The 288,358-nt window shown below is 45.6% G+C and overlaps 2 protein-coding genes, 1 long non-coding RNA gene and 1 pseudogene across 8 annotated transcripts in view; 2 read left to right on the top strand and 2 right to left on the bottom strand.

Annotated features, from left to right (window-relative positions):
• The first annotated feature begins 62,747 nt into the window (after positions 1-62,747).
• Positions 62,748-222,590, top strand: CGNL1 (cingulin like 1). 5 transcript variants are annotated; one of them, XM_058737605.1, is made up of 19 exons: positions 62,748-62,860; positions 121,054-122,647; positions 123,427-123,521; positions 125,394-125,496; positions 128,903-129,004; positions 129,542-129,690; positions 131,090-131,225; positions 140,284-140,496; positions 189,327-189,533; positions 190,766-190,870; positions 195,934-196,086; positions 196,988-197,158; positions 201,658-201,819; positions 204,644-204,733; positions 215,658-215,741; positions 216,423-216,547; positions 217,513-217,621; positions 217,930-218,093; positions 219,374-222,590. In XM_058737605.1, exons 2-19 carry the CDS (start codon positions 121,070-121,072, stop codon positions 219,507-219,509), a joined length of 3,882 nt encoding a protein of 1,293 aa, XP_058593588.1. In that variant the 5' UTR covers positions 62,748-62,860; positions 121,054-121,069; the 3' UTR covers positions 219,510-222,590. The 5 variants fall into 5 exon arrangements, with proteins under 5 accessions (XP_058593588.1, XP_058593590.1, XP_058593587.1 ...); XM_058737604.1 differs by having other exon boundaries at positions 62,749-62,860; positions 125,391-125,496; positions 219,377-222,590; XM_058737602.1 differs by having other exon boundaries at positions 62,749-62,860; positions 125,391-125,496.
• LOC131516507 (uncharacterized) lies at positions 69,832-73,496 on the bottom strand. The gene is made up of 2 exons (XR_009264118.1): positions 73,325-73,496; positions 69,832-70,117 (listed from the first exon to the last, which is right to left on the bottom strand). It is a non-coding gene; the product is annotated as an uncharacterized LOC131516507 (long non-coding RNA).
• LOC131517911 (sperm-associated antigen 7-like) lies at positions 94,502-95,383 on the bottom strand (annotated as a pseudogene).
• Positions 222,591-264,700: 42,110 nt separating the features above from the next.
• Positions 264,701-288,358, top strand: part of MYZAP (myocardial zonula adherens protein) — a 90,412-nt gene continuing 66,754 nt past the window's right edge. For both annotated transcript variants that reach the window (XM_058737599.1, XM_058737600.1), the window contains exons 1-3: positions 264,701-264,857; positions 274,541-274,627; positions 287,918-288,073. In XM_058737599.1, coding sequence (XP_058593582.1) covers positions 264,792-264,857; positions 274,541-274,627; positions 287,918-288,073 — 309 coding nt within the window. In that variant the 5' untranslated portion in view covers positions 264,701-264,791. The remainder of the gene's footprint in view (positions 264,858-274,540; positions 274,628-287,917; positions 288,074-288,358) is intronic.

Genomic DNA, 288,358 nt, shown 5'->3' with positions numbered 1-288,358 from the left:
ACACAGGGCTCTAGGGAAGGCAAGTGCTCCTCCTTGGAAGGCAAACAAAGTAAGATGAGAGGAGGGAACTCAAAGCAATGGAGAGGGGATGGCACAGGGAGGGGGTGTTTCATTTTCCTTTACTGGGGAAGTTACCCACAAACCTTCTCTCCCCATGCGGGTCTCCATTCCAAGTCTCCTCCTCAGAGACCAAATCCTGGCCTTAGGCTTGATGTGCCCACCAGCCAGCAGGCGATCATTCCTCCTGATGCATCTGATAACAACAAACGCAAAACTTCCAACAACCCAGTGGATTTAAACAGGAAGTGGGTCACTGCTCCCAAAGAGGGGGTCCCAGCTGGGGACGGGAGGCAACATGAAGGGCTCCTGGGGAATCCTTCTCTTACAGGCTTCCTGGGCCCTGCCTTCGACAGGAAGAGCGCCCTGGGGATGCTGTTGGCTGGAGCCAGCTGGATCCAAAATGGGATCATACTTCCAAGGAACCGAAATTTCTGGGGGTAAATATGTCCCTGTTTGCATCTTTGACTGGGACGGTTCCCCAGTGTATCTTTTGACTGGGAAGCAGAATGATCCCCTCGCCACTAGAGAACAGGAAAGGGAAGATCTAACCATCCTAAGCATACATCTGGGTAAATGTTTGGCTGTGAAAGAGAGAGACACAGAGTGTACATGTGAGAGAGTGTGTGTGACAGAGAGTGTTGTGTGTGTGCATGTGTGTGTATGCGAGAGGGGGAGAGAGAGCGAGAGAGCACCTGTGAACAAGCTAGCATTTGGATTGATGTGAAGACTTTTACTCCTACTTTTGGAAAGTCCCCATCCCTTGAAGAATGCACTAGCCACAAGAGGAAAAACACAGAGAAAGTGTCTGTAAAACAAGGAATGACTTGTTTGGAGGATAATTTATGTAAAAGTGCCAGGAACACAACACACAATAAACACCAGGTAACATTATTTCAAGAAACCAAAGGCAGTCGTTAAGGTCAAAGGCCTTAGGGACCCAGGGGTCTGGATTTGAATCCTGACTTGGCTTGTGACCTTAGGCTTCATCTTTTTCTGTTTAACTTTTTCTTTTCAGTAATTTTAGATTTACAGAAGAGTTGCTAGTATGGTACAGAAAGTTCCCTTGTATCCTTTACCTTGCTTTGTCTAGTGTTAATCACTTACATAACAACATAGCCATGGTACATTTATTAAAACTAAGAAATTAACAATAGAACATTACTAGTAACTAAATGACAGATCTTATTCAGATTCCACCATTTTTTCCACTTAGATCGTTTTTCTGTTCCGTGACCTCCAAACCATGATATGGCCTTGCATTTTACTATGTGTCCAGTCTGTGACCATTTCCCGATCTTTCCTTCTTTTCTCACGATTCTGACACTTTGTAGAGTACTGGGCAGGTATTTTGTAGACTATACCTCAGTTTGGATTTTTCTGGCATTTTCTTATGATTAGACTGGGGTTATGGGGGTGCCTGGGCGACTCAGTCGGTTAAGCATCTGACTCTTGGTTTCGGCTTGGGTCATGATCTCACACTTCCATGAGTTCAAGCCCTGCATAGGGCCCCATGCTGATGGTTCGGAGCCAGCTAGGGATTCTCTGTCTCCCTCTCTCTCTGCCCCTCCCCCACTCGCACTCTGTCTCAAAATAAATAAATAAACTTAAAAAAAAAAAGACTGGGGTTATGGATTTGGGGGAGAATACCACAAAGGCCAAGTGCCCTCATCGTATCATATGAGGGGGTACCTGCTGTCAATATGGCATCACTAGTGATGTTACCTTGATCACCTGGTGAAAGTGGTGTTTGCCTGGTTTCTTTCTCCACTGCAGAGTTACCATTTTCCCTTTCCATGGTCTATTACTTAGAAGCCAGTCACTAAATCCAGCCCACCTTCAAGGGCAGAGGAGTTAAGCCACACCTCTCAGAGGGAAGAGCATTCACCTTTATATTTGGAATTCTTCTCTGAGGAGGATGTGTCCCTTGTGCCTCATTCTACTTAATCTTTTTAAACCCCAGCTTCTCATCTGTGAAATGGGGACAATAGCTGGACTCAACCAAGAGCGTTGTTGGAAGGTTTACATGGTGTGTGTGGAAAGCACTTAGCACCAGCAAAGGCTAAATACGATGATCGGGAATGACCGAAAAACACATCAAACCACTTGCAGGCATCACTTACCTCGAAGTCCACTGTGCCTCTGTTGGAATTGGTCTCCCCAGACTAGGGAGTAAAGGTCCTGAGAGGGGGCCGTTTGGGGCCTGGCTGGTGTCAGCCTGGTCTCTGTCCTACTGTGACCCCTGCAGGCAGAATGCCAAAAGTCCACCAGGGGCATAGCCTGGCAGGCAGAAGGGAGGCAGTCAGGGAGAGAGAACCACAGAGGAGCTTGGCTAAGTTGTGGTATGTGGATTGGATTTGCGGGGGAGCAGAGACGATAGAAAGGTGGTGGGAAGCAAACACTCAGAAGCCACTCTGGACGCCGAGATCGGGGAAGAGCCCAACACACGGCGAACTCTGAATGATTATTCATTTGGTTGAATGGCTCAATAATTTAAACAAAAAACATTAGAGTGGGAGTCCATTATTTGGGTCTTACATTCTAGATTTTTCTGCCAACCTGCTGTGTGACCCTGAGCATCAAATTACTTAACTTGTCTGGGCTTCATATTCCATATATGTGAACTGTGAGAAAGTTGAGGCCCAGGCCTTAGAGGCAAGGCATCGAGCCCCCCTTCTCCCCCTGGCACCCCAGTTTTCTCATGACCCAGCCCAATTCCCTACCATGCTTTCAAAGCAAGTGCCGCAATCTTAGAACTTATGAAAGAGCCGGGCCAATGCCCGATGTTTTTCTGAGTTATAATACTGGCTCAGCCTGTCTTTGCCCTGTACTTCCCACACACGCCCCTCTTTGCTTCTTTTCACCTGCCCCTGATTGTTCACTCCTGGTTCCTCGAGGGGGGGGTGGGGACGGCCTTATGCAGTCCTCAGAGGTGGCCCGCCAGCCTCTCTCTGAAAGGTGGATCCCATCTTTCTTTTCCCTCTGTGTCTACTTTTTGACAAAGACAAGTGATCGGAAAGGTTCTCCAGATTCATAGTCTTCAGAAGGGGGGTTGGCTTCGGCTTTTCCCCCAATCATTCATGACCCTGACGCATGTGTTCCTGGACTGGTGTAGAGCTGTTCTTGGTGCTTCAGGGAGGAAGCAAGGAGTCATCACAGGGTGGAAAAGGGCTTTACAGAGATGGAGGTGCTTTGAAGGGGATGAGTTATTCTTAACATTAAGCTACTGAGCCACCCAGGTGCCCCACCCCTGATTTATTTTTTAAACTGGACCTCTCCTGCCCAGGAGGGCTTTCTAGACCAAAGCTGCCATTGTCGGCACCTGCCTTAGCGTTATGGAATGCCCCAGCTTCTGAACCCTCTGAATTTCTTCTCTGCCCCTAGTTTTCCTGGAGCCTCTGCCCTCCTCTGGCCACCCAAGCCCAGGGCTCACACACCTGACCCAGTCACCTTTAACTTCCAGCACCCGGGCGCCCCCTGCTGCCTGGAACTGTTGTGACCATTGGACAGAGGGCTCTATTTGCGGGTGGTCGAGTTTACAGTCACACGGACACAAACTTGGTGGCAATCAATAAAAATAACTTCCCAGCCGTCCACAGGCCAGAACTGTGCTGGGTATCGTGGAGGAAACACAGTAAGTTTCTGCTGGGTTACAGCCAGGGGGATGTCACTAGGTCACATCCCCTGTGTCCCTGCCCACCTCCTGCCCCAAGCTCCATTCCCCCACCCCCCGCCCCCGACCCACATTTCAAAGCCAGCCCAAGGCTCTGGGCCAGGCTTGCCCCTCTGATGGGAAGATTCAAAGCCCCCTAGGCCAGGAGGGCCAGTGAGGGAGCATGATGGTGCCTCCCTGAACTAAGGTCCACTCCCACTTCTCTCTTGCCTTGGGGACCACACAGCAGCCGACGGCAGCATCCTGGTCTCATCCTCCTGTGCCTCACTCTCTGCCCCAGGCTCTGCCAAGAACCAAGTCTGGTTTTCCATTCTCCCCAACCCTCCTGCCCAGCTCGTCACCTCTGAGCTCCAGGGGCCCTCACACGAGGACCAGAGCCCGTTCACCCATGAGGCTGAGTAGCCCACCCTACTGTATGAGCCCCTGAGAATGTTTTAATTTATCTTCAAATCAGAAGGAAGAGAGAAACGTTTAGGTTTAAGAAAATATTTTGATATACAATGCTAACATATTCGTCTTTCTACCAACACAGTTGTAAAATATAACTCTAAATATTATTTGGATATAGAAAAGGGTCCATGAAGGCCAAAGTGTCCAGGGCCCATCTGAGCCCTAATGCATCCCTAAAGCGCCCCTGGACACGGCCATCTATCTACCTGGGCAGCCATCCTAGGACCCGCAGGGCGAAGAGTGCTGGGGAAGGCCAGACTCCTTGAATGTGGCCGTGATAGGATTCTCTCTTGAGAGTCTCATGTGGGTTCGTTGCTTTTTCTTTTCTCTCTTAATACAAATGTGTAATGTTTTCATTGCCAGAGAACAAACAGAACCCTGGCTTGTGTTTCACGTCTTAGGAAATGGTTCTTATGTACTCTTGGCTGTTCCTTCATGTTCTGGGTAGTTACAGGCTCGACCCCCTTTGGAGTGGAGGGACAGTATATCAGGTCGTTCATTGGTGGGTGGGGCAAGCAAGGAAGCCCCTCCAGTGCCCCCTTCCTCAGTTGATCTCTCTGGAATCCTGGCTTCGGCATCCAGCTGGTCTTTCTCCAGAATCCAGACCTGCCCCCAGATGGTGTCCCAGTCCAACCTGCAGTCCAACCTGTTTATCTTCTTTCTACAGGCCACCCTCCTAAGTATCCTTGTCAGGGGTGGCCTTGTCAGGGGTTCCAGAAGCTTCTTCCATATCTACTTTGTTACCTTCCCCACTCTTTTAGTCTATTTGGGCTGCCATAACAAAGTACCCCAGACTGGGTGGCTAAACAACAGAAATTTATTCCCCCACAACTCTGGAGGACAAAAGTCCAAAATCAAGGTGCTGACGGATCATTTCTTCTGAGGCATCTTTCACTGGCTTGTTGCCGGCCCTCCTTCCTCTCTAACATCACATGGCCACCCCACTGTATATGTGTGTCCTGATCTCCTCTTCTTGGAAGGACGCTAATCATTGAATTCAGGCCCACCCCAGTGACCTCATTTTAACATAATTACCTCTTTAAGGGCCCTGTCTTCATATACAGTCACATTCTGTGATACTGGGGGGTTAGGCCTTCAACATCTGAATTGGGGGGGATGACATAATTCAGCTCATAACACCCACCACCACCTTCACCTCCATGCTCAGAAATGGTTGCTGGAACTACGGAATCCGAGCTTGTGAAGGGTGACAATGTGACAAGTGACAGGCAGGACACATACCTTTGGGGGCCATAGGCCAGGATGATGAGAACCATGGTTCTTAACAGGCAAAGCGCTGCTGTGGCCTGCCTAACATGGAGACCAGGAGAGTAGATGCTTGCCTGGGGGAAAAGGAGGTTCTCCTCAGATGGGTCCCCTTGGCCAGCCCTTGAGAAGACTCCCTCGTGATGCTCATGAAATGATTATTATCAATGGGAGGGATTTAGTGCCCCTTGATCTAAACTGATGGATACTCTTTTTACTCCAGAGTAAAAACTACATTAGAAAGCAGCAGCCTCCCCCCACCCCGCAGGCTTACTCAGCCCATGCTGTCTCAAACCAGACATCACCCACCTTTTCAACCAAAAAGTCAGATCCTTGTTCCAATAATTATTCAACCACTGAAGCTCCAAATTCATGAACTGGATTTATGAAGAATCTCCTAGAGGATTATTTTCATGGAGGAATCTTGTACAAACCCAGTCTGTGTTTATCCAGTCCTTGGGTAGACCATTCTTGGAAAGATGCTAATGTTCAAGGGGCCTCCCCCCTATGTCCATACCCCAGTTTTATTTGTGCCACTCAGCTGGCTGGTTCATGCTCAGGGCCAAGTTCATTCAAAAAGCTAAAGAGGAATAAAGTAGGGAAGCGTAATCTTTTCCAAAAAGAATTATTCCCAGTACTCCAAAGTCACATGCACATTTTTAAAAATGTCTATTTTAAGATCAAATACTATTTAGCATTTCCCAACTTGGTGCTCCCTCCATTACTACAGTTCCAGATCTCTGTTCTGAGTGTATCAATTCTGCTGGTAGAACAAGAAAGAACTGGAGGATCACTTTTTAATCCTAACCATTCTGGCAGGAATCTTTTCTGGCCTTCCCTTAACCCTGCCCACATCCCCCCACCTCCTCCACCCCCAGGGTGGATGCTGAGGGAACTGAGGGAAGGGGACACTATTGCAGCTGTGTCTTCTCCTTCAAAGCAAACCTCTCTGCTCAGGTCTTCAGATGCTGACCGGGGTTCGGAGGAACACTAACTCCCATGCTGATTGCCACTCAGCCCGGAGTCACTTGTACAGGATAACAATAGCCCCAGAGCTACCCTGGATGCAGTGTAAGCCCAGAGTGAACCAGGCTCTTGACTGCCTTGCCTTTGCCGACAAAATGGACCACAGCCTCCTCTGCAGCCCTGTTCTTTTCCAGGAAGCTCCCGGAACAGGCCCGAAGCCTTTCTGCGAACTTCTGCAAGAGGGTCTCAAGAGATCCTACATTTGTGTCTCACCTCTCTAAGCACCCACTGTGCTCCTATACTCCTCACCAAACCCAGAACAATTCAGACAAATTCATACCTGTAAAGTTGCATTAGCATAAATGCTCACAGTTCGCAGGCTCATCCCACTTTGTTCTGCATACCTCAGGTCCTCAGAAGCTCTCTGTAAATGTCTCCCAGGTCCCTCTGGGAGCCTCCAGACGTTGTCCTCCCCAGGCTCACCAACAGGCCAGGTGCCGCGTGTTGATGAAGAGACACTGAAAGTGTTGCCCCCCCCCCGCCCCACAACCGTAGCCTCTGTGAGGTGCTGCCTCCAGGGGGCCTGTACCTCCTCAGAGCCGAAACCCTGGAGTAGCCAAGACAGTGCTGCACCCCCTGCAGGGCCCCAGGCCAGGGACCCCACTGTGCTTCCATGTGGCTAGGAAGGCCCCCCTCCGAGTCCCTGTCTTGTCCTCTAGCCCTGACCCGGGAGCCTTTCCTTGTGCTCTGTGCCCCATAAAAACCCTTGTGAAAATCTTCACAGGAAACAGACTTAGTTATTGGGGGAGACGGGGAACAGGCCCCCACACTGTTCTTCCACTCCCCATTATTCCTGTCTCTGTTCTCTGGCACCTCCACCCAAAACACACTTCTTATTGCTTCCTTCCTTCCTCACACAGAACACCCAATGGTATTAAGTCGCGAAGGCTGCCGGCCCGCAGACGCATCAGATGTAGCTATGCCTGCAACCCAGGGTTAGGCTCAGCCGGGGCTCCCCTTACATGCAGTTCTGTCTGGAGACCCTTCCCATCTCTGGTGGTCCTGATGCCCAGTGCTACCACCGTGGCACCTAGCGGTAAGTTGATACCAGCCTGGGATCTTCATGGTCTTTGTAGGAGAAGTAGGGCAGGAATCACTGCCCCCGGAAATGTCCTCCATTAAACCAGAATGCAAACCCTTGCAATTTCAGTGAGCCATGGAATCTTGAAGTAGGAGGACCTTTGACGTTGCCAGCTCAGTTGTGACCCAGCACCCTCCACCAAGGCCCACCCTGCCTCTGCTGGCCTGTGGCCGACCAGGGAGGCTCTGCTTGCAATATGGCCCAGCCTTCCTTCTGATCACCAGAGAGTGAGTGATACTGACAGTAATGAGCCATTATGGAGGCCTATCATGGGCCTGGCACAGTGATAGGCACTCAGGGATATGACAGGGGTGTTGCTCATGCCTCATGTAACAGAACCAGAGTCCACCTGGCTCATGGTGTGGATGTTTGGCACCAGGAAGCAAAGTTCCTGAAAAGGCCAGCCCACTGTCAATTTAACCTTTCTGTGCCTCAGTTTCTCCATTGATAAACTGGGATAATAAAAGCACTTATTGCATTTAAGAGTTAACTGAGGGGCGCCTGGGTGGCGCAGTCGGTTAAGCGTCCGACTTCAGCCAGGTCACGATCTCGCGGTCCGTGAGTTCGAGCCCCGCGTCAGGCTCTGGGCTGATGGCTCGGAGCCTGGAGCCTGTTTCCAATTCTGTGTCTCCTTCTTTCTCTGCCCCTCCCCCGTTCATGCTCTGTCTCTCTCTGTCCCAAAAATAAATAAAAAACGTTGAAAAAAAAATTAAAAAAAAAAAAAAGAGTTAACTGAGGGGTGCCTGGGTGGCTCAGTTGGTTAAGCATCCAACTTTGGCTCAGGTCATGATCTCATAGTTCATGGGTTTGAGCCCCACATCAGGCTCTGTGCTGACAGCTCAGAGCCTAGAGCCTGCTTCAGATTCTGTGCCTTCCTTTCTCTTTCTCTGCCCCTCCCCCACTTGTGTGCATGCTTTCTCTCTCTCTCCTTTCTCTCTCTCTCTCTCTCTCTCTCTCTCTCAAAAATAAACATTTATTTATTTTTAATCTAATTTTTATTTTTGAGAGAGAGACAGAGTGTGAGCGGGGGAGGAACAGAGAGAGAGGGAGACACAGAATCCAAAGCAGGCTCCAGGCTCCGAGCTGTCAGCACAGAGCCCAACGTGGGACTTGAACTCACCAACCATGAGATCATGACCTGAACCAAAGTCTGGTGCTTAACCGACTGAGCCACCCAGGCGTCCCCCAAAAATAAACATTTAAAGAGTTAAATGAATATATATCTTAAACATTTTATATGTTGCTTAAAACTGTATGTGGTGCATAGTCGATGCTATACAAATGTTACTATGTTAGTCTGTGAGTCTGAGTCCAGTCTAGAGAGAAAAGCCCCACAGTGATTTGAATAGGAAAGGTTAACATAGGGGCGCCTGGGTGGCTCGGTCGGTTAAGCGCCTGACTTCAGCTCAGGTCATGATCTCGCAGTCCGTGAGTTCGAGCCCCACGTCGGGCTCTGTGCTCACAGCTCAGAGCCTGGAGCCTGTTTCAGATTCTGTGTCTCCCTCTCTCTCTGCCCCTCCCCTGTTCATGCTCTGTCTTTCTCTGTCTCAAAAATAAATAAACGTTAAAAAAAAAAAAATTAAAAAAAAAAAAAAAAGGAAAGGTTAACATAAAGACTTACCACCCATAACAGGGTTGGAGTAACACCAAGGAATAGAGGGATAGCAGACGAAAGAGCAGTTGCCGAGCTACAGGCTAAGAGAACACACCCGAGGAAGAGCCCCCACACCAGACTTGGTGGTAGAGAGCACACCACTGCGGTGTCACAGATGTGGAACTTGCTGGAAACGTGCCCTCTAGGATGCTGAAGAAGGCTGTCCAGGAAGGTTTCGGTCAAGAGGGGATGGGGTAGCTGATGTTTCTGGGTGCTGTTGGCCTCCCTGCACCGCAGGAAGCCTGCAGTGGCCAGACCGCCAAGGCTATGGAGGCAGAAGCCGGACCTGATGGGGCCACTGACACCGGCTGCAGGGAGCCTGCGCGGGAATGCTTTCCTCCTCAGTGTCTCTCCAGTGCCCTCTACTCACAGAGCTTCGGTGCCAGCTGCCAGCGGGAAAAATATTTGAAGGGCCCATATTTAATTTCATGGAGCAGGCAAAAGGGGTAAGTTTGAATCTGAGAGGCAATAAGTCAATGACTGGCACAGTTAGCGATTATTATGTTTACTATTTGCAGTGTTTTGTTTACATAAGCTCTTTAGGAAGTCTGGGGTCAGAAAGACAGAGAAAACCAGGGGCGCCTGGATGGCTCAGTTTGTGATTTCAGCTCAGGTTGTGATCTCGCAGTTTGTGGGTTCGAACCCCACGTCGGTCTCTGTGCTGACAGCTCAGAGCCTGGAGCCTGCTTCGGATTCTGTGTCTCCCTCTCTCTCTGCCCCTCCCCTGTTCATGTTCTCTCTGTCTCTCAAAAATAAACATTAAAAAAAAGAAAGAGAATACCTGGAAGAACTCTGAGCTTCCAGGGGGTTATGGGGCACACACAGTAAACTGTGCCAATCAGGTTCTCTAGGGAAACCCATCACCCCGGGGTGGGGAGTCAATGCCCCAAAGACGGAAGGCAGTGTTTGAGTAGGACAACAGGCAAGTCCCAGCCAAGCCCTCAACAATGGATGTTTCCGAAGGCCTAATTAACGAGTTTGGGGGCTGCAAAAGATTAAAGAAAGGAACCGCAGGAGTTTGCTGAGGCAGAGCTGGCATGGGACATCTTTGGGGGCAGGTCCTTGTTTTGCCAGAGGCAGCAAAGAACTGGGTTTAAGAAGTGTGGTGGGGACAGCATTAACCAAGCTAGCAAAGGGGCCCCCGGGGACTGGAAGACCTGGTGAGTTCCCTGCTCAGTGAAGGGGGAGGGGCAGGGGGAAGAGCCAGGGGTTTGGCTCACATTTCAGCATATCCTGTGGCCACCAAAAGGACCTTGGAAGTCATGCCCTCCTCAAAACCAGCTAAGTTCCTTAGGATCTGTGCCCGGAACCTTCCTGGGCTCTGAACCAGATCACATTGCTCCACTCTCCTGCAAAGTGTGGCCCACAAACCATGACGTCAGCAACACTTGGGAGCTTATTAGAAACGCAGACTCTCCGGCCCCACCCCAGACAGTGACTCAAAACTCATTTCTTCTAACCCCTGAGTGAATGGTGTCCATTAAGGTTCCAGAAGCCCCATTCAGTTCCAGCTCCATAACTTCCCAGGGCAAAAAAAAAAAAAAAAAAAAAAAAATGACGGAAGCTTTGTTAAAAAATTGACAATTTCGGGGCGCCTGGGTGGCGCAGTCGGTTAAGCCTCCGACTTCAGCCAGGTCATGATCTCACGGTCCGTGAGTTCGAGCCCCGCGTCGGGCTCTGGGCTGATGGCTCAGAGCCTGGAGCCTGTTTCCGATTCTGTGTCTCCCTCTCTCTCTGCCCCTCCCCCGTTCATGCTCTGTCTCTCTCTGTCCCCAAAATAAAAAAAAAAAAAAAAAAAAAAAAAAAATTGACAATTTCAAAACAGCAGTGGCAGATTTTTTTGTTTTTGTTTTTGTTTTTGTTGTGGTACAATATATACAACATAAAATTTGCTCTTTTAACCCTTTTTGGTGTATAATTCAGTGGCATTAACTATGTTCATTCTGTGCAATCACCGTCTTCCATCTCTAGAACTTTTCCATCTTTCCAAACTGAAACTCTGTACTCGTTACATGATTACTCCCCATTGCCCAGCCCCACAGCCCCTGCAGCCACTATTCTATTTTCTGTCTCTATGAACTTGACCACTCATACTAGTGGTCACCTAGGTACCATTTGTCCTTTTGCATCTGACTTAGTCCACTGAGCGTAATGTCTTCGAGGCTCATCCAGCGTGACAGCAGAGTGTTGAACCAAGTGTGGGGCCCTTCCGGGCACAGGGCTCTATGGCTGCACAGGTCATATGCCCTGATTCTACTCTACAGCAGTGAAAAGAGGCTATTTTTTTTTTTTTTTTTGAAAAGGCATCAAGAAAACTCCTCAATGTTTCCTCAAATCAGAGGCTTTCTGATTTTATTTTTAAGCATTTTTCAAAGCCAAGGATGAGAAACTAGAGAACATTTCCCTAATTAGAGCTATAGAGCAACAGGGAAGGCATTTTCAAGGTGTGAAAATGTCAGCTCAGCCTGGAGTTTTCAGGAGGGACCCTGAAGACAAGAAGAGAGTCCAGAAAACATGCCTGCGGCAGCCGGCAAAAAAACCCCAAAATACAAATAGTTCCCAGTCCCAGCCCATACCCCCATGAGAGTCAGGACCGAGCCCCCAGAGGGACAGTGTCAGGAAGGCAAAGAGTTTCTTTGGTCTCCACAAACCTCCTGGAAGACACTGTGATTCATCCTTGACAAGGAGCTGGACACAATATCCGTGTATGCACGGACCGACAAGGGCAGTATCACAAAGCATGAGCCTCCGAATATAAGGCCAAGGGCACGGAGTCCAGTGTTGGGATTGCATTTCGCTGACAATATTGACCTAACCCATCTGAAAGAATGTCATTTATATCATTCAGTATGATTTTCCGTCACCAACATATTACTATTTTCAATAGCTGCTGTGGCTACTCTCACTTAAGAGGAGGAAGCCTCACCAAATTAGTAAAATGAAATCTGAATACATCTTTTGAACTAAACAGCTTTCTTGCTTTGAGTGCATGTAGTGTTTAGGAGAGAGAAATTTCAGCAGGAAAACTCCTTTGGGATTTTTAATGAAGACAGAAAAATGGCTTATCATTAGCTTATCAGTTACCATTTTGAAATGGGAGATTTTTATAGTTCTGGAAAAGCCTGTTTATTCTCCACCACAGCGACATCTTGTTTACGCCATCATTTGCTCAGCTGACTCTGCCCTCATAATTTCCAGCAAAGTAAATGTCAACCCTGATTCTGCAAACTATCAAATTTGCTGCATTTAAGTAAATTCTTGATATGTTATCCGGCTTTATCCTAGGCTCTTAAAATGCTTTTTAAAGAACCTGCTGGACCCATGACCATAGGTGAGTCTGATGTTTTCTTTTTGAAGATAAGTTGCAGAAATGTTGAGGTTGTGGTTTTATTACTTGCCTGAGTTCCCCGGACCCCCACCTCCCATCTCCACCTCGTTTACTGGGCAATAACCCCCTCTGATTACAGCCCCTGGCTTGAAAGCAAGGCCAAGGGTTGTGGGGGCGGTGGGGGGGATGCTGATCCGGAAACCTCCACAGCCCCGTGTAATTATAGAACAAACACGGCCTGTCCGGTGACTGCTGCCCAGCACGTGACTGCGCCTGGCACAAGATGATGTTCACCGAGTGTGTCTGCCCTGCCTGAGTCACAGGCAAGCAGGAAAAACAGGGACTTGTTTTCCTCATACATCTCCAAGGCTGCGTTCCAACCTGACCATGGCCGCAGAAGCACAGAACCCCACGGCTTCTTGGCAATTACATGGTTTTCACACTTCTATTTTTAAAAGCTTTGGACACAAGTAACCTGGGGATCAGGGATGTTGGGTGAATGCCTTTCTAAAGTTCTCCCGGCCAGAGGCCCTGTCCTGGCAGGGGTCCCAGAGCAACTGTGAAATCAAAATGCCACCACAGGTCCCTCTCTGCAAACCTGCACCTCAGGTGATAAAAACAGACACACCGGAGGCACCCTGGACCCTCACAGTCTGTTCTACATGATGACGAAGAGAACCTTCTGGCCTCAGGTCCCCAAGGGGTCCAGATTATCATCCCCCTACTTTGTGCGGACACATAAAATTTTCCTATCCAAGACTCCACTGTGGCGGGTCCCCAGCAAGCCCACTCAGCTGGGAGATGGAGGTCACTAGGCAGGGAGTGTGGTGGGGGGGACTCTCGGGGTCAGCACCCAGGAGGGGAAGGGAAGGGCAGAGGTGGGAAGGGGGCAGGCGTGGGCAGAGGAAGTTGTTGCGCCGGGGTGCAGTCTCAGCAGATCTGGGGTCTGAGGCTGGGTGACCCCAGAGCTGCCAAGGGGCATATGGGTTCAGGCCTTCTGTAACCCCTCTTCCCACCCATCCATCAGGCATTGGGCCTGGCCACCTGGTGGTTGCTGTGACTGCCCTGCGAGGGACTGACAAGTCAGGCCAGGCTATGGGCAGCACCCCAGCTTCGGGAGGAATAAGTTCTTCCTTCCGATGAGGGACCCGACTGCATCACGGCATCCGTGACAACATTTCATCCTTCCTTGTCCATCTGCAAATTAAAAAAAATTTTTTTTTGAGGTGAAATTCACATACCATAAAATCATAAAATTAACCATTTTAAAATGCCAATTCAGTGGCGTTTACTACATTCACAATGTTGTACAACTACCACTTACACCAAGTTTCAAAATGTTTTCATCGCCCCAGATGCAAACCCCCATCCATTAAGCAGCCATTCCCATGTCCCTCCTCCCCACCCCCAGGCAAACACGCATCTGTTTTGGGGTCTCCTTGCATTTACCTATTCTGGGCATTTCATGGGAATGGAAACATATAATATGTAACCTTTTGTGTTTGGTGTATTTCACGCAGCATAAGATTGTCAAGGTCCATCCCTGTTGTAGGCTGTGTCAGTCCATTCCGTTCGGCGGCTGAGTGATACTCCAACGCATAGACAAACCGCATCTCGTTTGTGCATTCATCCGCTGATGCATGTTTCAACCGTATCCTGTCATCTTTGTAAAAAGGAGCTTAGGGTCAATGTGGAAGTTCCTGGTCATCGACGATGTGACTTCACATCATTTGGAAGCAGGAAAAGCCCTCCAGGTTCACGTGTGGATGGGACATATCATGAATTTACATTCCAGAAGACGCTCTTGCTCAACTGAAAATCCGATGTCCATCAACCTTCCTGGGCCTGATGGTGGCACTTCAAGCTTGTCCCTTACCCTCCTGCCACCACGTGCATGCCAGGATGGCCTTGGCCCAGCCATGCCCTGCAAAGGCCACACTAAGCCCCTTCTGGGGGTGCTGTCTGCTGTCTGCTCCCAGGGACCAGCCTGGGACGTCTGATACCTTGCCAGCCCCAGCCCTTGGCTCAGGTGCCCTTCACGCCTCCCTGTGTTGCTGACAGGGAGTCTTTCCCCTCTAAGCCTTAGAGCCACCCTCCTTGGCTTGAAGTCAAAGCCACCATTCTGGCGAACAAGATGCACTAGCTGAACCCACATCCACCCAGGCTGAGCCCATTGGCGAATCTCTGCACGGCCCTTCCGCCTGACTCAGTCCCCACCTGAGGGCAGAGGAGATGGTGCCCTCTGTGTCTGTCCCTGGATCCGGGAAAATGCTGACTGAGCGCCCACAGCCCTGGCTCCTTGTCTGGCCCCTCAGTGTTGTCTGCCCTGCTCATGACCACTCACTTCTGCTCACCTTCCCTGCCCTTCAGTCTTGGTTCCCTTGTTCTCAGGTACCCCCAGGTGCCAGGGCACCTAGCACAGAGGTGGTCAAAAAATGTTTGTTGGCAGAAGAACCTCTTTCCTGGAAATTTCAACTCCATCCCAAAATGATTCTCTAGAAAACTCTTTACGAAAGGGCCCCTTGCCACTTGTTGTTTTGGTTTTACAATCAGTCTGTGATCCTCCCAGTGATCCCACGAGAAGGACATCATGATCTCTGATGTACGGATAAGGAAGTTCGGGAGAGAAGTGGCAGGGCCCCTGGGGGCCTGTGAGACCAGTGCTGCCTCTCCTTTCTGAGGGGCCTCTGCCTATCAGGTCGGCTATACTGCGAACCCACTCTGTGCCAGGCACGGGGCTCACCGCTGTGGTTCCTTGGGCACTGTGGGGCCTGAGGCGGGGAGAGAGCCTTCAAATGGTTTTTTCAGTCTAGTGGGGAGGCAGGCAGTCTACCACCAGGGCAAGAGAGAGCTGTACTCAGCCTTAGGGAAGAGCCCCGGTTCTGTGGAATTTTGAATAACATGTATATAAACACTATTTATATCCCAACCTGGAGCAGACTTCGCCCAAAGCGCATTCGCCAGGTGAAAAACCTTACTGTTAAAGCTCAGTCTGGAAGCGCATTCGCCAGGTGAAAAACCTTACTGTTAAAGCTCAGTCTGGAAAATAAGGGCCACAGGCAGCAGGGGGGGGAAGGAGGTGGCAGACACGACTGCCCCATCTGGACACTGATGACAGCTCCCGCCATAGTTGCTTGGACCTGCGGACAGGATCCTGTCTTCCCTCCTTCCTCCCAGCCGCAAACACAGGCCATGGCACAGAGGGGGCGCCCAGGAATTGTGCCACGAAAAAGTGCTCAGGGGGTGATGCTGAGGAAGGTGTGGGGGGAGATAGGCAGTGATCTCAGGGCTTGAAACCGAGGCATAGGTGAATCCTTCGCACAGTTGCCTTTTTTTTTTTTTCCTTAAAATATGGATGGAAAGTGAAAGTGTTTAGTTCTCCTTTTTCTTTAGGATGATGAGCAGTGAACTGTGTATGCCCCAAGGAACAGACTCCCAACAACCAAGCACTTAGAACAGAGCCCACCTGCCCTCTACTGACAGGTGCCCAGCCCCACCTGCCCGTGTGGCCACCAGCTGAGACTGGCCAGGATCTGCAGTCCCCAAGCTCTGGGGTCCCAGCAGGAATAGCTGTTGCGTTTTATCCCTCCCCTGGGGATGCTGGTGCTTCCCTCCCTCCTGCTCCCTTTCCCACCCTTCCCGGTGGACGTGTGGCTTGTGTTCTGGGGAGAGAGGAAGCAGCTGGCACTCGCCAGCCTGGCAGGTGGTGGCCCCTTGTGCTGTGGGAGGGAAGCCTGGACGAGGGTGGGAGTCGGGGCTGGAAGGCCCATGTCCCAGACGGCCTGCATTCCTAATGTGAAGGCTTAGAGCAAAGGGGTTTGACTGCTCCAGGGGGAGGAGAGAAAAGGTTGTGCAGTCCTAGACAGTGGTGAGCAGGGCAGGCCCGAACAGGACACTGAAGTGCATGGTGTGAACATGACAGGTGTTCAACGAGAGAGAGAGACAGAGACAGAGACAGAGAGAACACCATCCTGGGGCCTGGGAGGCAGGAAAGAGACTCCGACCACAGACGAGCACCGCGATGTCCGGGTAGGGGAAGCTCCGCCCTTCCACACCCCATTTCTTTTGCTTCTCTGTGCCTTGGGGGCCCAGAGTAGGGCTGAGGTGTGGGGAGGTGCCAACAGTCCGCAAGTCACGAGGTAAACCCCAACTTGGCCACTTGCCTGGCAGGGGCCCCACAGAAGTCCCTGCATATGTAAATAGGTGCTTGTCCAAATTCATTCCAGCAGAAGCGCCTATGGACGGGAGGACAGGAGGAGCAGCCATGGGGTGTGTGAGGAAGACAGAGCCCCCGTCTCCAGAGAGCTGGAAACTTCTCACAGGCACCACCATGTGGGACCAGTTCACTGCTGGGATCACCAGACCCCTACGTTCCTGCTCTGCTGGAAGGAGGGCGCCCTGCCCGGTTTCCTCCCTGTGAGGTGAGTGGTAGAGGCCCAGACTGACCTGAGTGGTTTTTCTAATTCTTTTCCCATTCTGTCAAGGACGGAAGGGGATGCTTCCTGACTCAAGGGGAAAAAAGGAGGAGGAAAAGGAGGAATGAGAAGGGAAAGAGTTCTCACCAGAGCAGCTTGGGAAAAGGCCCTGGCTGCAAGCCAAGGCCCGACCACTGCCTGATGAGACCAGATGGCCTGGGCTCTCCTGCCTTCGAACCTCCCGAACTGTGCAGCCCTCCTCCTCTGTGCTTCCCACGCGGTTCTTCAGAAGGCACGTGAATTTGGCTCCAACACTGATATCCCTGGTTATTGTTTCCTTTTAGATGTTCCCTTTAGCTTCTGCCTTCTATCTTCAGCTGAAATCTGAAGATTAGGCCAATTGCTTTGTCTCTTGGACTTATGTAAACGAGAGGCCTCAGATCTCAGGAAGATGCAGAGAGCTCTCACTGTACTTCCTTCTTAAGGCTCCAAAGACATAAAATGGTTGCTATGGGGATTCCTTCATTTGCAGAGTAATAGTTTTCAGAAAAAAGGATGATTCACAAGTTCTTTCAGGATGAAGAGTCCGTCCTTGGGGATGATGTGATGTAATGTAATAGTGTTTAAAAGAGGAAGGATAACTGGCTTTAGTTTCTGCATGTTTCCTCTTCTTCCTCAACCCCTGTGTGTGCTTGGGGCCCACCAGCAGCTTCCCCAGAGCCTTATTCTGCACACAGGCTTCTGGCTGTTGCCTGATACCTCCCTTTGCCTCTTCACAATATCTGAGGACAGGTTAAAAATGTTAGAATCCCCCTGGTGAGCCATTTCTGGACCCAGCTGGCTGGATGAAGTTGTTAGCTCAAGGGTGCCACAGGGTTTTTGCACATTCATTTGCATTATGACTGACTGGGTGGAGGGCTTTTCCTACATTGATTCTCTCCAGAAAGCCTGGGGTTCATAGGGCAGACTGGAAACTGAGGTCCACAGAGGAGGTTGGACTGACCCAAGTCCCCAGTAGTATGTAAGGCCCAAGTTAGGCCCAGAAGCCAGCCTTCTAAGCGTCTGTGGCCAGCAGAGCAGAAGCCAGGAGGAATACTTTTATGAACAAACCTCTTCTCTAATAACAGGCAAAGAAAAGGAGGTTGGCTGCTGGGAGCAGGAAAAAGAAGTAATGAGGGGTTAAAATGAGATTGAAATCTGATCGAAATGATCCTTCTTTTCTTTTGGAAAGAGCACTGCACTGGGAGTCAGCTATGTGACCCTGGGGAAATCACCCTTCCTCTCTGGGCCACAACTTTCTCACCGGCCAATTGAAGGGGCAGGGCTAGAATGAGCATGTATCCTTCCAGTGATGACAGGTTTATATACTGCACCTGTGCTGGAAATGTTAGTGAAGCCTTTTCCATGCTAAAATTAGTGTTCAAGGATTCCCTGTGGCCCACAGCATGGAGCCCAAGCTCTGTTGCCTGGAGCTCAAGGCTCTATGTGATCTGGTCACAGCCCATCTTTTCAGTCTTCTCTCCTCCCATTTGCTACTTCCTGTGGAGTACTTACTGTTCCATCCACCCAGCCTTCACGCCTGTATTAATACTCTCTACCTGCAGAACATATCTCCTCCTACCCCAGTGCCCTGGCTTGAAAAAATCCAGTTAGTCTTTCCGCTCTCAGTTAAAATGCCACCTCCCTCAGGAAGTCTTCCTGGAATGCTGAGTTTGGGGTTGTATTCTTTTCCCTCCTGTATCCACCATCATTGCCTTCACCTGAACACATGTTGTAAATTATCTAGTCGTTCAATTCAACAAATATTCCTGACCGATTAGAACGTGCTATGACAGTGACAAATTCTGACATACTTCTGTGCTCATGGAGGGGGCGAGGAGGGAGGCATTCATCAAGTAATTGTGTTCATGAATGTGTAATTCCAAACAGAGATGTGTGGAGGAGGAAAATGGTTCTCTGAGAGCTCATCTGATATCTGGGAAGGAGAGGGTGGGCAGAAAAGGAGGTGTTCCCAGGAGGGGAAGAGCATGTGCAGGAGGCCAGAGAAGGCCAGGGTGAGGGGAGGCCTCCCAGAAAAGGGGGCCAGGGGGAAGTGAGCTGCTGGGCAGGTAGGTGGGAGCCTCTGCAGGGGTTTTGAGAGAGAGTAGTGGCAGATCAGATCTGTGTTTAGAACAATGATATTGGCTGCTGTACAGAGAAAAGCCTAGAGCAGTGGTTTGCAGTTCCCGAAGTGAGGGATGCCCGAAGTGTGAGAAGGACCCAGACCTCTCCATTCAGTTGGTCTAGCGGGAGGCCAAAGTAAAGAGTCCTGGTAGGAGACCCCACCGTGGTGCATCCCAGAGGTGACAGTATCTTGGACAGGAATGGAGGGACTTGGAGGAGCTTGAGGGATGTTTTGGAGATAAAAGTGACCAGGTTATTGGTTAATTCCTATGGGAGTGAAGGAGAAGGAAGTGTCAGGGTTGAGCCCCGAGTTTCTGGCTTGTGCAAGTAGGTGGAGGGGTGGACATGCATTGAAACAGGGAGCATGGGAATGATGCCGTGTTAGGGGCAGGAAGCAGTTCCCAGCAGACAGGACCTGGGAGAGTCTTCGGAATCTCTGCGCCTACCTGGAGCTCGAGAGACCTTGCTTTCCTGGAATCCACTCCAAAGCTCCTTACCACTCTCACCTGCAGAGGCCAAGGTGGTGGCAAGCAGGGCCTGGCGGGTGGCCAGTGGTCCTCGCTGCGGGCCTGGAATAGAGATGTGAGGAGGCCAAGAGGCAGGGAGAACACAGGCCAGCTGAGACCAGCTGCTCGCCCAGGGCAGCCCAGCCCATGGCAAAGGCAAAAATTAGCAAAGGCTAATTTGCGAAGAGCCCTTGTGTGGAGCACAGAGTAAGGAGAATTGCCTGATCCCCAGACCACAGCCCCGGTGTCAGCAGGGCTCTCCCCTCCCTCCGGATCAGGGGGGACCTCAGAGCAGGAAATGAACACTACATTCAGGCAGTAAGCTTCGCTGTGAGGCCCCCTTCCTCCCCCCCCCCCACCCCCCCCATTCTCGGAGGCACCTTCGCTTGTAGGAGACTCATGAAGGGGCAATCAGCTCGCTCGGATTCCCCTCCGCAGGGATTTCAGAGCGGTCAGAAAACCTGTCCACACTGATTTCTTCCAGCCACTTGATGCACGAGAGAAAAGACTCCTCTTGGAGGTGGGGGAACTGGGTCCCAGGCTGACAGATTTTGTGACCTTGGATATGTGGCTTATCTCACCAAGTCCTGGAGGGAGATAGGGTAGAAGAGCCAGACCTGCTCCCTCCAGAGGCTCAGGGCCCTCCGGTCCACAGGCCCTGCAAGAAGAGCAGGCTGAGTCCTGGAGGAAGAGGAGGGAGAGGAGGAGGGGAGGAGCAGAGGGAAGAGGATAAAGAGGAGGGGGGGAGGGGAAGAAGGTGCAGAGGGAGAGGAGAGGGGAAAGGAGGAGGCAGGGAGGAGTCTGGTGTGGAAGGGCCAGACAAGGGAGAGGGGAAGGGACTGTCTTTAACTGCCCCTCCTACTCAGGCCCCTGACCCTGCTCCTTCAACCAGAGTGCCTACCCCATATCCACCCACCCGTGCCTTCGTCTGCGGGCAAGAGGGATGGACCACAACATTTGTTTGTACCACAATTACTTGAACTAAAACCCTAAGGTTCAACTTGGAAGTCTTCTTATTTTTCATTTTACCCCTATGTGAGAACCTGTAATGGCTACAAATACTTGGGTTTTTGTGCTTGTTGTAAATCATTTCTTTAAAACACGTTCTCTTACATCCCTCCAGGCCCTTTACCTATTCTTATAACCCAAGGTAAAGGCTCCGGAAGTCTTGTGCTTTTCTCCTTGTGCATTCAAACATACTGACATGTAAAGGGTGTCACTCCTTTTAAGTCACTGTTTGTTTTACGAAAATGGGATTATACCCAATACAATTCCTTGCCACTGCGCGCTGAACAGCAAATGCATCATGAAAAGCCCTCTGCATGAGCAGATATGGATCTTATTCTTTCCAATGGTGTGGAATACTCCACAGTATGGACTTACAGAGCACTCCTACACACCTAAGAGATTGTTCTCCAATGGCAAAATAGAAATCCATTTTTTTTTAATTTTTTATTTATTTTTGAGAGAAAGGGAGCACAAGTGGGGGAGGGGCACAGAACGAGGGCAACACGGAATCCGAAGCAGGCTCCCCACTGTCAGCACAGAGCCTGAGGACGGGCTTGAACTCGGGAGCCGTGAGATCATGACCTGAGCCAAGCAGGTCGCATAAACCATGCTTCACTGATTGAGCCACCCAGGCACCCCTAGAAATAGATTTTTTTTTTTTTTAATGCTTGAGACTGTAGCAAATTCTTTTTATCTGGCAAGGAAGTGAACTACCTGTATGGTTCAAGAGCCAAGATCAGCAACCTTGTGTGAGGTTGTGGGTGAAGACAAAGAGCTCTGTCCCAAGGAGTTTGCTCTCCTGCCACTAGACAGTGGTGCCACAGCTGTATGAGGAGGGCTGAATTGTGCGCCAGCAGGGTGGAGGTCTGAGTGACACCAGAGACGGCAGGCCTGCTGGGGAGCATGGACTTCAGAAATTATCTGATGTGCTGTGTGGCCAAAACAGGAAGCTAAGTAGGAAAAAGTGGGGTTGTTCTAGGGATCGGTGAACAGCCACTTCCTGCCCACTGACTTTGCTCCCGGAATTTCAACAGCCCCAGATTATTTCTGGCTTTTAGTTCCCCTCACTGAAGGTTGTGCAACTCGTCTCTCGATTTTCTAACTGCAGAAGGGATGAAAGTCTGAGATTTCAATCAAAGCTTAAGAAAATAATAATCCTTGGTTGCCCTAATTCTTTCCTGAAAATACCTCACACTGACAGAAATTGTCTGTAAGCCCCTTTTCTCTTCGTTCATGCTTTAAATTTCTGCCTTAATTAAAAAGAATTGTTTACTTGATGTGGGCTCCGAAGTGCTTATTTATTTTAACAGATCTTCTTGTTTCTTCTTTCCTTATCTTAACCAGTGCCTTGATAACTCTATAACTCTCCATTGTGCTGTCTTAAAATGCCATTGTCTCTGTCACCAAGGTAACATAATAATGAACTTTATAATCAGCCCATTTCTATTCCCACAGAATGGAAGCTGTGTCAATAACAGGCAGAAAGCACAGCGCCCCTAAATTCAACTGTCCTGAACTGGTTGCCTGTCCCTAGCAGAGATTTCAGAATGGTCTTCTCAGAATAATATTTCAATTTCACTCAACCCTATGACATTCGATGACAACGTTAACAGAAAATTAATGATGAATTCATGTCTGCATTCCAAAGTACCTGGCTGAATTTACTGTGTGAAAAAGAAAGAAGAGAAAAGAAAAGAAAAGAAAAGAAAAAAAAAAAGGAAAAAAAGCAGCTGAACGGATACATCATTGAAAACCAGCAACTGTTGATTGACAGAATTTTTTCCCATTCCTTAAGGCGATCAAGTGCAGCGCCCAGTCTAAAAATGCCTCAGAGACATGCCATCCAATGACTTGGACCTTTGAGCTCAGGGGATTGTGATAGAATTAAGTCTGACTCAACAAATGAGGTCACTGGGAAGAAGCGCTGGCGTTAAATTTACCGTTAATGCCAAGGTCAATTTACTAAACAGTCATCTGCTTGTGGTTCCAGAAGTCCTCTGGGTAAATTCCAGAGACTGCCGGGGCTGGAGATAGCTTGCTCATGAAGTCACCGATTCTTGGTCAATGCGACGTTTGGTGACCATCTTTTAGTCCCCCAGAAAGTATTTCCAGACACAGGATGCCATTTTGGTATGTAAAGCCTTTGAAATCTGTGGAAGGCGACGGTTGATGTTAAGTCTAGAAATGGGATGGCAGGAGGGGAAGAAATGGTGTCTCTGTTGCCAGGAGACTCGAATTCTCGCTCTGCCACAGGCTGAGCAATTCAAGTCACTGGATGGCTCTTCTTAGAGGTGTTGCTAGATTAGATATATGCGCTCTATCAAAAGTGTAGAAAAGTAAGGAATTCTGTCAATCACCAGTAGCCAGCCATAAAGGATGCCTTTCCTCTTACTCCCTGAGCCACAGCGTCCTTATCTGTCAGGTGGAAACACTACTTACTTACTTCCCCAGCCCACCCTCCCAGAACAGGTGACATGAGTCAGATGATAATATACGTATGAAATTGCCATCCAGAGTTCAAAGTTCTAACAAACAGAAAGCACTAGCAGAAGTCATTTCTAGATTCTTTCTAATGAAGTTTTTCAGTCATTTCCAACTGAAGTTTTAGGAATTCATTAAACATGTCCCTGCTATGGATCCTGGGCTGGTTCTAAGGTCACATCCCACGTGGTCAGTGGTCTTTTCTCTGGCCAGACCCCTGGGGCTCAGCCCGAGCTGCGTGCTCACACTCTCCACCCGTGACACCCGGAAAGCAGGAACCACAGAAACGTCCTCTGAAACTACTCTCCTCACAGTTTCTCAGCTCTGAATTCTGAAGTCTCCACACAGAGTTATTGGCTGGGCAACCACCCTCCTTAACCCAAGTCAGGTCTCCTCAATTCTTAGGAGCAGCATAGCATAGGGGCAGCCTGTGGGGCTCTGGGCCAGATGGATCACTTATTATCTGTGGACCTTGCTGAGCCCTGATTTTCTCATCTGCCAATACATATACTTTACTGGGTATCTAAGAGGTTGAAATAAGAGAGCTTATGGGAGGAGCTGAATATAGGGTTTTGTTTTTTTTTTTTCCTTTTACCTTCTTTCCCTGCTCCCCATTCTGGTGCCCGTAAGGCACCGTCTCCTCTCTCCTGATTGGGTGCTCCATTTTCTGTCTTTTCTGTCTGCAAAGGGGATCTGGAACACAAACTTGGCCACATGTCTGTGCAACCTCCTGGAAATGCCCTCACGAGGCTATATCTTCCCCTTCCATACTGGCCTGTTCTGCATTGTTCCAGATTCTTCCCGTTTGGAGTTGTATGGGGGGAACGTCTGGATGTGTCACTTAATTTGTCATGTTGCATCTGGTGTGTCACATCTGTAATGGCACACTGAAAATCATGTCATTTGTGCTGCTGGCAAGCCAAGAGAAGGCTTTGTGTGGGTCTGCGTGTGGGTGCTGGGGTGGCCCCAGAAGAAGAAAGAGGGACTCCGGGGGCCTGACATGAGGAGTCAGGTAAGATCCCACTAAGTGGGTTTCACTGAAGGCTGCTGACTCTCCATGAGTCCCCACTTCCTGCTGTCTTCACGGGAGACACCGAGGGCTGGAAATTGAATTAAGCTGGGTTTTCCAAGTCACCGGAGCTCTTCCTTTTGACCCAGGCCACTGGGGGAACAGGGCCTGCCAGCCACACCCATGTCACACCCGCCCCCATCTCCATTCTGCAGGGGGGGGGGGAAGTGTCATGCGGAAGGGCTGGCATGATTGGCATTCGGCCCCCCACCCCACCTCCACCCTGCAGCTGGCCTCCCCACCTCTGCCCCTCCACTATCTCTTCATCTTTCTCTTCATTTTTGTCTGTTCCTGTGGCTGCCAGTGTGCCCTGGGGTCACTTCTTTCATCGTAAACTCGTGCTCTGTGGAATACTCTGTCACTTGAGAATGTGTCTTAAAAAACAGACTGTGTGCCCTACTGCAGACAATGCTGCACACTCCGTTTTCCTCCAGGGGGGTTCTCGATTCATATTATCTGTTAAGAGCCCTGAAAAAAAAAATCCCATAATAAATGGTTTCATTTTGGTTTTTCCAAACTCTTTTTCCACAACTCTTTTGGTCATGAACCTTTCCCTGGGAGCTCCCAAGGAACATCTATGAACAGGGTCTGGTGAGTCCCACTTTGGGAAAAGCTGCCGTGAACAACGTATTGTTTGTAGGAACGCTGTGAGGCCAAATTCACTAATGAGAAATCTGGCATCAAAGGCCTATGGAAAAATGTGTGTGCTTTGCTCTAAAGAAAACATGACATTTGTGCAGATCAGAGGTTCCCACCCTTTTCACCACGAAAGATCCTTTTTAGTTCTTTCCTCAAGGGATTCCATGTTTTGAAAGCTTTTATCTACCCAACAAACTACATTTATTGAATAATAATTTGTTTCTTTGCGTTTTATCCATCAAAGACGTATAACTGCCAATTAGTGCTTCTGATCAGTCAAGATAACCACTGTTACGACACTGAGTTGATATGACTCTAGCCAAAAGCAAATAAACTTAATGTTTTATTTAGTCTGGGAACCTCACTGAGGTAAATGTGGGATTTCCTTTGGGCTTTTTGAAATCTGGAAAATAGCTTGCAGACCCCCCTGGCTGCCTTCACAGAGTGCAGGGTGGGTGGGAAGCAGGGCCGTGTGTGGAAACCCAAAGAAGACACACATGGCTGGAGGAAGTCAGGAAGGTGCTGGTCATTGAGGATCCCGCAGACAGCACGGACAGCGAGGGGCTAGGGGCCACAGCCCCTGGGAAGCCTGACGAGCCATGGATTAAGGGGACCAGATCCTGGTGAACAGATGAGGCCAGGATAGAGCTCCTCAAACGTGGGTAAGAACCTGGACAATGACATGTCCCCTCCGGGTGTCTCCTGCACTCAGTTGCCCAGAAGAGAGCTGGGGAAATGGACAGGGGAAGGGAAGCTATGGGCTCTTCTCCCCAGACCCTCCATGATAGACTTGTCATTATGAGCTACGAGGAGGTGAGTGAACCCCGTTCTATGGCTATCTTGGATATTGGAGCTTTTGAGGGCTTGAGGGCCCTGGAGATACGGGCCTTCCACGTTGTGGCTGGCTCACCACAACCCTGAAAGACAAATATCTGCCCAAGGTGCTCCCTGGCCCTGCAGCCCCCATCCCTGTTCCTATGGGAAAGTGGTGGGGTGTTGTGGAGCTGGGCCTCCGACAGCAGGTGAGGCTCCTCAGTAGAGACTTTCCCGGGACACTTGAGACGGGATTTTGTGTCCTGTCTTTGTGTAAGAGCTGTTGGGGGCACTGGAGGTGCAGCTGGTGGCCTGTTACCTGAAGGGAGAGAGGAGGCCCCTCCGTGGGAGAACAGTGCTCAGGCCGTGCCCTTTAAGCCCTAATCAGCCCTCCTGGACTGGGTCCCCAGCCCTTTCTGGGCCTCACGAGCCCTACCCATGCTTAGCAATGGCCGTGGACTTCAACATCCAGCCCACCTTCATGTTTCTTTTCCCGCATTAGCCAGGACCCAGCATATTCCCAGAAGATACAATCTGTGTCTGGCAGAAGCCTACTTGCAAAAATAAATCTTTCCCTGAACATTTTCCAGGCCCGTTTTAGAAACAAATCTGGGTGATGCCTTTTACTCATTTCCAAAGACAAACAACCAATGCCTGAGGTCTCTCTCTGTGGCATCAATGGTCTGAAAATGGAGGAAAGGGATCTGCCCCTCAGAAGAACCCCATTTTGAGTGAGGAGGGGGAGCGGCTCTCGAGACTGTCCCCTGCCACAAGCCACTGCTGCTCGGCCACAGGTGGGAAGCCCAGTCCCCAGTGTAGAGTGGCCCTGCGGGGCAGGCCCTTCCCTCTCACTTGCCCAGGTTCTCCCACAGGTGGGAGCCTTCCTGTGGCGAAGCACCGATAGTGCAGAAGCTACAATCTTCCTGATCCCCATTCAGTCATTCATTCATTCAACTCAATAAATATTTATGTTGAGCACCTGTTATATGTCAGTAGCGGCACCAGGCGACGAGCTGGGGGAAACAGTGGTGAACACACACCCACAGGGCCTGGCACATAACAGGCGCAGTGTCCACAAGGCAGTGACTAAGTGCATGAGCAATGCGGTGGTCAGGCAGGCATGGCTGCAGTTTTCAGTGTTCTGTCATGGCCTGATCTCATTTGCTTTTCACAATAGCCCTGTGAGCCAGGCAGAAAAGGAGGGAGAGAGGGAGAAGGAAGGAAAGGAGGGAGGGAGGGAGAAAGAAAGAAAGAGAAGGAAGAAGGGAAGGAAGGAAGGAGGAAGGGAGGGAGGGAGAAGGAAGGGAGGGAGGAAGGAAGGAAGAAAAGGGAGGGAGAGAGGGAAGGAGAAGGAAGAGAGAGAAGGGGAAGGAAGAAAGGAAGGAAGGAAGGAAGGAAGGAAGGAAGAAGGAAGGGAGGGAGAAGGAAGGGAGGGGGAATGAAGGGAGGGAAGAAGGGGGTAAGGATGGGAGGAAGGAATGATGGGAGGGAGGGAGGAGGGGAGTGGAAGGAAAGGAGGAAGGGGAGAAGGATGGGAGGAAGGAAGGAAGGGAGGGAGAAAGGGAGGGAGAGAGAGAGGGAGGGAGGAGAGGAAAGGAAGGAAAGGAAGCTTCTATTCATTGGGCTAGTGCCCTGTGCTGTCACATCCACTATTTAGTCTTCCCAACTATATATACTATGTGGTAAGAAGGTACCTCCATCCTCACTGTCACAGAAAAGAAAGCCAAGGCCCAAAGGAAGTGGCAGAGGAGGGATCCACACCAGGTTTTGGTCTGAGTCCAGAGCCCCAAACTCTCTCCCATACAGGCACTCTCACACTCACACACGCCTGCACACACGCACTTCTGCAGGTGCACACACACATCTGAACTGTGGGCCCCTGCTCCAGGGCCACCAGGGAAGGACCCACATGCCAACATTTTACCTTTCTTCATCAGTAGATATGTTCTGAGGATGTGCTCTGCGTTCTGCAGCTCTTCTCTGGGCCTGGGAGCCCCGCACAAGGAGAGACCAAGCCCTCCAGGTGTGTGCTGGCCAGGAGGGTGGCTACTGAGCCCCGAAAATGTCGTTAAATCCCAACTGGGATGTGCTGGGAGTGTAAGATACACCCTGAATTCCCAAGACTTAGGAGGGAAAAAAGAATGCAAAATATCCTGTACTTTATGTTGATCACATGCTGAGATTATATACCTTTTGGGTATATTGAGTTAAAGAAAAAATGTTATTAAAATTGTATTTCTTGTCTCATTTTTTTAGACATGGCCGCTAAAACGTGTAAAATCACATATGTGGCTCAGGTTTGTGGCTCGCATTATATTTCTAAGGGTCCGCATAGCTCTAGATGGAAAGAGACTCCAGGGGTGCCTGGAGGCAGGGTGGCTGCCTCCAGGGTGGCTCAGTCAGTTAAGCGTCTGGCTTCGGCTCAGGTCGTGATCTTGCGGTTCGTGAGCTCGATCCCCGCATCCGGCTCTGTGCTGACAGCTTGGAGCCTGCTTGGGATCCTCTGTCACCCTCTCTCTCTGCACCTCCCCCACTCACTCTTTCTCAAAAATAAATAAATGTGAAAAAAAATGTTTAATGGAAAGACAGACTGTAAACAAGTAAACAAAGAGGGGTAATCGCAAATAGAGAAAAGTGGTAACGAGGGAGTAATACAGGGCAGTGCACTGAGCGGGGCCAGCAGGTGATCTCAGGGGGCAGTGATGCATGGGAGGGACAGACCTGCCTGACCACAGGAACAGCGGAGAGGTGCCAGGGCCTGCATCATGAAGGAAGGAAGGAGTCATCATACACAGATCTGGGGAGCAGTACAGGCTTCCCCTGACAGAGCAGGAGTCCAGGAGCTGCAAGGACCCTCAAGGTCACCCTCTCTGCTTCTGGTGTTTGCCACGGCCCTGATATAAAACTGGATGGCTGTGCTGTGTCCGGCACCTAGAAGGAGGTTACTCCACAAAAGCTTGTCAGAGTGCCTGTGACTGTCAAGCTAGCTCTAAGCTCTGGGAGAAGCAGTAGGGATGAAATAAACCCAAAGCTCATAAATAGGAGTGGGGCGGCCAGCAACAGACAACAGGCAAAGAAACAAATGTATATATCAGGTGTGACCGGCTAAAAGAAAAATCAAGAAGGGATACAAGTACGTAGGAGCTGTGTTAGACAGAAGGTGACATGTCGGGAGGGAGTCCTGACATCACCAAGAGGAAGAACATTCCAGAGAGCTGGAACAACATGTGCCAAGGTCCTGAGGTAAGAGTATACGTCTGGAATTCAAGGACAGCATCAATCCGGCACGCTGGGCAGAGTGACCAAAGGAGAGGTCAAGGAACCTCAGTGTTGGGGTGAGGACCTGGGTGGATCCAGTCACATAGACGTTCTCCATAAATGGCAGTCATGGTTATCATCATTACTAGCATTCTAGGAGAACACAGGCTTCCTAGAAATATGGCAATTGCCACCACTCACGGGATCTTCCAAGATGAAGAGACCCCTCTGACCTCAAGGCTCGGTGCAAAAGAAATGGGATGGCTTGAGGCTGGGTGGGTGCACACTGTCCGTGCTCAGCAGTTTATCTGTAAGAGAAACTATGCTGAGGAGCGTTTGGAATGGGGTTGTCTCTGGGGGTGGAAGTTTGCAGGTATTCGAGAGGCAGGTGGCCCAGGTGGCCACAGGCCTCAGGAGTTTCCTACAATTAGGGAGCCAGGGCCCCAGAGGCTAGCTCATTTTCTGCTTTATTGTCCTCTCCTATCCACCCCCCAGGCCTGGGCTTCTCACGCCCCTTCCTTACTCAAGAACCCACAGTGGCTCCCTACTGCCTGTTGTCTTGTTCTTCAGCTGACCCTTTGCCACATGATCGCTCAAGCCCCTCAGGTCTCCTTGTCCAGTGGTTATCTGCCAAAAAACCTTGGCCAAGACTGCTAGAGGAAATTACTTGGTTTTTGCTAAGAGGGAAAGGCCTGTTTAATGAAATTTTTTTCCCCCAGGAAAATGATCCTTCTGCCCTTCTCTGAACCACAAAGCCAGCACTACATTGGCTTTCTGTCATTTTGAGAGTCCCTCAGGCTGAGGCCGGCTCAGAGAGCATCTGAAGTTCCTTGGGACAAACACGCCCACTAGACTCAACCATGGGAGGCTGGCTGTCAGGTGTGCACGGGCTTTCCAACACAGCCGGGTGCCTTCAGAGACCACTGGCTCCCATCCCAACTCTTCTCAGCCAACATTTATCGGGGGCCTACTGTGTGCTCGACACTGTGGCTGAACCACTTGAAAGTGGACCCAGTACGGGGGCTTTATTCCAAATACGATTCTGTTACAGAAAGGCCATCACTATTTTTTAAATAATTACTTATAGAAACAAAACCAGTCTTTTGAACCTGATAACCACAGAACGCCAAGCTTATAAAAGTCTTTCCATAATGGACAATATCTCAGAATGCCTACTCTCTGATCTCTGGAGGGGGTCCAGGGTGCAGATCCTTCTGTTTGCTCTTTATCAGGAAGATGGGCATCATTACATAGCAATTTGCAAATGACACTCAGAAAGGTTAAGTGACTTTACTATAACCACACAGCCCCATGATCTGGAGGCAGAGTGGAACCTCTATGCCTGAATCTAGAGACATTCTCCAATCCGGCTGTTTAGGGAATCACTGGGGGAACTTTTGCAACTACCAACCCTCCAGTTGCGACCCCCAGAGGATCTGATTTAATTGATAGGGCCTGGAGGGGAAGTTAAATCTCCCTAAGTGATGTTAATAGGCTGCAGGAGCTGAGAACCATTGCTCCAAAGCCTGTAGCAGAAGCACACCGCCTGGGGACAGAGGAACTGTCTGCTGTGTGATTTGGGGCAAATTCCATAACCTCTCTGTTCTTCAGTTTCTTCATTTGTCAAAAGGGAGATCTCTTTTAGGGTCTCTTTCACACACAGGGTCTGTGAGTCATAAGGTCATGGGAAGATGCTTGGGAAGCCAACAAGGCAGGACGCTGTGAGAAAGGGGTTTGCCCATCCTGCCCCCCCACCATTGGATCAGAGGGAGGAAGAACAAGGTCCCATATAGGAAACCAGGTCACCCGGCCCTGCCCTCTCCACCTTGCAGTCCCAGCAGTGCTCTTCCTGGGGTGGAGGTCAAGTGTTCCTTGGCAAAGGGAAGGCCTCTCAGAGGAGGGGCAGGTGCACAGGTCCACGCCTTCCTTGTGTGTGCCCAGCCCTATGGGCCAGCATGGTCCTAAGTGACTGAGGCCACTGGGTCTGCAGGGCTGGCTTTGGGCTTACGGTGACCCCAGAGAAAGAAGAGAGGTCACGAGGTCCTGTGGGTTCAGCAGCACCCCCGGGGGGGCGACTTACCTGGGGTGGGAGCCCACAGACAGAGGCCCAGTCTGACCAAGATGACTGGGGGGAGAGGGGTCCTCTCCATAATGTGATTCTCAGAGAGTTTCTTTGTTCTCAGTTCCTGAGTGTGAACATGGCTGTTTATGTTTCCCAAATTATGAAGGTGATTTTGTGTCCTTTGGTGGCTTTTCAGTGTTTCCGAGATGGAATCTATTTTTCTTCTGAAACATTTTGGGGCTCACTGGGACATTTGGGTGAGACAATAGGGGGCCATGGGAGGCTATCGCCCCTCTCTGTGCTGGGTTTATTATTATAGCGGAGGGGCTCAGAGAGCTCCAGACTGGGGGCGGAGGGGGTTGGGGACTCAGAATGAAAGAGCAGGCGGGCAGACCTGAGCCACCAAGAACTAACCAAAGTCCCCTCCTGCGTGGAGAGAAACTGTGGCCGGGCAGGCCATCCCCGCAATTCCCTGAGCCTGGTAGGGGCAGGTGTCGCTGCACTTGTCTAACTGGAGGTGGATGGAAGCAGCTTCTCTGGGGAGTGACGGGCATGAGCTCAGCCACCAAAGGCAGCCCCGCTTTCCCCGTGACCTGGTCCACAGCGAGCCCAGAGGATGCACATGACTAACCACGTTCCCACTAAAAATGTGGGCTCCGGAGCCAGAATTTCTTGGTGTGACAAAGCACAATCTGCAGGCAGTGCCTCAGGAAGCGGGTCGTAAAATTCCTTTTCTGAGCCCTTTTCTGCTTGTGTGAGGCCTCTATACCCAGAGCCTATAAATATGAGCCAGCGATGGTCAGGAAAGAGGCCAGCGGTCACTGAGCAGTGTGGCAGGGCCATGGAGTCCTCCCAAAATCTCCCTGAGGCTGGTGTGTCAGATGCTGGCTGTGGATTTGTTCTGTGACACTCAGGCCAGAAGTCTTGAGCTTCCGTTAGTTTCCAGGCTCCCTCTACCAGGCTTGGAAGGAAATCCCATCTGTTGTGTTTGGGGGACTTTTCTGCTCCCTGGGGTCCTAGGGACCTGAGAAGTGGTGTCTGGGCCTCAAGACACCATGGGCACTGCTGAGAGATTGGCTCTTCTTCATCTTGGTCCTTGGAGGCAGTGGCACCACTGAGTCCAGGCTGAGACCCCAGGCATCCATGCCCTGCGTCCATGAGCTATCTTCGCACGATCCCAGCCCTGACTCCTCCCCATTTTCTGAGACCACCACCCCTGCCCCCCATCTCTCCTGGCACTATTAACCCCTCTCTTCAATTCAGGATGCCAGTATCCTCCCACCTTCCCCTCAAAGACCACTCAGCTACCCCCTCTCCTCCCTCCCCGTGGGTAAAACCTAACAGCTCTTTACTTGTGGAGCTGAGATAGGTGGGTGTGGGTGGGAGAGCTCAGCCCTTCAGAAACTCTGAGTAGGAATGAATGGGGAGGCAGGAAGTTGCTTTGTTCTTCTTTTGGGAATCCAGAGCAAAAGCATTATTAGCCAAATGACACCTTCTATCCCCCACTCCCTCACCCCTCCCCCGCCCCGACAAAACAAAACAAACAAAACCCCAAAGACCAATTTTTAAAATTTCACTAAATAGCTCAACTCGCCACATTAGCTTCATTTTACAGATGAAGAAGCCAAGACTTAGAGGGGTGCTTGGGGTACCACTTGACCCTTCTAGGTTCACAACCCTCTAGGGAGCTTTTCTGGTGTAATCTGAAACCACCTCCTTCCCCAACCCTCTGGGCTTCCCTCCCCCCACTCTGTGAAGGTCAAGGAGGAACCTAAGAAAGAAGCAGGCCAGCCACCCTGGGTGGCTCAGTTGGTGAAGTGTCCAACTTCGGCCCAGGTCATGATCTCATGGTTTGTGAGTTCAAGTCCCACATCAGGTTCTGCACTGACAGCACGGAGCCTGCCTGGGATTCTCTCTCTCCCTCTCTCTGCCCCTCCACCACTTGCACGTGCATGTGTGTGCACACCCTCTCTCCCTCTCTTTCTCAAAATAAATAAATAAACTTAAAAAAAAGAAGCAGGCCGTTCCAGATTGGTAGGTTGGCAACTTTAAGAATACCAAAGGGAACTGTGGTGCCTGAGTATCTCAGTCAGTTAAGCATCCGACTTCGGCTCAGGTCATGATCTCACAGCTCATGGGTTCAAGCCCCGTGTCAGGTTCTGTACTGATAGCTCAGAGCCTGGAGTCTGATTCAGATTCTGTGTGTATGTGTGTGTCTCTCTCTGTTCCTCCCCTACTCATGCTCTGTCTCTCTCTGTCTCTCAAAAATAAATAAACATTAAAAATTAAAAAAAAAAAAGAATAGCAAAGGGAACTTATATTTGAGACTCGTCTGGATGGCAACAAGATGAACGGATCCCCACACCCGCCCTCCAACTCTTAAGGAGACTATAAAAAGGCCCTAATCGGGCTCAGTCACAAATACTGTGCAGGTGTTTTCAACACCATATCACCATCTCAAGGCAATGTCCTTGGAGTAGCCTCTGGGAGCAGGGAAAGCAAGCAGAGCCCACGTTTCAAGGACAGGGGAGATGGTGAAGAGCCTCTGAATGCCCAGGTCCAGGTCACGGGTCAATTGGTGGTCACGACTTTTTGATGACTTTTCCCAACAACCCTGGCTTGAAATTTACCAAGACGTTAGCCCCAGTGTTTACCCACTCAGTCTGACCAGCGTCAGGCATGGTGGTGGGCACTTTCTTGGCCCTGTGGCCACAGAGCTGTTACCCACCTGTTGAGACATGGCCTTTATCATAACCTTGGCCACTGCTGGTGAACAGGTGGAATGTGACCAAATGACTATTACATTCCACCAATGAAGGTAGAACTGGCTAAGCCCTCCTTCAGAGAATGCATCACCATGGCTTTCTATAATGTGCATGCTTGAATTAAACAACTGTCCTGGACCAGGCACTGTGCTCACAATTGTGCGTGTATTATCTCATGTCATCCTCACAAGAATCCTACACTTATTTCCATTCTCCAGACAAGGAAATGGGTGCTAAGGGTGCTGAGTAACTTTCCCACATCCTATAACTAGTAGGTTGCCAAACTAGGATTTGAACCTGAATCTCCAATTTTTAAAGCTTGTGTTCTTTCCATCATATATCAGTGAATATAACTGAGAAATTCCATTTTTTGAGACAGACAAAAGCAAGAGAGGCGAATGCCCATATTCTCTTCTTTCACTTGTGGTGACACATGGGCAGACAGAAGACAACAGGAAAACAGAAATTTCAGTCTCAGGAATTTTAGGGATGGGATAGGAGCTACCACAGTGGTTATTCTATAAATGACCAGCAGGTGGCACCATTGCACAACACCTGCACACCCAATTGACTCAACGGCCGAACAGGATGGAAAACACTTCCCAGGGGAGTGGCCTGCTTTCCAAAAGTCGCCAAAGATCTGGTAAGTCCAGCAAGGCTGTCGCCTAGTCTGTTCATAGCTCATGTTCCCCCGATGACAAGAGCTGCTGTCTGAATAAGAAAGTCAGCTCATGTCCATTTACTAATTCATCTATTTAGCAAAGATATCCTTTGTACCCAGCAGCTATTTAAAAATATTTTGAGCTTCTTAGATCTTTTAATAGAATCTGGTCTGTCTCTGAAAACATTGTGCTTCCTTCTCTGGAGGTTCAGGGAGCAGGATGAACTCTGTAATGAGGGTTAGAAGGGACAGGTGTTCCCTGTGAATTGAAAGTGAAGAGGTCAGAGGTTATGTAAGAGCAGTGGTGGAGTTTGACCAGGCATTTGGGGGCCAAGCAGGCAGCTTTGCACAATCCACCCTTTGCCTCTGTGTGGGGTTAGGAACTTGGGGAGCCTTGGAGTCGGAGAGAGGGAAGGGGAGAGAAGTGGGGAATAAACACTTCTCATACTGTTCATAGACAGAGTCCTTTCCACTGCTAACTTAGTTCTTGGATTTGGAAGCTCCTAGGAATGGCATGGTGGGACAGGAACCAAGAGCCCAGGGAAGCCACTGGACTAGCTCCACCATAGTCTCAAGGGTGTCGGTCACATGCTCTGCAAATGTGGGGAATGTTCACCCAGGAGAAGTAGGGAGTCAAAACGGAAACCCCAGCATTAAAATGTGAAGAGATGCATCTTTCCTGATGGAGGGAAATAATGGGCAGCCAGATTCCTGAGTTGTTGATGCCCACACTGGGAACACACAACTCCAGGTGTGACATGCCCAGGACTACCTTCAAAGAGCAGGTGAAGTAGCAAGTAGAATTACCAGTCTTAACAGCCTCCAAAACACCTGCTTCCCATAACCCAGAGACAATCAGAAAGAGGGCAAGGGGTCAGGAAAGGAGCTGGGGAAGGGTGCTTTTGGGGACACAGACATGAACTGTATGGCAGTGTGGACAGCTTGTTTCCCCAGAGAAGGAGATCCAGAGGCAAGATGGAGAGTGACTTCCTCCTGAGGGGCAAGGCAGGACCTTGGGCCGTACCTCAGAGTGCTGGCTGCTGAGCTCTGACCTGTCTGGAGGGAACCACCTCAGTGAAGGAGGGTCCGAAGCTCTTCATCAGTGCTTTTACCTTTCAGTTTCTCTGAAGCCTTATTCCAGCCTTCACACAATAAATAGCCAGTAGTGGAGAATTTGCTGGAAGGAATGTGGAGTGCTAGAGACAGATTCTAAGCTGCGATGGGAAAAATTATGTAAAGTACTGTGACAAACTTTGTGAATTACAACTTAAGAGATACCTTTTTAAATACTAACCTATTATCTTGAGATGACAGGTATCCACTTATTTTTATAACTACTGCACAAAATCTGTAAAAAAATGAACAATGAGTTTTTTAAATGTCATATAAAAATGTCTATGATTTATTTAAACACAGTTATACAGGATGTTCATAAAAGATTTAGTAGTCAAGTATCATTGCTGTGTAACTCGGACAGATTTTCCTTCTGTACAGCTTCTCACGTAGAAGTATAAAATTCCGTAAGTTGTTCTGTAAACAGATATAAAAGCAGGTTATCAACAAATAAGATTCATAAATGTGGCATAACCTCTATACTCTATAATTTTATTTTATAAAAGGTTATAATTTTATAACCTCTATAATTTTAATAATAAGGGACTTTGAATATTTTTAGGTGTTTTGCATATCACCAACAACTTGAACATCCTTCAACCTATTACATCTAAACTCTAGTCTGTGTAGAGATAATGCCAGTTCCCAAGTGTTATGGGCTGAATTGTGCCCCCCCAAAATCGATATGTTGAAGTCCTAACCCCCAGTACTTCAGAATGTGTATATTCCGAAAATAGGTTCTTGGAGCGCCTGGGTGGCTCAGTCGGTTAAGCGTCCAACTTCAGCTCAGGTCATAATCTTGTGGTTTGTGAGTTCGAGGCCCACATCCAGCTCTGTGCTGACAGCTTGGAGCCTGGAGCCTGCTTTGGATTCTCTGTCTTCCTCACTCTGTCCCTCTCCCCAACTTGTTCTCTCTCTCTCTCAAAAATAAATAAAACATTTAAAAAAATAGATTCCTTAAAGAGGTAATTAAATTAAAATGAAGTCACTAGGGTAGATCCTAATCTAATATGACTGGTGTCTTTTATAAGAGGAGGGAAGCTGGACACAGATACATGCGTAAAGGGAAGGCCAGGTGAAGACGTGTAGAGAAGATAGCCATCTCCAGAGAGGGGCCTCAGAAGAAAGCAACCCACCAACACCTTGATCACAAACCTGTAGCCTCCAGAACTGTGAGAAAATAAATTTCTGTGCTTAAGCCTGTGTCCTTTGTTATGTACAGCTCTAGTGAACGAATACACTGAGCTATACAGACTAATGGGGAAGAGGCCATAAGGATAGAAGAAGCCAAGATAGCTTCTTGCAATAATAAATCCCTTTTTCCAGAATAATTTGTACCTGTCTTCTTAAAGGAGCTATTTGCAGTGAAAGAGAGTAATAAATTTTCAGATTTCAAACGTGTTCACTTGTTTCTTTGCAACTGTATATGGGCTGAAAGTGACAGGAATCTTTCAAAGAGTCCCCTGTCTTCTAAAGACCGATGGCCTGTGCTAACCAAAGCTGTGCCCAGGCACGGACTCTAGTTTGGGAAGATAAATGAGCAGATACAGCTAGTCCCTGTGCCACAGCTGAGCTCCGAGTCAGGCATCAGGAGCTGGAGCAGGTAGCCCTGGGGACTTGGGTAGGGTCAGCCAGATGGCAAAGTGACTTCTAGGGCCCCAAGGCCAGTGTGGCAATTTTGGCAAGGCCACTGAGCAGGGGCTGGGTGGGGGACCCCCGTGAGCAGGCACAAATGCCAAAGCTGGTCAGAGAGGACGGACCATGCAGGGGTGCTTGGTCCCCGTTGGGGTCTCCCACCCAGGACTGGACCAGGGGCCTGATGAGGTGGCATACTGGGCCATGCTCTGTTTTGGAGACCGTAGCTAACTACTGTTTTAAAACTAAATAGTCAGTGGACTGAAAAGTGCTTTTTCAAAAGTTGGTTTTGTATGGATGGGCTAGATTCTCCTAACACACCACGGCAATTTTCTGGGGGGAAAGCTTAGAAACTATAGCTCTAGGTTGCCAGGCCAAGGAGAAAAATTATTCTAGAGCTATATTACTTGGCTGTCAGCATTCTGCTGGCATCGCTCTATACAGGTATCTGAACTTTTTCTACAATAAAACCTTATTAATTTGAAATCCAAAGAACAAAAAGAAAAACTCTCCAACCACCCAATGGATTTTGTATTTACCAGCTTTGGCTTATCTCAGCACTTTTTTTTTTATTTTTTATTAAATAGCAATAAAAAGTGACGCGTTGGTTGAGGACTAGCCGTGGCTTTGAAATGGTCACTATTTTTAATAAAACAAATGGAAATGATGGTATTTTACTGCAATTTAGTGTGATTTAATTAACTCTCACTTGTGTTGGGCCTTAAACCTCCCTGCCCCAATCCAGGAAGTTCTCAGCAAACTGCTCGGATTAGGCATTTCTCAGGACAGTGGGGCCTCTGCTCGATGCACTCCCTTTTCAAACGACCCTGCCATTCTTCTCAAAAGCCTTCTGAAGCTCCCAGGCCCCCATCAGAGGTTGCCCTTGAGCCTCAGAGTTCAGGGAATCAGAGAGGGGCCTTGGACAGGTGGAGGGGGCACCAGTCCTGGGCAAGCCACTTCATTGGCACCTCTGCTTTGGTCAGAGCGGCCCTGCTTCCCTCTGAGTCATGCTTGAAGCTTCTTGGTATTATTTGATATGGAAACAAAAGGTTTCTGTGGCTAAAAATAACTTAGAAAACCACTGATCTGTACGATAGGATCCATGTTCTTCAGCTTAACAGTCATGACCCAGAACAATGCAGCATGCTCCACCTCTCTGTTTTTCTCCACTTTTCTCTCAGTCCAAAGCCACTCACCCAGCGGGCCCTGAGAACATCTCTGTGCCTGGACTAGAAGGCTTCTTTTCTCTGTCTTTCTGATTCCCTGGGGTTGAAGGCCCGGTGCAGTTCCCACCCCTCGGAGGTGGCTGTGTGCTCCCTGACAGTCAGCGCTGGAAGGCTCTCTCTCCTTCCACGGGCCCCTGCTCCTCTCCCTGGCCACAGCTGGCCTGACCAGGGGACCCTTCACAGGCCTTCTGTGGCCTGCTGCAGAAGCACGTGGCTGCCAGAAGGGGTGGCAGGAAGAAAGGGGACAGGGCCACGGGGGGACTGTGGCTGGTGCTGGGGCAGAAAGGCCGTGTGTCGTCAACAGCCACTTGTCAGTCAACATTGTGAGGTGGTCAGGATGGAGAGGCCGTGTGTGACCTGATGAAAGTAGTTAACAGATGCAGGAGAGTCAGGGGGGTGGACAGTGGCAGAGAGAGAGGGAGAGAGATTGGCCCTGCTCCTGAGAGCATCCTGGTTCTTGTTTGGGTCCTCATTTGTGAGACCTGCTGGGAGGTCTTGCAGCAAATCTTCCCTCCACTGAAGCCCATTGCAGGAGGGGGGGTGGGGGTGGAATCTGTTCCTGCCAACAAAAGAGCTAGTTCACATCTCCTTGGCTGGACTTTGAGCGTCTGGATGTCTCATTCAGCTTTTATTCCAGGCAGCACATGCTGCAGGATCATGGCAGGAGTGTTGTGGGGAAGGATCCAGAACTACCAGCCTGCCTGCCTTGAAAACAGAGCACGTTTGAGCTTGACTGTTGAGTGAGCACAGCCCAAGCCTGGGCATGGACTGGTGGGCATTTCACACCCACTACTAAGAGGGCTATGATTACAGAGATGACAATAATAAGGGTCAGGCAAGGATGTGGAGAATTGGAGCCCTCATACTTTGGTGGGAATTTAAGATGGTGCAGCCTCCGTGGAAAACACTCTGGCAGTTCCTCAAAAGATGAAACCTAGAGTTGTTACATGAACCAGCAGTTCCCGTTTTTTTTTTTCCTTCAGAATTTGTTTATTCACACAACCAATGTCAATGTTTGTCCAATACAGTTTCCCTCAATCTGAATTACATCGCGTGGTGTCATTTAACATATTTCTCTGCCTGTGTGTTTCCTGTAAGTTTGTGCTGGAGCTACAGGCTTGAACAGATTCCTGTTTACTTTTTTGGCAAAGATCCCTCATAGGTGGCTGAGTGTCCTCCCAACAGGAAGCTCATTGTGTCTGGTTGTCTTTCATTTTGCCTTATTTGCCATTGTTGCTGTTGTGCCTAGATCCTTAATTCATCAGGACTGCCTGTATTTCTTTTAATTGAGATATAATTCCCATACTATAAAATCCACTATTTTTTAAAGTTTGTTTGTTTATGTTTATTTATTTTGGAGAAAGAGAGAGAGAGACAGAGCACGAGCAGGGGAGGGGCAGAGAGAGAGAGAGAGGGAGACACAGAACCCAAAGCAGGCTCCAGGCTCCAAGCTGTCAGCACACAGCCAGAAGTGGGGCTTGAATTCACAAACTTCGAGATCATGACCTGAGCTGAAGTCAGATGCTTAATTGACTGGGGTACCCAGACACCCCAGTTTATTTATTTATTTTGAGAGAGAGAGAGGGGGAGCACAACAGCATGAGCAGGGGTGGGGCAGAGAGAGAAAGAGAATCCCAAGCAAGCTCTGCACTGTCAGCGCAGAGCTCGATGTAGGGCTTGATCTCAGGAACTACGAGCTCATGATCTGAGCCCAAATCAAGAGTCAGATGTTTAACTGATTGAGTCACCCAAGTGCCCCTATAATCCACTATTTTAAAGTCTACAATTCAGTGGGGCTTCTATTTAGTATGTTCATAAGTGTATGCAACCATCATCCTTATCTAATTCCAGAACATTTTCATCACCCCGAAAAGAAACCCTGTTCCCCTTAGCAGTCACTCCCCATTCTCTCCCATTGCCCCCAGGCCCAGGCAACCACTGACTTCTGTCTCTATGGATTTTCCTCTTCTGCACCTTTCATATAAACAGTCTCATTGGAGGTCTGTTAGGTTAGGTTTTCAAGGTTTATTCATGGTGTAACTTGTATCAGTCCTTCATTTCTTTTTCTTCTCAAGTAATAAACCACCGTATAAACAGACCACATTTTGTTTGTCTAGTCATCAGTTGTTGGACATTTGGGTTGTTTCCATCCTTTGGCTTCTATGAATAACAGTGTTGTGCATACTCATGCACAAGTTTTTTTGTGTTAAACGTGTTTCCATTTTTCTTGGGTGTATGCTTAGCAGAAACTTTTTAGTTTGATGTAGTTCCACTTACTGGGTTTTGCCTTTATTGCTTGTGATATCCAAAAAGTCATGCCAAGACCAATGTCAAGGTGCTTTTTCCCTAAGTTTTCTTCTAGGAGTGTTATGGTTTCAGATCTTATGTTTAAGGCTTTAATCCATTTTGAGTTAATTTTTGTGAGTGGTGTAAGATAGGCATTCAATTTCATTTTTTCGCATGTGGTTATCCAGTTTCTAACACTATTTATTGAGGAGACTATCCTTTCCCCATTGGGTATTCTTGGCTCCCTTGTCAAATATTAGTTAGCCATCTATATATGAGTTTATTTCTGGGCTTGTAATTCTGTTCCATTGATCTATTTGTCTGTTTTTGTGCCAGTACCATACTGTTCTGTTTCTTTACTATAGCTTTATAATATACTTTGAAATCAGGAAGTGCAATGCCTCCAGCTTTGTTCTTTCTCAGGATTGCTTTGGTTGTTTGGGATCTTTTGTGGTCCCATACAAAATTCCATCCATTGAATTTTTTTTTTTAATGTTTATTTATTTTTGAGACAGAGAGAGAGACAGAGCATGAACGGGGGAGGGGCAGAGAGAGAGGGAGACACAGAATCGGAAACAGGCTCCAGGCTCCGAGCCATCAGCCCAGAGCCCGACGCGGGGCTCGAACCCACAGACTGCGAGATTGTGACCTGAGCTGAAACTCGGATGCTTAACCGACTGAGCCACCCAGGCGCCCCCATCCACTGGAATTTTGATGGGGATTTTATTGGATCTTTTCAGGTTTAATAATAGCAATTTTTTGGGTTGTGTTTGTGTGTGTGTGTGTGTGTGTGTGTTTTAAAGAGTCCTTATCTTTTAGAATTACCGAAATATTTACCAAAAAAATAAAACAAAAAAGATGTGATGCTTGGGATTTATTTCCAAATAATCAGGAGAGAGGGAAATGAGTGGCAGTGTGGATAAAATGAGATTGGCCAGAAATAGACAATTGTGGAAACTGCGTGACAGGCATGGGGGTGGGGGTGGGGTCATTATGTATTCCTACTTCTGTGGGTTTGAAAATTTCCATATTTCCCTGTTTGTTATTTCAAAGGAAATAAGAAAGGGGGAAATGAAAGAGAAAAATCACAGGCAAACCAATTGCTGAGGTGGGCTGTCAGGCACATCTCTCAGCTGTGGACTGGACCTGACAGTCTTGCTTTGGCTGATCTGCTGTCTGCACTGAGGCTGACGCATTTCCACTCTCCCATACTGCCTCCCTCCCCCTTGTCCTATGACTCGTCCCAGGAGGTAGTGCTGTCAGTGGCTGTGGCCATCTAGGCCTGGCCTCACCGCTATTTCCACAGGAAGAAAGCTGGCTTCTGTGGACTAAGGTAAGAGCAGGCGATCACGTGTGGCCTCCGCTGTTGTGGAGCAAGGATTCTAACCCATGGCCCTATGGTCACCAGAGCGCTTCAGAAAACAAAGAGCCGAGGTGTATGAGGAGGATGAGGAAAAGGTAGCTGAGAGCTCACTGCAGTGTAGGAAAGGGAGAGGTGATTTCTGAATCAACAGTTGGGGAAAATTGTGATGAAAGGAGTGACCTGAACCAGAGAACAGATCAATCGTGCAGACCATCTTGAATGTGGAGCTTAACCAGAATCAAAGGGCCCCACAGCGAGGTGTGCTTCTCCTCTGCTCGGAGATGATCCACCTGGGAAATGGCTTGTGCCCCAAGAAAAGATCATTTGTAGGCTGGCTGTTTAAGAATGGGGAACACATCTTCCACGGACAACGGACAATCTTAGACGAAGTATGGGGTTCCCAAGTTCCCCCTCCAAAGTTTATTTATTCAGTTTAAATGTTGAGCATTTGCACCTGAAGTAGCTAAGCCAATGTTAAAGGTTTGGCAAGTTGGATCACACTCAAGTTATACTTGAGGCCAGATGTGTGCCTGCAGCCCTCCGGTGTGTTAGAGGGATTAAGGGGTGGGGGAGCCCTTCTGGATAGGAGACAGAAGTGGTGAGATTCCAGGTGGGTTTGGAGTGGTAGATACATTTCAGGGGCAGGAGCAACCCCTGGGTCGTTCTTCCTCATTTTTGTTATGGAAATTTCTGAAGTGTGCGTTGAGGCAATTCCCAAATTAGCCTCAAATGAGTCCCAATAAGGAGGGAGTGTGAGGAGCAAGGTGAACCTGCCCATCCGAGACAGAAATGAATGTGCTCAGAATGTGATGTGCTGAACTGGCAATCACACCTCCAGGTCTCCATGATGCCTCCAGTCGACCATCCCTGCCCCATGTCCCTTCAGACTCCAGGCCCCTGGCTCCCTGACTGAATTCTCACTTCCACTTTCATCAAAACTGCAGAGGCAGACTGACTCTTAACTTTGCTTTTATTTTTGATGTTCCAAACACAGCTTTCCTCAAGTGATCTTTTCCACCAGGCCTGTCACTTCTTCCTGAAACCAGCATGCAGAATGCTAATGCCAGATCCATTAGGCAGGTTAAAAAAAATAGGCCTCTGATGGCTTCCTTATTTCAGGAAACATTGAACTAATTATTTCCACTCAGGAAAATACTGTGTTGGAGCCCATTCCTGGTTCTAGTCCCCAAGTGAACACAAGGAAGAAGCAAATGAAAAGCCATCTTAGTGCAGATAGATCAAAGGAGGAAAGGAACTCATTTTCCTTAGAATGAAACTTTAATAATTAAAACAATAAAGAAGATGGGTTTCCTTGACCCTCTTCTATCCATTCCACCACAGCCACACACTCATTTCTCATTTGCTTCTCAGTCATGAGCTGTCCTGTACCAGTTATCTATTGCCACAGTAATGCTGTGTAACAAAATGTCCCCAATTCTAACAGCTTAAAACAACGAACATTTATTATTGCTCATATGTCTACAGGTTGGATGGGTGGTTCTGGTGATTTGGGCCAGGTTTGGTTGAACTCAGCTGGGCGTACTCTGTGGCCAGCTGTTTCCGGAGCTGAGGCTAGTGGATTTGGGTAGGATGAGTTGCCTCTACTCCACAGACTAGCCCGTTGTTCTCTTTTCCTCTAGCAGATTGGTCCAGACTTGTTTTCATAATTGAGGTAGGGGTCCTAAGAAAACATTCAGGGCCTCCTGAGGCCTGGACTCTAAATGGCACACAACATTCAAGGGCACCTGGGTGGCTCAGTCAGTTGAGCATCCAATTTCTGCTCAAGTCATGACCTCATGGTTCATGGGTTCAAGCCCTGCATCGTGCTCTGTGCTGACAGCTCAGAGCCTGGAGCCTGCTTGGGATTCTGTGTCTCCCTCTCTCTGTCCCTCCCCCACTCAAATACGTGCTCTCTCTTTCTCTCTCTCTCTCAAATAAACATTAAAAACCATATTTAAAACAATTTTTTTAAATGGCACATAACCACTTCTGTTACATTCTGTTGGCCAAAGAAAGTCATAAGGCTAGATCTGATTCAAGAGGAGAAAAAACATACCCCACCTCTTACTGGGAGGAGTTACAAAATTGTGAAGTCAAGGGGTGGATGCAGGGGGGCCGTTAATTGTGCTCATGAATTCCATCAATCTATCAGAAATGCCAACGTGATTTTTCTTTTAACTGCAGACTTAGTCCAATTTCACACATTAGTGAAACTCATTCAGGCTCTACTTCCAGATTTCTAATTCCTGGGGAACTGGGAAAGCAGAGCATGCCAACCTTCTATAATCCTTCTTCGTGTTACAAACATTTCGGGAGCACCAGCTGGGCCAGGTCCCTTGCTCAGTAGGCACTGGGGAAATATAGGAAAATGACAACCCCTTGACCTTCAAGTGTTCAGCCCAGCAGGAAAATGGCACCGTGAACAGTGAGAGCAAGTGAGAGGCAGCCACTCAGCTCCTGCAGGAATCCCTGAGGAAGTGATATTTGGTCTTGAGAGGTGAATTAGAGTTTTCCAGAAAGAGAAGGAAGGCAGTTTGTTCCAGAGGCCTCGAAGTTGAAAAGATGGTTGTGTTTTTAGGAAGACGAGCTGCTTGCAGGGAAGTGCAGGTCCCATGCAGTGAGGGGACTTGACCGCCCTCCAATTCAATACAGCGTAGGCCTCTATTGTGAAGATACAGAAAGCTTTTGGAGGGCGGAGGGTGTAAGCTGGACTCATGTGCTCAAGTGTGCCCTTTGGAAGGATCTCTGGGGCAGCAGGGAGGTCGGGGGTTGGGGGCAGCTGAAGACAGGGAGACCAGCTGGAAGATTATTTTCATTTTAAATATATCCTTTCAGGTGAAGTTTCTATGACTGTCCACCTGCAATGGGGACATTCTCTCCAGTGGCTAAACCTTCTCATCGCTTGCTCAGAATTATGCAAGGCAGTTTGCAGTGGGGGCAGGGTCAGGAGCTTTGTCCTTCTCTGCTCTTGGCCAACTTCGTAACAGGTTAGCTTTTAAACTTCTGGTTCATTCCAGACACAATGCCTCTGGCCCTGAGAGAGAATTTGGCCTCCCTGACCCCACATAACATTTCCACTTTCTGGGAAACACCCTGTGCTTGATTAGGTGAGGGAGGCATACACAGATCCTTTATGCTTAGGCCTCCCTTCCAAGGCCCCTTGTTTATGCATGAAAGTTCTAGCCTGTGACAAGCACCAAGTTCAGTTTTCTTCCGACACCTCATTCAACCCTCCTGAACTTTCTGAGTCCTAGCCCTTCTCTTGCCAACCAGGTTGTCACACAGTCTCATGGGAAGTGGGTCAGGCAGAATAAATGGTCTCCCAAAGATGTCCATGCCCTGATCCCTGGAACCTGTGAATGTGTTGTTACATGGCAAAGGGGATTTAAGGTTCTGAATCAACTGACCTTAAGATAGGGAAATTATCTTGGATTATCAAGTTGGGCTTGGTGTAATTACTAGGGTCCTAAAAGTGGAAGAGGGGGACAGAAGAGGAGGGCAGAGGAGGGCAGTGTGAGAAGATCTCTGCCTGACGTCACTGGCTTTGCGAGATGGGGAAAGAGGGCCATGAGCCAGGAATGTGGGTCGCCTCTAGAAGCTGAAAAAAGCAAGGAAATGGGTTATTCCCTGGATCTTCCAGAAAGGACCATAGCCCTGCCAAATCTTTGATCTTAGGCCAGTGAGACCCACATGGAATTTGTGAACCACAGAACTATAAAATGACGAGTTTGTGTTGTTTTAAGCCACCAAGTTTGTGGTAATTTGTTACAGTACAATAGGAAACCAACACAGATGTGTGAGTTGACCGTGGTCTCCTTGGTGACAGGGTTTCTGCTGTACCCCCATCATCTATGTGATATCATATGCCCAGGACTCAAGAAGTACTTTGAGCATCGACAGGACTGACTGAGATGAAGGAGTGGGCATCTGGTCCTTCCAGGCCCCAGCTGGCTGTGTGAGCATGGATGAGTCCCCTCACCTTCCAGTGGCTCAATTTCCATGCCTCTTAAGTAAGGATGTCAGGCTTGATGCCTCTAATGTTTGGGTAACTTTTAAGTTGATTCATGAACACTTCCCTTGACTTCCTTTTCTCTCCCAACAGCCACCACTGGGTGAGTCTCCCCCTTACAACTGGTCACACTTGTAAAGACTAATACCATTAATCTCAAATGCCAAGGTCATTAGCTAGTCAGCACCTGAGGCCTTCATCAACTCTGTTTCACCACCCTTTCTGGGGCTCCCTTGTTTTTCATGAGTCCCCTGCCCACAGGCTCAATTGGGAAGTCATGGTAGACATTGTTGCCTAGACCCACCGCATCCTCCTCACCTTGGGAGGGCACCATGCCCGTTCTCAGCCATGAGGTATGTGGCAGGGACTCCTGCTTCACAATTTTGCTCAGGATCAGAGCAGGATATTCCCCCTGGCCCATGGTGATGTTTCTAGTAGAACTTTTTTTTTTTTTTTAATTTTTTTTTCAACGTTTTTTATTTATTTTTGGGACAGAGAGAGACAGAGCATGAACGGGGGAGGGGCAGAGACACAGAATTGGAAACAGGCTCCAGGCCATCAGCCCAGAGCCCGACACGGGGCTCGAACTCACGGACCGCGAGATCGTGACCTGGCTGAAGTCGGACGCTCAACCAACTGCGCCACCCAGGCGCCCCTCTAGTAGAACTTTTAATCTGTATCTCGCATTTCCTCTGAGCAGGGTGTGTCCTCTGGGTCCAGCTTCTCCATTCGGTGTTAGGGGCAACTACTGAATCAGTGGGAAGAAAATAAAACACTGTTATTACCTACTGTAAGAACAGTGTCACAAGTATTGGAAGATATTCATGGCACCATCTATTTTCCTGATCCTCTCACCTTTGTTTTCAGAGAGTCATCCTATATCTAAGTACAGATTCAACTTAGAGGAAATTTTCCTCTAGTAGTGAAGGACTGAACCAAATTGTGGCATGCGACCTCCATCTGATGGTAATACTTGTCATACTCACCTGGTTTACGTTTGTTTCTTTATTTCTTTATTTTTAGATTACAGATGTTTTATCTTAGAGCAGGAGTTCTCTACTCTAGCCACCCGTTAGAATAACTCAGAGAGGGGCGCCTGGGTGGCTCAGTTGGTTGAGCATCTGACTTCGGCTCAGGTTACGATGTCACCATTTGTAGGTTCAAGCCCTATGTTGGGCTCTGTGTGGACAGCTCAGAGCCTGCAGCCTGCTTCACATTCTGTGTCCCCATCTCTCTCTGCCCCTCTGATGCTCATGCTCATGCTCTGTCTCTCTCAAAAATAAACTTAAAAAAAAAGAAAAAAAAAAAAGGAAACACTCAGAGAATGTTTAAAACCCAAGGCTAGACCCCAGAGCCATTGAAACATTGGGTTAAAATCATTTGGTTTAAAAAGTGACTCTACTTTTCCATGTTCTTCCGACGTGCAGTCAGGGTTGAGAACCACTGCCTTAGATGACAGCCATCACTCTTGTTCTTTGCTTTGTTATTTATAAAATCTAGTTTACTTAATAGTGACTCTAAAGAGCCACAACATCCGTGGGTGCTTGATTGTTATACTAGAAGATGCTTTGTCCTAACTGATGCTGAATTCCATCTTAGTGCCAAACGACACTTTGAGAAAGTCCTGGGATCTCAGCCGTGGGCATTCGGGCCAGCTCTGCATCCCAAATCCTCCAGAAGCGCACAGCTAAGACACTCACGAATTCTCTCCTCTGTCTCTCTTCTGGGAGCCCAAATGGACAAACCCAGCCCTGGTCCAGGAAAGCTGCTCTCCTCATACATTTGCTGCTCTGACCCATCTCCCCACTTTCTCACTGACTCCTCGTGTTCTCACAACTTGTCGGCCCTGGTGCCTGTGTGAGGTATAATCCTCACCTGCCTCCTCCCTGGGTCCCCTCTGGCCCTGTGGCCCAGACCTCTGGAGCACATCCCTGGCCCAGCCACTGATGCAGCCTTTAATCTCACTGGGTGCTCTTCACGCACTCAGCCAGGGAGGCTGCTACCTGCGCAAGTGGCCGTGACACCCATTGTGCAGGAGACAGCACCCCAGGGCTGGGATTTACAGAGGCCTGATGATCCCAGGAACCCAAGTCCCGGCTGAACTGGCGTTGACCACATGGGCTTAGGCTCTTGGGGACAAGGGCTTCTGAGTCACACCTAGAACACAGGAACGTGCCATGCCAGCATCAGGCCGGCCAACAAATGCAACTCATCTGAAGGGACTGTTAATGACCTCAAGAGCACCTGGAGACAGGTATCTGGACTGCAGCCCAAGATTTTAGGCAGAAGAGTCAGCAGTCTGGTCTTTGGTACCAGACCCTAGGCAGGGAGGAGATGCCAGCAGGCACCGTGGTGCCCAGTGTGGCTCTTGCTGCCTACACCTCCCCCTGCCCTTGCAACATTCGTACACCCTGCAGGCTACACGTGGCTTCCCTGCATCAAAGCAGAGACATTAGCCTCAGCTGGTGCGTCCCCTCCATGAGCAAGTCTGACCCCCCTCACCCCCTCTAGACTGCCACAGCTGGGAGCGAGTCCAGTCACACAGTATCTCTTTCCTGAGTGAAACCCCCTTGGCTAATTGCTCACAACCCAAAGGAAAAAAAAAAATGTTCCACTTTCAAAGAGTGAAACATGCCTCCTTCCAAAGAGTTGCTAACAGCCAGCTGCTAACTAGGTGGCACTTGAAATTCACAGACACCAGTTCCCATAGCAACCTCAGGGAACTATCACAGCCAGCTCCTGATGCAAACTGCTTTAGCAAGGGGTTTTGAGAGAATCCCATATTTTTAAAGTAAGTCTTAAACATAGTTTTTATGTAGACATCAAGAGGTTCCTCAACTGAGGTGCTTTGATGGGAAAGTCCTGTAATATTCTTTTTTTTTTTTTTAATGTTTATTTTTGAGAGAGAGAGACAGACAGACAGACAGAACATGAGCAGGGGAGGGGCAGAGAGAGGGAGACACAGAGCTGAAGCAGGCTCCAGGCTCTGAGCTGTCAGCACAGAGCCTGACGCGGGGCTCAAACTCACAGACTGGAAGATCATGACCTGAGCTGAATGAAGTCGAAGGCTTAACCACTGAGCCACCCAGGTGCCTCTCCTGTAACTATTCTAATGTGACTACCAATGGCTGGGAGCACAAGGACAGTGGCATAAAGGCAGCCAGACTGCATGCCATGATGAAGGGGGACTTCCTAGACTTAGCATTGCATTTGAAAACCTTTGACAGACTTCCATGCATAATGCTGTTTTGGAAATCTTGCCAAGAATCACAGGAGCCATAGATGCACAATGTCAGCATGGGTATGAGCCCTCCAACGGCCTGATTTGCATAGACAGCCCACATCTTGACTCAGCTCCTCTATCCTGCCACCTCAGGGCCTTCTGATAAGAAGAATCCTCCGCTTCCCTTTCTCAGGCACTGCAGCGGATGAGTCAGTTTTCCCCAGGTCCTCTTCTGGGAGGACAGGATGTCTGGCCCTCTAGAGTGGATTCTCCAGGTACAAGGGCTTCTTGAAAAAGTGGGCCGGGATTTCCCTTGAAAAAGGGAAAATACAAAATAAACGAGGATCAGCTCGTGGTGCCAGGAAGGAAGGAAGTCCTCAAAGCATGATGGGGACATGTCAAAAGATCACAGGAGCCAACTTGAAAGGGCTCTCAATAGCCAAGTCTGGGGAATTTGAGCAACAAAATAAATAACTATAACAGTGGATCGTGACCCATTGAGTAAAATGAATGTATTTTGCTAAGTGAAAGAAGCCAGATCCCCAAAGCTAGCTATCTCCAAGCTATTACATGAGTTCACTCGTATGACATTCTTGAAAAGGCAAAACTATAGAGACAGAAAACAGATCAGTGGTTGCCAGAAATAGGGGGTGTGGGGAGGGGGTAATTACCAAGGGGCAGCATGAGGGAATTTTAGGGTGGGGTATGCAACTGTTCATTTCATGACTGTGGTGATAGCTATGACCCTGTGCCTTTGTCAGATCCCATAGGACTGCAAAGCACATAGAGTGAATTTTACTATATGTAAATTTAAAAAAAATTAAGCAGAATGTGTGTTCCCCGAATAGAACACAGATTGTTACAAATGGACCCCATACAAGTGAATTATATAACCCCACTGAAAGGGGTGGGGAAGAAAAGAACTAACCTAAAAACCTTTGGAAAATAGAATTTTGACTAGATACTAAAAGGCTAAAGACAAAGAAACCGTACATCAGTTCTGTACTCCTACTAAATTTCTCTAGGTTAACAATTCTGAAACTACTTTATGTGGAGACTAAGGCTGAACCAATAAGTAAATATATTGTAGATGCTGACAGCCAGATTTGTCACTGTCAGAGAAAGAAGTTACAAATAAGAGAAGAGGGGAGGCTGGAATGAACCCTGTGGTGTTGGATTGGAATCTGAGATCAGTATGAATGTATAAAGATAAGGAAAGACTGAGGATCCATCATAGAGCAGAGGAGGCCAAGGAAACACAACTAAATGCAACGGGGAATCCTAAAGGATCCTGCAGAAGAAAAAGGACATTAGATAATTAGATAATTGATGTACATTTAATAAGGTCTGTAGATTATATAGGAGTGTTGTATCCATGTTAATTTCCTGATTAAAAAAAATGTTTATGTATTTAGAGAGGGGGGGAGAGAGAGAGCGAGCGAGAGCATGCAGGGGAGGGGCAGGGAGAGAGGGAGAAAGAGAATTCCAAGCAGGCTCTACACTCAGTGCAGAGCCTGACTTGGGACTCAGTCTTACAAACTGTGAGATGATGGCCTGAGCAGAAATCAAGAGTCAGATGCTTAACTGACTGAGTCACCCAGGTGCCCCTCTATGTCTTTTGTTTCCTTTTCTTCTCTGATTGCTCTGACTAGAACTTCCAGTACAATGTTGACTAAGGGTTGTGAGAAGAGACATCCTAGCCTTGTTCTTGATCTTAGGGAGAAAGCATCCAGTTTCTCACCATTAAATATGATGATGTGAGCTGTAGGTTTTTTGTATATGTTCTTTACCAAGTTCAGGAAATTTCTATTTCTAGTTTGCTGAGAGTTTTTAATTATGAATGGATATTGGATTTCATCAAATGCTTTTTCCTAAACAATTGACTTGATTATATAATTTTCTTCTTTAACTTGTTGATGTGATAGACTCGATTGATTTTTAAATGTTGAATTAGGCTTGCATACCTGAAATAATTCCCACTTAGTTGTGATGTATAATTTTTTTTTAATGTTTATTTTTTAGAGGGAGAGACAGAGCGTGAGTAGGGGAGGGGCAGAGAGAGAAGGAGACACAGAATTCGGAACAGGCTTCGGGCTCTGAGCTGTCAGCACAGAGCCTGATGTGGGGCTAGAACTTGGAAACAGTGAGATCATGACCTGAGCCGAAGTCAGACACTTCGTTGACTGAGCCACCCAGGCGTCCCTGCGATGTATAATTCTTTTAATCCAATGCTATATTGATTTGCTAATACTTCGTTGAGGACTTTTCTTTTTTAAAATATTTTTTAAATGTTTATTTATTTTAGAGAGAGACAGAGTGTGAACAGGAGAGGGGCACAGAGAGAGAGAGACACACACAGAATCTGAAGCAGGCTCCAGGCTCTGAGCTGTCAACACAAAACCCAGTGTGGAGCTCAAACCCACAGTTGGTGAGATCACGACCTGAGCTGAAGTTGGCTCAGAACCTGGAGCCTGCTTCTGATTCTGTGTCTCCTTCTCTCTCTGCCCCTCCCCCAATAGCGCCTCTGCCTCTGTCTCTCTCAAAGGAAAATAAACATTTTTTTAAAAATTAAAAAAAAAAATAAAGTAAAACCCAGACTCAAATTTCCCCTCTTTCTTAGTGACTTTTACTAGTCTACAACATCCTAAACATGCACTGATGCTCATATTTGACATTTTCATCAGCCAGAAAACTCTTTTTAAATAAATGTAAATCATCTTTTCTTTTCCTTTTGTCATATATAAGTACACACACACACACACACACACACAATCAAAACCACAAACAAAATGGTTTTGTGTTTTTCCCCCTACAATCTGGACTTAGGGTCCTATTATTATTACTATTATTATTATTAAAATTGTGGTGAAATCTATAAACATAAAAATCCCCACATACACCATTTTCAATGGCATCGAGTACATCACGCTGCTGTGCAGCCATAACCATCCATTCTCCAGAAAATTTTCACCAAAACACAATGTTCTGAAAACTATCAAGTTTATTAAGTACCTCTCATTCAAGCAGAACAGCTAAAGAAAGAAATATAGACTGAGCAATATGGACACTCACAGCTGCTACATTTCAGAAGCAGTAAAGTATCCCCCTTTGAAAAATCTTTTCCCATTTTGTCATTCCTTGCAAGTCCTTGCAAATTCCTTGCTTTATGAAAACAAAATTTAAAATAGAAAACAAATACTTTGTCCCTGCTGGCACATAACAACCAAAGTTTATAACAAGGTAACCGTTTTATAGCCCTCCAAGCTCGTTAAAACTTCATTCTTCCTCTTGTGTTCTATCTTTTGGACAGGTATATAATTAAGATAGATGGTGTGTGTGATCTTAAGAGCTCCCTTATCAGAGAATGTTCTGGCCTAATTCAGTTTGTTATATTATACTGTTTTTTTTTTAAAGTCCCTTAGTATTATACTTCTTAGCTGTCTACATAGTATCAAATGTAAGTCATTTTCCTTCCTATAATGTTTTCAACCTTTGTTGTATCCATTAAGGAAGTTATAATTCTGAGAGGTCTGAATTTTACTGCTGACTGGATAGATCTTTATCTGGTATATATATATATATATATGTGTGTGTGTGTGTGAGTTTTAAGGCAGTGAAGCAGGACTTGAACTATGTTTGTGATAGTTATATTTCACTTCTATATATTTTTTTGAAGATTTTATATTATTTGTTTAAAAATTTAATGTTTATTTATTTTTGAGAGAAAGAGAGAGAGACAGCAGAGGAGGGGCAGAGGGAGAGGGGACAGAGGATCCAAAGCAGTCTCTGGGATGACAGTAGAGAGTCCAATGTGGGGCTCAAACTCACAAACTGTGAGATCACAGCCTGAGTCAAAGGCAAACGCTTATCACACTGAGCCACCCAGGTGCCCCATCACTTCTTCTATATTTTCTAAAAACTTTGTAATCCTTTGAAAATATACCAGGCCATCTTATTAGAGAATGGTATCTAGAGCTATACCTCCTTGGGGCTTAAGAGTGTTCTAGAATATTCTAAGTTTGGAAAGAAGCATCCAGGATCAGGAGAAGGGGAGTATGTGAAATATCTGGCATGAGTAGCCATCCCCCTCTTGAGTGGTCACCAGGCAAAGGGCTGACTGTGGAGGAAGGGAAGCCTTGCCCAGGAAGGGAGAGCTGGCATAGTCTGTGGGCCAGCATGGCAGCTCCCACAGTGCTCTTCAAGTCCCTTGAAGTGGCCCTTACGTCTATTTTTTTTTTCATTCTTGTTTGAATGGTTTCTTCACATCTGCTCCCCCACCCCCCAGTTCGTCTCCTCTCCTCTAGTCTAGAATAATATTTTCTATTCCTCCAGAGCAAATCCCACAGTTAAGCCCCGTATTTCCCAAACTTTTAGTCTGAGCCTAAAGACCCCCAAGTCCAAAGGCATTTGAAAACTACCACTCTGAATTCCTTTCTTGTCTGCCTCCCACCCTGTCACATCTCACCCTCAAGGCAATAGCCAAACAACAGGGGCTTGAAAAGGGGAGGTACAGCTACAGAGAACAGAAAGGAAAGGGCTTATTTTCATTTTCATTAATATTTCAAACACATTGTCCCACTGTGATGAAATTTTGTTGGGGTACCTGGCTGGCTCAGTTGGTAGAGCAGGTGACTCTTGATCTCTGGGTCATGAGTTCAAGCCCCATGTTGGGCCTAGAGCTTACTTTAAAAAAAAAGAAAAAGGAAAAGAAGTAGATTTTGTCTGATAGAAATAAAATATAGTCAGTTTCTCTACTGGGAAAATTGATCTACAGAATAGTGGTCCCTCTCCACCCTCAAAGGACAGTCTCTTAAAAATTTTTTTTAGAAAAAAAAAAAGAAAAGAATTTGCTAGTGAGAAACTTAAGGTCCTTACAGGGAAAATATTATTAGAACCTAAAAAAATGTTTTTAATGTTTATTTTTGAGAGAGAGACACACACACACACACACACAACATGAGCAGGGGAGGGGCAGAGAGAGAGGGAGACACTGAATCTGAAGCAGGCTCCAGGCTCTGAGCTGTCAGCACAGAGCTGGAAGCGGGGCTCGAACGTGTGAACCAGGAGATCATGACCCAAGCCGAAGTCAGATGTTTAACCGCCTAAGCCACCCAGGTGACCCTATTAGAACTTTTAAAAATGCCAAAAACAGGGTGCCTCGGCCCACCTCTAGAGACTGATTTAATTGGGCTGGCATGAAGTTCCAAAAAAAGCTAATTTTTAAAGTTCTCCATGTAGTCAGTGTAGGGCAGGGACCCTCTACATATAAACAGGCAGACTCATTCATTAGACAAAGAATGAACCCTGCCCAGGCCCACAATGCTTTCAGAAATCCACAAAAATGTTTAATTTCTTTTAAAATTAGAAGGAAAAAAAAATGTTTAGATGAAAGAACATGTTTCACTATGTGATATTAACATACTTTCCTTTATATCAATGCATTTGTAAAACATAATTTTTAATATTTTTTTGGAAGAAGGAACCCACAATACCAAAGTCTCCAGGGAACACAGGAGACCACGTAGTACTATAGTAAAGGAACCAGTGTGTCAGGATACATCTTTGAATATCCCTAAATATAATATAATTATTCTGTTGACATTAAAATACATCAGTAATGTTTAGACCTTGCACTGGCAGTAGTGATATCTAAATTTCCTTTCTCATGACCTGTCCTCTACGGATGGTTCATGGTGGTCTCTACCCCATTTCAGTGAACCAGATGTCAATGTTGCTGCATTGCCAATGATACCCTAAGAGGCTTTTTTGAGTGTCTAGTCTTTTATTCAACATCCAATGCCATGTTCAATTTGGAGCCACTGACCAGGTCCCTATAGATTTAGAGACGGAGTGGATTGGAGGCCTTGGAGAAAAAGAAGCTTTGGCCCTGAGTGACAGGCCCGAGGTGACTCTTGTCCCCACCAGTGTGGGGGCTCTCTACCCTGGCTGTGCTGGCCCCTGATGCCCAGCTCAGCTCTTGCCTGGCCTCTCCTGTGGGCAGAGCTTCCTAAGGCTGAGTTATAGCAACCTCTGCTGCCCCTTTCCCTTCTTTCCAAGCCCACATGCAAAACTTAAAAGTCATTTTCATTGTGTTGGCACAAATTCTGGAAATCTCATGGTGAGGGAAGGGCCTATGGATATCAATATCCATGTCCTTATATTTCATGGAAGGGACTCGGGGCTGGGAAGGACCGAGGTAGCAGGCATGTAGGGATAATTTCATGCTGGGTTCCATTGGCACGGGCCGGGCTCAGAGGACGTGGTCCCCTGTGAGGCCTGGGTATGAGACTAAAGCACACAGTGGGGAAACTGCCCCAAATCACCCATCTGGAAACTCCCTGTGGTTGCCCAGGCGCTGAGGTCCCTTAGGCTTCCTGCAGGGAGCTGGAGATGCAAAAGCCAACCCTGCTCTGAAATGAGGGAAGGAAGGGGTGGGATGCTTCCTAGATGCCTTCCAGTTTGACTATCCTGTGCTTCTCCAGCAAAGCTCTGGTTCTGACAGACCCGGAGTCGTGGACACGCTCCTCCACCTGTTTATTAAGGACTTGGTCTTGGGCAAGTTGTGTAGCTTTTCTGAGCCCCAACTGCCTCATCTGGAAAATGAGGATAAGAGCATCTACCTCACCAGGTTGTTCAGACATTTAAATGTTACACTTACAGTTCCTCACGCTGCTGCAGAATTCCAAGTTCCTGCTGCGGCCACCGTCTCCTTGACCACAGGACTGTATGCAGAGGGCATCGCCGGTCTGTGGACCACTCACAAGCCCTATGGTAATTCCTTACACCTACGTTCGAGGAAAAGAAATTGTATCTACTTTTGCAAGATAACCTAAATTCTAGTTTTCATTATTTCAGGACTAGCCACCAGATAGTCCTTTGTTATTTTTTCTTTAGACATATCCGGACACATGCATTCTGGAAGGAGAACTCCCTTGATTGAGAGCTTTGGCAATCCTAAATGAACAAAAACACAACATTTAAAAACATCTAATCTGCTGTCTCAGGTCTCATCTTTGCCCAGTTGGTCTGAGAATGTGACCCTCAAGGTGGCTTAGATGATCTATGATCAAGTAATTCAACACCCTGCAAATGATTAATTAGTTTGCTACAGAGAAAATATGGCCCACAGAGTCAAAATTAAAAAAAAAAAAAAATTGGGAGGGGCTGAGCCTGGGTAGCTCAGTCAGTTAAGTCAGTTAAGGTGACTCTTGATATTGGCTCAGGTCATGATCTCTCTCGGTCGTGAGATCAAACCCTGTGTTGGGCTCTGTGCTGACAACAGGGAGCCTGCTTGGGATTATCTCTCTCCCTCTCTCTCTTTGCCCTCCCCCACTCATTCTCTCTCTCTCTCTTTCTCTCTCTCTCTTTCTCCCTCAAAATAAGTAAACATTAAAAAAGACTTTGGCTGGGGCACCTAGGTGGCTCAGTCGGTTAAGTGTCCAACTTCGGCTCAGGTCACGATCTCACTGTCCATGGGTTCAAGCCCCACGTCAGGCTCTGTGCTGACTGCTCAGAGCCTGGAGCCTGTTTCAGATTCTGTGTCTCCCTCTCTCTCTGACCCTCCCCCGTTCATGCTCTGTCTCTCTCTGTCTCAAAAATAAATAAATGTTAAAAAAAAAATTGAAAAAAAAAAAAGACTTTGGCTAAAGTGTGGTGGAAAGGCAAACTTTTATATCCTAGAGTTGTTTCGACATAGCCAGGGACACTTTGGGGATAATATTTAACAATGCATCTTCACCGAATTAGTATCAGTGGAGTTGGAATAACCGAGGAGACAGGGATTGTGAACCTTTCCTGCTCTTTAATAATCCCTCCCTCATCTGATCTGCTGAGCTTTGTCACTCCCACTCTTGTTCTTCAGCTTCTAAGCAGGAATGACAAGCTTCTAGAAATTCCAGCCTACTTGGGGCCAACAGATCTACAAAATGTACATAAAATACTTTGGACTATGCTGGATCCCTCTAATCTTGCTATTTATTCCTTCTGGATTTTTTTAAAAAAAATTTTTATTGTGCACATTGAAGCACCTGTGGGAAAAATTTGTGGTCCTCTTAGAGCAAGTCCTGAAGGGCAGCATGGAATCAACTTAACCATGTTTCATTTTTTTTTCTCCTCCTCTTTTGACATTTTCACCTGACAGGGATGTCCTACCTTTAAAGCGAATAAAAAACCAAGTGACTTTAGGGGCGCCTGGATGGCTCAATTGGTTAAGCGTCTGACTTCAGCTCAGGTTATGATCTCATGGTTCATGAGTTCGAGCCCCACGTTGGGCTCTGTGCTGACAGCTCAGAGCGTGGAGACTGCATTGGATTTGGTGTTGTGCCTCCCTCTCTGTCTGCCCCTCCCCTGCCCAATCTCTGTCTGTCTGTCTCTCTCTCAAATAAATAAAACATTAAAAAATTAAAAAAAAAATAAAGTAACTTTCTTAATCCTCCTGTCTCCCACAGAATAAGAACGTGTTAATGGCACACTAGCTTCATTACCTTCCTCCACACTATACACAGACACATTTGTTTTTCTGAAGGCTAATTAGGATCTTTAAATAGTAATTAGACTCCACCTCTTCCCCGTGGGGTGCATGAATATCAACTCCCTTTAGAGACCTTGGGATCCAGGCCACAGAGATATTAAGTTACTAGTCCAAGGCCACAGGGCAAGTTTTGTTAGAATTCAGATGGGCTTGGCTATTCCCTGGTCTGGCCACAAATTGATGTACTCAGAACCTGTTTTCAGTGGCATTTCCTGATGGTTATGGCTGGGTGTAGTGACAAGCATGTGTTTATTAATTCATTCATCAATCAGTTACTGAACACCTGTTGTGTGCTAGTGGCTGGAGACTCATTGAGGGATCTGGCCCTCTCCATAAAGTTAAGGAGCTCTCCATGTATGGGGGGGGGATGGAGTGAATTATAATTAAATAGGTGCTGTGATAAAACTCTGCAAGGCAAGGGGAGAACAGAAGAGGAAGGGCTTGAGCTAAACCTTTAAAGATAAAGAGCCAGAGGGAAGGTCACTTGAGGTCAAGGAACCTTGAGAGCAGGCCCACGGTGTCGGGGTGGGGTGGGCAGGGGCACGATCCTCTTGTTGAGTTCTCTGGCAATGTGGGCCAGTGCATGTGGGGCTTTCCACACCTTGCCAAGGGGTTACGTTTTTTTTTTTTTCCTGTGGGCTGAAGGAGGACCTAGCAAGTTTGCCTGCCCAAGGGACTCTAGAACTTCAAACAGAAACTTGTTTGGTGTATCAAGTACCTTCCTCTTGCACCTGTAAGAATGAATACTTTGAAAAGTGAATAGTTTGAGGCAGACATTCTTAACCTCATGTGGGAAGGGTGGATGGTCTAGCAATGAGATAGGGCACCCAAGGAACAGCCTCTCCTCTGCTCTGGCTCAGAGCCAGGCCTTGCTGGAGAGGGCACAGTAGGTCTCACTGGATGGCAGAGAAGTCACTGTGGTGTCAGGCCAGTGGAATTCACTAGAAGTCTGACCTTTAGGGTTCAAGGGGGAGTCTCTCCACTATGAGACAGCTTGGGGGTGATGAAGTGGGGGATAGTACCAAGAGAAGCTGCCATAGTTGTAGGAGGCAGGTCCTGAGGAGCCATGCACACTGTGAGAACTGTAACTGCTGGGATAGTTCTACGCAGACTCAGTGTCACTAAGTGCTGATAGCTGCCCACCTTGACGGAAAGCTTTTGCCCCAGGGAGCTGGGGTGGGGAGTGTAGCCCCCTAGGGACAGCCCTTGCCAGACCTCTGGGAAAATACTCCAGCTCCTCCCATCCCCTCTGACCTTCAGGTTGTCAGTTCTGGGGGTGGGGGTGGGGAGAGACATGGAGCTGCTTCCTAAGAGGTACCATTGCACATGGTGCCAGGCTCAACAACACACCCCAATGGGGGCTTCCTCCTTCCCTGTCTCACTCTTCTTTCTCCCTCACTCTGCTTCTAGGGATCCCCTCTGGAATAACCACTTGACCTATGTCCAGTCTCAGGCTCCATTTCCAGGGCCACCCAAACTATGGCAACCTCTTCCAGAGGCTCCAGCGGGAAGTCTCTCTCCTCTTCTCCTTTCCAACCTCGCTTTCTTCCCAAGCAGGGTTTCTCCACCTCAACCAAATAAACCGCTTCACTCTTTTCTGCTTTATTCATTTCCTCCTGTTCCCTGTCTTGTGTCTCATGTCACCTTCTACCAATGCCCTTTTGTGCTCCCTTTATTACTCACACTCACTATATCCTCCAAGTGAGAGCCACAGGAAGCGTTCCACAGAGAGCTTCTCTCCCGTGGCCCCTCCTGTGTTGCACATCACTACTATTATGTTGTTCATACCACAGCATTTCTCTGAATATTTCTGCATCATGTTTTCCTTGTACACAAAATTTGGTGGAGAAAAGAGGTAATGTTTCTTTACTCTTCCTCCTGAAAATTTCTCTTCTGGCAAGCTGCTGCAATTGACAAAAACCACAACAACAACAAAAACAAAAAACCTAAACAAAACCCTAAAAAAACCCACCACCGCCACCAACCAAAAACATCCTTTCTATAGGCTCAATAGCAACAGTCAAGGGAGAGAGAGACTTACATTGAATAAAAATAAAGGAAGGATGCTTTTCAAAATTTCTGAAGCTTTGCCTGGAGAGAAATGTTTGCTTTTGGTTGAGGCTGAAGAAGCTTAAGCACGCACCCCGATAACAGCGCATCAAAAGCAAATTCTCTGATAAACTAATCTCTACCCTGCCTCTCTCCTTGCCCCCAAAGGCTCCCCTTATTTTCCTTATCAGGAAAATATTTGCCTTGAAGTGGGGGGGGGGGTGCAATTGCTGATTAATGCTTTTTAGACTCTTAACAAATATTTACTAAACACATGCTTTCTATAGTTCCTTGTGTAAGGATCTAGGGAAGAAGTAAGATTAGTGAGGTTGCGCACCACCACCCTTTCATTAGTGAACCACTCACCCATTGGTAGCCATCCAAGACTTTCCTGGGTCTTCCTGACAGCTCTCACTGCCTTAGCTGGTACCCTCCACTGCCCTAAGTGAGGGCACTTCACTCTTCTCTCCCTGCACCTGGTCTGGCCCTTACTCGGCTTCACCCTCCACCTGAACGCTGCTCACCTCTGGCCCTCCCATCCCCACCCCCTGCTGCCTGCAGGGCTATTTCTGTTGAAAAGCGCCATCTTTACCCCAGAGCCAAGGAACCTTTAACAGCTCTCATAGAAAACCATTCTTATTTCTAGTGCTCCAAGCCACAGGCATGGAAATCTCCATTTGTTGGAGCTTTGTCTTTGCCTTTTCCAGTCCCTGACTGCACGTACCTGGTTCCCAAGTCCTTTGGGTTCTTCTTGGGGAGTGTCTTTCTTCCCAGTCCTGTCCTGCTGCAAACCCTCCTCATTGTTTTGCTGGTTCCTCTCAGGCTGCAGGTTTCTGCCATTCGGGGTCTCCAGGACCATTTAAATGCCTTCCCTCCATAGGGTGCAAGTTCTCTTCTAACCATTTTGCAGTGTCCAAACACTGTTTGCTTAACTTGAGCCCCCTTACTTTGGTATTTGATGCCTTTTCAAAGGCATCTGTCTGGCCCTGTTCCCCTTTCTAATATGCATACAACATGATGATTCGATATTTGTATTGTGAGATGATCACCACAATATGTCTAGTTAACATCCAGTTTCAAAGACTTTTGTGTGTGTGGTGAGAACTTTTAAGATTTAGTCTTTTGGCAACTCTCAAATATGCAGTTCAGTATTAACTATAGTCACCATGCTGTACCTTACATCCCCATGACTTATATAATAACTAGATGCTTGCACCTTTTGACTCCTTTCAATCATTTTACTACCCCCCACCCCCCATCTCTGGCAACCATCAATCTGTTCTCTGTGTCCATGAGCTCCTTTTGTTTTTTTTTTTTTTTTTAGATTCCACACATAAGTGAGATCATATGGTAGTGTCTTTCTCGGACTTATTTCACTTAGCATAATGCCCTCAAGCACTGTGCATTTCATTGCAAATGGCAAGGTTTCCTCCTTTTTTTTTTATGGCTGAAATAAAATTCATATATATATATATAATTTATTCATATATACATTTGTATATGTTATATATATGTCACATTGTCTTGATCTATTCATCCATTGATGGACACTTAGGTTGCTTCCATATCTTGGCTATTATAAATAATGCTACAATAAACATAGGGATGCATATATCTTTCGAGTTAGTGTTTTTCATTTTCTTCAGATAAATGCCCAAAAGTGGAATTGCTGGATCACATGGTAATTCTTTTCATAAATTTTTGTAGAACTGCCATATTGTTTTTTTGTAATGGTTGCACCACTTTACATTCCCAACTGCACAAGGGTTCTCTTTTCACTACATCTGCACCAACACTTTGTTTCTTGTCTTTTTGAGAGTAGCCGTTCCGACAGGTGTGAGGTGATATCTCATCATGGTTTTGATTTGCATTTCTCTGATGTTCTTTGCATAGTGATGTTGAGCATCTTTTCATGTATCTGTTGGCCATCTGTAAGTCTTCTTTGAAAAAATCAGAGCAGATCCTCTGCTCATTTTTAAATCAGCTTTTTTGGTTTTTTTGTTATTGCACTGTAGGAGTTCTTTATATAGTTTGGATATGAATCCCTTATCAGGTACATATTTGGCAAATACATTTTTTCCATTCAGTATTACTATTTAATGCCTTTTTATATTGTTACTTGAAATTATTGAGTTTTCCAGTGTCTATTTCATTCAGTATGTCAGCAACTGTTCACTTATTAAGTACCAGTTGTGCGACATTTCCATGTTTTCTCAGGCAACCTTCCCAACCTGGCGGGCTAGGTATATCCCGCTCTTCATTTCACACTTGGTCTCAAGCCCTCACAGCTGGTCAGGGGCATCCTGACGTTTCCCCTGGAATGGGCCAAAACTCGATGCTAGAAATCTAGTTTCCAATCCCAGTCTTACTACCATCATCTGTGTGACCTGGGTACCTCACCCCCCTGCCTCGCTGGCAGGGACAGACTTTTATTATTGTTAGTTTGTAAGCGGCACCTATCTGATCCCCCTCCACCAGTGTCTAGACATACTAGGTGCTCAATTAATATTTGTTGAGTTGATTGTGATGGAAGAAAGGTTACACTGTAAAGTTTCTGCTCAGTTGGGGTCGAAGGGCTGCAGGGAAGGGTAAAGCGAAAACTGGGCTCCAGGCCCCGAGTTAGAGACAGGCCGGGGTGGGGGCTGCGAAACCCGGAATTTGGGAAGCTGGAGGCTGGGAGAGAAAGACACCCGGCAGTGGTGGAGGGGAGGTGGGAGGACATTCCGATCCTGGGCAGGGTGAGGACAAAGCGTCGCAGGAGAGGGGTGTGAGGCGTGAGGTGTGGCGGGACGAGGTGCCGGCGCGGGACGGCTCGTGCGGCCAGCTGGATGAGGGTGCAGAAGGGCGGTGGGCGGCGCGAGGGGCCGAGGCTGGGCGGGCAGCAAGGGGCGAGCCCGCCCGCGGCCGCCCGGGCGGGTCTCGCCCCAGCGCGGCCTCCTGCCCCTCCTCCCCGGAGGGCGGGGCGGGCTCGCCCGGCCTCCTGGCGGCGCCGCGGCTCCTGCACTTGGGCCGGGCTCTGCTGGCTGCGGCGGGAGCAGGACCCGGGCGGCGGTGAGTGAGGCGGGAGCGGGCGCGGGCCCGGGGCAGAGGCGTCTCCCAGGCGGCGGGGCCGGAGGGGCTGGGGCTCCGCCAGGTGCTCGGGGGCGCGTCCGCCCTGCGGGCAGGGGGCCGTGCAGCGCCCGCCGCCAGGCGCGCGGGGGCCGGGGCTGGAAGGTGCGCTCGCGGCTCCAGCCCGCCGCGCGGCCGGCCGCCGTGCGGAACATATGGTGGGGACTCCTGGGGGGAGCGGCGTCGGGGCTGGGGCAGGGCCTCGGGGCCTCCCCGCAGAGGAAGAGGGGTCGGCAGCCTTCGCACCCTGCCTCGACCCCCGGGTTCCTGTGACAGCTGCGAGTGAGCCAGGGTGCCACACGGAGCCCTTCAGCCCCAGTCCCACTCTGTTTGACTTAATTTCTCGGCGTGCTCGTTCAGACCGGCCCTTGCGAAGAAAGGGCTGCGGCCGTGGCTGGCCCTCCCCGTCCCGACAGGTCTTCCCTCAAAGCCCCCGCCTCTTTTAGAGCACAGAGCCTCGCTTTCCAAGGGACTTTTCCAAGTTGCATCACTGTTTGGCCCCTAGACAGGTGCTTGGCTATCAGGTTGGAGTTACACAGGATTTTTAAAAACTTTGTATACTTATTATACCCACGGACGCACTGCCCTTCCAGCGCTGTTCACAATACGCTGTTCGAAACACGTTGGAAATTCTTTTGGGGCATGGGTTCCCAAACTTGGCTGCACGTCTAGAGAGTTTTATTTATTTATTTATTTTATTTTTTTAATACTGATGCCTGTGTGCCACCTCTAGAGATCCTGATTCAGTGGGTCGGGTCGGAGGGCAGCCTGGATGATGGAATTAAAAAGCCAGGTGATTGCAATGTACGGCCACACTTGAGACTTGCCTCTGAACTAACTACTAAAGAATGATCGGTACTAACAGAACTCCTCTCAGGAACGCTTGATTCTGCCTTCTGTAGGCCACCTCTCTACCTGGAGAGCGTGTTTTTTGGTGCTTTCCAACCTTGGACTTCAGAGGGTGACTTTTTCTGGAGTATGCTTTGTTTCTGCTTGTTTACAGTAAATATTGCCTGGGCACTTTCTGCCAAGGAGGTGGGAGTGTAGGAATTAAAGCCACAAAGTCCTTGCAGGATCAAGGTTATAATACAGTGTTGTCCTATTCAGCAAAAACAAAGTGATAGTGTGACTTGTCCTATTTGGAAAGGTTTTCAGATTAAAAACAGGAAAAATACTTCAGGAATCCATTAACTTTCGGAGCCCCTCTGCTACAGGTGTAATGATTTTGCTTTGGTGTAATGATTTTGCTTTAGTGTAATGATTTGTCTTTCAGGAAAGCAAGCTAACAAGATCCTTAAGGTTTTGTGGTTGATTTTGTCAAGTGAATGTGTGTGCATTTGTGAGTTAAGCTTTTTCCTATTGTGTGATTAAGCCCAGCAGATATAACACAGTGTGTATTTCTTGCTGATAGAATATCTGAGTTACGGGGTTGGTGCCTTAACCATAGCAATGCACATCTGGCGTGAGTCCTTAGCCACTTTTGGATGGTCTTAAAAATGATAGGGGAATATGACTAAGGAAAAATTGAACATGGGTATATATATATATATATATATATATATATACTGAATGTGATTATATATATTTTATTTAAAAAGTGTGTTTACAGTGTCCATGTTATTTTGACAGTCTCCTGTCATCATCCAAGTATGATGTCTGTATTAGATTCCTACCTGGATGTTGCTATCTGGCCACAAACCAGGGGATTTTATTTTTTCTGAGGTCCTGACTGGCCCCCTTGAGTTTTTCTTATCAGTGATGTGACTTTTAAGAGAATGCTCTCTAGAGATGGAGACACATTTGCATTCATTTCTAGCCCCTAACAAAAGTTGAAAAGAACATTGAATTTAAAAAATAGAAAGTTGTATAGTTTTGCAAGTTGGGTTTTCTTTTTCCCACCTTCCACTACCATACCCTGTTCCTATGCCGGTGTTCAATTGCTGGAAATGGGGCCGCTGTGGGAGCGGTCTTAATTGTCTTGGCTTGAGAATGGAGGTTATGTGGAGTGCATGGTCTCACAGGGTGGCCCCTGACCTGAATCCTCAACCTTTGGGGAACAAGACCATATGGAAAATGTTTTCCTACTGTTGATTTTTTTTTCTTGTTCTTGGACCAGGCCAACAAAATGAAGGCTAGCTTATTTTGGTATTGTATGGATTGTAACCTTTCTAATCTTGTCACCATTTGGGGGGAAAATGTTTATTTGAGGATGCTAGTTGAACTCTTGGTGTCTGAAAAGTTGCACTTGAATAGCAATACTTACACTGTGAATATAATAGTACATTCTGGCCAAATTAAAAAAAAAAAAAAAAGAAAGGAAAAGTGCTTGTAACTGTGGATCTAAACAGATTTATTGGAACATTTCTTACTTTGGGATAACAGCTAAGGTCCGATTTTTTTTTTTTTTTTTTTTTTAATTTTTGAGAGAGAGAGAGAGAGACAGAGTATGAGCAGGGGACAAAGAGAGAGCTGGAAACACAGAATCTGAAGCAGGCTCCAGGCTCTGAGCTGTCAGCGTGGAGCCCAACGCTGGGCTGGAACTCATGAACCATGAGACTTGAGCTGAGTCGGTCGCTTAACCAACTGAACTACCGAGGCGCCCCTCTAAGCTCCGATATTCTAAAGTGATAGGGAGTGAAAAAAAACAAGAAAGCTAATAATGAGGGGCTTCTTCGTTTAGGGAAAGGGTATAAGGCCCTCAGCAGTGTGATCCTTGATTTGTGTTAAGAGTAGACTGCCCTATTGGTTTCCCCTTTTTTATGTCTTTAGGGACAGATAACCTGCTTGTAGTGTTGGGGAGTGGGGTGGTTAAAGAAATGTAATGCTTTCTTCACTCCCTTTCTCCCTGAAACCTGTTTATGTAAGAGGTGCCGTCGACCTTTAAAAAAACCAGCTGATTTTGTGGGGCATCTGGGTGGCTCAGTTGGTTAAGTGTCCGACTTCAACTCAGGTCATGATCTCGCGGTTCGTGGGTTCACGCCCCACGTCAGGCTCTGTGCTGACCGTTAGGAGCCTGGAGCCTGCTTCAGATTCGGTGTCTCCCTCTCTCTGACCCTCCCCCGTTCATGCTCTGTCTCTGTCTCAAAAATAAATAAAATGTTAAAAAAAAAATTAAAAAAAAAACCCAGCTGATTTTGAGCTTCTCCTTTCTTTTCCCCTCTGATCCTGGCACTAAAGGGCAGTGCAGTGGCTAAGAGGTTGGCATCAGCAGAGAAAAACCAAAGTTCAAGGGAATTGAAAATTGGGTAATTTTCCCTGAATGACCAAGTGCTTATTTTATTCTGTCACATGACATTCCTGTTATCACGAAACAAGTTATGGCATGACGACTTTGAAAATGGAAATGGGGGGGGAAAAAGGATGTGATGGGAATGTCACCACGGTTGATGGCCTTTGGCATAGGGGAAGCTCATTGAAGTTTGTAATCAAACACCCCGGTTCCAACCTGCCTTTACCTTCCTCTGTCAGGCAGTGTTGCCTGTCAGCCCCCCAACCAGTATCCCTGGGGGAGACGATGCTTCATCTTAAATTCACACCAAGTTTTGAAATGACACAATGTCATTTCATTTCTTTGTTCACTCATTTAACAAATACTTATACAGCCCCTCTTACTGGCAAAGCTCTGCATTCCTCATGAGTTCTTAGTGAACAGGGTACGGCCCCTGACTTGATGGAGCTTACATCTGGTGGAGGTGAAAACTGGGGGCTGCGGTAAGTTGGGAGGTCTTAGGATCACAGGGAGCGCAAGGAACTGGGGCGGGGGGGGGGCGGGTGGCGAGGTAGCCCCTGGCTAGCCTCACCTGGATAAATGCCTTCTGGGTTCTTTGTCACAGCTTTGCTTGGGTTTAAATTAGAATTTAGTAGGTTCTATATCAAGTTTTAAATGACTGGCTTCAGATACTTTTGCGACAGGGAGGGAAGGGCATGCTGAGAAAGTAGTGGGGAGTGAGGAAAGAGGAGGCCGGATTCTGCCAGATGCATTTGCTTAAAGGGGGTGCTTAACCAAGCAGTGTGAGGGTAGTACCTGCGGCTGGGAAGCGGGTAGAGAATGTGGCTGGGTGGTAACTGTGAATATAACAGGAGTGGCTGCCTCTCCCGTGGCACTGGGACGGGAGCCCCATGGTGCCAAGTTTAAGAGGCAGCTAGCTGTTGGACTTGTAGACCCAGAGGTTTGGTTCCTGTCTGCAGCTCTAGCCAGCAGGCAACATTCATTCTTCATCATTCTGTCACTTCAGCTCATGTTTCCTTGGACAGACTGAAAACTGGACTTCACACTGTGGTCCCTCAGGAAGGTGGTTTCCAAAGAGCTGACCCATTGGGCTAATAACGCCAGGGCTGTAAGAGGAGTGACTGTTTCTGGACCGCCTTCCAAGTGCCAGGTAGTGTGCTCAACACTTGTCTGCCGCAGCTCTGAGTCTGTTCCTGCCTGAGAGGCAGGTGGCAGTGGCCTCACTTTACAGAGAGAAAACAGAGGCTGCTCTGGGCACCTCTTAAGCACAGCTGATTGAGAAATTGTGTTTTCAGTGCCCTATTTTTCTAACATCCAGTCTTCTCAGGTCTGGATTGATTTGTCATTTTCCTTTACTAGATGGCGTGAAGTGTTAGACTGAAGAGCCCTGTGGGCTTGTCATCCCAAGGGAAATTTTATGGCATTGTATGGGGTTTTTGTTTGTTTCGCTTTTTATTTTTTAATTTTTATTAATTTTTTTTAATGTTTATTTTTGCAGGAGAGAGCGAGACAGAGTGTGAGTACGGGAGGGGCAGAGGGAAAGGGAGATAAAGAATCTGAAGTGGGCTCCAGGCTCTTAGCTGTTAGCACAGAGCCCGATGCAGAGCTTGAACTCACAAACTGGGAGATCATGATCTGTGCTGAAGTCAGATGCTTAACCTACTGAGCCACTCAGGAGTCCTTTGTTTTGTTTTTTAATAGAGAGCATAGATTAGGCTGTTCACAAATGCTCTGAAAGGATCCCAAATCCTAGGTGAGAGAGACAGCTCTCCTTTCTTAAAGCTCTGCAAACTTCTGAGTTTCTGTAGGTAATTGGTTGCTGGGTAAGAAACTAAAAACAAAATTTAGCGTTGAACATTCTGGAGCAAAATCTGTGCACGTTCAATTCTTATTTATGTGGTACTTTCGGCAAAAACTAAACTTTGCTGGGTAGTAATTATCTCCAGCTCCTAAAATTACAGGTAGTAAGGGCTTCAAGGCCCTATGCGGCTATAATTAGTAAAGATGCATTTAAAACAGGGTTAGTGAGTGTGGGTTCGTTACTGCATTGGATTCTAGCTCAGCATTTCAACTGAGAAGGATCAGCTCCAGAGAACATTTGCAGGGGACTCAGTGGAGGGTCGTCATGGAGTTAGCGTGTTTGGGATTAGAGTGCACAGGGTGTTCGTCATGAGCATGGATAATTTCTGCCAGCCTGACTGGCAGCCTGTTTATAGGGAGGAGCTTGTTCCCTGCCACCCAATCACAGGCATTTCTGCTTGCCTTAGGTAGAGTACACAGTGGTTCAGGTTGTTAATATGTAGTGGTTTTTTTTTTTTTTTTTTTTTCCCCTAAAGAACTACAAAGCCCTGGTATTAATAATCTTTCACTGTTGCTTATCTTGCCTTAATCTCAGGATTGAGACAAGGTGGCCAAGATTTTCTAGTTTTGGCTTTAATAATTCTCTTGGTTTTTACCTCTGACTTTCCCTGGCTGTCTGTCCTTGTATTTTATGGTGTATGAAACAGGCCTTCTGTTTTTCCTTGCAAATCTGTGTAGTCCATACAAAGGAGAGGACCTGCCTTGACCAGGATGCCTCTCTGGGACCCTGTGACATCAGTGTTTTTAGTCCTGTTTTTCCAGGTGAGGGACCTGGTGAGGTCTGGAGTCGAGTACCCCGTGGGAGTTTGGGGATTCCAGCTCAGAGGTTCAGACTCTAAACAGCTGACCTCTTTGGACTTCATTTGAAAGGAAAAATAAATGGCCCAGCTCTCAAAGCCGTGAAGAGTTCTAGTATATTCTATGAGTCAATATATATCCTTGATCACTTTTTTTAAAAAAAGATTTTTGCCTCTGAGATTTTTACCCTCCTTATTAAAAACAGTGACTTACTCAGAATTACACAGCAACAGCTGAAAAGTCGATTAGCCTCTCTCCTTGCCCTAATCTAATATCAAAAACCTGGAAAGTTTACTAAGCATGTGATTACAGTGGAAGCTTTAGGAGCTGGAGAGGAACTGATAGAGAAAGAATGGAGCGAGAGATAAGAGAGTAATTTGCAAAGAGACTGCAGGGTGGATTTTACCAAATTGGAGATTTCTTTTACTTGTAATTTTCTGGTTTGGGCGTCTATCTCCTTTGTTCCCGATGTAGGCAGATCAATTTAGCCTTGTCTATATTGCCCTGGGCCACCTGTGAATTTTTTTTGGAGGGGGGGCGTTAGGTGGGGGTGGTGAGGGTATAGGGTGAGGAGGAGGAAGAGGGCAAATGGGGAGTGGGGAGGGATTAAAGCCACTGGTTCCCTGGTGTCTGGCCTGCTCAGGACATGACTGCCTCTCATTACAGGACTGGGTCCCTGCAGTGAGTCCAGCTTCTTGGGTGAGAGGCAGCTGGGTGGTAGAAGAGAGAGGGCAGGGCGGGCTTCAGATTTCTCCAGAGACCTGCCCTAGATGAGTTCATTCTCATGATTGCAGCAAATCATCCTAGAGTACTTACTGCCAGCCTTGTCTGAGAGGCTCTTAATATAACAACTCTAGGAAACAAGTGCTACCATAAACCCATTTTACAGGTGAGGGAAACAAGGCCATGAGAAACTGGGTAAGTTGTCAAAGTTGTGCACCTACCAGATAGTAGGATCCAGGGTTCAAACTAGTGTGGCCCTTTGCTGTGCTATTAATGACGGAGATGGCCTCTTCAGACCCAGACATCTGATTTCCGCACTGGCTCTTCATTTCTTTGACCAAAAAAGGCTTGCTTGCAGAGGACTTTATCTCACAGAACACCATTGGAGCTCTTTGCGTACCTGCTCAACTCCCACAAACCTGTGAACAACCCTATAAAGAGGAGGGGGGCTCTCCACTGGCTTTGTATTCTTGGATCTAGTAGCAGGTGGGTGCTTGGTGAAGTTTCACGGAAGGAAGGATGGAAGTCTGTTGGCCTTTCATAACTTGATGTCCCTGTGTTTCTTCTATCTGTAGCAGCTGCAGCGGTTCCTAAACAGAAAAGAAACATGAGTGAGCGTGGGGCAGTGTTTCATAAAAGTAATCAGAATTTCTGAAAACACATTTAAAAAATGTATTTCAAGTTCCCATGGCCAGGATCTTATGTTTATGCTTCAAGCATTTATTATTTGCAGGGCTTTCCTCTTCCTAACCCTAACCCTTGCGGGTTATTTTGTGAGTAAAGAGGTCCTTGAGACTCTCAGACATTGTTGGGACTGTTCTTCTCAGCAGAGGCAGCAGAGACTATTTTCTTTGGGGTCGAGCACCAAATATCAGGAGGGTTCAGGCCTACCATCCGTTTTCCAAGGGCAAGACGTAGGCTCACATTTAGATACACATAGCAAGTAGCTCTGTGCCTTGTATCCTCGTTATGTCTCCACACCACAGGGTGAGAGTATTGGGGTTTCTCCTACTTGGGTTGGGAGCCACGGCTGCCCTTCGCTAGGAGTGTGGAGTTCTGGCAGCTTCCTTTTGGATTTTGGATTTGTTTCCTGGCCTATAAAATGGGGTCGTTACAAGTGCCTGCCTCGTAGAGTTGTTAGGGCCACATCTCTTTGACACTAGAATTTTTTTTTTAACGTTTATTTATTTTTGAGAGAGAGCACAGGCAAGCACGAGCGGGGGAGGGGCAGGGAGAGAGAGGGAGACACAGAATCTGATGCAGGCTCCAGGCTCTGAGCTGTCAGCACAGAGCCTGATGTGGGGCTGGAACCCACGAACTGTGAGATCATGACCTGACAGACAGGGTGAAGTTAGACACTTAACCACTTAACCTACTGAGCCACCCTATAGAGTGTTCTCAAATAGGGCCCTGCAGGGGATGTTTGGCAATCTCTGGGGACTTTCTGGGTTGTCATGACTGGGGGGTGGCGGTGGCCACTGGCGTCTAGTGGACAGAGTCCAGGGATGATACTAAACACCCCAAAGCACACGGGACAGCCCCCACGACAAAGAATTACCCGGCCTGAAATGTCAGTCATGCCAAGCTAAGAACCTGGCAAGTTGGGACCTCTAACAGCGGTGGCTGTTTTTAAAAACATTCTTATCAAAGGGCTAAAGGGACACAGGACCAGTGACAAAGAGCCCTCCTTTCTTAAGTAGGGAGGAAGGAATGGAAATTAACCTTTTACTGACGTTTCTCTGTGACCCCACAGGTGCCCCTGAAGTAGGAGAAGTAGCTACTTTCCTCTCTGCTAAGGGATTCCCAACTTCATTTGTAATTGCTTGCATCTATTTACATATAAATAATACATAACATTTACATACAAATAACTAATATGCTAAAACCCTTAACCTCTCTGGGTAGTTAAACCCCGGGCCCTGAAGGCAGACAGCAGAGTGGGGCCCTGGCGTAGAAGCCGGGCTCCTGCTACCTGTGTGTGGCCTAAGGTCAGCTACAGACCCGGGGAGGCTTGCTTTTCTTTTCCGTGAAAGAGGGCAGGTGACCCTCTTATCTTACGTTGTTCCAGGACTAACGAAAATAACTGTGCACATGTAGAAACAGCCCCACGTGCGTGAAGGTGTGGTATGGCTCCTCAGGCAGACCTTTCGGTCGCGTTTTTCAGAGAACTCTGCGCCTAAGTGGCCACTCAGTATGTGGCACCACAAAGGATTAGGGCTCAGTAGCCAAAGAATGCTGTGCTGCTGGCCAGGTGGTAAACTAGGCCCAGAAAACATTCCTGCGGCATAGTGTGTGATTCGTGGTTGTGAGTGTGTGTGTGGGTGTGAACTACTTGGTCGCCCCACCTGTGGCTTCACCCTTTGGCTTTCCCTTCTTTGTTCTGTGGCCCTAGGTAAGCTCCTTGACCTGCTCGCGCCTGGTTTCCTCGCCTGTGAAATGAGGCTGCCGGTACCACCAACCATCCACCTGAGGGTAGGCGTAGGGGAAGTGACTTGGCCTTGAGTGTGCCCTGTGCATGGGAAGCTTAGCCCAGTAGATGCGTTCTTAATAAAATAATACTATGTATCATTTTGGCCTGCCGCATGTGTCATTTTTCTCAGGTGAGGAAGGGATTGCCCCTGGGTTAGGAGCTGAAGAAGGTTTTCTCTGGAGTTCCTGGTATCTTGTAACTTTTCATTGTAGTGAAATACACACAACATTAGCTCTGCCATTTTTACCAGTGTAACTTGAAGCAATTTAAATTTTAAGTGGCATCAAGTACCTTTCTAGCGTTGAGCAACCATGTCCACTAACTCCAGAACTTTTTCATCCGCCCAGAGGGAAGCTGTGTCCCATAGAGCAGTCACTTCACATGGTCCCTGCGACCCCCTCCCTCCTTCCCTCCCAGGCCCTGCGACCCTGGTTTCCTCTCTGTCTCTGTGGAGTTGCCTGTCCTGGACATTTTGTTTAAATGGAATGCAACCGTTTGTGGCCTTCGTGACTGACTTCTTGGACTCAACATTGTGCTTTCCAGGCGTATCCATGTGTCGCAGCAGTGGCCACCGCTTCATGCCTCTTGACCTGGTCTTTTTGGAGAGCAGCCCCAGCCTCAGTTTCATTGGCCTGTTCTCTTCACAAGTCATGTCCTGTTGGCAAGCTTTGAGATGTTTTTCTTCATTTATTTTGGCCCATTTTGGCCAGCCTTATTTTGTCCACTTTTGCAATGATTCTAATGGCCCTTGAAATGAATATTGGAATGAAGGGCCCAGCCGGGTCCTCGGTGCTGCTGGGGAGTAAGGTCTTAATGGGTATTTTGTTTGTGTTGAACAATTAGCAGCAGGAGTGTGCACCGGGGCCTTGAGTTGAGCTTCATTTTCCCGGGACAGGGTGGCAGGTTTTAAAAACAAGTGTCTGGAAAACACCTACCAGGCCCTTTTTATTCCTCTGTTTAAAAGCTTTCCACAATGAGAAGTGGCCCTCAATTAAGTTGGTTAATAAAAACCTCCCTCTGTTTTAAAGCATTCTTGGGAAGTGTTTACATTGAACAGCACTGTGGGTTTCTAAATGAGAAGCTGTGGAGTGAGTGATCCTTAACCTGTGACTTTAATAATATCCTTTGCTTTAGATTTCCAGGTGGAGGCCTGGGCCAGATTTGTAGCTTGTCATTGATCCAGACAATCTTGACTCTATCCTGTCCCTCCCTCCCCCTTCAGCCAGACGGGTAGAAGATTGGACAGACCTGAAGCAGCTTGGAGATGTAAACCAGCTCACCAGAGAGGACTGGGCTGAAAGGAGGTGGTGTATTCCCTTGTTCTGACCTTAGTAATAGGGTGGGGGGCTTCACCAAGAAGAGATTAAAGCGTTGAGGAGAGCAGCTCAGAGCTTCTGAGGTCCCGGGTCCTTTGGGAGAGGCCTGAGATTTCCACCGGGATTTGGAGCTTGCTTGGGCTAAGGAGGTCACAGGTGCTCCGTAAATAGATGTTGAATGAATAAGTGAAAATTGATAGAACTGAGGAGTTCATTAAAAAATAAGTCGAGTTTTTTCTTTCTTTTAAAAAATAACTTCTCATTTCTGTCTTTTAATTAAATAGTACATTTGTAGAAGAAAGTAGATTGCACCATCAGTAAATGTACAAATAGGATCACTTAGATGCATAAATGTTGGATTTCATCCCTCCTGTGATTTAATCCAGGACAATAAATGAATGAAATGAATAGAAGTTTTGTTAACAGAGACCCCTCGACCCCAATAGGATTAGGAACCTTGGGGTTTTGCTAGACTAAAAAGGTACTTGTAGGAATGAGTTGCCTTTGTACTTTCTGATCTCAGCTCCCTGTGGAGTAGGATGATGCCACGTGTATAGAGCTACTTTATGCGTGTTTGGTTAATGAAGTAAGATCTCTTTAAGCACAAATCATTGTTTTTGGTGTTAACAGTGGTTATGTGAGTTTTGGCTGCATAATAGTGCTGGGTGACAACCCCGGATCTCAAGGTGTCACAACCACAAACATGTGTTTTCCCACTTGCTCCTCTTGATTAGGTGTGGTTAGGTCGACCTAGGCTGGCCTTGACTGGGTCAGGCTTTCATTTGGCTTCAGGTCTGTCCCACATGTGCTTACTCTGGGGCCAGGGCTGAAGGGGGAGCAGTTACCTACTACAGGTTCATCGCATGGCAGCTCACTCCAGCAGAAGATGTCGAGTGGAAACGTGTGATGGCTCTTAAGACTTTGGCTCCTAACTGCCAAATGTTCTACCAACATTCCATTAGCCGACACATGGCCAAACCCAACATCAGTCTGGTGGGGAGGCATGCTTGGTCTGTTCTAGGGGGAGGTACTGCAAAGTCACATGGCAAGGATGGTGGACATATCACCCCATTACAGGGGAGTGAGGCACTGGAGGATCTGGAAGAACAGCCTTTTGGGAACTTGTGGAACCTAGGCCAGCTGGGTGAAGAATCATAGACAGTTTGTCCAGGTACCAGCCGATGCCTTGGTAATTATGATAAATTAGCCTGACATGCACTGATTCTTGGCTAGCCAAACATCACTTCATGTTCATTCACAGTGATGGTGGTCCTGGGGGTTCTGCTTATCTGTGGGAGGGGCAGAAGTGATGAGCTGGGTTTCTGTTTGGTCAGTAGTTGTGACCTGACAGGTGACAGGTAGAGCAAAGAGGACAAAGGACCAAAGTATCCAGGGAGACTGGGGGTTTGACTTACCCTTTGCAAGGTCCCTCCTCAGCATTGGTCTTTGGGAGTGAGCCTAAATCCCACCTTTAATAGTCACTGACACTCTTTGTCATCAGGGCCTTCATGCATGCTGCCCCATGTTTATTTTTTTTAATGTTTATTTGGAGAGAGCGAGAGAGCACATGCGTGCAAATGTGGGTGGGGCAGAGAGGTTTAGGGGAGAGAATCTTTTTTTTTTTTTTTTTTTTTTTTTTTAACAGGCTCCAGGCTCTGAGCCCGATGCGGGGCTCGAACTCATGAACCATGAGATCATGACCTGAGCCGAAGTCAGACACTTAACTGACTGAGCCACCTAGGCGCCCCGGGGCGAGAGAATCTTAACCAGGCTGCACACTCAGGGCAGAGCCCGATGTGAGGCTCGATCTCACAGCTACGAGGTCACAACCTGAGCTGATATCAAGAATCAGAAGCTTAACTGACTAAGCTACCCAGGCGCCCCATGGTCCCTATTCTTATAAGGACCCTGGGCCTTAGTTTCCAGAGTCCTCCTTTTGTATGTGAAGAAACAGGCCTCAGGAAGGTTGGGTGACTTCTCTTCAAGTGGATCCAAACTAGGTCATCCAGTTCCAAGTCTAGGGTTTGTCCTTCCACACACCTATGACTGTCTTGGCCCAGAAAGAGAATGGTGACTGGCTTTAAGGCATTACAGCATATCCTGTATACCGTATGTGACAGTGGCTACTTTCCTGAAGGAGTCAGGTGAGCCTTGTGCCAAAGCGCAGTGCCTTGGGAGGCACGGAATGAAATGTTGGTTAAGAGTAGTCAGCCCTAGTGTTACTTGTTTGCAGTGTGTCTTTTTTCGTGAAGAGCTGTCAGGCTCTCCGAGGGAAAAAAGACTCTGGCCATTAAGTGAAAATGCACTGAGAACAGGTGGGGACCAAAACCCTGTGAAGCCAAGGGTGTGAGGAGACAAAGCACTCATATGTGCCATGGGTGGGATTATAAATCCAGTGGACTTCTTTTTGGAGAGCACTTTGGCAATGGGGATTCTTTCACCAGCTGGTAAATAAAACCCAATTAAAAGTGGTTGAAATAATAAAGATATGTATTATCTCATGTAAACCAGAAGTTCAAAGCTAGGACATTTTGGGCATGAATTAATAGAAGACCCAGATGCATTTTCTCTTTTCTCTTTGCCAGCTTCAGTATTTGGCATTTGTCCTCAAGCTTGTCTCCCCATGGCCCTCATGTGGCTGCTGCTGCTGCTGCTCCAGCCTGTATCCTCATATACAGTGATGTCCAGAGGCAGGAAAAGAGCAAAGCGGAGAATGCCTCTGCCAGAAGCCCCCTGCAGAACTTCCATAGCCCCTTTGGCCAAACTGGGTCAGATGCCCACACCTGAACCAATGACTTGCATGGGAGAGGTGGCTCCCATGTTTTGCTTAGACCAGTCTCTGGGTTAGAGGCCCAGCCTTCCCTGAAGCACATGGGTACTGGGAGGAGAGGGGACAAAACTGGAGCTTTGCTGGCCAGGAGGAAAGGGGCAGTTGTAGGTGACCTCTAGTGTTGGCCACAGCATTCTCTTTCAAAATTAAGAATGTATATATTCTAACTCAGTCCTTCCACGGTTAAGAATGTATCTTATACCTGCATAAGTGTTCTGGCAAGCATACAAAGGTATTCATTGCAGCATTATAATAACAAAACACTGGAAATAACCTAAATATCTTCCAGTCATTGGGCAGATCTGTAAATACTGACAAGGAAAAATTCACAAAATATACCATGAAGTTTTTTTTTTTTTCCCCAAGCAAGGTACAAATTAGTATGTATCCTCAGATCCCATGTTTGTTTTTAAAAAGTCTTAATTCTTGGTTGGCAAAGATAAATTTCTGTAAACAGTCCCGAGAAACATGGTTATTTATTGGTTATGGGATTGGTATGGCTGGGAAGGAATGTTTCTTTGCCATTTCAACAGTCTTTCTTGACTGTTTGAATTTTATAAAAAATCGCTGTATGTATTACCTTTAAAATAAAAAAGAAAATGATAGGTATTTTCTTAGTGTGTACAGGAGCTTAAAGAGAGGAAAACAGTGTTCTAATGTGGGCGTTATGAGGAATGGGAGGGTCACTTGACTGTGTGTAATTGGCCTGAAGGGAAGTTGAGAAGGATAAAAGTCCAGGAGTGAAACAGTCATTTTTTAAAAATCTTCCTTGGTATACTGCACATTGTCTTACACATAGTAGATTCAAATACACATTTGAAGAATGAATGAATATTTAGATCAAGACCCAGAGCAACTTTATGAGGTGCCAGAACCCAACTTAGCTCAAGTCAGCAAGAAAGTTGATTCTGCTGGAAATTTATTTTGCAAATAAAATATGGCTGCTGTTTCCTCTATTTCCTTGAGCTTCCAGAATCTAATTCATTGCTAAAAATCAGAGTATGCAACTTTCTGTTCATCATCCATCTTAAACTGAAACCTGCTGTGCCAATTTCTGAATAATAAAGCCGAATAAGATTTTTACAACTAAGGTAAGGGCAAAGAGGGGAACCACCAGCATGTGTTAGCTGTGGCTTCAATGGAGAGATACCTAGATGGCCTAGATTGAGCAATTATTTTTTTAAAGCAAATTAAGGCCCTTTGGTACCCCACACTAACAAATCAAAAAATTAATTATGTCATTCTGATAATAGGAAGAAACTAGATAACAGTAGTGAAATGGAGTTTTTTATTTGGCCAGTATTGGTAGAAAAGTGTGAATATGCTTATCAGTGAAATGAAACAATGATATGTAATAGTATTTTCAAGTAGGATTCTCTTCCATGTGGAAAAGCAAAGGCATATGATCATTAAAAAGTCTTTATATTAGGGTGGGGGGAGGGGCAGTAAGGTCACACCATTACTTTGTGCTGATATTCTTCATAATTCCTTTGCTAGAGGGCGCTTTCTGAATTTGATTCTTGTAAGTCAAAGAAAGAATGTTGTAACTGACATTTCCATTAAGTCGCTTTTAACTTTTATACCCTTGGGTTTTAGCATTTAGCTCTCTGTAATGGCCACCGGATGCCCACTTTATTCAGACAATAAAGATACCCATTGAGCTGTGGTAAGATCATTTCCTTTGGAACAAAATGAAAAGCTTTCTGCATTCACAATTGGAGGAAAATGTAAAATTTTAGTAGGCCTCTTCTGCTGAGATTGAAAAGAGTCCATGTTTGAACACCATAAACTTTGTGGTTCAAATGTGCTGTGGAAATTTCCAGGCTGCCTTTGAAATAAAAGAAGCAAATATACCTTTTCAGAGTGTTTTTGTAATGGGTCCTTAGAAATACTTGGAAGAAGAGTAGTATTTCACATCTTTGTTGGGATCGTTTTGGGATCAAAAGATCCTAAGATCGCTGGTACATTATGTTCTAGAGTGGACCTGATTTAAATTACTTAGAGAGAGGAAGGAAGGGAGGAAGGAGAATGAGGAGGTAGAGGGGAGGGAAGGAGGGTATAGGAGGAAAGAAGGGAGGAAGGAGGGAAGGAGAAAAAGTTTGTGTGCATGTATATATACCTGTAAACCTAAATGTTTATGCTCACCTCACATAATTTTTGTATACACCTTTCTCTGGTTTTCAGACAGTCTAATATCTGTGAATTCTCTGATTAAATTTGATTATTTTATTATTTTTGAGTAATCTCTATACCCAATGTGGGGCTTGAACTTGTGACCCTGAGATGGAGAATCATATGCGGTAACCTACTGAGCCAGGCAGGCCACCCCTAAATTTGATAATTTTATTTTTGAAATTTATTTTTATTTTTTTATTTACTTATTTTGTAATTTTTTTTTAAGTTTTATTTATTTATTTTGGGAGAGAGAGAATGAGCACAAGGATGAGCATTGGGAGGGACAGAGAGAGAATCCCAAGCAGACTCTGCCCTATGAGCACAGGGCCTGATGCAGGGCTTGAAGTTGGGAACTGTGAGATCATGACCTGGCCTGAGCTGAAATGAAGACTTGGATGCTCAGCTGACTGAGCCACCCAGGTGCCCCTACATTTGATAATTTCAGGTGAAATCTGCATCTACATCAGGAAATATAAAAAATAATGATAGTGATAGCACTTGGCACTGTTTTAAGCACATAATGCCTATGAATTCATTTAGTCCTTAGAGTAACCCTATTATTATCCCATTTTTACAGTTGAGGAAACAGGCAGAGAGAGATGGAGTAACTCATGCAAGGTGATGCAGTTAGTAAATAGTGGGGCTATGTTCAAAACTGGATCATCTGTCTTGACTTCGTTGAAAGCAAATTAAAAATTGAAGCAAAAATCATGAGATTTGAGTCATTCCTAAATCTACCAGTTCATCTTGTAAATCAGAGGCTTTTCTATTAGTGTTTACAGTGTTTCATTTAACTGGAATAATTTAATCTGAGCCCCTTGTTTCACAATCCACGTTTTAAGTTACTTTCCACAGTAAGCATATACTTTATAAATTATTTCAGTTGTAAATCTGACATACATTGAAGGACAGTAAATTTAGCTAATCAACATGAGAAACTTTAGAGAGCTACTTGTCTCCTCTTTTCTTAGGGAAGAAAGATGAGCTCTTTCAGTTCCCAAAGGAGTCCTCAATTTAAAATGAATGATTCCCCTGGAATAAAATATTCTTTCTCCTCCTGCAGAAAGCAGCTACTGCTTTCAGAAGCTGAAGTCATTTTTCTCTTCAATGGTCTGTATTTAGTCCTGATGTGTGTCTCCTGCCAGCTTTCTTTCTTTCTTTGAAACTTCAGCAGCAGCATGACTAGTGATTCACCCTTCTTGAAATAAATGCTGAGGTTGGTGTTCTACACACATGACTTCTGAATGCCCAGGTCACAGCCTGCGCTCTGGCCCTGAGTTAGCAATAGGTAAGGAGCCCCTCCTGGGGGAGATGTGATCGCAAAGTGATGAAGAACTTAAAGCCAAGAGCAGTGCCTGGCACCTGGGAAGACCTCAGGAGACGTCTGCCCCTGCTATGGTTGTTGTGTGTTGGGCCCTTGCCTTGTGCATTGCCTAGTTGAATTCTCTTTGCATTCCCATCAAGGAGGTGATGGTCTGTCCCCATTTACAGTAGACACTGCAGCTTAGAGAGGTGAAGAGTTTGTCCCAGGCCATATGGGTAGTAAGTGGTTACAACTATGGTGCAAACTGGGTTTTTTGTTGTTGGTTTTTTTTTTTTTTTTTTAAGTAGAAAACTGTAGCAATCATTAAGTGTATAGTTTTTTTTTTTGTTTGTTACTTGATAGAGACAGCAAGAGAACACAAGTGGGGGCGGGGCAGAGAGAGAGAGAAAATGAGAGACAGAGAGACTCTTAAGCAGGCTCCACACCCAGTGCAGAGCTTCACTTGGGGCTTAATCTCAGGACCCTGGGATCAAGGCCTGAGCTGAAATCAAAAGTTGGACGCTCAACTGACTGAGCCACCCAGGAGCCCCATAAGTGTATAGTTTTTCTAGGTGTGCAAGATGGTTTAGTGTTGATCTGACTGCATTCCTGGGATGAGAGATGGAAAAAAAACCTTCCATGCTATTCCGCCATCTTGGTCCTTCTCCCATAAGTGTATAGTTTTTAATAGAAGTTTGCTCTTCCCTCCCACTTACCATTCCTCAACAGAGATAACCACCGTCCTCTTTCTATCACTGTAGGTAAAATTTGACTGTTCTTGAACTTCATAGAAATGGAATCAGGGGCGCCTGGGTGGCGCAGTCGGTTAAGCGTCCGACTTCAGCCAGGTCACGATCTCGTGGTCCGTGAGTTCGAGCCCCGCGTCAGGCTCTGGGCTGATGGCTCAGAGCCTGGAGCCTGTTTCCGATTCTGTGTCTCCCTCTCTCTCTGCCCCTCCCCCGTTCATGCTATGTCTCTCTCTGTCCCAAAAATAAATACAAAACGTTGAAAAAAAAAATTTAAAAAAAAAAGAAATGGAATCATATTCATGTAGTGTGTACTCAGTTGTGTCTGGCTTTTTTCGTTCAACATTATGTTGACATTCATCTATGGATTTGCAGGTGGCAGTAATTTCTTATGGTTTAATATATGGCTATATTTCTCCCTGTATGACTGTACCTCAGTAATTGATTTATCTACCCTACTGTTGATGGACTTCTGAGTTGTTTGCATTTCTTGGCTATAATTAAAAGTCTTAATCAGTATATGTATGCATGTTCGTTCGCTCTTTCTTTCTTTCTTTCTTTTTCTTTCTTTCTTTCTTTTTCTTTCTTTCTCTTTTTTAAGTTATCTCTACACCCAATGTGGTGCTTGAACTCACAACTCGGTGAACAAGAGTCACATGCTCTACTGACTTAGCCAGCCAGGTGCTCCTCTGCTTGTAGATTCTTTGGGTATAAAGGAGCAGAATTGCTGGATCTTCCTATGTCTGGAACTGCGGTTGATACTGTGAAACAGTTTTCCAGAGTGGTTTTACCAGTTGATGTTTGTACCTAGCACAGTGGCTGCAGTATCCATGCTTGGTATTGTGTGTCATCTTCCCTTTAGTTGTGATTGTGTAGTGGAACTGTGTTGTATCAAATTTGGTTTTTAATCAATAGATGCATATTGTAAAACATTTGGAAAATCACAGCAAAGTATGAGATGAAAAATAAAAACTTGAGTTCTGCCATCAAGATATATAGGTGTTAATATTTGGGTGTATTTTTTTTTCTCACTGTGTATATGTATGTATATGCACGCTAAATACAAAATTGGAGTTGTTTTGTGCAAGCAAGACACTGTTAACGGGGATACTCTGGGTGCCTATATAATGAAATAAGAAAGCACAAATGGAATGCCCAAGAATAGAGGGCTAATGATAGTATAAATGTACCTCATATTTCCATTTTCCTGTTTTATTTGGAGGAAGAAGGAAAAAGGAAAGGAAGCTAGCATTTGTTATGTATTTGCCGTGCCCTGGACTCTGTGCTGATGGAAGTGATGATGTGTCCAGAGTGGACTTGAGTGCTGTGAGAAAGTGTAACCCACACAGCAGCCGTCTGACATACAGCATGTTTGAAAAATAAGTCTTACTTCACACCTTGTAACTGAGCGTGCTGGAAAACTAGGCTCATGTCCCAGTGTAAATGGACTCTAATTACACCGGCAGGTTGTTTGCCCAGTTGCGAAAGTGCACATACTCCTATTGTTTTAACCCACGTGAATATTAACACATAGGGAGCACCACTTTGCATGGAGATTACTTCATTATTTGGTGCATAGGCTTCATATTTTAACAACTGTCCTGTTTCCTTCAAACGCATTAAAGCCAATGCTGTTGCTTTTCAACATTAAATCTAATCTCAAAATCCTAATTAAAATCTATATTTGAATAATTTGCATTATTGGCTGAAGTTTTCATTGGTTAGTTTTTTTTTGCCAAATGGAACCTTGTTATTTGAAGCCATGCGTAATCTCCTGAATACCCAGGACTAATTTTTGTTACCAATAAAAATGCTTTGGTGGGGGTGGGGGGAGGATAGAAAAAAAGACTGGAAATCTACAGTCTTATAATCCTGAATACTTTATATTTTCATGACAATCAGTGGAGACCTCTTGGTTTTCTTTCAAGAGCAGAGGGTATGGGATCTTTCCATTGAGGATGGCTGGCCTAGGGTAAAGTTCTCTCATGTGGGCCTAAGTTAATTTTGGGTGTGTTGGGGAATAACTTTGAAGAACGATAAATGTTTTGTATATACTTGTCAGATCACTAAGTTGTACATCTGAAACTAATGAAACATTGTGTCAACTGTACTCAAGTTAAAAAAAAAAAAATTTTTTTAAGAATAGTAAATATCTACTCTCATGGTCTTTACAAACAAAAGCCAGAATTCATTAAACTTTATTCAGACAATACAACCTAAATAAAAATAATAGCTTAATTTTGGACATGTTGGACAATTAGGTATTTCACATTAGTTCATTTTCCTGATTTCTGAAGCTTGTTTATTTAAAGGGTAAGACTAAATATTTAGCTTTGTAATTGAAATTTCAACAGGGACACATTTCCCAGAATTACTAAAACCTAGATACTAATTAAAATTACCATTTGCATTCTTTTTTTTTTTTTTTTAATGTTTTTTTATTTTCTGGGGGGTGGAGGGGAGAGACAGAACACACGCAGGGGAGGGGCAGAGAGAGAGGGAGACACAGAATCTAAAGCAGGCTCCAGGCTCCAAGCTCCAAGCTCCAAGCTCCAAGCTCCAAGCTCCAAGCTGTCAGCATAGAGCCTGAAGCAGGGCTCGAACTCATGAACTGCGAATCATGACCTGAGCCAAAGTCGGACGTTTAACCGACTGCACCATCCACGTGTCCCTACTGTTCTTATTAGTCTCATTTATCATGTGGAGATACGTTTTTTAGACTTTAATTTTTTACTGAAGTATAATTACCATACAATGTTATTATTAATTTCAAGTGTATAATACAACGTAGCGATTCAACAGTTTTGTGCACTACTTGGTGTTCACCATGATAGATGTGGTCCCTATCTGTCACCATATGTTATTTCTGTATTATTGACTATATTCCCTATGCTGTACTTTTCATCTCCATGACGTATTTTATAACTGGAAGTTTGTACTTCTTTATCACCTTTATCTATTTCATCTACCCCCTTCCACCTCTTCTCTGACAACCACCAGTTTGTTGTATTTAAGAATCCGGTTTTTTGTTTGCTTTTTAGATTCCACATAGGAGTGAAATCATGTGGTGTTTGTCTTTCTCTGACTGACTTATTTCACTTAGCATAATACTCACTAGATCTATCCATGTTGTTGCTAATAGCAAGATCTCATTCTTGTGTTTTTTTTTTTTAATGTTTGTTTATTTAGAGTGCGTGAGCAGGACAGGGGCAGAGAAAGAGGGAGAGTGAGAGAATGCCAAGCAGGGTCCGCACTGTCAGCGCAGAGCCTGATGCAGGGCTCAGTCTCACTTACTGTGAGATCAAGAGTCAGGCGCTTAATTGACTGAGCCACCCAGGTGCCCCAAGATCTCATTCTTTTTTATGGCTGAGTAATATTCCATTGTATGTATACCACTTCTTTTTCCATCTGTCTGGACATGGACTACTTTCATGTGGAGCTCTCTTTAGAGGCTCTAGATGCATAAGTCTCCTTGTTCCTATGTTAGATGCTTGTGGAAATTACTGTGCTTCTAGTTCATATGACTGCTTTTTGTGGTTCTTCTGTTGTCTTCTCTAGCTGACACCTTGTTTGCTTCCAGAGCGGCTCACGCTTCTGTGTCATTGCTTCTATTTGGCTTTGTACTAGGGATTGTGATTTCCAACTGTGTAGGATTGTGTGTAAGAAGAAAAGAAGGAAGCTGACAATGAACTGTGTTATATATTGGGTGCTGGGTCCGAGACCACATGTTGCCTAAAAAGGAAACAGTCATTTCCCAGCACCACTGTTTTGCATGCTCAAAGGCTGTTTCTGTTTTTATTTATTTATCTTCATTTCTTGACAGTAATAATGACTTGTTTGTAATCAAAATGGAAGCACTACAGAAATGTGTGATTTAAATTCAAAGGGCCCCAGGGTGCCTGGGTGGCTCGGTTGGTCGAGTGTCTGACTTCAGCTCAGGTCATAATCTTGAGGTCCCTGAGTTCCCTGCATTGGGCTTTGTGCTGACAGCTCAGGGCCTGGAGCCTGCTTCACATTCTGTGTCTCCCTCATTCTGTGCCCCACTCTCTCTCTCTCTCTCTCTCTCTCTCTCTCTCTCTCCCAAACGTAAATAAACATCAAAAATAAATTCAAAGGGACTCATTTTATCACCTCTAGGTGTAACAGCTCTTAAGAATTTGGTAAGCTCTTTTTAGATTTTCGTGTAACTTTATAAATATGTTATTTTACAGAAATGAGGCTACTCTCTCTATATAACATATATATACAGTTATATATATAACTGTATATACATTATCCTGATACTTTTTAAAAACAATGTATCATGATACTTTCCATGGCTGTCTATAAAAATTTTTTTTAATAGCTTTCTGGTATTCTGCAATGTGGATATATAAAAATTTAGCCAGCTTCCTATTAATGGAAATTTGAGTTATTTGTATACAAGTATTTACACACTTAGGATTGTGTTTGTGTAATTCTTGTGTTTAGGGTTAATTACTAGAAGTAGAATTGCTGGATCAGATGGTGTATACATTTAAAATTTGGTGCTGTCTGCCATAAGTGTATACCAATTTACTCTTGTTTAGGTAACAATGGTACAAAACAATGTACCAATTTACTCTTTTATCAAAGACTGTTTCTCTGTATTTCCTGGTGTTTTCAGAGTGCCAATTGTGAATCAGAAGTGTCAGATGAGGTATTTTTGCATTTCAGTTTTTAGTCCAAAGAGAGGCCTTTATTTATTGGATGAAAGAGGCAAGAAGTAGGAGAAATGCCTCTGTCAAGAAGAGAGGCAGGTAGAGCCTGGAAAAGGAGGAGGGAAGAATGGAAGAAAGAGAAGATGCCAGGGGAGATGCTCGTCTTCCATCAGAAGCAGATCCCTCCTGTGCCCTCTGGTTTCTGTGTGTGGCACTTTCTAGCCTGGCCTGAGGGTCTTGCTAGATCACCACCGTCCTTCTCACCATTTCAGGTTTATCCATTTAACCTGAAGTGGATAACCTTTGGGGAATGGAGGCCTCCCTGTTTCCATGAGGACATCAAGCACAGATCTTAATTGTGAATCGAAGCTAGCCCTTTTAGAGCTCAGATATTGTGAGGCTCACGAACTTGCTGGGAAAGTGGGAACCAGACTATGGAAATGGTCCAGGGAAGAAGCTGCGTACGTAGGGCCACAGGCATGCTCTGAGTAGGACATGCCACCAGGGCCATGCTGCACTGGGGACACAGGCCCACCTTGTGGCAGCAGAGATGAGAATTTGGCCTTTTCACCTCTACCAGTTAGTTGTGGTCTCTGCCTCACTTCAGTTCTCCTGTGTACATGGGGAATTCCCCAACAGAGGAAAAGATTGTGTTCAGATGTTGACTGAAATATGGATCATTTCCAGCCTCTATCCTTGGGTGATCCCTCTTGCCTCCTTCTGCAGGGTCTTTGAGATCTCAGAGAAGGGGGATACAGGTGTAGATGTGTAGACACATCCATACACACATACTTAGATACATATAGCCTTTTTAAAATCACTCTGTATGCTCCCCCAGTTAGGTAGCATGGCGGCACATGTTGTTGTTATGTTTAATTTTTTTTTTAACAATTATTTATTATTGAGAGACAGAGCATGAGCAGGGGAGGGGCTGAGAGACGGGGAGACACAGAATCCAAAACAGGCTCCAGGCTCTGAGCGGTCAGCACAGAGTCCGACGTGGGGCTCGAACTCATAAACCATGAGATCATGACCTGAGCTGAAGTTGGACGCTTAGCCGTCTGAGCCACCCAGGTGCCCCTTGCACATGTTCGGTCCAGCTGCGGGGGTAGGGATTCAGCAGATGGTTGGTTGTGCCATGTTTGCGGGTGGGTATGTAAGGATAATTTAGATGGAGATTGGATTTAGCTTGGAAACTAAGACCCTTCAGCCAGAAGACGTAGATAGTCCGACTACATGGTCAGATTATTTGTGTTGAGGAGTCAGGAGGCCCAAATTCAAGTTCCTCAGAGCAATGACTTCCAGTAAGAAGACGATTATGAGTGAAGACACCTGGATTCTAGTGTTGGTTCTGACAACTAAGAGGGATGTGGGACAAACCCCATGACTTTTAAATTGTGTCCTTATGTTTTAAGTGAGGGTTTGGATGAAGTCATTGTTTTAGAATCAGATGACCCAACAGGAGAATTACCTGGGTTGCATGTGTGTGCGCGTGCACATGTGCAGAATGTTAGGCCTCAACTCTAATCCATCCATCAGAATTTCCAAAAGGGGTCTGGGGGACTTGTATTGTTAAAAAAAAACTCTCAAGTGATTCTGATGGTGCCACAGTTAGAGAATGCCTAAGAAGTTTCCTTATCAGTTTTCATGTTCTACGAAACATGTTCATTTCAAAGGTGGATGGTCTGGAAAATTGATTTTATTAAGCATCTTCATCAACTCTTCTCTGAACTTAATAGAGCTCCACATTGTCTCATCTTCAAATTCTCTTTTTCTGCATTCTGTGGCAAAGGCTGCTAATTTTACATCCAGTGTCTATTCTCTTCTTCTTTGGTAACCAAAATACCTGATAATTTTCTAGGGTGTAGTAATGTGCCAAGCTAAAAGATTCTATTTCCAAGCCTCCCTTTCACATGGCCATGGGCCAGGGACTTCAGCTTTAGTAAGTGAAAGGTGAAGTGTTATGTGTGGGGCTTATGGGAAGGTTCCAGAGACTGACTTGTGTAGACAGTGCATCCTTTTGCTTTTTCTGTGTCTTCCTACCTACTGCTTGGGACATGGACACAACGGCTGAAATCCAGTAGCCATCTTGGATCATGATGTAACGGTGGAGTTGGAAGCCATACTCTAAGTAGAGCACAAAGAAAGGAGGAGTCTGGATCCCCAAGGACCCTGGAGCCGTGATACCACCCCTGGAGTGCTTACCTCCACATTTCGTTCTTGCTGGTTAAGCCAAAGTTATTTTGTGGTTTTGATCATGAACAGCTAAACCTAACCTCACTGATACTCCTGCTGGGTGGAGGCTTCACAGTATGTCTTCCACACCTCTAGGTGGCTTGCGCATAGTAGGTGCTCCATGAATATTTAACAAGTTAAACGCCCAGTGGTACTGAAGGCTCCAGCTGCTCTCATCTCTGCCTTTCTTATGTTAGATTAAATTACTCATAGGGACCTTTTGTTTGTTCTGTCCCAACCACCAGGAAGGTCGTTCACAGTCCTCTGTACAGGGCTTTAGGGCCACACGCTTAAATATTTTGACAAGGCAGCAGATAGTGGGCCTTTGAAATTGCAACTGCATGCATACATTATTTCAAATGAAAATCTAAGGGCTGGGCACTTCTCTGAATCTACAGAAGAAATTGAAGGTGGTTTTCAAGTGATGTCAGAAAAGGCCACCATGGAATCTTTTGCTATCATTTGGAGGCTGTTCTTTCCACAGTGCCGGCCAAGAACTTGATGTCAGGGGACTCTTTTGAAAGCGACTATTAAGGGGCCCTCATTGCCAGTTACTGACAAGGGGGTCTGCCTTCTCAGTGGCAACTTCAGAGGTGGTCTTGGCCAGACCAAGTTGCTCCTGACTCATGCTGAGCTTCGTCGGCCAGGCTGACACGCCCCTTCGAGGCCAGGACAACATGCTGGTTTCCTGGAAGCATGGGGGCCAAGACTGTGCTGCTAAGAAAATGGTACTGTTTTTGCAAGTATGGCCTAATGGGAGTGTGTTTAAAACTCTTCCTCAACAGTAAGGCTCCTTTCCAAGAAATATGGGGTTAAAAAAACCCAGACTTAAAAGCAAAAGCTGGGAGATGAATCAACTCTTCACCAATACCAAGGAGTTTATTTCAAAACAGGTTTCATTGACTGCGTTGATTTGGATGGCCCACCCATCTCGGTTTGCCCACTGAGAGCAGGGCGCAGAGGAAGACCCACACCCCTTTGTGGGAAAAAGTGAATTCTGTGGCAAACCCTAGTGGCTCAAGAGTGTTTGCTTCTCCTGGAAATAATTATAGAAATATGCAGTCCTTGAAAGGCAACATCTGGCTGGCTGGAGGCGAGCTGGCAAATACTCAATCTAAATAGATGGAGGTGACGTTGCACAGAAGGAAAAGAAACAGCCAGAGAAAAGGGCCAGTGAGTTTTAGAGCCCATGTCTAGAGAGATACCCCTCTCTATCCTTGGGTTGACTTTTCCCCTGGAGAAGGGCACCCCTCCCAGCCTTTCTAGAAGACAAATGCACAGCCCAGAGCCCAGTGACCTACCCCCTGCACTTCTGAGGAGGCTTCCATGGAGGAAAGGGGGCCTCTTAATGGCTCTGGTTGGCTCCCAGAGCTGAGATGGGTTTGCTGCCCAGGGATTGCCCTGGGCCAGGGCTCTGCAGGCAGCCTTGACTTCTCATCTGCTTCCAGTGCAATCTGAGGTGTTCATTTAGACGGTTAGACATGTCTTTTCCCCCTCAATGCTTTTTCAAGGTGCCGTTTGCTTGTCCTTACCAGCCATGCCCAGCACCCAGGAGCTCTGCAGCATTTCTGCCTGCTCAGTTCGGAGGGGCCCAGCTTTGGACCTCTTAACTCCAGGGCACATCCCTTTGGTCCTTGTTAATTTTTACATCCGCCAGCTAGTGACGAAAGCAGAACAGCATCTTCATGGGTTTATGGATGTTGGCGATTTTTCTTTTTTAATAGCATGCGATATGTGTTCAAGGAAAGAATGCAGTTCTAATAAATCTGAGGAACTATTCTGGATTTTCAGACACCGGGTTTCTTTTCTTTTCTTTTTTTTTTAATATATGAAATTTACTGTCAAATTGGTTTCCATACAACACCCAGTGCTCATCCCAAAAGGTGCCCTCCTCAATACCCATCACCCACCCTGCCCTCCCCCCCCCCCCCCCAATCAACCCTCAGTTTGTTCTCAGTTTTTAACAGTCTCTTATGCTTTGGCTCTCTCCCACTCTAACCTCTTTTTTTTTTTTTTTTTTCCCTTCCCCTCCCCCATGGGTTTCTGTTACGTTTCTCAGGATCCACATAAGAGTGAAACCATATGGTATCTGTCTTTCTCTGTATGGCTTATTTCACTTAGCATCACACTCTCCAGTTCCATCCACGTTGCTACAAAAGGCCATATTTCATTCTTTCTCATTGCCACGTAGTATTCCATTGTGTATATAAACCACAATTTCTTTATCCATTCATCAGTTGATGGACATTTAGGCTCTTTCCATAATTTGGTTATTATTGAGAGTGCTGCTATAAACATTGGGGTACAAGTGCCCCTATGCATCAGTACTCCTGTATCCCTTGGATAAATTCCTAGCAGTGCTATTGCTGGGTCATAGGGTAGGTCTATTTTTAATTTTCTGAGGAACCTCCACACTGCTTTCCAGAGCGGCTGCACCAATTTGCATTCCCACCAACAGTGCAAGAGGGTTCCCGTTTCTCCACATCCTCTCCAGCATCTATAGTCTCCTGATTTCTTCATTTTGGCCACTCTGACTGGCGTGAGGTGGTATCTGAGTGTGGTTTTGATTCGTATTTCCCTGATAAGGGCGACGTTGAACATCTTTTCATGTGCCTGTTGGCCATCCGGATGTCTTCTTTAGAGAAGCAGACACCGGGTTTCTATGAGAGCTATGGTAGGGGTATTTTGAAGGACTTACTGGAAAATCTGGGCCCTCTGCAAGTTTTTGCAGATGGTGCATTTTCACAGAGAAATGCTTCCAGTAGCAGTTTTGTTCAGTTCTTCTATAGTTGTTACTCTTGGCTGTGGTTTTGTGGAGCCTGAGATAATGGTCTTAGAAGTCTGGGTTTGACTTCTGGTCTCTTAAGCTTTCAAGCACCTGAAGAAGGCTTAGACAGAGAAGACCAAATTTCTTTCAAGTCAAGAGGTCTTGGAATAAATTCCTGGAGGAATGCAGGAGGGACATTCTGCTTTTGAATAAATAGTTGTTAGTGTAATGTGGCTGAAGTCCTAGTAATCACGTTGAGAAGGGGACTCAAGAATGGAGTTTATCTGGATTAAAGGGTTAAAGAGCTGAGAGTCCTCAGACCCCTAAGATACTGAAGTTCCACCTCTCCTTGCTTGCTGTGTGATCTTAGATGAGAAATCACTGGACTTTTCTGAGCCTCAGTTTCCTTACCTGTAAAACTGTGCAGCCCATCTCACTGTCTTTTTCTGTGCCTCGATACAGTCATGTGGTGTTGATGCTTTCTGAACTGTAAAGTGCTGTGTCAATGTTGATGGCTCTCTTGTTTACTTCGCCCTTCCCCTGGCCTCCAGTGTCAGTGGTGACATCAACATCACTGCTTCCACCATCCCTGGGCTGGACCATCTTTCTCATACTCACCTCATTTCTCACACTTACCTGTGTCACTGACTTTGGGTCGCCATTTGGCCCTGCTTCTGATTTGGGAGCTGTGATCTTTGCTTTTCCTGCTCCCAGGTAAGGCTTTGTCTTTCTAAATCTTTCTGTTTGGACTCTGTGATAGGTTCTCTGTTTTCTGCAGCATTCTTAGCTTTGTTCTGTACAATCTTCAACTGTTTTCTATTGTTTAAGAGTGTGTGGGGAGGGGAGAAAGGATGGGGACCTCTGAAAAGGTGCTTTATTAATCTTTTTCTGTGCTTCTTCCATGTTTGCCTTCCCCAGCCCAGACTCTGCCCCCTTCCCCAGGGTTTAGAGAAGACACAAAAGCTCTTAAAACGTGTTGGCTTTATTTAACTGTGTGGGGCTGCAATTTACATTTAAGACAAATGCCTTTTATTCGTTCAATACAGATGCTTACCAACTGCTATGTTTACAACTAAGTGCCAGACCCTACATTAACCCTAGAGGATAGGTGGTGGTATCTTTATCAAAGGATAGCAAAGCACAGATCCTACTCTTGGTACCTTGTGTTTCAGTGGGGGAGATCTACTGGAGGAGATGCCAGTAAACACACAAAGGCATATCAGTGGGTGATAAGAGCTCAGAAGAACAATTTGGTGAGGTAAGGTGGGTGGGGGATGGTGGAAAATCCTACTTTATGGGGATCGTCTTTTCTATGAGATGGCCAACAAGAAGTTGAGGCTGGAAGGAAAGTCTGGAGCATGGCTATCCTAGGGGAAGAGCATTGGGAAAAGGAGATGGGGGCCTTATGGCCCTAAAGTGTGTTCTGGGAACAGCAAGGGGAAATGCGGGATGGGAGACTGTTCTAAGAGGTGGTGGGGTTGGGGATGCAGAGCCTGCTGGATTTCACAGGTCATCTTAAGGCTTTTATTGTGATGGCCATGGGAAGCCAGTGCAGGGTTTTGAGAACGAAGGAAGTAGACAACCTAGAAAGCGCAGGACTTGCTATGGACTTGTTCTGTAGCCACTGAGAGTGGCAGTGGCTTAGTGACACAGAAGGGGAGGGGGGAGTAACAAAGGGCACTGAAGGTGGGAACAACAAGCTGGAGCGAGTACCTCAGGAAACCACATGCCTGCTGGTTCAAAATGTGTTTGAAAATGTTGACCAAACACACGAGAGTGAGTAAGAAGGTCACAGGAGAGTGCTGTGTAAATCCAGAAAGGTATTAGTATGCATACTGAACTAATGGCCAGAGTTACCGATAGTGCCGTGCTCTGAATATATTCTGAAATAAATGCTTTTCCTTGCGTTCATTTGTTTATCAAAATGTTGACTACTTATGAAATGGTAACTTAGTGCTTACTGAATGATACTAGAATTTGTTGTCTTGTTTCTGGTCAGTTCACAGGCCACATGGAAGGTTGGGCCATCTGTTTCTTTGATGTGAGTTTTTTGTTATCTCATGGGGGTAGAATTGGTATCAGTTGTGGTTGAACCATCTGACTACTGATGACAAAGCCATGTCATCTGCCTCTGCTCTTTGGAGGTGGGCTCCTAAAAAAGCTTTCTGGGGGTGCCTGAGTGGCTTGGATGGTTAAGCATCCAACTTCATCTCAGGTCAGGATCTTGTTGTCTATGAGTTCGATCCCTGCATCAGGCTCTGTGCCAACAGCTCAGAGCCTGGAGCCTGCTTTGGATTCTGTGTCTCCTTCTGTCTCTGCCCCTCCCCTGCTTGCTTGCTCGCTCATACGCTCTCTCTCTGTCTCTCAAAAATAAATAAACATGAAAACACTTTTAAAAAGCTTTCTGTGTACACGAGGAGTTTTAATACATTTGTTATGGCAGCAAGAGCTAAGTTTTAGCATTTATGGGAGGTTTTGACTCGCTGAAACTTCCCTGATGCCTGGATCTGCTTTTTTCTTTGTTTTTAGCAAATATGAAGGGGGGGGGGTGGATTTCTCACTGGCTTTATTTTCTGAATTGCTTTTAGTCTTAACACGCAAAAACATCGTCAGGGAAATAATTGTGAAAAGTAGGTCTAGTGTGGATTGGATTTCTTATCAGAAAGTTCATTAGAATAACATGTAGCCTTTTTGCTACTGAAAACAGCAGTCCCCTTTTGATGATGTTTAAATTTTGAAGTTCAAAAAAGGAATTCAGACAGTTTGTTCCCATGTCTGAAAATATTATTACTCTGTTTAGTATCTTCAAGAGGCATGGAGCTGAGAGGGTGGGGTGGAAGTTAAGTGACCTGGTTAAATATCCATGTGCTGCCGAAATCTTATAGCAGGTGGGATGCTCAGAAAGAAAATAGTTCCAAGAAGTCGTTTCCCAAAAGCAGTGGAGGGTGGATCACACCCTATTATGTGTTTATTCTGCTAAAGGGAAAAGAGTTAGCTTTCCTTGGGGCCCCAGATGTCAGGGATGATGAACACATACATTCATAAGCTGGACTCCTTTTCTTTGATGGAGACCTTGGTCCCAAATGCCTTGCTCGGAGGTAAATCTGTTTCTTCATATGAGGAGTGCCCAGTTGTTCCCTTTGGACTCAAAGAATCGATTATTCAGAAATGTGACTTTCAAGCCCCAGAGCAAAGTTTGGGCAGTATTTCAAGGGCTAAACTTCCGAAGACTATGCCCTTTCCCAGGGGTCAGCACAGGACCTTTTGGCTCCTCTTTCATGGGGGGAATACTCTTGAGATTGCCATTTGGCTTCCTCCTCCCTGTGGTGTGTGCGCTCACTGAAGGCCATTCGGGATTGAATGCTGAAGAGATTACGGGGCAGCCCTGCCCTCCAGGAGCCCACAGTCTGTGATGGGAGGTAGAGAAGGGAGAGGGCAGTCCCAGTGAGTGGGCGTGGGCAGCACTGGCACATGTGTGGGGAGGGGTTGAGGGGGTCAGAAGACAGGAAACGTGGTCCGGGGGAGTCAGGGTAGGTGAGGCCTGAGGAGAGGAGAGGTTGCCAGGCAAGCTCATGGAAAGCCATGGAGCCAGCCCCGGATCGCCGACGAATGGCTGAGATGTCCTGGGAGGCAGGGTCAACAAGAAGCAGTCATTAACTGGTGTGGTACCTGAGGGAGAGGAAGAATCTAGGAAGCTTCCCAGCTTCCCGGTGGGGTTGGCATTAATGTTTTGTACTGTGCTTAGCAGTTTGAGGAAAGGATCAAATGGTCCTGGGACCTTTTGTTCTCTTGGACAATTGGAAGCTACTATAACAAGAGTAGGCATGATGGTAAGTTGGGTCTAGCCAGGGAGTTGTTTTTCTTATGAGAAAAACGTAGAGAAACAAGTCCCAATAAAATGTTTGGTTTGAAAAAACTACTAGAAGAGAATTACGAATGGAAAGTTTCCCTACAGAGCATCTTAACTGTAGGCTGTCTTGCGTTAGGGCGTTGCCTTCTACTATGTTGGCAGGTGGCAGTAATTCCATCTATTTGTAAGATGGCACCAACCATCAGCCCAGAAGGTATTTAAGCTAAGAAGGTTTGGGGTTCTGGCCGGCAGGAGCTTGCCACTTAAAGAAACTGGGGTTGTGCCCTAGTTGGGGGGATCTGCTGTTTGCGGGGTAAGGGCTGCATACTTGGGAGTTAACATGGTCTAGTAAAGTGGACGAACAGGGACTTGGGGCTGGGATGGACCAGATGCCCTCAGAATCCTAGCTCTGTCATCTGTTAGCTTATAACCTTGTCCAAGTTACTAAATCTCCTTGTCCTTCAGTTTTCCCATTTTCTTTACGGGGGTGGGGAGTGTCAGGCAGTGTTTATTGAATGTTAAGTAATCCCAGCTCCATGGGGGAGAAAATTCCTAGGAGAAAGGAGAAGAATAGAGATTAAATGCCCACCCGTGCATTCACACTCATGTGCACGCACCAGCAGACATAACACATGCGTATCCAAGCTCCAACAGTGACAAAGCAAACACCTGCCTCCCCATCCTGAGGGACAGCTGTTAGGAGCTGGTGCGGAGGTGCGGCTTCAGGATGGGTTCTAATAGCAGCAGCCTTGTATCTCCCTGCACCCCCCCCCCTCCCCCCCGCCATACCTCAGAGAGCTGGAGTGTCTGGGAGGTTAGGTGGCAACTCTTCCCTGCTCTGTTGTGGATGCTTCTTGACCTGGATCTCATTCACGGCCTCTTTGATGGGACACATGTCCCTCTTGTTGGCCATGGGCACACAGCTGTAGGTCTTGTTGGCCTGTAGCATGTGGCCTGTGGCATCCTTGGCTGCCGCCTTGCCGATTAAGCGGCTATACTTGTCCTTGTCATTAGCAGGGCTCCCCACCACAGGTCCCTGCTGGGCTGCCTCCTCTTGCCACTGGGCCAGCTCCTTCAGTTGGGGTTTCTCCTCAGCCTCCTGGGGGTTCCACTCCTCCCCATAATGATAGGAGTCCAGCTCTTCATCTGAGCATGCAAACTCCTTTTTGAAGATCATGACATAGAGACACTCATCATCTCTGAAGGAGAAGGATGTTAGGCCAGCCACTTCCACCATATTGTGTAGGGTGCTCCTCTGTATCTCGTTCATTGGCTGAAACTTTTTCTTAATCTGCCCACTGTCTTGGATGAAATCTGACATCTCTTTCTCCATCCTTTATGAAACTCCACTTTCTGTTGTTTCTCCTGCTCCTGTAGTTTCTTCAGGCGAGCGACCTGCTCTTGGGCCTTGTGCCGAGACTCCTGGTCACCGAGACTGGGTGACTTCTCCATGGAGTTCAGGATGGAGCCTAGTAGGTCTGCCATCTTGGGAGTCAAGTTTTCCCATTTGAGCAGAATGTCAGGTTAGATGTGAACCTAAGTAGAGTGCCCTAAGTAGTGCCTGGCTCATGGTAGGCACTCAGTAAATTGTCAGTCTGTTTCCTTTGTTGATGTGGGACATGTCTGTATCACCACTGGGCAGGAACCCTGGCTTTCTGTTTATCACCTGAATGACACTTGATCCCTTGGGCAGATAGCCACCTTCTTTCTCTTGAACTCCCTGCACCTGCTTTGGCTAATAGAGGTGGGGGGGGGGGGGGCGGGCGTTGTGGAGGCCTTCTTATCACTTCCTCTCTCTTTCTCATGATGTCTGCATAGTGCTTGTGAGAGTGTGTATGCGTGTGTACATGTACATCCATGTGTGTGCTTTGGGGTTGGAGGGTTGGAATGAGGAGGCTCAATAATAATGATTGAAAGAGAGGAAAAAATAAATACACTTTAAATATATCTGTTGCTATATTATTTGTTAAAGACCTGCAAAAAATCTTGTTAACTACTAGAGAAACTGTGAATAGAACCTACCAAAACTGCTTTTTCAAAATATTAAGCCTCTGCTTCCTAATTTTGTCATGGCTTATGAGGGTGCCTTTTAATTCTCGTATTAAACGCAATACTCTTGTGTGACTTTAGTGTCTTCTCTCCTTTGCTAAAAAGATAAAATGCAGTCCTTTTCTTACAAAGAGTGAAGTTTATCATGTTTGTGTCTTTTCAGATTCAGTGGAGAAAATCAGATTTACTTGAAAACGTTAAGATATCTGTAGTTTTTGTATTTTGATACAGGAGTCTGAAAATAAGCTGTGACAATTGAGAGAACAAAAATGAGCACTGTACCACAGGCCAACTTTTGAAGGAGTTTACTAACATGTATCAAATTTCTACCATACTGGGGGGCACCTGGGTGGCGCAGTCGGTTAAGCGTCCGACTTCAGCCAGGTCACGATCTCGCGGTCCGTGAGTTCGAGCCCCGCGTCAGGCTCTGGGCTGATGCCTCGGAGCCTGGAGCCTGTTTCCGATTCTGTGTCTCCCTCTCTCTCTGCCCCTCCCCCGTTCATGCTCTGTCTCTCTCTGTCCCCCCCCCAAAAAAAAAAAAAAAAAGTTGAAAAAAAAAAAATTAAAAAAAAAAAAAATTTCTACCATACTGGATGGTGCTCTTGTCAGTGTTTTTCTCCATGTCAGAATATGACACAAGTATGTCCTGACGTCGAGGACGTGCCTGAAGTAATTCTCATTCACTTCTTGTATAGGCTGGAGTCCCTGAGTGGATGTGTTGGGTGAGCCGGAACACCCACCCCCAGCTGCAGGCAGGAGTGGCTTCCCTCCAGTCAAGGGACTTAGTGGGGGATAAGATCTGGAGAAAACGCTGCTCTTTGGTTGTTCTCTTATCTTCTTCCCTTCTCAGCACTGTTTGGGCCATTCTTACCTCTGTACTTGTTATCTCTGGTGCCGATCACCTTGATATTTTCTCAGTATATGTAAGTGGATGATTGTTACAAGTAAATAGATGAAATCATTGGCTCCCAGATTTGGAAGAACCTGCAGGTACTGAAGGGCTGACCCCGGAGTCCCTTTTCAAACCTGCCTGTTGGCCTTCCTCCAGTGACGGGAGACTCACTGTCTATCAAAACAGCCTGGTTTAGCTTTAGGTGTCTCTAACTGTTAGAAAACCTTCCTTCCCTTAGATCGAATTGGAATTTGTGTCCCTGGCACATTTACTCATGATTCCTTGTTCTAACCTTTGGAGCCATGCAGGGCAAGTTTAATCCCTTTTCAAATGGCAGCCCTTCTGGTATTTCTATTTCATGACAATATATCCTCTTCTCAGCCCTGTTCCCCTCCTCTGTACCCAGTGCCTTCTCTTAGCTTCTGGGTCCTGAAATCATCCTGGCCACTCAAACCAGACTCTTGCTGATAGCCCCAAGCAGAGGGGGCTCCCTAACTCACCAGCGACAGCACTGATCAGCAGGGTCCATTTGGCTATTGTGGCTGCTGGACTGGTGGCTCTTTTGTCCCCAAGACTCCCTGCGTGCTCCCTGGAGGCTGTGTGTTTGGGCTGAAGATACACTTCTGAGATAGTTGGGGGTACTTGTTGTTGATTTCCAGGGAGTCTGCAGTGTGGTTAATTGCCCTGCCCTGCTGAATCTGGATGTTTAATTTCCAGAGATCATTGTGGTCATTGACCATCATCTGTCTCACAGCAAATTTGTTCTCAGCTACGACCCAAGTCTTTTTTCTTTTTTTTAAAAAAAAATTTTTAATGTTTTTATTTATTTTTGAGACAGAGAGAGAGACAGAGCACGAGCAGGGGAGGGGCAGAGAGGGAGGGAGGCACAGAATCCGAAGCAGGTTCCAGGCTCTGAGCTATCAGCACAGAGCCCAACGCAGGGCTCGAACTCACGGAGTGTGAGATCATGACCTGAGCTGAAGTCGGACGCTCAACCGACTGAGCCACCCAGGCGCCTCCCAAGTCTTTTTTTCTTAAAAAAACAAGATTTGCTCCTCCTGTGCCTTATCATCTTGGAGTCAAACAATTAGTTTCTTCAGGGCCTTTGATTCTCCTTGTTAAACTTCATTTTCTTGGGCCTCACCCATTGTCCAGTCTGCTGATCTGTTTGGCCCCTTAACTCTGAACTCACTGCCTGTGTTTCCTGGGTTTCTGTGGTTTTCATGGTTGAGGGCATGGGCTTGAGAGTGTAAATCTCCTGTCTACCACCTACTGGGCGTATGGTTTGGGGCAAGGGCATAGTGAAGAATCTTCTAGGGCAGTTGACAGAACAGATGAGTGGTATCTTAAGGAACCCAAGGGCAGGAGGCAGCAGCCTCGGGAAATCAGAAGTGGGGAAGCGGAAACAAGATATCATCCCTGCTTCTTTCTGAATGTTTACTTTTTTTTTTTTTCCTTCTCCCCTGGAGACTGACTTATGTGGCAGGCAGAATAATGTCCTCCTCCCACGATATCTACCTCTTAATTCTGAAACCCATGAATATGTCACCTTACATGGCAAAAGGGATGTGATTAAAATAAGGATCTTGAGATGGGGCGGTTCTCTTTGGGCCCATGGTCATCACATGTTCTCATAGGGAAGGCACTCCCCACTCGGAAATCAGAGCAGGCTCCTGATGGAGGAAGCAGAGTCAGAAAATGCTACCCTACTGGCTTTGAAGATGGAGGAAGGGACCAAAGAGCTAAGCAATGCAGTCAGCTTCTAGAAGCTGGAAAAGGTGAGGGAATAGATTTTCCCCTAAAACCTCCAGAAAGAATGCGACACTAATGACACCTAGACCTTAGCCTAGTGAGACTTCTGACCTCCGTTACAGTAAAAATCAATGTGTGTTGTTCTAAGCCACTCACCTGCAAGTGCCTTCTTTAAAGTCTTTTCCATGCTGACTGTCCTCTTGCAGTCATGAGCTCCCCACCTGCTCCTTGTGCCCACGTTGGAGGCAATGTGGACCATTCCTGCCTTGACACTTTGTTCATTGCTGTTGTCTGACTCAGGGCCCAGCATGGACCCTCCATGAGGTGGGTTCTTGGTAAATGTCTCCATGGACTTACCAAAGACTCCGAGAGAAACCTTAAGGTGCCTTTCAGAAATCTGGCTGCAGGATCAGTTCTTGGCCTCCCAGCATACAGCCCTGCCAGAAAAGGAATAAGACCAGTCCCTCATGATTCTCTCCCAGCGAGCCCTGTGTGGGCTTCCAGATGGCCACTTCTTCCCTAAGTGTTGGTGTCTGCTCGAGAGCCTCTTTGTGGTGAGTCCACCTACTTTCTGAGACTGAACAGTTGCCATGTTTTCATAGTCTTTAAATACCAGAGGTTAAAAAAAAAAAAACATGACAGAGAGTGGGTTTTGGTGCCTTCTTTTTCTTTAATGTACTACAGTTGAAAAAGTGCTTCTACACTGAGGATTTCATTTAATCCCTATGGTGGCCCCATGAAGTGGCCAACCCTTTTTCAGTTTGTTAATTATGGGAGTGACAGCATCCAAACTCTTCATATTTTGGGGTGGAAACCCACCATCACTTTCCATGGGCCAGAGTTCATGGCAGGGCCTGCCCAGTCTCTCTCTCGTGGGTGGGGAGATGTTTCTGTTCCCAGGGCTGCTCTATTGTACCTTAAAGAGGTGGTGAGAATATTCTCATTTTCCCCTTAGAATTCCAGACAGCATTTAGCATTCTGCTTTCCTTTTCCACTAAGTCAGCATCCTCTTGTACCCTAGCCCTCTTCTCTGCTCTTAACATGGCCTCCTTGCCGTCTGGGCCTGTAGCAGTCGGGCAGCCATCTTCTCTCTGGCTTGAATTGGAGATATTTGGGAAGGCCTTCTGGGTGAGTGCTTGCTCTTGGAGACGCCTGCTGTCAGTGTGACCTGGGACTTCGTCTCGTCTCTACTGCTGGGGCGCACACAGAGGTGTTCCTTGCTGTTCTCTAGGCACGGTCCCGGCAACCGCAGCCTCAGCCTCCTTTCTACTCGCGTGATCTTCTGCAGATGGTCCTCAACCTATCACCCAGATGAGTTCTAGATATTTATTTTGCAATTCGTTGATTGTCTGGAGTTAGAATGCTTTGTCCTGGGGATTTAGTGTCATAAATGGTGCTTAGAGGTTCTAGGCCCCCAACCAACATCTATTGTACTTGTTAGGTGGTCAAAATCCGGAGTCATGAAGACAGTGAGCTTTGGAGTCGGATAGCTCTAGGTGACTTCTGGCTGTGACACAGCTATCTGGGTAACCTTGGGTAAGTGATTCATCCTCTCTGAGCCTCAGTTGCCTCACCTGTAAATGGTAATAAGTAATAACCTCCCTGGCAGGGTTGCTGAATAATGTATTAAAAGTGCTTAGTGTAGTACTTGATGCTTGGTAAATGTTCAAGGAATGATTGGTATTATTTATTACTGTACTATTAATTATGTATCTAGTTTGATTGATAGCACCAGACATCGAATCACTATTTATACTGCCATTTCTATGGGTAAACGGATTCCAGGATTAAACTCTGTGCTAGCCATTCAGAATTGAAATGTACTTTTTTTTCCTTTTGGAGGTCTCAGATTGCTGTGGGTGAAGGAGTCTCCATTAATTAATTAATTAATTCATTCATTCATTGATTCATTCCGGAAACAATCGCACTGTCACATATGCTGTAGGGAATTGGGGGTAAAATGGTGAGCAAAACCTGGTATAGTTCCTGTTCTCATGGATTTTATAGTCTGATAGGGGAGACAGACATTAATTTAAAATAAAAAATCATGGAAATGTGAAAATACAGTTGCTGTGGAGGAAGCTGGGAGAGGGTCTGGGGAGATGTTGCCTGGGTGTTTGGTGGGTCTTGGGGTTGAATCTGTGTCACTGCCTGGCAGACATCGCCTGCAGCCGAATGGCTTAGGGCTTTGGCAGCAATGGGTCCAGATCGAAGCAGGGTAGTGACAGCCTGGGCTCTAACAGGTGACAGTCTAAGGTGTCTGAGACCTCAGGGCCTGTCAGAGGGACAAGTGTTTATAAGAACGGAACAGCTGTGAAGAGTATGGTTGGGGAGGAAAGGAGACTCTGGCTTTCAGGTCAGTGCACCAGAGTCCTCAGGTGGTGCTTATTAAGGAATGTTTTAAATGGGGCTTTAACTTGGCCCCTCCTTCTCTTCAGCCCAAATGATACCCTGGTCCAAGCTTCCTGTCACTGTGGCTTCTAATAGCCAAGCGAGTGTAATTAATATCCTGTTCCATATAATAGCTTCCATCTCATCACTCATTTTGCACGACTACTTTCTTGCTCTCAATCCCTTTCTATTTCTCTGTTTTCTCCTGTTTGATTTCTCCTGCTCTGTGACTAACTCAGCTCTTCTGTTTTTCATCCAATTAATGTTTCTCTCTTGGAGAATAATGTTCTTTGGGTCTGAGATGGAGGAGGAAGGGGGTAGAATTCTGTTAGTCCATAAGCAACATTGGTGAATAGGTTTTGTTTAATACCCCATTTAAACTCTGCCCCCCATGCTGCCTTCTCTGCGGACGGTATAGATAGCTTCAGTGTTGGCCCAGCTGTCTACTTGCTCATTCTTCCTTCCATGAACGAGATGTAGTTTGCAAGTTTCTTAGTCATTTACCTGTCCTCTTTGTCTTATGGGAAACTGTCTTCAGGTTGTATAATATACATGCCACCGTGTGTAGCCTTTGAACTCAGGAACTTGCTGGATTTCTCTTCAGGTCCCTGTGATGGGATGCTCTGTATTCATTGCGTCCTGGAAGATGATGTACCCTGTTGTTTTTCTGGCAGAGGTATTATCCAGGAGCAGTGTTTTGAGCTCTAACCAGGGTGGTATGCCTAGTGACCTGTTGAAGGACATGAGTATTTCTGTTCTGGCCATCCTCCAGGCCAGAGGTGGGAGATGGGTCAGGAATTGCAGGTGTTGGCTCTGGAGTGACCACGATGACCACCACAGTGAGTTTGACTGCCTGGTGGCTTATTTTTTTAATGTTACTTAAAAACAACAGCAACAACAACAAACAACCTTTTACCCTACGACCCAGCAATTGCACTACCAGGCATTTATCCACAGGGTACAGGTGTGCTGTTTTGAAGGGAAACATGCACCCCCATGTTTATAGCAGCACTATCGACAATAGCCAAAGTATGGAAAGAGCCCAAATGTCCATTCATGGATGAGGGGATAAAGAAGATGTGGTGTATGTATATATATATATATATATATATATATATATATATATACAATGGAGTATTACTTGGCAATCAAAAAGAGTGAAATCTTGCCATTTGCAACTATGTGGATGGAACTAGAGGGTGTTATGCTAAGCGAAATTAGTCAGAGAAAGACAAATATCATATGGCTTCAATCATATGAGGATTTTAAGACACAGAACAGTTGAACATAAGGGTAAGGAAGCAAAAATAATGTAAAAACAGGGAGGGGGGCAAAACACAAGAGACTCATAAATATGGACAACAAACTAAGGGTTACTGGAGGGGGTGTGTGTGGGGGGATGGGCTGAATGGGTAAGGGGCACTAAGGAATCTACTCCTGAAATCATTGTTGCACTATATGCTAACTAATTTGGATGTAAATTTTAAAAAATAGAAAATAAATAAAATAAAACACCCCTTTTATTTTAGAATAGTTTTAGATTTACAACAAAATTGTGATGATAGCACAGAGAGTTTTCATATACCACCCACCCAGTTTCCTCTATTAACATCATATGTTTGGTTTGTCACAATTAAGAAACAAATATTGATAAATTATTGTTAGTTACAGTCCATACTTTATTTAAATTTGCTTAGTTTTTATTTAATGCCTTTTTCCTATTCCAGGATTCCATCTGGGATACCACAGTATGTGTAGTTGTCCTGTCTTCTTAGGCTCCTGTGGGCTGTGATAATTTCTTGAGACTTTTTTTGTTTCTGGTGATGCTGACAGTTTTGAGGAGTACTGGTCAGGTACTTTATAGGATGCCCCTCTATTGCTGTTTGTCTTAGACTTTTCTCATGATTACACTAGGGCTAGGGGTTTGACAGAGGAAGATGACAGAGTTAAAGTGCCATTTTCATCACAGTATATTCTATCATTATGACTTCTCACTGTTGATGTTGACTTTGGTGAAGTATGGACCTGGCTGAAGCCATGTTGCCAGCTTTATTCACTGCAAAGTTATTATTTATTCTTGTTTCCATATGGTTCCCTCTCAGGAAGTCAGTGTGTGCAGCCTCAGGGAGTGAGGAATTATATTCTCCTTCCTTTAAGGCTGAGTGTCTAGGGGCACCGGGGTGGCTCACTCGCTTAAGCCTCAGACTTCGGCTCAAGTCATGGTCTCATGGCTCTTGAGTTCGAGCCCTGCCTTGGGCTCTGTGCTCACAGCTCAGAGCTGGAGCCTGCTTCTAATTCTGTGTCCTTTTCTCACTCTGCCCCTCCCCCGATTATGCTCACACGTCTGTGTGCTCACTGTCTCTCAAGATCAAATAAACATAAACTTCAAAATGTTTTTAAAGTGTCTATATCAATTATTTGCACTTCTTATGCATGGGGGATTTGTCCCTTTTTCTTCATTTATGTATTTAATCATTTGTTTATATCAGCATGTATGTACTCATAGGTATTTATTTTTATACTTTGGGTTTTAACACTTCATTATCTGTTGCTCAGTGTGTTCCAGCTTTGGCCTTTGGAAGCTCCACGTCTCTCACACATATCTCCATTATTGTGGGCATTGTGGGTTGTTTGTTTTGTTTATTTTTTAAAGCACTTCCTTACTTTTTGACACTACAAGATGCTCCAGGCTCTTTTGTATACTTCCTGCCCCCCTCCTGGAATCAGCCATTTCCTCAAGCATCCCTGGTTCCTTTTACTAGAGAATTTATTGGCATTATAAAGCAAGATCTGGGTGCCGGGTGTGCCCATGGCTACTGTAATATTGTTGCTTCTAAGCCCTCTTGGCTGACAGAGCAAGGAAAAACATGTATATACTCTATTTATAAATATGTAATTATCTGTATCTGTATTGTGCTGAACATGAGTTCACGCTGATGTCTCCAACTTGAATCCACTATCATTAGATCATTCTAGCCCTTCTGCCCTTGCATATCTGTAGCTTCCCACTCCCTCCAGGGAGAAATAAGGCCCCACCCATCCGCCATCTGTTTACTTGTTTGACCAGTCGCAGTATACGTGTGCTTTCAGCATTGTTAACCCTCCTTCCTCGGGAACAACTTTATCAACTACAGTAAAATATCTGTGTCTGGTTCCTTTTGGTCTTAGGACCTCCACTCATTTCTAGAATTACTTAGATCATTTCCTTTTCCCTCACCCCCTTCTGTGAAGTTTTTTCATACATTTGTAATACAAATCGGTTCTTCTGGTCTGATGACTCTTTAGGAGAGAGAAATGGGGAGGTGAAGACTCAGCTGTCAGGGAACTGAGTTAGAAAAACTTGGGGACATTTAATTATATCTACCAAATATTTGGTGGTTCTTTGCCACTGGATGACAGGATCCTTACAATCTTTTCTCTCCCTGCTTCCTTTTGTCCCTACCCATTTGCTATGGACTAAAGGTTTATGTTCCCCCCCAAATGCAAATGTTGAAGTCCTAACCCTTGAGGTGATCATATTTGGAGATGGAGCCTTCAGGAAGTAATTAGGATTAGATTAGGTTGGGTCATAAGGGTGGGGCCCTCATGATGGGAGTAGTGGTTTTGGAAGAAGGGGGAGGGAGAGAGATTTCTTTGCACACACAGGCACTGAGGGAAGGCCATGTGATGACAGCGAGAAGTCTACCGCCTATAAGCCAGGAAGAGAGATTTCATCAGGAACCGAATTGGTTAGTACTTTGATCTTGGACTTCCCAGCCTCCAGAACTGTGAGAAATAAAGTTCTGTTGTTGAAGCCACTCGGTCAGTGGTACTTGTTGTGAGCAGACTAATGCAGCCCTGTATATGGAAGGATGGGCCCCACTGTTGTGGAGCCGTTTCATAAACCATATCCTCCATTCCCTTTCTACCTTTAAACAACAAAGGGACCTCTCTTCCCTCTGGTGATCTGGGGTAGGAGGTAGGTTTAGGTAGTGGTCTTAGTGGTACATTTATAAATGAGAGCTCCTGGGTAGAGCCTCTGTTGGAATTGTCTGATGCTATCTAATGGGATGCTTTTGGCCAAAGTAAGCCTTAGGATCAATGGAATACTGCTCACTGGAAAGATTATAATCACCTAGTTGGAGAAAAACATAACCCCATTCCCCAAACATACTGAGCCTACCTGGGAGCAGGAGGGCCTGGTTTTAGAAGCAGGAAGAGCACTGAGAAGGGTCTGGGAGCATGCTCTCCGGTGGCTCGGAGCTGGACTCGTCTCCCTGCTCTTCACTGTGGTCAGCCAGACAGCATCATGTGCTCCCGTCCTGCCCGAGATCGTGAGCTTGGAAGTGCTTTGTAAGCCAGAACATGGCAAGGTGGATGTGAGTGGTGGTTAAAAGTTCCATATTAAAGGCTGAGGCTTCCTTGAGGCAGATTTTTCTCTGGGATGCTGATTTTGAGTTCTTTGTGTTTCTAGTTTCTTTAGACAGATCATCATGTCTTTGCCTTACAGCTGTCTGCTCACTCTGTGTAAGTAGAGAAGTCACAGGAGCTGTCCCTGGCATGGGAAACAGAAACAAGCCTGACGCTCCAGAGAAATGTGTGACCCTCTACGCTTACAGATGGGCAATTTTAAAACCTCTTAACTGCCAGGGAGGGACTTCCTTTCATTGTTTTCCTTTTGTGTTTCTTCCTTTTCCTCTTCATGTTTTCTCTTTCCTTTGTAGTGGTCTTTTTCATGTCTAGGATTAAAAAAAAAAAGTTATTTACTTTTATTGGCTGTTTCATTTCACAACTTGGCACCTGTTTTGATAGGAATGTCTGCTTCCTGCCACCGTCAGGACAGTCAAAGAGTACAGGGTAAATTTGCCAGGGCTTCACAGCATGATTCCTAGTGCTGTAACTCCTAGAAGGCTCCCCCTGGGGAGAGTGAGCCAGGAAAACAAATTACACTTTGGGTTTTAATACAAAACCTTTCTAAATTCAGCCCTTAGGAGAAAAATAAGACCTTTGTACATTCTTCTTTTGCAGTGTTTTTCTATATGGTCATCACTTACTCACCCATGTTGAAGTGTATGTGTTAATGTTCAACATTAGGCTGATGTCCAGAAGTTAGTTTTAGACATTACAGCTCGGAGTAGGTTAATGTTTAGTATATAAGCATTTAGAAGAGTACTTGGTGCATAGTGTGAATGTTTAAGGGTTAATTACATTATTACTGTTTATTATTATTACTATTATTAACTAATGAACAGCTCCCATGTGGTATGTTGTGGGACAGTAAGACAGAGATGAGGGACCTAACGTCAATACTGGGTGTAGGCAGAGGAGAGTAAGCTGAAATTGCTGTTCTGGCGAGTGAGAAGTGATAATGGGGACAGGAATGGATCCCAGGGCAGTGGTTTGCATCTAAAAACTTGGACCTAAGGAGCTTGAAAGTGGTTCCTCTAACAGAAGTCAAGGGTATGTTGCGTGGTCTCTGAAAACCCTTCCACCTTTAGATTGTGATTCTATGTAGACTCCCCTCTGCTTGGAGTATGACTGGGTGGGCATGGGCATTAATAGGTCAAGGGGAGACCAACAGAGGAGAGGGGAAAAGAGTGACTTCTTCCCCCTTTGGATTCTTTTGGGTTGGAATTGTTTATGTCTTTTCTGGCATTCCCAGGGTGAAAAGGTATTTCCATGTGCTTTGCCGTTGGTCTAAATTAAATGCAGACTGTACTTGAGCTGCTCTTGGCACACCCTTGGAGGTTCAGCTGCAACTGGGGACAATAGGCAACTGCCAGGGGGAAGGAGAAAAGTAATATTCCATTCAAGTAGGTAAGGTCTGGCTCAGAATTCCTTGAGTGTGAATACCAGGTTTTGCGTTTCGTTGGCACCCCCCCCCCCCCCCCCCCCCAATCCGGGCTGCAAACACATCCCTGGGGATTGGAAACAAATTCTGCAGATAGCTCATTTTGGGGTGGAAGGATAGTGGGGTGGGCAAAGGAGGCACCGAAGTTTTCCCTGACTGCCTGTATTTTTGTGTTTTAGTTTCTATGATAATTGACATTCCTTGGAAGAGTTGTCTTTACTCTGTTCTTTTGCTGGTCTGCTCTGATCATGTTTCCCTGCCTTCCTGCTCAGTGACAGAGCTCTTGTCAAGGTTACCTTTGATCTCCATCCTGTTTAATACTGGGGTAGTTCTCTAGTCTTCACCGACTTACTAGCAGCATTTGCCTTATTGGACCTTCCTTCCTTTTTGAACCCCAGCTTCTGTGGGCTTGGAGGCCACCCCACTCTCCTGGTTTTCTCCGGCCCTCTGGCAGTCCCTACTCTATGTCTTTGTTCCTTCTCTTCTCACTCCTCAGTGTTGTTGGGGTGGGGCTTAGGCCCTCCTGGTGGATCTTGTTAAATGCAGATAATGATTCACTAGGTGTGGGTGGGACTTAAGAGTGCATTTCTCACAAGCTCCCACGGGATGCTGTTACTCTGTCCAGGAGCACACTGTGCAGCGAGGCACTGGGGCTCTGTCCTCCGCCCCTGCATCTGCATGACTTCCTAGTGGAGCTCATCCAGCCACTGGCTTTCAACATCATTTGACTCCCATTGGTGACTAACTACCTGACTTGGGATGAGACCAGAGCCCTTTGGGATTCCCGCAATACCCCCATCATTTGGCTCCTGCCCACTGCTCTGTTCTCCCCTGCTCCTCCCCTGCTCACCTCTTAATTAGTTCTGGCCAGGTTGGCTTTCTTGCTGATTTTCTAACTCGAATCGTAAATCCCTTTCTTGAGAACTCTAAACTTGGTGTTGTGTCTACCTGGCCCTCTCACGACTTTGCAAAGATCTCCTGATAGCCTTCAAATCAGGTGTCTCCCTCTCGGAGAGAGCTTCCTTGATCATTGTAGCTCAGAAGGACCTTCACCACCACCTTGCACTCTTCTTGCCCTGCTTCCTTTTCCTCATAGCATTGTCGCTGTATGAGTTCCTTGTTTGTTCTCCCCACTAGAGCGTAAGTTCTATGGGCAACTGCCTTGGAAGGGGGCCTAGCACAGAGGGGCTCTCCATGAGAAGTTGTTAGTGATTAAGGGAAACATTAGCATCAGTCAGCATATCCTGAGTGATGAGGTGACAACTGGATACCAACACTCAGTTCCAATGGTTGTGTTTATAAGGGTTGGGTTTAGGTAATAACATCATATTTCAATGATCATGATGATGTGTTGGGAAAACACGGAGATACAGTGGGTATGTAAATGAGGCCATCACACCATGTGAATACCCAGTAGTTTTATGACCAGACTGCACAAAGGGAGGTTTCATAGTCGTTTGAATTAAAAACTGGGCACAAAAAACTGCACAGTGAAACCATGAAAATCTGCACTGCATGGGTCAGTGTCTTTTTGTTCACACCCGGTATCATGATTTAGTTTCAGCAAAATTAACATTATCCTAGATACAAATTTATGTTGTGAATTTGAATTGTATTGGCTTCTTTAAAAAAAAAGAAAAAGTTGTGTTCTTTTTTTTTTTTTTTTTAACATTTATTCATTATTGAGAGAGAGAGACAGAACGTGAACATGGGAGGGGCAGAGAGAAGGGGAGATACTGAACCCAAAGTAGGCTCCAGGCTCCGAGATGTCAGCACAGAGCCTGATGTGGGGCTCGAACTCACAAACCACAAGATCATGACCTGAGCCGAAGTCGGACACTCAACCGCCTGAGCCCCCCAGGTGCCCTGAATTGTATTGGCTTCTTAAATGTATTTTTAAAAATTGCATTGGCTTCTTAAATGTATTTTTTTTAAACATGGTTGTATGGTATCATAGGAACTATAATGGTTTTATATTTGTACAGTAAGTTAACACTAAGGGTCTTTGAGAACATTTTCTTTAAGGCATCTGTACATTATACAAGCTTGTGAAAGACGAAAATAGGGACACCTAGGAATACGTTTTAATGTTTCAAACTGCTTGTGAAAAGCTATTTTTAACAAAATAAGATTAGTGGGCTGAGTGGGCTATTTTAGCATGCTTTCAAGAGAGTGAAATTTTGAAACATCCATATTCCTATGAATACCAAAGAATATACTGACAAATCCCAAAAGGATAAAATATGTAATATTTTTGTTTTTTTACATAGTTGAAACTTCTGTTTCTGGTTACTGCTTCAATTTCTAATCATTGAAAAACATCATGAATTGTACAACTTCCGTACCGGAGACATCTGCATAAAACATTGTTATTTCTGTATAAAACAAAGATAATGGAATTGATGGCCTTTGCCCATCACTGCCAGGGCTGGGGTTACAAAGGTGTGCAGGGAGAAGCTCCCAGTTCTGACTTGACCTTGGTGCTTCTGGCCCCACGAGACCAGAGAGGAGGGGTTCTGCACTTGGGAAATGAGACCCAAGAGCAGACAGATTCTTGCTTTGAAATGACCTGTGAATGGTACTTGCACACACATTTCATTTGAATACATGGCGTTTGTTTATATCGTGTTCATTTCTGTCTTTGTACCTTAGGGCTGCTCTAACAAAATACCAGAGACTGGGTAGGTTATAAACAACAGAAATGGACTTATCACAGGTTTGGACGACGTTGAAGATAAAGGCTCCAGCCTGTGATGGTCTGGTGAGGGCCCTCTTTCGGGTTTCGTAGCTCATGCCTTCTTGCTTGTTATCTTCACAGGGTGGAAGGGACTAGGGGACTCTCTGACATCTTTTTTAAAAGAACACTAATCCTATTCATGAGGGCTCCACCCTCAATGACCTACCGCCTCCTAGAGGCCCTACCTCCTAGTAGCATCATCTTTGGGAGTTAGAAATTCAACATGAATTTGGTGGTGGTGGTGGTGGGGCACAAACAATGGCAACTTCCATTTATAATTCAAGGCTGTCGTACTAATGAGCTCAGCCGTGTGGAGCTGTGCAGCCCGGGAGGCTGGGGCAGAAGATGAAGAGTGGAGTGTGAAGGTAGGGATGGGGTGGGTGGGGGTGTTTCAGGAAAGAAGAAGGCAGGTGAGGGCCTCAGAAACGCTCACATTATCTAAAAGAACTACCCGTTCTCTAATTACCCGAGTAACCGGTGAGAGCAAGATGTAGCATGTTTGGCGTGACTTTGGCCTCTGGGATAGTCCCCCTTCCCCTGCCACGCGCCCAAGAGTTTATCAGGCTTCTGGCGTCACCAAACATTAGGGGTAATAACTGATGAACAGAAAACCTGCATTTGCACATGTGGGAATCTGCTAGGTTTCTATTTCAGGTTTATTTTAATTTGCTATTTTATGATTTTTGGGTGGCTACACACTGTTACCTTTTGTTTTTAACAGTCCTGCTGTGTGATACTGAGTAAGCTTCTGGGGACAAACCCAGGTGCCTGTCATTTGTAGCAGTCTTGCTGGGTCCTGTGCAGATAGCTGAGAGGTACATTTAAGGCACCTGGTTGGCTTATGAATCGATGCCTGAAGGGAAGTGGGAAGACTGCATGCAATGGACCCTTCCTGGGTGGCTCTGGATTTTGCTCTCATTTGGCCAAGTTTGCTCATGATACTGACTCCTGCCATCTTTTCCCTGATGTGGGCAAAGGTGGACAGATTTCCCTGGTCATCTTATTTTGAGTGACCAAGAAGAGATACTTTGCAGAAGGCATAACGTATATTCCAGGGGAAAATGTTTAGCTTTGGAATTCACTTGGCAGAAATTGCGTTTGAGGAGGTTCTAGGAACGGGGCTTGTTCTAGCTGGCCTTGTTGGAATTCCACAGTGTCCTCTTTACTTCCCTTAGGAGACGGTTCATAACCCAGGGCCTGCTTTCTGCTTTTGGAGCACACACATCATATGAACGTGGCTGTCCAGGGTGGGAAGAAAAGCCACAATAATCCTGATGTTCAGGTTCTAGTGTTTTATTTTTTTAATTAAAACAATTTCTTTAATGTTTATTTTTGAGAGAGACAGAGAGAGCATGAATGAGGGAGGGGCAGAGAGAGAGGGAGACACAGAATCGGAAGCAGGCTCCAGGCTCTGAGCTGTCAGCATAGAGCCTGATGCAAGGCTCGAACTCATGAGCTATGATATCATGACCTGAGTTGAAGTCAGACGCTCAACTGACTGAGTCACCCAGGAGCCCCAGGTTCTAGTGTTTTAAACAGCGACACATATAACAGCTGAAGGTAGGAGTATGTGTGAAAGGTGGGCATAGGAGATTTGTTTTGGAAAACCTTGACTTTTTAAAAATTGTTCCCATTTTAAAAGGAGCTGTGTGCATCGTACATACGTTATTAAGTCATTCATTTGTTCATTTGGTGCCTGCCATGTGTAAGACGCTGCCAGGAATATGGCAAGCAGGAAGGCCTCCTTGAAGAGTAACCCTTCTTTTTTTTAATTAAAAAAATTTTTTTAATGTTTATTTATTTATTTATTTATTTTTAAAATTTTTTTTTCAACGTTTTTTATTTATTTTTGGGACAGAGAGAGACAGAGCATGAACGGGGGAGGGGCAGAGAGAGAGGGAGACACAGAATCGGAAACAGGCTCCAGGCTCCGAGCCATCAGCCCAGAGCCTGACGCGGGGCTCGAACTCATGGACCACGAGATCGTGACCTGGCTGAAGTCGGACGCTTAACCGACTGCGCCACCCAGGCGCCCCTATGTTTATTTATTTTTGAGACAGTGAGAGATGGAGCACGAGCGGGCGAGGGACAGAGAGAGAGGGAGACACAGAATCCTAAGCAGGCTCCAGACTCCTAGCTGTCAGCACAGAGCCTGACGCGGGGTTTGAACTCACAAACTGTGAGATCATGACCTGAGCCGAAGTCGGACGCCCAACCGACTGAGCCACCCAGGCGCCCCTGGTTCTTCGTTTTTTTTTTTTTTTTTTTTTTTCAACGTTTATTTTATTTTTTGGGACAGAGAGAGACAGAGCATGAACGGGGGAGGGACAGAGAGAGAGGGAGACACAGAATCGGAAACAGGCTCCAGGCTCTGAGCCATCAGCCCAGAGCCTGACGCGGGGCTCGAACTCACAGACCGTGAGATCGTGACCTGGCTGAAGTCGGACGCTTAACCGACTGCGCCACCCAGGCGCCCCGGTTCTTCGTTTTTATAGTGGCAGGACAACTTGCCTTAAAATATCAAGAACAATTTTATTTAGTTATTAATTTTTTAATGTTTATTTTTGAGAGAGAGAGAGACAGAGTATGTGAGTAGGAGAGGGGCAGAGAGAAGGGAGACACAGAATCCGAAGCAGGCTCCAGTCTCTAAGCTGTTAGCACAGAGCCTGACACGGAGCTCAGACTCACAAATGGCAGGATCATGACCTGAGCCAAAGTCAAACGCTTAACTGACTGAGCCACCCAGGCACCCCGGCAAGTAGGTTTTATTTTATATCTACACTAATTGTCAGTGACTACAGGGGTGTAGTGTTGAGGAGGATTTTGAGGCTAGATTTCGGCTTGTAGAAAAAAGGCAGTGATGGATAAGCTTGTGTTTATGTATTTTGGGCTTAGGCTCCCTGTAGGAAACTGTAGCACAAATGTCCTGGATCTGTCTCTGGATAAGATCTTTTCTGTGTGCTTGGCAACATACAGACATCCGTTTATACTTGCAACAGTTGTTTATTAAATTTCCACTGTAGACATAGCACTGTACTTTAGATTCTCAGCTGTCTGGGTTCTTAATTAGTTAATAACTTATTTCAGGATGTTGGTGGTTAAGAGCTGTTTGGTTAACCAGTGTGGTTTTTAGTCTCTGACTCGTAAGTATTGAAAAACATTTTATGATCAAAGTTACTTTCTTGTAGCCATAAATGCCACATTCCTTATTTTTCACTTATTATTTCCTGTTATTTTGATTACCATACAATATATGATTTAATTTTCTCAATTACCAAATACACTCATCATCAATAATCTGGCTTTAGTGATAGGGAAACATTCAGAGATGATAAAGAACTTGTCCAGAGCCAGGATTTGACTTGAGTCACATGTCAGACACATTCCCCACCCTTGCACCTTGGTGCTGTGTTCCCAGAATTGCAAACTTCTTCTTTTTTTTTTTTTTTTAAAATGTTTTTATTTATTTTTCAGACAGAGAAAGAGCATGAGCAGGGCGGGGTGGGGGGGGCAGAGAGAGAGGGAGTCACAGAATCTGAAGCAGGCTCCAGGCTCTGAGCTGTCAGCATGGAACCTGACGCAGGGCTTGAACTCATGGACTGTAAGATCATGACCTGAGCCGAAGTCGGACACTTAACCGACTGAGCCACCCAGGCACCCCCAGAATTGCAAACTTCTATCTCTTGGCCCTGCACTGGGAGGAGAATTGTTTAGAAATGATTTCAGGGTTAAGAGGTAAAAAGGGATGAATAACATATCATCAACATTGTTTGGACACAAATTCTGTATTTTTTTCAGAATGTATTTATATTCCATGTGGAATATAAAATGTCAGGCAATGAATTTTAGAACTGAAGTTGGGAATGTAAGAACACAATAAATTTATTGATAATACACATGCCAAGCAGGTAAGGAAAGAGGAGTGGGATCAAAATGACAAAAGTGGAACAGAGACTGATGTGATGGAGACCATCCATGAGGACAGGAGGAGCAGACTTCCAGAGGCGAGGTGAGGGTCCCTGGAAAGCCAGCTTGGTGTCCGTGCTCCAGTTTGAGTGTGGTTAGACTGGTTAGTCCTAGTGACCCCCGATCCTTAGACTCCTGGATGGCCAAAGTGTCCATCCCTAGTATAAAAGGAACCTTTCTACAGACTCCCCCCACCCCCTCCTCTAGCCACTTTCCTTTTTGTATGAGGGGAGGGTATGTAGGAGGAAGCGGCAGCCTTCAATATTAAAAGCTGAATTTATTCCCCCTAAATAGAAAACTTTCGGTTGTCATTCTTACCTTCTTCAAACCACACTGAACTACATAGGTTAGACAGCAACTCTGCTGTCATTTTCAAACCTCAAAGCTTATTTTTGAAACTGTTTTCCCAGGGAGTTCTGAAGGCTTGACAATGTGAAGACATTTCCTTTGAAATCTTAAAAGTTTGATCAGTTTCCTATGTTTGCACCACAGAACAGATAGATAGGAAGGAAGGAAGGAAGGAAGGAAGGAAGGAAGGAAGGAAGGAAGGAAGGAAGGAAGAAAGAAAGAAAGAAAAGAAAAGAAAAAAAGAAAAGAAAGAACATAAAGCTTAGTTGAGGTAAGACTGCCTCTTTCTGTCATGTTTGGGAATGAGCACGTTTAAAAACCCGTCTGCATTTTGCTAATATTAGGCTTTCCGCATTCTGATTTTTCACTTTTATCTAGTTGACATTCTACTGTGGATACTTCCCCTAAAATTCATGTCTTCCCACCTGTCCTACAAGTGGTCTTTTAAGAGTGAATGTTTTGTCCACTCTTTACACATGTTAACTTGTGTGTATCATCAGACTGGTGGCAGCTTCCCTCGGAGCGAGACAGTTACAGGATCCCACTCAGGGGACGTTACTTTTTGGTTTGTCGCTCACTTCCTATTTCTTGGAATTAAGTTCAAGACTGCTCTGAGGAAGCTCATTAGCTCCCTGCCTCTGCTTTAGATGCTCTTTTAAACGACTTGTATGATAAAATAAGAATTACTCATTCCATGCAGACATACACAGAATTCTTTTCCTGTGCCAGGTGCTGTGCTGGGGGCTTGAGCCAGCCTGGCCTCGCTCGTGGGGACTGTCATCCTCAGGACGGAGGGCAAGCCATGGCGGAGACATTTCCAAATGCCTAGTGGTGTTTCCCCCGTAGCTAGGAGAGCCTCCGGAGTGGCTAGTGACTATGTTTCCAGGTCTTGGGGGTTCCCCTGGGAATTAGAGCAGTGAGGTAGGGATGTGTGGCCCAGCACTGTCACTAATCTCTGTGCTCAGCTGATAACATGTGATGGCCCAGAGAGAGGAAATGTTTCTGTCTGGCATATGTTCCTACTTCCAAGTGCTAAGCTCTTTGTTCTTACTCAGAAACACACTCATTGATCTCGCTAACTAAAGCAATTATCATCATTTAGTGGTCTTTTCCAAAAGCATTATTTCCACTCCAAAACACCACTTTTATTTGCCAAGTGTCACAATGTTACATCCTGGCAATTGGTCCACATTTATTGCCAAATTATGTAAGTCCTTGGTTGGGCTTAGTCCCCAACTGAGCAAATGTGTCTGTGGAGAGCATTAGGATTGTGGCATGGCCTGGTATCTGAAAATGAACAGCTGTCCTTAAACTCATTCATTAATTCAGTGTTTACACTGTGATTGGGAAGGAAATCCACATTTGTTTAAAACACCCGTGCCCAGCTGAGAAATGTCATTCTGTGAAAATATTGGATTGAGGTTTGTTGTCAAGGAAATGTAAATAGTGGACATTTCATGAAATTCAAATATGTGGATTAATTTACTAACAGGGAGCTAAGATTATAATAAACCAAGGTGGCCTTATTCAAAGATTGAAATGTAATTAGTGTTGACTGTAGTAGCAGCAGCTAATGAAAAGGGCTGTAAAACCCTCGAAAAGAATTTTCTTAATAAATATTAGAAGAAATATTTTCATAGAAAACTCAGAGTCAGCATAGAAGAGATTATTGGTGAGGAAGTTGTGACCCATTTAGCAAATATCATAAACAAAGCATTGCAGGGAGTAAAGTTGTTTGTTCAGAAGCTCTTGTGTTAAAAAAGTACTTGTTACGAACTTGAATGAATACGAACACTTGTAGAGATCCAGGATAAAACGTGCCAGTCCTGCTCGGAATCAGGATTGAGACACACCCGGTCATCTTGGTCCTGGCTTTGTGCGTTGCTTCTTCAGCGTAAGGCACGTTGGCTGTTCTTATTCTAGTGTTGAGGTGTTCTATAAATATTACTAGCCTCGTCAAGCTAGATCAGTTTAAAAGCAGGCGACTTACCTTTTTCAAAATCCCACTCAAAAGATCATAAAGGCGAAAAAATGTTAAAAGCTACGAAGACGAAGAATGGCAGTGTAGACCCTGTGGAGATGAGCTCGATCACACACAGAAGAGTGACTGTTGTATTGGTGGGGTGATTGGGCTTCACCCTGTGGTGGCAGCGGTGGAGAAAGGAGGTGACTTTACTAGAGAGCCGCTGGGAGGCTCAGGGATGGAAGGCATGAAGCCTGGGTTGCCATAGGAGGCAGGGATGAGGGGACAAATTCTAGGGAACTGTGTAAGTGCCTTGAGAACCGGAGTAGCTAGCTGTCCAGGGCCTCGTCTACACCCTGGATATCTGGATACCCACGTGCTTCTGTTCTGTTGCCCACCCTGAGGAAGGGAAGGGAGTATGGGTGGCTGAAAATAAAGGGATTGAATGAAAGCTGGGACCTCCACACTCTTCCCCTGCCCTGTCTCACAGTGCCCGCAGCCAGGCCTGGGCAGCCCCAGCGATGGATTGGGAGATTCCTTCCTTGAGAAATCAAACTGCGCCAGAAAAAAAATGCTCCAGATCCTGAAATGTGCGTGTCCCTCACTGGAAATCTTGGCACCTTTCCACGCCCATTACTTGACGCTCGCTAGCTAATAACTCCACTGCACACACACAGAGCCTCCAATCTGCTTTTAGGAATTCACTGCTAAATAGGATTGGGCAGCCAAGGATCCCAGTCTTATTAGGAAAGGTTTCAACATGAAAGAAAGGACCAAAACAAACCGGAAAGGAGAAACATTATAGCAGATGCAGATAAAGCAGAAAGCAGAAAAAACTTATTTTTTTGAAAAAAGTTATAGTTAGTATCTTCCAAGGGAGAGAAACTATCTTATGTCTAAAATGAGAATAGCGTTTATGACACAGGAACACTTGGAGAACAAAAAGGAGATAAGGGGGATGATAAATACTTGAATTTTTTAAAAAGTTGAGGATGTAGCTCTCAAGTAGAATTAAAAGGACAGAATTGAGAAGTGGATAAGAAAAGAAAATTGAAACAGCCTAACAGATACAACATTACTAATATATTACATGTAAAGACCAAAACAGTTCTCTGAACATTATCAGAGAAATAATAAGGTTTCATAGAACTGATGACATGAATTTCCAGATTGAAGAACTACATTAAACGCCCATGTTTTATAAAAGTGCCCAGTCTTACAAAACCCTCATTCATATAAGTCATGGTGAAATTTCAGAATAGCAGAGACAAAGAAAAGGTCCTAAAAACTGTGGGAGAAAAAGAAACAGGGCACACTTGGAAGAAAGGATGTCTTAATAGTAGAATTCTTAACAGCATCCCTGGAAGCTACAGGATAATGGAAGTAATACTTTAAAAAATTGGAGAGAAATTTATTTCTTAGAAAAATTGTTTTTAATAATTTATTTTTTTGAGAGAGAGGCAGAGCGCGAGCAGGAGAGGGGCAGAGAGAGAGAGGGAGACACAGAATCCGAGGCAGGCTCCAGGCTCTGGGCTGTCAGCACAGGGCTTGCAGGGCTTGAACTCACGAACCATGAGATCATGACCTGAGCTGAAGTCAGATGCTTAACCAACTGAACCACCCAGGCGCCCTGAGGGAAAATTATTTCTAACCTGGATTCTAAATCCAGCTGGCCTGTCAATCAAAAGTAAGCATAGAGTAAAGACATTTTTCAAAATACAAGGACTGAAAAAGTTTACTCTCTTGGGTCTTTTCTTAAGAAGCTACTCAGTTGTGCTCTGTCAGACCGATTGGGTAAACCAAGAACAAGGAAGGTCCAAAACTTAGGAAACAATATGGTGCAGAAGGAAGAGAGTAACCAGACCTTAATAGAGAGCAGGAGGATTGGCAGCTGCACCAGGGGAAAAGGGCACCAGATCATCTAATATGTTGGTTATTTGAAAATGAATACAGGTAAGCATCTAACATGTCATGTAGCAGATGAAAGAATTTAAGGTTAGGTATACTGAAATGAAGGCAAGTGCAAATAGCAATCACATATTAACTCTAGAAAAGTTAAATATTTTAAGGAGAGATGGCCATAGTTTTCAGTTTGGCTCTTTAATGAATAAACATATAATCATAACTGTATATATTAAAGTAATATAAAAATATATTATAATAATACAAATATAAATAATATTGAGAAGCTAGCAGAGTGAGAAATTGGTATGTATGGTGTGTCCCATATGTAAAAGGGACACAAAGTTGCTGCGAGGCACAGTAGTGAGCAACATGGAGGTGTATACCAGAGAAACAGCTAAAATTTGCAGTTGGTTTCCTCTGGGGACTGTGATCGGGATGGGGAACGGAGGCTGAAGAGTCCAGGTTTTCATTATGTCTTGTTTTATTTTGATTAAAATGAAATCACTTAATTCTGTTAGTATAACTCTGAAAGTAAAAGTAGGCATAATGACATAATTGGGATTGGTGACTTAATAATGAATTTGCAGATGAATATACCACTCTAAATTGTTCTTCTTTGTAAAATTGGAGGTGATGACATCTAACATATTTAGCATTTAAAAGAATAGTCACCAGCAGAAGTGACAGCACCATGCTAGTAGGAGACAGCTACATCCAGGAAGACTTAAGGCAAATTGAAAAGATGAAATAAGTAAGGATGTATGATAGCTGAATAAATAATTGCTAAAGTTGTATGATGTATTTTGAATTCCATGCTTTAAAAAAGAGACTATGTCCATTACCCATTAAATGTTGGCAAAAATTGTCCCTACAGAGGAAACCTCAGTACATTTAAAAAGGAAGGAATAATATAAGTTTAATTTTCTGGCTACAGTGCATGTAGAAATTAACAACATAGAGAAATAAAGATCCTCTAAGCCAAAACAACACAACAGCAAACATATTGGATGTGAAAAAACTTTCTGAGAAACAACTCATGGGTCAAAGAAGAAATCAAAACCACAAATTGAAACTATTTAGGAAATAATGATAGAAACATTACTGTGGTGGAAGTTATTGGCTGCTCTCCAAGTGTCTGTTTGCTTCTGCCTTTTTACTAACACCACATTGATTTTTTTGAGTGTCAGTGACCAGCTAAAAATCTGTTCCCCAGTCCATCCTTGTACATGGGGGTGGCCATATGATCAAGTTCTCACCAATGAGGTAGATACAAAGTAATATTGATGGATGGGACTTTCAGGAAATCTCCTTAGAAAGGTTGACTCAGCTGGCCTGATAAACATTTGGCATATGTGATGCTGGTTAGCCAATCATAAAGTGTCTAATACATGCTACAAGTAGATGACTGGAAAGATAAAAGAGGTGTTGCTCAGAAATATCCTGCCATCCATTCCAGCCTTGGACTTCCTACCTCTGGGGGAAAAAAAATCCTAACTCTTAAGTTGCTATTTTGGGTCTCTTTGTTAGTAGAAACCAGCCCAGTTCCTAACTGACATAGATATCACAACTCATGGGGTATAATTAAAGAATCAAAGTAAATGAAGCACGCAGGTCATGAAATTGGAAACAGAAAAACAAAAGCGAAGGAGAGCAGAAGGAAATAATAAAGGACTAGAACTCAATAAGAAAATTAAAAAAGGAGGGGCGCCTGGGTGGCACAGTCGGTTAAGCGTCCGACTTCAGCCAGGTCACGATCTCGCGGTCCGTGAGTTCGAGCCCCGCGTCAGGCTCTAGGCTGATGGCTCGGAGCCTGGAGCCTGTTTCCGATTCTGTGTCTCCCTCTCTCTCTGCCCCTTCCCCGTTCATGCTCTGTCTCTCTCTGTCCCAAAAATAAATAAAAAACGTTGAAAAAAAAAAATTAAAAAAAAAAAAAAAAAAAAGGAGGGGCACCTTGGTGGCTCAGTCAGTTAAGCATCTGACTCTTGATTTTGGCTCAGGTCATGATCTCATGGTTCAAGAGTTCAAGCCCTGCATCAGGCTCCATGCTGACAGTGTGGAGGCTGCTTGTGATTCTCTCTCTGCTCCTCCCCCACTTGTACTTTCTCTCTCAAAAATAAAGAAACTTAAAAAAAAATTAGAAAGAAAAATGATTGCTATGTCTTAAGAGCTAGTTGTTTAGGAGAACAATTATTAAAAAATATACATAGATACACATTTTATTTACACAAGAGACCGGTGAAGAAAGCACAAATAAAGACACTGGATAACTCGAGATATAAAAGAGATGAAATGATCTATGCTTTGTAAAAAAAACTCTGTGCAAATAAATTTGAAAATGTGGATCTGATAGATGATTTTCTCAGAAAATGTGCTGCCAGACTGAGTCCAGAATAGAAAGACAACTGAAAAAGGCCCCTAGCAGTGAAAGAAATGACACAGCTGTTCTCTGTGACCAGTTGCTACTGTTCTTCCTGGGGCTTCTTTGCTCTCAGAATTCTTCAGGGGGTGGAAGTGATTTCTGGTGGGAGGTCTCTGAGGGTGGGGCGGGCTGGGTGTCCTTCCCGGTCATCTGTGTGCGGTCTTTCTGACATGGTGGCCACACCCCACCAAAGGTGATGGCCCCCGATTCTTAGCATTAGGATACATCACAAAGTAAAGGGCCCTGAGTCCTCAGTGTTTTATAACATTTTTCAGATCAATGTGTTACTGGATCCCTTTTGGTAAGAAAAGATGATGAAGAGTTATTTTTAATCATTTTCTCTGATTGTCAGCCTCGCAAAGTCAAAAATGTTTTAAATGTTATATCCAAATAAATAGTGATAGAGATTTCAAAGCAAGGCTGTACATAAAAAAGGTTGAAAGTGTTATTCCAACAAGAAGATCAATAATAGTATGGGAGAAAGGAAAAATGGTGAGCATCAGAATTCCTTAGCTCTTAATTGTTCCGTGGAAAAGTACCTTGTTCTCAAATGCTGGTAACTGGAACATCCTATTGGTTAAAAATAAATAGCATAAAGTGGGAAGAAACCAACTAAGGAAAAAAACCCAAAGCAACCAGAACGGGCTGTCAACTAGAAACCGAGTAAGGAAGTTATGCCAAAGGTGTCAGGTTAGTATGCCAGCCTTCCGCCCAGAGGCCAGGGTTCAAGCCCAGTGTTGACAACACTGTGGTCACAGAGGGCATCCGGAAAGGCCTGTTTGGGTGACTGGTTCTGAAGTGTCCTTGCTCCTTGTGTCTTCTTGAACTTTCCCCTCATAATCTTCATTTAAACAGATATGATTCATACCTAATGCCCTCTTTTTACCTGTTTTTCCCTGGTAGCGAGAACCAGTGAACCATGGAGCTGTATTTCGGTGAATATCAACATGTGCAGCAAGAATATGGTGTCCATCTGAGACTCGCAAGTGATGATGGCAAAAAATCAAGGAATGCCCAGAACTCTAAGGCAGGCTCCTATGGTGTCAGTATTCGGGTACAGGGAATTGATGGCCACCCCTATATAGTCCTGAATAACACAGAGCGGTGTCTAGCAGGCTCGTCTTTTTCTGAAAACGGGCCACCGTTTCCATCTCCAGTGATAAATAACCTGCCTCTGCATTCCAGCAACGGGTCTGTGCTAGAGGAGGACAGCGCAGAATTGCAGCTCCCAGAAAATCCTTATGCCCAACCTGGTCCTGTAAGAAACCTGAAACAATCCTCTCTCTTTGAGGGCAAGAATGGGGTTCTAGAAGGCAAAGAGGGGCCAGTGAAGCCATCTCACATGCTCAACTTTCAGCGGCATCCAGAGCTTTTGCAGCCCTACGACCCTGAAAAGAATGAATTGAACTTGCAAAATCACCAGCCTCCTGAGAGTAATTGGTTGAACACTTTAACAGAAGGTACCAACAATAAGAAGGCTTGGACATGCTTCCCCAAACCTAGTAGTTCGCAGCCTAGCAGCTCTCCTTTGGAAGATGTGGGCAAATCCAGCGTGACGGCCATTCGTTTGTGCAGCTCTGTGGTCATAGATGACCCCAAGAAGCAGACCTCAGTGTGCGTAAATGTTCAGAGCTGCACCAAGGAGGGGCTGGTAGAGGAGGCCCTTTCCCCCAGTGGGAGGTCCCTAACTGCCCACAGCCCACACACCCATCCCGAAACCAAGAAAGCCAGGCCGGACGTGCTTCCCTTCCGGCGACAGGATTCAGCGGGACCCGTCCTGGATGGAGCTCGGTCCCGGAGGTCCTCTTCCTCATCGGCAACTCCCACTTCGGCCAACTCTCTGTACAGATTTTTACTTGATGATCAGGAATGTGCCATCCATGCTGACAATGTGAATCGTCATGAAAACAGACGGTATATCCCCTTCTTGCCAGGAACTGGGCGGGATATTGATACAGGATCCATTCCTGGTGTGGATCAATTGATCGAAAAGTTTGACCAAAAATCTGGGCTCCAGAGGAGAGGAAGGTCTGGGAAGCGAAACAGAATCAACCCTGAAGACAGGAAGAGGTCCAGAAGCGTGGATAGTGCCTTTCCCTTTGGTCTCCAGGGGAACTCTGAGTACCTGAGTGAATTTAGCCGGAACCTGGGCAAGTCCAGCGAACACCTCCTCCGCCCGTCACAGGTCTGCCCGCAGAGGTCACCTGCTCAGGATCACCGTGGGAAACAGAGCGTGGGCCGTGCCTTCGCGAAGCTACAGGGGGCCCCCCTCAGGCCTCCCCAGCAGAGCAAAGATGGGAAAGTTCCAGAAACCAGAAGTGGTCGGGAGAGTACAAACACGCATGCATCTTCCCTCCCAGCACAAAGTAAAAAGGAGGAGGAAATCAAAACAGCCACCGCTACGCTGATGTTACAGAATCGGGCGCTAGCAACTTCGCCTGACTCTGGTGCCAAGAAGATTTCTGTGAAGACGTTTACTTCCACCTCAGATACTCAGGTGATGCTAGTGGGACCTTCTTTCTTTCCTTCTTTTTGCATTCCTTCTGCAGCCTCATGCTGCAGGAGGCTCTGGGAACACAGACCCTCTATCTTGAATCAGTAATTGCATATCCGACATTGTTTTAGTTTCCCCCTGCAGAGTTTTCAACCCACTGCCAATTGTATGGTTTTCCAAGTCAGTTCAGTACACCGAGAATCCCACTGTGGTCTTGCCTGTAAACGGACTTGTCAGAGTACAGAGAGGCTTGATTTTTTTTTGTCAGCCTATGTGTGAGATCTCAAAGTGTGCAGAATTTGTTTCCATCCAGAGGTTCAGTGTTGAGGTGTGTGTAGATATACTGATTTTTCTCATGAAATTGAGCGACTAAGTTAATACCTGGCCTGAGGAATTAGGTTAATCCTAAAGTGATGGAATTTATTTAAGTGATATATTTAGTGTTTTGGTAGTACCCATAAAAAATAATGATAGTGATAAAAGTGCTAATAAGGGTGTTAAGTGCCAGCCACTATTTGCTACATATTACAGGACTGCACCAACTCTGTGAAGGTAGGTACATTAATCTCCATTTACAGGTGAGAAAATTGAGGTGAGGTAAAGTTAAGTAACTTGCTCAAGGTTACAGGGCTACTAACTGGTGGAGCCAGTTATAATGAGGATCCTTACCTGAGGAATTGTTTTTGGAAAGTAGGAAGGTGTTTGGAAGCTTCTGCTTCAGGGTTTCTGCCTGCTTCCTGGAAACTCCATCCTGTGATCTAATAACAGCCTTTATATTCCAGGCCACACCAGATCTGTTGAAAGGCCCGCAAGAGCTCACTCAACAAAGCAATGAGGAGACGGCCAAGCAGATACTTTACAATTACCTCAAAGAAGGGTTAGTGATATTCCTTAAAGGAGCAAAGTATTGTCCTTTCTGGTGGGGTCTTGATTTTTTTCTCCTGAGACCTTGTGTTTTGCCTTCCCTTTCTGATCTGTGTGAACTATTGAGGCTTAGGACTCAATGGCTGGAGTTTTTGTAACAGTATTTGAGTCTTGGGTACTCAGTGTGAAGAGCAAGGGGATAATGAATATATGTGATATATATTTTAATTATTTAAAAAAATTTTTTTTTAACGTTTATTTATTTTTGAGACAGAGAGACAGAGCATGAACGGGGGAGGGGCAGAGAGAGAGGGAGACACAGAACTGGAAGCAGGCTCCAGGCTCTGAGCCATCAGCCCAGAGCCTGACGCGGGGCTCGAACTCACGGTCCGTGAGATTGTGACCTGAGCTGAAGTCGGACGCTCAACCGACTGAGCCACCCAGGCGCCCCTATTTTAGTTATTTTAAACCTGTACATCCAACGTGAGACTCGAACTCACGACACCAAGAGCAGCAGCCACATGCTTTTCTGACAGGGCCAGCCAGGCACCCCTGTTTTTCAAATGACTTTTTCTTCTTTAAAAAGAAGTTCAAAGATGGGAAGAATATCTACTCTTCGGTTTTCAACTAAGTCAGCCACCTTGAGTTCTTCATGCACAGAGTAGTAATCAATTATTCGCAGTTACAAAGAAAACCACCTCCCCCACCCCCCGAGTTGACATTGGCCAGGAGCCCCTACTTCTATGATTTTTAAAGCATGTATGACTCATTTAAAAGAAGTGCTTTTCACATACTTATCTTGGAGGTTGAGTTTGAGTAATCTGGTTTTCAGTCCTTGCTTAGATACTAAGTCAGGAATTTGCAGTTTCTGTTTCCATTGTCTCATCCGATAGGATTAAAAAGGAAAAAAAAAGCCTTACAGCCTGATGTGACTGTGAGTCACTTACTTGAACAAGTACCCATTGGTATCAAAACCCTTCGTATTTTTGCATCGTACCTTACAAATATAGATCGGTAATACAAAGCTGACAAAATAGGTTCAGAGTATAAGAGATGGGCTCTTTTTTTTGAGGTGGGGGAGAGGTAGTAACTGAAGAGATCCTTTTAGCTAAGAACTAGTTATTGGTGTCTCTCTGTGAAGGTTTTTACCATGTTAAGATTTAGAGAGAAGAACTTTTGATTTTTTAGAATTCTTTCTCTAATTTTTTTTTTTTTTTTTTTGCTCATGATTTATTGAGAGACTGGGGAGACAGACTTTAATAGGAGGTGGCTATTTAAGGAAACTTATTTAAAATTTTCCTAATTGCCAGGTATGTGTGATAGAAGGTGTGGTAGAAGTTAATAAAACTGATCATTACCTGTGAAAATGTAGACAGCTGCGGTGTTGACAGTCTTGGCCTGGGGGATATATTTTTTTAAAACACAGCATAAAAACCAGTTAAAATCACTGTAGATCATTCTTAGCATTAAGATTTAAAAGTAAAGTGTGTGACTGTGGGTTGTGTGAGAGAGAGACACACACAGAAGAAATTCCTTGCTGGAATGAAATCAGTCATTTGAGTCAAACAACATATTGGTAAATTTTCACTGTGTGTTTTCTCCAGGCTTAGAATGTGGGTATATCTCTTTCACATGTTTGGAAATAGGAACTCTTCTCCCAAATTGCGTGGTAACGTGTAACAAGGTGTTGGAAGAGAAATATACCATCCATCCTGTTCTTCCCTCAGTGGTTTTGTCTGCAGCCTTAATTAATTCATACCTCTTGCAATTTATCTTCTTAAACGGCTTGTTTGTGTGTCCTGGCATCTGAAGTATCCTGAGAACCGTGGTTGTGCCCCTTACTGGTTTTTTTTTTTTTTTCTTCCTGCTGCCTGTTTTCCAGAAGCACCGATAATGATGATGCAACTAAACGGAAGGTCAACCTGGTTTTTGAGAAAATCCAGACTTTAAAGTCTCGAGCAGCAGGGAGCACACAAGGAAATAATCAAGTAAATTGGAGTTTTGTATTCTGTAGAGGGCATTTAACTTGGAATGTGGCAAACAAATTGTTGTTTCTTCAGCCTGTACATTTGGTTATGGCAGTAAGTGGGAAGTTACCCGAGTTGTGAGCAGGACCTAAGATGGAAGACCATGCTTTAAATATTATTATTATGCACGAACTTTTTTTTCAGAAAGGTTTTAAGATATTTTATTTTTAAAAATAATAGCATATTGGGACTCCTGGGTGACTCATTTGGTTAAGTGGCCGACTTTGGCTCAAGTCATGATCTCATGGCTTGAAAGCTCCTGAGTTCAACCCCTGGGTCGGCCTCTGTGCTGACAGAGCCTGTGTCTGTGTCTCCCTCTGTCTCTGCCTCTCCCCTGCTTGTGCTCAGTCTCTCTCTCTCTCAGAAAAAATAAAAATTAAATTAAAAAAACACAAACCTGTAACAAGACAAACAGGTGGTGATACAAATAGGTAGTGAAATTTAGAAAGAAAATAAAAATAGGAAGAATGGGGCATCTGGGTGGCTCAGTCAGTTAAGTGTCCAACTTTAGCTCAGGTCATGATCTGATGGTCCATGAGTTCAAGCCCTGCATCAGGCTCTGTGCTGACAGCTCAGAGCCTGTGACCTGCTTTGGATTCAGTGTCTCCCTCTCTCTCTCTGCCCCTCCCCCGCTCATGCTATGTCTCTGTCTCAAAAATAAACAAACATTTAAAAAAAAAAAAGAAGAGGAAGAATGACTTGAAATCATGGATGGAGAACCCTAACATATTCCAAGGTATTGAAAGAAGGTAAGTGTGAACTGGACCCAAGCTCTAGAACTTCAGAGAGTGAGAAATAAGAGGATAAGAACAAGAGAATAAGAATAGAGACTGGTGAAGTCAACCAGCATGGGTGGGAGAGAAAGGAAGGAATGGATTGGGGCCAAATTAAAAAAAAAAAAAAAATCCTATTTATTATACTGAATTCCAGTTGGGACTTGGAGATTTTTTGTTGTTGTTAGAAGAGTCCTCTCATATTTGATGAACATCTGCTACATGTCAGACACACCTTGTGCCCTGAGAGGAAGCAACATTTAAGAGGGATGACTAAAAGCTTGTTCCTCAACCCTGCACCACCTGAATTGACATCCACTTCTTGCTTGTGTGTCTTCTCTTTCCCTTCTGGGGAATTCTGCATGGAAAGGAAAGAAAATGCCAGAGACAAGTCACAGGAAGTTTGTCTATAGCTTCTTTGTAACTTTGGAAACATACGTATACACGATGTTTTTAGGCATCAGCTACCCTCTTCTCTCTACTGTTCAGCACTCAGCTAACCCATGACTGCTGTTATGATATCCAGTAGAACAGTTACATACATACATTATTGCCACAGAGGAATCTTTGAATTATATACCATGCTTATAGGCAAGCTTCAGGGGTTCTCCATAGTTCTTACAATTGAAGTGTTTTGCTAAAACTCTTAAATCCAAATTATCGCTGTGAGTCTTGCTTTTCACTCACTGGCATATTTTTTGGGTGAAAACATACATCTTTGGTCTTGATGTTGAGACTGTGTTTGTGGGCACAGACTAAGGGGATCTGGATCAAACTAGGGAAGTTAGGTTAAGCCCTCTAGAATCCAGGACACTAATGGTGTCTCAAAAGAGTAAAGAACGCTCTGGGAGAAGAAGGGAAGGCAGGGTGTTCTAGGTAGAGGGACCAGCATGAACAAATATAAAGAGGTGTGTGTTTGCTATGTTTAGGGGACTGGAGGTAGTTTAATGTAGCTGGAGCAGAGACCCAGGATATGGGGAGGAAGTGCCAGGTAGAAAGGACCTTGGATATCTAAGTTTCCATTTTAGGCTGAAGGTGATGGGCCATCATTGATGGACTTTGAACAGGAATGAATAGTGTCATATTTGTAGAAATTTATTCCTTTTGCAGCTTTTGGAGAGAGGTAAGGTAAGAGGAAGGGAGATCAGTTAGGCTGCTGGCGCATGAAGCCAGAGATGATGAGATGAACCATAGCTCTTCGACTTCTGGCTGAGATCACAGCACCATGACTGCTGAATTGCCCATACTTTTCTATTCTCCATCTCTCCCTGTTATTTCTGAATCTGATTATCTGCAGGCAAAGGCTTGGGAGTTTTATCTTTTTGGTGTCAGCTAAGTGATCTCCTATGAGAGGAGGAAAGAGCATGTTGGAAACAGCAGAGCAGGTAGAGTTTTCATTTGGGCAAGAACAATGTACAATTTCTCATGAGTTGGATTTAGATTTCCATATTGGATTGTTCTCATTTTGCTTAAGGAAATAGGAAGTCCTGTGTTTTTGTTGACTCTTGGGTTCAGTTAACTTCACAGGAGTAAGTCAGGAAGTACCTCGTTCCAAGTTCATTATACACAATTCACACCTGGATTCAGGTGCAGGAGAGCCAAGACATGGCATTTTCTAGCTTCATTTCGCGCCTCCCCTTTGTAGTTTTCTAGCCACTTTGCTATAGGATTTTAGCCAAATCCTTTTGAGAGCATCTCCTGTTACTGTATCCATGGAAGAAACAAAAAGAGATCATTAATATTCATACTCAGATCAGAGATGATATTTTCTAATAGGCTCTCTTTAATCAGATCCCTCTTTGTTATATCTGTCTTCATTATGGAAATGTAGCATCCAAAAGAAGAAAGCCATTGTAGCTAGCATCTGTTTATTTATTACTCGTATACAGGCATATGCAGAGAGTGAGAAAATTTCTGGTTATGGAGCAGTAAGTCCCAATGTCATGGAAGTTCTGTAATAGATGGATTGCGTGAAGGGCCTCGGAGACACGGAGACATGGGCTTTGGGTATAACTTTACGCAGTGGATGAATCTTCAACAAATATTTATTTTTATCTTTTTATATTGTTCTATTGGCATCTGACTTATATACAGTAAATTGCACAAATCTTAACTGTGTAGTTCATTGAGTTTTTTTTTTTAAATTTTTATTTATTTATTTTTTTTAACATTCATTTATCTTTGAGACAGAGAGAGACAGAGCATGAACGGGGGAGGGTTAGAGAGAGGGAGACACAGAATCCGAAACAGGCTCCAGGCTCTGAGCTGTCAGCACAGAGCCCGACGTGGGGCTCGAACGCACGGACCGCGAGATCATGACCTGAGCCGAAGTCGGCCGCTCAACCGACCGAGCCACCCAGGCGCCCCTATTGAGTTTTTAACAGAGGTGTGTGTCCATGCACACACCACCCAGATGAAGATACACAACATTCTGATTATCCCCAGAAAGTCTCCTTGCGTCCCTTTCTCTATAAGGATTTACATTTGAATTGGATCTTAAGATTTTTGTGTTACTGCTCAGATTGTATTTTGGGAGACTGAGAGAATAAAGCATCTTGAACATTTACATTAGAGAATCTTTGCAATAATTATAGGCTTCTAATTCTTCGTCTGAAGTCAGAGATCTGTTGGAACAGAAAAACAAGTTGACCACAGAAGTGGCCGAACTTCAGAGACAGCTTCAACTAGAAGTCAAGGTACCTGTTTTTTCCTTTGTTATTATTAACATTTCTGTCTTGCTTGATAATATTTTAAGCACATTGGGATGCCCGAGTGAAGTGAAAGTCAGTTTTTTTTTGTCCCCAAAAGAAACATTCCTCTCACCGCTGAGTAAAAATTCCTGTATATTTGGCTCCTGCTGTCCAGAGAAATTTTTATGTTTCTATTTTTTAAGTAACCAAAGCATATAGACACCATTTGCTCTGACAGAGTGAAACACTGTTGGATTCAGGCAGGCCAGTAGGAAACTTAAATGCGTATAAAATACCCAAACTGAGTGATAGAAATAGCAGACCGAGGTTTAGCTGTCTTCATAGTTCTTTTAGACATATTACAGCTCATTCAATATTTAATATTCTTTCCAGTTGCAAAATCCCATGCCAAATGATGTAGTTTGATTAAGTTGTCTAATAAGTAAGTGCAAAGCCATGGAGTCCATCAGAGTTTCGAGGTAATCTGTGGGATTGTGTTAGTGTTGAGTGGAGGTACTTTCAGATCACATGTATTTATATTAGAATCAGCAGAACATCAAGGAAGAGAGAGAGAGGATGAAAGCAAACTTGGAAGAGCTCCAGGGCCAGCACGACAGTAAGGTGGAAGAGAACTCCATGCTGCAACAGCGACTAGAAGAAAGTGAAGGGGAGCTCCGGAAGAACCTGGAGGAGTGAGTCCCGGGCCAAGAGCCTCTGCCCTTCCTGGGTTCTTGATCCGATGTAGCCAGAATCTTTTTGTCCATTTAATACCAACCAGCCTTCCAGATGTTAATAGGGGCTGCTGACCCCTCCTTTTCTCCCTCTTAACCTTTTAAAATGGGGAAACTGGTGACACACGCAGAAAGGTTAATAATTTAAAAAATCTTTATATACCTTAAAAAATGCCTTGTCAAGTTTCAGCCCCTTAGAGTGACTCTTCATAGCAGATAAGTGAGAAGCAGGGAATACAGAGTGTTGATATCTAAAGACAGAGTTCTCGAGGAGTCTGGACCCAGCCTCTAAAAAGCACATCATATCACTTCTGTAATCTCCTAGTTGGTGAATTTTCTCCTGAGTGTTGCTGACCAGTGCTTATGCATCTGTTGAGTCTGCCGAGAGGGAAAGTCAAAGCCAAGATGGCCTTGTCATTATGTCATATTAAAATCTGCAACAAAAGGATCTGAAACCAATGTCCGAAAATGTACAATGCTATGAAGCTCTGTGGACATGGTGGAAACCTTAAGTGAAGGTTTAAGTGGGGGTGAAATCTAGAAGGGAATTCAAGAAAAATAAGACATTATATAATAAAATCATTTAATTGCCCTTGCTATTTTGATGATGTAGTTTCTGCTTTTAAAGCATTCTTAGAGGTTAATTCCAGAAGAATTGGTGAGAAAAAAGCAAAATTTAGGGTGTAGTAAAGACTTTACAAAATAAAAAGGTAAAACAGTTGTCAGTTTGATTTAGAGCAGAGGTTGGCAAACTTTTTCTGTCAGATAGTAAATACTTTATGGTTTATAGGCCATATGGTCTTTGTTGAACCCACTCAGTTTTGCCATTGTATTGTGCAAATGACCATATGCAATATATAAATGAATGAGCATGGTTATATTCTGATAAAACTTTATTTACAAAAATTGGCTGTGGGCCAGATTGGCCAATAGGCCATGATTTGCCAGTTCTCCTGGGGCTGGGGGTGGGGTAGGGTTGGGTGGGAGGTAGGGAATAGGGTGCTTTGGTGAAGGCATTATCAAAGAGGTTGTGCTTTTGGGGGGTCAATTTCTCATCTTATTGTCTAAATTCCAGGACCCTGTGGTCTCCTTCTGGGGAGAAATGGTCACTATATAACCTTTCCCATTACATTGGTTTGAGTTCTCATTTGTCTTCTTGTTAGGCAAGTTAGACTGAAGTCATGAGTTCTTACCAGTGCCTTTTCTGGTTTGTGATGCCTTGTTCAGTATAGAGTGGACAACAGGAGGCTCTTTGGGGCTTTAGATGACTCTGCTTGACCATCCTAAGGTCTGCAATCAGACTGGATGAAAAAAAGCTGGGCCCAGGAGAGTCTCTCTAATGGGCTTCCTTCCCTGCCAGACTGTTCCAGGTGAAGATGGAACGGGAACAGCACCAGACTGAGATCAGAGATCTTCAGGACCAGCTTTCAGAAATGCATGATGAGTTGGACAGTGCTAAACGATCCGAGGACAGGGAGAAGGGAGCTCTGATTGAGGTAAGGGGGACTGTGGGATCAGCTGATATGAAAGCATCTGCCTGGAGAGGATGGGATGGGTGGAGGTGGGGCGGACTGGATACTATGAGCCATAGTCTGTTACGTGTATTTGCTGCACTGTGCCTATGACTAGATTCCATAAAAGCATCACAGTATTATTTCCTTCTGGATTAATAGGTTTTAAACCTTGTCTTAGGAAAAATTTCAACCATACAATAAAGTAGAAAGAGCAATATATGAACTCCCATGGAGCTCCAACCCAGATCCAACAGTCATCAACATTTTGCCATACTTTTACCTTTTCTTCATCTGTCCCTTCATTTATCCCATTATTTTTTTATCTGTCCATCTGTTTGTCTTTGTTGAATCATTTCACAGTTAATTACAGATAATACCACACTTCACTCCTAAATTCTTTGGCATGCATCTTAAAAAAATTAGGGAATTTTGTTATAACCACAATACTATTATCATACCTAAAACAATTAATAATTCCTACAATATAACAATAATGCTAATACCTGGTCCTTACTGAGAATTTGTCCCTCAAGTATATTTTATAGTTGTTCCTCCATACCCCAAGCCAGGATCCAACCTAGAATCCCATATTGCTTTAATTGTTTTCTCTCTTTGAGTTTGTCTTTGTATAGATTTTGGTGCATATTTCCAGCTTTCTTCCATTCCATTGGTTTTTGGAAGAGACCAGACCAATGGCCCATATTTTGGATTTGTCCGATTGTTCCTTATGGGGTCCATTAACTTGTTCCACTATCTTGAGCGTTGCCAGTAAATTTGAGGTTAGATCTAAACACTAACAGATTCAGGTTAAACTTTGGGTAAAAACACTTTGTAGGTAATACTAATTATGAGAAAGCATTTTAAAGATGTTAGTGCCCATACAGCACTTACCACAGTTAAGTTTTTGTTTAAGGCTCCTACAAGACTGTAAGCTGTAGGAGGCAGGGTTGGTGATGACTGGCTTAGTGTTTTATCTGCAGTAGCTGTACCTGTGACTGGGACATATGGCACTCAGCACATATTTGGTGGATGGTTGGATGGATGCATTATGAATGAATAAGTGAATGAATGAATATATTTGCTGTGTACATAGGTTGCCTATCTGGCTTTTGCCCGTATGAGTATATTCCCGACTGAATATTTAGCTCTTCTCAATCCATGAGTCAGTGGATGAGGTTGACTCTTACCACTGCTTAGCATTTGTTGATGATTGTGTGGTTTTCCAAAGACCATCATTATCTCTCCCCTGAATTAGATTGCCATTCTGTTGAGGTGGTAGGCACACATAGGTTATGATCATTGACATTGTTTTGTTGGGAACTGGGTATAATCGAGGCTCAGAAACAGAACTTGTATCTCTGCGCTCATTTAGATGTTTTGATGTTGGCTATAATACTATCATAACCTGTATTTTTGGCATAGTTTTGACATATATTTCCTTATAAGCGTTGGTTTATAGGAACAGCCACAAATAAATGATACATAATTTAGAATGATGCAAAAAAAAAAAAAAAACCCATAAAAAAATAAAGGTATCCTGTCAACCTTTAATTTTCATTTTCTACCACTTTCCCCCTAAGGGCCTGGGTCTTTTCTTCATCCCCTGTCTTGGAGTTAAAGTTTCCGGCTGCCTGTAAGTGTCAGCTGTCAGGTGTTTACTCACCCCCTTCCTTGTTTGGTTTTGGAGTAATTGCCCAGGAGGGATTTTAGTTCTCGCTCTTTAGAACTTCGAGTCTCTTCCCCATGACTTGGCAGCGATGGAGAGCAGAGAGCTTGTGGCCACCCAGGATAGGCAAACTCATGGATTCATTTTTCACATGGGCAGAGGGAAATCTCTTCTCTTCTCCCCACACAACCATCTCTCTGTCTCTGTTTGGACCTTTTCTCCCAAACAGGCCTCGTGCCTGTTCCTTAGCACCTATTTCCCTTTTTATCCAATGACCTCTATCCTTTTTTTTTTTTAATTTTTTTTAACGTTTATTTATTTTTGAGACAGAGACAGAACATGAATGGGGGAGGGGCAGAGAGAGAGGGAGACACAGAATCAGAAGCAGGCTCCAGGCTCTGAGCCATCAGCCCAGAGCCCGACGTGGGGCTCGAACTCGCGGACCGTGAGATTGTGACCTGAGCTGAAGTCAGACGCTTAACTAACTGAGCCACCCAGGCGCCCCTCCAATGACCTCTATCTTAAAAAACCACTACATTTGTGGGATTAGACTGCTTCTCGTGGTGCTGCCTTCTTCAGAGGGCTGAGTTACAAAGACAAGGTGCATTAGAATGAGGCTTTGAAAATGGGTGTATTTGTCACTGAAGTATTAAAACATCATAAAATGAAATGTTGAAATGGACAGGTGGTGGAAACATTTTCCGCACACCTTAATGACTATTTTTCTGCATTTTCTGTTTGCCTTCCTATCCATTGAGAACTTTCATCTGCCCTTCTGTAATTTAGGGACAGTTATAGTGCCCCTGCAGCTTTGATACCTGCTTTTATTTTATTTTTTAAATTTTCTTACTGTTTTTTTATTTTTGAGAGAGAGACAGCAAGCAGGGAAGGGCAGAGGGAGAGGGAGTCACAGAATATGAAGCAGGCTCTGAGCTGTCAGGACAGAGCCCGATGTGGGGCTTGAACTCTCAGACCGCGAGATCATGACTGAGCTGTAGTTGGCCGCCCAACCAACTGAGCCACCCAGGTGCCCCAATACCTGCTTTTAGAAGTTCATTTTTCAGAAACACTTTTCCTTATTATACTCTATAGTCTTCATAGTTCATCTTTTAAGGAGATAAACCGTAATACGTTTCATCATCCTTCTATATTTATGGTTTCTCTTTTTATTTTCAATTACATAAAAATGTATTGAACATTTTTCACATGTATCCTTTTACTACTTTAGAAAAATTTCCTAAGGGTAAGCTTCCAGAAATGATGTCGTTGAACAGTTTATGGCTTTCAATAAAAATGTAGCTTCACAAACAAATTTAAATAGAAGACTGCCATGAATCCTATGATTCTTGTATGGACACTTTATTGATTCTAAAAGAGGAAGGTGTTAGCTGTTGGGAAGTCTTTTAAGTTGCTCAATTTGTTCACTAATTGAAACCTATAATTAATTGTTAGTTGTTCTTTTTATCTGGTATGCTGTATCCTTTTAGGTTCATGTTAGCACATTTGACTTTGCTTTATTCTGTATCTGTCCCTTTCTTCTAAAAATTTTTTTAATGTTTTTTATTTTTGAGAGAGAGGAGTGATGTGCGTGCATTAGTGGGGGAGGGGGTGCAGAGAGAGAGGGAGACACAGCATCCTAAGCAGGCTCCAGGCTTCAAGCTCAAGCTGTCAGCACAGAGCCTGATGTGGGTTTCGAACTCACTAGCTGTGAGATCATGACCTGAGCGAAACTTGGATGTTCAACCAACTGAACCACCCAGATGCCTCTGTCCCTTTCTTCTAGCCGGCTAATTCAAAGACATGTTGGCTTTGCTTCCTCCCCCATTTCTTGCCTAGCACAGCACTAAACAACAGAGCAAAGGAATAAATTTCAGTTTTTAAATCTTTTTAGAATTGTCACCTTTTTAAGAAAAGGGGATAATTCTGAAATGAGCCACGTGCTTCTTTGCCTCTTTAAGCACACTGTACTTAGAGTGTATATTAATGAATATGATTTAATTAATCAAATAGTTTAGTGACTTATTTACAGTGGTAACTAGGATAAGCATATGAACCTCAGTTTTGGTGATGTGTTTTCAGGTTGGTAATGAGAGACACAAAAAGGAAACAGAGCACATCTGCTCTTACAGATGTTCCCAGTGTTGCTGGCTTTCTCATTATTTGCCTCTTCCTGTAACGGGAGGACTGTTATCTGCTGTCTTTCTGCAGGATTAGTTGGGGTACAGTTAGCTTCTCTGTGCCAAAGTGGGTTTCTCCTCTGGAAATTCATCCTCACTGTTTTAATCAAGTTCCGATTACTTGTCAGCAACATTTAAAACCTGATCTATGGTTTCTATACCACTAATAAAATAGACCCTGTCTCTTTGTCACGTTCAATTTATTCTTCATATCTTAATAAAAAGTGGCTTGGGGGAATCCAATAACAGATTATAGTTATGGCCAAGTTCTCCATGGCATTTAGCTTAGAACAGGCTCTTAAACACAATGCACCTTAAACACTTCTGCTTTTAAATGTTTTAAAAAGTCTGAAGGCTTTTTATTTTGTGAGGCTTGCCACAATCCATAAGATTTTTAATGAAATCTCTTCTAATACTTCACATTTTGTTAAATAATACTGGGCACCAATACAAAATCAGTAAAGCAACATTAGGAGAGAATAAAATGGCTAAAAAGAAGATAGAAAGAAATAGTAAAAAATACAATTTGCTTAGGATAAACCATATAACTGACCAAAAATAAGATGACTTTGTTATTCTTAAACAATTGATGGTTCTGAACTTTGTAAAAAAAATTCAGGTTACAAAAATGATTATGGGACAAGTTTTCAGCCACTTCTTTGTCTGTGAATGCATTTCCCTCCATTCTGGGGGAAAGGGGTGAACGTGAGACCTCTCTCTAAGTGCATGACAGTGGAGTTTTCTAATTACCAACCATCATCTTTGATGGGAGCCTACAGTGCTGACAGATGGGCCTCACTCCAACAGAATCTGGTAATGTTTTATCCTTGGCATTTGCCAAGAGCAAGTACTTAAAATACTCTGGTATTGAAATTATATTGATTCGAGGATAGACTGTGCTCAGAAATGAGGTCTCTAAATAGTTCTAAACTTGCAGGATATTACTGAATTATTACACACATTTTAATCAAAAAGTACTAAAAAATAATCATGGTTTTCATCAGCTGTGATGTGCTTTCTAGGCTGTTCTTCTGAGAACAAAACTTACATAATTCCTATCAGCTACAGTTTTGATACAAAACCCTTACGTATCCTTTCAGTGAGTGTGGGCCAGCGATGGGGACCCCTGCTGAACTTCTGGGAAACATTTCTACAGAAGAGATCAGCATTTTTCTCAGGTTGACCTGGAATACCTGTCAATAGGTGGTGTGTGGAGTGAGGCTTTCTATGGAAAGTAAGTTGCTGCTGTGGATATTCTGGAATGTCTGCTTTCCAGATAGCCACTTGCTGCTGCCAACAGCTAGGTCCCAGAGTGGGCTTCTCTTTTTCTTTTCTGGTTCTGGGCATGTCTGTTTTCTTTTTTAATTTTTGTTAATGTTTGTTTATTTTTGAGAGAAATAGAGACAGAGCGTGAGTTGGTGTTGGGGGCAGAGAGAAAGGGAGACACAGAATCCAAAGCAGGCTCCAGGCTCTGAGCTTGTCAGCACACAGCCCGACACTGGGCTTCGACTCATGAATCGTGAGATCATGACCAGAGCTGAAGTCGGACACCTAACCGACTGAGCCACCCGGGTGCCCCGGGGAATGTGTCTTTTCTTTAAAGAGGTGGACTTCCTTACAGGCACTTCCAGCCATACCCAGTGTTCTATTCCATTTGCAGCTGAGAGACTGAGCACAGGGTAATTGTTTGCTCCTCAGCCCCTCTTGAGTGTGTAGATTTGTGGTCAGGCTTGCAGAGGCTGTGTGATTAAGAGAAGGGGTATTGGTATCCAGTCTGTGTTCTAATCTTCCACCTCTAAGCTGTGTGAATGTAAGCATGTTAGTGTCTCAAAGCTCCAGGGTTTGTTTTTTGTTTTTTTTTCCATCTATGAATAAGAATAATATTAATCGCCTTGAATATTCTCTCTTAGGATTTTTGGAAATCTTACCACAGTTCCTGTTATATACTATGTACCAAGCACAATCACATCTGTTGCCTCTCCCTGCTCACATACATTCATACTCACTAGGCTTTTATCTCCTGGATACTTTGTTATCTGCACCTAGCCTGAATGCATATGAAGTTTGAAAGTGCTGATTCTGATTGGGCAAAGCTTTCCTTTGTTTTCTGATTGGTATCTCTAGAGAGGCATGGTCACCTCTGATGGGTATTTACTTACGTTTTGAAATTTATATACTTTTTCTGCTCTCTTTGGCTTGATATAACTGGAAATGAGGATACCGAGGCGATGGGGTAAAGTTTCTGAAATCTCTCGTGGTTTTTTTGGCCTCTACCCTGGAAAACCTCAAGTGCTGCTAAGTGATAGGGTGAGGTGTAATCTGATTGGATTTGTACAACACAGGCCACTTAAGCAAAGCCACGACCGCAGATAATGGCGCGTCGGTGTAAAATGGACCATAAAAACCTAGGTTCTTGACATGCATTGGTGGCAGGGCACACCAGGCAACGCAAAGACCAGATACATCCTGGGAAAGATAAGTGTGGGAAGAGGAACTGCCTTATCATCAAAACAATTGAGAAATGTGTGAGAGTAAGAGGAGGAAGCGGAGTTAGGACCACAATGTCTGTTAGAGGCTGGCAGAAAGCCCAGGAAGACCTGATGGGGTGGCCAGTCACAGCCGTGATGGTGGGGGGGTTTCTGATACCCCTTAGGAAGGGGCTGGCAGCATTGGCACCAGGATGTCCCCTTTGGTGCGTGTCAGGATGGGGTATATTTTCATCAGATTTGCATATGTGTTCTGTGCTTGGTGCTTTGGAAGAACCAGAATTGCCTTATTTACCTGGATGAATCTCTTGACCTTTCTTCTGAGCTTCTCAGTGCCTGCTAGCGAAATTTTTGAAGGGCTAAGTCTTGGTCTGTGCCATGTGGCTCTACCCTGGGACTGGTTCAATGCATGTGCATGTCCCAGAGAAAAGGCTAAGAGATTCCATCGTCAGTCATATTTTCATCCCCTCATCAACGACATACTTCTTGAATGGAAAGTCGTTTATCATCGCCAAGGCCTCAGCTCCACAGGTGGCAGCCATTCCTCTGATTCCCCAGGAATTCCAAGAGAACAAGATGTGTATTTACTCAGAAGCCACCAGTGAAAAAATAGACCAGTTTAGAATTCTTACATCTCCAGACTTCTGCCGTGCTGCATGTGTGAATTTATTTCTACTCAGAACAGACACATTCCCAATATCATTGATGTGTGCACCAAAAATACAGTCAGATCTATATCCTTCTTTCAAGGGGCTGACAGTCTAACAGGGGAGGAAAGAAAATAATCTCTGTGGACTGCAAGGTAAAAGCATTAAGTGCTCTGAGACACACCGCTAGAGTGAGATGGGTATCAGGAAGGGGATTCAAGGAAGACTTCTTGCAGGAGATCCTGCTCTGAGTCTTCAGGGATTTTCTGAAAGGCAGAGGCAGGTGGGATTGAGAGGGAAGAAGGGCGCTTGAGACAGAGGATCACGTCATAGGGGCCACAGGTGAGCAACTGGATGCAGTGAGTAGTTGGGTGGCAGGAGAGCCTAAACCAGGGAGGCGATGGAAAGGATCTCTAGGATGTTACAGAGCTAACATTTTGGTTGTGAAGGACAAGGACAAGAGAGGTCAAGGATGCTTCTAAGCTCCCAAGCAGGTGGTGCCATTTAGAAGAATAATGAACAAAGGAGGAGGAAAGGAAGGAACGTGATGAATTCGATGAAAAATGTAAACCTACTGAATCTTAGGTGCCCGTGGGACATCCAGATGGATGTGTCTGGCAGGTCACTGGAAGTGCAGGTCTGAACTCAGATAAGAGTTGGGAGGTAAAGGTTTGAGAGTTACTTACTTAGAATGAATAGTTGGGAAAAAAAAAAAAACCCAACCGATGAGCTTGCCAAAAAAGAATAAAGAATGCGAAGTTGCATTCTTGGGGATCATCTTAGCTTTTGGGAAGAGGGAGAGAAAAGCCAGGGAAGATTGTCATAGAAAAAGCAGCCTGAGGGAAGAAAACAGGCAAGTACTGTCTTTGAACTGCAGGGCAAAAGAGAATTTTAAAGAGAGGTTGGGAGGATCAAAGAAGGGTTGGTGGAGAAAAGTGAGGACCGGGGAGAAGCCTGGACTTGTTGACTAAGAGGTCACTATGACCTTGGAGGGGACAGTCTTAGTACAGTAGGATCCAAGGCCATGTAGCAAGAGATTAAAGAGTGACTAAGTGGTCAAGAAGCACAGTGGACAGAAATTACACTTTATAAAAATTTAGTGGCAAAGCTTGTTGTTGTTGTTGTTGTTGTTGCTTCTTGACCCAGTGGATTCTTGTGCCCTGAGGGAAAGAATACAGACTCAAGGAAAGAGAAAAGAACAATGTGACATCACCGATGGAGGAAAGGCCTGGAGCAGGCTGGCGAGGGGCAGCTTGTGGTGTGGGAAGTGGCTGCGGGTGGGAGGGGGCTGGGTGTGCGGAGAAGAGCCGGGGTGGGGGTGCTGCCGAGGCACCCGCGTCCGGGTCCCGCCAGTGTGACGTGGGGGCGTCTGCAGGAGAGGAGTGTCCTGAACTTGAGGATCGCCGAGTAGGTCTGAGACAAAGATGGTGAAATAGAAGGAATGCGAACTTTTGGCAGGACACGCTTGGGTTTAAGTAATGCGATTTGTAGTGGAACGTGTTGCCCCAGTTTTGTGACTTTTCTCAGGAACTCTTGGCAGTGAATGAGGAGAAAATGGGAGTGTGTGCCTTGCCCAAGTGCGACAGGAGACTGGGCAGAGCCCTCCCAGTACCAGGGCTGTGAACGAAGGGTTTGACCACACGCAGGGCCCCGGGGGGGGGCGTGAAGTTAAGTGAGCCCACACAGTGGACACGTCCCCCAGTGAAACAACAGCACACATGAGCCCTTTGTGAGGGCAACAGACCATTCATTGCACAGAAAGGAGGTGAGATGGAAAAGACACACCTGCCCCCTCAAAGCAATGAAAATGAAATCAGTTTCCCTTTTTCTCCTTCAAATCGAATCTCAAAACGAAGGCAAATAAATCTAGGGGAATGATGGCGTCGGAGGAGTGAAAGGGATGAGGAGGAGATGGTCTAAACTGGTGTGTACTATGGTGAGGAGAGTCAGAGGACAGGTTGAGAGGATGGCCATTCGTCTGGGCCACCCAACTGGAGGGGACACGTAGGGCCATTCAGCAAAGATGTTTAATCCTCACCTCCCTGTTCACGCTTCCGTCTCTAGGAACTCTTACAGGCCAAACAGGATCTTCAGGATCTGCTCATCGCCAAAGAGGAGCAGGAAGACCTCTTGAGAAAGCGGGAGCGTGAACTCACCGCCCTGAAGGGCGCCCTGAAGGAAGAGGTTTCCAGCCACGACCTGGAGATGGACAAACTGAAGGAGCAGTACGATGCCGAGCTGCAGGCCCTGAGGGAGAGTGTAGAAGAGGCCACCAAGGTGAGTCTGCTGAGCCAGGTCTGGTCAGACTCCAGGGCAGGTTGGCCCGGGGCAAGAGAGTGAGGGTGTGGCGCGGGGGACAGACAAAGGGGCGAGACCGCCTTGCTTACGCCTGTGCTAGTTGTTTTTCTTTTCACTACAGGGTGAAACTCAGTTTCATCAGATTGTGGAAATAGAGCTTGATCACGAATAATGAGCTCAGCCCTGTTGCTGTTGACCATTTTGAGTCTATAAATTTAAAAATTGTTAAGGACATGGATAATGCTTTTATTTGAGGTGAGATTTGGAGGCCCGTGAGGGAACCGAGCCCCTTGCAGAGCACACAGCGGGGCCCCTCCAGGTATGCCTAAGGGTCCTTGGAGGCCGAGGGCATTGGGTGGCTTTGCGACAGGATTGCAGACCAGACCCAGATTTCTGGAATCCTGACCCCTGCCCCTGCCTTAGCCTGTTCCTTTTGACTTGTGAAGCCTTTTGTTAAATAGTTTGGGTTCTTTTCTTAGCAGAGTTCCACCAGGGCTAATTGGCTGAATTGCCCAGACCCTTGTGAGATAATTTTTCTCTTAATTGAATTCTTGGCTCCTACAACATAGGTTGTAAATTATGTTGAGGTCTTCTGGTGCAGGCTTCATCTTGGCTGTTGAAGAAGAGAAAAAGCAACGTTTTGAAGGGGAAAATGCTTTGAAATATCATGCCATCTTTAGGGAATGAGGGGAATTACAGAGTATAAAGTTTTTTAGAGTCTCTGCGATGCACAGGTTAAAGAGGATGAGGAAAGAACTCTTGATACTGTTGGTTTATTCTGTGATGATTATGGCGACAGCTTTGAGCTTGTAGGCCCCCCCCTCCCCTAAGCTCCATAGTGATTCACTGATTTTCAATTATGGCATGGTAATTGCAAATGACAAGAAGTGAAAGATGGTTTTGTTTGTTATAACAATAAAAGGTCTGGGAAATAGTGTGTTTGGGGTTGTTATAACTGAGATAGTTTTTAAAGAGCTTCTCATTGATTTGCCTTAGGTTTTTTTTTTTTTTGGAGATTAGGTTTAGTTTGAAGGAGAAAATGGAAACTGATTTAATTTTCGTTGCTTTGAGGGGATGTGTCTGTTCCATCTGATTTTCTTTCTGCGCAGCAGCCTGGTGTCCTTTTTCTTAGCTTTTCTGTGCTGTTGTTTCGTGGGGGATGTGCGAGTAGGCTACTGAGTAAGAGGATTCTCCTTTGAACCCACATGTCTTTATCACGTTCAGACCTTTCATCAAAGCTCGAGTTAATATGTTTATTCATTGAAGGGTAGTCGAGGATGGTGTTTTGGGCATATGTATAGTGATCTGAATATAAGGAAAGTTAAATTTGTGCCACGCATCAGATGAAGGATGTGTTATTAGAAGCTTGTAGGTCCTCTCACAGATAGTGCAAGTGGGGAAGGGAAACATGGTAGGTGAAAGAGGACATTTTTGTTGTATGACATCAAGATCATCTGTAGAGACATAGTCTGTTGCATTTTGACTCTTTCAGAGGTCAGTATTGTATGTTAATGTACAGCATTTTAAAAAATGTTTTATTTTTCAGTGAGGACAAGTGGGGGAGGGGCACAGAGACAGGGGAACAGATGATCTGAAGCAGGCTGTATGATGATAGCAGAGAGCCCGATGTGGGGCTTGAATTTATGAACTGTGAGATCATGACCTGAGCTGAAGTTGGATGCTCAACTGACTGAGCCACCCAGGTGCCCCAAGTACAGCATTTTAATTATGCCAATTTAAGAAAGATAACTTGGTTGACCCATATGGGTTTGTGAAAGAAATAACGAGTTAACCAAGACATGTATCATTGGCAGAGAATGTAGTTTCAGTAGGAAACTAACCAAAAAGGGATGCACCTCAGCATCCAAAGGGGTGTGTGCCAGCAAGGTTCTTTGTCCCAAGGTCATATTCTACAGTGCTCTCAGAATCTTCCCCTGAAAGGACAAATGTGATCATGTCAGCCTGTGCTTAAAGGCTCTCTTGGCTCCCCATTGCTACATTTAAGTTCCAAGTTGTTATCATGGTAGGTGATAGAAGCCCTTTTTCTACCTAACCCCGTTTCCAGAAAACTCCATGTTCTCTTAGTCCTTTCACCTTTCTGTACATGTGAGCTGACCTCCGTCCACTTTTCTGCCAGACTACCCCCTTGAGAATCCTTCAAGACCCTCCCCAAATTTCCTCTCCCCTGTGATGGTGACTGGATACTTCCACTCCCCTTCGTGGGGTTAATTGCACCTTTCTTAGGGTTTCTTTTGCTCCCTAGTTATTCATCTTCTGTAGTTTCTATGATACCATGTTGTAACTCATCGTGTCTGTGACTTCGTTAGACTCTAAGCTTCTTAAAGAAGCACAGGGGACATTTTTATCCCTCCTTTTTCTTCCTGGAGTAGGAGTGGAAAACTTAAGTACCTCAGGGCCCAGGCAAGGACATGAATGAGTGGACTTCTGGGTGTGTTGTTGGGGGGACAGTAGGACACGGTGGAGACTGTGGCAAACTGGTAAGTGTGCCCTTTGCCGTAGAGTTCGTTGCTTCTTTACTACTGTTGAAAATTGTCAGTAAAGGAATCCTGCCCCATGTTGTCATCTCTCAATTTTTTTTTTTTTTTAAAGAATTCAGATATCTGGATGTTGATGTGAGATCTTCCGACTTTTAAATTAGCAAGAGAAGAATGATATCGACCAAACTCAGCTCATCTGCAGGCTGCCAACGTGTGACCTTTGTCTCTTGGGTTTAGCACAGTGTCTGGCACACAGTTATATCTGCGTAATCTGATGAGTGAAAGGAAGTAGACGACAAATTCCCCTCATAACTGGGTTTTCAGTCCCTGTTGTGTAGTTACTCTTGGCTTTTCTGCGATGGTGATGGGGGACGTCTTTTAGGAAACTCTGTTACTCTGAATTTCTGTACGTTGCCTTTACGTTTCCCTGCAGTTTCCTAAAGGGCATCATGATTGCGTTTTTGTCTCTTGTTTAGCTTGTGCTTCTGAAGGTGGTTGCTGAACAAATGTGACTGAATCATATCTAATGGAAAAAATAAAGTCAGTTTAGCAGACAGATGCTGCCTTTTTGTTACATTATTTACATGTGAGCATTCTATAATAGAATTTTAAGGTTATTCTATTAATTACTTAGAGGAGAGTGAATTAAATATAATTTTTTAAAGTTTATTTTATTTATTTTGTAAGAGAGGGAGGGAGGGGCAGATAGAGAGAGAATCTCAAGTGGGCCGTGTGCTGTCAGCTCAGAGCCTGACACAGGCCTCAATCGCAAGAACTGTGAGATCATGACCTGAACTGAAATAGAGTCAGACACTTAAGTGACTTAAATACAACATTTTAATTTGGTATCTTGTTTCTTAAATGTGTGCATTAGCATTTAGCCTTTTGCTATCCCAGAGGAAGGACTTACCCACAACTGTGACTAAAAACTGACATTTCTTTGAGGAACTGCATTGCATTAAGAAGTTTATTTCCTTGGTAAGTCTTAGGAGGCAGCCCAACTTCCTGCCATTAGTTTTTCTAATTTTTGTCACTGCCCCAGGGCCCAAAACCCCTAAAGCGCTATTTTATTGTCAAATAACAAATATTTCATCCTGGCCTGAGCTTGAGTGCAAAAAGTTTTAAATTACGAGAACATTTGGTGAAAACCACCAAGTTGTATTAAGAACATTTTACAGGTATTCCAGATAGACACTCTGCAAGAGTGGTCTTGGTAGACCCAAGCAGCTACACCTTTTTTAAGAACAGTATGATTGCTTACCAGATGAGAATTCATGAGTGCTCGTTTTTTGTTTTTTTGTTTTTAATTCTTTAAAATTAATTAATTTTGAGAGCAAGAGAGAGAGCATCAGCAGGGGAGAGGCAGAGAGAGAGAATCCCAAGCAGGCCCTGCACATTAGCCTGGAGCCTGATGCGGGGTTTGAACCCACAAACTGTGAGATGATGACCTGAGCCCTGAGTGCTGTGGTTTTGTGGTGTTTCCTTGTGCAGCAAAATGAAGTGTACCTTCCCCTCCAAGCAGTGGTGGTTTGGGTCATTAGGGGAGCTACTTGAGTTCCCTTCCCATTGAGAAATGGAACTTGACGTCTGTTAGAAAAGGGGGTTATTTCTATCAAACATTCTTCCAAAGGACCCTTAAGGACTTTGACACTGTATTTCATAGCTACTTCTTTGTGCTATGTCCTTTTATACTCTTTCTGGTTTTGAAAGCGAAATGTTCGGTCTCTTCTTGGGTTTGTGACAGTTGCTAGAATCTAATTGAGGAAATGGACAGTCAGTGGGGATGTGAATGACCGCTGTCTGGTGGAAAAATGAAGCCGATAGCTCCTCTTTTTCATCCGTACCCCTTTCCGTCTTCAACTCCTCGTGCAAAAGACAGGTGCAAACAGCTTAGTGTTTTCAGATTTCTAGCTCCTCCAAGGAGTTCCCTGGTTGCTTCTTGGACCTTACAGTTTCTAGGGACTGGTGAATGCTGGAAATCTTGTTCTAGGTTTTTTCTTCTCTTTCATACTCAAGACTGTCATCATTTTCCACTAGGCATCCCCAGTGTGTGGCATTTAATAGGTGTTCAATACATGGTTTTGGAGGACAGGAATAGACAAAAGAGAGATGGCCTTTGAGTCCTGACAGTCCTAAGGCATATTAGATTATTTTAGGGTCTAATTTATGAATTTAAATTGTTTGTTGTGAAAATGACCAGATCTTGTCTGTTGAGAGCAGTTTCATAATGTTAATGTTGATCTTCGAAGGACTGATTTGTGTCTAAAAGATATAGGTATTTTGAGGGTGTTCAAAGAGCCACTTTTACTTTTGTATTGTGTAACATGACTTCTGGGCCATTAGGCCACCTCAAGGCCTCAACACACAGCAGTTAAGCAACAAATATGTCTTAGATGAGTGGATGAGGGGAAGTGGAAGGAGAATGGAGATACGTGAGAGACTCTTGCCATCCTTCACGTCTCCATTTGTATTATATGTAAATACAACATTTATAAGTTTACTTACTGAACCATTGTCAAGTGCAAGGTATGGTGAAAGTTATGAAGATAAATCAGAGAAGTGTACCTTCCAGAAGATTGGAGGGGAGAGAAGTAATACTGAAGCTGACTACAGAGTGGGAAAGAGGAAATGTCCCAAGGGAAGTGTGGCTAAGTGCTGTGGGAGGTGGCTCGCGCTGGGGGCAGGGGTGATGTGAAGGGGAAGCGAGCAGTGTTTGAGGCCGAGGACATGGGTAGTGCTGGGTCCAGCATATTCAGCATCTTGTAGGTAAGGAAGTGAGATGTGGCTCTGGGCTGGAGCCTTGTAGAGCAATAGAAGATAGTATGGTTACAGATTAACAGAGACTTTTGAGAGGCAGAGACCCAGGTCCAACACATGGACCATGTTTGGATCCCAGTTCAAACAAATGAACTGCAAAAAACAAAATGTATTTGAAATGATTGGGGACACTTAAACATCATCTGTATATTTAGTGATATTTAGAAATAGAGTATGCAAAAGTGTTAGGAGTGATGATAGTGTTATTTTTAAAAGTTTATCATCTATTTGTTTATTTTGAGAGAGAGAGAGAGAGAACACACCAGTAGGGGAAGGGCAGAGAGAGAGAGAGAGAGAGAGAGAACCCCAAGCAGGCTCTCCACTCAGTGTAGAGCCTGATGTGGGGCTCAGTCCCACAGACCATGAGATAAAACTTGAGCGAAAATCAAGAGTCAGACACCCATCCGACTGAACCACCCAGCTGCCCCAATAGCTGACCCATTTTTAAGAGTCTTTTATTTAAAAAAAAAAAAAAATAAGTTTATTTATTTTGAGAGAGAGAGCATGAGCAGGGTAGGGGCAGGTAGAGAGTGGAGGGAGAGAATCCCAAGCAGGCTCTGCACTGTCAGTGCAGAGAGCCTAATGCCGGCCTTGAACTCATGAACCATAATATCACGACCTGAGCTGAAACCAAGAGTTGGACACTTAACCAACTGAGCCACCCAGGCACCTCAAGAGTCTTTTACATTTTAAAGAAACTTACTGAAGTATTTATAGGTGAAATGGTAGGCTATCTAGAATTTGCTTTAAAATAATCCAGTTGGGGGAGAAAGTGATTGGGGGTGTGGATTAAACCAGATTAACCATGTGTTGGTAAGTATTAAAGCTGCATGATGGATAAGTGAGCGTTCATTATGCTACACACTCTACTTTTGCTAATGTTTAAAATTTTTCATGATAATTTTTTTTAAGAACAGAAAAAGACAAGATAGATAAGGTGAGGTGAAGAGGGATATGAGGACTCATTAAGTATCGTAATGCTGTGATACATGAGTGGTTTTTCATTGGTGAGGGAGCACTTGATGTTTGTCACAGAGACCTAATAGGGACATGCTTGCATAGCAGGGACATGCTTTCATAGCGGTGACCTGCAGGTAGGGGAGTTAGCAGTTGGAAGAAAGGTTAGAAATAGGAGGATGGAGCTGCGGGGTCAAGGAGGCAGTGGCCAGGAGAGGCAGGACTGGCAGGAGAGTCCCCACATGAGTGCCATGATTGGGGTGAGGGACAAAGGATAGGGCTAAGCCCAAGGTATTGCCTCAGGTGCTGAGGCCTTGCCGGGGATGGGGAAGTTCCAGGTGGGGCTTCTGGGGGAAGGCGGTTGGTGAGAGGCAGGGCGGCCCTGTTGGGTGGGGTGGTGAGCCAGTCCACGAGGGTGGAGGCCACTCCTGGAGGGTCGTGATGTCTCCAAGACAAGAAAACAGGAGCATAGGGTAGAAGAGCGGGAGGACGCAGGCTCAGAGACAGGATGAGAAGCGGCCAAGTCTAGTAACAGGAAAGCAAGTTGGAAGAGTGTTGCATTTGGCTTAATGGATGATGTATTTGAGAAACTTCTAGAAGCAGCTTGTTTTTGCATTACACACACATATATACACACACACACACACACATATATATATGTATATATACATACAAGTTTCTGTGCTTTCGTCTTGTTTTGCTCTGTATGGTGTAAATTCTTTCTAACACATTTTATATCCTATAACGCTTCTATAAATTGTATTCAAATTCAGAATGGTGAAGCTTTCTTTCCGCCTCAAAAGTGTCTTCAAATTATGGCTCTATGTTTATGTTTCACCGAACAATTTGGAAATGTCACTCATCTTATAAAAATGGAGATGTGCTTCAGTGCCCCTTTCTTGTGTCACTTCTAGATTTTCCCTCTCTTTCCTACTGATCTGTGACTGGTTCCTTTAAAAGCAAAAGGTCACCAGAGGGTCAGATGGTAAAATCAGTGCTAATCTCAAGATCAATAGAATTGCCTCCCCTAAAGATAGGGCTAATTCAGTGAAAAATCTCATTTCTGTTTTCTCCACGGGAGCGAGGGTAGTGAGGGAACCTGGAAAAAATCCTTATTTCCCCAGCTTTCTAATTTCACATAATCGGCTTACCCTGGATGACGGCTGTTGAGAACGGGGGACATGGCAGGGTGGCAGGCAGGTGCTCAGGTAAAGGGAAGTATCTCTTTTCCACCGACTCAAGTGCGCCCAGAGTGGCACAGAAGTTTCCATCGGCAAAAGTAAAATGCAAAGATTCAAGGTTAAACAAGGTCTCCTACATTTTTTTCTCGCTAGTTTTTTTTTCCCCCCTCCAGAAATGACTCTTTTAATAATCTCATTGCTCTTTTGCATTCTGTATTGATTAAAAAGTAGCTAAATAGGAGGCATGGTGTGGTGTCCTAGGATGTTTGTTTTGGACCCACCATTTAAGCCCTAGACATGCCCCCTCCCTGCTGGGACTCTGATCCCAGTTGCATGGGTCCTGATAACGCCTCTTAGGGAGCCGTGGTGAACATAAACAGGACATCTCTGTACTTGCCTCCTGGTGCTTTCACTCAGCTGCCAAATTGACTTGCTGTGGTTTGTAGAAGAAAGAGTAAGAGTCTCACACACAGCCATTCCTTCTTCATCAAATGTTTGAGTGTGTTTGACCAGTGCTGGACACTGAGGATACAAAGGTGGGCACGCCATGGAGTTTCTAGCTTTAAAGATCTTTTATTAGTCCTGGAAAGACATGCAAATAAGAGGATGATAAAGTTATGGTGCTGTGGTTGAGGCACACGCAGGGTGGGAGATCAGGAAAGGCTGACCGCTTTTCCTTAGATGGCAAAATACAGGCGAGAAAGAGCATGTCCCTTCTGTACCTTGACACCCTAAGTGTCTTTTACATACCAAATACTTAAGATTTAGAAACGAAAAAGATACTTGTTTTCCTAGGACCGCTCTAGGAGTTTCTGGACTTTAGCACCCCTTGAACCTACTGTCATTGTACTGGACTCCTTTTAGTAAACTCAGAGTTAACAGTTGGAAATCCTGGACAGTTTAAATACCCTAAGTGCAAGGCAAAGAAAGAATGTTGACCTGGGAGATGAGTTAAAATAGATTTCATTTATTTGAAGAGCCAATTAGGTTCCACTTACAGTTAAGATTTCCAGAGGGTAGGACCCCATAAAATAAAATATTTACAGGGAGGACCTCTGCTTTTCCCAGTTTGGACCGCAGCATTAACAGAGCTCTCATTTGGGTCTGCTGTCCTGAGTGGCTTTGGCTGCTGCTGTTCTGTGGAGAGCATCATGGTGCAGGAGGGTGAACTGATGCCGAATCACATTAAGAAGATTATTCACATGGGATAGGTAGGACATTGGCCAGGTTTTAATGATTGGACCGTGTAGCTTCATGAGTGTGGTTGAACAGGAGGGCCTTTTCCTGCAGCTCCAAAGGGAGGGGTGGGGAAAGGAAAGCTTTCAGGACACCCAGAGCATTCCGATGACCCAGAAAATCATAGCGAATTCATATTCAGTGTGAAGAGAAATGGGGAGGGAAGGAAAAACTCTTGTCCTGGCCTCAGGAAGAGCAACAGAACAGCCTGGTCTACAAACCAGGCTGTCCCTGCCTTGCCTGACACAGGCTTTGAGTCGGTTGGGAGGAGAGAGGAGAGCTTCCATCTGTTTCCCATCTGTACTGAGGAATGACCAGAGGGTGAGGCTTAAATGATTCAGGAGATTTGACGTTAGCATCAATTCCTAACCACTGGGAATGGGTTGCTGATACAGTTTGTGGAATCTCTGTCAATAACTACTTCGCTCATAGTCATTAGTTAAGTAAGCAACTCTCTACGGAGCATTCCATTTATGCCAGGCACTGTCTATGCTGGGTTGTGGAAAGAAAATGGACAAAATGGGGGAGACAGACCTTATTCAGTTAATCACATGTATAAATGTGTAATTCAGTTGTGATAAGCGCTTTGAAATAGAGAAGGGGGATGCTTCCTTGAGGAAAATGATGGACATCTGAAGGATGAATAAGAATTAGTTATATTAAAGAAAAAACTCAAAGAATATTCCAGGAGGAGGATAGAGCATGTGCAAAGGACTTGGTGGCAGGAGGGAGCGTGGTCTATGCAAGATGTGGAGTGAAGGCCAGTGATGTTGGGCTGTGCAGGGTAAGGGGAAGTCTGGTGTGAGAGGAAGTAAAGAGGAAAGCGGGGACTGGCTCTTGCAGGCTTGTGCACCTGGGGGGTTTTGTTCTTTTTCCTAAGAGCCATGGAAATCATGAAAGACTTTTAAAAAATGTATTTATTTATTTTTGAGGGCGGGGGGGGGGCGGGCAGAGAGAGAGGGAGAGAGAGAATCCCAAGCAGGCTCCACACTGTCCGCACAGAACCAGCACAGGACTTGAACTCATGAACTGTGAGATCACATCCTGAGCTGAAACCAAGAGTCAGATGTTTAACCGACTGGGCCACTGAGGCTCCCCATGAGAGACTTTAAGTGTGCGTATGTGTATGAGGGGGGTGGGGTGGGGTGGTGGTGCGGAGGGAGCCAGAGGCAGAGAAAGACACACGCACAGAGACACAAGCAAATTATCTCTATAGAAAAGTCTGCTCTGGTCTTTACAAGTGAGATGGAATGCCCTGGATAGTTTGTTCATGCTGCCACTTAAGATGGAAGCACAGACTGTCTGAGGTCTTGTTAGCAATCCAATTCCATTTTTAATGGTATTATTACCTGCCCCTCTCTCTGCTGAAGGGCAGAAAGGGAAGGGAGTAGGGTCACGGAGGGGCCCCATTTTGTTGGTGAGGTTTTTGCTCTTTGCCAAGTGCTGGTTGCCTAAATTTGTAAACTGTGCTGAGGAACAAGTGGATGAGGGTAAATGGGGACCAAGGATGAAGGGGAAAGTTTACTATGTTGGTGGTGAGGTTTGTAGGAGGAATGTTTCATTTGTTTCTTGTCTAATATGGTTGTTCTAATGTCTCAATGCTGGAAATGTATGCATTTACAGAAGTAGTGAGAATAACCAAGTGGAGTGCTCGTCTGTCTCCCTGAATGGAATGAGTGTTCTGAGATCTCTGAACCATCCATGGACACCACCCAGAGGTCAGGTGTGTGAGCAGGGCAGGGGTAGTAGTCACTCACTGAGGGCCAGTAACCAGACACATGTCCAGGTGTGGCTACAGTCAGCCCACAGAACTGGGCATTGTAATGAGAGAGGCCTATTTTAAATAGCCAGGCACCATCACAGCCAGTGGAACGTTGCAAATAGTTAAATCGTTGACATCTGAAAGGGAAAACCACTTTAATTTTATTACCAGAAATCCTGCTTAATCTGTGTTATACTCTCTCTGACCCTCTAAACTCTGCCTGATGAATATTTTTCTAAAGACTTGCCAAGATCATTAAGTAGATTTCTACTTGGTGGAAAAATTTGGCACTATTATTTGATCACGTGAAGCAGAAAATGGAACATGTCATGAGCTCTAAGTCCATTAGATAAGAAGCAGTGTGGAAACAGAAACATGTACAATGTTGGGGTGCCTGGATGGCTTAGTTGGTTAAGCGTCTGACTTTGGCTCAGGTCATGATCTCGTGGTTCGTGAGTTCGAGCCCCGCCTCGGGCTCTGTGCTTACAGCTTGGAGCCTGGAGCCTGCTTCGGATTCTATGTCTCCCCCCCTCTCTGTACCTGCCCTGCTCACACTCCATATCTCCCTGTCAAAAATAAATAAATGTAAAAAAAAAAAAATTAAAAAAGAAAAAGGAATATGTACAATGTCAAGGCAAATGAGGATAGGTAAGGCAATTGTAGTAGTCAGCCTCTGAAATGGCCCCCAGTGATCTATGCTTCCTGATATTCTTGATGCTTTATAGTCCTTTCTCATGTTGAATAGGGCTAATGTGGGTGACCCGGAGGAAATGGTAGAGTATGACTTCCAAGGCTGGGTCATAAGAGACACTGTAGCTTCTTCCTTGCTTCCTCTTGAATCACTTGCTCTGGGGGGAAGCCAGCTGTTGGGAGGGCCTACCGGCAGCCTGTGGAAAGTCTCTTGTGGCAAGGGACTTAGGCCTCCTGTCAACAGTTATGTGACCACCCCATCTTGTAACTGGATCCTCTGGCCCCACTCAAGTCTTCAGATGACCGCAGTCATGGCTGGCATGTTAACTACAGTTTCATCAGAGACCCTGAGCCAGAACTACCCAACTAAGTCACTCTTACCTTCAGAAACTCTGAGATAGTTAATGGTTAGTGTTATTTGAGGCTGCTAAGTTTGGGGACAAGTTGGAATGCAGTAATAAATAACTAATATTGCAGTTTGACTAAGCCATGTCTTCTATGTCGCATTTCTTGATAACTGCTGACTCCAGCAGAACTACAGCATCCTCCCACACGCTGGTCTAGTTTTTGTTTTGCTGGGCTGTTCGTGTTAGGTGATACGTCATTCTCTTCGTCTTGAAGGATGGACCATCTTATTCTTTATATCTCTGATAGCTTGCAGAGTGCTCAATAAGTAGGCTCCGTGTAAACGAATCAGAATGTACAAAGGTGAAACAGAGTAACTGCTTAAGGAGAAGTCAGGGTTCTAAATCTGGCTCTGCTATGGACTTTATAGAAGTTTCCTGGTCCTTGTTTTTTATTGCTTTTATTGTAAATGGATACCATTTGTATTAATAGAAACAAACGATAAATGAATACATATGCATATATGCTTGTGTACATGTAGACAATCTCAGGAAGGATGCAAAGCCATAAATGGTGATTGCCTTTGGGGACAAGTAGGGAGATGGGGTGAGAGAAAAGCTCTTTAAAAATAGCATATAAAACCTTTCAGACCATTTGAGTTTATCCCACGTACAATGAAGTGGGATACCGATCTGTGCCTCTCCTATGTGGGCCAAGAGGAACCCTTGAGTTCAGTGATGAATGTTCACTTTTTTCACTGGGGTCTCTGTCTCTGCCTCGTCCCTTCCCTTCCATCTGCTGCCTGGTCTGTGGCTTCTGTGCCCTTGCTATCAGTTCTGTTGGCTCATCTCCTTTCCCGTGGACGCTGCCCTACTTCAGGCCTTGTTATCTTTAGCCTGGGTGATTTCAGCAGTACTCTTTCTGTTTCCGGGATTTGGCCCTTCCACACCACACCCCCCTGCTGCAGGTGGGCCAATTGACAACTGCCCCTCTCCCATCCCCCATGGCTTTCCTCCATTACAGAGCCCTGCACATGCTGCCTCTCTCCTGCCTTTCAACCCCGGTCCTCACTGTTGTCCATGATGAACCCAGCACCAGAGACACTAAACAGAAATGTGTTTCCATCCCCACTCCATGCTTTCTGCCTCTGGGTCTTTGCTATGCAGTCTCCTTTAATCTGGCAGCCGGTGTGGCACAGTAGACATAGGAGATGGTGCTTCCTGGCAGGGAGATCCTTTTTTGGAGTATTGTATTTTATTTTGTAGAGTGATATTGCACATGATTTTTTCAGAAAAAATTCAATTTCTATGCACCAACCACCAAAATACCCTCAATTTTTCTCCTTTTCCAAATCCTTGTAACTCCTTCCCCCTTTGGGAGGTAATCTGTGTTGGTGGTTCTTAACTAGGAGTGATTCTGCCCACTTGCCCTGGGGGACATTTGACAATGTTTGGAAATGTTTTTAGTTGTCACAACTGGGGCAGGGCTACTGGCATCCAGTGGGTAGAGGCCAAGGATGCTGTTAAATATGCTGTAATGCACAGGACAGCCCTCTTACCCCTAACATGTGTTGCTGTTGAGAAATTGGAATCTATGTATATAAGTATATGTGTGTGTATATACATACGTGTGTGTGTGCATGCGTGCATGTGTGTATATCTTCTTTTCCTTTTACACCGATGACTGCTGTGTGACTTAAGCGTAGTTGGTGAGCAGTGACTGAATACTTTGGCAAACCACATCTGTAATCCCCAGAATCCTCTTCTCTCAGTTGGGAAAATAATACTAACAGAGCCTGTCTTCCAGAATTGTACATATTCTGGCCTCAGTCTGTCTTTTCTGACTTGCTTTCCTGTGTCCTCCTCCTGGACTTTTCCTGTGTCCCCCTGCCATCTTTCCTCTGTCTCTGTTCATGTTAGCTGTCTGTCTCCAATGTCCTTCCCACCACTGCACCCCTGTCTCTGCCAGTAAGAACCCTGCCTCAGGACTGAGTTCACATGCCCTCTTCATATGGTCCAGCGGCTGCTGGCCCTTGTCTTTGAGATCCCCAGAGCCTTTGCCCCTCCTAGAGCATTTACTGTTTTGCTTTGACAATAGCTGTTTATTCACTCAGCTCGTGGAGCATCGTGTGAAGTGATGGCATCCAGCATTTAAAGCAGAAACACAGAAAGGATCACTTTGCTTCGAGTAGGCGGGCCAGGAAATGGAATTCCTTAAGAGGGAATGAGGTGTGGTTGAGTCTTGGGAGCAGTGAGAGTTAGTGAGGTGACTTAAGGGTGGGAAAGGGCATTCCAGATGGAGGGAACTTCATAAGCTGCAGCATGGGACATTTTTGGGTTCTCTCCTGAGACTTCAGTGTAGCCATTTTCCTTGTATCCTTCAAAGTCTTACCCGAGACAGTTATTAGATTGGTGTGTGTGTTCATGTATTTATCCAACAAATATTTTTGAGTGCTTTCTATATTTGAGGTGCTAAACAGACATAAATGGATTTAGGCATATTGTTGGTGGCAGATGGATGGCAATAGAGAACCGTTAGAATAGTAGATGGCCTTTACAGTGATTAGATGTGGTTTAGCGAGTTTTGAACTACAGATTAAGTCATGTGACGTGTGGTGGCCACATGTTAAGATTCTGGAAATGTGTGTGAGCACAAGTCAGAGGCAGATATAATGGAAAATTCTGCCTGCCCCAGTGGTCACCAGGGAACAGAACTTGTTTGAGCCAGCATTGTTAGGTTGGTTTCATGAGAGACAAAATCAAGGGCAAGGTGTTCGTTCCACAGGGTGATTGCAGTAGATTTTGCAGTAATGAATAAGGTAATGTTGTTTTGTCAGTGGTGAGTAGGAGTTGGGTGGGAGAAGGAACAGGGGAGAGATCAATTCCTTTCCTAGGAAATTCCAAAGTCGCGATGGGCCTTATCCTTGGGGACTTGAAGACGAAGGGGAAAATATGGCCAAGTGCACATATTTCTCCTTTTAACACTTCTCTTCATTTTCTTTCTTTTTGTTTTATTTGTTAAATTTCTGCACATGTTTCTCAAGTGTGTGGTCCAGAGAGAAGAAATACTGGCTGTCTCTGGATTTAGGAAAACTCTGAGTCCACTTATAGTTAGAAAAAAGGGCTGGATGTGCTTCAGAGACTTTTTGGAACAAGACTGGGGATAAAGTCAAGCAAATAAATGACAGAGCCCAGAGAGGTGGCATTGAGATGGATCTGAAAGTATTCAGGCAGACGTGGCATGGAAGGATGTGAAAACTTTCTGTCTTTTCCATCCTTGAATTGCCCAAGAGCTTAAAGATGTCTGTTCTGCACCAGGGAAAGTGTTGGCTAGACAACTGTGCAGGGAAGGCTCCGATGCCTGCACAGTTACTTGGAAGGCACTGAATTCTTCATGGTTTTGGAGCAAGAGCCTGGGCATTAAGAAGCTCTGGAAAATAGGCACTGGGGTCATCTTACAGAGTCTGTATGGGGAAGTCTTTTAAGCCAGTTTGGTTTATAAATATGATTGTGAACTTGAGTCCAGCACATGCCAAGCCCAAAGGAACAGCATGCTGTTTGAACCCCACACACTTTCTGATCTGTAGGGAGGGTCCCTTCTGCCTGGTCGGGCATTTTTCTTCCATGTCTATCAGCCTGTCACCTTGTGTGAGAAGAAGATTCCCACTGCCTCTTTGGTACTTGGTTTCTGAGACTCCAGGATGCCAGGCACCTCCCCTACCTGCTTGGCTTCCTTCTACCCATCCTGTTATGACCAGTTTCCCTTACAGCCCCAACCCACTGCCCTTTCCCGTATCTGTCTTAGTGACCCTTCAAGGCAATAGCAGACACGTGTGCTATGTACCGTGAACTTCCCGCTGCTGAACTGGGGAGAAAACGTGGCTGGCAGGTGGTGAGCTCTGTGGCTGGTTCGGGCCCTGTGGAGAACCAGGGTTAATAATTTACTCTACCTCTGTGCAGCCACTGTTGTTGACCTTGACAAAACTCTGGTGGAAATTAGTCAGAGCCTGGCCTGGCATTTAAGTAACAGGATAATAAGACACAGGAAAACTTTTTGTTGAGAGGGGAATCCTGTCTCCGCGTTTACAGTTGACATTCATATGCCTCAGTCCTGTTTGCATTCAGTAGTGGACGACTGTTTGCTCACCATATTCATAGTGTACATGAGATAAAGATGTCATTCCAGGTCAGGGGGCATGGCTTTATGTGAGCCACTCATCCTGGTAGAGAACAAAAGCCATATTGAGGGAGAAGCCCTGTTAGGAGAGGCAGTCCAACATGTGGGCTTGGTGGGTAAGACAGGTGAAGACGCTCCACTCCACCCCACCCCACCCCACCCCACCCCACCCCACCCTACACGCACGCTTTATTTGAAATTCATAGCCCCTTTTCTTGAGCAGGTCTGAATCTTCTACCGCCGGTGCTTGGAGAAGGTTAAACTGAGTAAACTTGCTAGTGTAAAGTCAACAGCACTGCCAGCTTCTAGAGGCCCTTTATTCAGGGATGGGGGAGCTCTCATTGTAGAATTTGCTCTCTCTCTTCCCTGCCATAAAACCAACATCGGGGCAAAAAAGAGAGCTGGATTAAAAGTTCTAGTTAACTCTTGGGTAAGCCTAGGTTGCCAGCAAATAAGCAGTGATCCGAAGGTAGACTCGCTTGTCAGGGAGTTGTCTGAATGACTGTGTGTTAGGTGCACGGTAGGGCCGTGCTGTTCTTGTTCTGCTCTCTAGAAGTATGAATGCACTTATTTACCTTTCAAGAGCTGCAAAGCGCTGTAGAAGGCCAGCTGCCCTTCCCCCTCTCCCAGACCTCTAGGAAGGTGCCATGACTTGTTTAGAGATGGCTCCAGCATATAGTTTTTCGTTCCCTGGACAATGCTTTTTCTAGCACGCTGGCCAGCACTTTCATGCAGCCAACAAATACATACTCTGTAAATACACATGTACTTGTGGGGAAGGCAGCTGGGCCAAGATGAGACTGTGTGGAAGATGGGGACCGAATAACACAGCAAGCCAGAAAAAAGGAGAGGCGGAGGAGGAAGGATGGGAGGGAGCTAAAAGGGAGAGGGCTGGGGACTGGGCCCAGCTCCCGGCTACAGAGAAAATCTGCATTAGAAACAGGCAAGAGGGTTGGGGCGCCTGGGTGGCGCAGTCGGTTGAGTGTCCGACTTCAGCCAGGTCACGATCTCGCGGTCCGTGAGTTCGAGCCCCGCGTCAGGCTCTGGGCTGATGGCTCGGAGCCTGGAGCCTGTTTCCGAGTCTGTGTCTCCCTCTCTCTGCCCCTCCCCCGTTCATGCTCTGTCTCTCTCTGTCCCAAAAATAAATTAAAAACGTTGAAAAAAAAAGAAACAGGCAAGAGGGACAATCCTAGTTGGAAGTGTGATGGGCATGGTGAGGTGTAGCAGAGGCAGAAGAGAGAAGGGATGGCAGGGGCAGGATGATCAGGTGGGAGGTGGTGTGGATAGGAAGTGGAGAAGCTGGGAGCAACAGGAGATGAAAGACAGAGGAGTCAGGACTTTGAGCCCAAGATCAGATGGTAAAGGGAGGAAGGATGACTCTGAGAGAACCAAGAGGAGGGTGGAGAATGGAGCATAAAGCCATGAGCTCTGTTTCAGTGGGTGGGATTTCTGCCCTGGAAGTATCACCACACATTTATCCTAGATAAAGTGTCACCCAAGATGGGTAATCTCTGCCTTCTAATTCTAAGGACTCTCTGTCCATAGCCTTGAGCATAGGTATGAAAATATGCACTGGATTTGATGTTTAAAAGAGGGTTTTTATTTGAGGAAAATAGGACTGAAGTCCAATAAGTTGTAGCTTTAGTCTCTTTTGGTGTCTGGGCAGGAGTTTGAAGAGACACCCTTGGAAAGACGTCTAAAGAACTTAAGTGACTCAGGTCCCATCCTTGAGAATGATATGAGAAATATTTCCTTTTTAAAAATTTATACTTCAGCTGAGAATTTATACAGCCTTTCAAAGAGGAGGCGGACACATTCTTGGTTCCCAGTGATCTGCCTGTGAGCTTGCAACATTTACTTGGTGGGTCTTGTGTTCCTACCAGTTGGCTTGGGGCCATCTCCCTTCTTGGTAAAACCAACTTTGATATGTCATTGGAGATTTTCTCTTTACTCCAAATCATTCCTTGATGACCAGTACTAGAATAGCCTCCCCTTTGTATCTAGACATTATCAGATCAGCCAATAGTATCTTACTAGTTTTAAATTTTTTTGGAGGGGTGGATTCCTTGGGATTTTCTACATCAACAACCACGTAATCTGCCAATAAGGATAGTTTTATTTCTTCCTTTTCAATTTGTGTGCTTTTTAATTCTTTTTCCTGCCTTACTGTGCTGGCTAGAAGTTCCAGTCCTCTGCTGAGTAAAAGTGGTGAGGGTGGTTATCTTGCCTTATTCTTGATCTTAGGGGGAAAGCATTCAGTCTTTCACCATTAAATATAATGTTAGTTATGGGTCTTTGTGTGTAGATGATGTTCATCAACGTTAGGATGTTCCCTTCTAGTTGGAGTTTTCTGGGAGTTTTTCTTTTTGTTTGTGTTTTTATGAATAGGTGTTGAATTTTATCAAATGTTTTTTCTGCATCACTGATAGGATCATGTGCTTTTTGTGCCAATTTTCAAACATAAAACCAGTCTTGCATCCCTAAAATAAATTCCACGTGGTCTTCGTGTTTAATTCTTTTTATATAATGTTGAATTCTGCTTGCTAATATTTTGTTTAGGATTTTTGTGTCTATATTTATGAAGGATATTGGTCTATAGTTTTGGGGGGTTTTTTTGGTGTGTCTTGTTTTGGTACTATCTTTGGTTTTGGTTTTGGGGTAATATTGACCTCACCAAGTAAATTGAGAGTATTTCTTCCTCTTCTATTTTCTGGAAGAGATTGTATAGAGTTCATGTTTATTCTTCTTTAAACATTTGGTAGAATTCTCCAGTGAAACCATCTAGCCCTGGAGATTTCATTTTGACAGTTTTTAAATTATGAATTCAGTTTCCTTAGTAGGTATGGGACTGTTAAATGAACTGTTTCATATTGGGTAATCTGTGGTAGTTTATGCTTTTTGAAGAAATGGTTCATTTCATCTAAGTTGTCAAGTTCATTTGTGTAGAGTTGTTTGTGGTATTCCTGTATTATCATTTGATGCTTGCAGGGTCTGTAGCAGTACTCTGTTTTGTTCTTGATATTGGTAACGTGTGTGTGTGTGTGTGTCTGTGTGTCTGTCTGTGATTTTTACCAGAGGTTTGTCAATCCTATTGCTCCTTTAAAAGGATCAGCTTTTTGTTTCATTTTTTTTTTCTGTTCTTATGTTTTATGTTTCATTGATTTCTGCTTTATCTTTGTTATTTCCTTCCTTCTGTTTACTTTGAGTTTGTTAATGCTCTTCCTTTTCTAGGTTCTTGAGGTGGCTGCTTACATTATTGAATTCAGACCTTTCCTCTTTTTAAATGTGAATATTTAGTGTTATTCCCCTTCACCGATTTAGTGAATATTTAGTGAAATATTTAGTGAATATTTAGTGAAATATTTAGTGAATTTCCCCTTCACCGATTTAGCTGTGTGCCATAAATTTTGACTTGTTGTATTTTAATTTTCATTCAGGTCAATGTATTGTTTTTTATTTTCCTCCAGGCTTCTTCAACTCATGCATTATTGAGGAGTGGGTTGTTCAACTTCTAAGTGTTCGAGTATTTTCCCATTATCTTTCTTGGATTGATTCTACTTGGATTCCATTGTGGTCACAGAACACACTCATACGATTTCAGTTCTTCTCAATTTGTTAAGATTTGTTTTAGGGCCCAGGTTATGGTTTATCTAAGGTATTTATTCCATGAGTTCTTGAAAAGAATGTATATTTTACTAGAAAAAGACTTTAAAATAGTAAATACAGATCGGTGTCAGGGATAAAAATAAATTTCTTGTGCAGGAGAAAGATTGTTTCTAGTTGGATGAGCTACTTAGCTCATAGCCTTAGTTATAGCATCAACAGAATGAGAATGCATCCTTTTTAGTGGTTCACAAACACTATATTTGCATGGTAAAAATTAAGTGGTAGAGGATATGTGAAGTATTCTATTTTCCGCTTTTTCCATTCAGATCATAATTTTAAGGAATTTTTTCTGTTTTATAGTTTTTTAGTAGAAGAAATGATAGAAAAAAACTTACTTTAAAATAATTTGAATCATGCATAGAGTGTAATATAGGAAAAACTAAATCTTTTTCAGATCATACTTTTGACAACACATATTTTCCTCTCTCCCAGGATATTTGGAGTGTCATTGGATGAGCAAGCATAGGGCATCCATATTTTCTTTATTGACAGCAGTACAGCCTGCTGGACAATGATTCAATAGGGGGTTGGCCACCTGCTACCTCTTCTGGTGCCCCAGCCGTACCGAACTCTCCTAATAGCCTCGCACTTTCCTTCTAGAGAAATCGAAGGGCCTGCCAAGGTAAGTCAGCAAACCAGGCCAGAGTCAGGAGAGCCAGAATTCAAGTTTATGAGCAGCTGAGTCAGGGGACTGGAATCAGAAGTGAGGGTGAGTCAGGAGCAGGGCCCAGGCTACTTAGACAAGCTGAGGTGGTGACCTTGTTGGATAAGCTGCCTTCCTGTTACTCCAGGACAGGGTTGAGCTCAATTGTGCTGAAGTCTGAACTTTATCTCCCCCAGTGCTTGGCTACCAGAAGTGGCCAAAAAGAAAATTTGGCCCAGGTCAAGCTTCCCTGCCTCTCCTGTATTAAGTTACCTGTCTGAAAAATGTAAACCGAATTTTAGGGTCCTATGCTTCCGTTTTCCTCTGTGGAAATGTGAATGATATCATTGCAAAGGGTCAGGAAGAAGGTGGTGGGAGCAAAGAAAGAAGGAGGTGAATAACTAAGAGTGAGAAAGAGAGAAAGGGGGTTGGAAAGTAAGACAGACACTGGATGCTTATGGAAGAAGTGAACTGTTGTTATCGTGAAGTTTGCTTCCTTCTACCTCTCTGGTAAGTCTGCCCACTCCTCCTCTGCCTCACTTGTGCCATCTGCGTCCTTAAACTGGAGTCCCTGCTCACAGCCATGGTTTGATTGAAGGGATGAGAACAGGTTGTCGAGAGTGACTTTCAGACATTTATATCAAGTGATTAGATGAGTATTGGAGGCACTGAAAATCCAGAGGAGGTCCAGGTCTTGGCACAGTAGTGAGTGAGGTGAGGACTTCCATTTTATTCATATTGAGTCTGTGTTGAGTTTGAAGGGCCTTTGGGACATCCAAGGACAGGCCTTTGGCATAAGAGAGAGACTGGGCTGGAGCTACCAATTTTGGTTGGCCCCAGTGGGCACTTGAAATCGTTAAATGATCCTAATGAAGAGGCTGTTGGAATTCTGCCCTAGTTTTATATTCCCATTGAGAGGACGTGTTCTAGAACTTCTTACTGATGTCACAGCAATTGTAGGCTTGGCCTTGCCTGCCATTGAAATACTGTGGAGATATTTCACTCCTTTGGCACTATGTTTCCTAGCCCAGTTCAACTGTTTCCTGATGCAAGCCAAGATTTTAGCAGAAGAAAGCTTCTTAGTGGACAGACTTAAAAGCCTTTGTACCTGCACAATCACACTAAACTCTAATTGCACAGCATGTAGAAAAGAATAAGATCAAATTCTCTATATTGTGTGTGTGTATTTGGGGAAGAGGGGTTGAGTTTTCCAATTCATATTTATTACGAAGTTCAGATCCACCTCTCCTTGGGGGATGAGTTTTTCCAAGATGGTAAGTGAGTTCCAAAGAATAACTTTTCCTTTCTCTTCTTAAGTTTATTTAATCTTCTTAGTTTACTTTGCCTGAGTCAACATTATTTATTTTCCGGTATTGCAGAGCCAAAAAAAAAGTTATTAAAGAGGAGGGTGGTTTAGTTTTATTTTTATGGGCTAGAATGATGCTTAGTGGGAATATTTGGCATACTGGCTTAGAATACATTTTTTTTTTTTATATACTGGTGTTTTTAGGAATTGTAAGGGGTTGGTGTTCTCTGATAATTGGTAACAATATAAGTGTCATTGTGTGTTACCAAATCTATATACTTGGATATTCTTTCTCTTCACATTATTTTCTATTTTTAGGAAGGCCCAAGGTTAAGGCAGATACCTGTGGGGCTGGGTGATTAGAACTGTGTTTAGTTGCTAGCTTTGTAGATAGGGTGCTTTTGAGAATCTTGCCCATACTGGCTTCTTTACTTCTCATAATGTGTAGATCCAGAATTAGAGGTCATGTCTTCTGTCCAGATGAACTAGAGTTGGGAACAAGTTCAGGAGGTGCCAGGTATGCTAGGTAGGACAATAAAAACCTTAAGATAGCCTTTCTTGAAAAGAGTCTCCAGTATTCTTCAGTCTCTGCATATACTTATGGAGTATATGAAGTGGACAGGTTTTTGTAGGGATGGATGTTTCATTTGTTTAGGATATATACCTAAGAGTAGAATCTTTGGGTCATATGGTAACTCTGTGTTTAATGGTTTGAAGAATTGCCAAACTGATTTTCGAAGTGGTTGCACCATCTGACATTCCCACCGGCAATGTCTGAGTGTTCCCATGTCCTCACGTTCTCCTAAGCACTTATTATTATTTGTCTTTCAGATTATAGCCATCACAGTGGTGTGAAATGGTGTTGCATTGTGGTTTGATTTGCATTTCCCTGATGACTGATGGTATTACTGATGATGTAAGCATCTTTTCATGTGCTTAATGGCCATTTGTATATCTTCTTTGGAGAACTGTCTGTTCAGATCATTTGTCCATTTTTTAAAAATTGGATTGTTTATTATTGAGTTGTAATCTTCATATATTCCAGATATCAGTCTCTTATCACATCATAATTTGCAAAATTTCTTTCCCATTCTTTGGACTGTCTTTTCACTTTCTTGACATTGTCCATTGAAGCACAAACATTTTTAATTTTCATGATGTCCAATTCATGTATTTGTTGGTGTTGTTACTTATGTTCTAAGAGACCATTACCTAAATCGAGATTATGATGATTTACTCTGCTAAGAGATTTACTGTTTTAGTTTTATAGTTTTTTGTAGTTTTAGCTCTTACATTTAAGTCTGTGATCCATTTGGAGTTAAATTTTGACTATGGTGTGAGGTATGATTCCAACATCATTCTTTGGCATGTGGATGTCAGTTGTCCCAGCACCCTTTGTTGAAGAGTCTATTCTTGTCCTGATGAGTGATCTTAGCACTGTTCTGTCCCCATGAAGGTGTGCTTCCCAGGCCCCTTATCACCCCAGTTGTTTCTCAGATTCAGGTTGGTGGTGGGGACTGGACATGAGGGAATTTGAGCATTTCCCCAAAAGAGACTGTTCAAACCAGAAGGGGCTGACATAGCCCTAACTGCTAAGTTCAAGTTGTGGTTACTGCTATCCGAAATGAGTGAGAGATTGCCAGGAAAACTCATTTTCGACTGGTTGTAGAAAATAAAGAGTGCCATGTTCCCTGAACACAGGTAGCTTAAACACATTTTTGACCCTGCTCTGCTTGCAACCTTACTGAGGTCCCTTGGTTACCTGGAGAGATTCAGTGATGGACACAGTTTCTCTTTTATTGACTGGGCTTTCACACATGGGCAATAATAAGTAGTTGGAATAATGGCAGGGCGTGGGGGGCGGGAAGGAAATGAGGTTAAGTAATAGAAAGCAGGGATTTCTCAGAATGGCTCTGTGACCTAAGGCACTGAGGTAACCTCAGGAGGGCACTGGATTAATAACCTCTGAGGTCTTCTTCTCTTATATTAAAGTTCTGTGCTGCTGGTGTACTTGAAGATGTTGACAACATGGTGACACTCTGTTTCTCAATGTGTTGAGAAACCACGTTATAAAAACCTATGTGGTACTGCCACAAGGTAAAGGAACACAAGTACACACACACACACACACACACACACACACACACACACACACACATTGATGCAGGTATGACAAAAGGACTAAGGAGCCAACTGAAAGACTCCAGTGGCCAAAGCTGGAACAATTTTAATAAGGTAAAGTAGTAATGGATATATGAAATAAATACCGTGGGACCATACAAATATCTATTGGTGCGTAAACACGTGACTGAATAAATGCCTAAATGGGGAAGAGGAGGCAAATCTCCCTTACGGAATTCCAGATAATTTGTACAGGCACTTTGCCTTCAATCGGGTAGTTTAGCTTTCCACCCCTTAAGTGTGGGCTGCACATAGTGACTTGCTTCCACAAAGGACAGTGTGGAAAGAGGGAAAAAAAGAGTAACTTTCCTTTTTGGTCAGTGGAGAAATGTGACAAACACTGACTCAGCCAGGTGATCAAGGTCAACATCAGCAGTGATTGGTCACATTGATACCCTTGGTACAATGTGATGAGAATGGCACTTACCTCTGTGGTCTTCTTCCCCCAAACACTTAACCCTGGTCTAATTATGCAAAAAGCATCAGACAAATCCCAGATGAGGGACATGCTGCAAAATATCTGACCAGTGCTCTTCAAATCTGGACAGTCTTTAAAAACCACGGAAAGTCTTAGAAACGGTCACTACCAAGAGAACCCCAAGGAGATGGGATGACCAAATGTTATATGGTGTCCTAGGCAGGATTCTGGAACAGAAAAAGGGCATTAGGTAAAAACTAAGGAAAACTAAATGAAGTATGGGCTTTTGTTAATAATAATGTATCCTTATTAGTTCGTTAATTATGACAAATGCACCATACTAATGTAAGATGCAATCATAAAGGAAATTGAGTGTGGGTATGTGGGAACTGTATATTAGCTCAGCAATCTTTCTATGGTCTAAAACTGTTCTGAAAAGTAGTTATTATTTGAAAAAGTGAACCTACCTGGTGAAATTTTCTAAGACACAGTTCAGTACCTGTTCTTTGAGGTCATCTTGAACAACTTCCTTTCAAGGGAACCATTTCTCCATTGTATGCGCCATGCACCTCTGTTAGATCACTGCACATTGCACCGTAGTTCATGCACTCTTTTCTATCCTGCTAGGCTATGCGCTCCTCGTTCATCTTTATGGCCAGCCTCTGGCACACAGGAGGCACTCACGTACTTCTTAGCCGATGTGATGAAGGATCGAGCGTAAAGAACAAATATTTCAGGAATCTACTGTGTGCATGACCTTTTGCTACAATTATGGTCCTTGTACTCAAAGGTGCTCAAGTTGTGGCTAAGAGGTAGAATAGTAATGGATACTGATGCCTTGATGCGGCAAGAGAATGAAATGCCTGCTCTGTCTACTGTAAAGACCAGCATGAGGTTCATAATGAGATTCTGGCAGTAAAAGTGCTCTCAAAAAAAGGTATTTATCCCAAGTGGGATTCACATGGTGCTGGTGGGACCCACTCCCCAGTTCACCAGCTTCCTGCCCAGGGATTTCTCATTAAGAAGCTTTATTTCTTCATTTGAGGCTTTTACTCTTGGAAATCCACAAGTAGGATGACCCATCTCGAGGAGCCCACTTTATTTATCAACTGAAGACTTAGATTTCTCAGGCTGATGCGTGCAGAATCTAGGAGACCTGGTGGGTAGTAAGTTAGGCACCTCTTAATGAAGATGTTAGAAGGTCTGACCCTCTTAGTGGCCCCAGAATATGAGGCAGGTCTGATCTGATTGACTTCTTCAGAGGCATCACACACATTTCAGAATAACACTCATAATTTTACCAACTAGCACAGTGCAAAGATTAAGGGCTGCCAGGCTCTCATTTGGAGGGGAAATTTCCACGAGCAATAGGTTTGCAACTTTGTTTCCATTCTGATACTTTTTTTTATAGGATGAGTCTGACACTACTCACAAAAGCATGTACAATAAAATAAAAATATGTGTATTTATAAAAAATCAAGGGAAATATGAATTCAAATAGAGTTGGTACTAGGGGTAGAGGGGACAGAATAGAGCCCAACCACATAGTCCGAAGATCCTGAAGGTGAATTCGAAATGTGGCCCTGAGACTCCTGGTGGTCAGAGTGAAAAAGGAAACATGATTGACCTCATGATTTTTGCTGTCTTCCTCCTCAAGGGGAAGTAAAGCTGCTCTTGACACACAATTTTGAACATTATACCCGTTTCTTTCCTAGCCTGAGAGTATGGAGACTCCATGAGCAGAGAGAGACGGTAGATGCTACGATCCAGACATGCCTGCTGTCATTTATACTTGCCTTCAGCTCACATATCACTGAGAGAGAAACAAGGCATTGCCCTAGAGTCTTGAATAGCTGTTTGGGTGTGGGCATTTTATTTCCAAATTTTACTTCCATATTTAGAATTATGGTAGCACATCTTTCCTTCTGCATTGGTGGAAAAAGGGACTGACTAGTCAAACAGGCATATGTGGGTATGAATATTTATGATTCCGAGGTCTGGTTCAACACGAGGAATAAACAATGCAGGAAAAGTAAGTATATTAGACCAAAGCTAAATGCTTTGAATAATGAATACATGATTTCAAATTTGAAATTTGAAGTTAATGGCAATACAGTTCAATCACATTGATCCTCTTGTCCTTCTTTAGAAAATATTAAACATTTGAGTGACAGCTGAAGAAAGAGGTAATCCCTGGAAGTTGTCAAAAACTCACTGAAGTCATGTGCTTTTTCTTTTAACAGGGTTAATTGGCAAGAGATTGGGGTTACAGAGAGATTTGGAAGGAGTTTTCTAGGTGACAGGATTCTTGGCCCTGTGCTATTACCTTGTTTTCCGTGATCTGAAGACACAGAAAGCATTCTTATCAAGTCTATAGGTTACCCACATTAGGCAATTTACTAGATGACAGACTCAAGAATCAAAATGATCTCAATAGGTGGAAACAAAGAATTAAAAATCAGCTTCATTAAACTGAAAAGAGAGATAAATGACATCTCTTATTTCTTTTTCCTTCATTTTTAGGGATTAAGTATAGAATGGAGGATTGAAAGCTTAGTAGGCCTTTTGGATGGCCATAAGCTCCATTGCGTCAACCCTGACAGGAACATAGATACCCTTATGTGCATAAGTCAGCATTCTGTCAAACGTCAGAATCCTCCAAATTACCACTTACTGGACTCCATGAGATTGCAAATTCTTAAGTTCTGTTCTTTCCATCTGCTGTGGTTATTATAGGCACTTAGTAATTTTCTCTGCTCAGGGGTATTCAGCAAATAACAAATATCTATTGAGCACCAGTTGCTTATAGGACACTGGTCCAGGAACTGTGGCCGAGGAGATAAGGGAGACATGGTCTCGATCCCCAAGAAATCCTCTCCTAAATATGTGCGGGCGAGGCATGAAGTCATCTGCCGCTGTTTTACCCCACACTGATCAGAAGGGTAAGATAAACAGTAATCACTTGGAGATGTAAGAGACACTGATTGGGAACATCAACCTGAAAATCACCTAAATCTTGCAAGTCCAGGAAGGCTCCATAGACCATCATTTTTATATGCCTGTGTTCTTGCCGTTTAAAAATTTTACATTTATAGGCTCATCTGGTGACTTATTGTTTTAAAATTGTAGCCATCATATGGGTATTTGTAACTGGATAGTGTGTGAGAGGGATCTATGTTCCAAACTGGAGGCCAAAAGCTGTATTTACGATGGAAATACAAAGAATTCTCTTTCTTCTCTCCTCATCTCTAGTTCCTGCTGTGGTTCTGTTGAAATCCAGGGTGTGAAAGAGCTCACCTCGGCCACTGTCCTATTTCTTGGTTCCTTTTCCCCTCTGCACCCAGATTCAGCATTTAACACCCTTCACTTGTGAGCAGCTTACAATAAACTACTCCTATACGTAAAAATAGAAATACAAAATTAAAAAGCATTAGGAAGGATGGATTTTATTTTGGGAAAGGCCCTAATTCCATGAACTTTCTGTTCTTTCTGTTTGGGGCTAAATGGTCCTGATTCTTTCTTTTAGACTAATTGCAAACTGGTGTGTATTACATTTTCCATCCCAGAACAATAAGATTGTGTGTTTTTCTGTTCATTCCTGAACCCCAGCCACTTGTGATGGTGCACAGCATTCAGCTGGTGTCCCATCCAACAGATTGTGGCCAAGGGTGTTCCTGGGAAACTTGAGTGTCTAGGCATGAGCTCAGATATTGGCACATTTGCCACCCCTGTAAATATCTCTGTGTGCTTCTTGTATAACACTGATTGGAAAGCCAGAAGGTAACTCCTCTCCTCTGTATGCAATAGCTTTCTCTTTGCTCTTTTCTTAGGGATTTATCATCCATTTGTTGTGTGACAGGAGCTGTGAAGATGGCTTTCATCACCTCCAAGCTCCGAGGACAGGGTCTTGTTTTTCTTTACATCCTTCCAAGGGCTTCATAGGTTACAGAATCAGTTCATGTAGCTTGGTGATACCCTGTGGTCATGAAACCATGGACCTTTCCTTAGTTTCTTTTCTTTTTTTCTTTTTTAATTTTTTAATGTTTATTTATTTTTGAGAGAGAGAGAGAGAGACAGAGCGATGGAGGGGCAGAGAGAGAGAGAGAGAGAGAGAGAGAGAGAGAGAGGGAGACACAGAATCCAAAGCCAGCTCTGAGCTGTGAGCACAGAGCCTGATGTGAGGCTCAAACTCACAAACCGCGAGATCATGACCTGAGCCAGAGTCAGACACTTAACTGAGCCACCCAGGCGCCCCTCCTGTAGTTTCTGTAGGAAGTTTTTCCTGGGAAGTCCCTGAACTGGCTTGCATGTGTAACCCAGAAACCAGTTGTCAGCAGATCATTTGCATTATTAATATTCTTTTTGCTCTGTCAGTCAGCTCATTAACCACTAGGCTTGCCTTGGGTTGGCCTTATTGCCAGCTTCCTCATGGGTTATAAAATGAAGTAACTCTGAAACCTCTTCCAGTTCTCATACCTTCAGGATGTTTTGATCTGTCTTGATAGAAGGCCTCCTTTGTCAAGAATTCTTCCTGCTTTCTTTAAAATCAGACTTACTGTGAAGCCTGAGCTTCTGGTTTCATACCTTGATGACTGTCATAAACAGCTTAACTTTGCCCTTTTGACCTAGGAACACCACCAAGGAGAGAAAGAAAGGATTACGGTGCACATCAGCCTTAGGAACTGTCAGTCCGTCTGGGAAGATACGAAAGGGTGGCCACCCTACCATTCTCAGGTTCAGTACGTGACTGCGTTGATGAACAATTTGAGGGGAGGTGCTTATAAACACCAAGAAAGAGGGTTAAGCCAGTGCATGGTGTCTTGGGAAGCATTTACTGTGACTTGGTCGATGACCAGCATTATTTTTCCTGGTGTAGACTGACTTTCATATAAAGTCTTAATGTCTCCGTTCCATTGTAGCTTTGGTTAATGCCACATGACGGGTGAGGGAGTTAGGAAGGCATCTATTTTCATATGAAAGCATAACGTTGGAAGCATACATAGTAACTAATTGAGAAGAAAAATGAAAGCGTATTTCTAGAAGGCCAAGAATGTCTTAGCAATCCAGAGAAATGTTCTTGTAAAAGCAAAACTGATAACCGGGAGTGACCGTGGAACGGAGCCTCATGGGCTCTGGGGAGTGGAGATAAGATAAATGAGTGAAAGACAAGAGGAGGAAATGTGTGTTTTTAAGGAAAATATTCACAGGGTTGATCTAAAGTGCAATTGGATGTGCTCACAAAGGCCGCAGATACATTAAAAAAGAGAGACAAAACCCAAACCACTTACCTTCTTTGTAGGGTCTTAAAATCAAAATGTGGCTATTTCCAAGAAAATTGTTCTAATTATCAACATAATCATTTACTGAACTGACTGAGAGTCATGCTCAACCCAATGTTTGGGTCCCTTTTGTAAAGGAACTAACTACCAAGGCATTCAAGAAAGAGGTTGGTGGCCTGTGCCCTGTAGTCAGGTCGACCTGGTTTGAACCCTGGCTGTCTGATTTGGGGCATGTCAGTTAATTGGTCTGTGCTAATTTTTCCCATCAGTAGGATGGGGGGGGACACTAACAGAGCCACAGAACCGCAGTGAGGGTGACATGAGGTCCCTGGCATGCTGCAGATGTGACAGATGGACGTTTGCTCTTAGGCCAGGGAGGGGAGGAGAGCGGAGGCCCGGGCCAGAAGACTGGCCTGCAGGGGAGCCGGCTGCACTTTCCTGGTGACCAGCACTCAGCAAGCAGAACAGAGCAGCAGATACCTGGCCCCACATCCTCCCGGGTTGGGTGGGGTGAGGGTGGCCGTGGAAGGTCAGAGGGTGATATTCCCAGCTGCTGCAGGTCCCTGTGGGTGCCTGGCACATCTGGTGACTTGAAACAAAGGGCACCAGTGGCCACATCAGTTCAACAGGAAGGAAAGTCTTGGGCATGAGGGCCTCTTTGTTTGCTTCTGTATGTGTGCACCTTGTCTGCCCTGGCAGGCGGAACTAGCTGTTTGTTTTTGTAGAGCAAAGAACAGGCCTGGTTAAATTGGGGGGCTGGGGAGTCGAGGGGTGGGAGCAGTTCCTTTCAGGATTCCTGTTGGTTAAAACAAACTCTGGGAGAAGTATCTGGCATGTGTCTCCCTGTTGTAGATAGAATAAAGACACATAGCGCACGTGCCTTAACTTGGATCCAGCAAAGTCAAAGCCCACAGAAAAGGGTCATGGGTGACCTGACCTCTCTTAGTCTGGGCTTCTTATTCTGCATCAGTAGGAATATTACTGAGGACAATGGCTAGCCATGGAGTGGGATTAAAGAGAGGCCTGCAGTTTCCAGAAGTGGGGCAGAGGGGTTAGGATGGGCTAGGCATAGGGGCAGGCCCTGCGGAATCCGCAGATTGTGGCTTTAACCTCAGGGCCACAGGGAGCTGAGTGTGTGTGCTGCATGGCAGACATGTGAGCCAGCACACGTGTGCACATGGGGAGGGCGGCCTTAAGGCTCCCCGTACGTAATTTAGCACCACTGATCTTTGGGGAGATGATCCTCTCACGTTAGCAGGCACATCTGCGCCCCCAGCGCACTAGGCTCCGTGCTCAAGAGGGAGCTGAGAAGACAGTCTCCTTACCCGTGAGGATTGCAGATAGAAGGTAGAATCCAGCAGAAAGCAACCAGCCTTTGCAAACTTCCACACCTTCCTTGTTTTTCCCATCTGTGCGGCCTTTCCCTTTCCTTCTCCGCTTGGCACCGAAAACTTTGCAGCTTCACCCACCTCACCCAGGTAGAATTAGGGCTCCCTTCCTTGCTCTCCCATAGTGTTTGGTTTATGTCTCCATTATGGAATATACTGCATTGTACTTTCTTTTTCACATTTGTTGTTCATACTTCAGATCGATTGGTTTAACAGTTTAGTGTGTGTGTGATTTTGGGTATTTACTTTGAGCCACACACCGTATTAAACCTAGTGAGCAAATGTGGACATGTGCTCCCTGCCCTCAGAAAGCTTACAATCTAGTGGAAGAGAATATAGAAGGGGAAAAAATATCAAATAAGTAAACGAAAATTGCAACTATGACAAGTGAAAAGGCTCATGGATGGAGGGGCTAGGATTTGACCTAGTCTGGGGGGGTCAGGGACAGTTTCTTTGAGGAGGTGATGATTGGGCTGAGCAGGAGCTAATGATGTAGGGAGGCAGAGTCATCCAGGCAGAGGTGCAAAGGCCCCTGGGTAGGAGAAAAAACACAGTAGAAGAAAAGGCCAATGGAAGGGATGGGGTGAGTGAGAAGCAGTGTGAGAAGTGAGGGGGCTGGGAAGGTAGGTGAACCATGGAAGCCCGGTGGACCAAGTTAAGAAGGTTTGCTGTTTGTTTTTGCCCTTCTCCTTAAGAGCACAGGACCACCATTGAAACATTTAAGCAGGGGGCAACAGATCTGGTTTGGGATTGAAAATACTCTCTCCTGCCCCGGTGTGTGGGGAGTAGATTGGAGAGGGCAAAAGAGGGGATGCGGGTAGTAGACCAGCTGGGGGGGCTTCTGCTTTTGTCCAGGAAGGAAATGGTGGCATTCTGGAATAGCATCATGACATAGAGAACAGACGGTAGATCTGAGACAAATTTGGGAACTCCTGGGATAAAGTTTTAAATGGCTTTTCTTATTACGGGACTTTCAGAGCCTTTGATATGTGGGCTAAATATGGGTTATGATTATCCAAGAAAGGACTCGGCCGTAAGACTTTCTCAGATTATATGACCACACAACTCTTTTTTTTTCCCAAAGAATTCTCCACAGTAGTTTGGTTTATAGAATATGTTGGGGCAAATGCTGCATTACATACATCTCTTTTTGGAGGGTACTTTGTGGCAGAGGGCCCTGCATACTGTTCAAAGAGCTGTCATCGGGAACGAACCTGACACATGGTATAGAGAGTGGAGTCTGGCACAGGGTTTGAAGACTCGGGCAAAGTCAAATTGAATGAATAGGTAGGCTGAGGTCCGCTGAGAAAGTCTTGGAGGCCAGACTGGGAGGAGTTTGAATTCAGTTTGTTCTTTTTTTTTTTTTTATTTAAAATTTTTTTTTTAACGTTTATTTATTTTTGAGACAGAGAGAGACAGAGCATGAATGGGGGAGGGTCAGAGAGAGGGAGACACAGAATCGGAAGCAGGCTCCAGGCTCTGAGCTGTCAGCACAGAGCCCGACGCGGGGCTCGAACTCACGGACCGTGAGATCATGACCTGAGCCAAAGTCGGACGCTTAACCGACCAAGCCACCCAGGCGCCCCTGAATTCAGTTTGTTCTATGTTGGGAGTCACTCTGGATGCAGAGCTGAGCTGTGTCGTGGAGAAAGTGTCCTCCTGGCAAGCCCACCTGGAAGACAAGTTTTAAAGGAGTGGAGTGGGGAGGCATGTATTAGGTGTGTTAGTTTTCCAGACGTGAGGAGGTAAGAGCCTAGGCTTGGGTGGGTGAGGGGAGGGATGGGAAAATGCATCTTTCAGGTTGAGAAGGAGCGGGAAGAGGTGTTTCTTCACACCCTTTCTCCTCGGTGGTGGCCACTGTGGCAGCATGAGGCCGGAAGAGCGTCTCTTCTGTTTTCTTGAGGCCAGATAGGCACAAGGACTCTCCTGGAGCTCTTGGGTTCCCAGGCAGTGCTGGAAGAGAAGGTATGTGTTCACCTTGTCCTTGTGAAAGAGCAGGAAAGGTACTACTGAGGTTAAGAGATAATGCTGAGTCCACCAAGTTCCTGCCACGGTGGAAATTCCACTGTGTAACTTTGAATATGTAACTTCGGCAAGTCCTGGTTTGCTCATTTGGAAAATGGCTAGAAGATACCTGGCACTTTCTAAGCTAAAACTCTCAGCCATCTCAAGGAACTGAAAATTCATTGTTTTTCCTTAAAAATTTTCTTAAAAATTCCAGGATAATTAACATACAGTGTTATATTAGTTTCAGGTGTGCAATTTCGTGGTTCAGCAGTTCTGTACGTCGTGAGCAGTTCCGTGCTCATCATGATACGTGTATCTCTGTTTTTTTTTTTTTTAATTCTTTTTAACGTTTATTTATTTTTGAGACAGAGAGAGACAGAGCATGAACAGGGGAGGGGCAGAGAGAGGGGGAGACACAGAATCTGAAACAGGCTCCAGGCTCTGAGCTGTCAGCACAGAGCCCGACGCGGGACTCGAACTCATGGACCGTGAGATCATGACCTGGGCTGAAGTCGGACGCATAACCGACCAAGCCACCCAGGCGCCCCGATACGTGTATCTTTAATCCCCTCTGCCTATTCCACCCATCCCCCACCAATCTCCATTCAGGTAACCATCAGATTGTTCTCTATAGTTAAGAGTCTGTTGGGTTTTTTTGTGTCTTTTTTTTCTTTGTTTCTTAAATTCCACATATGAGTAAAATCATGTGGTATTTGTCTTTCTCTGACTGACTTATTTCACTTAGCATTATACCTGCTAAATCCATTGAAAATTCATTTATCAGGTTAAGCAAGACGCTGTGCCTCTCCGAATTGATAATTTTGTGAGAAAATTTGGATTGAAAATGGGGCCTTTGAGGAGTATCTAGTTCACACATGTCTTTGAAACTCAGGCATCTTTTCTGAGGTAGAGGTTCAGTGAAGTGAAGCCGACTTCAGTCAGGACAGATCTCTTAGTAATATGAAGGTAAACAGCACGCTAATGAAGGAATCTGCTAATTGCGGACTCAATTTAGGAAAGGAGGGTGCTATAAATTTATTTTTATACAGGGTGTTTGAAAGTTGAAAGAATTTTCTCATGGCGACATTGTTATAAATTGGGGTTTGGTTCTCCGGTCAGATAATGAGAGTTGGTCTGGCTCATGACAGCGGAGATAGTGTATGTTAACAATAAAAATATAGTGTAAAATAAATGTGCAGTGGGACAGTGTGTGTGTTTGGTGATATCACTGGATGCAAATATACCTAGGTGCTGAAAAACATGTAGAACCAAGTAATTCACTGAACTTGAATTTGAGTGCAGTGTGCCAGGCACGGGACTGGGCCCAGAGTGAGATCAGACCCTGCCTGCGAAGGGCTCCATGTCAAGTTTTCAGTCTGTTGGGCTCTCAAGTCCGGTTGCCTGGGACTGCTTACTAGCCTTGAGACCGAAAGCAGGTTACTTGGTCTCTTAGTGTCTCCACTTTCTTACTTATAAGCAAAGGCTTTGACAGTCTCTCTCAGGAGGGATGGGGTAACGTGAGAATTAAGTGAGATGCCCCTGGAATGGCACAGTGCCTGTCTGCATAGAGCAAGCACTCAGGAGATGCTGTTATCCCTGTCTGGTCTGGAGCCTTGGCCTGTGGGATGCAACCAGCAGCTCACTTGGGGCCAGTCGGGAATTGGGCCCCGGGTCCGGTCCCCCAGGCATAGCCCTGGTAACGGATAGGATGCGGTGGAGGGTGTTGGCCATTACGGGAGAGAAGAGAGGGAGGGAAAGGAGGCTAAGGTAAAGAGTCTTTTCCGCCCAGAAGAGTTAAGGTACAGTTGATGAGCACAGAAAATGCTTTGGGGCGACAGGGTGAGCTCTGGGGCTATGTGAGAAATAGAGGGGATCAGAGAGGGGGTAGAGGTACCTTGGTGGCAGGGGAAGTGGAGAGGGCCAACAGCCAAAGAAGGGATGGAAGCAGGAGGGGGACCGCAGCAGTGACACCCCGACTGTCACCCTTGGTCCCTGCAGTGTCGCTCACAGGGGGATCCTGGGAAGGGTCTAATGGGCATCTGTATGTCTCTGGGTGGCTGAAGTTTTCTTTGGCTTGTGAACTCGAGCTAGCACCGATTTCATCTTTGGCCTCTATGCAGACACACATCTGTGAGGGGTCTCAGTGTTTTATTTACTGGGAGATTCCAGAGCCAGGGTGTTTGGTAATCAGGGGTGATGGCAGGCCAGACTCTTCAGGAAACACTGTTTTGGTTTGGGGCCTCACACTTGGAAAGATTACTTGATGTCACTCCCCAGGGGGTAAGGAGGGACCTTTGAAAGTTTAGCTTGAAGAAAGGGCAGGACAGGTGGTGTGAGGGAGGTATGGGGGTTTCAAGTGTTTGAATGGCTGTCATTTGGAGGAGGGACTGTAACCTTCTTGCTCTCTGGGCAAGAAGGAATCTGCTTCCTCCTTGGTTGATCCCAGTGGTGTTGTAGGAATGCAGATATCAGCTCAGCATGAAAATGTTTCCATGGCTGAGAGCTGTCACAAAACGGAAGGGCACATTTTGATAGGCAGTGTGTTTCCAACCTCTGGAAGCAGAGACTGGATGGCTGCTTATCAGCCAGAGATATGGCAGGGTGGAGAGAGATGGGGGTTATATCGGAAATTCACATTGGGGTTTGAACCAGAGAAATTTGGTGTCCCACATAGTGCTGACATTCTACCACTTTATGAGTAAGATATGGAAGAACGAGTGAATATCCAGGTCTGTTTTAACTTATCTGGAGAAATGGAAACTTCGGGAGGCCAGAGAGAGGAAGTCACCTTTATCTGCCATGTAGGCGCTATATTCTTAATCACAGAGATAGACACATTCTTAGAGGCCATTAGACCTCTGTGCTCACAACCCTCTGTTTAGGCTGTGAGGACTTATTATTTCATTTGTGAACATGTTTAACTCAATCGTGGGGCTTTAGACTCTACGAATGGCACTGTGCTTCCTACAACTTGTGTAGTGTAGACAATCAAGTGTGAGCTTAGATCCTTAATTGGATTCCCTTCTCTCCTGACATTTGATGGCTGTGGAAACGAGGCTCGGAGAGGTTGTGCCTTGCCTCAGGTCAAACAGCAGGTGAAGGGCTGAGCTGGGACCAGGCTGCCTGCTCCATTCTGTTTCTAGCATTTCTTCCACACAGGCCGCTCTCAGAGGTTTGTGAGTATTTGGGATGTTTCAGGACCAGTGACTGCATTTCATGAAGTTACCATCTATGGACACACACTTCAGGACACTCTTTGCGTTTGGCCAGGGGTTTGGTGGCAAATGGCAGATTTTCCTGGATGTGAGGTTAGATGTCTTCAGAGCCTCGCTGGAGTGCTGAGTGTTAAAGTTGGGCTAGGAGGGGCCACCAGGCTTGCTCTCTGAATCTGCAATAGTAGATCAGCAGGAGCCCTGGTGAGGGACCCCACCCTCCACCTCCTGCAGAGGTGGCCCCAGGAATGGGCCAGATCTCTGTGGATAGTATTCAAGGGGGCTTCTCAGATTCATGGGTCAGCTGGGCTGGTGTGGGGATCTCACGGGTCAGGTGGGTGCGTGGGGCCCCCAAAGTCAGAGTTCCTGAATAGAAGCAGTGCTTGTGGTCTAGTAAATGGCAGCCGGTGACTTGGCTGGGGGTAGGGGAGTAGGCTTCTGATTGGGTGGGGCCCAGAGAGTAATGCAGAGTCCAGGGCAGAAGGCCAGTCAAGGACTGGGCTCTCTGTGTGTATGAAGGTGCAGCTTCACTGGCCCTTGGTGTGCTGGGGCTCACTCAGGACAGGCTGGATAAAGTGTGGCATGTGGAGGAAAGTGGGGTACTTTCACTTTCTGAGCTGTGTGCTGCCACAGAAACACCCTGAGCTCTTACAGCCACCCTGAGAGTGGACACAGCACTATGTCCCCATTTTGCAGAGCAGAAAGCTGAGGCTCCAGTTGCACAGCTGGTAAGTGATCAAAGTAGGGTTAAGATAATGGTGTGAGGGTCACTACAGTCACGCTGTTTCTTTAGTGCACGCTGTGTGCCTGGCCACGTGCTGTGTACTTTCCATTCATTACCTGTAATTTGCACCACAACCCTATGTGGTGGGTAATAGAATTGCCATTTCAAGATTGAGATAATTGCAACTCAGTTAAGAGTCATTGAGTGTCTCAGAGTCCCATGGCTAGTACGTGGCAGAGTCAAGATTTGAACCTAAGTCTCCCTGACTATGGAAGCCCATGCCCTTTCCTTGTTATAGCCTCACTGGTTCTCTGAAATGAGGTTTGAGATATGCTCAAAGTTTTGTTCTCAGTGGACTGGAGGTAGGTGGGCTCAACCTGTGTTGGTAGGTCTTTCCATGATAGGCTAGGTTATGGTGCAGTAACAACATATCAGTAGCTTAACTAAGAAAAGACTATTTCTTGCTCACAGTACATTCCTCGTGTGGGTCATGGCAGTGTGTGGGTGGAGGTTGCTTTACTCATCACAGTTACTGGGGGCCCAAGTGTCTGTGATTGTTGCAACAGTGGGAGGGGCATATTTGAATCACTAAGTGGCTCTTAGAGCTGGGACCTGGATATGACCTGTGCTGCTTGCACTCATATTTCATTGGCCAGAACTAGTCATATGATCACAACGGTCCTCAAGGGGAAGGCAAGCATAATTCTCCGTGTGCCTGGAGGTGAGAAGGACTGATATATTTGGTGAAAAGCATTAATGACCACCATCGTGATTTATAGGGACCTCTATGGTAGGTGCCCAAATGGCCTTTCTTTTAAAAAAATGATGGGGTTGGGTTGTCTGGTTAGCTCAGTCATTTAGGTGTCCAACTTTACGTTTCAGCTCAGGTCATGATCTCGTGGTTCGTGGGTTTGATCCCCACACTGGGCGCTGTGCTGATGGTGCGGAGCCTGCTTGGGATTCTCTTTCTCTCCCTCTCTCTCTACCCCTCCCCCTCTCATGCTTTCTCTCTCAAAATTAATTAATAAAAAAAAAATGATGGGGTCCTGGCCCTCGAGCAGTCCTGGGGTAGGTCTTTGTTTTGATTTGGTTACTCCATCCCTCCCCCGCTGTTTCTCTCAGCTCTTCTAACCGGAAAGGCGACATTTTGTTCTGTCTTTAGTCAGAAATGGAGGGACTGAGTGAGAGTCGTGTACAGCCAAGGCTTAGAAATAAGTGGTCCAAGGGGAAGGAGGCCAGAAGCTCACCACACCTCCTTCAAACCTCTGTCTGGAAGGAAATCTGTAATTTATATTCTATAACTTCTGGGTGGTATACACCAGTTCGTTCCAATACACTGCTCTTCATGTAGTGATGAGTGTTTTGACATTTGGCACCATTATTTGTCATTTTCCTTGATCCATGCAGTGAATGGATCCATAACACCACCCTTGCTTTTAAGAAAACCAAACTGTGATTCAGAGAAATTGTTACTTGAGCAACACCTCAGGAAGGGCAGGTGACCCTGCCTGGATTAGGACATTTCCTCTTTTTGGCCCTGCTCCCTTTGCTTGTCAGAGCCGGCTGCTGACCCCATCTGGCTGGCCTGCAAGGAGGGGTCCGGAGACCCTGGGTGGGCTTTGCAGGAGCTCAGTCTGCTCAACTCTGTTGCAGGGAACAGCCAACATCTTTGAAGGAGGAAATAAATAAAGATCATCCTTGGGAGGAAATAAATAAAGGTCATCCTTGTTGTATGTCTTAATCCCAGTGATTGTGGGAACCAGTCTCAAATTTGGTGAGAGGTTTGGTCTAGCTTCTTGCCTCCTGACCTTGACGTCAGTCCTCAGTCCTCCTTTTCTTTCTCCATTCCCTGCTACCTTCACTCCTGCAGCCATGGAAGTGGGGGACAAAGGCAAAAGGTAGCAATTTTCTGCATGGAAATTTGGTCTAGTTTGGGGGTTTAAGGAGGCACTAACGGAATGGTCATTGGATTGAGAGTTACTGCTCTAAGAATTGTTATTTAAAAATTTTAAATGGCATGATTTCTATGACTTAGTGTTAATCCTTTCAGTATTTATGGAAATATGGTAGCAGCAATGTGAAAGTTGAAAGATGAGCTTTCATAGTAACATGATTTCTGAGAAGGGAACAGTCTAGATCTGTGAACTCGATTAGGACCTGTTGGCTTCCATATTGAGCCTTTGGTTTATCTTGGAGGGGTCCCCATAACTCCCCAGTAGGCAATGCTCTGGAGAACCTGCTTGTTTATGTCTCTCTTCAAAAATCCTGTTCAACCTGTTGGGCCTGTGTGTGCTGACAGCGAGCTGATTTTAACCATTTGTAAAGCTGTCTGACCTATTGGTGACAAAGTGAATCTAACCTGGTCTAACCCCTGCTTTTTTCATGCCCCACCCCACCCCCCACCACACCATATTTTCCTGGTGACACAGAGCTCTAGGTGCATGGCATTGTCTGCCGGCCGGAGCTCCTTGGAGGGCCATCTATACCATGGGAAGGTGTAGGGGTCCATAAACAGGAACTTCAGCATGCTGGTTACAAGATTATATCTTAGACTGTAGCACTCAGGGTGAGGGAAGTGGCATCTTATAAATATGATGGGAGCCTCTTTTTATCTCCTGGGCATTGAGAGGACCCAGGGACACTGGGGAAAATATTCTAAGAATTTTTTAAGGAGTGGTGTAAAACAAGAATAAAGGCAAAAGCGTGTTTAAAAGTCTGTAACCCGGCACTGTTTCAGAGAAACCCCTGAAACAGTTTTGGTGATATAATTGCATATTCCTTTTTTCCCCCCTTTAAATCAGGGTGAGTGAATGGACATAGCGAAAGCCCCCAGCTGATAGATGTGGCTCTTTTCCATTCTCTGGCTGACTGTGGGGAATTTTTCCTGAAGCTGCTGCCCTACTCTGAAGAAACTAGAAGAAAGTAGCAGAGGTCATGGGCAGGGATTGAAAGCTGGATACTATTTCTGGTTGTGTGACTTTTGGCTACCGAACCTTAATATGTAGCTGTCATGGGTTGATTTCTTACCCTGTGCCCGGAGCAGTGCTCCATGGTTAGTACAATGTCTCTCTTAATGACTAGAACAACAGGAAGACCAAGGCTTAGAGATGAACAAGCAGGGCTGAGTCAGATCGGCTTACTCCAAGGCTTTTTTTGTTTGTTTTTATTAAGTTAACATTCACCTAACATAAAATTCACTATTTTTAGTATTTTAAAGTATACAATTCTTAGTGTTTATGTATTCATAAGGTTGGGTAGCCGTTACCACTTTTCAAGTCCAAAACATGTCCATCGCCCCCAAATGAAGCCCCTTACATCCAAATTCCTTCCTTCCCTGGTCCCTGGGCAACCCCTAGTCTACTCTGTCTCTGGATTTGCCTGTTGTGAACATTTCATGTAGAAATGTTCTATATTCATTCTAGTTTCAGTAGGATCATACCATATATTAAAGCCTGAGCAGGTAGCTTCTTGGGAAAATCACCTGACCTATTTAGGTGCAGAGTATTTTTATCATAGGTGTTTTTATCCCTATCTTGGGTATCTCTTTTAACGTTATGTTGTGGCTTAAATGAGAACCTGTATAAAATGCATTCTCTAAGCAAGTGTGAGGTGTTTTATTAGTATAACTTTTGTTTTGGACCTGTGTCTAAATTACAGGCCATTCGGAGAGCAAATCTTGCTGGTTTCTTAACTACTTAAAGGGAATTATATTGATTTATTTCACAAGGACATGGTGAAGAAAACCAATGATGTTTTTAACCTATGTAACCATGGAGTTACTTAGGGAAAACTGGCTAATTGAATATGTTGAAAACGGGGTATGTTTCAGGCGGTTTGAGCAGAAAAACTACCACCAGAGCAACGAACAAACCAGGATGTAAACAGAATCTTCGGTAAGCATATACATTTAAACTGACTTTTAAGGCAAGTTAGTGACACTTTGTTTTGCTCACTGGCCAGAAGTTTCCCGTTTTTGGATATGGTCCTCACTTCTAGATGCCAGGTAAGGGACACTGATAAAAAGGATTTGAGATTAGGTGACAGCATTTGAAAATGAAAATTTAAGCATGATGTTAAAGAGTAAAACTTCTGGAATTCTTTAATCCCATGATTGCTGAATATTGCCCCAGTTTCTTCAAGTTCATTATAGAATCCCAGACTGTGAGAGCTGGCAGGGACGCTGAAATTGGCTAGACCATTTCATGAACAGAGGAGCAAACTGAAGGCAGACAAAGTTAAATGACTTGCCCGAAGTCCTCATGCGGTGTATTATTAGCAGAGTCTGGTCCAGAATCCACATCTCCTACCCACTGTTCTCGGCATTGGAATCAACTCTTCCTTGGAAATATTTGGGGTTTTGGTAACGAGTACCCTCCAGTTCTTTGCTTTTTCCTTTGCCACATTGATTCCGTCCCACTCGTGCCCTGCTCCCCTGCCAAAACACAGACCGACACAGCTTACTGAGCAGTCCAGCTGCGTAACCGATTCAGTTCTGAACTGCAAATATGCTGGGGAAGAACGGTGTTGGCATTTGGAAAATAGAGTGAGAGAAGTTTTGGAAGTTCTGATGTCGCTTTTAGAGAAGGGGTTTAAAAAATGATGTTTTTCCATGGCTCAACCCCACTGTGACCAAAAATGGTAAGTAGGCAGAGTCAGAGGAGGAAGGGAAACCCCATCACTTTACATTAGTGCAAGGGTGTCAGCTTTTTGAAGCTCTACTATCTCTTAGCTTTTCTTTTTTTTTTTTTTTAAATTTTTTTTTTTTTCAACGTTTATTTATTTATTTTTGGGACAGAGAGAGACAGAGCATGAACGGGGGAGGGACAGAGAGAGAGGGAGACACAGAATCGGAAACAGGCTCCAGGCTCCGAGCCATCAGCCCAGAGCCTGACGCGGGGCTCGAACTCACGGACCGCGAGATCGTGACCTGGCTGAAGTCGGACGCTTAACCGACTGCGCCACCCAGGCGCCCCTTTTTTGTTGTTGTTTTTTTAATTTTCTGACCTACTTAGAGCTATTACACTTTCTTTAATGATGTGCATGGAGCTCAGAGAGGTCAGTTGTTTGCATAGGTCACAGTGTGGGCTGGCTGCAAAGCATGTGCTAGTGTCCAAGTCCCATGACACCCAATCCCAGGCACTGGGAGTCATATCAAGAAGCACCGAGGACTTGAAGAGTTGGGGCTTGAGCTGTGAGCCTCTGCAGGAAGGCCCTGAGATCGGGCAGCCTCTCCTCAAAGTGAGACCCACAGCCCAGCATCACTGGCATCAACTGGAAGTTTGTTAGAAATGGAGAGTCGGGGCCCTGCTCCAGGCTTCCTGAGCCACGGTGAGCATTGAACAAGATCCCCAGGTGGGTCCTGTGCTCAACATGGTGTGAGAAGTCCTGGCTTGGAGGCTTTAGGCCAGTGAAATTCCCAGCCAGCTAGGGAAAGAGATGAAGTGAGTGGCTTACAACTACATTGTATGGTGTTTCTTTTCCTAAACTGTTTCCTGTTGTTCAGGTGAGGGGGACGCTGAGGACCCCATACAGGGGACCTGGTTCTCTACACATTCAAAGTGAGAAAGGGACTCTTTATTTGTGACCCAGGTCCTCACTGTGGAAATGAAAGTGGACGTCTACAGCTGTGATGGTTGAAAAGGCGGTAACCTCCCAGCCGATGACCTGACCTAGGGGACACTTTGGGTACCGGTCAGCTGAGCTCGTGCAGCCTCAACACAAGGGTGGGGGGTGGCCAGTGACGTGGAACCGACAAAGCAACATTCCATTCCCTGGACTCCTGGCCTCCACGCCTCAGCTGTTTTCACTCATTCAGCAAAAAAGGGAGACAGAAAAGAAACAAAAGCTGGCTCTGGCCGAGGCCTTGTTAATTAGTAAAGCCTGATATGTCCATGTGTTGGGTCCATACTAGGGCAAGCCAGGAGGGCCTTGTCCTAGGCTACTTGTTACCCAACAGGAGCAAACCTGTCCGTCCGAGGTGTCTGTGCTCCTGCAAGGAAAGTGCATCAGCAGCTTTGGGTCAAAAAAAATACTCACACGTGGCTTTTTCTGCTACCGTTTGGGAATTTTGTGCTTGTTGTGGATAAAAGTTTCCTGTGGCCCCAGGAGACAATGTGAGCATTTCTAAATGTGAACATTAAATCATGAAAATGTGCCAGCTGATAAGCAAGTCAGTATTTGCAGTGAATGGTGGTACCTGGCAAAGACTGGGATTTTGCGCTTTTTTTCCCCTTGTGATACAGTTGTGTATTCTCTCTTCTTCTTTTAAATAGTAATTGGAGCATATGGTTAAAAGTCAACTATTTTAGAAGTGGTGGAAATATAGCAATTTAACACATTGAAACATGCTGTTTGTCTGTTTTGGAAATTTTTTTTTTAGTTGCCATCAATTTAGCAGACCATCCTCAGTTGGGAAATGAGGCTAAATTTTTAATGAATTAGCCAACCAAGAAACCTGATTTGCCCTTGGACTAATAAGAAGGAGGTCATCTAATTTGTGCAGTGCAGTTGTCCTGGAAAGACCGTTAGAGGATCTTGACTCTCTCTTTGGAGCAATGTAGGGTTGATATTTAGCTGGCAAAAATGTGCAGGCTGCAGTTTGAAACCACGTGTGGGGATTTAGAACCACAGCAGATGAACTGTGCCGAGCCCTACCCTTTGGAAAACATGTGTGGGTTTTGTTGGCTTGGTAGTCATGTCAGTAGTGAGGACTCTTGTCCAGATATTTACAACAGTGTAGTAAGTAGGTAACTTCATCCACCTTTTACAAGTGAGGAAAAGAAGGCCCTACGAGGCCAGGCCCAGCGAAAGATGCTGCAAACAGCCATAGCCTGGGTTTGAGTCTGATGTGGTTGACTGACCATAGAGCCCTCTGCTCCCTCCTCTACACTGTTAGATACACATTTTTAGAGTTAAAACTGAGGATTCCATTCTTGAGATGATTTATGTCTGTGTTGCTCGGGTTGAGATCTGTGTGCATGTGCCAGGTGGGTGAGGGGGAGAGCGCTTGGAACGGCTGCAGGGGAGAAGTGGTACCTCGTCCAGAACACCAAGGGCGCAGTGTCTTATAAAATGAGAACATGGAGTAGGATGAAAAATATTGTGGAGTCGAATGCAGAATGTACTTGTAATTTTGTATTGGTAATTTTGATGGAAAAACCCAAACCTTGAAAGGGAGTTCTTTGCAGCCCCTTGGCTACCTCCCATCAGCCCACATTGGACTTCTCTTCCTACAGGTTGCTGGGTGGAAATTTTGGAGACATGCTCATATAAGTGCAAGTCCTGGGCCATCTGGGCCTTTTCCACTCTCCCACCTATATGTGGTGAAAAGGAATTTCTTAACTATGTGAACCCGCGTGGGAGATTTCATTGGCGCTGTGCTCTGTTTGTACAGCTGCTCCCCAGGCTCCAGGCTCTGCTGTCTTCCATGGCCCAGAAGTATCTGTGAATGTGCTGTGGAAGGGTTTCTAGAGGCTGGAGGAGGTGAGAACTGGTCTGGGGAGGTGGTTGTCCTCCAAGTGCCTGTGGCCGTTGATCATCTTTTCAAAGAAAAGGTGTATTTATTTAAAAACATGTAATCTCTCCTAAATTTCCACTGTTCAGAAATCAAGACTTACAAGAAGGTTTGCAAGGGAATATGTTCCTCTCCTCCTTTCCATAACTCTGCCTCCCTTCCTCACAGCCAGCCAGTGTTACCAGTTTCTTGTGTAGCCAGGTAATTACATACTTAACTCCCATTACCTTCCTTTTACACAAACTTTGCTCTTGTGTGTACTGTTCTGTCCCTTCCATTTTCCTTGCTTTCTTGTTACTTTATTTTTCCAGCTGCTCAGGTTATCACTGAACTGATAGAATTTATTTAACAAGTGCCCCATCAGTTGGTACTTAGTTCATTTTAATCTTTTGCTCATATAATGCTGCAATTAATAATCCTGTTTTGTATTGTCATTTTGCACACATGTAGGATAAAGTGCTAGAAGAGAAGTTGCAGGGTCACAGGGGAATGTACTTTATAATTTTGATTGATACTACCAAATTGCCCCCCTAGGAGCTCATACCAGTTTCTGGCTGACCCCCAGCAGTGTGTGTGTTGGGTTCCCCTTATACCACCCACCCACCTTCTGACCTTGGCTGCCTGAAAGGTGAAGAAATGATCTCAGTGCAATTTTAAGGGGTGGATCTGTCTTGAAAAACATCAGAATATAGCACATCTGCTACTTTTGCCCTTGTGGCGATGGCCTAGTATGGTGTTTCCGGCCTTTTGCAGTGGCAGTGGAATTTTTGTTTCTGTTGACTATTTATGCCTGCTTGCATGAATAAAATAGTAGTTAAAATATTAAAAAGCAAGTTTATGCAATTCTTTTAAAATAGATATCACATAGGTGATAATGATATGGCTAAAGGAATCGTTAGAAACTGTGTGGTCTTTACTTTTATATATGATGCAGTAGTCTCTCTAATCTTGTTATGACATACAGGACTTAAGATCAAAGAATCACCTAAACATCAAAACACAACACAAGGTCCTTTATCTAGTATGGTTCCAGTAACTTCAGTGAGGTCAGCAGTACTTTGTCTCCAGTGATCTCTGCATAGGTCCTTACCAGCTCTGGGCTCAGTAGAGTTCTGCCTTTGCCAACATTCCTGAGATACAAACTTAAGCATTTGGAAAAGACACATAGATCAAAGTTCAGAGTTGGAAGGGGGGCTTTTGGAGATCCTCTAGACCAATTTCATTTTCTTCACTGGGAAGTCGTGTAGAAGAACTTGCATGTAAGACCTGCCTTGAACAAAGGGATATGCAGGGAATTAGGTATGGTTTCAGGAAAAGGAAGTTTGAGTCCTATGGGCTTGATATAACATAGGGGACTGTGTGTGTGGGCAGGGACAGGGATGGGTTCCAGAAAGGTTTACCAACAGAGGCTTAAGGTAAATTTATTTGTAAACATACTATGGTCTACCACACTATGAAGACAGGAGAAAAACATACTTTACAGATAGTCAAAACAAGACTAAGTGTCTCCACCCATTCAGGCTCCCTGGAGTCCCACTCAGCTTGTGTTACTGAAAGCTAGGACTGGAGCAGACCCCTGCCAGCCAGCCATAAACCGAGTGATTAACTTGCCTGGCCTCCCTGCAAGTAAGTTCTCAGAACTCAGGATGTGCCTCCACCGCTTGCAGACAGAATACCAAGTCCTAAACAAAACACCACAACAAAGGGTCCTTTATCTAACAGGTCAGGACGCCAGTTAGTTCTGAATTCAGGTTCAGCGAGATCTGGTTATCAGTGGTCTTGTTCTTGATGAGATTTCTGGGTGAACAAAGGAGCATTGACTGCATGAGCCCGTTCTTTGCTTTACCAGATTTAGGCAGGTATCTCCAGCCTGCTCTTTCCTCGCACTTGTGCCTCGGCCGACCTCAGACCACTGAGGTAAACCCCTCATCTCTCCCCTCCATCCCAACTCCGCATCCAAGTTTCCTTTGTCTTTTGTTCCTCTTTGAATTGGCTGTGTTGAGATATAATTTGTATGACATATGATTCACCTGTTTAAAGTGCACGATCCAGTAGTTTTTAGTGTGTGCCTAGAGTTGTACATCCAACACGACTGTCATTTTCAGGGAACATTTTCATCACCCTCAGCCCCAATCAACCACTGATCTACTTTCTGTCTCTATAGATTTGCCTAGTGTGGGCATGTTGTATAAATGTCAGCATGTGGGCTTTTGTGACTGGCTGCTTTCACTTAGCATAATGTTGTTCAATATTCATCCATGTTGTAGCATGGCTCAGTACGTCATTCGTTTTGGAGCCAGTGCATGGTATGGATACACCCCATTTTGTTTGCCCATTCATCAGTTGATGGACAGCTAGGTTGTTTCCACTCTTAGGCTATCAAGAATAATGTTGCTCTGAGGTTTTGTGCAAGTTTTTGTGTGGCCGTAGGTTTTCATTTCCCTTAGGTATAAACTTAAGGGTGGAATCTCTGGGTCGTATAACTCTGTTCTACATTTTAAGGAACTCCGAAACTGTTTTCCAAAGTGGCTGCACCATTTCACATTCCCACTAGCAATGTATAAGGGTTCCAGTTTCTCTCCAGCCTCCCCAACAGTGGCTATCATCTGTCTTTCTGATGACAGCCATCCTAGTGAGTGTGAAGTGGCACCTCGTTGTGGTTTTGATTTGCGTTTCCCTGATAACTAATGATGTCGAGCATCTTTTTATGTGCTTATAGGACTTTTGTAGACCTTCTTTGGAAGGAGGTCCAGATCCTTTACCTATTTTTAAATTGGGTTATCTATCTTTTTATTATTGAGCTGAAGAATGTTTTATATATTTTAGATATGGGTCCATTATCAGATACATGCTTTATAACTATGTTCTTTCATTCTGTGGGTTGTCTTTTCACCTTCTTGATGGTATCATTGGCAACACCAAAGTGTTTAGTTTTGATGAAGTCCAGTTTACCTATTTTTGTTGTTGTTGTTACTCGTGCTTTTCATGTTGCATCTAAAACTCTGCCTAACCAAGGTGACAAATATTTGTTACTCCTGTTTTCTTTTAAGAATTTTGTTTTTGAAATGTTACATTTAGGTCTGTGATCCGTTTTGAGTTCATTGTGTGTACTATGTAAGGAATGGGTGTCAATTATGTAAGGAACAGGTGTGAAATCATCTCTTTGCATGTGAGTACCCATTTGTCCCAGCACCCTTTGTTGAAGACTGTTCTTTGTCCATTGAATTTTCTTGGTGCCCTCATTGAAAATCAGTTGACTGTAAATGTTGGGTTTATTTTGGGGCTCTCAATTCTATTGCATTGTATATGTATCCTTATGCCAGTGCCACACTGTCCTGATAACTGTCTCTTTGTAGTCTCATGTTTATTGGGAAAGTTAGGGCAGGAATGAGCAGTCTAGACTTTTCTTTCTCCTTCCCCATCTGGCCAGTTATTGGATTCGTTGGTTCCTTCCTCAGGCTTTCAACCACACTTTATTTCTCCTTGTTCATCTTGCTGGTTTCAGTAGGAGAGGATATCCACGTAATCCTGAGAAGTCCCAGCTGTTGGGCACTTTACTTTTCTCCTTAGCAATGCAAGCTAACCATGTTCTGACTCAGTAGCTTGGCTGTGATGGTCTTTCCAAGATGTATGGAATTAAACTTTTGGGTTGTGAAAAGATGCTTTGGTTTCTGAAATGCTCTAATTGGTTCAGTGCAGGCTAATACAGCTTATTGTACTGTTACAAGATTTAAAGATATTTCTGTAAGGCTACGCAAGTAAGCAAGCAATTCCGGCACATAGTTCTCCCAAGTGGGCCATGACATAGCCTTCGAAGCCACAGCTTGCCCTCCCTGGGCCTTCCATTCCTTGCAGGCATCTGCAGCGCTGTGTTGTGAGCACTAGATTTGCTGACATTGGCGTCTTTGTAGTAGTGGAGAGATGGAAGGCAAGAGATCTTCTGGGAGAAGTGGAATTCTGGACAAGGCCACTTATCATCACTTTGTGTTGCTGAGCCAAAAAAGAAAAAGCCCATGCAACATCTGGAACTAACAATAACCACACTGTAATTGTCACCATGCCTTTCTGTTATGAATTTTGTGCAGCACGAGCTCATTTTCAGAAGATTGTGCCTAGAGCTTGCACCAGGAGCTGTATCATAATTTAAGTGAATTTTAATTTCCATTTTGTATTGGACATTAAAAAAAAAAAAATCTATAAACAGAAAGCATCCTTCATCCAGAACTCTTGTTAAGGGGCCCTGCACGTGGTGAGAGGTCAGGGACATGAACTCAGCAGAAGGCAGTGGTTACAAGAACAGGTTCTGGATTCAGTCTGCCCGAATGCACTTCCTCCTAAGTGAACTTGGACAAGTTCCTTATCTACCCAAGTCTCAGTTTCTTTGTCTGTAAAATAGTGATAAGAATAGTACCCACCTCCTAGAGCTGTTAAAAGCTTGAAATCCCATGTCAAAGACTTAATACAGGCAAGGGTTGACAACATTTTTCTGTGAAGAGCTAGGTGGTAAATATTGTAGGTTTGCAGCATCAGAGGCCTTTCCTTCAGGCATCTGCCACTCACTCTGCTGTTGTAACGTGAAAGCTGCCAGAGACTGTGTGCTCACCAGTGGGCGTGGCGATGCTCCAATAACACTTTATGTTTAATAACAGGTGGCATGCTGGATTTGGCCTCCAAGCTATAGCGTGTCGTTCCCCGGCTTAGCACGGTGCCTGGCGCATAGAGGGTTTTTAATAAATGTCCTCCCTGCTCCAGGCTGGGGACTGCCCCTTGACAGTGGGTCCCATGTTCACTTGCTACATGTTTTTAACAGAATGTTGAGGTCCTAGCCAGTCGGAGCAACACTTCAGAGCAGAGCCAGCTGGGGGCTGAAATGCACGTGAAGGCACTGCAGGAGGAGAATGAGAAGCTGCGGAGAAGCATCGAAGAGCTGGAGCAGACTATCGCTCGGCTTCAGAGGCAGATTGCTGACATGAAACGCGACGAGGCCAAAGCGAAGGAAATGCTCAAGAAATGCGAGGTAAGGCTCGCTGGGCCCCAAGCCCGGGTTTGGCAGCTGCGGAAACTTCTTTTCTCCTGTGTCAGTGGTTTTCGGAAGTGCAAGGGGATTTATTAGCATAATTCAGTAGGAAAGATGGAGGCAGTCGTGAATAAGTCCTCTCTGCAAGCTACTTTTCTTGTTCCCTGTGGGTGGTAAACATGGGAGACGGACTTCGCCGAAGGTCAGGGCTGATGAAGTCAGGGTCCCCACTCACCCAGACATCAGGCACACTCAACCTTTTGACACTGAACAGAGGATTTTAAATGTCTGAAAGGCCATCCTAATACCACCATTGAACCCGGTCACTCATGACTATGTTTTCTTTTTGAACACTTAGTTGATGGATTTTGAAGTTGCACAGGTTTTAACAAACCAACGGTCTGGTTTGCCAGATATCTAGAAGCGGGCGGCTCTTGGCAAGAGACATGTTACCAATGGCAGTGAGAGCTGGCACTGAAAAGAGAGGACAGGGGCACCTGGGTGGCTCAGTCAGTTAAGCATCTGACTCTTGGTTTCGGCTCAGGTCATGATCTCGCGGTTGGTGAGTTTGAGCTCTAAATAAATGAACTTAAAAAAAAGTAAAAGAGAGGACAAAAGAAATGTAAAGGGAGATGTATTCCAACAGGGGCTTCCAAAATGGTCATTTGTCAGAATCAGCTGGAAGCCTTTTCCAAAACTCTGTGTGCCTGCGTCCATTCAATACCTGCTGTTTCTGAAGCTCCAAGGGTGAGGCCCGATATTTGTATTTTCAGTCAAATGATTCGGATATTCACATCTGGCTAAGTAGGTAACCGCAGATGGTCACACATCTAAGAACATAACTGTTGTGGGACAGCTGGGTGGCTCAGTCGGTTAAGCAACCAACTTCAGCTCGGGTCATGATCTCACCGTTTGTGGGTTCAAGCCCCGCGTCAGGCCCTGTGCTGACAGTTCAGAGCTTGGATCCTCCTTCAGATTCTGTGTCTCCTCTCTCTGCTCCCCCCCTGTTCAGGATGTGCCTCTTTCTCTCTCTCAAAAATAAATAAATATTAAAAAAAAAAACAAAACAAACATAACTGTTGTGAACTACCGTGGGCCTGTGGCTGGCACATTGTGACCACAGCCACTGCTGGCTGTGTCCTCAGATGTCTCTTGTGTTCCTTCCATGCCACTGAGTCAACTTTATAGGCATAGCACACATCTAAATGCACACTGACCCTGTTTCATCGTAGAGAGAAGCCCAACAATTAGAGGAGGCCCTTGTGCATGCAAGAAAGGAAGAAAGAGAATCCACATCAGCCAGAAGGACCCTGGAGAATGAGCTGGAAGATGCTCAGGTAAACACAGAGCTGTTGTCTTTATTCCTCATACAGGAAGCCTGAGAAGCAAAATTGGAGAGTCATGTACAGACTGCCATTGGTCCCCTTCACTCTCCGACAGCCTCGAGTGGGTAGAGGCCAGGGATGCTACCTAACATCCTTGCAAAGCAGAGGACGACCCCCACAACAATGAATTATCTGGCTGAGGTTGAGAAACCTCGGTATAGACATTAAAGAACTTGACAGCTTTCCAAAGATAAAATATGAATTGTGTGAGAAGGCCGGCAGGATTGGTCCCCAAGGCAGTGTGGAGTCAGCTCTCTGGCAGAAGTCAATTTCCTTTCTCCTTTGGGCAAATAGACTCCATAGAGTACAGTCCTTCAGGACGACTATTAAAAGGAGCAGGAGGAAGTCCGTTTTTTTGAAATGAGATAGCTATCTGTATTCAAAATCAGTAGATTCTTAGAAAATTAGGTTTTCCCATTTGAAAGTTAGAAAGATAGTTGGAAGTACATTCTAAAAAAAACAAAGAACCAAATCCTGCACTAAAGTTCTAAAATGACTTTGCACAGCGACCTCAGTGTGAACCAGATAGGTCCTTTACCTGCTCTCGGGTTCGTTCAGGCACCAAGGGTTCCTCAGGCAGTTTCTGAGGATTCAAAAGCCAGTGATTTTGAGCAGTTTGTCAAAAAGGAGATTGTTAACGTTTTCCATTAGGACCCACTTGTCAACGAGGGTAGGTGGGGAAGGGGCATATGAAAAGTGACAAAGCAGTCAGGGTTCAGATTTATAAATCTGCCTGATGCCTCATTGCAGCTTTCCTTTCCATATACAGCTCCCCCTCTCAGGGGGCAGAGAGGAACCTGCTGTAACTAGGATTCACTGAGGTCAGCCGTCACCCCCAGATCAGTGGTCTGTGCCTTCTCTCCAGCCTTGCACAGAGACTGTGTTTTTGCAAACAGTAAAGCCCTCTTTTCTTCTGAGTCTGGTGTCTGACTGTCCTCACCGTGGCCTTCTTTCTTTCAGTTGAGATCTTTGTTACAAACCCTTGTTAGGTTAATTTTGCATGGAATACGGATTCACCGTGCTGCTGTTAAAGGCCTGTGCTGACTACACACCTGACCCCGAAGCACAGGGTGCGAATCTGTGAGCTGGTTGGGGACGGGAAGAGAGAAAAAGCATATTTTCTCTACAGGATCAAAAATCTGCACCTTCCTGTCCTGTCATATCCACCCTGAATGCTGGGTGCAGCTGTTACAGACTCCTGTCTTTATCATCTTTTGGTCAAACCATTAAGTTTCACAGCTGTGAATCTGCAGCTCAGGGTTAATTCGCAGAGAGAGCAGATGATAGCCTCGGGGCCTAAAGATCTTCTTGTAATCCCCACCCACCCCAACCTCCAGATCTCTGGCCTTGCCTTGGAAATTCTCCCTGACGTGTTGCTTTTGTTCAGGCCTGTTTCCCCAGGGGCGTTGGGATGGTGGGAACTGGAAATGGCAGGCGCAGCCAGTGCGCCACCTGGCAAAAATGCTCAGAAAGGCCCAACAGTCTCACCTTCCTTATCTCAGCTGGTCTCAGAAGCAAAGTGCGCCATCACTTTGTTTTCTCTAAAACCAGGAACCAGACACCCAGCTCCTGTGGTTCTGTAACTTTCTGCACGCCTCTCTTTCCTAAGCTGGCAACGGAAAGGGAACTTACCCTTCAAGGAAGAGGAAAGAGTAACTGGGTCCCACCCCCCGCCCCCCCCCCCCCCCCACACATAGTATTTTGTATTTCGAAGGCTTTGTGCTTTTAGCAATCCGTGGCTCTTCATGATTGAGAAATGTATCTCTTCACATAGTAGCTGAAGACTGTGTGAACTTAGGTCTGATTTTATTAAGAGTCAGAAGGTGGCAGTGGGTCGTAAAATGCCGCAGTTTGTCGGCTCGGCCCCTCCTGCTTGGGGTGGGATGTGCTGTTGTGCAAATCTACGTGAGCTGCATTCGGCAGCGATGTCTAGGTTTCCCCTGAGAAATGGCTTCTGCAGGTGGAGAAGTAAAGAGACCTTTTCTGGAGAAGCCACAGTTCTCTCCTTCGGGGGGTGGATCATGGTATGGATTCCGTATGCCTTCACCTCCCACTCTGTTGGACTTGTGTGCATCAAGATGACAGAGGGGAAAAGCCCCAGTGCTCCTGCTATTCCAGTCCCCAGTTACTGTGTGGCAAGATACCGCTTAGGGCCTACTCAGTCTTGTGTCCCCACGGAGGCTGTGTGAGGACAATAGTTTATATCTGTACAGTGCTTACAGTTTATAAGCTGCTCTCACATGCAGTAACTCGGGCATCCTGAAAACACTCCCGAGAAGTGTTTTCAAGAGTTCAGATTTGCAAACGCTTAACTGCAGCTTTTCTTTCCGAATACAGCTTCCCCCTCCTCAGGGGCAGAGAGGAACGTGCTTGTACTAGGATTCACTCAGGTCAGCCGTAACTCAGGGGCTGTCACCCCAGCTTCCGTCTGATTAAGCCTGTCATTCCTGTAAGCCCATAAGCTCACTTGCACTTGCTTATTGTTAATATGGACGAATAGGGGTCTTAGTCATATTAGGAAAAGGCTCTGTGTCCATTGACAGAGAGTGGTTTTCAAGCTCAAGGGTGTTACTTTACATTCACTAACTTGGTGCTTTGGATTCCCCTCACTGATCATTTTGTTCCCAATTTTGGTCCCTGTATTAGTTAATGGGCTCTCATTGCTGGTCTTGGAAATTCAGTCACTGTAGCAACAGCATTTCACTCCTCTGACTGCATATTGGGAAGTTAGCTTCTTTTCATGTGGATTCTGAACAGGTTTTCTCAGTAATGATGTATTGGAATACATTTCTTGAAGAAATGAGGAGGCAGAACATTGTTCTAAACTTTAAAGTATGTTAGAATTATCTGGGTAACTTATAAATCTAAATTTGGGGGTCCCAGTCTAAGAAAAACTGTGATTCCATCCCAAGGGGCTAGAATCCGCATTTAAGGCAAAGAATACTCTGTCCTTACTTGTGATTCTGATACAAGACGTCTTTAGACAACTTTTGGGGGTAGGTATTAATTTTCAACCACTGTGCTTTTATCTTATGCCTAATTGTGAATCTGGACTATGAGACATACCCAGACAGAAGACCTATTGCTTGCCTTGACAGATCTCACTACCTTGCAATGGAGCAATCTATAAGAAATATTTTTTAAATAATTGGGCAAAACTGTTCTTCCAAGCAGATGTGTGTGTGTTGGGGTGGGGAGTGCAGGATTTTGGCCAGGCCCCAGGCCCAGAGTGGGTGAGTCTGGTGTCTCCAGTGGCACAGGAGATCAGGGCCAGGCAGGGAGCCCTGCCCGAGCCAAGGGTGAAGCAGAAATGCATACACCATATGGAGGTTGGATGGAGCCAGGGCTGGCTTGTCTGCTGGCCTGGAGCCTCCAGGATTGGGATCCAGGAGTTGGAAAAGAGAGGCTGGGGGGTCTGTAGAGGCGTGCATTGAGTTGGATCCCACAGAAAGCCATTGATGTCACTCTGTATTGCTTGTTTTTCAGGAATTTACATTATTGACAGTTTTCTCCCACACATGGAACCCTACCTCGCTTGCCTTACCCTGTGTGCTCCCCTTTGCCCCTAATACCACTAAATCAACCACAGACACAAATCCCAGGAGGTGACCCTCTTTCTGGTATGTGCCCAGTTGGACTGTGGTGGGACATACTCCTGCTAATTGCCCCACACTGAACTTCTGATTACCTTCCTTTTACCACCTTCTTTTCTCCCAACAGCTTTTGTTGACCTTGGTTTACCGCGGCAATTAACTTTAGCGGCCCAGCTGTGTTGGCTGGTTCTCGGAGTACAGTTAACCTGACTGAGTGGAGGGGCCAGAAGGCCTCCATGGGTGGCTTTTTGGCCCCAGGTCACAGGGTTGGCCAGCTGCATGGTTGGCTATACTTTGCAAACCAGGAGTGCCCAAAACGATTTGGGAGTGTTTTCAAGATGCCTGAATTGGTGCATATGACAGAAGCTTGTAAACTGTTAAGCATTGTATGAATATAAACCATTGTCCTTACACAGTGTCTACATGGACACAAGATACAGTTCCTAAGCAGTACCTATATTAACCCACATTCAGCCCTCAGGACCCGATAACATTTTCCAGATGATTCAGCCCACATCTGGGTCATGCTGTTCCCTTCTGAGCTGTGCGCCTTCTTGCTATCGTTGCACTAATGGCCTTAACATTCAGCCATCTTTCTAAGATATTTTAGGATTTTGTTTTAGAATTGCATGTTCTTACAAAAAGAATGTCAGGCTATGCGACTGGGTGAGGTGAGAGCTTCAGGGGGGATCCCAGGGCAAACAGTGCCCTCAGGATAGTTTCATTTTATGGTACGTACCAGGATTTGGTGCTGAATCACTGAATAACACTGCACTTTTCTAAGTACTGCCTTTTCCATTGAACACCTTCTGCTCATCAAGTTTATCCACCTGTGGATTGCCACATTCCCTTTTCTTCTGTGTATGAGTCCAACCCACGATTCTGTTGACTACAACTTCCTCTACCCACATGAACTCTTGACCTATGGGACAATGTTCTCTTTCCTCATAGATTGATTTTTAGCTATTTTAACTGTAAGAGTCATTAACAGAGCAGATTCTAGAACATGAAGTATAATGCTGTATAGCACAGGATGTAAATTGCCACATTGTTTTAGGTTTGTTTGATGTATATCTTTACCTCAGTTTTCAAGCATGAACTTGAAAATGCCGTGTTTTCAGACACTGTCCTTAATTGCTACCCCCAGCAGCCTTGACCATTTTCTATATTTCTATAATAAATCCTTTGTCTGCCCCTTTATTCTCAAGTGTGTTTTTGGCTAAGTCAACTTCACATTTGGGTTCCCAAATTTCAGAACCAACAATGTCCTTGTGTCTTCTGATGGCTTTATTCCTTTTCCTTATCACTGATGTAGCAGGTCTGATTACTTTGTAGTGTGGCTGCAGAATTCCCTCTGCCACCTGTCCCTTTGGCTGACATGATAGGTAGGTGACAGCCCTATACTTTGCTTGCTGTCTGCAGAGAAATCTGAATCGGGCCACCCAGGAGCAGAAGCAGTTGTCTGAGAAGCTTAAAGATGAGACAGAGCAGAAGGAGCAGTTAAGGAGACTAAAGAATGAGATGGAGAATGAGCGATGGCACCTGGATAAGACCATTGAGAAACTGCAGAAGGAGGTGAGGGGCAGGGGAGGGAGAGGTGTGGGCAGAACACCATTGGGACCCAGTGCCCTTGGAGGGCCTGGTGGGAGCTAAGGAAACCTGTACTTAGTCTAAGCACAAATGTGTCAGATTCCCAGATTCACTGAAGCAGCTCTTCGGCCTTGTTGAGAATCCCAGTTAAAGGGAAACTGGTCTAGAAAATACCCTCTGGAATCTGGGCCCAGCTCCTCTCAACAATTACCCAAAGGAGCCTGGCATGTAAGTGCAGACTTCACAGGTGTTACCTGAATCACAATCTCTGTGTCTGCGTCCATCTTTTTTGTCCAGGAGCGTGAAAGACAGTTCCAAACGCCAGTAGTTGCTACTTGTCTTCTCAGCTCATCTCTGCCCCAGAGTACCCAGAAGGAGAAGGGCACAAAGCTGACTGGCTTCCCCACATTCTAGGAGCCAACAGGAGTGCCTGTCGTTTTCTGATAACCTGCTATGTACCAGTCACTTTACTAGCTATTTTGTAACTAGAAATCTATACGTATTGTTTTAATTCTGACAGCAACCCTGTAGGATAGATAACTGTGATTCTGGTATTTCCAACGAGGACGAGGACACCACCGAGGCCCAGAGAGGTTTAAGTACATGTCCCAGTTATGTAGCTGGTATGTGGCAAAGCAAGGACATGACTAAGGTCTATATATTGAGCTGCAAAGGGTGTGCTTGTTCACCCCTCCATGCTGCCTCCAAGTTAGAGGTGACTGAGCCTGGACAGCCCATGACAAGGTTCTCTGCACAGTCTTTGGGGGAGGTTGTCAAAGAAAGAAGAGGAGATGTGTGTTCTGTGTTTAGATGGGACCCAGACTTCGCTCTCTGGCCCCAGATGGGGCATCACAGGGTAGGCTCACATCCATGTCACCCCTTCCAGATGGCTGACATTGTCGAGGTGTCCCGCATATCAACCCTGGAGCTCCAGAACCAGCTGGATGAGTATAAGGAGAAAAATCGCAGGGAGCTTGCAGAAATGCAAAGGCAGTTGAAGGAGAAAACCCTAGAGGCTGAAAAGTCACGTCTGACTGCCATGAAACTGCAGGATGAGGTAATGACTGGCTGGATCAGTTCCTGGTTTACCCCTTAGTCAAACTATCCTCAGAGACTGCTTTTAAACCTTTCTAGGAGAGACTTGGGGTAGATCTTAAGACGGCATTTGTGCTTGATTCTTCAGTGTTAACCCTTAGGATACATGGGGCAAATGGCATTCTAAGACACAAAGTCCTAGGGCCTCTGACATAACTTGAATGTGGCCATCTTCTTGATTAATTCAAGATTTTCTGCCTCAACTGTTTAGCTGCTATTTGTGGAGCACGAGTGGTGTACCCAGCTGTGCCCAAATGATTCCTGTGTATTAATATTTTAATCATAGAGCAAGTATTATAGTAAACAATCACTTTTTGCCATTCATTTAGAAAATATAGACTTTTATTAGGGTGGTTGGGGTAGACAAGAGCTTCAGAACAACAATGGGTGGAGACAAAAAGAAATCCTCAGGAATTTATGAGTACTGAAATTATTAAAACATTTTTAGCTTTATATTTAGGAATAATAGAGCAAAGTAACTCAAATGTTAGCTCCCTTCAGTCTTGACTCGTAAAGAACTAAGAAAAAGGGAATGTTTTTGATTATTTTAATGGAAAGCTGAAGGCTCTAAAATACAAGTACAGCGTCTGCTGATTTCTCGCTGTGCCTCTTGCCAGCTGGATGACCTTGAGCAAGTTACCCCCAATTTTCTGAGCATCTCCTCTTTCCTCTTTAAAAGTATACAAAATAATGATCATTTCGTAATGAAATGAGATAACACATGAAGCTATAGAGTAGAGGCTTTGCATGTCCTGGACACTAATGTTAAGGTTTTTTTTAATTCCAAGACTTGCTTTTTTTTCACAAGCAGTGCCAAGATTCCACAGGAAAACAAGATTTTCTTTAAAAAACAAACTTTTAATGTCTTTGATGATCAAAGAAATGTTACCCATGAGTCAGTGCTATAACCGTGTGAGAGAATAATGGATATTTATTACAGACCTCTAGAACACTTCTGAAAGGACCCTGATAACAGGTCCCCTCAGCTTCAGCATCATATGATACAGGACTCCACAGATCATTGAAATTAGCATAGTGACATCACAGTTCTCTTCGGCATTAAAAAAAAAAAAAGTCATTTGCATTTCTATGGCAAATGGGAGGGGAGATTCAGATTATTTGGTGTCTTAACACCAACAACCACATGGTGTGCTGTTTTGATTTTGGAAAAATCAGTGTCACACTGACCCCTGCAAAGTGCTTCCTGTTAACTCTCTGTGTAACGGTTATTGTTCTGCTAGAATCTTTGGATTGGAAGGAACTTTAGAGATCCTCTAGTTAGATGAGGCAACTGAGATCCAGAAAGATTCGTTAAGGCCAGCAGGAGACCTATACTGTTCATAAAAGAGCAGTAATTCAAAAGAGGATTTCTTTTTTTTTTTTTTTTTTAAGAGCTCTTGCCCTTGTCCTGGGCTCCAACTTCTTATTTTTTTTAACATTTTATTTATTTTTGAGGGAGACAGAATGTGAGCAGGGGAGGGGCAGAGGGAGAGGGAGACACAGAATCCGAAGCAGGTTCCAGGCTCTGAGCTGTCAGCACAGAGCCCGATGCGGGGCTCGAACTCATGAGTCGTGAGATCAGGACCTGAGCTGAAGTCGGACACTTAACCGACTGAGCCACCCAGGTGCCCCCAAAAGAGGATTTCTTAGGGTGAAAGCAAAGATGGCCCTTCTTAGATTTTTCTCTGTGGTGTAACCCTATGAGACACTGTTTCCATGTAAATGGCAGAAACACACACCTCATCATTCAGGAAGGAAACTGCAGTCAGATACTGCCCTGCATTAAGCTATGGAAATCAGTGGAGTTGTTTAAAACAAAAGTGAATAAACAGGCTAGGGTCACTCTGGATCCTTGAAAAGCTTAAGCTGCACTCTTCACTGCCCCTAAGCCTGTGTTTCGGTTGAGCTGAGTTAAAACTGTCCATTAACAAAAAAGTGGTTTATCCTCAGGGCCACAGCACTGCCTTCTTCGCTTTAAGAGAAATAGATGTTTTACATATTTTGCCTTTGGTGTGGATCTAGGAAGTTCTGATGAAGGTAATCTTTAGAGAATTAAGACTCAGAATTCACTATTCAGTTTATTTTCTAAATCCCACTTAGTGAAGGGCAGTTCTGACTACTTAAAGGTAACACTAGTGGGTTCAAAAGTTACTTGCTTACTTGTGATTCTAGACACTATATGTATTTTCTGGTGCATATTTGTATTGAGTACTCTTAGTTTGACATAGCCCTTGCAAGACGTCAGGAGGGACATACTGGGCATTAGAAGACAGGAATGTGCTGGGCAGTGGGAAGGGTATCAAGAAGGGAGTGTGGGCTGTGCATTGGTTTGTCAGTCTTTCTGACCCTCAAACTTCTTTTCGGGTATTAATCTCATTTGATTCTCATCTTAGCTCTTTAAGGTAGGTTTTATGATAATCCCATATTACAAATAAGGAAACTGAGTCACAGAGGTTTTTTTGTAATTTAAAACTTTATTTTGGAGAGATTTAAAAACAATTTTTTTTCACTGTTTATTTTTGAGAGAGAGAGAATGCAAGCAGGGGAGAGGCAGAGAGAGAGAGGGAGACACAGAATCTGAAGTAGGCTCCAGACTCTGAGCTGTCAGCACAGAACCTGACATGGAGCTCAAACCCACAGACCGTGAGATCATGATCTGAACCAAAGTTGGACATTTAACTGACTGAGCTACCCAGGTGCCCCTGGAGAGGTTTTTTTTTTAATGCTCTATAGTATAGTATCTAAAGAATATTCCATCATTGTTTTTCCTTGGGATGATTCTCCCCTTGTGCTCTGGTTCAGTTACCACCAAGCCAGATGAAAGTCTGTAACTGGAGAGATCTTCCTCAAGGCTATGCTGTTGTCATAGAAAGGTCCGGTGTTCCGATCAGCCTCCACGACAGGAACCCATTCCCTTAGGTCTTTCCACTGGACTTCTGAAACTAGGCCAACCTGCTGGGCTGCCCCAAAGACCATCTTTGAGGCTTCCCCAACTCTCTATGAAAATACCCTCAAAGGATGCTGGTTTGTTTTTTTTTTTTAATTAAATTTTTTTCTTAACGTTTATTTTTGAGAGGGGGAGAGAGAGTGCACGCGTGCCCGCGTGCCCACGTGCAATTGGGAGAGGGGCAGAGAGAGAGGGAGACACAGAATCTAAAGCAGGCTCCAGGCTCTGAGCTGTCAGCACAGAGTCCACTGCGGGGCTCGAACTCACAAGCTATGAGATCATGACCTGAGGCTGAAGTCAGAAGCTTAACTGACTGAGCCACCCAGGCACCCCCAAAGGATGCTCTGCTTTTTTTTTTTTTTTTTTTTTTTTTTAATTTTGTTAACGTTTATTTATTTTTGAGACAGAGAGAGACAGAGCATGAACGGGGGAGGGTCAGAGAGAGGGAGACACAGAATCTGAAACAGGCTCCAGGCTCTGAGCTGTCAGCACAGAGCCCGACGCAGGGCTCGAACTCACGGACTGCGAGATCATGACCTGAGCTGAAGTCGGCCGCTTAACCGACTGAGCCACCCAGGCGCCCCTGGATGCTCTTCTTTAATGGAGTTTGCCACTCACTGTCATATACTCTCTGAAGGAAATAAACCCCTGGTGTAGTTATTCCTAAGACTGCTTTCACCCCAGCTCCAAGAGGGAAGGAAGTTGGAAACAAAACAGATAACCTTTGTCTTCACTGAATCAATCCACACAGATGTGTAAGGAACACCTACTGTGTGCTGAGGTGGCTGGTTCCCTCAGGGAGCTTCCAGAGAAGTAGAAAACATGGACAGCCCCTTGTGTATGAATCTCTTTGTGGCACGTTTTTCAAAGCCTTTAGTTCAGTGCCACCTTGTGGATGAAAAAAACACTGTAAATTATGACAGCTTATACAAGATTTTCTTCTAGAGGCAGAGGTTTTCACCTAATACTGCGCATTTATATTATTAGATTTTGTGTCTGTAGGTTGTTTTGGGGTCATTAGTTCAGTTATTATTTTCCCCTGATTTTGACCCTCCACTGAGATGATGCCGGTACAGGTGGGTAATAAATTGCACTCTAGGAAGCACTTACCTAGTTCAGTGACTTTCAAGTGTTTTTGGCTATGACCTATGTGGTAAGAAATACATCTCGCATCGCAACCCAGTAATAGGTACGTCCATACAAATATATGAATATCTGGCACAAAGGTTTCACAAAGCAATATCTGCTTGTACTGCTCTACTCTGATATTTTCTGTTACACTTAATTTCAAGATGCTAACCAACATCTACTACATTGAATTTAGAACCCAAGGGTTCTAAATTGTAGCTAGAGGAAGAGGAAACTGAGACCCAGAGGGAGTTGGAGCTTGCTCAGGGTCTTCTGATCTCCAGTACGTGGGCATCCCCTGATCACCGCTGGGGTCAGCCTCTGCAGTGTCCAAATGCTGTCCAGGTGCTCCTGATGCAGCCCAGATAACTGCCCACTCCTTCTAGATGCATCTGATGGAGGAAGAGTTACGGGACCACCAGAGAGCTCAGGATGAAGCACTTACAAAAAGGCAACTTCTGGAGCAGACCCTGAAGGACCTGGAGTATGAGCTGGAGGCCAAGAGTCACCTCAAAGATGACCGAAGCAGACTCGTCAAGCAGATGGAGGTCTGTAGGCCGCGTGAGTGTGAGCTGGGGCCTATGGAGGGTGAGCATGGGACACAAGAGAAGCCATGCACACCTAAGCCTTTGGTTTTTACTTTCTGGAACAGCCAGACCTTTGTAGTCATTTCTCGATTTGAGGAAGAAGCTGGTAGTTGGTAGACGCATAGGACATCAGAGCTGAAAGGAATGATGGAAACAGTGCCCTCGTTGTCTTCAAGAGGAAACAAAACAGAGCCCCAAAGAGGCCAGGTGACTTTACATAAGGGCACACAGACGGAGCATTTCCTGTTGATTGCTTTGGAGATGCTTCCCACTGTAGAAGAGGTAGGACGGCTGCACATCTAAAGAGGGGCTGAGCTGTGCCTTGCACCCACACTGCCTGACTGCTGGCTCTCACTTGCCTCACCACATGGCTCCATTCCTGTTCCTGACTCTGGCCCGTTTTTTCTGACAGATGATCCACCTTGCCCAAGCTAGTGGCAAACTTTGTGGCTCAATTCTTGTTTGGATACACTGTATGTACATAACCCAAGACAGTAGGTCAGGATGTGCTCACTGGAATCGCCAGCTGGAGGTGATCAGTTCACAGGGTGAAAACACAACACGGCAGATAAGTGTGAATCAAGGACTAGAATATGAACATGAGCAGGCTACCGAGCATGACAGGAGGGACCTTAACGTCAGTCTCCCTGAGCCTGTAAAACAGAGTAATGCTCAAGAACAAAACCAGCCCCAAATCACAACAACCCCCCAACACACACACACACCCACATCTCAATGGAGTTTAGAGAGAGAAAGAGAATCAGCCCCACACCAAGGGGAGAAGTTAAAATTGTCAAGGTTTTGATAAAAGTGCTTAAGGACAGAGAGAGATAGTTTGAACTTAAAACCCATGGAATTTTTTATTTGATTTTGCAAATAAAGAGAAATAACTTTTAAAACCTCTAAGAGACTTAGTAGCAATTTTTATCTAGGGAGTGATGTTTCAACAATTAAAGATTTTATTAGATGGGCCCTTGTTAGAGGCTGGAATAACCTGGTTACAGTTCTGTTGTTCTTTTGTAGGATTGCTGTGTATTTTGCTGTTGTCCTCGTTCTGATCTCATTAGAGGGGCTCATTTTAAGGAAAGCTAAGGTCAACCTGGTTAACTAGGAAGTGACTTTTCAAGGACCTAAACAATCTGGTTAAAAGCAGGCTAAAGCCTCATCAGGCAGTGGTGTAAGAACCTTTGGTGTAGTGGCCCCCTGAATGCTCCTGGTGGGTTTTGAATTGTACAGATTTTAGGCAGGAACCTAAAGAACCTAAAGAACCGTGTGAGGAGGTGCTTTTACCTAAACACTGGGGTGTCATCTTCTAGAATGTTCTGACTAAAACCTTTTGCCAACTCCAGGTCTAGAGGCAGTGACATAGCTGGGCCTCACTCTCCCCTGTGCAGTGGTTTAGTTATTTCTCCATTAGTTACAGGACTAGTAGCTCTCAAGGGCCTACCTCTGTGACGCACATGGGAGGCATGTCTCCTCCCCTGATAGGCGGCTGGCAGGACTGTCTTGCTGGGACTAATATCTTTCCTGTTCCTTTGCTGCATTTAGCAAGTTAATTCTTGGGATTCCAGGGCTTTCTCAACAATTGGGCGTTTTCTTTAGACTCAGAAACTCAGAGGCTGTTTTATGTAAACACAGCACTTGTGGACCCTTGGTGATTTCTGACAAAGGCAGAACCGTCCCTGGAGGAGTCAGGAACCACTGAACAAACACGGGGCTTGGTGCGGAACCCAGCTCTCCCTTCCAGATTGGACTTTGGGACTCTCAGCCTCCGGGGAGGGAGCTTTCTAGGTTTCCGAAAGACTTTGTTCACCAACAGGGAAGGCATTCACAGACATTTACTCATTCGCATGAGTTCTGTGAGTCTTATTTTTGGCATTTACAGAGGCGTCCATAGCTTGTCAGCCAACTTTGACAATTGCAGAGACAGTGTTTACGTACAGATGCTACAGACTCATGTTTAAAAACTCACCATGCTAATTGCTTTTTAGCGTGCGTGGCTCTGAGTTAACCCAGACATATGACAAATTGGCTAGTGACAGGAGAAACATGTGCGCAAACCCCACAAGCAGAGTGGTTTGTGTTAGAAGCCTCTTTTTTCGTACACATAGCTACTTCAAAATGCTTTTCTCTTAGCACTCCGTGGTGTTAAATGAAGGCCCAGCAAGGAAGAAAGAGATGACAGTTCTTCTGTAATGACTGGTTTAACAGAATGGACCACCACTGTCTCTGTGTTACTCTGGTGCAGATTTGGGACTCCACAGTGCAAAGTGCATGAGGTTCCCTAGAAGAAACAGGCAGGTGCAAAAGTATGTCATAGACTTTACTCCTGCAAGGTTTAGGAAACCCTGAGCAGCAGAGAGAGAAAAGCATTGTCCAGAGCTTGGAATATTTAGAGAAGTATGTCTTGGATGATAGCTGAGCACACACATTCCCTTTTAACAGGTAACTTGGAGATCTTAGCTTTAGGTAGATCTTAGGTAGATCTTTGATTCATGAGGGGGGGGGAAAGACATGAAGGAAACATGTTAAAATATCCCTAGTGCTTATGTTAGGGTTTGGGATAATATGTATTTTAGAAATGCACAATTACATTTTACCTTATGAAAGCAATAAAGCACAGTTTTTTGGGCATTGTGGGAAATAGACACGTCCTTTCCCCAAACGCTAAGGATCCCCTGCTTTGATCTTCCCTTGAGGTTTTCTGTCCACAGGGCAGTACTTGCCCTTAACCGGGGTCAGTGCAAGTTCCATTGGGCGTGTTTGTGTCTTCCTTCTTTCTTAGGACAAGGTGTCTCAGCTGGAGATGGAACTGGAAGAAGAAAGAAATAATTCGGATTTGCTGTCTGAGAGGATCACTCGGAGCAGGGAACAGGTACTGTGTGTAGTTGAATGATGAATGGCTTGTCCTTCGTGAAAAAGGAAATGTGAGAAGTTAAACCCACGGATTTGGCCAGAGGAGGGAAGAAAAGTTCTTGCCCTTTGGAAACGATGGAGGACTGAGTAGTCTTCCCCATAGTAAGCCACCAACACAGAGATATAACGTATAACTTAAAGCGCGCAAGGTGGAAGTTTCCAGAGTGGTTATGGGGAACAATCTACTGGCCATGATGGGCAAAGTGCTTTTAGAGCAGAGGCTCTAAGAATCATTAGTTCAACAAACAATTGCATGAAATTTTGTGGCTGACACTGTTAGTGCCATGGAAAGTGAGTGATGTGGTGCAGACTTTTCCTTTGAGAAGCAATAGAGACACCTAGGAAGCATTCACCATACAATAACAGTCCCTTCCAAGTGAATGCTTTTTGCAGTTTTCAAAGGGAAGGAATTCCCCTTATCTTTGATCTATCCGTACAGCAGCACCTGGAGATAGCAGGGGCAGTTCTCTCTGTCCTCACACCGTAGATCATAGAACTCATTTCCGAAACTACACTCCATGTAATCCCAAGGGTTCTGAATTTTTTTTCCCATTTTTTAATTAAAAAAAAGTTTAGAGTGATCACACATGGAACCATTATGGGACAGGATTCAAAATACGCAGTGGCAGTTTTGAAGAGAACCTGTATTCTCTAATCTCAGCCTTTCATTTACAAATGATACATGTGGCTGCCTGTAGAAACCTCTGAAGGGATGTACTCTCAGTGAAAACTCAGTTGTATGCTGGGCTGAACATGGTCCTGGAGAAGGTGTACGTAGACATTTGGAAAGCTCTTTGCCACTCGACTTGCTTTGGGCACCTTCTTAATTAAACAATGCAAACAAAACCTAAAAGCCTTGGATGATGCTGCGTATAATTGAGAAAAATATCTGTATAAAGGATTAAAATGAAAAATCTGAGAAAGGCAAGTTAATTTGGGCAAAATCTTTATCCAAAGCAGCACTTTCCTCAGGTCACTCACTCTTCTACTTATCCACATGCGCCACCTTTGCCCCGCCTCAGGATGCCCAAAAACTGGAGGTGCCAGTGACTGGGGACAGTGCCATTCCAAGCTGGTAGCTCCTCTTCAGAGTCAGAGGGGAATCACTGGCTTCTTCTCCATTTGCCACTGTTTCCCTACTGACAGGCTCTTTGCAAACAAGCACGACAGTCCTGCTGTTTTGCTTCTGAGAGTGAAGAACTTGCAATCCGAGGCTCCGTCCTCCCTTCCCACTGAGCTCAGATTCAGTTCTGCCTGCGTGTTCTGTGCTGTGCTGGTAGCATCCTGCTTAGGGGGCTGGCAGCCCAACCAGCCGGAGCTGCAGAAGCTCAGAGAAGACTCTCGTGAAAATCTGAAGTCCAGATGGGGAGCCCAGCCTTGACCCTTGAGCCCTCACGGGTTCTTGCTAAAGTCTGCATTTTGTTAAGTTCCTACACTGGTATAAAAGCTGCTTGGTGACATGTTCCTGCCAGCTTGGCTGAGCGGCCACATTGCCACAGGGCATTTCAGGATCTGCTGAGCATTCGTGATAACAGAAGTAGCCATGAATTTGTTTTGCTAATGCTTCTCATGATGTATTCAGGGAATGGGGGGAACGTCTGTCATCCAGTCCCTAACCAGGCAGGGAAAACAGACTCCCAGACCCCATGTTTTACACCAAAACCAAAACACAGACCCAGTGACACAGAAAGTGGTTGCCTCCCTCTGCTCAGCTGATGGCCTAAAACTAAGAACACCGATCGCTTAAATCAGTTTCTTTTGGCCCCTTCTTCCTTCTCTCACCTGAGCACGGGAGGCATAGAACTGCTGGAAAGAGCACCAGACTTTGAGTCCAGGGCCTGACTCCTGCAACAGCCCCAGGGAGCTCCAGGAAAGTCCTAGCCTCTCTGAGTGCAGTCTCTAAAGTCTATGAAAGTGAGGCTGTTTGTTCAGGAGATTCCTGGAGGCTTCTCCAAATTCTAACATTGAGGTGCCATGACTGGCTGCATATAACCAAGTCTCTGAGACACTCTTTAATTCCCCATCCTTCCCTGTGTCTGAGCTGCAAGTCTGAAGAGAGGGTTCTGCTGTCTCCAGCGTCTTTGTCCTGTTCATTCTGTTTTCCTCTTCTGTTTCCTTTCTGCGCCCTGCCCTCTCTGAGGTAGGGAGGGAAGGTGAAGCCTGGTATCTGTTTTAAGCGGAAGAGTGGAGCATCATGTTCAAATTGATGTAGGAATTGCTAAAAAACAACAGCAAAACAAAACAAAACTCCTGACTTGAAGTGTTGTCTCCTGATCCAGTGCCCAGGGCCCCTCTTCTGGCCTTTGCTGCCTCTGGATTCGTAAGGAAGCATAGTGCAGAGAAATGGGTTGACCAGATACCTGCCTCACTGGAAAACATTTAATTCTCAGTCAATGTCAAGGTTAATCTGAGCCTTTTTTTTTTTTTCCCCCTCTCCTAAAGGCTCCAAGGAAGGGTATAGTTGGTTGGATCCTGATTTCAATCTACTTACTTTAACGTCTAGGGCCATGTGCCTGTTGCCTTCCTGCCAGAATCAGAGAAAGGGGAAACTTCCAAAACTAAGATGCCTTCTTCTCTGCCCCCTCAAACCTATGACACCTCCTTAACAGGGACATCTCCTAAAGAACAGGAAATGGTGCCTGTCTCATATCTCCAAGCTGATTTATAACGTCAGCCCTGGATGCTCAGCAAACTGCTATCAGGCTCTGAAAAGAGAAGACATGGGGAATTTATACTTTTTGGGTCTTGCTCTCTCTAAATTGAAAAGGAAAAGGTTACAGCTCTTACTTAAATCCTGCATTCTTACAAGCTCCCTTTCTGAATTTCGCTTCCCCCCAAACATCTCTCATTTTTCCCCTAGTCTTAGTGGGAAGGCTTTTGTGGAAAAGCTCGGGGGAAAAAAGTTGTCCGGAAGTATCAGTAAATGGCCAACCCATTTCAGAGAATCTTAGATCTGGCAAGGACTTCCAAGTTCCTCTCCCCAGACTTCTCGTGCAGTGCACAAGAGATCTGAGGCCTAGGGCCACCCACGATCTTGCCAATTCACACAGCCAGTTAGTTGTTAGTTGCCTTAGATCTCCTGACTCCCCAGTGTTCTACCAGTGCCTGTAACGTATGACGGATACCTACCGTGTACATAAGTAGCATTTGGTGGTAAGGCTGCAAAATGATCAAAAGTGGTCCCTGTCCTTGAGTGCTGTGTTTAAAGAGATGGACCATGCCCCCAGAAATGGTAACTAACAAGAAAAAGTGCAGATACTCAATGCCAAGTGTGAGATGTAGGCAGGTAATGAGGGAAAGACCATCATAGCAGGGGTGACCATGAGAGTTCTTAGAGGAAGGCCATCATAGCAGGGAAGACCATGGGGCTAGTTTTGAAGAAAGGGTAAGATTTAGACAAACCAAGGAGTGGGAAGGGAATCCTAGATAGAATGGATGGTGTGAACAAAGATTGGGAAGTAGGATATTTGCAGTGTTTCAAGGAGCAATGAATGGACTGCTATGGCTTGATTAGGTTTCTGGTTTCCATAAGGAAATAATAGGAGATAAATTTGGAGAGGCAGGTTGAGGGTATTGAATGGACCCTATCCTGAAGGTAGTGGGGGGCCATCGAAGGTTGTGGAGCAGACAGAGAAGCTTACATAGTATTCTAGAAGGTTAATGTGATTGGGTTGGGACAGGTGAACGGGAGACCAGGAGGAAGCTCAACTGGGCTTTTTCCAGGGACAGAAAATAGGAAAGGCAGTTTTGAGATCAAACATTCTATCCTTTCCGTGTTTTTTTCCCCCTCCTCTTATGCATACATTTGACACTCAACAAGTGCTGGACACGTTATTTATGAACTCTAATAAGGCCTTTTCCATACATGCTCAGGATGTTATTTTTCAGACTGATGGATTCAGGGAATCCTAATAGAAAAGTTTTTTCAAACTTTTGGATGCTTGTGTTTTGTTTTCATATGTGGCTAACAGGAAGGAGAGGGATGAATTTAGAGCTGATAAAGTGACAGCTTATTCTATAAAACAGAGGTTTCTGTTTTTGAAACCAAATATGGGTTCACCATATGCAGGAAGGTTTCTAACTTGTAAATTGAAGGAAAATTCATTTAAATAGTGGATATTTTACTGGGTTTGGTCTGTTTAAATCCAGAGAAATCCTTTTTGCTCTCTTTCCTCCAAAACCATTTACAATAGCTGTCTTTACTGAGGATTCCCTAAGTGCTGGGCGCTGTGCCCTGTGCTGTGCATGCTTTCTGTCGCTGTTTCCAGGCCTTGTGAGTAAGTGGCCACCCAGGGTCATGAAGCTTGTAAGAGGGGAACCTAGGATTTGGCTCCAAAGCCATTGCTTCCCACTTGTTCCCATCATCCCAGCATTAGACTAAGACTGGTAAAGACCTGCCCCCTCCCCCAAATACATTTAGGGGCTCTATTCCCAAGTGAAAGATGAAGCCATGGTGTCTCTTAATACGGATGAGGGTTTATGTTCACCTGATCTTCTCTTGATTGTCCTGTGAGTCCAGAATTTACATAGTGAAAGAGGCCCAGCATTGGTTTTAAATGTGTTAGGCTGATGTTCTAGCTCACTGGGCATTGCTGTGTCATTGCTGGTGGTTGAGTACCAACAGTTAACAGTAGGGCTGGGCCTAAATGGAGAGGCATTTTCTTGTCCACAGAGGCCAAGGTAACCCAGCCTAGTGGAAAGGTGATTGATCTGACACGGGCAGCTGCCAGACAAGAGGAAAAATAACAACTGGAGAGCTTTGGGTGGCTTTATGGTCTTTCTAGGGGCTGAGTGAGGCTTTGCTGTTGCCTTGGCAACTATAGGATAAGTCCCAGTGGATAAGGTTGCAGGCCTGTGCAGTCATTCCCAGGTGGTGGGTGCCAGTCTGCTCCTCAGTCTGCACCAGGATGATGCATCCTCTAGGATATGGTACTCCTTTGTAGTCAGTGACAGAAGGATCAAAATGGGTGTTTTTTTTTTTCCTTGTAATTAAGACAATCCTACTCTCAGAACTGCTTGCTGCTGTATGGGCTGCTCCAAACCCAATGTGTATAGTTGGTTAATAATGATTTTCCTCTCTTATGATTGAGGATCTTCCTGGTATTTTTAACACCAGCCAGGAGTGTAGGTCACAAGGCCCTTTACAGCCCAGTGGTAAACATAGGTGATGGGATGAAATATTGTTATTAGCAGTCATAAATATCTTTGGCTTCTTGTTAACCTGGAGCAGCTGCTTTTAATCCTGAGCGCTGGCTCAGGTCATGGGTGCCTCTGACATAAACCCCACTGGAGTCTGATACTGTTATTTCCGATTGGAATGTTCTAGGTTTAGCATTCCTTCAGTCCAGCTGTGATAAACTGTTGCTTTCAGCTCCTGTTCTGTTTCTAATTTGATTGGAAGTTTTTATTTGGTCTATTTAATATAGTTGAAGGGTAAACAGCATATGAAGCACTAAACTTCTATAAAGAAGTATTTTCCCAGACTCAGATTTACTTCTCTAGTCCAAAGGAGGAAGCTGGCCAAGCCAGAGGCTTTTCTCTTTTCTTTTCTTTTCTTTTCTTTTCTTTTCTTTTCTTTTCTTTTCTTTTCTTTTCTTTTCTTCTCTTCTCTTCTCTTCTCTTCTCTTCTCTTCTCTTCTTTTTTCTTTTTTCTTTTTTCTTTTTTCTTTTTTCTTTTCTTTTCTCCCCTTCCCCTTTTCTTTCCTTTCCTTTCCTGCCAGTGCGGGTGAGAGGAAGAAGGATCTGATCTAGAATCTTCTCAAGTCATTGGGCCCATCCTAGAGATCACTGTATTGAGCAGAGCTAAAACCCAGCCTTGGGAGTGGCATCCGTCACTTCACATGGTATTCCTTGTATAATGCTCCACGCAGTGGATTTATTTTGGAATTTTCTGTCAGGTTGTTCTTTCTGAAGAACCGAAGAAAACTTGTCCTGCCTGCTAAAAGCCTTGGATTGCAAAAGACTTGAGAAAAATTGATGGCCCGGTCACATTAACTGTTAGGTTTTATGGTTGCACATTTGTTCCTTCCTGTTCTTTGCTCTGATTTATTTTGCATTTAATAGTGCATTTTATTAAGTGCAAATATTTTGCATTTTAATAGTCATCGTTTGAGGGGATGTGGTGAAGTATAAATACTTACTGTTTTGTTTTTGTTTTTCGGTTTTTTTGTGTGTTTGTTTGTTTTGGAGTATCACCCTTTGCCCTGGGCTCTCCAGGGAGGTCTTGAACCTGTGGAGGCCTCTGGGATGCTGACCCTCTGAGTGTTCGTTTGCACTGGGAGGCCCGTGTCCTGGTAGGACCCAGATTTTCCAGTAAGGGGCACTGAGGGAACAAGGCTTTGGGCACCGGCTGTGTCTTTAAGTTGCAGGTTTGTCTTGAACTCCCAGTCTGGGTTCAGCACTGCATGGCCCCTTGGTGGTCCTCGAGTCCCTCCCTGGCACTGTCTGCCTCACTCCTCTGTGGAAGTTCCAGCCAGAATGCTCTCTCCTTGTGGGATTTGCCCTTCATTGAGAGACGGGGGTTTTCCCACATGTGCTAAGAGGGAGAAAAGGAGTGAATGATTTTTAGCCAGAAAGCCTGGGTTAGAATCCCAAAACTACTTCCGAAGTTCCTGAACCTCCCACCTGGAAAATGGGGTGATAACATCTGCCTCACAGAGTGCTAGGAGGATTGAAGGGCCCACACGTGCCCAGGACACTTGGAGTTGCCCCACCACGCCTGTCACCGGGGGCTTTTTGCTTCTTGGTATGTCCCTGCTCGGTCCTCAGGCCTGGAGCATAGCTGTAGCAGTCACCACCCACCCCCTAAAAGCAGATGCTGTAAACAGCTGCAGTGAGACCTCTGCCTCTGCTCTGCTGGCCTATTACTGTCTTTTGGTACTTTTTGGCCTTACATCTCACAGCAACTGTTAACCTGCAGTTCTTCCTTAATCCACACTTTGGGAAAATAATTTTCCGTTCCTCCCCTCCCTCACTCTCTTCCTCCCTTCCATGCCTCTTAGCTACAGGCACCTGCCTCCCCTAAGTCCTGCATTATGCTCTCTCAGAGACTCAGAGAACGGTCTCTCCTACTCCATGCTTCCCCCGGCACCGGGCCTACATCCTGTCCCTCCCCATACACGGTCAGTCTCCCTGTCCGGCTCCCTTCTCGTTACTGTCCAGCATCTAGAATTTTCCTCTCCTCCGTGATTCTCACCCTTGCCTGCTGATAGGTTTGGGGCCCCTCTGTGGCAGTCCTCTTTGGGGAACCTCACGTCCCCAGCCCTCCAGTTGTAGGTGACTCTTGTCGCCGCTGGAGTTCAAGGAGAGGTATTGACCCACCTCTTCATGCCCGGCACCTTCCCAGTTTTTGTGGTTGGGCTCCCCCCTCTGCTGAGCCTTCCAGAGTGGACTTCTTGTCCTGCTCAGGTGCTCTTTCCTGGGCTTCCTTATGCCTGACCTTCCTCAATCCTCACCCTTCTTGGCTTTGGGGACAGGGCCGTGCCCTGGTTTCTTCCCGGCCTCCCCTAATGGAGTTGGGGGAGCATGCTCCCCAGGGCACATTTCTGGGTCCTCGTCATACAGTTCACCTTGGGGGTCTCATCAGTCCCACAGCTTCAGCTGGTGTCACCCAGTCTCCGTACTTGTGTCCACAGCCTCTCCTGGGCTCCAGGGGCTGATGGGGCTATTAACAGGACCTACCTCCTCCAGGGCGGTGAGGACAAAATGAGACAGCACTGTAAAGATGCTCAAGATTTCCTTTAGTGAGTGCAGTCTCCATGCTTGCTCCTGTCACCTGTTCTGACAGGCCCTATGTGACTGCTCCCTGTCCCCCATCTCTTAACCTGCTTGTCCCTTGTCCCTGCGTGTGCAATTCCTCCAGCAGCCCGTCCTGTTTCCCACCTGCCACTCGACTCACCAGTGGCCCTGATTTGGCAAGCTCTATTCCCTCTCCTGCTCCCCTCAGACCTCTCAGGTAGGTTGCAACTGAGGGTCTCTTTCCCCGGTCCTGTGAGCTTGGGCTGTGACTTCTGCCATGTGCTGCACATACAGGACTGGTTCCTTTGTCCCCCACACGGCTATACTGAGGGCAGGTCCTGCGTTGGTCTTAAGCGTCCTGGGGCTGATGGTGTAGTGTATCCTGACCTATCCCATCATCCTAAGACCCGCTGTTCCCCAGCAGGCAAGTTGGTGTGTTCACAGACACACGCTCACTGGCACCTGACAGGGCAAGCCTTTTCCGGGGACACTCCTCAGAGTCCAGAGAGATGGGGTGACTCCTCTGTGGCAGGGATGGGGGCAGGGGCCTCTGGCTTCCTCAGGAGAGCCACAGAGGGTGGCAGAGCCACCAAAATGTGCTTTCACTGTACATTGCTTTTGGCCACCTCGAAGAGCCTTCACAGGCTGTTTTGTTCGAGTGCCTTGTTGTAGAGACGAGTCTGCCTCCCAAAGGTGAGGCGACTCAGGTCACACACAAGTGAACTTGGAGCCAGAAGAAGAGCCAGGCGGCACTGCTCGTCTGTGTAATTACTTCCCATCACAGCGACAGTTTAACCGCGTTCTCAGTGGAGTCCTGGCCTCTGCCCAGGGGCGTGAACGCGACGCTTCCGCCCGGGAGGCACGTTGCAGTCCCGTGGCCCGGCCGTGCTGACACCCTCCGTGCATGGTGTGGTGTGTGCAAAGGCCCTGCTCCGAGTGGGCTGTGAGCCCGCATTCATTAGCTGTGCACTTTGTGCTCTTGTGGCAGTTACAGGAATATTCCAGCACCTTTATAGCATGTGATTCTCAAGGGCTCTGGGGCCATGCAGGGAGGGAGCCAGGTCACGAGGCAGAATTCTCCACGCTCTGCCTGCTGACCCTTTGCATTGCTGGCATTTTCCCCTACTGCATACAAGGATGCCCTAAGGAGACTGCCTTCTCCCCTTGGGTTTTACAAGACAGCTGCATGCGAACCTTAGATCCATTCGAAGCCTTTTCTGCAGGTTGGTCCAGAGAGCCAGGGCAGGTGGAGTCGTGGGCTGTGAGTAGGTTTGATCTGGGTTCTAGTCCTGCTGTCTCCAGTCACATGTATAACTGCCCTGGGCATCAGTGTCCCCTGTTGTAAAATTCTGAACCCTGCCAGTCAGAAATGCAAAAATGTGAATGTTTTTTGTTTTGACTGCGCAGATACCCCCTCATCTGTGGGCAGAGTCCCAGCCTCCTCCATGTCCAGGCCCTGCCTATCGCCTGCCTTATTCCTCGGCACTCCCTGTCACCCACTCCAAGCCAGACATACCATATGCACAGTGCAGGGACCGTGGGAGAAGGGAGGAGATGCAAGTGTGGCCCAGCAGGGTCGTGTCTCCTGTTATTCCTGGGACCCCCGGGTCTTGCTTTCCAGGCAGATGGGGGGGGGGGGGGGAGGAGTGAGCTTTTCTTTTCCTCAGGTGCTTGTGCAGGTGATGAAAATCCCAGTGGAGGCCAGGCTGGTGAGATTGTTAGAGATGCTCCCCAGGTATCCAGGCACTCCCGTGCGTACACCTCTTACCCAGGCTGAACCCCCACCTTATAGGGGAGGGGGTGGGTTTTATTTCCCCTGTCAGTTCTCCTGGCCTCTTCAGGCTGCCCTCTGCTGGACAGTCCTGGGAACAGGGTCTGGGGCCTCTGCCTCTGGTGCTTGTTTCACTGCTGCCTAAAGCCCGCTGGGAATGGGAAACAGAGGCAGGCGATAGGACTTCTTTCTGGGTGCTGCTCAGCTAGCCTCATTTTCTCTTAATACAGAAGAAATCCTCGGTAGCATTTAGGCTTTGCCAGGTCACCTGGAGCTGCCCAGTATTCTTGCTGACTTTTGTTGGTGGCACATGAAGGGAGAAATCTAGCAGCATCTGAGGTATGCTAACTGTAGTAGAAGCCTTTTCTGAACTTTGAACTTGTAATGCAGCAGTCAGGAACTCAGATGAATACTACAGCCCCCCGTTACTAGTTCTGTAGATCTTGGTCAGGTTGGATCACTGACTCATCCCGGTTTGCTTGGACTCAGTTTTAGCATCGTAAGTCCTGTGTCCTGAGAACATCCTCGGTCCTGGGCGAGCTAGCTGGAGTGGTTGGTCTCCAGACAAATTCATGAGGTTCTCTAAGCCCCGGTGCCCCGAGCAGAGATAGTACTGCCTACTTCCTGGGGGTGTTGTGGGGACGTAACAGGCTAGTGCTTGTGGAGTGCTAAGCAGGTGTACCAGTTTTCTAGCGCTGCTATAACAAAATGCCCCCAATGGGGTGGCCTAGAACAACACAGATGTGTTATTTCACAGTCCTGGAGCCCAAAAGTCTGAAATCAAAGTGTCAGCAGAACCATACTCCCCTCGGGCCTGTGGAGACGCTCCATTGCTTCTTCCTAGCTTCTGGCAGTTTCCTGGCCCTTAGGCATTCCTTGACGATAGATGTCTCCCTCCAATCCTCTCTCTCCATGTGGCACTCTCCCTGTGTCTCTCTTCACATGGCCATCTTTTCCGGCTGCATATCTGTCCCTTTGTCCAGAGTTCCCCTTTTTATAAGGCCACTAGTCATGTGGATTAGGGTCCACCCTAATGACCTCATTTGAGCTTGGTTACCTCTGTAGAAACCCTATTTCCAAATAAGGTCGTATCTTAGATACAAGGAGTCTGTATCTTTTGGGGGGGGGGGCAGGGGGGACATAATTCAGTCCATAGCAGCAGGGTTTGCTATGACCATTACTGCCTTTTGTGTCATTATCTTTGCAATCATCACGAAACCAAGAGTATCTGCGAAAACAGCTCCTGCCCCCAAGAGGAGACGGCCTGATGAAGAGGAGCTGGCTTGGCAGTTAGGATTGGTACCCGGGAACCATTTGAGCCTGAAGGATCTAGAGACAGCCTGTCTCACTGCTGGCTTTGTTCTGCTTGGTGCAGATGGAGCAGATGAGGGGCGAGCTACTCCAGGAGAGAGCTGTCAAGCAGGATTTAGAGTGTGACAAGATTTCCCTGGAGAGACAGGTGAGGCTGGCTTTGGACTAGACCACCCCCCCCCCCCCACCCCCAACAGGGTCGTCTTTGCATGGCATCCAAAGAACTCTGGGACATAACCCGCCCGAGAGGTGGAGGTGTTCCCAAGGTCTTTTCCAGAGAGGTTTTCCCAATGATATTAAATCTGCTTGGAGGTTGAGCAGCTTGGGGAGGAGAAATTGCAGGTGGTGTCTTCTGGATCCTAAGAGGGCTAAATTTTAACGCAAAAGAAATGAAAAAGCCGTGAGTTGCCCAAAGCTTATTTGAATCATTTCTCTTACATGCCGTTGATGTAAATTCTTCACTGAATACTATGTATGTTATTGGTGGAGGAGCCTATTTTTCCTGCCTCCTCCACCCCCGATAGGTTTGACAGAAGAACAAGGCCATGCCTCTTGCCTGACATCTAGGAGTCCTAGGACAGCCAAAGATTTCACTTGGGCTCCTAAGGGCACGTGGTAGAACCTCTTCTCTTCTCTTGGCCTGCCAGGAGCTGAGTGCTCTTGTTTCCCTGGAGACGTTGCTGGCTTCCCTAGGTCCCCTGGGGCCATGCACCCTGTCACGGAAGGCAGCCTTATCACAGATGCCCACCAAATGCTGGCTCCACCCTATAAACCTGCACAGAGAGTGCAGTAGACACACACCCCTCACAGCACCCCCGTCTGATTCTAGAACAAGGACTTAAAGAGCCGGATTATCCACCTGGAAGGTTCCTACAGGTCCAGCAAAGAGGGGCTGGTGGTGCAGATGGAGGCCAGGATCGCTGAGCTGGAAGACCGTCTGGAGAACGAGGAGAGGTGAGCCCCACCAGGACCAGCTGCGGTGCAGAGGCCTGGCATGTAGTGGTGGTCACACTGCAGAGTGCTTTCCCATTTGTGTCTCTTGTCCTCATGAGCCTTCACGTGAGGAGGGTAGAGCAGGTACAATGGATGAGAAAACCGAGACCCGTCCCAGTGAGTGCTTGAGGAAGGTAACCAGGCTGAATATACATCAGCAGGACGACAGCACAGGCAGCCTACTCCTGAGTCCCCGGCTTCCCCGCCATGCGGCTGCCCCTCTCCCCACCCCTTACCAGACCACGCTGCCTCATAAGCTATTGAGGTTGAGCTGGTTTAGAGGCAGGAGGTTGACTCTGCCCTGGGGGCCAGAGGTATTGGAGCAGAGGGCAAGTGCCATCTCAGAGATTGGCGGGACCCCCACAGTGGGTGGGAGGCATTGGGATCAGAGGGCCACGCTCATTTCCAGCACATTCTCTGCAGCTAGCTCTAAGGTCACAGCCTGGGGGCCAGCACCAGGGTTGAGCTTTACTGGCCTCCGTTCTCACTGTTGGCCCCTCACCTTCCTGGAAGGGGTGAGGTGCGTGTGCATATGGCATGTGCACTATCGGTTTTTCAGTAGGACTTTGGGGCCGGGCTGGGGCAGCCTGAGACCCGTGATGCTCACACCCTGGCAGTCAGGGACCCTCTGCTGTAAAAGTAGAGTCTGGGACTGGAAGAACTCAGGGCAGCTCCAGTCCCAGCTCTGCCTGTTGCTGACTCTGTGGTTTTAGGCGGGTCACTCCCCTTCATAGGGCACCCTTTCCCTCACCTGTCCAGGAACAGCCCCTTCGTCCCCTACTGTCGTGTTCTCCCATCCTAACCATCACGTTGACCAGGCTGCCTGGCTGGAACTTCCCCTCCTCCGCAGACTGCCCTGGGCCTCCTGAGGGGCTGAGATGAGAGGGTCTCATTCTCTCCCCCGCCCCCAACCCCCACCTTTCCAGGGAGCGGGCCAGCCTCCAGCTCAGCAACCGACGGCTGGAGCGGAAGGTGAAGGAGCTGGTGATGCAGGTGGACGATGAGCACCTGTCCCTGACTGATCAGAAGGACCAGGTGAGGGACCCTCATTCCCAGATGGGATTTTACACCCCAGGTAGGAGGGCGATGGAGTTGTGGAGGCTGAGTCCCTTCTTCCTCTCGCCCCAGGCGCATCGTAGAGCAGTGTGGCCTTTGTAGCCTACTTGAGTAGGGGGTTCAGTAAGCCCTAGCCCCTGAGCTGAGACTGGTTGCTCCTTTTGCCATCTCTCGGTCTCTTGGGGAGATGGTGGCTGGATTGCTGGCCTGTCTGTGCTGGACTCTTCTCTTTCCCGGCTGGACTGGGCGACCAGCTAGCACCCAACCTGCCCTCTCTCCCAATGCAGCTGAGTTTGCGCTTGAAAGCAATGAAGCGACAGGTGGAGGAGGCTGAGGAGGAAATTGACAGACTAGAAAGTTCCAAAAAGAAGCTGCAGAGGGAGCTGGAGGAACAGATGGATGTCAACGAGCAGCTGCAGGGACAGCTCAATTCCATGAAGAAGGACCTAAGGTGGGTGAGCGTGGTGGCCCCGTGGGGACCGTGATTCCTCTGACATTTGAGGAGAACTTGGCGCTTTCAGGGCGTTCTCACTCCTAGTGTCTGAAGCCAGTTCCTTGTTGTCGCCTTGAGGGGTTATCCCATCCTAGAGAGTGGCTGCATCCACTTGGGTCACCCCATCTGTTCATTCGGGTCTCATATGTGTCATCCCCAAACCAGTCTCCTGATGTCAGCTGGGCACTTCATCCCTCTTAGCCATAAGGGGTAACCAAGGCTCAAAGCAGGACGCCCAGCTCATACCACCATGGAGAAGGCAGCTCTTAGGCCAGCACTTAGGACTCCTGCTTGTAGGGAGAAATAAGATAAGGTTTGGGCTCATATCCTCATGAAGACTAGACTGTCTCAGGAGAGAGCTGTTTCTAAAGCTCCCCTGCTGTGATAAGGGGACTGGGGTGCAGGGTGAGATTAGATTCATGTTCATCCATAGAGCTAAGCCTTTCTCAGAGGCTGACTATGCTGGCGGCGTAGGTGGTTTTCTTGTAAATGGACAGAAGACCCCAGCCCGTTAAGAATCCTGTAAACAGGGCCTTTCTATCAAGAACCTGGCCCCAGGGCTGACATTAGGGTGCACCATTTAAGGGGGCACCAAAAATCTCAGTAATCAAGATAGATAATTAATGCAATATTATAAAAAATAAATGCCAACAGCCCATGGTAAACAAGATACCAAAATTTAAGATGGGATCAACAACGGGGGCATCTGAGCTGCTCAGTCGGTTAAGCTTCCAACTTCGACTCATGTCATGATCTCATGGTCCGTGGGTTCGAGCCCCGTGTCGGGTTCTGTGCTGACAGCTCAGAGCCTGGAGCCTGCTTCGGATTCTGTGTCTCCCTCTCTCTCTATCCCTCCCCCACTTGTGCTCTGTCTCTCTCTCTCTCTCTAAATAAATAAATAAATAAGCAAACAAACAAACGTTAAAAAAAAATTAAAAAAAAAAGGGGGGGCGTGGATCAACAACAGCACCCTGACGAGACATATCGTAGTTTGAGGCAAAAGGAAAAATCAGTACTACCCAACTTGTCCCAGCCCTGCCCAGCCCTTCCTATCAACACCAGCCTGCCACGGGCAGTTTGCTCCCTGCTGCTGAAGGAACTGTCAGTTGCACACCAGCCCGTGGGCTTCTCTGCCAGCCAGTGGGGTGGACAGACAGGAACCCAAGACCCTTCCTTCATCCCCTGAACAGAGATGAATCGCAGCCCAGGGCCTGGAAACATGCCCCCTCTTCTTTCAGCAGACTTAAGAAGCTGCCGAGCAAGGTGCTGGACGACACGGACGATGATGACCTCAGCACGGACGGGGGGAGCCTCCACGAGGCGCCGCTGAGCTACACTTTCCCCAAGGACAGCACTGCCATCAGCCAGATCTGAGTCCCCTTCCAGGGCTGTGGAGGTGGCCCGTCATGCCTCGCGGAGACCCTCAGCCAGCCTCCTGCAGCGGGGACCTGCAGCTAGCTGCACACACGCAGCTGGGAGCGGGAGCGGCAGCGCCCACGCGGAACAGAGACCCGGCGTCCCCTGGTCACAGGACAGGCTGATTCCTCCACGTCGCGGTCCTCCCAGAGTCTCTAAGGGGTAGCACGCCTCTCCCAGCTCAGGCAGGTGGCTACTGCAGCTTAAATGTTGACTCCCGAGGCAGAGGAGCCACCACTCATTGCAGGGTTTGGAGAATATGATTTGGCAGGCGGAAGCCCGGGTTCTGCACCGCCATCTGCTGGCACCGTTTGCAGTGCTGCTCCTGCCCCTCCTCCCTCCCCCACCAAAGAAGAGGGTCCAAAGTGCTAGTTATTATCTAACAGCAATTGTGCAGGGGAGAGAGAGGATGTATAAACTGTACATATTTTAATCCAGATTCTCCTGGACTGCTTCTGTTGCCCTGTGGAATATTACAGAGGCTATGCAGGGTGGCTTGTTTGTAAACTCCACACTTCTAGCTTACTATTTTTTAAAACGTGGAGCTATTAGATTTTTATTAAGACCTAGATGAGAGAGAGGGTAGAATACAGACTACTTTGGACATGAGAGTTGGAAAAAAGGAATTGTCGTGGTGTTAAGGGACAATTAATTCTGAGAAGAGAAATTCAAGTGGTCCTAGTAAATAACTAATGGAGGGAGAGAAAGTCTGAGCATCACTTGTATCTGTGGCCCTGCTCACTTATTTTATCTAGAATTTTGTTGTCATTTCTGAACCCTGCTGAGACCAATTCCTGGTCACCAACTGCAATGTCTTTACCACAGTTGGGGTAGGGAGACTTTTAAGTAAGGCTTTTGGCAAGTGATGTAGTTTCTAGAGGGATGGGGTCTTACTGTCATTTCTTATTGGTTCTTTCCTCCCTCTGCCCACGTCAGGCCTCCAAGTAGCCTCCTCTGCCTAGGATTGCTTAATGGGGAGTAGGATGGTGTGGGGACAAGGCTCCTGGACAACCATGTGAGGAAGAAAAGGTGGTGTCCAGTAAGGTCACGGGGAAGGGGAGGAGAGGAGGTAAGCAGGCATGTATGGGTATGCAGAGAAAGGAAGAGAAGAAAGTTCTTGAAAGCTGGGGGGATGTGTAGACAAGGGGCAGATTGAGTAGGATTTCGAGTTTATGTCAGAAAAGCAAGGGAAAACATGAAAGCCAGAGAGGAGGTGTTTCTGTACAAACTGGAAGGCTCCTCCCAGCTTCCTGGGACAGAGGAACATTGGCCAGCACCAGGCATACTGTAATTGGGATTCACTGAGGTCTGTGGCGAGACCATGTTGCTGGGACAGCATTATAGGGAACGTGGAATCAGGAACATGCAGTATCCCAGTACTTCTTCCTGGCTTTTCTAGTGTCACCTCCCACTTTGATTGTTCCCAGGTATGGCCAGAGGCCAAATCCAGTCACAGTTGGGCCCCTATAGGTGAGGGCCAGAGTGTAGAACCAACAGCTCAGGAGGGCCACGCCAGGGAGAGAACACTGTAAGATGTGTGTGTATGCGCGCGCACACACACACACACACACACACACACACACACACAATGGGGCAGAGAGAATAGTGTTCAGTTGCTTTGACAGTGTCCCCAGGCATTCTAATAGATGGGAAGCCTGTGGACCAGAGAACTCTATGACAGTTACCAAGAGGAGCAGGGTGTTTCAATGTGCTACCTACCTGAGGTCACAGAGCCCACTGAGCGGGATTCAGAGTAATCAGTTGGGTTTAAGGGCAGGTGTCACCATCCCCTACCCCAGGATCCCCCTCACCCCCCGGTTGAGTCAAACCCTCTTCCACCTCTGCTGGCTTGGAGTGGTTCTTGCCTCTAATTACTTATTTGAGGTGTGGAGAGATTCTTCCCTTTAGCTATTCATTCATTTAGCAAATATTTATTGGGCATCCATCATGTGTCAGGCACAGTCCTTGGCCCTGGGAATATAGCAGCGAATAAAGCAGACCAAAATCCCCTCCTGGAGTGCAGTTAGGGGAAAGAGGGTGATGACAACAGTCATACAAATGAACACAGAGGCTGAGCCCCTCCCTACCTAGCCCTGGAGCTCCTCTGTGCTCTTGGGGACACAACAAGCCTGGTTCACTGGAATTCCCTTCGACCCTCAGTATATTCTTGGTTTCCCTGCTTCTTCCACCATCCTTAGAATTTGCCAAGAAGTCTGCCTAAAAATGCCTCAGCTCACTCATACTGCAGGTGGAAGATGAGAAAGGCCAGAGATGCAAGAACTTTGAGGGTGAGTGTCCATCTTGGTTTGTGAGAAAGTCACTGTCTCTCTTTCTTGCCAGTTCCTTGTGGTAGCCATGAGTCTGGCTGCAAGAAGCAAAGGTGCCCATGAAAAGAGAACAGAGGTCACCATTCAAAAGGGTTGAATCCTTACTGGAAAAGATGGGCCGCTGTAGATGTTAACAAACACATCACCCTACATAAGAATGGCTCTAGCAGTGAAGCATGTGGTGTAGCGGGCTGGGAACAACATTGGACTGGGACTTGAGAAGCGTTTTCAAGTCCTCGCTCTTCTTGCCCTGGTGACCTTGACAGGGGTGACCTTGATGGGGCCTGTGCTCCAGAGGTTGCCTGGAATAAATGAGGACCATGGTGCAAGGTCCTTTCCAGCTCTGACATGCTATCATTTGATTTTATTATATATTCATTTTTTTCTGTTTGTTGCTTTAAGAACTAACCCTATTCAAGAATATTTTCTTTAGCTAGCTTAAAAAGAAAAAAAATATTTTATTTAATAAACAAATACGTGGCCAAATGCAATGCCGAGGAGACAATCATCGTATATCTTTATAATTTTTTTTCCTGCTTCAGAGTGTCATTTGACAAAGGCAAGAGGCTTATTCTGTTGGGCTACAGCTTTTGGGTATGTCTGATTGCTTTGGTTTGTCATGGGGAAGAGACGTTCAGGCACATCTACCTCTATGTGCGTGAACTGGATAAAGTAATGTTGCCTTTCAATAAATGGTGTCACCCAGCAGGAATCTTGACTCTCCCATTATTTTGACTCCCTTGTTTGCTCCAGAGCTTGGCTCTTTGTCCACCAAGAAACAGCAAGGTGAATGGCTGGAAACTGCTCGAGGAGGTGGAACTTGTCATGCCTGGGACCCGTTTCTGAAATAGAAGGGTGGGTGTGGGTCAGTGATAAACACTGAGAGAATTAATATGCCTGCTGCTGGTGATGTGCTGAGAAATCCAAACTGCCCACTTGCAGAACAAGGCAAAATGGGAAGTGTGTTAGTAACTGAGAATAAACAGATACTCCCTGTTTATTCCTTGTACCTAAACTAAAATGGGTTCTCCAACAATCAGCATTTACACATGATCTCTCTTGATCGACAACAGGCTGACTGCAGGTACCAGGGTCCCCATTTTACAGGAAAGAATTACTTCTCCATGGAAGGGACCTATATTGCTCATTCTTTGTCCTTACGTACATCCTCTGTCCTGTTGCCTGAAGGCTGCCTCCTCCATGACCTATGGCCACCCTGTTCGGGGTCAGCCCATAGGAGCAGGTGGGGGTTGGGTATTTCCCTGTTGTCACTCCATGCTTCGTGTAACATTTTGGGCTGTGGCTCCTATGGAGACTCGTGACTCCAGCACCCACAGGACTTGGGTGACCATACCTCCCCTTTGTGCCTCTGGTCCTAAAGCTGGTCCTGGTTTCCTATTGCTATTCCTCTGGGTCCTTTGGCAGCCCTGGTGGGTTCCTGCAACATTGCCTACCCCCCTCCCCCACCTCAGTGCAGCTCTCCAGTGCAGCTTTTTACTGAATTCTTTGGTTCACTGCAGGTGGGTGCTGTTGCCTGTACAGAGCTGTGCCCACTGCCCTGTCAATTCCCCCAACAGTGTAAATAATCCTGCCCATCCAGCTATTCTGCAGCCCCTGACTCCTCTTATTCTGACTTAATGGAGCATCTCAGATATTAAATGAGATTCTCTAATTTTAATTAGTCCTCAAAGGCTTTGCATAAATTCTGTTTGCCTTTTTTTTTTTTTTTTTTTTTTTTAAAGTATGCTTCATGCTGAGCACAGAGCCCAACGCAGGGCTTGAACTCATGCCCCCGTGAGAACAAGACCTGAGCTGAGATCAAGAGTCAGATGCTTAACCCACTGAGCCACCCAGGTGCCCCTGTGTTTTTCTTTAAGGTCAGGTTTGTTGAGGTATCTGTTTATCATTTGTAGTAAAAGGTGCTCTTGTTAGTGTTACCTGCTTTTGAAACTGGATTTAGGCTCTTTCCTTGGACCCCCTGCCAGGGTCTCTTGGTGGGGACAGGAGACCCAAGGTGAGCCCAGAGCCAAAGGGAAAAGTCCTTCCAGGCCTGAGGCACCCTCCTCCACATTCTTGGCATTTCTTCTTTGAACTTGATAGCAGCAGTGATCCCGTCTTTGTTAGTAGACAGTCATTAGCCAGAAAGGTTTTTTTAAAATTTTTTTAATTTTTGTTTATTTTCAAGAGAGCACGAGTGGGGGAAGGGCAGAGAGAGAGAGGGAGACACAGGATCTGAAGCAGGCTGTCAGCACAGAACCCAGTGTGGGGCTTGAACTCACAAACTGTGAGATCATGACCTGAGCCGAAGTCGGACACTTAACGGACTGAGCCACCCAGGCACCCCAAGCCAAGAAGTTTTCTATTCGAAATTTTCACACGATGGGGGAAGTGACTCGACAGCAAGTTCCTGTTAGGGGCTAGATAGCCCCGAGGCAGAAGTCCCAGGCTTTGCAGAGGGATCAGCAATGCCTTGACCCTATTCTCACACCTGTCGAATACCCGGTCCTGAAAATCATCGTGGGCATTCATGCATGTCTTCCTCCACAGGGCGAGTTTGAGTGTGTACCCCATGCCAGGCTTAACAGGGCTGGAAAAAATGTGCCAGTGCAGTTCCCAAAGGCATTCAACAACAATATCTACCCTGCGGGGGGAAGTTTGCAAGTTTCCTACTGTGCAGAATCCGGCTTGCCTTTACAACAGATTGTCAACAACTCCTTGGGGATGGGGAGCATGATTCCAGAGGTTTCCTGAGTAAGCAGGATTAAACAATTTTAAGAGCAAGGCAGAAACCTCGCGAGGTAAGGAATCTGAGGCTCAGAGAAGCCTCAGATGTTTGGCTATAGCTCACATGTGGAGCCAGTAGCCAGCCTGTAAGCAGAAGCTGCCACCCTGGGCCAGGTGCTGCAGCAAATACAAGGTTTAAGCCACAGTCAGGCACCTTCAGGAGCTTACAGAATAATAATAAAATGGTGATGATTAAGCTAAATGAAAATTATAATTATTCAGTCCTTCATACGTTTATGACGTACCAAATTTGTGTATTTTTCCCATGTCTAGTTGCTGGCCTTCCCAAGGGCATGTGGGTGGAGGTGGAGTGCCACGAGTGGAGTCTGGGTCTCGTTCTGGGGCTCCCACTCTACCCCCAGGAATCTCTGCTGCCCCTCACCCACACTCACCACCCCAGGGGACAGAGGTCTTTCATGTGATCCTGTGTTAGGGACCCCTCAGGCCCCTGGATCTTTCCTTTTTCGGATACTCCCTCAGTTGTTGGTTTCTAGGCAGCTCAACCATTGGTGGCCTGCCCCCACTCTCAGCACGGCAGTCCTTTGGAGCCACAGACCTCATGGATGAGGTGAGTCACAGATTTTTAGCTGCTCATCTGACTTCCTGTCTCTGGTGCCACTTGCTGTTGGGCTGCCGATCTCTTATTTTACCCTCAGTGGCCTCTTGGTGCTTTGCTAACCTGACCTCTCCGGGCCCAGTCTGGGGTGGGATGGCTGCTCTAGGTGGTCACTGGGCCTCCCCACATTCTCACTGCATGAAAGGTGGTCTTTCAGGAATGTCAGCAAGTCCTGGAATTTGGTTGGTTCTCAGCGAACACTTATCTTCCCAGCCCCCAGATTGCTCTCTGGGGAGATCCTTCTAGAGCAGTATGTAACAATAACCTCCATTGTGTAGTATCCTTTCCTATTAGTCTTACATTCAAAACTGCACTTGCAGCCTGAAATCAGCAGATTGTTCTCAACAGAACACTATCCACTGAGGTCACTAATAAAACCCCTCACCTCAGAGTAGCTCATTGAAGAACATCAGGTGGGTGGGCTGGAATCTGAAAACCCTGGGCTGCATAGCAGTGGGCTGCCTTCCTGGAGGTGATGGCATAGTCTCTGCTAGGCTGGGAGGGGTGGTCCCAGGGGGAAAGCGCTCTGGATCCTGGATCCCTGCAAGTGAGCAGAGGCCAAAGCATGTCTAGGGAAGGGGGAAGTCTGAGCAGAGCCAACTTCAGGACTTGGAGCCGTGTGCAGAAGCTAATCACTAAGGAAAGAGGTCCCACCGCCCCAGCTGTCTCCAGGACTGGGAGGGCTCTGGCTGTGGAAGCCAGACGCCTGGTCACCTTAATCGGGTGTATGAGCTGGGCATGGGGGTTGTGTGTGCTGGTCAAGGAAGCCGATAGACCTGCCTCCCCAGCCACACAACAGACAGAGGGTGCCCCTTCAGGATGCCACACAGGGAGTCTACAAATCTAGTCAGTTTTGCCCTGTGGATGATTCTTTCTTGGTTTTTTATTTTGTTTAAACTCCATTATAGTTAAGAGAGCCTGGCTGGCTCAGTCGGAAGAGCAGGTGACTCTTGATCTCAGGGTCATGAATTTGAGCCCCACTTTAGGTATAGAGATTACTTAAATAAATCCATGAACTTAAAAAGATAATAATTCTCATGGAGAAAAATAATAGCATAGATTCCAGTATAGTTAACATACAGTGTTATGTTAGTATCAGTGTATAGATTCAGCGATTCTATACGTGGCTCACTGCTCATCATAAGTGTACTCTTACTTCCCATCACTTATTTCACCCATTATTCCATCCCCCTCCCCTCTGGTAACCATCACTTTGTTCTCTACAGTTAAGAGCCTGTTTTTTTGGTCTCTTTTTCTCTTTGTTCATTTCTTTTGTTTCTTAAATTCTACATGTTAGTTAAATCATAGTATTTGTCTTACTTTGACTTATTTTGTTTAGTATTACGATCTCTAGATTCATTCTTGTTCTTGCAAATGGCAAGAATTCATTCCTTTTTATGGCTAATATTCTATATATGTATATCTCACATCTTTATCCATTCATCTACTGATAGACACTTGAGCTGCTTCCATAATCTGGCTATTGTAAACAATGCTGCAATAAACGTAGGGGTGCATGTATCTTTTTAAATTGGCATTATCGTATCTTTCGAGTAAATCTCCAGTAGTGGAATTCCTGGATCATAGGGTAGTTCTGTTTTTAATTTTTCGACGAACCTCCATACTGTCTTCTGCAATGCCTGCGCCAATTTGCGTTCCCACCAATAGTTCATGAGGGTTCCTTTTTCTTCACATCCTTGTCAACACTTGTTGTTTCTTGTGTTTCTTGTTTTAGCCATTCTCACAGGTGTGAGATGAGCTCTCATTGTGGTTTTGATTTGCATTTCCCTGATGATGAGTGATGTTGAGCATCTTTTCATGGATCTGTTGGCCATCTGTATGTCTTCTCTGGAGAAATGTCTGTTCATGTCTTGTGCCCATTTTTAAGTTAGATTATCTGGGGGTATTTTGGTATTGAATTGTGTAAGTTCTTTATATATTTTGAATACTAACCCTTTATTGGATATGTCATTTACACATATCTTCTCCCATTCAGTAGATTGTCTTCTAATTTTGTTGATTGTTTCCTTAGCTGTGCAGGAGCTTTTTATTTTGATCTAGTCTCAATAGTTTATTTTTTCTTTTGTTTCTCTTGTCTTAGGAAACATATCTAGAAAAATGTTTCTATGGCCAATGTCAGAGAAGTTATTGCCTGTTCTCTCTTCTAGGATTTGTATGGCTTCAGACCTCATATTTAGGCCTTAATCCGTTTTAAGTTTATTTCGTGTATGGTGAAAGAAAGGGGTCCAGTTTCATTCTTTTGCATGTTGCTGTCCAGTTTTCCCAACACCATGTGTTGAAGAGACTTTCCCATTGCATATTGTTGCCTCCTTTGTCAAAGTTTAATTGACCATATATAACCATGGATTTATTTCTGGGCTCTTTATTCTTTTCTATTGATTTATGTGTCTTTTTTTTTTTTTTTTTTTGTGGTGCCAGAACCATGCTGTTTTGATTACTAAAGCTTTGGACTATAACTTGAAATCTGTAATTGTTATACTGCAAGTTTTGTTTTTCAAGATTGCTTTGGCTATTCTGGCTCTTTTGTGTTTCCATGCAAATTTTAGGACTGTTTGTTCTAGTTCTGTGAAAAATGCTCTTGATATTTTGATAGGAATTGAGTTAAATCAGTAGATTGCTTTGGGGAGTATGGACATTTTAATATTTGTTTCTTTCAATCCTTGAGTATAGAATATCTTTACATTCATTTCTCTTCAATTTTTTTCATCTGTGTTTTATAGTTTCTAGAGTACAAGTCTTTCACCTTGGTTAAGTTTGTTTCTAGATATTGTTTTTGTTTCAATTTTAATGGAACTGTTTTCTTAATTTCTTTTTCTGCTACTTCATTATTAGCGCATAGAAATGCAACAGATTTCTGTATGTTGATTTTGTATTCTGCAACCTTACTGAATTAATTTATCAGTTCTAGTAGGTTTTTGCTGGAGTCTTCTGGGTTTTCTGTATACAGTATCATGTCATCTGCAAGTAGTGAAAGTTTTATTTCTTCCTTACCAACTTGGGTGCCTGTCATTTCTTTTTCTTGTCTGATTGTTGTGGCTAGGACTTCCAGTACTATGTTGAGTAAAAGTGATGAGTGTACATCCTTGTCTTATTCCTGACCACAGAGGAAAAGCACTTAGTTTTTCCCCATTTAGGTTGATATTGGCTGTGGGTTTTTCATAGATGGCCTTTATTATGTTGAAGTATGTTCCCTCTAAACATACTTTATTAAGGGTTTTTTTTTTTTATCATGAATGGATGTTATACTTTGTCACATGCTTTTCTGCATCTATGGAAATGATCATATGTTTTTTATCATTTCTTTTGTTGATATGATGTATCATATTGATTTGAGAGTATTGGACCAGTCTTGCATCCCCAGAATAAACCCCACTTGACTGTGGTGAATGATACTTTTTAATGTATAGGAAAGATTCTTTGTTAACATCTAAAATCCCTTGACAGAGTGGAATCTGCAGTTGGGCAAACACCCATGGGCCAGGAATCTTTGCACTTTATCTTATTTAATGTGTGCCCTGTGAAGTGGGTAGTGTTACCCCTTTCACATGTTAGGGAACGTGTACAGAAAGAGATAACTTGTCCAAAGTCACCAGCTAGTAAATGGAGCTGGGCTGAAGTCTCTGGTCTGCTGCTCTTACCAACCTAGAGCTTCCCTGTAACTTGACCATTCTCCCTTGCTACCTCTCCAAAATAGTCACCCTTGACCCCTAGCTGAGGCCATTAGCCACAAAGTCTGGATGGTTTGTCTGAGGTCACAGTGCCCCAACCTCTGGACTGTAAGTCTGCACTTGGAGCATGAGGCCTGCCTCCTCCTTTATGTACGCCCCCATCCTGCCAGCTGCAGGCTGCCAGCCTGGCTAACCTCTGGGTCCTCTGTTCCTTCCAGGACAGACTTTGTTTTCCAGGAAAGGGCTTGGAAGTTAAGATAAACCAGGTGTCTCCGGTTAAATGCCCTCCAGCCTTTGAAAGGGCAGGACTGATAAGCCTGCTGTGCAGCTCCTAGGTTTGCTCAGTTCCATGGCTGGGGCTGGGGCTGGGGCTGGAGCCTCGTTGCCTTTCATCAGGTGCCAGTGGTTCCCAGCAGTTCCCAGCCTATCAGTGGGCACGAGTTCGGGGCTCTTTGGAGATAGGCACCTGCAAAGCTAGACAAGGGAAACTGGATCTGCCACAGGTAACAAGAACCCTTGTGCTCCTGGCTCCTCTAGGAGTCAGTCCATGTCACTGTCCAGGATGTCCAGCTTCTCTTGGCATTTAGATAATAAAGGATCAGAAAACAGAACTGGCTTCCACTCAACCTGCCTGCAGCCTCCTCCTTTGAGCAGCTACAGTCCAGAGCTCTGACTCTCCCAAGCAACGTTCGTGCCTGATCCATACATGGTGTCCTCAACCAGCTTCATTTTCTGAAATGAATGACTGACCCCACAGCCTCCTCCCCTTCATGACAATTTTTCTTTTGTTTGTGTGTTTCATTGCTGCTGGATTCTAAAATAAAGGTACAGAGTGCTTGTGGGCTCACTAAAATTGGGTGGCCTTCTCAGGCCCCATGGAAAGGTTAGGTGTGACCAAGAAAACCAGGGCTTGTTAACTCCCTGGAAAGTCAGAGGCATGCAGGCAGGTGTGGGCTTTCTGAGGGGTGCCAGCCTGCACTCAGAGCTTGCTTCCCGGAAGTTAGGAGGCCGACTGTAAAGTTCGCCCCTGTGACTTGGCTACCAACATCAGCAACAAAAACATTTAGGAAGCACCAAATAGGAGGAAGACAGAAATGTGCAGGGTTAACATGACATCAAATCGTTGAGAATTTTCACTTGAGGAGTTTCCACTATGTTTTTTGAAGGAATTTGTGTTCTCATCATCAAGAATGAATGGTAGTAAACATTTGGTCGTATCTGCTTCATGTTTATTTTATTTTTATTTTTTTAATGTTTATTTATTTATTGGAGACAGAGAACGAACAAGCAGAGGAGGGGCAGAGAGAGAGAGAGAGAGAGAGAGAGAGAGAGAGAGAGAGAGAGAGAATGAATATCCCAAGCAGGCTCCATGCTGTCAGTGCAGAGCCCAACATGGAGCTGAATCTCACTACAGTGAGATCATGACCTGAGCCAAAGTCAAGAGTCAGACACTTAACCGACTGAGCCACCCAGGTGCCCTTGCTTCACATTTGTAAATAAAATGTTATGGATAAAGTTGAAGATATCTCCTTTGTCCCCCACTCCCTGCTCTTTCCTTTTCTCCCTCCAAAAAAAAAAAAAAAAGACCCAAAAACAAAACAAAACAAAAACAAACACACACACACTATGGAGAGAATCGGCCAGGTGTATCAGCATCTAGATTAAATGGAGTTAGGGATGATTGGAGGTGAGACCCATAGAGGGAGAGACAACACCCGCACTGGGGAGTCATGAGACTGCCAAGGGGCATACTTGACTAATGACATGATGACTAAGCTGCCTTTTAACAGTGAGCCCAGACAGGCAGGGCCCTGGTTTGGCTGAATTGGAATGTCCCAAGTGTGAAATGTTGCCCCAGAGATATTACTTCTCCTTCCCTAACCCTTGGCCCTCAAATGTGGTGAACAAATACTAAAGAATATTGAAGGAACACCCAGTGATTTGCCTGTTTGGGAAGTGGCATTTTTGGCTTGTCTGTGGTGCCCCTGTGTCCAGTTCCAGGCTCACAAAGATCCGGGTCTCACTGTGTATCTCCCCAGGAGAACCATGGGTGGTGGCATCCTCTGTCATTCCTGGAAACACCCAGCCTAGGCCTGGAATTACTATTGTTCTTTGGCTGCTGTCTTGATGGTGAGGAGGGCACTGTGCACATCATTCAGAGCCAGCTGGGAGCTGGCCGCCATGTTTCCTTTGCTGTGTTTTGTCTGGAACCTTGATGGTCCCAATGTGAGCTTCATTTGGTAAATTTCCCTTTTAACTGTGACATCGTTGCTGGAATCCTTCCATCCCAGGAATAGCTCTTCAAACAGTATGGCAGTAGAAGCATGCATTGTAGTGTGTGTTCTTCCTTCAGCAGGCATTTTCTGGCCTGAAGTTTCTGCAAATAGGATCACCCCTCAACTTACCAGGAGGCCTCCTGTGTGCTCCTGGTTGTCAGGGAGAGGGACTGAAAGACCTCATTTCTTTCTTTATGTATTTGTTTTTCCATATAAAATAGGACAACTGTATTACCAAAAATTGGAAAATAACTCCACCAGCCTGATGCAGCCATCATGAGCATTTTTAGCACATTTCTTTCTGGCCTTTTTTCCTCATGCAGTTTCTTTAAACATAACTCCAACCATGGTGTTTATGAGATTTTATATATGCTTTGTTGTCACCTAACATTAGAAAAAGCATGTTTCCCAATATTAGATAATCTTTATCATTTTTTTTAACATTCATTTTTGAGAGTGAGAGAGACAGAGCATGAGCAGGGGAGGGGCAGAAAGAGAGGGAGACACAGAATATGAAGCAGGCTCCAGGCTCTGAGCTGTCAGCACAGAGCCCGACGCAGGGCTTAAACTCACAGGCTGTGAGATCATGACCCAAGCTGAAGTCGTACGCTTAACCAACTGAGCCACCCAGGCACCCCTCTTTATCACTTTTAAAAATGCTGCATAACAAGCCATTGAGTGAATACCACCTGTTAATTACCATCCCCATATTATTGGGTATCTAGGATCTGCAGTTTTGCCTTCCTACAGTAAACAGTTTTGTATCTGTAGGGTTTTTTTTTCCCGTATTTCAAATTATTTGCTTTGGTAGATTGTCAGAAGTGGAATTCCTGGGGTGTCAAGTGAAAAACAAATCTTTGAGTCTCTCTAAGTGATGCCAAATTGCTTTTCAGAAGGGTTTACCAACTTGCATAGATACCAGTGATGTACAAATGTGCTGGTTACTCCACATCCTCTATCCCTCAGCTTTGCTAACTTAGCTCTCTTCTGAGTAATAGGACAACCTCTTTGATCAGGTTCATCTCCTTTCATATTGTCAGTGGGGCTTATTTCACAAGGTGTTCTTTAAATTTATATCTATTAAGGTTGGTGTGTTTTTTAAGTAGCATAGAACATAAAATGCAAATAGTGTAACAAACAGTAAAAAAAAAAAAAAAAAAAAAAAATTCCTCCATCCCTGACTCTAGTGTCTGCAATCTTCACCCAGAAGCCACCATTCTTTCTGGTTTCTTCGATTTCTTCCAAGCCAACTTCCTGATTTTCATCCAGGCCCCAGAATTTATAAGTGTTTCACTGGACACATTCATAGAAAAGTAAATAAAAGCAATTTTAAGGGATTTGAAAGATGGTGAGGAGAGTGTGGACCTTGGAACTGCCCCCTCCCGGGTGCCTCCTCCCCACCTTCCCCACGACAAAGGACACCTGACTTTGAACTGCTTTCTAGCAGGGTTACCTTCAGGACTGGAGCTCATGACCCAGTGAGGTGATACTGAAGGAAAGCTGGTCATAACAGTTTTTTTTCTTTTTTCCAGTAACTTTTGTGCCAAACACATGAGAGGCTTCACCACAAGAGGCCAAGGTCTGTCTGAAGAGGGCTAGGCCTTCCGAAGGGATCCAGGCCCAGATAACTTCGTGGACTGTCCTTTCCCACCTACCCATTCAGGGGTCACATCTCTTGATCCCTCTTTTGGTGACTATTTTCTGCTTCTCACACATTTTCTTGGGGAGGTCCTAGATTCCTTACTCTCTGACTTCCCACTGGCTTTCTTTCAGGTTCTTTTTCAAGGACACCCTTTGCCCAGTTCTAGTGTCAGACCCAGTGGATCTCTCTCCTCTAGCAGATCCACATGGTCAAAATCTTAAACATAGGGACACCTACTAGGAAAGGCAGTGAGAATGGGGATCATTGAGGCAAGTAGCCTGGAAGGAGAGAAAATACAGGGTCAACCCCATTTTCCTGAGATGGCAACAGGAGATTGGGACCAAAGGCTCAGGGTCTGTGGGAAGTGGCATTCCCAACCAGATATTAATGGTGGCTGCACGTGTGAAGTTTTCTAAAGGCCTCTCTGTTCTGGTTTGGGCTCTTTAAGGGGCTAAGAGACTGATGGGATGGAAGGCTTCGCAGGGTGAGTCCTGGCCCAACAGCTGCAGTAGCCAGCAGGGGGAGCTGTGCTCCTTTCTGGCCGTGATAGCAGATTAGTGAGCCCTGGCTATCTGGAGCCCAACCCATCAGTGGTGGAGTCCCAAACAGGACTTTGGATAATACCAAGGTTTGTCTTGCCAGCCTACCCCAGATCATCTGGGGCTCCTAAGTTACTGCTATGTTGCAATATTTGCATTGCACTGGTTTTAATTCTAACATTTGTTGTGAGCTGCTATTTCATGAGACCAAAGTTACTCATTTATACCTTTCAAAGAGCATTTGCCATGCATCTACTCTGCCCTGGCCTACATCGAAATAAGTAGGACTCAGTCCCTGGTATCAAAGGAATAAGAAATGATCAGTAAGAAATTAAAAAAAACCCAAAACAACAACAACAAAACAAGGGGCAGAGTTCAAAGCACTAATACATAGGTGAAATGTGTTGTGGTTTATGGGGGAAAGACCACTGTTGGCTGGGGCAATTAGGGAAGGCTTTGTGGAGGAAATTTTAGTCTTTCACATGAGTGCCGCTTTGGTAGAAAGTACAGGGTGAACGCATGACTGCCTTGGATTCAGAGAATCAGCCAGTTGTGTTAGAGTCTAGGATAAATGAAGTGGAGGAATGATTGGAGGTGAGGCTGGAAAACAGGTTTGGGAACATATTTTTGTAAGATTTTTAACACCACTCCCAGAAACAGGGAAGCAGCGGATGTTTATACACAAGAGACTCTGGATAAACAAACAAACAAACAACAACAAAAACCATAGTGTTGAGTTTTATGCCTTCTTGTCCTTTTTGAGAAGGAGATGAATATTTTTTTTAAGTGGCTGGTAACACTTAGCTCTTATAAAAGGTATGATCCTTGATTATCAATAAGGAGAATCAGCTTCCGACTGAGAATTCTCTGATTTATCCATTTTAAACATCCTAGGGTGCAAATCACTACTTATTTCAAATCAGTGCTTTTTGAACTTGAGTGTGCATCACAGTAGCCTGGAGGGCTTGTTAAAACTTAGACTACTGGCCTCACTCCCAGAGTTTCCAGAACAGCCAAGAATTTGATGCACGTGGAGAACCTCTGGATTACATTTCCTACCTGCCTTTCTCAGTATATCCACTGGGTGGCAGCAGAGAGCACGAGTCACCACAGTGGCCAAACCCAGGAGTCCTCAGATTGAGGCTGTGGGGGCTGTTTCTGTAAGCCTTCATTGCAGGTATTTGCTACTGAATGACATGCAAACCAACCTCAACATCAAGCTGTCCAATATGCAAGGGCACGTTGTAGAAGGGAGTGCTTAGTGTCTTAGATCTCGTTCTTTCCCTGGATGTCCCCACTCCCAACTCAACCCCAAACACCATCTGCTTGGCTCTCAGAATTCTCCTCAAATAGTCCCTCCTTGAGGAGGAGTATATTTCATAAGTTTCAAAGTTGCTTGCAACAAGGTTTTTGTCTGAGTGTAAGGTAAACTAGAACTTGGAATGGGAAATGTGGGGTCAAGAATGGGCAGGTTAGGCTGTGGCCATGGGGTCCTCCTTCAAGCAGAACTCATGGCACACTGCCCACCATATCTCAGCAGAGACCAGTCCTGATCCAGAAACAGGCTGCAATTAGGTGCCCTCCTGAGTGAGATGGCATCCTGCCACATCCCCCCCGGATCTCTGCAATGTCTGCTCCTTCGTGCAAGTGTTGTCCCCGTCAGCATCTCCAAGTCATTTGGTTGACATTGACCCGTTCATGAACCAACACAGAACTCTAGGAGTGATCAGTTACACAGTGCCTGTTAGTTGTTCAATGAGGGACATCATCCCTGCTTGCGATCTGACTATTCAACCAGTTGCCAAAACTGTACCCACGCTTAGTGCAAAAGTCTCCTCCTATATGAAGCCTTCCCTGACCCTTTAGATCCAAATCATTCCCTTCTCTGGGCTCCCTTGACCCTCTGTTCTAATGGAGTCCTTCTCAGACTGTGCTTAGTTAGTTATAGTTGTTTCTTCCCTTCACCATTATGTGGTGAGCTCCTCCAGGGCAAAGACTGTGTCTCAGTATTCATCTTTCTTTGTAGGAGGGTCTCATAAATGTTGGAATTGAAATGACTTTTGTCACATATTTTGATAAGTGGTCAGTGGTTTGTTAAACTAAACTTTATGATTTTATAAATTGAAAGCATATTTCCTCTGGGCCTTTCTCCTCCTAGAACAAGTAGATGTGATGATTTGGGTTCTACATCATAGAATACTGTCCACCTATGGAAGGATAGACATTCTAATAAGTCTAGAAGTTTCTAAGTTAATTTGTGAATCATTGAGAAAGAATCCACTCTGTTGTGGTCAAAGGTGAAAAATGGAGTTAACTTTAATCAACAAAGGACAGAAAGTCAAATATGCCTTCTGCTAATGACCATTTTCCCTGATAATATTGTTTTCTAATTCTTTTTAGTTTATTTTGCTGGTGATATTTGTTCTCTTTTGTTATATGCTTGAGATCAATGTTTTTATCCTAGTTTACTTAATATCAAGAATATTTTCTATTCTAGGGGTGCCTGTCTGGCTCAGTTGGTTGAGTGTCTAACTCTTGATTTTGGCTCAGGTCATGATCCCAGGGATGTGGGATAGAGCCCCCTTGCTGAGCATGGAGCCTGCTTAAAACTCTTCCTTTGTTTCACTCTCTCTGTCTCCCTCTGCCCCTCCCCTGCTCACACTCTGTCTCTCTAAAAAAAAAAAAAAAAGCATTATTCTAATGTTTTTGGACATTTTTGAACATTTTGAATGTTTTGATCATCTTGAACATCTTTAAAAACCACTATATTATTCTATAATGTATAAAAAATATACTTTACCTAATTTTTATAGGCAATATTTTCTTTGGTATTTGGAATTATTTCTTAAAATAGTATCTCAGAATTGGAATTATTGTGTCAAATGCTTTTTTGTATTCACGTGGAATATTTATTTTTTCACTTATTCAAATAATTTATATTCATTGTTAATAAATACAGATTAATAATTATATGAGTATGGATGTGAATGAGAAGGAGAGGAGAGAGGAGGTTTCACTCTCTAGAAATAACTATTAATATTTTCATGTATATTTGTCTAGAATTTTTTCTCTCTATGCATATTTATTTTATAAAATTTGGAATCATACTATTTGCATTATCACATAACCTACTTTTCAAATTACCATGAATTTTCCCATGTTTAAAATGTATTTCTTCAACACAGTTTTAAGAGCTGCACAGTATTCCATGGAACAATAATAGTTAACACTTATTTTGTTCTTACTGTATGCTAGGAAGTTACATACATGAGCTCATTTAAATCCAAATGATTAGCATATAAGATAGGCACCATTCTCTCCATTTTAGTGAAAAGAAAAATTTAGGGGCACCTGGGTGCCTCAGTTGGTTAAGCATCCAAATCTTGATTTCGGCTCAGGCCATGGTCTCATGGTTCCTGAGTTCAGGCCCCACATCGAGCTCTTTGCTGACAGTACAGAGCCTGCTTGGATTCTCTCTCTCCCTATCTCTGCCGTTCTCATGGTCTCTCTCTGTTTCTCTCTCTCTCTCAAAATAAATAAATAAATTTTTTTAAAAAAGAAAAATTGAGGCATAGAAAGATTAAATAACTTGCCTCAATATAATGTATATGAAGCAGTAGTCTTTTGTAGGACATTGAAGTTGTTTCTTTTTTGTTTGCTATCATAAGTGATGTTGCTGTTAATTCATGAAACACATATTCATTGGGTTCCCACATGTGCTGGGTGTTTTGCTAGAAGCTGTGTATGTGGAAGTCAAATTGTCAGCCGAAGGTAAGATCAGTTGAGGAAGAGACCCATCCTTTTTTTTTTTTTTTTTTTTAATATAATTTATTGTCAGATTGGCTAACATACAGTTGTATAAAGTGTGCTCTTGGTTTTTGGGGTAGATTCCCATGGTTCATCGCTTACACACAACACCCAGTACTTATCCCAACAAGTGCCCTCCTCAGTGCCCATCACCCATTTTTCCCCTTTGAGAGTCTCTTATGTTTTGCCTCCCTCCCTTTCTGTAACTACTTTTTCCCCTTCCCTTCCCCGCCCTCCCCCCCCCCCATGGTCTTCTGTTAAGTTTCTCAAGATACACATATGAATGAATTCATATGTTATCTTTCTCTGACGGACTTATTTCACTCAGCATAATACTTCCAGTTCCATCCACGTTGCTGCAAATGGCATGATTTCATTCTTTCTCATTGCTAAGTAGTATTTCATTGTATATATAAACCACATCTTCTTTATCCATTCATCAGTTGATGGACATTTAGGCTGAGGAAAAGACCCATCTGAAAGGCTCCTGGCATCAGACTGAATTTTCTACCTTCTGTTTCCTCCTGTGACTGAGGGGCATTCTATGCTGTGAGAGCAGTGTCTGGGCAGGTATACTTCCGCCTTTCTCTTCCATCAGCATCAATATTTCCTAGCTCATCTTCTTGCTCCACACACCTGCCAGGGTAGGAGCTGGCCTTCTTCCTTCCTGAAACAGGCAACCAAAGCCGGAGGTGTAACCTGGGGGGCCAGTCCCACCCCTCTGATTATGTTGTTTTGTCAATGCAGTGTTTTCACTGATAATGAAAATGCCTAGACACAGCCCCTGTCAGTGAGGAAAGAAAAATGCACTGGCTGCTCCACAGTGGAATAGCTTCGCACCCGGGTTACTCCCCTCTGCTCGATCCCCCCCTCTTTCTTGTAGGCTGTTTGTTGATGTCTATTTGGTGTATTTGGATGGGGGCTAAGATTTTTCTGGACATCAGAAAGGAAAAAGTAAGCAGTTTGGGGATTTTCATTCATTTTATTTTAATAACAATTTTATTGAGATATAACTTATATACCATATAATTCACCCATTTAAAGTGTACAATTCCTTGGAGCCCCTGGGTGGCTCAGTCGACTTTGGCTCAGATCATGATCTCACAGTTCATGGGTTCGAGCCCCGTGTCAGATTCTGTGCTGACCACTCAGAGCCTGGAGCCTGCTTCAGATTCTGTGTCTCCCTCTCTCTCTGCCCCTCCACCACTCACGCTCTGTCTCTCTGTCTCTCTCTAAAAAAAATTTTTTTTTTAATTTAAAGTGTACAATTCCTTGATTTTTTAGTACATTCACAGAGTTGTACAGCTATCAATACTATCTAATTTCAGAACATTTTTCTCACTCCCAGAAGAAACCCCATATCCATTACCAGTCACTCCTCTTCCCCCCCGCCCCCCATCCTGCCCCCCATCCTCCTGGCCCTGGCAACCACTAATGAGCTTTTTGTCTTTATGGATTTGCCTGTTCTGGACATTTTTACATAAATGGGATCATACAGTATGTAAGCTTTTGTGTCTGACTTCAGCTTAGCATGGTGTTTTCAAGGGTTCATCCATATAGAAAGTATTGGTATTTCATTCTTTGTTTTATGGCTGATAATATTCCATTGTGTGAATATACCACATTTTGTTTGTATAATCATCAGTTGATGGACATTAGAGCTGTTTCCACTGTTTGGCTATTGTCAATAATGCTGCTATGAACATAAGTGTACAAGGTTTTTTTTGAACATATGCTGTCAATTTTCTTGGGTATACAGTACACCTAGGAAAGGAATTGCTGGGTCATAAGGGAACTCTGTGCTTAACCTTTTGAGGAACAGCCAAGCTGTTTTCCAAAGTGCCTGCATAATTTTATGATCACACCAGCGTTGAAGGAGGGTTTCATGCATTTTTCACTGCAGTTATCATGACAGTCTCTAAAAGCTAGGCACTCACAAGCCAAATGGCCCAATGGCTCCCCAGCTCACAATTCCATAGTGCCAAGGACAATCTCAATCAGCTGTGATCCTCTTATCTTTCTGCAAGACAAGGTGACAGGTATACAGGGTCTCCATGTCTCATGTTTGCATATGTTGTTTAGATAGTCATCCCTAGAGACTCATAGTTTTCCCACTGATACCTGACTTTTGTTGGCATTGGTGGCCTATGAGTCTAATGACCTCGGTGCAGCAGCTCGATCACACTTTTACCTAGAATCGCATGCTTAGGACCCGTAATAACACTCTTGCATAGTTCTTTGCCGTTCACAAAGCACTGTATTACTTCCCTTTCCTTCAGACCTTCTGCTCTGCTTTTAAAGCTGTTGGCCTTATTAAAGCAAAGTAATTTCTGCTGAGATATGTTAATGGCCAATGAGATGTTGGCCTTTCATCAGGGAACTTTGAATATTTGCCTGGTGAGAAGGCATCTGTATTGGTGAGAGTATAGACCCATAACAGAGTAGACTAGGTTTTGAGGCCCTCTCTAATCCGGCCCTAGGGGACTGCTCTCTGTGCACAGGCCATAAGCTTGGCATTGTTGTAGGAACATAATACCATGTTCAAACCAGAAGAATTTTCTAAACCTTTCCTCTTATACAAAGATCACTTATGAAAAAGCTAAGATTGGTAGGATTTCAAGGAATTTTTCTTTTTACTTATTTTATTTTCCTTTTCCTAAATGTTGAGTATGTAATAACTAAAAGTGTTTAAAGAAGCAAAAAGTCTAAAGCCAAAGATCTAGAAGCCTTGGGGGTTTCCAGTTCTCCTGCAAGGGCAATTCTTGTTCATGAGTGTTCCTTCCTTCTTGCCCATAAGTCAGTTCTCTATGCCTAAGAGAACATTCCTCGCAACCATGGTTTCTTTAAAAAGACAGCCTTTGCAGAAGACTCTTGTCAAATGTTTTTTCATCATCTATAAATTACATACAGCTGTTTACCCCAACATTAGCATCAATGTGTATGTTGATTTTATCTGAAAATGTTCAGGCATGATCACTCCTCAGAGAAGCTATGTTCCCCTCCCTCTCTCTGTCTCTCTCTCTCTCTGACCAAAATTTATGTATTCCCAAGTATTCTTTGTGTGAACTTTTTATTATGTCGACTCACCCTGGGTAAAAAGCTACCAGATGCTGTAGAAAAACCCCCTTTAAAACCCACCTCCTAAGGGAGATGGGCGTTTCTCAAGCCTGAGCAGTCCAGAATCCTAGTTAGAAGGCCTCATGGTCAATCTAAGGGCTGGATGTCCCTTGTTTAAATTCAAATTTATTTTCTAGTTCTAATGCAAATACAATTTGCAGTCCTACCCTGTACCGCTTACTGGATTAACCCACCTGCATGTTTCTGGTCCTGGCATTATATCACTCAGAGATAGTTCTAATATTCCAGTAAGTTACCACCTGGAAATGAAACATTTAAAATTCCCAGGACCAATGGGCTGTTGTACTACCAAAGTCTTGTTTCCCTATGTTATTTACTCGTCAGAAATGCATTGATTCCTTGTTATTTCAGAGGCCATCTCACCCCGTTCCTTCTTCCATAAAGGACTGTATCTGAAATAACCATCATGTCCTGTCTGTCCATCATATTCTAAAGATTTTATGGGTGTGGAAAGATGACATCTTTGGCAAACGATTACTTCTAGTGTCTAATTTTTATGAATTTAGGAAGTTCAACTTGATCATAAGCTGAGCATTTTTTGCTACATTGCATGCCATTTTCTCAGAATGGATCTGGTAACTGAGAATAGTAACCATTATGTACTGAGTATATATCATATGCCTTAGAGTCACTATTATAGTGCTTTATAAACGTTACTTCATTAAAATTTTTTTTAAGTTTATTTATTTATTTTGAGAAAGATAATGAGCAGAGGAGGGACAGAGAGAGTGCATCTCAAGCAGGGTCCACACTGTCAGCATGGATGCCGATGTGGGGCTTGAACTCACGAACCGTGAGACCATGACTTGAGCCGAAACCAAGAGTGGGATGCTTAACCAACTGAGCCACCCAGGCACCCCTAAATGTTACCTTATTTTATTCCTAAAATAGCCCTGTGAGGTATGTATTATTGGCAGCCTTTTTGGGAGAAGGAAGAAGAAGCTCAGAGACACAAAGTAACTCCCCAAGATGACATAGTTAGAATTTTGGTCAAGCGGCAGGTGGAACTTACTTGCTTATCACTGCTCTTTCCTTACATTGGGGATGGTCCATGCACTGACCAGTGAGACCACTGGCCACTCCCCTACCCAGCTCCAGGATCACTGGCAGCCAGGTTGGTATCTTCCACATGGGAGCCTGGAAGATTCCTTCCTGGGGAAGATAACTGGCACAGGGCATAGAACTGAATGCCGAGGATTGGGGGTTCCTCAGTGAAAGTGACCCAAAATTTACTCTGGTGAATCCCACAGTGGAGGTATCCTGACCCCACACAAAGGGTTGCCATCTGCTAGTCAGTACCCCAGTCTCAAAAATGAGTGGATGGCCGGGGTGCCTGGGTGGCTCAATCAGTTGAGCATCTGACTTTGGCTGAGGTCATGATCTCACAGTTTATGAGTTCAAGCCCCACATCGGTCTCTGTGCTGACAGCTTGGAGCCTGGAGTCTGCTTTGGATTCTCTGTCTCCCTCTCTCTCTGCCCCTCCCCTGCTCATACTCTCTCTCTCAAAAATGAATAAACATTTAAAATAAATTTTAAAATGAGTGGATGGCCAAGGGTTATCAGGCATTTGAGAGAGATCACTAATATCAAAGAGACAAAAGCAAAGAAAGATTTAAGATAAACTTGGGAATTAACAGGTGATCTAGGTGGCAGAAGGGAACCACCACCAGAGCAACAGCAAGGTCTTGTGATTGACCCCCAGAGAATATATACTCAAGCACAGGAAGTTGTCATGGGGAACGGAGAGCAGAAATAATCTTTGGAACTTCAAAGTTTGAGAGCGGGCGGAAAAATTAAAGAGTTAGAAAATGAAGTTAAGGAAATGAGAAAGTAGAACAATAACATAAATGAGATGGAAAATAGGAGAGAAAACATAATAAGATTATAGGATCTATCCAGGTGGTCTAACATCCAAATAATAGGAGTTCCATAGAGGGAGGATAAGAGAAAATGGAAGAAAATTATCAAAGACACAATTCAAGAAATCTCCCCATATCCGAAGGGCATGAATGTATAGATGGAGAAGGTCCACAAAGTGCCAAGCACCACCCATGAAAATAGACCACAACAAAGAAGGTAATCATGACTTTTCAGACCATTGGGGGTGAAGAGGAGACCCTAAAAGCTTCTTCTGTGGAGAGCAAGGGGTTATCAGGAGTCAGAATGGCATCAAACTTAAAAAAAAGAAAAAAAAAAGCAACACTAGATGGTCGAAAACCATGGAGCAAGACTTCAAAATTCTGAGAGAGAATGATTTCTCTATACCAGAATTTTGTACACACCCAAATCATCAATTGAGATTGATTGCAAAGTCTTTAAAACTTAGACTCCTGTTTATCCTTAGTTGTGTTCCTCCGAAACTACCCAAGACAGAGGAAGACATAGGATAAAGAAAGTAGGTGATCCATCTCAGGAGATACATTCTGAGAATCCCCAAGATGATGGAAAGGGAAGCCCCAGGGTGGCTCTGAGGAGCCGGCATGGAGAGCAGCCAGTCCAGGCTGGAGCAGGAGTTTGGAGAGCTCTGCCAGGACGTGGGGTGGGGACTGTCCAGAAAGAAGATGCCACTGATACAGGATAGAATGAGTTTTGTTGTACTGAGAGATTGCTACTTTTGCAGGGAAGTTAGTGATGAGTTAGTAATAAGTAAATAAAAAGTGATAACTGTTAACTCCAAGAAAAATGAACAATTATATAAGAAAGAAAATACACAGTGCACTTCATGGCCTAATAATCACATGGCAATAGGGTGTAAGCCCTGAATATCGATTCATCCAAAATGAGGACATAGTTCTATCTGCCGAATGGAGGAGGGGAGGTGGGCAAGGAGATTTAAGAGAGCAAAACCTCAGCTTCCATGTGGAAGGTTGATAGGATCTAAAATTTAAATAAAATCTAGGTCTAGCAACATAAATAAATGTGTTGTTTGAATATATAGAGCTAAATACCAAGAAATCGCTAAAAGAGTTCAAAGTGGTTGTGTCTAGAGAGTGGGATTCAGGGAGTAGAGGATGGAGCAGGAGAGTGCTCATTTGTAGGCAAAGCTCGTAGAACCTTTCGGACCGTTAAAATCAAATTTGTGAAACTTTGATTTCTTTTAAATAAAGTCAACAGCTAGTAGGTACAGAATCAGTATTTGAATCCAATTCTGTCTGAAGCCAAACCTCTTATTGTCTCAGTTTTGCCTCTTAAATGCTTAATACATATTTGCCTTAAGACTCTGATTTTCTTTTGAGTCTGGTTTGTGCAATTCACACAACAATCTTTAGACTCCACAAGCTAATGGTCTCTGTTTATTTTGTTGACCACTGTTGCCCCAGGGCCCAGCGGACCACCTGGAATAACTAGGCCCTCACAAAACATTATTGTGGTGTTAGATCCATTTTCTAAATCTCTAAAGGTGTTGATTTCGATTGTCCCCATGCCTCTTTAAGACTGTTTCCGTCCTTGGGGCGCCTGGGTGGCTCAGTCGGTTGAGCGTCCAACTTCGGCTCAGGTCATGATCTCGCGGTCCGTGGGTTCGAGCCCCGCGTCGGGCTCTGTGCTGACAGCTCAGAGCCTGGAGCCTGCTTCCGATTCTGTGTCTCCCTCTCTCTCTGACCCTCCCCCGTTCATGCTCTCTCTCTCTCTGTCTCAAAAATAAATAAAATGTTAAAAAAAAAAATGTTTCCATCCTGCTCACAGACATGAGCTTTGCAGCAGACGTGTGAGCAGGAACAAACTGAAATTGCACGATCCCCTAGGAAATCCAGGGTCTGAAGGATGGGCCTCACTGCTCAAATAAATACCAGTGGCTTCCTAGGAAAAGACGCCGTTCTTGGGCTGCCTCTGCCTGCACCATGGCAGCCATAGTTCCGATGACAGGAGCAACAGCTGCCTGGGTCCCCTTGGCTGGGCAGGTCCTGCTAGAGCCAAGGCTGGTCCAGAATTCAATGTGATGAGATGTTATCTGGTACTTGAAATGACGGTCTTACAGATGCTTCTTCTCCACTGTCCTTCCCTTTCTCAGTCCTGACCTTCCTTCCCTTGGTGAACATGTATTGAGCACCTACTAACTGGGCACAGGGAGGGAGGTGGGTGGGGAGAAAGCTGAGAAAATAAAAGGCAACTAATGCTGTCCTTATCATCAAGGAGCTCACAACCAAGTAAGGATGCTGGGCGTGCAGTCAGCTTCCCAACTAGAACAAGGTGGAAGGAAGCCAAGAGCTAAGCTCTGCCCCATGTGCAGAGCAAGGGACATAGGACACCAGCCAGGGACCGGGGGAGACTTGGAGGGCAGCGTGGGGCTTAGAGGAGACACAAGGCTCCAGGTGTGAGGTGGACAGGGCACAGGCCCATCGAGGCCTCAAGTCCTCATTGGCAGCGCAGAAGAGATAGATAGCAGGGCACAGAGTCCGGCGCTTCCCACAGATCAGCCAGAGGGGACTCAGGCTCCTTCTTTGCCCTTCTCCTGCAGTGGGCTTGGAATTTGAGCTGAAAAAATGCCCAGAGATGCTGAGGTGCTGTGGGGAGAACCTGCAGTGACCTCACTGCCATCTAGAAGAGGAGCCAGAACGTGGGCTGAGTCCCTGGAGGCTGTGGCTCTCGCCATAAAGGAACATGTTCTGGGGCCTCTGCGTGAAGGTAGGCTGTTAGGCTCCTTGGCTGCAAGCACCTGAAGGCCACGGGATTACCCTAAGTGACCAGGAAAATGTGTTCTAAGGGGCCTCTGGGGGCTGGTATGTCCCTGCAGATGCCTGGCTGCATCAGTAGGCCGCCACTCCCTGGGCAAGTAGATGTGCTGGGCAGTTGTTAAGGGTATCTTCAGAGAAGGCATTTCCTTGGGTCAGAATAAACATGGCTTGAGCAGCAGCAGGGGTGGCACTGCTAGGGCCTGAGGAAGGCGTCCCAGTTCCACACCCCCTCTTATTAGCTGGGTAGCCGCAGGCCCCATGGGACTACCGAGCACTCGAAGTGTAGCTAAGCTAAGTTGAAATGTACTGTGATTGTACAACATATACTGGATTTGGAACACTTCGTGTCTGTAAGATATCAAATCTCTCATTACTATTTTACTATTATAAACAGTAACATTAATAGTAATGTTGAAATGACATTTTAGATATATTGACTTAAAATACAGTAGTAACATTAATTTTATGTTTCCTTTCCCTTTTTTGAAATATGGCTCTTAGAAAAATTAAAACTCACAAAATTGGGTCACCTGGGTGGTTCAGTCTGTTAAGTGTCTGACTTCAGCTCAGGTCATGGTCTCATGGTTTGTGGGTTCGATTCCTGCGTTGGGCTCTGTGCTGACAGCTCGGAGCCTGGAGCCTGGTTCAGATTCTGTGTCTCCCTCTCTCTCTGCCCCTCCCCCACTCATGCTCTGTCTCTCAAAAATGAATAAATGTTTTTAAAAAATCACAGAATTGGCTTGTTTTATATTTTGACTGGACATCGCCATTTTAGACTCTAGACCTAAGGTATTTCCATCATTGAAAAGCACAAAATCACACAGACTTGTCAATCTCGATTTATGTAATCTCAATGCTTTAGCCTTCAATTTGGTATTAATTAAGCAGTAACTTGTTCTCCAGCGTCCCAAACCCTGGCCCGGTGCACAGCTGCCCCAACCCTCCACGCGGCCTCTAATGAGCCAGCCCTAACCATAGGGACGAGGTGAGGACAGCGTTCCTGACATAGGCCTGTGCACCCTTAGGAGCCTGAAGATGTTCTCAGGGTAACTGTGGGCCTTTCCACTCTCCTGGATAGCATGATAGAAAAAAAATTCTACAGTTTCACATGTATTGCCACTTTGGCTGATGACATCTGTGGTTCCTGGCCTGCAGCTTCCAGCAACCCAGCCAGCAGGGATGGTGGTCTCAGCTGGTCAGAAGCTCTAACTGGCAGCTGTAAATCTCTCTGGTTAATGAAAATGTTGAAAACAAATTACTCATTAAGATGTGGTCGGATAGTCAACATCTTGCCAAATGTGCCATTCTGAGAGGATATCACTGAAAGATGCCGTTGGTGATGGCAAGTCTGGGAACCACTGGCAGAAGTAACAGTATCCTTCAGGGTCCTGGTTCTTGCGTGTTTAGTCTCCACATCTGGTTGGTAAGTGACAGAGTTCCCTTCAATTTTCCCCTAGGGGTTATGTCCTTGGTATGTACCTCCCTCGAAAAACCATAGAGTTTCAAGATTTGGAAAACTTCAATCATTTCGCTATCTGGGATGATGAGCAACCTGTCATCACTGTCCAAGCCCCACGACCGACCCCCATGCAGTCTGTTCAGCCTCACTGACTCCACACATTGGAATGTAGCAAGCTTTAAACTATCCCCTCTCCAAGAACTAAGAGTTGTAGCCACAAGCTCCTTAGTTTACGCTGCACCCCCACATGACACTGCAACACTCACAGAACCATTTCTTCACCCTCGTTGAGACCACTGGCACCTGGACCTTCCTAGGGTGTTGCCAACCCACTCTCCTTGACCTTCATCTGTGCCTCCAGCCCCCACCCTTCGGGAAAGCAGCATCCATCAGAATTAAGGGCAGATGCTCGGGGGCAGGCTGCCTGGGCAGTGTCCCCACACCTTCCCTGTGAGACTGCAGGTAGGTTACTTCATCTTTCTGGAACTCAATTTCCTTATCTGTAAACTGAGGTTTATGAGAACACCTACCTCGTAGGGAAGGACATGATGAATAATTATATATATATATATGTATATGTGTGTGTGTGTGTGTGTATGTACATATAATAAGATACTGTGGGTAAAGCTTTCTATAGTGCCTGGATCATAGATGCTCTCAGCAAATATTAGTTATCCGTAGTTGTTATTGACTGTCTTTCCACCTGCTTTCTTCCCGCAGCCATTGTGGCTGCTCAGAGAAAGCTAGAGAATCAAACTACTTGCTTTGGCTATGGCGTCACCATACTCCCACATTGGACCTCCCCACGGCCTGACCATCAGTGGGTATGTGTGTGTGAATGTGTGTATGTAAACATTCTATCCACAAATATGTGTGTCATCGTGTTGGGTTTTGTTTTGTTTTGTTTTTTTGTCACAGTTATATCGAAATGTATTTCACATACCATACAATTCACTCAGTTAAAATATACGACTCAGGGCGCCTAAGGGGCTCAGTTGGTTAAGCATCCAACTCTTGATTTCAGCTCAGGTCATGATCTCACAGTTCATGAGTCTGAGCCCCACGTTGGGCTCTACACTGACAGTGGGGAGCCTGCTTGGGATTTTCTCTCTCCCTCTGCCTTGCTCGCTCTCAAAAAAAAAAAAAAATGGATAAACTTTAAAACAAAAAGTGTACAACTCAGTGGGTTTAGTATATTCTGAGTCGTACAACCAGTAAACACAATCAATTTTGGAACATTTTCATGACTCTCAAAACAAAGCCCATACCTTTTGCAGTCAATCTCCATTTCCCCCCAAGCACCTGCAGCCCAAGACCACCACTAATCTACTGTTTTCCTCTTTAGATCCACCTGCTCTGGACATTTCACGTAAATGGGACCATGAAATATGTGGTCTTTTGTGACTGTTTTATTCATTTAGGAAAATATTTTCATGGTTCACCCATGTCGTAGCATGTATTAACACTTCATTCCTTTTTATGGCCAAATAATACTTCATTGTATGTTTCTTGGGTTCTGGACTCAGTTCTGACATAGGGCGAGAGTTTCCTCCACACCAACAAGCAATGCTCCGACACTAGCTGGGTGTCCTACAACTGAAATCCCTTCTGATTTCTCCACTATTTATCTGGAGATAACATCAGATTCCACAGGTTCAGTCTGAAAGAGGACTTCAACTACTGCATTTTAACCTCAGTCTTTCCAGCTTATCTCTTAACTCAGGCAAAAGACCCAGTGGGCAAAGCATCCTGGAGGGAAAACAAAAGTACCCCCTCCAGCAATAATGACTGCCTTGAGGTAGCCTGTGATTTCGAGACAGTGATCTGCCTGACCTGTACTGCCTACCTTCCTGTACCCACCGACCTCTGTCCCACATTCTCCTCACATAAACCTGGAAGTGTTTTCAGCACTTTAGAAATGTCTTTGAGAAGATAGTCTGCTATCTTCCGGTGTTGGCCTCTCTGAAATAAATTCTTGTTCCCACCCCACGCTCGTCTCTCTGCTTTTGGATCTTGTCAGCAGCCAGTGGTATAATCTGGTCTGTTTGGGGGACCCCGGAGCCAGATGCTCTTGCACCCCTGCGCCCTAGTTGTTAGCCCTGTAAGACTGTCTGCAACTCCTCTAGACGTCATTTGCAAGTGACCCGTGTTTCTGACCGACTGGCAACAGATTGGAGGTTCCAACAACCCCCTCCTAGGGTTCGATTAATTTGCTAAAGTGACTCACATAACTCAGAGAAACATTTTCCTTAATAACCAGTTTATTTTATGTGTATATATACATTTCTTTAAATTTTTTTAGATCTTTATTTTTGAGAAAGAGAGTGTGAGCAGGGGAGGAGCAGAGAGATAGGGAGACACAGAATCCGAAGCAGGCTCCAGGCCCTGAGCTGTCAGCACAGAGCCCGACGCAGGGCTCGAACTCACCAACTGTGAGATCATGACCTGAGCCGAAGTTGGACGCTCGACCGACTGAGCCAGCTAGGCGCCCCTAAAAATATATATATATATATTTAATGTTTATTTATTTTTGAGAGAGAGAGAAGAGCAAGCATAAGTGGGGGAGGGGCAGGTAAAGAGAAGGGGACAGAGGATCCTAAGCAGGCTCCAAGCTGCCGGCAGAGAGCCTATGAGGCTCGAATTCATGAAGCAGGTGATCATGACCTGAGCTGAAGTCCGACTCTCAGCCGACTGAGCCACCAAAGCACCTCTCGATTACTAGTTTACCATAAAAGGACAGGACGAGGAATAGGGAAAAGGGACAGAGCTTCCAAATCCTTTCCAGGCATGGTGCCCTCCCCAAATCTCCATGTGTTCACCAGCCCGGAAGCTCTCCAAACCCTTTTGGGTTTTTATGGGAGGCTTCATTACACAGCCATGATTGATTAAATCATTGGTCTCTGGCAATTGTTTCAACCTCCAGCTCCTCTCCCCTTCCTGGAGGTCAGGGGGTGGGACCAAAAGTTCCAGCCCTTGAATCCTCAGGTTGGTTCCCCTGGCAATCAGGCCTCAGCCTTAGGTAAGGTCCCCAAGTCACCTTATTACCATCACAAAATACACCATTTTGACTTTCATCACTTAGGAAATTCCAAGGTTTTTAGGGGCTTCTTGCCAGAAATAAGGTTGATGACCAAATATATACTTCTTATTATAAGTCACAATGTCACAGTATGAATATAACACATTTTGTTTATTCATTTATCAGTTCATGGACATTTGGGTGGTTTCTACTTCTTAGCTATTATGAATGGTGCTGCTGTCAGCATTCGTATGTAGATCTGTGAGTGGCCAGAGGTTTTCATTTCTATTGGGTATATATCATAAGTGGAAATGCTGGCTCCTATGTTCAAGTCTATGTTTAACCTTTTTGAGAAACTGCCGAGCTGTTTTCCAAAGCCATTGAGCCATTTTACATTCCCACCAGCACACCAGGAGGTTCCCAGTTTCTCCATATCTTTGCCAACACTTGTTATTATTCATCTTTTTGATTATAGCCATTCCAGTGTATTTGAAGTGGTACCCCGTTATGGTTTGGATGTGCATTTCCCTGATGACTAATGCTGTTGAGCTGCCTGGCAATCATTTTATCCATCATTTGCTTATTAACTCCTGGATTCCCATTATGGGTATTCCAAACATTTCCTAACCTTCCTGAGGCCCCACTTCCTGTCATCTCCAGAGGTCCCATCTCTTCCGCTATTCTGAAACACCTCCATGCACTCATTCATTCTTCAACAAACATGTATTGAGCCTCTATTGTGTGGATGTGCTGAGAGCTAGGGATACATGACTCTATAAACCACACTCTTTTGCCTTCAATCTCATTTGTTTGTAGTCTCGGCGTGCCACTTAGAGTCTGGTGGCAGTATGGCACCATGGGACTCCTCTGCTTAAAATGTTTCAGTGGTTCCACAGTGCCTTTGGGACAAAGCGTAGTGGCAAAATTCAGGGCAACACAGGTGCCACGTACAGCCACCCTTCCCGCCATTCTCCCTGCCTTACGGATCTTGCCACCATCCTAGGCTCAAATGAATAATTCTTTCATGCATCCCAGCCCCTGTTCTCCACAGCCCACTTCTCTACCGTAAGCTTCTCCAGGACAAGGGATGATTCCTACACATCCTTGCATTTCCTTCAGCCCTAAGACAATTAAAGGACTTAATACATACAATACCATACAAATGTATGTGATACATTTACCATCCAATTAGTAAATGACTAGATGGCTAAATAAGCAAATGAAAATATGTCATTCTGCCAAGCAATGCAATGTATTATGGTTTTTATTTATTTGTTTGGTTTTATTTATTTATTTTGGTTTTTAGTTGACTGAAGGTGGTCTCTATCCTGATCCTCATTTCAAACTGTCCATCTAGAATGAAATGGCAGGCCAGCTGAACTTTGGAGGATTTCTTTTATTCAGGTATTTATAACAGACAGTGATGCTTTAAGGAGTTTTAGCTCATGGCAAGGTCAGATTTGTTTGTACCCTGTAGGGTTTTCGGCAGAATGAAATAAAGTGACGGTAACATAAAATACCCGGAATCTGAATATAAACACGTTGAACAGAGCCATGTTCGGGCAGGCTGTGTTGAAATATACAATACAAGGAAAAATGGAGAGTTGAAAGTGTCCACTCATGGTGTACTTTCCCCTTTCACCCTCATATAGAGGACAAAGTTCTCTCTCCACCCAAGACAGGAAAACGTTTTCCTCCTGGATGGTTTTGTTGAGGGAGGGGATAGAGAAGGCGGAAGTGGGCTTCTACTGGAGTATCCGGCTGGGTCTGGCTCCGTGGGAGACAGGATGCAGGCGAGCCAGGTCCCCCAGCCCCCTCTAATCAGGCTGTTTCCTATATGTGGTGGCCACATGATGCAACAGTAATAAACGCATTGTCCTGAAATCTAAACTGGGGCGGGAGGAAACGGCTGGCATTTATGATATGTCTGTCTTCTTATTCGCTGAGAATGTGGTTTGGCGGAGATAATAAACACTGTCGGGGTAGTGTTTTCAGAGATCTTTGTGGAAATAACGTCCGCAAAGATGATGAAGGGCTAAGACACTAAGGACATCTGAAGCAGGACACTGCTCTCCCAGCCAGGTTCCGCTTGCCCCCAGGCCTTCCCCTCTGCTTCCCTCCTTCCCTTTCAGGGTCCTCCCCGGTGTCCACAGCTCACCGAAATTGCCCTTGTCTCCTCCCTAGGGGACTGGTCTATAGATGGGTACAAAGGCCCAGCCCCCTTGCCTCAGTTGAGCACAGCTCTGAAGGGCCGTCCTAGCTCCAGAGCGCCCCATGGGATCTGCCAAGGCCTGTGGTATGACTATATCACAGGGCAGGCTCTCCCTCTACCAGTCCTGCTTCCCCTACTCCAGGACAGACATGTCTCCTTGGGGCACCCCTGAACCTGTCCTACACATGTGCCTACCTCAGAGTGTGTGTCCCAGGGGACCCAAGACCTGTGGAGGCATGGAGGTAAAGGTATATAGTGTGTTCCAGAGAATCGAAATAGTCCAAGTGTGCCAGACTGCGGGATGTGGGACGGTGTAGAAAATACTGTTCAGGCAGCTCCTCCTGCATTTTGAACTGAAAATGCAGTGAAGGGCCTGTATCTAATTTTCTCCAGAACCTAGCTTGCAATACTGCCCAGTGCCACAGAGGCCTGACCCATTGTTATTTTTTTAAGTTTATTTATTTATGTTGAGAGAGAGAGAGAGAATGAATCCCAAGCAGGCTCTGCACTGTCAGCGCAGAGCACAAATCAAGAGATTGTGAAGTGGGCTGAAATCCAGAGTCAAATGCTTAACCGACTGAGCCACCCAGGTTCCCCTGGGGCTGACCTATTATAAGAGTAGATTGTTTGTGGTTTAGAGAAAATGGCAGTTTCTAACTTGAGTAGATAACAACAAGGAAGTGTTTGGGGATGATTTGGTTTATCAAGGCTTTTGGATGTCATAGCTACAAAGCAGCCCAGAGCACATCCAGCCTGAGGGCCCTCAGTTACTGCGTGTAGATGTGAAGCCCCACAGAGGGGACATGGCTTCAGGTCAAGACAGGTAGTGTCAGAGCAATTACCGGAAGCCATCCTCGTTAGTCTTTCCACCAGTCCTTAGGAAAGTCTATATGTCATACCTAATAAGAACCGGGGGGGTGGGGGGGGTGGGGGGGTTGCCTGGGTGGCTCAGCGGGTTAAGTGTCTGACTTGGGCTCAGGTCATGATCTCAGGGTTAGTGAGTCCGAGCCCCGTGGCAGGCTCTGTGCTGACAGCTCAGAACCTGGAGCCTGCTTCCGATTCTGTGTCTTCTCTCTCTCTCTCTCTCAAAAATAAATAAACATTAAAAAAAATTTTTAAAAGAGGAACCTGGACATAAGCCCTTGTACTCATCTTTGTACTGTGACAGTGACTTGTTGATAGGAGAGCAAAATGCCTTTGAAGAACACTGACACCCAGCTTCCCTCAAGGGCTCCAGCAGTTGCCCATAAAGTGAGCCTGATTTTTTGGTGCCAGGCACTCAAGCGTTGTTCCAGAACCCTCTGCACTTCTCCTCCCTATCAGATCAAACCCAGCTTTTTGTCCTCCAGTCATGGTCAAGTTAAATGTGGAAGCCATAGAAATCACAACTGGGGGGCCTCTACCTCGGTGCACACCTGTTCAGTGTTTAATGCCAGATCTGGCTATGGGATGAGTGGCTTCTCTTCACCGCACTCCTGGGTTAGTGGGAACCCTCTCTTCTCTGGGGAAAGGGTCATCCGGAAGCCGGCCTCCAGCTGGGGCACTTGTTATGACCAATAATTGTACTCAGCTGCAGCACATTAACCTCTGATAAATGGATGAGTCTAGACTCACCACCGTGGGAAACAGCAGAGCTCAATTTTGGCTATGCCATCTAGAACTGAGGCTTGGTCTTTCGATCTCTCTGAGCTTGACAATTATTAACCTACATAATCAGATTCCGTGTGAACTTCTCTTCCCAGATTAGGCATATTTCTGGAAAGCTGCCTTAGAACAGTGTCTCCCCAGCTGCTTGTGTCTTGCTAGCTTCCTATGAGCTCAACCTATGAGTTATTAAGGGTGAGGAGGGGAAACACTGCATAGTTACATATCTTTGGAAGATGTTCCATCTACTTTAAGGCAATAAGTTGTATTTAAAAAAATTTTTTTTAACGTTTATTTATTTTTGAGACAGAGAGAGACAGAGCATGAACGGGGGAGGGGCAGAGAGAGAGGGAGACACAGAATCTGAAACAGTCTCCAGGCTCTGAGCTGTCAGCACAGAGCCCGACGCAGGGCTCGAACTCACGGACCGCGAGATCATGACTCGAGCCGAAGTCGGTCGTCCAACCTACAGAGCCACCCAGGCGCCCCAATAAGTTGTATTTTAAATATGCTTACTTTTAACTTCGATTCTTTAAATTTTTTGGACTATGGAAAATTTTTTTTCTTTTTAATGGAATACCTTTTAACCTCCTTGATGGCACTTTACCTCACATCTTTCTGAGCCAAATTTCTGTCATCTGTCCTGGTTCCTACACCTGGGCTTTCTGCCTGGGTCACTCTGTTGGAGTCACTGTTCTGTGTCTTCCCTGTGTCCCTCCCACACACCAGGGTTTGGCCTTGCTCTTGGGGTTTGCTCCCTGCTTCTGGTCCTGGTTTGCCTGGGACTGATGGGGTTTCCTGGAACCAGAGACTTCTAGTGCCTGAGACGAGACGATCCCAGGCAAACCAGGACATATTGGTCATCTATCCTGAGCCTGGTTCCATGCCTGCAGCCCTGAAGCTCCCTAGTGGCCTCCCTCCCTGACCTCTCCGGGGATTCCTCATTGCTGGTCTCAGCCTACCTGGTGGAACGTACAGCTGTTTAACCTTCAACTCCGGGCTCCTGATGGATGGTCTGGGGCTATGATTGCAAGTTGTTCCTTGTCTTTCAGCTAAACTCAATCTCATCTGCCCCCTGCAGATGGATGCAGACTTGAAGTTCCCTTGCTGCCCCTGTGAGCAGACCCTGTCCTGTCCCAACCCATCCACCTCAAGTGGGCTCAAGTGACCCTGCCCCCCCTGCCCCCCACCTCCCGCAGCCCTAGCTCTGAAAGGCGCATGGGGAGCTGAGTGGCTGTCAAGGAGGGTCATGGGACACGACCCTGGCTGAGAGGGAGCTGACATGTTTGTGTGGGAGGCAGAGAGAGAGGCAATGTGTCCAGGAAACAGAAGAAGCAGCAGCCCCCCAGGCCCTCCCCCTCCCTCTTCCCTGTCACCACAGTTAAGCGGGGCTTGGAGGATGGGCACCTGGACTGATCACTGTTTGCATCTGGGAGACACACAGGTGTCTGCTGATGAATGAGTCTCTGACATCAAAGGCTCACTTGCAACTGAGGGGATGATGGAGGGACGGGGATGAGCACCGTCATGTGTTAAAGCGGGTCCCAGCACAACTGATGGAGTGACTAATTTGTCCCTTGCTTTTCCTGCTGTAGATACCTTTCCTTATTCCCCTGTCTTTCCCCAGCCTTTCTATTCCCCTGCTGTAGGGAATTTTGTGTAGGTTAAAATCAGGAGTTCCGTCTGTTCCTTAAAGCTCTGCGTTATTGAGAGATGGGTGACATTTGTTCCTGAAGGGGAGGGCATGAGCTGACCTGTTGTAGGGCAGGAGGCTGAAATAGCCATATCAGAGGGAGGTGTGGACCAGAGGTAGATGTTTCTGCAGATCCTGTGAGCAATGGAGACCAACACCACTCCCATCCAGAGGTGCAGGGACCTTGTACGGATTGCATATGTGTCGCCCTGGGGACCATGGTGAAGACCACTCACTTATTCTTTTTTTTTTTTTTTAATTTTTTTTTTTAACGTTTATTTATTTTTGAGACAGAGAGAGACAGAGCATGAACGGGGGAGGGTCAGAGAGAGGGAGACACAGAATCTGCAACAGGCCCCAGGCTCTGAGCTGTCAGCACAGAGCCCGACGCGGGGCTCCAACTCACGGACAGCGAGATCATGACCTGAGCCGAAGTCGGACGCTTAACCGACCGAGCCACCCAGGCGCCCCGACCACTCACTTATTCAAGAATGCTCTACTGGATGCCTGCTCAGTGCTAGGCACACTGGTGCCGACTCTGAGTTAGCGGAACAAACAAAACAGACTAAAGCCCGTGCCTTCGTAGACCTTGGATCTTAGGAGAGACAGACACAAACCAAATGCACGAGACTTGGGCTTTTGTAGGAGGAGCTGTGAAGCCACTGGAAGGGCCTGCCCACAGGATTGTGGGTCTACAAGGATCACAGTGGCCTTTGTGTTGTGCACGGACTATGGGAGGGCAGGGGCAGAAGCAGAAAGGCCGGCTAGGAGGCTATATTTCAAGAATCCATGGGAGAGGTGATGGTGATGTGAAAGAGTTTAGATATTGGACATATTTTGAAGGTAAAGGTAAACAGATAAAAGGTAAGGTATGAGATTAAAGGGAGAAATCAAGGAGGACTCCATGGATTCTGGCTTGAGCTACTGGAAGAATGCATCTCCATCAGCTGAACTGCAGAAGACTGTGGCAGGAATGGTTTCTTGGTAGGGAGGGGATCTTTCACAAAAATAACTGACGCCCCATTTCTCCCATTCCAGGCAGGACCACCTAGTCCATATGGCTGTGTGTGGATTAGAAATGGCATCCTTTTAGGTACCTGGGTGGCTCAGCAGGTGGAGTGTTCAACTCTTGATTTCAGCTTAGGTCATGATCCGCCGTCTTTTGGATCAAGCCCCGCATCTGGCTCGTGCCGAGCATGGACCCTTCTCAAGATTCTCTGTCTCTGTCTCTCCCTCTGCCACTCCCCCACCCCACCACCCACTTCTCTAAAATAAAATTTAAAAAAAAATTAAGAAATGACATCCTTTCCTCCAGTGGACACAACCCTATGCCGGGGGGAACAGCTTACCAAGGGGAACATTAGCTCACACAGCCTGAAGCCCTGCTGCTGTGAACAACCCTCACAACCACATACAAAGGCCCTGCCTCAGGCCCTGACTACTGGCATATCAGAAAGAGCCCTGCAGACGGGATGGCACCAGGTGAGTACTTGGAGCAGAGTAAACTGTATTTAGAGAATTGTTCATATCCCCATGTCAAGTCTTTTTATTTTTATTTTTTTTTAATGTTTTATTTATTCTTGAGACAGAGAAAGACAGAGCATAAGCAGGGGAGGGGCAGAGAGAGAGGGAGACACAGAATCGGAAGCAGGCTCCAGGCTCTGAGCTGTCAGCAGAGAGCCCGACCCAGGGCTCGAACTCGCAAACCGCGAGACCATGACCTGAGCCGAAGTCAGATGCTTAAATGACTGAGCCACCCAGGCGCCCCCCCCCCCCATGTCAAGTCTTATAGTAAATGTTATACTTGCCTCAGCACCTATAGTGGAAGCCTGCTCGCATGAATTCACTGGAAGTATAGAGGAAGAAAACATGTTAACGAGTATTGTTGGTCTTCATTAAAAGCTAATGAATGCTGTTTTGTTTTGAAGTTATATGATCCTCTTTCATACATGCTAAGGGTAGGTAAGTTCTCTATATTAATCTTTCTTTTTTTTCAAATGTTTTTCTTTATTTTGGGGAGAGAGAGAGAATGAGAGAGAGAGAGAAAGAGAGAGAGAGAGAGAGAGAGAGAGAGAGAGGAAGAGGCAGAGAGAGAGAGGGAGACACAGAATCCAAAGCAGGTTCCAGGCCCTGAGCTGTCAGCACAGAGCCCTACCTACGTGGGGCTCAAACTCACTGACTGCGAGATCATGACCTGAGCTGAAGTCACCGTTCAACTGACTGAGCCACCCAGGTGCCCCTCTGTATTAATCTTTCTTAATTGAGCAAACCACATATAGGGAAAGAATGCCTTTTATTCTTTTCTGAATGTCTTACATCAGCATTGGTACGGAGCATCCAATATATTTGCTTTGAAGAATTTGTCCCAAAGCTGAGGAGTGTTCCATTCTCTTTCATGACCAGGCGATTCATGCTTTTCTTTAGAAGGGACCTCACATGCTATAGACTCTTCATTTATATTCTATACTCTCATTCAAGCCCCACAACAACTCTCTGAGGTGGTAGGGTGACCTCCCATTTCACAGGGGAGAAGAGTGAGGTTTGGAAAGTAGGAATGACTTGCCCAGGACTCCTCAGCTGATACATAGCAGAGCCTGAGTGTAAATTCAGGTTTGTTTGGCTCCAAGTCCCTGCTCTCTATTGAACAGTGTTCTTCACACTGACTTCTCTGCTGTGAAACCCAGAATCCCACAGTCCCAGGCCCACAGATGTCCAGGATTTGAAGGGAATACATTCACCTTCTCTATGCCTCCTTCCCCAGCTGATATCTGGGCTCCCTCTAGTCATCCTTGATGAGATGTCTTCACCCGTGGTTCCAGACACTGGTCCGAGCACAAATGCTGGGTGATAGCATGAGGGAAAGTTTAGGAAGCTTATTAGAATATGCATTTCTGGCTGTCATCCCAGAAATGTATTACTAGAAAGTTCCCAAGTGGCTTCAGTGCACAGCAGGCTTGGGGACTGATGATGGAGTGATAGGGAATGCCCTGCCTACTTCTGGAGCGGGGCCTGCTCGTCACTTCCCCCCACCCCAAGTTCTGCCCTCTATCCCCTCTCCTCCACTCGCTCTGGCTCTTGAACCCCATCTCCCTGTAACTTTTACCTACTGGGCCTCCTTCTATACTTTGAGTCACACAGAACACGTATAACTGTTCTTGTCACAAGGACAGACTTAGAGTCACCTAACATGTCTCCATGTCTTTCCTTCTCTAGAGACAATATTCCCAGTTGTGTCACCTGCATCCCCCATTATTTGGTGCCAAGTTCACAGACCATCTATGTTAGGTTATTCTGGAATCATGTGGGCGGTCCATGTTCTTTTAGTTGTGGCACCAGAATCAAAGGCCACACTGTAGGCGTGGCGGGGCCAGTGCCACGGAGAAGGGTCCCTTGCCTCTCTGGTCCAGACCTTGCCTTCCTTTGAATGCAACGTGAAATTAGATGGGGTGTTCTGGGTCATGGGAGGATTGGCTTCTGTGGAGTTACTGGCCAAGCTGAGTTACACAGGTATCTTTAGCACCTGATGCTGCTGAGCCGGGTTTCCTGTGTCTGCTACTGGGGCCATTGTTGACTCTGAACCATAGATTTATTCCTATCGCATTCCTTCTTGTCAGATTCTCCAGCCTCTTGATCTTTTGGATCCTGCCTCTTCCCTCAGTAGATTGAGTGTTCCTCTGGATCTTTCAGACCCATCTGTTTTCACACTGGGATTTTTTTTTTCTTTTAAACTGGACTCTCCAGGCCACACAGTGGTTTATGGTTGTTGTTGCACCAGAGATCTTTACTCTGAGCAGTGACATATTATATACCCTTGGTATCTGTATGTATATCCAGGTTTTATATAGATATAATACATGGTGTAGTGGACACAGTTGGTGCCCACCTAAATCTTCTTGGCCCTCTTACCAGCTCTGTGTCTCTTTCCCAGCTTTTTAAAGTATGTGTTCTGATGCTAATAGTTTGTACCTGTGACCTTCAGAGGATTTCCTATAGACATGGAGGTTCCTGTCCTTCCAGACTACCACGGAGCTTGGAGTGATACACCTCTGCTACCCTCTACCCCCATACCACGGAATGACTGGCTAGTGTAGAAGTACAAACACCTTTTTATCTTAAGGCAGGACTAACTCTGAGGTGCGGTTTATACCCCAGAGCTGTCCATGGGATCAGGCTGGATCTGGAGCTTTCCCTAAAATGGTGCCCTTGCTTCCTTCTTCCTCTTCCTGTGTCTCCACTCCCTTCCTGGTTTCCTCTGGGGGCAGCTCCTCAGTAAGGACATGGATCTTTGGCTCAGAGTTTGTTTCTGGGCAAAGGTAGTTATACCATAAGTAGATGTATCAGATGTTCTACATGAGTATACCTACATAAACATCTCAGGGCGCTTTATTTTTTAAAAAGCACACAAATATTTTCCACTGTAAGTTAGCTATTTCTTTTTTGGTGTAGATTCAAATACAGGTATTACACATATTTTAATCGGTCCAAATGGATTCACTGACAAGTTACCAATTCAGAAGCTTTGGGGCAAATCTTTTCTTTTTCTTTTTTCTTTTCTTTTTCCTTTTGGTTCTCTGGGAATTGAGTGGGTAAATCTAAATTACTCATGAAGGAAGCACATGGTTACAAAAGGGGATGTTCTTTGTACCTTTCTGCTCAGGAAGGTCCCTAATTCCTTTAACATTTCTCATCTGACTTATTTCTTCTGTTATGATTTTTTTTTTTTTGACATTGGGTGGAGCTCACTTCCTCTTGAAGACAGTAGGCTGTCTTCCTGAAAGAATAAATACGTAAGATTTCCGCCTTTGCACCTGCAACTTTTCTACCACAAGCCCATTTAACTACTTGGAAAAGCCAGAACGACGTCTTCTGTTTAATGTACAGCGAAGCCCCACTGACTCCCTCTCCCTCAGCATCCGTACAGGTATTGATTAGTTGACTACTCACTAGGGTGACCTACAGTTCACAAAAATGCTCCAGCTTCTGGTTTGTCACTAAGTTCTGTTAAATTTCTGTCATTTGAATTTGTTATCTCCTTTCCTTTCCACCACTGCTGACTACCCTAGCACAGTTCCTCTTTATCTCGTGTCAATACCCTATCAGTAGGCACCAAAATACTTGCTCTGGAGTCTCTGCCTTCCATCCAGACTGTTCTCTCTGCTGCCTGAGTACATCACTGCCCTGCTCTCAAACCTTCAGTGGCTCCCCATCACCCACAGATTGATTCTCAGCTGTATTCAAGGCCCTTCAAAATCTAACCTCTAGTAGCCAATCCCTTCTGCTCCGAAATTCAAGCTGAACTGGCTAACATGTATCTCCCAGACTCTCTGGCCCCTCAGCCCCAGTGTCCTGACTTTTACTTCTCATTCTTCAGGGCCAGCCCCTGTGCTGCCTTCCCTGGGAAGCCTTTCTGCTCTTTGCTGCAGCAGCTTGGACCCCCTTCTCCTCTGCCCACAGTGCTTCACGTCTGCTTCTACCTCTGTAGAGAAGGTAAACTGTCAAACGCAAGGACTCTGGAGTCATGTTGCCTGGGCTGAAGCTTAGCTCTACCACTTACTAGCGTTGGTACCATGGATAAGTCACTTCATGTCCCTGCGGTATGATTTCCTCATCTGCAAAGCAGGAGACATAATGGCACCTTCCTCACTGAGATGCTGGGAAGATTAAATGCGTTGATGTATCTTGACGCTTTTAAATGCCGTGAGTGTTGTAGATATGGTAGATATCATTTTACTCTACTAAGTATCTGTCTCTCTTCCCAAATTGAGAGTAAGCTGCTAGAAAATGGGGGCTGTCTTACTCATCTCTGTGTCCCCAGTGCCTGGCACACAGTAAGCCCTTGGTCCATATTTGTTCAATGAGTTGTGTTATTGTTGCTCTGCCAGTGGTTCGTTTGTTCACGGGTTAACTGGCAAGTATAGGATTATTTTCAATAAACTTGTATTCCCCTGAGTGGGCCACCAGCAGGTGCCAGCCCCATGTCTAGACAGGTTGATAAATGCTGTGTATCTGGGTGACTTGGCCAGGGTATTGGGTTCCTCTCAGTCTGCTTTCCTTATCTCTAGGGCCTGCTCTCTGCTTCTCTGACACCCCGTGAATATGAGGTGTTTCTTGTCCTACTTTATCCAAAGGGGCTCTATAATTCAATACCCTTATCCTTGGGTTGGAAATGTGTCCTTCTTTTATTGTGAAAGTTTAACCTCTGTTTAGCATTCAGAACAGGAGACTATGCCAGGACTCTGGGATGTTGTGACAGCTGAATGGCAGAGGAAAAAAAGGGAAGCTTCAGAGATGTAAGAGTGAGGGGGACACAAAACATCAGGCAGGACACAAAACATCATTTGCTTGCCTCACCTACTCTGTGTCCTTGTCCAGAGATTCACTTTCTGATTGTTTCTGCCCAGAGATAACGACAGACTCTGCTTCTCAGGACTTTGCTGGAGAAATGGGTCCCACCATAAGCCCCTCAACTAAAGATGCCAATAGAGAGTTTGGAGAGGGTTCAGCAGAGAGCAGCAACGACAATTCCGAAAGCAGAGGCTGGGAGGAGATGAGAGAGAATTCTAGAAGTAGGGCAAAAGAAGGAGGGACAATTCAGCGATTGATTTCAAGAAAATAAAGGGTGTCTATACAGACATCTAGAATTTTCTATAGACCTGTGCTTCCACAGGGAAATTCAGGACAGCTCTTAGGAATGTGCGACTGGTACTGTGGATGGGAAGGGTGGCAGCTAAGACCTTTCTGTCAAAGCTCCTCTTCCCGTGATCCCCAAGCAGTGATCCTTGGTCACCAAAGCTCAGGGTGGGCTCGGAGTAGACTGGAGCCATGTCGATAGGGAAGAGGGTGACCCTCCACCCCAGAGCCCTATGCTTATCTTTCTTATGTCCTGGTCCCTTCCAATCCTTCAGTTCTGCAGACCGTGGAGGACTGCTGGCCAGGGCAGAAGTTCTCAGCTTTGATTCCCCTTTGAAAGGAGTCAATCTTTCCTTTCTATCTTCTCCCAGAACTGTTCATAGAAACCTGTGACTATGACTTTGTTTGGATGTTGCCTCCATTTTAGATCCACTTTTCCACTTTGCATTGATCCCTCGATCCTGAACTGTCTTCCCACTTTCCTTCCTCTTGCTCCTCTTCCATTTTGGGGGTTCCCCACTCTCCTCTCTCTTGCAGTTCCATATGGGTTGGGCTGGCAGGGAGGGGCTGTGGTATCTGCCCATAATGGCCCTTAGTGAAGCCAACGTAGGGAGCTTTCCTAGCTGGGATAATCCTGGGGATCTGACTGCTTCAGCTGGCAAACTGCTTGGAGACCCTAGCCTACCCTAGAAGCTGGGTTGGCAAGGATCTTGGTTTCTGTTTGGCTTGACCTTGAGTGAGTTGAAGTATTGCTTTCTAACTTCTTCATCCATTCAGCATTTAGTGTGCACTTGCAACAGGCCAGTTACTGTTCTAGGTACTGGGGAGGCAGAGAGGTAAACAAGATCCAGTTACAACAAAGAGCTCACAAGCTGGTGTTTAGTCTGCCACTTTTGTACGAAACTATAATACAGTGTGGAAAGTATTATACTAATAATATGAAAAAGATTTGGGTAGATGGAGGGAAATTGAATCCTCGGACCACACTTCCTTTCAAATGCTGACTCCATCCTGGGTGGTCAGTTGGGTGGTTGCCATAATATAAATAAACATTGATGATGCCAGGCTATTTGGGCTCTGTCTGAATGGCAGCCCATTTCCTTTCTCCTCAGGGCAAATTACAAAACAACAATAATCATTAGCTTCTTTCTACCAAGATAACCATGAAGATATTTCTGACCCATGCTGGCTTTCAACAGCCACATTCTGACCATTATTTATTGAAGGGCAGACCCAGCTTTTAGTTTTACAAGACTCTCTGGAGAATACTGGGCTCTGTGAAAGTAGGATAGGAAGAGATCTCTCATGAATGACCTCTTTTTAGAAGGGTAGGTGGATGGGAGGGTAGTAAAAAAGCCGTAGACCTGTAGTTAGAACACTACAGGTCTGGTCCCAGTCTGTTCACCAATTAACCTAATGTCCTTGAGCCTCAGTTTCCTCATTTGCAAAATGGGGACAAGAACAGTCTCCATCTTTTGGGTCATGGTGAGGCCTGGATGAGAACATGCATACAAAGCACTTAGAATGCAGGCACAGCTATGGTGGTGATGATGACAGAATATGTGACTTTGGGAAAGTCACTTAGATACTCTCGCCTGTTTCCTCATCTACAGAAGGAGTGAGTCTCACAGGAGCATTTGGAATCTTATTCAGCAATATTTCTTGAGCATCTTTCATGTTGGGGCCTCACTGGGGATTTAGCAAAGGGCAAGGCCTGGCCCTCACCCTCCAGAAACTCACCACTGGGGAAGGGGAACACACACACACACACACACACACACACACACACACACACACACACTGCTAACAGGATACAAGATCTCAAAGAGCTGTGAGGTTCATGAGTGTAAGTGTTCAGGGCAAGAAGGTCCTGGAGAGCTTGATGGAGAGGCAGTGTTTGACCTGGGCTTTGAAGAGTGAGTGGAGAGAGATTGTCTTCCCCTGCTGAAAGACACTTTATCTTCAGGGTAAGGGCCAAACCGCTTGCCTAAGGACACCAGGTTCTCTGTCTCAGCATCCTGCTGCTTCTCTACCTTTGCCTTTACCAGGGCCCCTTGCACTGTGATATTTTCAGCACCTAAAAGTATATTGTACCTTCTCTTGCCTTGTGCCCATCGTTGCACATACCAGTTCTTTTGGTCTGTAACTTGCTCCTCACTCTACTAGAGGGCGTAGCAGAGTGGACAAGCAAGGCACTAGGGGCTGACTGTGGGGTGTGTCATAGCTTTGCCCCTACCAGCTGGTGGGGCTTCTGCTGTGTTAGTCTCTTGGTGAGTCAATGTCCTCATCTGCAAAATGGGGGTATAGGATTAAATGAAGGTGGCTGTGAGGATTAAATGAGGTAATACATGCAAAGCACTTGCCAGCTGGACCCACAGTAATCACTGAATAAATATGAGCAGTTGTGATAAACACTCTACACCTGGCTTGCTCCTGCTTACTCATCACCTCTGTTAGAGGTCTTTTCCTGCACAGGCCAGCAACTAGGGCCAGGTTGTTTTTTCCCATAGGTATCTCCTCTTCTACCAAAGCACCCACACCTGTCATCTATTCTAGGCGTCCCGACCAGATTGCAAACATCATGAGGACAGACAGCGCCAGTCAATTGTGTTGGCTGCTAGGAGGGACACACGGTAGGCACTCAGTAAATAATGAATGACACGGGGTGAAGTTTCCAGGGATGGGGAAGGAAGCCTCTTGGGGAGGGGGGGGGGTGGTGGCGGTGGGCCGCTGAGTACTGTGAAGATGAACAGGCAGGTGGACCTTGACACCGCAGGCGGCAGGGAGAGCCTGGGCGTCCAGGGGTTCCAGGGCTCCCGCCCGCCCCTGAACAGACCCTAGGCGGGCGCAGCGCCCCGAGCCGAGGACTGCGTTCCACTTTGGCCAGGTCCGCGCCCAGGGGAGAAAATGCAGCTAGACGGGTCGGGCGAGAGCGCTCGGGCCCCGCCCCCGGCCCCGCCCCTCCGCGCACCCTCCCCGCCGCAGCCGGAGCAGCTCCTGGGCCGCCCCGCCCCCCGCGCAGGGCGGGCTCGGCGCGCTTATTCCGCCCCGAGGAGCGCAGCCGCGGGCTAGCCGCTGGCCGCCGCTGCGGGATGCTGCGCTCCACGTCCACCGTCACCCTGCTCTCGGGCGGCGGCGCCGGGGCGCCCAGCAGGAGGGTGAGTAGCTGGGGGCGGGAGCCGCCGCAGTCCCGCTTCCCCGACCCGGCAATCCGGCTGTAGCGGGGTCTGGCGTTGGGGACGCGCGGGAGCGGGGCCCCGACCCCGACGCCCTACCCTGGACTCAACTCTCCCGTCCTGTCCCAGCTCCGGCCGTGACCCTTCTCTTGATGCCCAGCCAAAGGCTCGTAGGGCTTAGGGGACTTTGTGGAATTCCCAGAAATTTCCTCTCCTTCCTGCCTTCTCTGTCAGGCCACGTTTATTGGCGGCACGAGTTTAAAAAGCAAGGGAAACAATTTCTGTGGTGTGCCTACTTGAGACTCACAGGTAATGAATATCTTTAACACCCAAACTTGCCTCCTTTCAGCGATTAAAAGCAAAGGTCACTGGTCCCCGCTGGTGATAGAATAACACCTATTCTGGAGTGAGTTTAGCGAAGGTAGGCTTCACCTGACAAGGTAGAGATCAGCAGCTGGACACCTGGGAGCTCAGTGGTGTGGGACTGGGGTTTATGCAAACCACTTTGTTCATTCTGATTTAAACATTGCATCTTTCCTCATCTCCCCAGATGCTTTGTGAAAGATGGTAGGCACGTGCTGTTGTATCTTTCCCATTCTGTATCTCTTCCAAGATCAGTGCCTCAGAGCGCACTGCCAGGGCCTTGGGCGGTGGCTTTTTAGTTCATCCCTTCTTCATAATATTCATATTTATCAATCAGTGCTTCTTTTCAGTGGTTGAGATTTCTCTTATCATGTTCCCCAAGTTTTAGCTAAACAGATGCTTAAGTCCGAGCCAGGACCCCCTTTGGCACTCCCATCTTCTAGTCTCATAGACATACCTGTTTACGTTTCCATACCTCAACCAGGTGACTAGCAGTCCCCTTATGTGCTGCCTTCCTTTAGCTCTAGAAGGAAGACCTGTGTTACTCTTGGGTGTGGGCCAGGTGATGGATTCTGAGGGGGGCAGGTGTGTGCACACGCCCGTGTGTATGTGTGTGCATGTGTATACATCAGACACCCAGGGTTGACAGAACTCTGGCTTCTCAGTTATTAGCTTTGTAAAGCAAGATCCCCATTGGGTCCAAGTGGGTTTCCATTCACAGTCCCAGCCTTACTGCAAGACAGGCATTTGCCTTTTTTTCTATTCTATGGAAATCTTGCTCAGTTGGAACACAATTGTGATTGAGAAAGAATGAAGTCACTGAAAAACCAGCCCTGGGCCTAGACAGAGGCACGGGGGGGGGGGGGGGGACCAGAATGCATGAAATAGTCCAGTCCTCCTCCAGAGATGGGTGGCTAGAGTGGGTGACTGCAGATGTGATTAGTGTACTAGGTAGCCCTTCTGAAGATTGTTTTTCTCAAATGTTCACTTTCAAGTATTTCATTGTAAGTAGCACAGTGGACAGACTATTGGAAAGGCTTTGCCTTTTGAACAAGACAACCAAAGTACCTAGGACCAGAGGGGTCAGGGAGCTGAATCACCATGTAGGGCTGTTCTGAGTGCATGAGTACTGGTGCACTTGTTCAGGAAAGAAGATTTTTACAGGTTCCAGGATTCCCTTCATGATTTCCAACTCTGCTCATGATTTGCAAATGCCACGGGTCCTGTCTATGTGTATGTGTATGGGGGGCATGGTGAGAAGATACGATCTGTTGCTTGATTTTTTTAAACAACACTTAGAGATTTCCTTCTGGATGATACAGGGCTAGGTGTTGGGGCCTACTCTGCCCGTGGAGGCAGTCATTGTCACAGACTACCGTCATACAAAGTGATGGTTGTTATAGTGGGGTCCATTGTGAACAAAGTCGGGTGAAGCTAATAGGAAGGGTTCTTCCCAAAGCATCTGAGGAAGACCTCCCTTTTCAGGAGATACTGGAGTTCAGTCTTGAAGGGTGCATAGGAGTTCGTGGGGCGATTGATAATGGGATACTGAAAGGAAATATCACTCATTTAAATGAAGCTCTTGGTATATATTGTATCATAATGGCACATTGCATTTTCTTTAGGGCAAAAACGTTTATTTCTTGGAAAGATAAGAATGGGATGTCTTGAAATTAAAATTGTAGACTAAGTAATCATGGAAATTGTTCCTGAAGTTGAAAGTCTGTCAATAAACTCTGTATCATCCTGTCTTTCCTCTTGGCTGTTATTGGACAAGTGATGGTCTTAAACAAGAACATGCTAGCCATCAAAATACCATTTCTGTTTTGTCCAAAGAGCTTACCAAATTAGGGACTGCAGAGGAACCAGGTTATGTTGGTCCAGATATTCAAGTAAACTAGCAATGGTGGTGACAGCTGACACTGAACAGGGAGTTTTCTGAGTCAGCCAGCCAGGGAGGTGCAGCCAGACCAGACTGTCACCAATTATCCCTTGTTCAATGGCTGCCACCTACAATTTGTACTTCCTTTTTATCTGAAATCATCTCTCAAAGGGGGGGGGGGACTGGTGGGAGAGTAATTTCTGTCAGCTGATAAGCAAAGCTCTGAGTGGCATTTACGGATGCCAACCCATTTACGGGTTGTGAAATTAAAAAAAACAACAACCCTACCTTCAGTTGCGCACTAAAAATAGTTTTATCTGTGGCAACAACAGGAAGATAGATTGGCTGGAGAAGAACCATGGATGGAAGGATGACCTTAGAGAATGGGGGGAAACATTAAAAAAACTATGGACATTGCTTCATGATTTTGAAGGGAATTTTGTAAATGAAGTCAATCCCACTAAATGAGCCTTTGACATGAAAGGTCAGTTGTGTGGCCAGGTTGTGCTCTTTGCTGGGGGAAGGCACATGTTGCTTTGTGCAGCCAAATACTTTTGGTTCAGCTGTTGAGCCGGGGCGATGAGAGGCATGCATCTGTCAAGAGTTTCCTCCAGCATCACACTGTCTTGATAATAAGAGACTCTTGGCTGGTGTTGACGGTATCATGGCCCCTGGGTGGCTCATAAAAAGAAAAACAAAACAGAAGCAAACCCAAAAAGTCCACAAGGATAGGACTGTCTCGTAGCCTGCTCTTGCTGATAATTCTTTCTATTTGGCAAGGGCTTTTTTTTGTCAAAACCCGGCTGGCCTGCCAGTTATCCCTCCTTCACTAATGCACACTCTCCTAGGTCCCATTTCTGTCTGACTGGCTCAAAAGAATTTTCCTTAGGTGGCCACTGAATGGGTCAGACAGGTGTTTACCTCACTTCCTTTTCACAGAAACATCTGTGTGCATAACTTCTGTATCTGTGGGCTCTGTAGGAAAGGACATGGCATCGGGTGTCTGGGAGAAGTTAGCTAGCTGCAGCACCCACCAGGGATGGGTGGGTAGGGGGCCCATTGCACCCAGGAAGCACGCTGGCTCCTCACCAGGGCCTCCTGGAGCCAGCCCCTGACAGACCAAGTTGCAAAGTTTTGGAACCCTGGCATCCTCAGGGCTTAGCCCAAAAGCCTCTCCCACTAAAGTATGACATCTGTGCTTTGGTTCACCCATCTTCCTGTGTCAGAGGTAGGACGAACAGACCTGAGTCTTGGAGACTCTTAAGGAAACTCAAGATAGCGATCCCTTGGTTGTCCTGCAGAGGGTATGGAGTGGGATTCTGGCTGGTTCCTTGTCTCCAGTGCCCCGTGGGAGGGCTGCATATGTGGTCTGTGTCATGGTTCGTCTGCACTGAGTGTGCACACAAGAAACCCAGATGCTCGGCTTCTGATCCCTTGGAAAAGCCTTTCAAGTCAGTCAGCCTTAAAAATCGCCTAATTGAGCTCAAGGAGCTGTGGATCCAGGGCTAACTAACCAGAGACCATGTTGAAAAGGTTCCATCTGAAATACTTGAAGCAATTACTTGCGTCATGGCCTTAGGGCTTCCCGAAGTGAGCTCTCCCAGCCTAGAACAGTTGCAGTGTTCTCCAAGCACACGGAAGAGTCACACGGGGGTATTTCTCTCTGCCCCGCTTGAGGTGAGGGATGGTGCTAAATTTCAGTCACGCTGCTGACTCTTACTTACACTTTAAGGCCAGAGTGCTATTTCTAAAATGCAAAATACAGAGCCCAATGACTCTGCTTCAGGAGCCCCCTTTGTCCTGCCAGCAGCGGCTACAAATTCCTTACTTTAGCATTCAGGCCTTTCTGATCTGGCCTTAGGCTTCCTTGTTCCCGTCCCACACTTGTTCCAAATATTCCAAATTTCTTGCCATTCCCAAACCTTTCATGCTGTTCCTTGCCTCTTTCATGCCTCTCTGATGAAGGGGCAGCTTCCAGGAAGCCTATCTGAACTCTCCTTTTCCGTGTTCCCCTAGTGGCCTGTGCACCCTGTCATTGCTTGCATCCACTGGCTGTGATTAACTACTTGAGGAGAGGGGTTAGGGACCCTCCCTCCCTAGGCCTGGTGTAATTGGTATGTAAAAAGAGGTGTGTGTCATCAGGGTCCTAAAGAAGCCACACTTCACACTCAATTGGCAAACAGGAAACCAGGAAGAGAAGCTTGGGCTAAAGCCAGCCCATCGCCTCTGGCTCACCTGGGCAGGAAGCAGGTGACAGATGGATGTGAGTGCTGGCCCAGGTGAAGAGTTTGATGGTTCTGGGAAAGCCTCCAAATATTCCAGTCTCCTCATCCTGTTGAACAAGTTGGAGTTTCATTCCATTGGTTAAGTCAGTGGTTCACCCTAGTTATATGTAGAATCACTGAGAAGCTTAAAATATCTAAGCCTCAGACTCATTTAAGCCAGACTGTTTAAATGAGAACGTCTGAAAAGTAGAGAATAACACCAGTATTTTTCAGGAAGCTCCTCAGGTGATTCTAATGTGCAGCCAAGAATGGGAACTATCTCTTGAATTATCACTGTCTCCTTATAGCTTTCTTGGAAATACCATCCTGAGACAGTGTTCTGGAAGCTTCCTTCAAGTTTGGAAGGAGCAGGGTCGGGGCAGAGCAGGAAGTCCTAACACCCCAGGTCGCACTGCTCTTTGTGTGCATTCACTTACCTGCATTTCCTGTCTGTATTATGGCATTCCTGGGCACATTGTGTGCTTGTCCAGAAGAGAGCCATTGAGAGCAGGAAGGAGGAGCACTCACTGTCCTTGTCTTCATGAATTTTGTTTGGTGTCAGTCCTGACACAGGAAAGAGGGGCTCTAGAGCACTTTATACCACCTACAAAAAGTGTCCCTGTATGCAGATAAGCTACTGTCCCCTGGGCCATATTTGGCCCTCTTGGCTTGTTTTGTTTGCCTCTGAGATATGAATGTTTTTTATGGTGGTCTGCAAAACCTAAATACTTACTATTTGGCCCTCTACAGAAAAGGTTTGCCCCACCCTGATGTAGATCATCAGGCCTGCAAGTTCAGGGCCACAGCAGAGCTAAGAGGCCTACTCCAGGTGGGGCATGCCATGTCTCACATAGCCTGACCCACATACTCCAAAGATTTTATGCTTGTGCTGAGCAGAGTGTGGTGTGTGTCCTTCCAGCCACAACCACAGGGACCACACCTGCTCTTGTTAGGTGGAACTGGGCAGGAACCCACAGTCACAAAGTGGACCAGGCCTTAGAGAAATGTAAATACATTTGGCTAATTTCCTTAGGGAAATCTTTGTAAACTGATTAGCAAGACCGTCCACCCCCACCCCATCCCTGGGTCATCTTCTCCACCCCTTTTTATTCGAGATGATAGTTTTCTCTTTGGTAAGCCCAGGTGCTGAGGCTGAGAGCATGATGGTATGTGGATCTCTAGATTCCCCCATAGATGGAGACCCAGCCTTCTGCCTCCACAAAGAGGGGGTGGGTAGGTCAGAAACAAAGCCCCAGACGACTTGGGGCAGCTCCCAGGTGCCCTGAGTTGCAGACAAGGCTTTGTTGTGAATTTTCATGTGGAGGAGGCTTGACTACTAGCTGCTCCTCCCTGTTGTCCCTACCAGAGGGGGTGGTTTGAAGAAAGTGGAAGGCTCCCTGGGGAGTTTCACACTGTGTTTTAATTCATCTTAAAAAGAAACTCATACTGACATTTAATTTACTGAGCAAGTGCCCATTATGTGTTGATACTATGCTAAGCACTGTAAGAATAGCAAAAACAAAGCACAAAGCTTGCTTGATCTCTCCCCCTATTATTTCCTTTCTGTTCATGTTGTAATACATGGAATATAATGGGAAGTACTCAATTTTTTGAGTCCTTGAACTCAGATTTTAGTGTTAGTCCCTTCCTCCAAAGGGAATGGCTTTGATTGTTGAATTGCTCCTGATTGTCTAACACTAGAGACCTTACTTCTCCATCAGGCATTTGTAGCTTGTTAGAGTTTGGCCCCTACCTGTTTGTTTTCCTCTTCACTCTAGTGTAGGCTGCAGGCCCACTTGCAGTCTCAGAACATTCGCACATCTGTGCCTTTGGCCAGGCTGGAGCAAATTCCTTGCCTGGTAGTGTTTGCTGTTATTCTGATGATGGATTCTCCAAACCTCAGTGAACTGCAAAGTCTTACTATCTTTCTATACCTAGCTCAAATGTCACCTCTAGGAGCCTTCAGTATACTCCCGTGTCCAGTTAAGACTATTGTTTTTCTTATATTCTTACTGCTGTGTAAGGAAATGCAGTTCTACCATGCCTTAACCACCAAGGTACCCTGCCTCTCAGGACTTTGTGTTGGTTACACTGAGTGTTCTTATTTGCTTTGTTTGGGTATGTTTTTGGATTCTGAGCTCTTGGGAATATGGCTGTTTCTTTTTCATCTTGGTAACCTCATTGCCCTTAAAAATATTTTACAAGTAGTGGGTGCTCTGTAACCTAGTGATGAAATACACTGAATCTACCACCTTCCTGCTTTTGGTCCACTGGAAGATTCCCTTGCCTGTAGGGACAGCTAATCCCATAACTGTGGTGTTCCCACTAAGTAAGATTCAGTTTTCCTCAATGCTCAGAATACAGGGCTGAGCCTGCTGCTGTGGGAGCAACAACAGCTAGTAGGTGTTGACACATGTATGTGTGTGTGTGTGTGCACTTGTGCAAGTCTGTATATGTATTTACACACGTGTGTATACATGTGTGTGCATCGGATGGGGTGCAGGAGAAAAGCACTTCCTTTTCTCTGCAAAATTATGCTATGGATTAGAGCAGCCTATCACAGAAGATTATTGAACATCATAGACTTGGATTGCCTACCTGGTGTGAGTTACACTTTGATGTTTGTGCAAATGCTAGCTGGTTTCAACCGGTCCAGGCAGCCTGGAGTCAGAAGTTTGCCTTTCTCTGGCAGAACTCGGATTCCCATCGGTGCTACTGCCTGTCAGCTGGGAGAGCTGCCGCCTAGCTGGAATGGGTGGTTTGTCTTTGGCCAACATGACTGATGGTGAGCTCTGAAGGTTTGGTGCAAAGTTGGCCACATTGGAGGCATGTAGTCCTGGGGCTATGAGGGGATGAAGCTTGCCCATAGGAATGTAAAGATGGAGAGTGATTGTGAAACCAAGTCACTGAGTTGAAAGAGCTGGAGTTTTTAGATCCAGAAGAAAAGAGGTTCAGAGGGAAGGAGGCCTGTGTAGAGAAAGGGGAATTCTATTCCTGCCCTGAGGGCAACCCCAGGTCCATTAGGGAGGAGTTCTGAGGGAACAGGAAGCTGGAGGTGCTGGGTAGCAAAATGGGGTATCTCGAAGGTAGGTGACCATGTGTGTGGAAGTGCTAACATATATTCCACATGGGCTCTTTTACCTGTGCATGGAAAATGTTATCCTCAGTCTCCCACCTGGAAGGTACATTGGTGGGTAGGGGGGTTCCTCTGTAGGTCGGCAGTTTGGACTTAAAAGGTCTTTTACAATCCCATCCCATTCTGGGTTTGTGGGCTGCAGGGTGGTTTGCTCAGAGGCCACCCTGTGTATGGGTGCAGACCAGGTCAGGGGGTATATTAATTTGCTAGGGCTGCTGTAAAAAGTACTCCAAACCAGGTGGCTTAAACAACAGAGATTTATTATCCTCTGGTTGGGAGCTAGAAGTCCAAAATCAAGGTATTGACAGGGTTAGTTCCTTCCAAGGGCTGTGTGGGAGTGATCTGTTCCAGGCTTCTCTCTTTAGCATGTTCACATGCTCTTCTCCCTATATATGTCTGTCTGCAAGTTCCCCTTTTTATAAGGATATCTGTCATTTTGGGTTTCTTTTTTTTTTAATAAAGTTTTTTTTTTTTTAATTAGAGAAAGAGAGTGTGTGTGTGTGAGTGAGTAGGAGAGGGGCAGAGAGAGGGGGGGGAGAGAGAGAGAGAGAGAGAGAGAGAGAGAGAGAGAGAGAATATGAATGAATGAATCCCAAGCAGGTTCTGAACTACTGGTGCAGAGCCTGATGAAGGGCTCAAACCCACCAACTGTGAGGTCATGACCTGAGCCAAAATCTAGAGTCAGATGCTCAACTGACTGAGCTACCCAGGCGCCCCAAGGATATCAGTCATTTTGGATTAGGGCTCACCGTGATGACCTCAGTTTAACTTAATAACCTCTGTAAAGACCCTGTTTCCAAATAAGGTCACATTCTGAAGTTCTGGGGTTAAGACTCCAATATACAAATGTTAGGGGGACACAGTGCAGCCTATAACAGGAACAAGCCCATGGGGCTGGGTACTCTGGGTGCTGCTGGGGCCCTCTTTGGGCTTTTCCAATGGCCAGATCACTTCTCCCTGGGAAATCACAGCAGGTCCTGGCTGTGACATTGGGGTGAAATAGACATATGGCGTTAAGCATATTCCCATTGTTGTGCAAACATCACCACCATCCATCTCCAGGATGTTATCATCTTCTCAAACTGAAACTCCATACCTGTTAAGGAATAACTCACCACTTCTCTGTGTCCTCAGCCCCTGGCAATCACTGATCTGCTGTCTGTCCCTAGGAATTTTGACTATTCTTTATACCTTGTATAAGTGGAGTCATACAGCTGAGAGAGCTGTCATTGTGTCATACCCATGTCTTTGCATGATTGGCTTCCTTCACTTAGCATAATGTCCTCGAGGTTCATCCATGTTGCAGCATGTGTCAGAACTTCCTTCCTTTTTAAGGCTGTGTGATATTCCATTCTGTGTATATACCACATTTTATGTATCCATTCATCCACCGATGGACATTTGTGTCGCTTTCAGTCGTGCATAGTGCTGCCACGAACATGAGTATATAGACTTTTAAATAACTTTGTGCTTCTGTAGAGAAAAATTCAGTATATAGCCAAGGAGAAAGCACTTTCACAGTCCAGTCACCACTGTGTATATTTTGGCCTTTGTCCCTCTAGCTGTATTTTGACCAGTGCAGGTGAGATACAATCATTCTATACATACTGTTACAGAACTCGAGCCAAAATCAAGGTATCAACAGGGTTAGTTCCTTCCAAGGGTTGTGTGGGAGTGATCTGTTCCAGGCTTCTCTCTTTAGCATGTTCACATGCTGTTCTCCCTGTATGTGTGTCTGTCTGCAAATTCCCCCTTTTATAAGGATATCTGTCATCTTGGGTTTCTGTTTGTTTGAATGCTATGACATTACTCGGTAATGTCCTCGTTTTGAGCAGCAGGGTGGTGAGTTGCCTGATCTGGGCCAGGCAAACGTTGGTCTTATCCTCAGAGTCCCCTGTGCGGCTGGTACGATCACCTCATTGCTAAGTGGGGGAGACGGCACCGAGAAGCACAAGGTCACCCAGCTCTTTGTACCTCTGGCACGGGTTTGTAACTGGCTTCTCCTCTCCGTCTCTCCTAGGCAAATGTCTGCAGACTGCGGCTGACTGTACCTCCCGAGAGTCCAGCTCCAGAGTCAGGTGAAAAGAAGGTCGAAAGAAAAGAACAAGTAAGCCGTCTCCGAGCAAAGCTCTGACAAGTTCTCATCTTTACTCTCTTTTATCTTCACCCCGTCCCCCGCGTCCACCCCCCACCCCTCCACCCCGGTCCTCTAGCCAGTGTATTCACAGAGTCTGAATGTCAGCGATCTGCTGATGAAAAGCCCTCTCGACCTTGCCACCCCATCTTCCATCTTCCCAGAAGCCAGACTGCCCTGCCAGGCTGGCCCTGCTGGCCTCCTGCCCCTGCTCTTGTTTCCTGGTGAACGCTGGCTCTGTGTTGCCTCAAAGCTGGGGGGACGCTGGCCTTAGTGGCAGGTGCTGTGGCAGGGAACGAGTTTTTCCTGAAAGAGCCCAGTCCTGTTGAGTCAAAGGGCCCATTGTGAGCTGCCTGCGGCTGAGCCTTTCTCAGCAGCTGGAGGTGGAAGGCCCAGCTCATGGTGGAGGCCGCCTGGAGGGGAAAAGCCCAGCAGGCAGCCCGGGCACGGGGCGAGGGCACTTGGCTGGAGGGAGGGGGAGGTCATCAGATTTTTGTGCCAGCTTCTGTGCTCAGTGCTGGGCCATGAAGATAAGTCTGACCTTGTCCTTGTCTTGGAGGAGCTCAAAGGTTTTCGGGTGAGGCAGACCTATGAACAAGGTTGATGTGACACTCAAGTGTTAGGATCCGGAAGTGCAAGAAGGGCTCCAGGACCACAGGGCAGGGAATAACTGACTGCCTGGGGAGTCACCGAAGCAGAGACTTAAAGGCTGCATAGGAGGTGCCACTCACTTCCGGGTCTGTTGTCCCAGGCAAGCCATTTTTCTCATTCACAAATAGTTATGGGGTGCCTACTGTATTCCAGGCGCTGTGCATGTGCGTATAGTATACCATAGTATATACTACACTGTGAGTAGAGTAGTGAACAAAGCAGTGAGAAAAAACATGCCTGTCACTCACCGAACTTATCTTTCAGTTGGGAGGAGAATGAAAATTTTTAAATAAAGTATATTTTATGGAGTTTAGAAGGTAGTAAGTGCTGATGGAGACACCTAGAGCAAGAGAAGGGGATGAGAGTGCCAGGGGTTAGGTAGTGATTTTCCTTCTGTGTATATTTTGTGTAAGTATAAAAGAAAACAGTGAAATGATTTAATATATGACCATGTAAGTTTTATAAATGGAATGACAATGACAAGCCTTGCTGTGAAGTTGACCACATGTGGCCACCTGTGGAAAAGGAAGCTCTTCATTGAGTGGTAAATGGTTGATCATGTCCCTAAATTTACTGGTGGGCTTTGTCTCTCCTTCCCTTCTCTTATGCTCTTTACCTGCTTTCTCTAAGGACCAAGCTGCCTGAACTAATTTTAATAATGAGTGACAGAGAAAGGAAGGAAGGAGGAAGGAAAATGAGGTTATGATTAGGTGCAAAGTTAGAGAATGTAGAGTTGCTTATCTGCTTAAAGAGAGAGGAGAAGTCCCACCAAAGGATCCAGAAAAATGGCTGGTTGCAGGTGGGAACAAGGCAAGTGCCTGGTGAGCCTGGAACATCTCATGCCAGAAAGCAGGATGGCACTCACCCAAATGGGGTCATAGCAAAGGACCCAGAAGCTGGTTTGAAAGTGGTCTCACTGCACTGGCAAAATTGGAACAAGTTTTCATCAAAACTTACAACAAACTTTACAACAAAATTCCATCAGAAAGTGATGACAGTAATGGGCTTTGACACATTGAATAATTAAAAAAAAAAAGATTCAGTAGTTGACAGTAATCATCAGAGATTTAAAAAGCAAAAGCTCTTTTATAGAACTTCAACTGACAAATTTGGAAAGTCCCTATTTTATAACCCCAGGTTGGTTCCTCAGTGGATGCAAAGACTAGTTAGTGGAAGGTTATTGTAGAGCAGTATTTTCACATGGTCCCAGAGTGTCACCTCATAGATTACTTTCACTTCCACACTCAAAACACACAGGGGCGCCTGGGTGGCCAAGTCGGTTAAGCATCCGACTTTGTCTCAGGTCATGATCTCACGGTTCGGTTCATGAGTTGGAGCCCCGCATCAGGCTCTCTGCTGTTAATTCTGAGCCCAGTTCAGATCCTCTGTCTCCCCCTCTCCCTGCTCCTCCCCCGCTCTCATGCTCGCTCACTTTCTCTCTCTCTCTCTTCCTCAAAAATAAACATTAAAAAAGCAAAGGCACAGTGGTGCAGTCTGGGAGCCAGCGCTTCAACCACGTGGTCCAATCTAGCTTTACCAGTAGTGGGCCAACCTGGTCTGTGGGCTTCCGAGGTGATGCAGTCAAGTAAAGCACAGTATCACTTGTGTGATATTTGTGCCAGATGGTTTCAGCTGAATCTAGTGATGAGGGAATAGCAAATCCCAAAATGTGGGACATTCTTTAAAAACGGTTGGCCAAAGGGAGGCTAGGAAGAGTTAACATCAAATGTAACAGGTGAAGCTTGGTTAGATCAGGGATCAAAAAAATAAAAAAATGTGGAAAAGTCATAGTGGGATAAGTGTACACTTTTGAATATGAACCACACGTTAGATATTATTGGACTAAATGTGACTCTTCCTTGTGATGATGGTGCTTACGGTTATATAGTCAAACCATTTTTTCGACCTGTGTGTAGCTTTGAACATTGTCTGAAGAAAAAGTCTGGGGGTAAAAGCTCCTAACCCAAACGACCCAGCTGGATCCCTGTTGTTGACTAGATTGAGTGGGGTGCTGTGCTGCTGGGGGGTGTCCCCTTCTGCCCTCTCTGCTTCCCTGACTGTTCTTTTAGAGAACTGGCCCTGAGCTGTGATCAGAAGCTTATGGGCTGCTCAGCGCACGAGGAATCGGAGCACTTTTTGTGTTGTTGTTGTTTTTAAATTTTTTTAGTGTTTATTTTTGAGAGAGAGAGAGAGCATGCGTGCATGTGCAAGTGGGGGAGAGGCAGGGAGAGAGGGAGACACAGAATTTGAAACAGCCTCCAGGCTCTGAGCTGTCAGCACTGGTAGAGGCTGATGTGGGGCTCAAACTCAGGAACCGCGAGGTTGTGACCTGAGCCGGAACCAGACACTTCACAAACTGAGCCACCCAGATGACCCGAAAGAGCACTTTTTGAGGCGGTGGCCTAAGCTGGAGAGAGTGACAGGACAAGGGCCGTAGTGGCTGCCCCATATGCATGGCACAGGAGGTGGGAGATTTGGTCTGTTGGAGTTAGATCCGAGCCGCATGCCTGGGCAGATGTTGATGAAGGGCACTGACCCTGGTGCTATGAGCCCTTGGAGGGTGCGTCCCCACTAAGAGGAATCAAGCATTGCCAAGGATGGAAGGCATGTGTTCTATGTCAAGCAGGAGTTGGCAACCAAGTCGTGTACTTCGATCAGCCCCTTTGTCTTAAACAGTGCTTTTCAAACTTTTCAAAGCAATAGGTCTCTTTTTTGTTTTTGTTTCTTAAATGAAAATAAATGTTATTCTGGGCCCTCATGTATAAACCAGGCAAAAGTGTTGCTAGTGGGGGCCAGGGTCCCTCCGGTTCTCCCCGGCTCCTCCTGCGGGTACGTGAGAACCTCAGGGCTGCGAGGAGCACAGGGCAGAAGCTGTGAAGACAGCATGTGCTGTGAGCCCTCTCACACTGGGTGGACCCAGTATGCAGCCTAAGTGCCTGTCTGCAATGCATTGGTGACTCACTGCAGAAGAGCTGGTGTGGACGGGGAGAGGGTAGGGCCGGCTGCTTCCCCAGGACTGAAGTCCTTGGGTGGTGGTTGCACTCGAAGGTACGGGTGGTAACTGTGAGGCTGTTCTGAGTGGTTCCGTCACCATGTTCTGGCCAGATTCCTGGGCTTGAGTCACTGGGAGCCAGAGGCCAGGCATGAGCGAGGAGGCCCTGAAAGGGACTACCTGCTCTCATGTGCCATCAGCATTGTTGCCCCTCCCTGGGACACCATAACCCTCAAAACTGCAAGGTGCCAAGAACTCTGGATGACCTTCCCTGGTGAGATGACTTGGGTTCCTTGGAGGGGGCCCGTGGTGTGCACAGGTGGGGGGATTGGAGCTTGCTCAGGTATGGAATTGGAAAGATACCAAAGGCCTGATGGGCTTCTGATGAAGCGACACTGCTCAGAGAATATCCAGGACCCTGTTAGAGCTGTAGCTGACTGAGGACAGGCCTGGGCCTTATTCTTTGACACAGTCATGGAAGGTGCTGAGTGTATTTTCAGGGCCTGGGATTCCATGGGGCAGCTGGCCACACATAGATGCCCTGCCATTTGGGTCATTCTTCTGTGCACTCTTCCTGAAATCACTGGAGAGGAATCACTCACTCACAGAGGCAGGGTGTGGCAGATGGTATATTTTCCCCAGCTTCGTGATGGTGTGTTTGGAGACTTCTGGGAGCAATCACAGCAGAGGCAGTGTCTTTTTTTGGAGTTCTGGGTTCCTGGGGCGTATGCGAGAGGCTTCCTGCCCTGTGGCAGACCATTCCTGCCTGCTGCTTTTAGTCCTTCTCTTATAGAAGGTACCTACTGCCCCAAGACTGCCTTTTGCAGGCCACAGTTGAGCTCCCAAACACTTATTTCTCTGCTACTTGGTTTACTTACCCTGAATGGAAGCACAGTAAGGCCTGGTTGCAAAGAGTAACTGAGCTAATATATGGGAGTGACCCCCACAGTGCCCTGTAATACTGATTACAGAGGCAGTGACTCAATGCCAAATCTCAGCTCTTTGAATGCCAAGCCCAGTCCTTTCTTTGCTTTTCTCCATCAGACCCTCCAGGAGTCATGCCCCTTCCTGCAACTGTCTGTCCGGCATCTTTCTCTTAGGCTGTGCCTGCAGCATCTTTGTTTGCTGTCCTTAGGTCCTTCTCCATAAATCTGAGCATCCATTTGCCATATCCTTAGGCTTGGTCTCCTCTCTTGGCAGACTTGACCTCAGAGAACTCATGCTCTCACGGCACTGAGCTTTCTGGGGAGTTGCTCACCCTACCCGTCAGCTCTTGGCCATGCCAGTTTTCTGTGTTCTCCACATGGTGGTATTTTTTAGAATACAGATATTTAATCACCACATTACCATTATTTTGGTATTTAAACATATGAAATCTGGATTATTTGTATGAACCCAGAAAATTCTAGGCTGCATTACGTTTGGAATGGAACATAGGTATTCTCGTTTAGAAAGGGTTCTGACCCCATTCTTCTTCTGTTTTAGAGCCTCTTGAGGCATCTCACATTCCCATTGCCCGATGACCAGTGAGGATGATTGTGTTTTCCTAACATTTGTTCTTCATGTATATTTCACCCAGAGCCATTTGAAACGAGGGTATGTCTTTTTATTTTGTTTCCCAGAGCCTAGCTCCCTGCCTTTCACATAATAAGTGCTTAAAGAGTGACTTAAGATTTGGTTTTTGTATTAGCTTCTTGGGCTGCCATAGCAAAGTACCATGAACTGCATGGCTTAATCCACAGAAATTGATTGTCTCACAGCTTTGGAGGATAGAAGTCTGGGCTCAAGGTGTCCGTCAGCAGGGCCATGATCTCTCTGCAGGCTCTAGAAGAATCCTTCCTTGCCTCTTCCAGCTGCTGATGGTTCTGGCGGTCCCTAGCTTGTGGCTGCATAACCCTGCTGTTCCTGTGGCATTCTTCTGGTGTGTGTGTCTGTATCCAAATTTTCTCCTTTTTGTGAGGATACCCATTATCCTGGATTAGGACTCACTCCAATAACCTCATTTTAATTCACCCTATCTGCAAATAAGGTCAGATTCTGAGGTACTGGGGTTTAGGGGGTACAACACATTTTTTTTTTTTTTTTTTGCAGGACACAATTCAACCTGTAACAAGTTTCTTTGTAGAATGTTATCTTAAATTTTTTTTAATGTTTACTTATTTTTGAGAGAGAGAGAGCGTGAGAGAGCATGGGGCGGGGGGGGGGGGGGGGGCGGGGTTTGGGGAGAGGCAGAGAGAGAGAGGGAGACCCAGAATCAAAAGCAGTCTCTAGGCCCTGAGCTGTCAGCACAGAGCCTGACGCGGGGCTCAAATTCACGAACTTTGAGATCATGACCTGAGCCGAAGTCGGACGCTTAACTGACTGAGCCACCCAGGTGCCCCTGTGGAATGTTAACTTAAGTTGTATCAACAAGTCAGATAAATTAGTCATGGGCTTTTATTTATATATTAAAAATCATTAAAAATATGGGAGAGGAAATGCTATTAGTTTGTGGGTACAAATTTCATGTTCAGAAATTGGTAAATGTGGAGTATAATGTTTACAAAATTGTTGAATATTAAAATTCACATTGGTGTAGAATATTTTGAAATTAACTCCCTATCATTTTCAAAGAATTTTGTGAGTGTATATACCCCTGTTCCATGTAACTCTATATGCAGTGTATTCTTAGACACACACATAGCAGTAAGAGACAGAACTAACACCAGCTGTTGCAGATTTATCAGTTAAATTGGGGTCTCACTGCATGCTTGAATTTTAGTGAACATGACCTGAGCTCTCCCGATTCTGAGTCTGTGTGATAGTGAAGTCTTTTGCAAAGTGACAGGGTAATTTGAAGCAGATAATATTTTCAGTAGCTGTTAACATGCTGCCATTGTAGATGTCCTTTAGTGACTTGTGTTTTTAAAGAAGCTGTCTCTCTTTAGACCTTTAAGAACTCCGGTGAGGGAGAGCAGGTCCAGGTATATGTATGAAAAATGGGGAACTTTCATACCCCAGTGTAATGTTTCAAAGGAGGAAACCCTTGCCATTCAGTTTTATTGTCCCCTTTCCCTTAAAAGCCCTGGATGAGTAAGCATGCTGAGTCCTCGTCCTTGTCCTTGGTGTGACTGTTTATACAACATCATGGGATGTTGCCAGGGGAGGGAGTGTCCTGCCAGGATTCAGATCGAGGTCAGGGCTGTGCTGAGGGTGTGCAGGACTCCACGTGCCTCTCAGAGAGAGCAGCCCTATGAGGATGGGCAGAGGCCTGGGTTCTAGTGCTGGTTCCTTCACAATGGTGGCCTGGCCAGGCGAGTCATCTCTGGGCCTTAGTTTTCTCTTCCAGCAAATGTAAATATTAGCCTGGAGTCACTGTTTTTCCAAATTTCTCTAGCTGTGGAACTCCTTATTCAACTGAATACATATGAGAAGTCCATCGGTAAAAGAGGAAAGGTGTAGTGGCTGTGATTTCAAGTAAGGCCAGGGCTGTGCCGGCTGCTGCAGCAGTATACCAGGCCCGAGCCTTCTCAGACACCACAGAAGGGTGGGGTATCATTTCTAGACCCACTGGACCACACAGCTCTTCTCTTTTCTTTTTTCCTGACCTCCTGAGACTGTGATTGTCTTCCCATGCAGAGAAACAAGGCCAGTCAAGGGGTGAACATTCCTCTGTCACAGCAAGTCTGATGGCTGGGATGAAAACAGCAAAAAGTCCCAATAAGAGGGAAGCAGACAGACAGAAGCATCCAGACAAACACGTAGACTTTAGCAAGATCCTAGATACTCAGAAATATAAAGACCTGACACCACCACTAATGCTAGAATCTATCAGAATCTACTGGTATGGCCCATGGCATACACCGGGTTTTGTGTACATTATTCTGTGTATTTCTGGAACCAGCTTCTGAAGTGGGTGGTGTTATCCCCCCTGTACTGTTCAGGACCCTGAAAGTCATTGCAGTAAATAACTAGCACAGAGCCATGCAGCTAATACACGGTGGATTTGCGGTTCTCACTTGGGTCTGTGCCATGGCCATGTTGCCATGGGAATGGCAACTTGCACACTTTCTCCTATCAGGAAAAGTCTGTCTAGGATATTTGTATTTTATCAGTCAAAGTTATCTAAGGTGTGTACTCTATGACTGAGTTCTAGCAAAAGAGTTCCTGATTTTCTTCTCCAGATACTCTTTTCATTTTCCCTGGAGTTGTTGGGCCTAAGGAGCTGTTGTCTGCTAGAAGACAATATCTGTAAGAAGTTACCTCCTATCAGGATACTATTATTAGAACTACAGTCTCTTGGGGATTTCTGCTTGGCTAGAAGATTTTCTTTTCCTTCTCATCGTTAAGCATTCAAAACTATTGGTCTGTGTCCAAGCATGACATGATGATTTTATATAAAATGGTCTCTTCAGTCTGAGATTCACAGAAATGACAAGTACCTTAATAAGCCAGAGATTTCCATTTCCTTGAGGAGACTGGTCTGTCCCTCCCCTCCCTGCTTCTCTCCCAGGCTGTGGGAAGGCTCTCCGGCTCAGCTATATTGTTGGTTCTTGTTCCAAGGAGACAAAACGGTGTCACGAGTGAGTAATGATTAGGGACTAGTAATTTTCTAGGATGGGCACACAGGTCAGACAGGCCCCAGCACTCTGCCTGCAAGATGGGTGGGATGCCCCTGGCTCATTGCTCAGCAGTCCCTGCATCAGCTGCTGCCCTCTGGCTGGAAGGAGAGGTTCAAAGCAAGAAAGTTTGGAAATAACTCAGCTTCTAGTTGGCATGTCATTTACTTCATGTAATGGTCCATCTAAGTCATTTGGGCTGACTGGACATGTGACCACTGCCCGTCCTGGTCTCTGGGGCTGGGTTACCACCATTGGTTTGGATTTATGTTAAGCTGTGTGTCTGCTGTTACTTCTTCCCTGAGACCCTTTCTTCACCAAAGGATTTTCTTCCTTGGTGAAGATCAGTGTTTCAGATGACCAGGTACTCCAAATCTTCTGGCATAGACCCAATTCCAAACATTCTGTCTTCCTTCCTTCCTTCAAACGTATTTATTGAGCATCTCTTTATGCCGAGTATTGGGGATACTACAGTGAACACGGCAGATTCAGTCTCTGCATTGTGGAGCTCATGTCATGTAAGATCAAATATTCTGATTTCCGGTTTGGGAAATATGGTTGCCTATTACCTCTCTGACCCTTGTTCTCCAGCAGCGATAAAGCCCTTGCAGCAGGAATTTAGGTGGGGAGTAACTTTTCTGTAGTTTCTCTGTCTTTCTAAGGCACTTGCCACAGGCATGAGCATGTAAGTAAGTTATCAGCTCTGAGTACATCCCAGGGAACAGTTTAACTGAGAGATTCTCTATCGAAACAGATAGATTATGCCTGCTGTTAATTATGCTGCATTTCACGTAGGGGTTATGGGATGCATTTCAGTTGGCTGTTACCTTTTCCCTTCTTTGGCACGGACTTTGTTTTCATTTCATATATTTGTTAGGGCTTTGTTTTTCAAGGCAATTTTGCCTACTACTGTTTCATACCCAGGAGGCTTTTATTAGGCCTAGGACATTTTTAAGAATTTGATATTTTAGGGGCGCCTGGGTGGCGCAGTCGGTTAAGCGTCCGACTTCAGCCAGGTCACGATCTCACGGTCCGTGAGTTCGAGCCCCGCGTCGGGCTCTGGGCTGATGGCTCAGAGCCTGGAGCCTGTTTCCGATTCTGTGTCTCCCTCTCTCTCTGTCCCTCCCCCGTTCATGCTCTGTCTCTCTCTGTCCCAAAAAATAAAATAAACGTTGGAAAAAAAAAAAAACTTTAAAAAAAGAATTTGATATTTTAATATCAACCAAGCAGCATTATAAAGAAGTTAAAAAAATTTAATTACAGAGACTTTCAAACATCTCCAAAAGGAAACTGAATCATGTGATAAATCACTGACCCTTCACTCAGCCCTGAAGCTCTCGACCCATGCTCAGTCCTGCTCTGTCTGTACTCCTGTCTGCTTCCTTCACCCTGTATCCCAGATATCATAAATATTTAAGCATGTTTCTCTAAAAGATAAAGGCTATCTCTTAATATAATCGCAATGCTCTTATCATGCCTAAAAAAACTAATATTTATCTTATAGGGAGATATTTTAAAGGACCCGAGAGGTGAAAAATTCAGCCACGGTCACAGTGCCAAACATGCCAGCTCTTTTCTTTTCTTTTCTTTTCTTTTCTTTTCTTTTCTTTTCTTTTCTTTTCTTTTCTTTTCTTTTCTTTTCTTTTCTTTTCTTTTCTTCCTTTCCTTTCCTTTCCTTTTGTTTTTTCTCTTCTCTTCTCTTCTCTTCTCTTCTCTTCTCTTCTCTTCTCTTCTCTTCTCTTCTCTTCTCTTTTTCCTGTGTTCTCCAATTTTTCACCAAGAGCTTACTTACATTTCATCACAATGATAGCAGTCTCGGGCTCCTTTGCAACTCCTAGAGATTTTATGATGGGGGCAAACCGCAGCTCCCTGTCCCTCCCTCTAAGAAGATCAGAGGGTGTTCGCTTCAGCTGGACTGTATTTATGTATACTGGGAAATTCCCCAGAACCTCTTCCAACTTCTAAAACTCCCTCTTTATTCAGCAAATACTTATTGAGAAACTCATCGAGTGTCTGTCACTGTGAGATGTCAGGGATTATGATGGAAAAGAAGACAAAGGAGGCCCAGTGGATTGGGGAGCAGGCCTTACATAGATGATGATACTAATAATCACTCCACTGTGGTTGTGGTGAGGGTGTAGAGGCCTAACCAGTCTGAAGAGGCCTTGAAGGAGAGACATTTCAGCCCACCAGTGGGCACCGCATGCAGAGGGAATAGCCCGCATAATGCCCTGTGGTGAGAAGGAGAGGTTTGCTGATAAAGGAACAGAAAGGAGGCAGTGAGGGCAGAGGGGAAGACGGATCCCAGAAGGCTGGACAAGGGCCTCCCCATCCTGAGCCTGCCTCTTCCCAGTAGCCCGACCGGACTGGGGGTCATGGTCTTGGCTTCCCTGCCCCTGAGGTTTGGGCTGCCGCATAGAGACATGACTTTCAATTTCACTCTTGACTCTTAGCTGTTTTGAAGGCTTTGTGGTCAAGGGAAGAGCTTAGATTTGGAAGATGTACTCAGGCACTTGGATGTTGCACTTTGGAAGAACTAATATTTACATGGTAGGGTTATTGTGAGGATTAAAGAAAATACTGTATAATAAAGCAGACAACAAATATTGATCCCCTGTGCTTTCTTGGCAAACATCTCTTCCCTGTCCCCGTCACCGTACAGTTTCTGCTTACACTGCCTCAGGAACCCTCTCTTCGGGGAATGGCCCATCCTCATGGCCCTTCTCTGGGCTCTTATTTAGTCCCTGACTTTGTAATATTCTTTTAGGTTTAGTTTTTTGAAAGTTGAAATGAAAGCTGTCCATTCAAAAATAATCCCCCCCCCCTCTTTTTTTGGCTAAGAAGCATAAAGGAAAAAATGAAATCCTGTTTTAACTGAAGACACTGGTATTAAAAGTCTGGGTTCCATCCTTTCCAATGTTTTATACACACAAACAGACATTTAAAAGAAAAAAAAACAAGAATAGGGAAATGACTGGTTCTCACTTAACAGATCTTCACTCTCTTTTCACGTGGGTAACCGTTAGGTCCATGAATTTCATAGACCTTGTTGTGTTGTCCGTGACATTTTGTGTGTTTTCTTCCGTAGGCGGTGGTCCTTGTGTCCCGGCAGGGCAGGGAGGCAGAGTGGTCTGCGTGCGGCCACCTGAGCCTTTTCATGAAAGCCGGTCCATATGGGAAAGGCTTTGCTCTGCAGAAATGCATTTCTGCTTCTGTCAGCCTCAGCTTGTTTTTCAGGAAGTGGGTGGGGTCTGACTGAAAGAGTTTGCTTTTGTTTCCTGGTACATAGAGAGTTTCATTAGAGCTTTTCCTCTTCCTAATTTTATGTCTGGGAAACCAGAGGCCTGGACTCACAGCTCATCATTCCACCAAGAGCCATCTGACAAACGTCTTCATCTAAATTTATGTACACATTTCAGGAGTTGCATTAGTGCCTGTGGGGCCCAAGCACGAAGGCCTCAAGTGGAATCATTTTCTGGAAGTAAATGCAGAGCATCATAATTCCTTATGTCTTTCCAAGTATGTATGGAAGCGTGGAAGCAATGGGTGTTCTTTTTTTTTTTAAAAAGCTCCCATCACAGAGAAACAATACAAAAGGGTATAAAGAGAGAATTGAAAGTCACCCCGATACCCAGTATCCCCGCCCACCCCAGTGTCCCCTCCTTAGAGGTCATTACTGTTAATAATTTGCCATGTATCTTTCTAGACTTTTCTTTGACAAAGTTTAAAGAAATGGACTTACAAGATTTTCATTCTGCCACAAATGAATGATTTTAAAATGCAAATGACAGTTTTGCCTGCCAAAAAATATGGTGTGAGTTGCATGGAAGGAATTTTTGCAAAAGTGGCTTAAAAATCAGTGGGAGGGCAGAGTCGCTCTTATGGAATTCAGGCTTCTGCATGGTGATTGCCAAAGTACCAGGGTTAGCCCAAGGGGACATAGGACGTAGGCCGGTTTGTCTGTGAAGTCTCAGTCCCTGGGTTTTTCTTGCCCTTCTATGCTGTGGAGGCTGACTCCATCCCCCTGCATCTAACAGAGCCTGCAGTATGGGGAAGTATACTTTGTGTCACACAGAATTGGTCTTGAATCTAGATGTGTGACTATCAACAAGTTATTTAACCTCTCTGAGCTTTGTTTTTCTTAGCTGTAAAGTGGAGAGGACAATTGCCACATCATAGGGTGGTTGTCTTCACAACTTAGGTGTACTAAGGGACACACCCAACCTATAGTAGAGGCTGAACAGATCTTAAGTTCCCTTTCTCCCACTTCTTGAGCCTTCATAGTCTACATGGGTGTTGGGACTGGGCCATGTTATGCCTTCCCGAGGGTATTTGCATTTCAACCCTGAGCAAAGCTTCAGGTGAAGGAAGTAAGGCACAGGAAGATGGTTTTGGAGTGAAGTCCTGCTGCCTCTGCCTGGCTTTTCAGAAATATTTCATGAATGGTCACAGCAGGTTGTGTACTCACCCCCACCTCCTTTTCTCAGAGCGGGCTCCAGAGTCAGCCCTGACCTCAGGGGATAATGTGGCTGCCAGGGGGCAGCCCACATTCTTCTCCTGCTATCTCAGCCTCCTGTATTGCAAGTGATGTGTTTCGTGATGAGGTTGAGGGCACACGGAGGAACCGAGATCAGGGGAAAAGCAGCATTACCAGCTTACTAGGAATGTGAGAATGCAGGCGCTTGATGTTGTCATGATGGACAACACAGGTCTGTCTGGCACCTTTGTAAGAATGAGAAAGGTGCCCTGCTCCGGGGCGAGGTGCCCACTCTTGGGTGGGTGGTTAGGGTTTCTGTAGAAATTTGAGAAAGGTACCCTTCCTCTACAGTAAAAGGCTGGCTCCACCCATGCTGGGTGCCAGTGGGAGAACAGCTAGCAGGCAGGGTTTCCCCTGTTTCTCCTTGCCACTGGGCTCCTCTGTGCCAGCACAGCCCGCATAGCCATATATGGTGCACCCATTATCACAGCTGTTTCCACGAGGCCTAAATGATCATTACCCTTTTCTCCTTTCCACCTTCTTAGCGTCCTGACTTAAGCAATGGAGAACCGACCAGGAAACTTCCCCAGGGTGTTGTCTACGGTGTCGTGCGGAGATCAGATCCCAACGAACAGAAAGAAATGGTGGTGTATGGGTGGTCCACCAATCAGCTGAAAGAAGAGATGAACTACATCAAAGACGTGAGTCATTTAAGGACTTTTGTTTGTTTATCCTCTTTTTGTAGCATGTGGGAAGGTGGAGTCAGAAGCATCGATGTGAACGTATTAAGACATTTTGGAAGAATTCCTAGCGTCGCCGTTTTGGGTGGAAATATTTCTACATATCTTTATGGTAATGTTAAAAATACGGTTGTAATTCTGCACTGAGGTACCGAGTGAACTTCTGGATGTTACTAAGCAGGGGTACTCAGGAGACCAAATGACTCCCTTCCATGAATGATACAGAGGCTTTTAAGCAATTTTGCT

Source organism: Neofelis nebulosa, chromosome 7 (assembly GCF_028018385.1).
Source record: "Neofelis nebulosa isolate mNeoNeb1 chromosome 7, mNeoNeb1.pri, whole genome shotgun sequence".
NCBI lineage: Eukaryota > Metazoa > Chordata > Mammalia > Carnivora > Felidae > Neofelis > Neofelis nebulosa.
Note: the sequence above shows the minus strand (reverse complement) of the source record. Positions and strands in the feature narration are given on the sequence as shown.

What these genes read in the sequence shown, in the direction of transcription:
- CGNL1 (XM_058737602.1), top strand. Translation starts at nt 121,070, where the DNA reads ATGGAGCTGTATTTCGGTGAATATCAACATGTGCAGCAAGAATATGGT. An exon ending in TCACTCGGAGCAGGGAACAG is followed by an intron (nt 204,734 to 215,657) that starts GTACTGTGTGTA and finishes TGCTTGGTGCAG; the next exon opens with ATGGAGCAGATGAGGGGCGA. An exon ending in CGTCTGGAGAACGAGGAGAG is followed by an intron (nt 216,548 to 217,512) that starts GTGAGCCCCACC and finishes CCACCTTTCCAG; the next exon opens with GGAGCGGGCCAGCCTCCAGC.